This window comes from Brachionichthys hirsutus, chromosome 16, assembly GCF_040956055.1.
Source record: "Brachionichthys hirsutus isolate HB-005 chromosome 16, CSIRO-AGI_Bhir_v1, whole genome shotgun sequence".
NCBI classification, from domain to species: Eukaryota; Metazoa; Chordata; class Actinopteri; order Lophiiformes; family Brachionichthyidae; genus Brachionichthys; species Brachionichthys hirsutus.
Window position 1 is genome coordinate 6,654,379 of NC_090912.1, and position 266,100 is coordinate 6,920,478.

Sequence of the window (266,100 nt, forward strand, 5' to 3'; positions counted from 1 at the left end):
TATCCCAGCTTTCTATGGGTGAGAGGCAGGATACACCCCGGAAGCGTCGCCGGCGTACGACGTGGGACATTGCGTCCTTCTTGAGTAACTCAATTTGCTGATTAGACATTTAGACTGACAAAGGTTAGTAGAAAAACAATAAAGTCTAAGGAGACCAAAGTGAACGAGAAGATAACAATGGAGTCTGAGAGAAACAGAAGCAGATATCTTACCCCCTCGCCTGGTCGAGCTTGGCCTGGAGACAATCCTGGGTCGCCTTTCGAACCCTAAAATGGAAGCAGTGTCAACGGTTAAGGAAGCCTTAAGCAAATCCATGTATTTTTTGAATCTATCACATACTGGCAGCACAATTTTAACAGAATACGTACAGCGATAAGTTCTTCATGTGTATAAAAGCAATCAGAATTTTGGAAAACCTGCACAATGTGAAAGCACTCTGCAGAACACACGGCATGGCAGGCAGAAGTTGCTCATGTAAATCACATTGCCTGCCCAATGAAGCCTCCACAAGCATTGCCTTGAGGCTCACATGCCCAGCCCTGTCCAGAACTTCCACGTCATCGCTTTGCCATCTGATGCTCGTGATTGATTGCAGAGCTATGACGTGGAAATTATAATGATAGTTGTGTTGGATAAAGTGTTTTTGCTAGAGCATCCAAATCTTGCCGATATACCAAAGGCTTGTGATTGTCCAGAGTGCTTCTCTGTTCCTTGTTTTAAAGACCTTGATGAGGTCCATAATCGCTCGATGTATTTTTCTTAATCTGAAGAGGCAATGAGCTCCTGGATGCATTTTCTCTGATATGGCATTGATCAGCCAATTCCATAATCTGACAGCAATAGTCAGCGTGGATATATCCGAGAACTGCCACAATCCGACAGGCCTTTTTGGTTCGTTGTCATCTCCTAAATCTTAAAGATTCGTAATCCCAGTGATTTGTTGGACTTTTCATGCTGGAATTTCTCATGTGAGAACTTCAATTCCGAGGATCAGGCGTCCACATATGTCGTTTGGACCCCATTACTAAATTTTCCAGTAGGAAGCGAATGGGTGAAGGAAGAGCGACAGACCCAAATGCAGATCCCTTAATGAGCGGAGTCACGCAGCTGTGCCGGATCAAACCAGTTCCATTCACTTCGCTGCTCTCTCTAACCCAGAAACCACCATCAAAACATCAAACCTCACCACGCAGATCACTAGATTGTTGCCATGCCAACAATGAAGCTTTCATCTCGTTCTGCACGTATACCAGCATCTATCTGTTTGGAATGACAACTGAGGTAACCTTGGTCTCCTAGGGGTGTGTGAAGTGTGTTTATATACTTGCTTTCATCATTACATGTTGATCTTCTCAATAAGAGCCAGATGTATTTCATGAACCATTTCAATAACTATCAGCGTCCGACGGCGCCTAACACGATCTGACAGTTTGAGGATTTAAAAAAAAGTGGAATGAGACGCTGTCCTTACCGAACACACACACAAGCATCCAAATGTATGAAGCAATTCTTAATCCATGTAAAAGCTATCTGACAGCGAAGCAAGCAGCCGGAGGGTCTGGCATTAGTCATAAACAACCCAAATGCATGAAGAACGAAGTGATACATCAGAGGAGACAGAGACAAACAACAACTGCGGTTGTATTTAAAGACCAACTTTAATATTAGAAATGTTGTTACGTTCTTGAACATCCAGAAAAAAAGCGGCTCATTTCACTTCTGGAGGTGCCGTTTAGGGGAAATGTGATTACAGACTGACCCGTGGCTGATAGGAGAAGAAGACAGAATAGAATATTTAAAATTGTTATTAATCCTATATTTTACATGCCCGCCTCGCGCTCGTAGCCAGCTGGGATAAGCTCCAGATGCGTGACCCATAAAGTGGAAAAGGGGTTGAAGACGAGAAGCTCGTCTCATCTATAAGAAAATAGATGGATGGAACTTTATTGATCCCTAAAAGGGCAATTTCTTTGCAGTTCACAGCAGCACCAGCGTGTTATATGTCAGCAAACAATAGTTGTTGGGTTATTGTGCTGTTGGGTGGTTGTGCTGCTGGTGATCTGCAAAGAAATTGCCCTTTTAGGGATCAATAAAGTGTTGAATCTTGAATCTATTACAAGATCTAATTGTTGACAAGGTTGAAGTGTGTCTGTTGAGCTGTACCTAAGTTCACTCATACCTCCCACATGTATAAGCCTGCATGTTTACATAATAAAGTAGTATTCAGTGTGTGTGTGTGTGCGTCTCAAATCTCTGTGTGTGATCTGGGAGACTACCTCCTCTCTCCCTGTTAACTTCCTGTCCCATTTCGAGGAAAGCACCACCCGCCATTCTCTCTTCCTGTTTTGTGCAAGCTCGAACAGCATGCTTCATCAGTAGCCGTGCTGTAGCTATGCTTTACCAATTTATTTTTAACTCCTGTGAATTGTGCGTCAATGGGTGCATATGTACACGCCCACTACACACACACACACACACACACACACGCGCACACACACAGTTGAACTGGTTTTACCATTTAAATAGTGAGTTTTGTCAAATAAAAATGCATGTGTGGCATTTCATGTAAAAATAAAATTGCATGTCTATTATCATGAAAACATCATCATCATCATCATCTTCGTCTTCTTTTTCTTGTACTCAGATCCACCACACAGACAAAACCGGATGGCTCAACAAGAACCCTGGCTGCAGCCAACAGGCTCCAAATCAGCTACTTGATGTGGCTGAACGGAAACAGAATGTGTTGGATGCAGTAGATGTCAGGGTTTAAACCCGAGAGGGACAAAAACTGAAGGACAAAGCTACTCCAGGTACAGAATAAATCTCAGCAATGGAGTGTCTCCTGCCGAGTGAGAGCAGACGCCACCTGAATGGTGAAGGAAATCTAAAATAAAATGAGGAAAACTACAGAGGTCACCTTCCTGTTGTCTGTGTTCCTGCAGATGACAGGCTTTTACATTTTCCAAACTTCAGAGGTATAATTAAATCTCGTCATACAATCGGATCCGAGGTGTTATTTAACCGAACTGACCTTTCTTTCCAGAACCTATAAGATTAAAACTGCTTCGTAGAATCATGTTGCTGTCAGGCCAACAAAACAATAAGAATTATTTACTTACAGCTCACAGCCTCACAGCAGAACGTTATGAACCATCTGATCACATCTTACACACACACACACACACACACACACAACACACACAACTTGCACAATGATTTGATTTAGTTGTTGTTGAGCCTTCTCATGTTTATCCACCGACAACAGATTTTGCAGGCAGTGCAGCTGCTTCTGTTTTGTTTATATCGATACAGACTAATCAGGTTCGGGAACGAGTATTCCCCCTCAGACTCGCAGACACAAGAACGCATTCGTCTACAAAAGCACCTCCGTGTGGGACGCCGACATTGGCCTGAAGAAGCATCAAGTGCACCGCTAGAAAACGCAGACACAAAGACGTGCCTTTTGCATTCAGAAGATGTGAAAGGATTTGAAGGGTCGTGGATTCATTCCAGCTCAAACACGCACACACACACACACACCCACACACACACACACACACAGGAACCCAAAGGAGAGGTCTTACCTTGAGATTTCAGAGACATTCAATCTCCTGATGTTGCAACACAGCCTGCAACGACATACCGAGAACCACTGTCATGCATCAGGGTGCTAAGATCCTAGAAGGAGAGCGAGAGAGGGAGAGAGAGGGAGGAGAGAGAGAGAGAGGAGGACACATTCTGGGTGAGTGAATGGGCATCCTTTACAGATGATGCTGTTTTAAATCAGACCGGCACATAGGGCTGCGTGAGAAGCCACCTTAGCGGCTGAGACTAATTCACTCAGAGGAACAGTGAGATTGTCCCTCTCAAGGGGGACAAAGGGCTGCTGCACTTGGGTGACACGGGATCAGTGCCTCGTGATGCTGTGGCCTGCTGGAGATCTGCAAGAAGAAAGGGAATCGAACCCATTTCACCTGGTGGATGTGATCCACGCGCTGCTAGCTCACATAAATGAGAGTTACATCAGCCGATACGCAGAGCAGAGCGACGCTGCAGCATGCTGATCTAACGCGTCTCCAGCTGGAGGAAGGGGATGCGTTCTGCCTCCCCAAATCTATCAGTGAGCCCCCCCAAAAAATAAAAATACACAAAGCTGCTCTCCCTCCATCCGCCCTTTGTCCTCCTCGCCCCTTTGGCCCCGCGCTTGGTTGATGTCAAATCAGCTGACGTGAAACGGAAAGCAAAACGCACCTGAAATCATCCCGCAGCCATGCTCGGAGCGCGTCGGTGCCGCAGCCTGCGGAGGGGCGGATGGCCGAGGGGGGCTGCCCGGCTGGCCTGAGGAGGACCCAGCGGGAGTCGGAGAGCAGACGGACTCCCCCCCCCCCCCCCCCCGATCCCCGATCCCCGATCCCCAGATGCGTCTTGTGTTTGCAGCGAATGCGAGATGCTCCGCGCCACACCGCCTCCTCCTCAACATTTAAATGACATTTGCAGAAAATATTCGCTGTCTGATGATTCATGTTTTATTGTGTTGCAGCAGGAGAGCGCGAATTGCGTCACGGCGGTTGCGGTATGCAAATAAGACGCGGGTCCCCCCCCGCAAACAGCCTGACCTCCGCTGCGTTAAAGCTGCGACTAAACGATCAGCTGTAGGAAAGAACAAAGAAACAAACACATTATAATAATAGCTGCGCGCTTTTCACTTTTTAGAAAACGCAGTTTTCTTTTTAAAACTACGCCTGGTCGACAGATTCATTCTTTAAATGGAATTAAATCCTCTTGGTCAGGCTGCCACCTGCCGGGCAGGCGTGATGACGTCGGGGGAACGTCCACAGTGAATTTGTCTTCGCTGCCCTCTACTAATTTACGTCATATGTAATGGCTGTGTGTGTTTTTTATGGTTGTTTGTTTTTAACAGATCTTCTGATTGGATTTATCTGCGAATGAGGATCGTTACTTCTGAGATGGCTCAGCAGCAGGAGAGCAAAGGTCGAGGGGTCCATCTGGTGGACACTGCAGGGATTTAAACTGCCGGATATAATTTTTTTTTTGTCTGTTTAAATATAAAAAATTAAAATTGCACCGAAAATGTCCCTTAAAAAAAATAAAATTAGCTGCCATGCTGGAGTAACAACCTTCAACTTAATTATCATTAAAAGCCTGTGGGGTAGTTTTTAGTTAGTGTGTGTATCAATTATCTCATGAGGAATCTGTGATGCTCATGCACATGGTGTCCTTTTCATTCTGTCTCTTTGTTTTTGTTTCCAATCAAATGGCAAATATAATTAACATTTCAGCATCCATTTTCATTATTCCATTCACAAACGACATCTTCCTTCAGGCACATTAAAGTCAAGTTAAATGTGCATTCGAATCATATTCAGATCCATATATTACAGAAGCAGAATTTATTGCAAAGCACCTGAGTCTTTGCTGCTCTCAGCCAAGAACGCCTCAGTCTGGAGAGGATAGAGCCGGTGCGTGGATTAGCAGCACCCCCTTCGGGCCACTTTCAGAGAATATTGGGAAGAGTTTTTTATTTTCCTGTAGTTTCAGTGGAATAAAGGGATTCCAGTGAAGGATCCTAAGAGTCAGAGCCTTTGAAACTTTTACAGTTTAGAAAAGGTCAGATCTGAAAAAAATCAAAACTAATATTTCTGCTTTCACAGCAACAGAAGTCCAAAAACATCTAATCAGAATGTCTTCAGCCTTCAGAACTTCAGAAAACAACTTAGAAGGCTCCGGGAAAAACAATTATGGTTGCGTGTTCTGATTAAAAGAAACACTTAATGAATGAATGAATGAATGAATGAATGAACGTTACTTCCTGTATGGTGCACTTTTAAGTGATAGGTGTAACTTTCTTGTTATCGACATGCACTAATAGAGGAGCAGGTCAGATATGAATTCTATGATCCATCTACCTCTTCCTCTCAGCACTTAATTCATTGTGTGCTTCACACTGAAGCGAGGCCAGACCGCCCATCTCCGCTCTGGTGCTCTAACATCCCTTCACAAAGTTCATAAAACCCACTCCTCGAAATCACTGCTGAGGCTGGTCCTGGGCTAATGACAGGAAATGTTGCACTGACTGCGAGCTGACTCCTTTGAACGGAACTGTATACGCAGATTGAACAAGGGGCCAATCACGTGTGTGTGTGTGTGTGCGTGTGTGTGTGTTTGTCCTCGTCCTTATCCTGTCACAGTGGGGGGGAGGGGGGGAATGAAAGCCTTTCTCAGTGTTTTGTAATTGGAAAGACCTCCGTTCTGCCCGAACAGCATAAGAGATGACAGCCTCATCAGGACACAGATGAACACACACACACACACACACGCTGTAAAGATGTGCCCACACCTTTGGGCCAGGTGAATAATCAATAGTCTTGACTGTGTAAAAGTACACAGGGTAGCACAGGGTGCTTTTTCTTTTCCACACAGGCCTTTCTTTGTTGTGTGTAACCTTTTGATCTAAATGAGAAAAAAAGGGAAAGGGGGGGGGGTTAGGCCAATGTGTTTGAGATGGGAGGTTATGCTAAAAAGGGCAGAGGGGGGTAAGTTGCCACCTTTTCATCTTACCTCTCCTCTGTTCAGCTTTATAACGAATGTCAGCGCTGATAAAGCCTCATTTGCATATCGTAATCCCCATCTCGCAACCTTCTGATCAGGTGTGCGTGGAAGCACGGCTGTGTTCTTCCAAAAAAAAGCCAAAAAAAGATTGAGAGCAAGGGGGGGCGGGGGGGGGGGGGGGGGGGTCTGTTCGCTTTGAAAGCTGTTTGAAGTTCTCTGCCAGAGTTCAAATAACATTAAAACATGTGCATGGCACTGAGTGGCTGATTTGTATTAAAAAGAAGAAAGGCACAAGGATGGAGGGATGAAAGGAGGTCAAAGAGGGGAGTCGGAGGAACCTTCTGCAGCTCGTGAGGCCAAATCTCCTGTTACGCAGCACGTAAAGGAGCGCAGCCCATCGCATTCAATCTGTGAACACAAACACGACGTGTTAAGCGCTCTGACATTTCTATTAATCCACATATTTTGTTTCGTGCCCATTAAAAGCCTTGGCGGTCGTTGAATGGCGCCGGCGAGATGCTGTTGAACGCCGCGCCGCTCATCGTGCAGCTTCGTTCCTTTTTGCTCCGTCCAGGTTTCACACTAACAAACAGCTGAGCAAAATTCGTTGGCCAAGCTTCAATAGAAGTGTTGCTGGGCGATGGCAGGGCTGGAGAGAGAGGGGCGTGGACCTGTGTGTCCTCACCGCCGAGGTTGAGGTGTGCATGTCTGTGTGTGTGTGTGTGTGTGAATGTTATTAGCAACTCTGCATGTCATAGCAACAGATCCAAAGGTCACGGACCACCCCAACTGTGTGTTCACACACTTCATCATCCGCCACCTCCTTGATCCGTCGCTGGAGTGTCCCTACAGGACGGAGGAGGGTTTGGATGGCTTCCAGTAAACTGCGTATTTCCACCTTCTCTCTGTCAGGTACTCCGTCTTGGCTCAGTGTTCTCAGTGGCCTGTAGTCCCGGCTGAGAAGTCCGGACGTCCTTTCCCATGAGCGAGGAGGAGGGCCTCCAGCAGGGCGGCTTCAGCTCCTACACATTCTCATAGTCCGCAGTTTGGCTGGCGTTGCAAAAGCCGGACCCTGGGAGCCGGGCCGCCTCCACGCTGATCCACTCAGCCCTGCTCTGCACCAGAGGCTGTACCGCCATCTCCTTTATCCCGGCCACGGCGCTCCCAGGGCGGCCAAAGCCAGACTGACAGTCCCCCGTTGGCTCCACAGCCTCTGTCTCATTTCCCTCGGTAGCCACCCATCACCCCCGCTCAGCTTTTCAATCTCCGAGGCAATTAGAAGGAGATCCGTGTCTTTTGTCCGTCTATCCACGGAAAGGAAAAAAGCGAGAGAATAAGAGAAAAAAAGAAGGAGGGCCGAGTTGTTGTTGGTGGCCTCGCCAGGAGCCACTTGGGTATTAGGACTCACATGGTTTGTTTGGAAAGGCTTCTCCAGAGGCCAAAGTGGGATTACATTGCAGATTGCAAGTTCCCATGGAAGAGGCCTCCACCAGTGAGAGTTTTGGTGGGTGGGTTTCAGGTAGGGGGGCCATAGAAGAGGGCTTTATGAGTTTTGGGTCTGTCTGAATGGAAAGGGCCAAGTCCCAGCGTGCTAGTCCTCCATATGAGATGGACACAGAGCGGCTATTGAAGTTATCCAGACCCCCCCCCCCCCCCCCCCTTTATTTCTGCCCTTTTCTCTGCCCTCGCTCTTGAAGGCTTAGCTGTTTGCCAATCAACAAGAGAGTGAAGGGCAGTTCTGGGCCCAAAATGATTTCTGGGTTCATTTTTAGGATTTGGAGCAAAAATAATATGTTGTGACCGTTAGATGATTCGGTTACGTTCGAGCCGCATCGGCAACCACATAGCTCTACCTTAAATTATTGAAAGTTGAATTGTGCTAATATATTATCTGAAATTATCTTAAAATAATCTCTTTACAATTTGTCCAAAGGCTATCTTGCAAACTGAAAAAAGGTGCTGCCCGGCATGAGTCACAGCTGTCATGGAAACAAAAGGGAACATTTAAATGATAAATGGCCTTGAATATTACGACCAAATAAGACCATGAAGTGGGCAAAGTCAAACTTCGTGGTTGCCTTAGCCAACCAAAATGTATTTATATGATTTTTTTAAACTTTTTAGTTAACATTAATAGGATGGTGTCAAATCTAACATTTCTGCTTAAAATGTTCTTAATTTTCTTAGATTTTACAGTGTTTAACTAATACAGTGAGTTTTTCTGATAATCATAATTATCCCCTCTGGTGGTGAGATGAAGGTACTGCACATCGGACAATGCTTCATAGTTTGTCTCAAATCTGCATCTTAACTTTAAAAATAAAAAAAACAAACGCGGTGGTGGAATGCAGCTACATACATATATTTTACCTGAGGAGTTCCAAGTTATGCAGAATTTCCACATCGGGGTATTCAAATATTTAAAATAAAAGGGCACTAACACTGAATACTCCTCCATGCACAGATTTTATTGATATTTCAAGATGTGATATGCAAGTGGAAATAGAGAAAAATAGGCACTATAAAGGCGTCAAATGCGAGGCCGCGGTTTGTTGAAAGATTCTTGTGATGCTCTGCTGTGCTCCACACGAGAGTAAAACAGCCTCAGTGTGAAATAAAAAGTCCTCATGAAATTATGATGAGAACTTTCATTTCACTCAATACTTCTCTTTTAATTTTTCCTCCAGGTTTTATTTGATTTTTTTCAAGTTTTAATAATAATCTAATTCATGACCCCGTCAACATCATCGCTCTCCAGCTGTCCCCCCCCACCCCCCTACTCTCCCTCTTGCCCTTCAATCCTCTCCGCCACCCCCAGAAGCCCATCAGTCTCTGTCTGCAGACCAAACAGCCTCTCTCCCCTTCTACTCTCCCCCAACCCCCTCCAGCCATATCCCTTTGAGTGGCGCCGCCACAATGCATAAATACATAAATCTGGTGTGTGTGTGTGGGGGGGGGGGGGGGGGGCAGGGATTTCGACTTAGACGACAGGCCGGCAGCCCCACATGCAGACCCCTTTCATGTGTCACCAGATCACAGGAGGTCAGTGTTTACACACTAGACCCATCCAGACGCTCAGCCAGACCCCCACCAACTCTACCCCAGCTGTGCCCCCCCCCCAGAACCTGCCACTCCGGCTGGTGAAGCTCAGGGACAAAGGCTGGGGGAGTCAACCTGGAGGCCGTGGTGCCGGACTGGCTCTGTGATCTGACCGACCGCTGCAAACCTGATGGGGGGGGATACGGCCAGAGGTCAGAGGTCAAAGGGGGCCGTTAAGAAGTCAGCTGACCTCCTCTAGCTTACTCCAGCTTCAGCTGCGCTCCGTGAACGTTTAGTGCCATGTGATTTCACAGCGTACAATGTCAAGTCAAGAGGATCTCGATCTGAGAGAAGTCACGTTGGAAGGCATCGATGCTGCCGTGCAGTTTGTGATTTCATAGGTGGAAGGGTCACAGACACCTTCATCATCATCATCAGCAGCAGCATGGCCATTTTCAGACTCCTCAGCTGTCACGCCGACGATGAGCTTTATGCTTGATTATCTTTCTCTTTCGATCTCTCTATCAATACTTCCATCCTTCCTCATGGCGCCTTTCTCTCTCAGACGGAGTCGAACTATTGAGGAGATCCCTTTTCTTCATCTTTCCTTCTGCTCTTGTTTGGTCGACATTTTATTTTCAATATTTCATCCTACGCTACTCTCGGCTCTCTGCAGAGCCCCCACGTTCTCGCATTCTCCCTTCCCCGTTTCTCAATCGGCTTTCATCACATCCGCCCGTCTTTCAAATCTGACACGCATTGATCAGCACCGGGATGCTGTCCCGGTGCAAGTTTGCTCGGAGAGTCAACATCTAACCCCGGATATCCAAACGCAGCCTTGAACAGCAAGCTCTCGAAAGACAATCGCTGGTCTGAGAGACAGTTTCTCAGCACTGCCCTGCAGAAATCTGCCAGGATCAAAAAGCCTCGTTCTCGCTCCCTTTGCTGCTTTCTCGCCTTCTCCCATCTTTTTCACTTTCGAAGACTGCACTTCCACAAATGTTTAACTTTGGCTATCTGCTCATTAAGAGGTCTTCAAAGCGTTCCATTGATGTAAAAAGCATCCATTTGAATTTGTAATCACCCCCTTTGCTGCACGGCTGCTGTGCTCAGCGTAATTTCCCCAGGATTTTCTGATAACCGGCTCAAAGAGCTAAAAAGAGCTTGTTCTCTGCTCTCTGAGTAGAGTAGGTGAGGCGAGGGAAGGACTTTTATCACATTTTTGGAAGCGGGGAGATGAGTGTTTGTGAAGGCCTTGGGTGTGTTTATATATGCTGACAAAGGAAGTAAGAATATATAGAAATTCTCTTTGCCGACAACGTTCACAGAGATGAAAAGGGTGGGGAGAGCAAACCAGCGGAGCCGGCGACGGCTTGACTGAAGATAAAACCTCTCATCAAAAGACTATTTTAAATGGCCTGGAAATTGGTTTGTCTATGTGGATCAACTTTACCTGATCTTGCCTTTAAAGGCGTGTGTTTTAAAGATTACACTGGACAAACTTCAAGGTAAGAGAAAAACACACTTGGTGCATATGATGTATTTTAAAAGAATGGCAAACAACACATTTGGCAGCAACCTGCATACATATTTAGCTCAAGCATCCTCTGTGGGTTGAGATGATGCAGAGCCAAACTCTGTCATTCCATCACGACACCGAGAAGAAACAAGATTCTTTTTTTTTTTAAACCAGAAATAGAAGAAGAAATCTGTCAGATCCTGAAGGCAAAAGAACACACCTTTACGTCTGGATTTCCTCACAGGATGGAAGCGTTTGAAATCTAATACATAAACATTATTCCCCCAACTCACCAGTTTTCCCTTCAGCCTGTGGAAAAACAGGCTCGAATTCGCCGCCGCTTTGGGGAACGTTTCCACGACACAGTCCTGCTCCGATCGGTTTCATCAAACATGCTCGTCTTCAGCCATTGCAGGTCCGTCTGTCAGTCAAGCAGCGCCTGGCCGAGAAAACACACTGAATACTCAGAATATTGCATCGATCAGCCGGGTTACCTTTGCTAACCAGCCTGGTGCTGCCACTAACTAGCTCTATTGTTAGTATGCATTTCCAGTTAAAAAAAAACTGACCTTGACTTTGAAAAAAAAAAAAGAAATTACAAGTTGTGTTAAACATGAATACAGCTCAGTAATAATTGAAATGATAGTGTTTTAGTACTTATATGAATCTAAAATACCACAACTCATACCACTATTTAAACCAGTACAAGTACCGTGTTAATGCCTGGATTCACCAGTACATTTGGATGCGCTTTGGATTGTGTGTGATTTTGTGCGCGTGCGTGAAGAGAACCGGTTGGCAGACGCGTCTCCAGGACCGTTGACTCCAGTTCTAATCCCTTCCTGATGGCCTTTTCTTCAGGCACAGATGGAGTCTAGGGGCTCTTGACCTTTGACCCACAGCAACTAAATCAGATCAGCCGTTGGCGGAGTCTCCACTAGGCAGATGGGCGACCGCAGCGCACACACACCCAAGAATTTATGCAATACACTGAGAGGTGCAGAAATGCTGTCATGCATGTTTCTCACATGGTCATGAATCACATACATGACACACAATCCAATACCCTTTCATGCTCCCGCAGGAACACACAGATTGATGCAAACACACACACACACAACCGCTAAATAATGTTCTTTTTCTTTATTTAAGTATTCCCTGTCATCTGTCCTTTAACGCGGCCACATCACACGCTCGCTCAGGCGCTCTCCTACACTTTGTTTGAAACTTCTCTTCCGTCCTCCTTCTCAAACCGCTCTGGTCTCCCTGTGATGTGGCTTCTCTGTTTCTGCTGAGTAAAACACAGGCGAGGACGAGGGGAAGAGAACGAGGGGAAATGAGAAGGGAGATGTGGACGGCGAGGATTCAGAAAGTCGGAGAAAGAAACAGGAAGAAACCAGAAAAGAAAGTCAAGACTTCTTCGGCCTCTCTCTTTCATGTGGCAAAGCAAACAACACGGCCCACCCTGCTGCTCTTTGTCGCCTCAGTTGTTCCAACGATGCCATTTCATTCATAATAAGCACCATATTTTCTCCAGTAAACACGCCTTGCTTCATGAATGGGCCGCACAAAGTGGCTGGGTAATAAGTACACCTTTAATTTGATCCCCAGGCGCGTCAGACCTACTGCCGTGTCGTATCACGGCGACCTTTGAACAACTGCTTGGAGGCGTGGCCTGGGTCCCCTCACGCCGACGTGCTGCTGGGCCCACGCCGCGCTCCTACGGAGGTCCTCCTCACTTTGTTGCCCTCACAGCAGGCACCTGCATTCCCGGAATAACTGTCTCAAAAGTTTCAAGAGCAGCTCCGTATCTCTCCGTCTGCCACTCTCCCTCTCTCTGTGCTCAGACTTCCATTGCCGTGTTGCCTAGAGACAAGCAAGAATGGGGACAACAGAGAGAGAGAGGAAGAGGGGGGGCGCCTTATGAGAAGAGGATGAAAGAGGAGAGAGATCAGAGGGGATGACAGGCCAGCAGGGGAGTGATGAAGTTTGTTTGGGATACTTTGGATTTTTACAGCTATTCAGCCGTGCCAATAACTGAAATAAGAGAGGAAAAGGGTGCAGGTGCTAGTTTACATTTTTCCAAACAAAAAGAAGGAAATGGTTTGGATGACTGCTAACGTTTGGTTCCCGGCATGTGTAGTTTGCAGGCTAATTGTAATATTCATGCTCCGATCAGTGCATTTTACACTCATGCTGTCATGTTGAACGGATTAGACGGCCCCCTTTTTTTACCGAGACGAGGAGGAGGAATCCTAATCTGAGGGTTTGCAAGGAATTATGGGATAAATTTGTTATAAATCAGAGGACACAATGATAGGTGAAAGAAATATCTGAATGCAAAATTACAGTGTCCAGTAAGCACCAGGAAGACAACATTCAGCAACACACATTTAAATATTAAACCCATGTGGACTGGTGAAAACCGTTGAACTTAATCTAAGCTACGACCGAGCGTCCCGTGAAAGCAAGGTTTTGTTGGAACATTGTGGAGTCGTGATGTAAAACATGCGCTCTCTGCTGGCATGCAGCATCAGAGGGCTGTTGTGAAAGGCTGTCACTTTGAAAACAAATTCATAACAAACTTCTAAAACTCATGTTCCATGGTTACAAAACACACACACACAAGCACATGTTTACCACTTGGCTCCATCTAAACCCATTTCTCTCTCTCTGTGTGTGTGTGTGTGTGTGTTTCAGAAGGAGACACGGATTTTCCTTTCGGGATCTCAACATTCCCGTTTCCTCCTTGCCTCGCTTTGTGCAGCCGTCCTCAGCTTATTTGTCTTTCCCTCCTATCCCAAACACGGGAACGCTCCCCGTTGCGCCGATCCCGCCTGCCACCCTGGTGGGGGCTCACAACGACCCCCATGAACCCTTGTGCTCTCTGTTTTTCTCTCTCTTCCTCATTAAACTTCAACCCTCTCCTGGACCTTTGTTTTTCCTCTCCCTTTGTGCTCTGAGAACTGCTGTGGGGCAGCAATGAGGTTTGCTTAAATGCCCCCCCCCCCCCCCGGTGACGTCACCCTCCGTTGTTTTCTGTCTCGGAGCCCGGGGTTTGCTTTTGAAGCTTCTCGTGAACACGCATCTGATGGCTTTTGCCCTCTCTTTCATTCAAGCGCTTTCATCCCTCTGTGCAGCGACAGACATCAAGGGAGATTCCTAACAAGCATGTTATTTAGACGCTGATGTCATGGCCGTGGGGATGTTATGTTATGTCTGAGGCTGAGCAGCACCATAAGGAAGAAGAAGCCGGATTTGGATGTGGTTATTCTGGCGTAAGCATCTAAAATATAATGGCAGTTCATGGTTATATAATAAACTGCTCAGTTCAGCGTTTTTGTTTTTTTCAGCCAGTGCTGAGAAAACCATGTCCACAAGTGAAATGACAAAGCTGTGACACTGTTGGGATAATATCTCAGCTTTGAGACTTTCAGATCAAGCAGCAAATAAAAGCAAAATATGCTGTGCCGTCCTGACAGGATACTTTGAAGCAACTCTAAGCAGCACTGTGGCAGTCGGCCACATCCTGATCACAGTCCCTGATAGAGGGCCGGTGTGCCCACCGTGGATAAGGCCTCCATTGTTGGCTGCAGGTGTGTGTTTGCGCATTTCAGGGAGAATTGGCAAACGGAAAGGAACAAAGTGAAGCGGGTAAGTGAACACCTTGTGCAGGCTCGGGGTGGAAAAGGGCAGAGATGGAGAAAACGTACAGAGAACAGCTGGAGGCGTGGAGGAGGTGAACATCTAATGAGAATGCAGAATCAGAAGGGTGTTGCAACCCCCTCCATTGATGGGTTCCAATAGCGAGTGTCCACAGTGACATGGGTTGTATGTTATGTTACAAAGAAAATGAAAATGAACTCTGCTAATGAATGCTGATTGGTCACATGAAGGATTTATGATTTCAAATTGAGACCTTCCTCAAAGTCTCCTGGAGGAGAAGGTGGACTTTTGTTTCTGACAACTAAATGAAGAGCTTAATGATATAATGACAGATATATGAAACTGACAATTAATGCTGTGCTGCTACCCGAGCTGCTAATTCAATAACATATTTAATATTTATGTAGCATACAGAAAAAAGAGGAAAAAAATCTTCTAAATGTTAAATTTCAATTATTTAATTCCGCTGACCCACATTCATTCCAAGAACTCAGTAGCGCCACCTCCAAGAGTGGCATATCTCTACTTAATCCAACTTCTCTGTCTGTAGCACTAAGAGTTAATATTAGTAATTGGCTTGCACCTCTGGGATCATGAGACATGGTGAAAATTAAACATAACTTGATTATTACATGATCTGAGAGGTTGTATGCAAAGAACTTAAAAGTCAAGCTGTATAAACTAAAATAAAAATATATATTTTATTTCTAGACATGGTGCTGTAAACAACAATTAGCTGAAATGAAGTGGAAATATTGGGAAAGGATTCGTGTATGTGTACTGATACTCTCCTCACAGTGAGTAAATGCGTGTATTGTTGCACACAAGCATGATCACACCCATTTCTTCTGATGACATGGACTTAAGGGATCTTAGGTGAGTTAATGATTTTCTAAAGTCTTCTGGCTTCTGTGGAGACAATGAGCTCTCTCAGCGCTGTGTGACCACTGTCGGCGCGTCTAGAGTCTCATTCCAAGTCTTATAATAACTGAGACAAACAATGTCAAACCTACAGAATTACGATCCAGGGTCTTATTAACCATAAAAATTATTTTAGGGTCCAATGTCTTGTTTCCTTACCTACCGGTATTGATTATTATTTTATGGTAATCTATAATTTACCACAATATGTGCTTTACATTTGTCTTTTAAAGATTTTGGTGAATAAACACATTGGAGTCCAACAACAAAGGAAACATAACCACACCTTAACTGTTTGTCTGCCTCAAGCAAAGTCATTCTCCACCCCCAAGTAATCCTCAGCATTAAGATATACACAGAAACACAGCGTATGTTTACACTGCGTTTATAGACGTGCCCAGTATCTGGTGCCGAGGAAACTGAGAAAATGACTAAACCTAAGCAAAGACTCATCATTTCGTTAATGATGATTTCAACTCAACTCAACATTTTGGATGATAGCAAATATTACAGCCACAAAGGCGTCCGATATGCACTGAGTGAATTGAATGCATCTTTTAAGAGATATATATATATTTTAAACTAATGCAGCCTCATAGGTAGCACAAGAAGAAGAAGATTTTGGGAACATCCATTTTTTTGTATCCATGCAGGCATCCAGATCGCTCTCAAAATGTTAGAACAAGACACATGTTCAGATTTATTTTCCCCATCAAGTTCAATCCATCAGTTTTTCTGTAATCTTGCTAACTAACAGACAGACAGAGACAGACAGACAGACGGACACTGTCAAAAACACAACCTCCTTGGTGGAGGTAACAAAAACTGAAGGATGACCGTGTCCTTTCACCGACGAGCCTTTGGCCACAGCAGATGTTCCTGGATTGTTGGCGTGCACTGTGAAATCTGAAGCATGGAAGCAGGTCTCGGGGACAGATTACAAAAGATAAAGAGGATATGTTTACAATCCTGCAGACAAAAATCAGGGCCAAATATCTCTGTATAAGTCACACTGAAACGTGGTGAAAAGTGTGCTGCTGAAACTCGGTAAGGAGGACGGGGGGGGGGGGCTAATTGGAGGAGATGGGAGGTGACAGTCATCCTATCTGGCCCAACAGGTCTGGCACTGCTGCAGACAAACACCGACACACACTTCCAGATCCTCGCACTCTAGCTGTGTGTAGTAATTCAAGTGTTGGGAGATAGTGTTGCTGCCTTTGGCACCAGACTCTCTCAGGTTATGTTGTCATTCACCGCTCACTGCTTTCCAGTCAGTGTCCGGTCGGGATACTTGGACCGACCGCCGATGGACAGAATTTACTGACAGGCTGACGAAGTGCTATCCTGGTTGGCTGAATGAGTGGCCGACTGACTGACACACCCGATTTCCTTTGTGTTCACACCGTGATCATCATGATTCACATTCATCCCGCCTCTCTCTGTGACTTAGAAAACGGAGAGCAAAAAGCATGCTTCCTTAAAGGCTTAAGAATTCCTCCCGTTGTTGTCTTTTTTTTTTTTCCCCAAAGGCACGGTGCGTGCCAAGCCTCAACCTGAGCCAAGCCCTCGAGCCAGAGCATTCTCACATTTCAACCACCAGAAACGGGCAAAGGTGAGACAAGAGGTAGGTTTACCACAAAGGCTTGTGTATGTGTTCAGTCGGTAATCCAACCCTGGCAGATAGCTCCGGGGAGAAGGCCATTCATTCTCTGTTGCTGCTTCCCTTCTCCAAACATTCCTGCCTCCTCTTGACGTGTGGCACCAGAAGAAGCGCAGGAGGAGTAGAAGGAGCCGCAACAGGTTGTTTCATGCCAAACGGATCGCCCTTGTGCTCTCCCCCCCAGCAACGAATCACATTCATTCCAGCAGGCACCTGCTCTCGTCGAGACTGTAAAGACGAGTGCACACACACACACACACACACACACACTTGGTCTGCACTACTCTGCTAAACTGTGCTAACTATCTACCGGTATGCTACCAATGAGAGAGCATAGCAATACTTGCAACCAGGATCAGCGATGCTATGTTAGTCCAATCCTTCAGTGCATCCATAGTAAAAAACAAACCAAAGCAAAAAAACACGCACAAGTACATTAACTGGTATCATATATTTTCTACATGTCGTACTAAAATGTTGAGTTAAATCTATATTGGATAATAACGTTCACCACCAATGTAAGATGCGTTTTAAGATGCTACTCCCCTCAAACAAATGAATGTTTGCCTTCCTGATGACCAGCAGTGTGGCAAGGTTAAATTTTTTATTGCAAATAATGAAGAGCAAGTCTAAGAATGGAGGATAATCTAAAAAGAAGAAGAAATCTAAATTCAATGTTTTTTAACCTTGGATTTTTTTTAACCCGATGTTTTTTAACCCCCCGTGTTAACATGATGTCAGCAAACTTTGAAACCATTCCCATCCCAATACATCACACTCAGCAGCCCCCCTCTACGCACACACACACCATCAGAAGCTTACATGAAGACGTCATGGTGAGGTCTGCCGAGGGGGGGGGGGGGGGGTCAACGGACCCTGTGTGTCACGCATCTCTGACATGATTGATTGTGACTGTCATGGCTCTCCTGGAAGTCTCCCCACGCCAGACCCTGAATACGGATTAAACAAGCCCTCGGTAACCTTGGCTTTCTTTTGTGCGCCTGGGTTGAACATCAAAGAAGCAGCGGGAGACATTAGCATTATTAATGAGCGGTCCCGTGCTGGCGCGGGATGCCTGATCAAAACATTTTACTGATGGGGGGGGGGGGCTGCATACATGCCGGCATCCGGTGCCGAAATTTAAAGTCACAACTCATGCAGTATAGTCCTCTTTAAAACCTGAGCACCAGCATCTGTGTTACTCATCTTAAACACCAAGCCCGTTTTATTCCTGCAGAAAAAGGCCATAAAGCTTCACATCTCCTCTCTCCCACGGAAGCGTGCTATAAAAGCCTCCTCTGGCAGATGCAAAGGCAGGATGAGGCCCAGTTTGTTTAAGAACGTGCTTTGTGTTCAATTAAAATGAGACCTCTAAGCGGCCTTTATAAAAGTTTTAATAAAAAGATCCCTTTTTTTTAAGAGGCTGTCTAAATCAAACGCCATTCTTTGGGCACAACAATCAGAAAACAAGGTTTAAGAAAAAGCCTGGCAGAAGCGGAAAAGGAGAGGAAACTGCAGGAAAGATGAAAAACACTGTGACAGAAAGTAGTCGCCTTGAGTGTATATGATGTATGTTCACTGAGCAGCAGAGACAAAAACAAGCCGAAAACATTTCCAGCAGTATTTTGTTCTTTTCACTTGACACACCAGGTCCTCCAGGAGAACATGCATAAATGCATGCCTCCCCACCTTCTCTCCTGCTAAATATTAAGAGACCAGCATTGGGGCAAACATATGTCATTAGCGACATGTGACAAGCTCATTAACTCTTCATCAGAAGATGAAGCCTCCTCCTCGCTGGCAAGCTGTAGTTTCAGCACAATGCCAAGAAGCGCTGAAGAACAAAGCAAAGAGGGAAACGAGGAGAGGAAAACGTCACCCAGCTGATTCAGCCTATTGCTGTTCTCTCGATGTGGAAACAGGAAGTAGAATATAGATTAGATTAGAGGAACTGTGGATCCAATTCAAGTCCAGCTGGGTAGCATCATCATCATCAGCCTTAGTATTTGCCGTTTCCTTTCTGCTCTCTGTGCTGTGTTTTCATCACAGACTCTTTAAGCACAAGTTGGCTTGAATAAACCTTGAACTGCAGAAACAGTCGCTCCAAAGCCTGAAATGCTCATTTGTCACAACGGCGAGGATAACTCTCTTCTGCTGAATGGTCCAGGCAATAGACTTCCAAGACTTAATATCCCTTTAGAAGTCTATTATCTCTGCCTGGCAACTTGTATCTCTAGAGACACACATAATCCCACATACACAGGACTTTAAAGTCAACCGGAATCCTTGCATCTGGAACTTTTTGAATAAGTAAACCTTATCAACAGCTCGGCCCAGCGAAACAAAAAAAAAGGTTGTTTATGTGTCTTTATGAGCTGTTTTTCCTTTCTCTTCTTGTCCTTTTAAGTGTATTTTCCTCCATGCACACACACACACACATCTCTCCCAGTTCTTTCCTTTGAGGACAACATTTAGATATGGACATCGTTTGATGTGACTCCTCAAAGCAGAGATCGGGGTGCGACAGGCAGCATCTCCTGATGTTTCCCTCGCTCTCCCGCTGTCAGTCGAGCGGACACACAGTCAGGAGCCGGGAGGTGACCACTGGAATCTTTTTTATTTGATCAACTGATAGGCGCACGCAGCCTCTCTTCAGCGCGGTTCAAAACAGAAATCAAGGATGTGGGCAAGGCAGGATGCAGAAGCAGAGAAAGCTTCCCTGATGGGCTGCATGCTGCACGCCCAACATAAAGGTGCAAAGGACACGAAGGCGTGTCAGAGCCGGGCTGCACTCTCTCCGGAGGGAAGACAGACAGAGATGAAATGAAAAGAAGAGAGGCGGCCCTCAGCAGGAGCCTGAGACCAGAAAAGAGACCCCGTCTTCTGCTACCTCCAGCAGATGGGTGGCGGTGAACCAAAAAGGAGCACGAGGTGTAGAAAGAATGAACGATTAACTGAAATGTCTGTGCAAGAAGATAATCATTGCATTTATTAGCATGCTAGGATTCAGTTCTTACTGCTGAGGCGGAGAGGAACATTGATGTTTGCGGGGTCTTACACACCAAACGCATTCATTCATTCATTCATCTTCTGCTTTGCTTTGTCCATCACCGGGCCATGGGGGGAGCCTATCCCAGCAGGCGAGAGGCGGGGCACACCCTGGACAAGCCGCCAGTTCATCGCAGAGGCCCCACATAGACAGACAATCATTCACACGCACACTCACACCTACGGACAATTCAGCGTCACCAATTCACCTAAATTGCATGTTTTTGGTGGTGGGAGGAAGCCGGAGAACCCGGAGAGAACCCACGCAGACGCGAGGAGAACATGTAAACTCCTCACAGAACGGCTGCAAGTCGGATTCAAACCTGTGACCTTCTTGCTGTGAGGCTATCTATTAACTGCGCGACATGAAACTGTTGGTCCAAAATAAAGGATAAATGAGGTTCTGAGAATTCACAGAGATGTGAGCGTGAGTTTGGACCAAAATAGACGAAGTAGATGTAGGAACAACTTCTGGTCTTCTTTCTTCAGAAACAATGACATCAGGCCAAAGATCAGGTCAAAAGAAAGGCCTTTTCTCACAGAAATGGGAAAACGCAGAGCGGCCAAAAAGCGGCTCGCATTTGTTGATTGCCAAAACTGGTGGGCATTTCCGTCTCTTTTGTGAAATGACAATTTATTTGGACAAACTAATCAATAAAAATAAGTGCAGCCTTGGCTTGGTTAGTGAACCTTGAAGTAAACCTAGAGACTTGTCTTATTGAAACTTTCCTGTTGATGGCTTGAAGTCGCGTCTGTCACTGTTTATCATTTGTCAGTAACGAATACGTGGGCTCACCACCCATAGGAGGGACCAGAGGGGTCGGGTGCAATGTGAGCTGGGCGGCAGCCGAAGGCGGGGACCTTGGCGGTCCGACCCTCGGCTCCAGAAACTAGCTCTAGGGACGTGGAATGTCACCTCTCTGGCGGGGAAGGAGCCTGAGCTGGTGTGCGAGGTTGAGAAGTTCCGACTGGATATAGTTGGCCTCACCTCGACACACAGCAAGGGCTCCGGAACCACCCTTCTTGAGAGGGGTTGGACTCTCTTCCGCTCTGGAGTTGCCACTGGTGAGAGGCGCCGGGCAGGGGTGGCAATACTTATTGCCCCCCGGCTCAGTGCCTGTATGTTGGAGTTTACTCCAATAAATGAGAGGGTAGCTTCCCTCCGCCTTCGGGTGGGGGGACGGAACCTGACTGTGCCTATGGTCCAAACAGCAGTTCAGAGTATCCACCCTTTTTGGAGTCCCTGGAGGGGGTACTGGAGAGTGCTCCTTCTGGGGATTCCCTCGTTCTGTTGGGGGACTTCAACGCCGATGTTGGCAATGAAAGTGAGACCTGGAGGGGTGTGATTGGGAGGAATGGCCCCCCTGATCGGAATCCGAGTGGTGTTTTGTTATTGGACTTCTGTGCTCGTCACAGATTGTCCATAACAAACACCATGTTCAAGCATAAGGGTGTCCATATGTGCACTTGGCACCAGGACACCCTAGGCCGCAGTTCGATGATCGACTTTGTAGTCGTCTCACCGGACTTGCGGCCGCATGTCTTGGACACTCGGGTGAAGAGAGGGGCGGAGCTGTCAACCGACCATCACCTGGTGGTGAGCCAACTCCGATGGTGGGGGAGGATGCCGGACAGACCTGGCAGGCCCAAACGTATTGTGAGGGTCTGCTGGGAACGTCTGGCAGAATCTCCTGTCAGAAGGAGTTTTAACTCCCACCTCCGGGAGAACTTCGACCATGTACCGGGGGAGGCAGGGGACATTGAGTCCGAGTGGACTATGTTTCGTGCCTCCATTGTTGAAGCGGCCGATCGGTGCTGTGGCCGTAAGGTGGTCGGTGCCTGTCGTGGCGGCAATCCCAAGACCTCTTGGTGGACACCGGTGGTGAGGGATGCCGTCAAGCTGAAGAAGGAGTCCTACCAGGCCCTTTTGGCCTGTGGGACTCCGGAGGCAGCTGACAGGTACCGACAGACCAAGCGGAGTGCAGCTACCGCGGTTGCTGAGGCAAAAACCCGGGCATGGGAGGAGTTCGGTGAGGCCATGGAAAACGACTTCCGGACGGCTTCGAAGAGGTTCTGGGCCACCATCCGGCATCTCAGGAGGGGGAAGCAGTGCACGGTCAACACTGTGTATGGTGGGGATGGTGCGCTGCTGACCTCGACTCGAGACGTCGTAGATCGGTGGAGGGACTACTTTGAAGACCTCCTCAATCCCACCGACATGCCTTCCAGTGAGGAAGCAGGGCCTGGGGACTTGGGGGTGAGCTCCTCTATCTCTGGGGCCGAGGTTGCCGAGGTAGTCAAAAAGCTCCTCAGTGGCAGGGCCCCGGGGGTGGATGAGATCCGCCCGGAGTCCCTTAAGGCTCTGGATGTTGTAGGGCTGTCATGGTTGACACGACTCTGCAACATTGCATGGACATCGGGGGCAGTGCCTCTGGATTGGCAGACCGGGGTGGTGGTCCCTCTTTATAAGAAGGGGGACCGGAGGGTGTGTTCCAACTACAGAGGGATCACACTCCTCAGCCTCCCTGGTAAGGTCTATTCAGGGGTACTGGAGAGGAGGGTCCGCCGGATAGTCGAACCTCGGATTCAGGAGGAGCAATGTGGTTTTCGTCCTGGCCGTGGAACTGTGGACCAGCTCTACAACCTCGGCAGGGTCCTTGAGGGTGCATGGGAGTTTGCCCAACCAGTCCACATGTGTTTTGTGGATTTGGAGAAGGCATTCGACCGTGTCCCTCGGGGAGTCCTGTGGGGGGTGCTCCGGGAGTATGGGGTGTCGGACCCCCTCATACGGGGTGTCCGCTCCCTATATGACCGGTGCCAGAGCTTGGTCCGCATTGCTGGCAATAAGTCGGACCTATTTCCAGTGCGGGTTGGACTCCGCCAGGGCTGCCCTTTGTCACCGATTCTGTTCGTAACTTTTATGGACAGAATTTCTAGGTGCAGCCAGGGCGTTGAGGGGGTTCGGTTTGGTGACCTCAGGATTGGATCGCTGCTGTTTGCAGACGATGTGATCCTGTTGGCTTCATCAGGCCGTGCCCTCCAGCTCTCACTGGATCGGTTCGCAGCCGCATGTGAAGCGGCCGGGATGAGAATCAGCACCTCCAAATCCGAGGCCATGGTTCTCAGTCGGAAAAGGGTGGAGTGCACCCTCCAGGTCGGGGAGGAGATCCTGCCCCAAGTGGAGGAGTTCAAGTACCTCGGGGTCATGTTCACGAGTGAGGGAAGAATGGAGCGAGAGATCGACAGACGGATCGGTGCAGCGTCTGCAGTGATGCGGACTCTGCACAGATCCGTCATGGTGAAGAGAGAGCTGAGCCGAAAGGCGAAGCTCTCGATTTACCGGTCGATCTTCGTTCCTACCCTCACCTATGGTCACGAGCTTTGGGTAGTGACCGAAAGAACGAGATCCCGGGTACAAGCGGCTGAAATGAGCTTCCTCCGTAGGGTGGCTGGGCTCTCCCTTAGAGATAGGGTGAGAAGCTCAGTCATCCGGGAGGAGCTCGGAGTAGAGCCGCTGCTCCTCCGCGTTGAGAGGGGCCAGATGAGGTGGCTCGGACATCTATTCAGGATGCCTCCTGAACGCCTCCCTGGTGAGGTGTTCAGGGCACGTCCCACCGGGAGGAGACCACGGGGAAGACCCAGGACACGCTGGAGAGACTATGTCTCTCGGCTGGCCTGGGAACGCCTCGGGATCCCCCCGGAAGAGCTAGAAGAAGTGGCCGGGGAGAGGGAAGTCTGGGTTTCCCTGCTTAGGCTGCTGCCCCCGCGACCCGGCCCCGGATAAGCGGAAGAAAATGGATGGATGGATGGAATACAGATTTATTTTGTTAAAATTTATATAGGAATTATAAATATTTTGTTTATTTTGTATGTTACTATGTAAGTTGGGTGTTTTCATTCAAGATATAATAAGGGTTGGCATAAATAAGTGTTTCACTTCCGCCAATACCTTTTCAGTCATTGTCATGTTGTTGATTTTTTTTTAAATTCCTTGTTCTCATTTAAGATACTGACTGAAATAAATTACTACTACTACTACTACTACCCAATGGAACTGAAACCCACATGGTGACATGAAACAACAGGGTCAGCACTGCATTTAGTGAGTTGGACCATAGTAAAACGTGCCTCGATAATCTCTACTATTCAGCACCAGTGGAATTTCTGCTTTGCTTCAAGCATTTCTTTATTGCCTGTCACAGAACTCCGCTTCATCAGTGTGACCAAATCAAGGATGTCGCATTGTTATTCCAAATGTTATTCCAGATGTCCCTGTCTGAACCAAAGTGATGGTCTGTTACAGCAAAAAAGGAAAAAGGCTTCCAACACACATCGTACCTCAATCAATTCTGAAAGTTGGGGAGGAGGAGGCCCCTGTGCATCTGGAGAGAGGGCGGAGCCTGCCTCACATCATCAACCTCGGCGCACACATTCTGACACATCCGCTGACATCACAACGCAAACATTAAAGGGCAATCGCATCAAGACACACAGCGAGAGTCCTGACACACAAACATACATAAAGCAAACAAGCTCATACACGCATCCAGAAATCACCGCACACACACACACACACACACACACACGGGGCTGGCCAGCTGTGGGAGGTCACACAGACATGACAGTTCTGCTATCAGGCCAGCATTAAGGCCTGCCGCTTTAAGCACAGCCTTTTGAAGTCGCACCAAAGTCAGACAGCGGGATCTCTCATCTCCCATCTGCCTTTTAACACTGCTGTGCCGACATTTCATTCCGCCGCCCCTTTCATGCTCCCGGCTTTGAATTCCGCCTTTTAAAAGACTAATTTTAACTTTTTTTTCAAGGCTGGATAAGCAGGCAAAGGCGTGTCGTTATGATTCTTTCGTCTGACGTGCTTCTTTTTTTTTTGTGTTCAAAAGGTAGCCGAGGGCCACCGAAGAAAAGCCGCTCCTCTCAGGCTCAGCGTCAGTAGGCTGATAAATAGGGACTTGTGATTTTCAAGCTACCTTTAATCGTGAAGGTATCATCTTGAAATTGTCAAGAAAATTAAACGTTATGACAAAGCATCAATGGAAATTACGATTGCAAGAAATCTAACAAATAAAACGTGATGTTTAATCATCCAATTATTTCTGATTCATCGTCTAAGTGCAGCATTTTACCATCGTTGGTTGCGTGTGTGCCAAAGTGAGCAACATCTGGAAGGAACCAGTCGAACTGTCAAGTCATATTCGTTGAACATGTGAAGGCCGTCACCGTAATCCAGCTGCTGCAAGTGATGAAGGCAGACGAGTCCAGCACCTCCTGGATTCCTGCCTACCTGACTGGCAGGTAGACACTGTTCTGCCTGCAATGCCGGCAAGTAGCACAGGGACTATGCACAGCAGAAGACTTTCAGAACAACTCCAGGTTATTCCACTTGTAGACAACTCTACACTGGTTGGTATCTAAGTTCCAAATGAGATGATCTCCTCATTTTACATTGGTATATAAAAAAAAAAAGTATTTGCTGCAGTGACAAAGAGGTTATTATATGATTTCTGAACAAATGGAAAGGAACACATATAGTGCATTAACAGGAATCAGTTTATTCCCCTGCTAGAATAACTTCCCTTTACTGGAAGGCACCGCCTCCAAATAAGAGATGACAGGCCACGTTTGAGGTGCTAGAAAGTGGTGATCAAATCATGTTGAGCTGTCTGTTTGCTTTAGGGTTGGAAAAGCTAACTGGTTTTTGTGTATGCATGCCCCCCCCCCCACATACACGCTTATATGCCCCATCCTCTGGCCTCTTCTGTAGCCGTCTAACTTGTCTGTTTGCTCCGCTCTGTGTTTTGCAGTAGAAAACATCAAATGCGCTGCTTTGCTGAGGGCTTGTTTACCTCGGCTCAGACCCACGCCCAGCCAGGGATGTGGAAGCACTGCTGCTATTTTTTCCACATTTGCCATTTTTTGTTTTTCATCTGGATCACAGTATTTGTTGCCCTCCCCTCTCCTCTGATGACTCCCTTTACCCTCTTTGCCCCCTGATTTTTTTTTCTCCGCAGTTAGTCAAGGTTTCCGAATGTCTCAGATTTCTGAAGACACACACACACACATACACACATACACAAAAGTGTTCCAACTATCCTTTGAGCATAGTATCCACACTCTCTAGCTTGCAAATACACACTATTGTGTGTTTACATGTATGTTGAAGCATACACTTAGACGTGTGTAACGTGGAGCAAGTATTTTTCTTTGCCCAGGCAATACAGTTCACAGTCCACCCACTGTGCCTGTAGCCGTCTGCCTGCTTGTGAAGACTATTTACTGTGGAGCCCAGGCATTGGTGGTGATGGTGGTGGCGGCTGATGACTCTGCTGAGGATGACACTGGTGAAATTAACTGGGGCGGTTTGCAGCCGAGTGTGAAGCAAATGGGATGAGGATCAGTAACCCCCAAATCCAAGGCCGTGGTTCTTGACCAAAACCGTAACCATAACCAGAAAAAGGTGGTTTGCCCTCTGCGGGTCGGTGGGGAGTCTTTGCCTCAAGTGGAGGAGTTCAAGTATCTTGGGGTCTTGTCGTTGTATCGGTCTGTCGAGATGAAGAAGGAGCTGAGCCGAAAGGCAACGCTCTCAATTTACCGGTCAATCTAACGGTGCTGCTCTCATGAGCTTTGACCAGAGAGGGGCCAGCTGAGGTGGCTTGGGCATTTGATTCCGACGCCTCCCTGGGGAGGTGTTCTGGGCGTGTCCTGCAGGAAGTAGGCCTCAGGGAAGACCGTCTGGAAATACCTGCCAGACTGTCGCCTCCGTGATCTGGCCCTGGATATGCGGAAGAAGATGGACGGACGGATGGATGGAGGGATGGACTGATATTTTTTGGCCTTACGTGAAGCTACTATAGCCGAGGCTTACAAGCAGTTCGAGCATCATTGTGCTGCTGCAGATTACGTTGGCTTCATGCACCAGACAGGCAATGATGAGAATGGAGGGGGGGGGCGACTCTACAATCTTAGTACACATAAAAATATGAAATAAAGATTTTGTCCCAAATTATAAGGAGTCAGTAATCTAAAAAACAACAATAAAAACAACGACAATCCTGATAAAATGCTAACAATGCAAAACTATTGCTGAAAACTGCATTAAATGAAATCATTGCAGAGGCTTTGTGGCTTTTTAGAGCTTAGGTGTTGTGTGATCACGTAAAACAGCTCATTACCCAGACAGCTTTACAGTCACGGAGGTGTTACTCGTACGTAATAGACTGCGGTCGGACGGTTCAGAGTCTGACTTCCAGAGCCCCGAGGCACCTGCTAATGTGCTTCCACGCTCTTACAGCTAACAAGAAACCTGCTGTCAAGCACTGGAGATAAATTCTGAAGGAGAAACAACCTCAACTTTCCAATTTCAGAATCAAGAGGGTGATGTATTGCGTTCTTGTTGTGTACATCAGAGGAGGGCGTCCTTGTTTAATCATCGCTGGGATGTTTAGCTTGTCGATGCAGGTCAAAGCACAGAGAAGTCGGGCCCACCATCTCTGCATGCAGCGCCCCAAACAAGAACCACATGTCCCCTTCCTGCTTCTTTAATTCTTTCTTTTATACCCCAACTTCCCTCTCCCCGCCCCATCACCATCATCATCATGCTACAGGCGCTACGCAGCCCCTCACCCTGGGAGAACCCCCCCGCTCCCCCCAAAAACACCGGAACACTCAAAGATTCAAAAACACATGTGGTTAGCCGTAAAACTTCACATGCACTCTGTGTACCCTCACCCTCCTCTAACCCCCCCACCCCCTCCCCTTCCAACCACTCAGTGAGCTAACACACACACACACACACAAGCCGACCTGCAACCAGGAGAGAGCTCATACACAAGAGGAGACATGGAAACAATGGGATAAGGAGGACGCAACATCAGGCAACAATCTGAGCTCTCTTTGGCAGGCAGCAAAAACAAAGACATTTGTGGGGGGGGGGGGGGGTGGACGGACAATGGTGACAGTCAGAAAGAAGGTGACTGCAGGCTACCATTCCTGCACAGGCCCAGAACAATGCCTATCTTGTGGCTTGGTGGGGGCTGCACTGTGCACTGGGTGAAATTCAAGACAAACGTAAACACAGAGGAAGGACAATGGTGTTCCCTCTCTCTCCCTCTCTCTCTCTCTCTCTCTTTACAGAAGATGCTTTTCCTTTAGCTGCAGGGAGGATGCACACAGAATCCCCTGGTGCCGCGCAGCATGGCTGGATATCCTACCTCACGTCCTCAGCGGCCTTTCAGCAGCACAGCATGTGACACCGCCGGTTTCTGGGTTTCTGGCCCTCAAAGTCAAACTCCAAAAGCATTTGTGAGATACGGAATCTTTCTGGACACTATCCTTGTTATTGGGGAGAGAAATACAAATTATTATTTTTTCTCACAGTAATATGATAAAACTATTTTTTGTTGGTCTTTAAGTCGCAAGGTCTTTCTAAAGAAATCACAGCAGCGCAATGCATTTTTAAACATACGGTAATCTAAATTCACTATTTTAGTAACGCATACATGACTCTCTTCCAGTAATACTGCATTTGAACCGTCCATGTGCTGAACCGGGAGCCCTGTGAACTTCTTTTTGATGGATACGTTCAGGTTCTCCAGTTAGAGTGAAGCATCAAGGGAGCAGAAAGTCACCTGACCCGTCACACGGTAGAGGGATCAGCAACTGCTGTGGCGCCTGGCCAGGATCCAGCAGAGACCCCCCCCACCCCCCACCCCAGGTTTACCACAGTCCCATGGCTGTCTGGGTCGATGCCTGTGTGGAACAACTTGTGTGACTGATCCAGGTCCTAAATGAAGGGGTTCTGGACCCAAAATTGGGGGGTCTTACTCTCTTAAATCCATTTGGTGGAATGATTGGAGTGTATTTAAATTAGGCTGAGGTTCGCGGTGACAGACTGCGAGTCTTTTCCCATGTCCTTTGTGCTCAGCTGGCTTGATGTTGTGTTTAATCCCATGCCTTTCTGTAATAAAAGCCTTCATAATATATCCGACTTTTTGAACCGACTGAAAAAGACGTCGCTGTTGCCGCGTTCGGAGTCTTCTTTGACGAGGTGGTCAAGGTCACGTCTTTTGTGCTACAGCATCCCCATTTTCAAAGTGGTTAGCAGTAATGACTGCATGTGGACGTCGAAGCCTTAGCCTCGACTGATCAAAGCACAGTTGTGTGACTCTGGCCCCACTTCCTGTTTTCTTGTTCCTGTGTGCCGTCGCTCACAGTCGGAGCCTTTGATCTCAAATCATGTTAGCGGGAGCGGTAACAGACGCCGGATATCATCAAGGGAAACAATAGCAGGCAGAGACGTGGACGCGACGGCGGCTTGGCACAGAGTCCTGCCAATTCATTAATGGCCACAGCTGATTCCTTAAAGTGGTGAACAGACGGTGGCCCAGATCGCTGTCAGGGCTCGCCGACGAAGACGAGGGCCCGAGGGCAGGAATGTGTGGCTGTGTAGAGACACGACAGCAACCTGTTGTGCGATTTCATGGCGATGCTGGAAATTGCTTCAATTTAAAAAGTAATTTCTCTGGAATCAGCTCGAGGTCAGTTTAGTAGCTTTTCCAGGAACATTTAAGAGCATCCAACGAGTTTCATCAGAGAGACGGTTTGTTCCTTTGACAAGGGTTTCCCAGGGGTGCTTGTAGTTATGAAGGCCCCCACCACTGCAGGAATACTTTTTAATCAACCCTAATTCCTGTTTCAAGTCGATACATGATTTGTTGAGCGTGTCCCAGTTCACCAGCTACAACATGCATGCTGCAGTGAATGGGCGTGTGCGCCCCGTTCAGATCCGGATTGCCCGGAAAGCTGCTTCTGTTCGTATTTACCTAAAATTCCTGCCACGATATTGGGAGATTGTTTAATCTAAAATAATTTACTATAGCTCCAGCAGATCAATACTGGTGCCCCAGTGGGTCAGACAGCAGCTGTTACCTCCACCGAGCAGCTTATGTTTTCACCTGTTTGTTTGTCTGCCTGTTAGGTAACACAAAAACTTCTGAAATCTTACCAGGAATAGTTCATTAAATTTTGATCATGATCCACATTCCGGATCCGGAATGCGGATGCTGTCGCAATCCGAATTTTCCCATTTACTTATCATTTATTTCAGAAAATCATATCATGTAAAATACGCAATAAATTCACTCACCAAAAATCACAGCCATAAAAGGGTCCGATATGCACTATCGTCCAAAATGTCTTCTGGATCTGAATGAAGTCCGGAATGAAGTCAGGAATACATCTTACATTTTAACATTAAAACCCCATTTGTGAGGGTTGCTATGGTGACTCTTGCTGCAGGTTGATTTCTGCCGCTGCACAGCTGCGGAGGCATCGTTGAACTGAACGAGAAGCACCTGTTACACATCCCACCCAATCAGCTGCTGCCTCTCTGGACAGTTCTCTCCTCTCTGTAAATCACAACATAGGGAGACTGAGGTGCCCGGCGGAGGTCTGCCCTCTCCGAGTTTTTATTGGTCAGCGCCCCCAAATAGCATTATTATCAGGCCCTTTATCATATGGCCCAAAACTTGCCAAATCTATTTTATTTCCTTTTACGACCTGAGATCAGTTTCAGGCTACAATAAATCCAAGTTATTTTTCAAGCTGGTTTCCTTTTTCCTGTCTTCACTGACAGAAATTGAGACGAGGTGAAGGAGTTTGCTTCTGCTGCCTCTGATCAGGGTGTGGAGGGATGAGCGCCAGCACAATAGCGAACACTGAGCCAGCTGCAGGATGCTCCGTGACCTTATCAACACATTGAAATCTTATAAATATACAGCGGGTACACTTCTCAGTGTCAAAGTACTTTTTAGAAACCCTTAAAATAAAATCTCAATATGGCACCCGAAAAGCATGAATGGCAGTCTAGAGTAACTAACCGAGGTGCACGTTTCAAAAAGATGACCCCATCTAAAAGAGCCGTCAATACAAAGATCAGTTCAGAAGGTCTTCTCACAGTGGAGCGCCGCTCGAGTGGAGAGCCTCCGAGTTCTAAGGAGTCCAAAGGATGGCCTTCAAGCGTATGCACTGACCTTTGCTGATGAAAGGGCGGAAAATGGTATTTCAACAGTATCACAATGCCCTTTCAATATGAAAGGCAGCATAAGTAACACTCTTAGCCGATGAGCCTTAAAAGGAGAAGGTGGCAAAACGTCTGTGAAGATATCAGCGTGGATGTGTGTGAAGGTAATAGGTGTTCCATATTTAAACAGAATTTAGCAGCATATAGAGCAGCGGGGCGTGCGATACGATGCTATAGCTCTCTTTACATCTTATGCTAGAGAGGAATTAAGGTTGCCATGTTTCATTCTATGATCACTACGGTGATACTATTTTTTTTAATATAATTTGAAAAAGGTTATTTAGCACGCTTTGTCCGTCTGTCATAAAGGCTCGTCTAGAATACTCCTTTGTTCCATACATGTATATTTTTGTCCAACAGTTGAGTAGTACTGTTCCCACTCACTACTAATATGTATTAATCCACGGCCACTTATTTCCTACCGTTTGATTCATTCATATTTACATTTAAGCAATCAACCACATTCCTCTGCAGTTTTTTTGAAAGGTCTTCAACAGATTTAGATGCAACAGATTCTGGATCATATTTGTACTTTCTTCAACATTGTGCGATAGGATGCTTTTTTTTTTCTTCCGTTTGTTAATATCATAAAAAACAGAAGTGAACCAATGAAAGATCGGAAACTGGAATGGTTGAGTTAAAGGCCAAAGACCAGTCGGTGCCATTATTAATTTGGCGTGAGGCAGATGTGAGTAAATCTGTCAGAAAATGGAAGATTGTATTTTTTTTGCGTGCAGTCGAACCTGCCCGTTTAAACTTTAAGCGGACGAATATTAGAGAAAGGATTGAAATGGAGAAAATGGCTGCATTTTTTCAGGCTCTTGTTGGTAGTTGTGCCCATGAAGAGGTTAATCGTGAAAATAGCTGGATAAAAATGGCCGACATATTGGATATGCGTCTCATTAATGCACAAAAGGGCCTCTGGTGTCCAAGTGAACGCTGTATATTTTAATTTCTAACAGCTTGAATTAAGAGCTGATAATGGAACTCTGGCAGAGATTTCTCATTGGATCCAGAGTTGCATTCTTCACACACACACACACACACACACACACACACACACACACACACACACACACACACACACACACACACACACACACACACACACACACATCACCATCCTAATTAGAGACAGGGAAATCCACACCACAATCCATCCAAAGACACACACAAAACCAGAGGAAGTCAATTTGCTAATTTGAAAAATAGAACATTTTTTTAATAAAGGCTACATCTCTTCATAATTACAATAATTAAAGTACCGAGGCATCTTTTCAAACTGAGCTCTAGAGAACGCATAATTTACAGTTTACAAGTGGAGCCAAGGAAAGCCATAAAAAATATTATAAAATATAAAACATGAGCAAACGGATACAAAAAAAAAAGGCATAAAAATATCTTTTTCAACATTAGGCCCCTTGTAAGAACCAAGGGAGTAATCGGACCCTGAAAATCGGGTCAAACACGGCAAGAATCCATGTAAGCAACAGCTGCTGTGCTCAACCGAAACACTATGGTGTGTGTGGAGCAGCAGCATCTTCATCATCTTCATCATCTGCAGCTCACGGCGCAGGATTCAAATACAAACAGGGCAACGCTACTCAAATAACGCAGTCACACGAGGTCAGCGCGTCGGGGCGCGACGGACAGAGCTCTCAGTTGGTAACCTTGAAGATCGGAGTCAAACATGTTTTGGGGGCATCAAGGACATGTTCAGGGTCGTTTCCGCCAAGTAAGTACATCGGCTATTTGGGCAATGCCTGCGCCACTGAAACAAAGGCACTAAGATCAGAGGGGTGGGGGGGGGGGGGACGACGCACACACACACAACCACAAATAGCACTGCAGTAGTAAATATATTATTAAAATTTTGAAGTGACAGAGAGGCGTCCTCGAAGCTTCAGCAGCGAGCTCGCCGAGAGACGAGAGATCAGGGATGTCCCCGTAAAAAATCTCCAGGAGCAGGTGTTAATAAAGTTTTTGAAGAGGTATTTTTTTTGGAAGTTTAAAGTTCAGACACATTTCCTTTGCACGGAGGGGAATTCGCAGAAAAGTGGTAGAGGCTTCTCCAACTCCAAACAGCTTGTCCATGGAAGAGCAACAGGGATGGGGGGGGGGGGGGGGGCAGGGATATGTCCAATAAATAGCAATAGAAATCTGAACACAGCAATACGAGCGTCACAATACAATGCAATGTACATGTCTGTCTGCATATACATATTAGCGGCAATCGGGGGGGGGGTTCCTGTAGGCAGGCTCTAGCCTCGGCCGGGTCGGGCAGGCCGCCAGTCTGAACCCGCTGCCCTGCGTTTTTGCTGAGTGGTCATTCACCCGGAGTCTCTGGGACGTCCTCTTCTGGACACACCAGACACGTTTCAGTCCAGCAACACACAATCCTCGGCGTCCTCGAAGGTTGTTTCCGTGGTGATTTGCTTTCCTGGACTTTTCCCCCTCTCTCTCATTCATCCTGTTGCGTCCCGTCAGCATTCCTTCCATTTCCAGTCTTTCAGTCTACGCACACAAGCGTTGTGTGTGTGTGTGTGTGTGTGTGTGTGTGTCTCAGCATGTGGCGCCGTTCCATCCACAACGTGCGCCGGGTCCTCACTCCATCCGCTCCACCTTGCCCAGGATCTTGCCCTCGTAGGCGGGCAACAAGGAGCAATCATTGGACACCTCCTCGAACACCGCGCCGCACTCAAACTCATCGCTGGACTTCTTGAAGTAGTATCTGCAACAGAGAGACAAAGGAGCTACGTGATGATGATGATGATGATGATGATGTACAAAAAGCCAAAATAAAGACGAGACGAAGCCTCACAAACAGATCCTACTGTCTAAATGCCCCCGCCCCCCCCTCGACGTTCCCTTCTGCCTTTCCTTTTTCTCCTGCATGTTTTTTTAAGTTGTGCCCTTGCTAACAGGGGGCCAATCGGGCCAGTGTGCAAATGAAGGGGCCCTTTGACAAAGGCTGAAATCATGGGTGCCGACTAGTCTGCCTGTCCACCCGACTAACCCCCCCCGCCCCCCCCCGCCGACTCCCACATGAGTCGACCTTCACTCACTCCTCATTCCCGTGTCAATCTCGCAGGGACCAAGCAAAGAGGAGAGACAAACCGGAGGAGGTGCAACATGTCCTTCCTCACCCATGTGGAATGGACGAAGACTATCGGGAGGGTCAGAATCTGAGGAGGGGTTTCTCGTCAGCCATGATTTCACTGGGTCGTTAATGATGCAACCCCCCCCCCCCCCCCCCCGTTGGGGGGCGGGGCTTAGAATTCACTCTAACTATGTAATGGAAAAATGCATGAGTTTTGCTCCATGTGTGGGGCGACTGGAATGCGGCTATGTTTGCGAGCATTTGTCTTTAATGAGATGGGAGACAGAACATGCAATCCCATTTAAACCGGGGCTGTAGTCTTTAGAAAGAAACCAGCCCCCCCCCCCCCCACGAGGGTGGTCACTAATAAAAAGCAGCTTGGTTTGAAACGCAGGAAAGCTTCAACTAAACGGAGCGCAGGAGGTCCCGGCTGAGAACGTACGGGACAAAGCAGAGAAATAAGAGGACTTGAAAGGGCATAAGACACGTCCCATAATTGTGTTCCTCTTTCCTATCTTGGAGGAAGGAGAGAAAAAAGAGGAAGAAAAATGTCTTCAAAGAGCAATGATCTTTTTTTTTTTTTGCTGAGAGAGACAGAGAGCCTGAATTTCCACTGGAACATGTTTTATGTGGCGAGATCTGTTTCCCCTTCTCTCTCTCTCTCCCTCCGTTTGCACTGACATCTGGCACCAATATTGTCTGGCAGGGCCCAGCAATACTGTTCTTTGTTGAACCGCTGCCATGTCAAAATGACCCAACTCCACACATTCTCTGGCTGCTATTAAAGCACTGTGCAGCTCTCGTGCTCTCGTGCCCCCCCCCCCCCCACAAAAAAAAATGTGCATGGTGTGACACAGGAACTGAGACAGCGAGCCAGAGAGAATAAAACGGGGCAGGACAGGCATGTGTGGAGGACTTGGAGCGAAGCGCCGCTCACATCTGCATTTTAAGATGTTCCCATCATTATTATTATTATTTTTTATTTCTGTAAAAACAGTTTGATGCCTAGAATTATTAACAGCCAACCCATTCCTGTCCCGCAGAATCTGAAATGTTCATTTATTATTTTAATGCACACTGGAAAAAGGGGCAATCAAAGAAAAGTCCTTCTTCACAAACACGAAGCCGAAGAACTTTAAAAAATGCGCCTTTCAAAAACATATCCATAAAATGATTACATGTTTGAACATTGTACACGTTCAACACACACACACACACACCAGGGCAGAAAAACCGAGCCCCTGATAGCATCAGTGAAGAATTTGCACGCTGGCCATTTGTGTGAGTCTTTGTTGGTTGAAATGAAAGAGGCCGGGGCTTCAAAGCCGTATTAAGTGTGCCTTAGCATGGAAATCAATACCAGATGGGACCCAAAACGCTGCAGTTCAAACTCTTCCACTAACCCTCGCCAACACCCACCCTCCCTCGCTCTTGTCCTTTCCTTTCAATGCCCCCCCCCCACCCACACACACACACAGTCCACAGAGGCCTGATTCTGACTGCATGCATGCACAGAAACAAACACTGATAAAACAGAGGCGAGCTCAGCGAACACAATTCAAATATACATTCACCACCAGACGGTGCAGTTTGGGGTTTCACCGTCGACTGTCGCCAAGATACCGCAAATTCAACACGCTGGGAATGAATCCACCAAACGGAGCCATCGTGACCTCACAAACGTGCGTTATTTGCATCGGGACGTCGCCCTTGCACAACATTTGCCTCCGCTCACCTGTAGTTGCCCTTCTTGCGGAGTTGCTCCTTGAAGTTGCCCAGGGTGAGGCTGTGGCTCTTCATGGTCCTCCGGTAGGGAATCTCCTCCCCGCAGAAGAAATACGTCACCACCGTCTCACTGCTGCCCAACCCATGGCTTCCCACAGCCTTCTTACACTCCCTCATCCTGACGGCAGACAAAGAAGGAGAGAAAGGGAGAAAGGGCGTGTTAGACAAAGAAGAAATCTTTACGATACTAAAAAATAAAATAAAAAAATGGAAACACAGGAAGTGTGCAAGAGGCAAGACTAGACAACACATCCAGTGGCAAACTGACTGAAGAGTAACTGAGTGAGTGCGTGCGTGACCCCAGTGCCATCACGCCAGTGTGAACGTGTGTGTTGTTGGTGCATGGAGAAGGGGGCACGCCATTATTCATTCCCCTTCAGCTATGTCCAAGGCTTTGTAGGCCCACTTCAGAAGCTCTGCTCGCCTCAAGCTCACTGAAGGGCAGCCAATAGAAATGGTGCACATCTATGAAAGGGACGTCTCCATCAGGCGGTGCAGGGACTAGCATGTGTACGAAGCTGGGGGGGGGGATGGGGGGTCACCTTCTCGTTTCATGACGTGTACACGCGTGTGATTTGTGCACGCCTACTCATCCGTCTCCCTACAAAGGCTGTGCAGGTGTCGTGCAGGAAGAGTTAAAAGAGTAGAAGTACACTGCAAGGTGGAGACTAACGGCCGAGAGGATGGGGAAGAGGAGCAGAGAGGAGGAGGAGAAGAGAGGGAGGGCAGGACCCGAGAGGCATCGTACTCTTCTGATTGGAGGCCGGGGCCGGTTGTGACGAGCCCGGCTGGACTGGGATTGGCTAGCGATGGAGGGGTTGAACCCTCACCCAGGCCGGGCACAAGGTGGATCTTCTCTTGCTGGAGGCTGGACGACGAATGCCTGGGAAGAGACGCGATCGAGAAGTCAGGAGCGGCTCGATAACCGAACTGACATCAGGACATGTCAGGGAACAAATCAGAAGCGGCCGGAAGAGCGAGGTGTACCTCTGCTTGGTGCCCTTGGTGGAGACCTCCTCCAGTCTGCGGCAGGCCTCCTCCAGCTGGAGCAGCGTGTTGGGAGGAGGCAGGGGGGGCATGGCGGGGTCCTGGATGAATGGCTGGGCTGGCTGGTGGCTACGGAGGTGGCCACAGCTCCCACCGCCGCCCCACGTGTGCGTCTGGGCGGCGGAGCCTCCAAAGGATTTCTTGGTGCTCTGGTTGCTGCAAGGGACAAAGGAAATAAGAGGACACGGGTTAACGGCGACCACGAAAAGCAGCTCGTTCCCCTCCTAACGGGATTTACATAATCCACATGGTGATCTGGATCATTACCAAAAGGTTCTAAATTGTTCTTGGTATCTTTATACACCAACCATGAAAAGTAAAAGTGAATCAGAGTTTTCAATATTAAAATGTAATATTCTTTCCTAACGTCAGTCTGGATCCAATCCGGATGAAATTCGGTGGAGAGATGGAGGCCCCCACCCTACACAACTGTGTCAGATTCCATAAACATCGGTCAATAATCAACCGAGATACTGAGGAACTAATTTTGAAGCTCCATTGACTGCAATGCTACAGAAAATTTCAAAGTGATCCAGAATCCAGGATCATCACCAGGAGGAGGACTGTTCCTGGTAACATTCCCAACATTTCCTGAATATTTCATTAAGATCCTTCCAGAAACTTCTGCGTTATCTCGCTAACGGATGGACGGACAAACAGGCGCCGGCGATCACATCACCCCCGCCTCGCCGGAGGCAATAAACACAAAACACTCGCTCACTTGTGAAACTTGTGCCTGCTTTGCCGTTTACTTTCCAGGATCCACTGCAACACATTCTGGGTGGGGTCTGCGGTGTCTCTGGGCAGCTGTACAGGCCCACAGTCGTCCACACACCCCTCTGCTGCCCCTTCCTCCGCTCCCGTATGACAAACACGCCGGGACAGAGAGCTGGAGCGCCTACCAGTAGAAGAGAACATTAAAAACAGAGAAACAGGAAGTGAAGGCGGACGCGGATCCGAGGAAGAGTTCCGTACTGACCCAGTAGCGCTGTCTGCTGAGACGGCGCCACAGACATCTCTGCCCAGGCTGCGGCTCCGCTGGTACGGCTGGCAGGGCCGACACTCGCCGCTGCTGGAGCACAGGCCGTGCACTCTGAGCGCCGCCTCCCGCTCAATCTGCTCCTTGGTCTTGGGACTGGCGTGATGGTGGATGTAGTGGTGGTGGACGTGCTTTGTGCTCTGCCTGCTCAGCAGGGTCCTGTTGGGGCCCAAGGCTAGAGAGGTGGCCCCTTGGTCAGGACTGGAGAGCCCCGCCCTCATCATGGCCTTGATCCCAAAGGCTTTGCGCTCCGGGGAGCTGGAGCGAGGCGACTGCCGGACGACGGTGGGGGACTGGCAGCCCGGGGTCTTCAGGACGCGAGAGAGGTGATCGTCCAGGATCGCCTGGGGGTCCTCGTCCGACAAGCCAGGAAGGAGGGACAAGGGGTGAGGAGAGAGCTGGGGTGCGCTCACAATGACTTCTGGGTCTTCTCTTTCCTCCTCCTGGAAAGAAAACACAAGATCTAAGAATCTAAGGAATGAACTCGAAGCTTAGTGCCCAAGGGCAGCGATAGACGGGCGACCTCTGTACGGCCGTTTGGAGGAGGGTCGGACCCCGTTTCGCTAAACTGATTTCATACACACCTCCTGAATTTGCTGCAGCCTCTCCTCCAGAGAGTTGATGGTGTCCTGCTTTCTCTTCAGGCTCTCGAGGCGGGAGATGAGCTGAGCCGCAAAAGCTGCTGGTTCCATCGGGACCATCTCCTTAGGAGGGCGGCGAGTCCGCTAGAAGAAAGAAAGCGAAGGCTTAGTCGCCGGCGTCCCTTCACGAACAGACCCAAGCCTCCCCCAGCTTCTCTAAAGGCATCTACGTCTATGAACCGGCCTTCACCGGCGCCTGGTGCACGGTCACGCTGGGCGAGGCCTCGGCTGTTTGCCTCCGCCATCATCGGCAGGCCTCTTTACAGTCAGCTCACTTCAAAGGCTTCCTCGCCAAATATCAAACGCTCAGTGGGGGGGGGGGGGAGAATAGGATGACGGAGGGAGGGACGGATAGATGGGAAGCAGTGGCTTTGCATCTTGGAATGAAAGCCACACATCGACAGGGGGTTGGAAAAGAACTCCGGGGAGGAAAGGATGAGGGATTAGGAAAACGGGAGAAGTTGAGATGCAGAGATGTGTCATCACGGGAGGGCAGGGGGGGGGGACACATTAAGGGACAGAGGGGTTGGGCGAAAGAGATAAAGGTGCGAATAAAAGAAGGAAGATCAGACAGGTTGCAGTAATCTATTCCCCCCGTCACACACTGGGCACCTTTGAGGTACAGTATGGTGCCAGTGTGTGTGTGTGTGTGTGTGTAGGTGTGTGTGTGTGTGAACCCACACATATCTTAAATTATTAGCATTTTTTGCACCGGGGCTTTCTTGATTTTTATTCTTTTTTTGTGTTTCTCCCATCCCTTTGTAGTCAGGATGAAGGGGATAAAAAAAAAAAGAGAGAGGAGGTGCCGTCTGATGGCGCCGGGGGCTGCTGCACCATGGGAACGGCAGCCATTGCCAAAAATCAAATGGGGAAACAAAAACAAGAATAAAAGCAAAACAATAAAGCAAAAAAGGAGGACAGTGAAGAGAAGAGTGGCGAGGAGCAATCTGTGGAAACACTTGCTGCATGTCTGATAGTGTTGAATACACCAGGGGGGGGGGGTTACTCCTCCTTCAACCTGGAGCCAGGAGGCCACTCCCCACTGACCCACTGAGCGCTCACATGACACAGATCCTTCACTTTTAGAAGTGTGTGTTCCACCTGTGCGTGCAGACATATATGTGTATGCATGTAATGGGGGGGGGGGGGGGGGGGGGCAGCTCTGTTGGAAGTTGTCCCTTCCCGGTGCATTTGCTCCATTCATCCTTGGATCAAAGCATTGTGTGCGTGTTTGTGAGTATCTTTTGTGCTTCTGTTGGGAAGCGGGCTGATTTCCGAGCCCTCGGGATGAAGCTGCCGAGATCTTCCTCATCGCTCCCCCCCATTCTCAATATTTACAGCATCGCAAGGGAAGAAAAGCCCCGGCATGTTCCGAGCGCCGGGTGGTAAACCGCTTAGAGACCTCCCCGTCTCCCGCAGACTTCAAGGAACCCTAATGGGGGGGTGGTGCAGGTGACACCAAGGGCGAGGGGAGAGGGGCGGGGCTTGTGTTTGGATGTGTGCTTCTAAATGCGAGTGAGGCTGGGTTCTTTTTGGCGTCACTCTTCAGATCGTTGCTGCTGTTACAGTCTGTTTGGTGACTATTCATAGAACGAACCGAGAGAGACCCGGAACCGAGGGCGGTGGAGAAATGACAGCGTGGAAGCCGCGGCTCAAAGAGACTTCTGAACACGTCTGTGTGTGTGTGTGTGTGTGTGTGTGTGCGCACTCACAGGGAAAGCCGGGAGAGCGACTTGGCTGTTCATCCTCATGTTCCGCTGCATCTCCCTCTGCAGGTGCTTCTTGGAGCCAAGTTTGTACGGCGGAACGGCGTCTCTAATGGGGAGGAGACAAGAGATCGGCAGAGGTCAAAGGGCGAATCAGAACGACCCTTCGAGACCAAGCAGGCGTGTGTAAAGGAGCCGGTCAGTCCGAGCACAGGACGGACGCTGGGTGGGGGGCGGGGGGGCTAGCCTGGTTAAAGCTACGCGAGCGACTGACTTCAGAATTAAGTCACACAACAAACAGAAATCCTGCCACTTCAAAATGCTGCGCTCGACAGTGAAAAAAGCCGAACCCCCCCCCCATGCGAAACAGTGGCTTCCTGGTGACCTCGCCTAACTGAGGAGCACTTTTCCACTTTTGCTTTGAAATGCCACAGTCATGCGCATAAGCGACCCCCCCCCCCCCGCTCCAATCTTCATTTGGCAAGCGCCGCCGCAGCCAGCCTCTGATCTCCGCACATCAAAAGGCTGGTTTGTAAGATAAGGTAATGTTTGAAGTCTGCGCAGCTGCATTCCCCAGCGTCCAAGCAAATCCATAAATAAGATATAACCAAAAATCCCCCCCCCCCCCCATCCCCTGTTGCTGTTTCCCTTTCTCATTCTTTTTCTTTATCTGTAAATGAGATTCAAATGTTTATGGGTCCTTTCGACTGACTTAACTAGAGGTCTGATCAAGGCCACAATCGATGGGGGGGGGGGGGCTTTGTGTTCCTGCATCTCGGGCTTTGTCACAGCACTGGGGCAAGGTACAACAGGGGGGCAGAACGGGACTTATATGGGCCCCCGGTCTCTTTGAAGCAGGCCTGTCTACAAGCATAGCGGACATATTTATCCACCGGAACGTTCCCGTCTCAATCTCCCTGGATCTCTGCCTCAGTCGAGGAGAACCTTGCTGCCTCGGTGACATCCTGTCATCACGCAGGCCTTCCAGAAACCAGCTGACCGAAGCGCCCGTGGCCTTGAGCTGTGCACCGCGAGATGATCTCATAAGCGCCTCGTCACTCGAGACGAGGCGAGGCGATTACGCCAAGCAACCCTCGAGAGAGAAGGACGAGACCCGAGGCACGTACGCAGATAAGAGCGGCCCACGCGTGGAGAGAGAGAGAGAGAGAGAGAGACAACGCTGACGTGCTGCTTCTGTGCTGAAACGAGTCCCAATGACGTGCTTCATGACGCCGCCGATGATCGATCGATAATAGTTTTTTGCAGAGAAGACCAATCAATTCACTGATATTTCCACTCCAGCAATTAAATGCTACTTGATCTTTCTACAGCGACATTTCTGGACCCCCCCCCCCCCATGTGCTGACATTCTCTCTCACATGACACACACACACACACACACATGTTTGGTTAATATTCACTTACACACTGCTGTCAGTCACAGACATAGCATCGTCGGTCAAGGCGTCACTGGATACCTCGCTGTCGTTGGTGCTGCTGACGGGGGCCAGGGAGCCCACGCGGCAACGGTTGGACGGGGTCTCCTCTCTTACATGACCTGAGGTTACAGAAGACATCGGGTTAACGCACGCAACACTATCAACAGGTGGGGGGGCACATGTCACCTTACGATGAGAAGCAATAGCATCTTGGGAGGCTTTAAAGCACATTAAGAGTCATTAAATGAAAAGTGCATCTGTCAAAAGGAACTTATCTGCCTTCAACATGTTATGAGCGGTCATGGCCGGCAACTGAGGGGCCGGGCAACACCCCCCCCTCCCCCCCAAGGCACACACACACCTCCCTTATTCACATTCACGATCGTCTGCACTGGGAAAGCTGTGGTTTTTATCATATTCTTAAACAGCCTGTAATTTCTCTCGTGCAAACTGCTTCCTCAGCATTCATCTCCCGCTGGGCCTGCATTCCTGCCATGTTATGGGGAGGAGGAGAAGAGAAGGGAGTGAAGAAGTGGGGGGGCAGGCATGACTGTAGGTCAGGAAGAAAGAGGAAAAACAGAGGGGTCTTCACGAGGAGCGAGCGAACCCCCCACCCCCCCAACTCCAGTCTGACCTTCAGAGGTAAACCCCAGCTGGCCATGTGTGCCCCGCCCCCTATTCTTATACTCCCACCCTTTCCCCTTATTTTCACTCCAAAAGCCTCATAGTCCCCATCCTGGAAATTTCAAAAGGAGAAACGTGATAAAAGTACAGAAGATGGGGGAGGGGGGGGGGGGTCGGTTGGTGTTGATTTTGTACTCTGCAGACGTGACGAGAAGAGTCAAGCAGATGGGAAGAAATGCATTCCACATGTTGAATCTGGAGGGCGACAACGGGAGTGCAAGGCGAGAAGGGAGTCACGGGTTCACGAGTCCCTGCTCTCGCGTTGCCATGTTTAGGCTCGGGTTAAGTTTCTTTTAGGGTCACACCAACTCTTGGAGAAAGGCAAGCAGGAGAAAGTCCACCATCAGCACCGAAACCAAGCTGAAAGCGCCGACTGTAGACCTGCGTTTGGTTCTAACCTCTGCCAAAAGGGCTTACGGATGGCGTGCTACAGGAAGGGGCGAAGAATAGCAACGCCATCATCTACTACGTTCTGGTTGGGGCCAGAGCCAGCCATGCTCTGGTAAACGTTTCCCTGGGAGACAGATCCCTCATTCGGCTGAACTACGTCAAAGCGGCGGAAGCGAGAGGGCTGGAGATGAAAGGTCGGCGAGGCGGGAAGTTAAAAACAGAGATTTCTAAACAGTCGTAAAGAACCCGCCAACCGATGTGGAGAAAGACGCCGTTAATTGAACCTTAAAGAGCTTCAATGTTTTCATTTCATTTCGCCGCAGGCTATAAGAAGGTGTTGCGGCCGTACCTGCGTGCTCTCTCCATCACCTCCATCGCCCTGATGGACGCGGCGGCGGCGCCCTGCGCCTTCAGCGACAGCCCAACCAGCGCCTTGGCTTTGAAGTCACAACTCCACTCCTCCTCCTCGTTCAGCGTGGGCAAGTATCCGCACACGACTTTCAGGTCGCCGAAGCCGTTTGTGCCGGCGTGATTCGGGGTTTCCCCTCCGGTCCTCGCGTACTCGAGGTAAATGTCAGAGGTCAGAAACATCTGGTAGGCGTTCTCCTCCATGTCGGCTTGGATCTCCGTCTGCGCCTGGTCGAACATCGCCGAGTCTACGTGCTGCTTCTTGATGCTGTCCCGTATGAAGGTTTTGGTCGCCGGCTTGAGCTGCTTGGCCACGACGCTGCCGTTCTCGATGTAGCGCTTGCAGATCGCCTTGGCGACGCGCTGCGTTTTGGTATCCTTGAGGTCCATTTGCCTGAAGCCGTTGCAGGCGAACCAGAAGTCTAAAGCGTCGACGCATTTCTCTCGCTCCAGGAAGGTCCGAAAAAGAAGAGCGCCATCCTGGTCCCCCAGGAGAGAGTGCAAAGACTTGGTCCAGCGGGAAAGGGGGCAATCCGGAGAGGCACTCCCCTCTGGCTCCCCGAGACCATCCTCATTTCTCCTCGAGGAGCCCGGAGAGCCAAGCACCACTGCCTTGGGGGGTTCCAGGGGTTTCATCATTGCGAGCTTGCCGGGGTAGCAGGGCGCCTCGCCCTCCTCCCCCGGCACCGGGGGTCGAGGAGCATCTTCTCTGAAACTACTGCTGATATGGTCCATAAGCGCCCGGCTCATGGCTCTGAAGGAGAGAGCCGTGTGTTGTCCGCCGCCGCCTCCTCCTCCTCCTCCTCCTCCTCCTCTAAATCTCCTCACTCTCTTATGTCAGCAGGAGGGGGGCTTCTCTCGGGCTGCCGTCTTCTCTCTGAAACACAAAGTATTGATCTAATCAGAACCAGATCCGCCCCAACTTCAAAGGGGGGGGGGGGGGGGGGGGGTAATGCAGAGAGTCTTTTCAGACCCTGACGGACTTTTATAGAACTAGACAGGCGAGTTGAACACCGCAGACGCGTCTCCACCTCGACCCGAGACCTGCGCGCAAATTCATTCAACAGCGCCGCGGGAAGGAAACTCATCCGAGCGACGCCTGAGATCAATCGATTATTCTTCCGTTCGATCGCAACAAAGTAAAAGTAGCAGTCACACGTTTGTCAAGCGCGCGCGCGCGCGGGGGGGGGGTATGTCCCCCCAAATCCACCATTGAGTCATTGATACTTTCAAAAGGCCAGCGCGTTACGCACGGCCATGAATGGATGAACGCTTCCTGATCCATCACGCATGGTGTCAGGGCTGCTGTCCCCGCGTATCAACACGGAGTGGATACCCCGCCCCCCCCCGCGAGTACCTGTAGGACACACGATCCGGTGGAACAAACTCGAGGAGATCGAAAAACGTGAGCGACATAGTTAATGGAGCCGAGTGGCAGCGGAACCGAGCCGGTTCTCATTATTACTGCTGGAGGGGATCCGCGGTAAAAAGCATCGATACAGATGTGCAGCATTACAGATGTGCAGCATTACAGATGTCACTTTGTAGCGCGCGCGCACGGAGTTCAGCGTGTAAGAAGAAAAAAGAGCAGCAGCAAAAACCACGAAATAAGAAACTTGGCACCGCCCGCGTGGAGCGAACACGAAAAGCTGCTTCAGATTTCCACGCAGGCTCGTCCAGTCTTAGAAATGTCCCTTAATGTAAAGCAGGAATAAAAAGAAAGCCCTCTCCAACGAACACCAATGTCTCAGCTCCTCTAGAGACGGGGGGGTGAGATTTTTTTTACTTCAACTTTTAACATGGAATCACACAAACTTCGAAAAATAAATGAAAAACAACAAAAACAACTTTCCGTGCGTTATTCTGGGAGAAAAGCAGCCGACTTCCCCGGGACCATTTACTTCAAAGGCGAGTCAACAGCACTTCAAAGGGAGCTCCAATGAGGGGGGGGGGGGGGGGGCAGCTTGAGAAGGCACACACACTCCAGTAACTTACCATCGGATCCACGAGTTCCCTCCTCAAATTAAAGTCCACGTTTTTATCCAAAGACGGACCGCGCGTATAATCCAGTCCTCGTCTCGGAGACGCGACGCGGTCCGTGCAGGTTCGAGTCGGTCCACGGAGAGAGAAAAACACAAATGCACTCGAAGAGGGGGGGGAAAGACGCGCTTTGCTCTCCTCCCTCCTCCTTTTCTCCTCCCTGCGCTCTCAGGCTGCCACGGCGCGCCGTGCGTCTCTCCGTGCGTCTCTCCGTGCGTCTCTCCGTGGGTCTCTCCTGCAGGGCGACTCCAGCACCAAGTGAAGCCGACAGGCTGAAGCAGCGCAACTTCAAAGTCAGGAGGCAAACAGCCGGGTCCCGACAGCTGCGTGGAAACACACGCAGCCCGAAGCCTGCGGGGGGAGAGAGAGAAAAAAAGAGCAAGAGGCGTGTCTTTCCACGCACGCTGCAGTGAGTCTCCGTGGAACATTTATTCAAGATTGCAGAGCGGCGCACTTTTTTTTTTTAAACCGCGTTTTGTAATTCTTTTACCAGGATCTCGAAGCTGCATATTTGAGGACCTTATCAAAGACATGCGATCTCTAACCCCCCCCCCCCCCCCCGCCCCGAGGGATACACAAATGCGTGCACCGACCTGTAAGGCCCATCACATGCGCGCGTTCACGTCTTCTTCCTATGCGTTTCTGTCACACAAGCAGACAGGACACATCCCAGGAGTCCCACTATGATTTAAGACATTCATTAGGACTGAAAAGACTTGGAAGAAAATAGACAAAAGTTTCAGGCTTCAGGCTGAAACACGTGGATTTTTAAATAGAAGTGTCCGTCCAGCCACAGCGCGTCCATCGGGTTGCTACAAAATGTATCAATGAAAGCGTGTCCACATTACCGGTTATATGAAGCTTCAAGATGAAGAAATCTGCTCTTAAATAAAAGATAAATAAATAAATCAGAATTTAACAGTGTGGTTTGTAGCCTTTCAATGTTTGATCCTAAATTAAATCACAATCTGATTCCTATCCAGATTAGAATTGGAGGCTTTTTTCTCCATGCATGCTCACATCACTGACCGATCACAAGTCATCAATTAAGTAATGGTCAAACATCGAGGATCTCAGCTATGACACCAGGGAGACATGAATTGCACCCTCAAGAAGATAAGTGGGGGGGGGGGGGGGGGGGGGGGTGGCTGAGCCAAATCTGTCTTTTGCCTTTTTGTTATCGCTGCTAAAGATTCCAGAAATGAAAGCCTGCACTGCTGCTTTGTTTCTTTCCTTCCCTCTTATATCCTGCTGCAGCAGCGAATCGAACGCCACACAGTAGAAATGTATTCACAACGATGTCAGGTGTGTGTCGTCACGGAAAGATGACCGTGAACAGTCGAAACAAGGACATCACCGTTAAGGACAATCTGAATTGGGTCACTTCCAAGCGCAGCATGAACCTACTCTGGCATGAAATCCCATTCCAGTGCTGTTTACGCTCCACAGCTCCCACCAGTGGTAATAAAGGTATATGGTCACATGTAATCCAGGTCGAACAGCCAGTTTAAGATACACGCTCAATTCTGATGACACAGCTTTCTCCGAAACGGAACATAGCCAACGTGAAAAGACAAGAGTCCGCCAGCACCGTCACACCGTCAGGATGAATCCCTCCCCCGCCCTGAGAGGACTGCAGGCAGCGGTTGACATTTTGGATGCTACATTTTCTTTATTTACACCCACCATTAACATCAACTGGCAGTGCTGCGTGTTTACAGGGTTCCTAGTCAGCTTGAGAAAAAGTCTTTGGTGTTCAGAACAGCCCCGATAAGAGACAACTGGTGTCTGTGTGTCACCGTCCTCTAAGTGGACGGCGTCTCAGAAAGTACAGCACAAAGACAGCGAGCACTTTGATCGGCCTGTTTACTAAACGCTCTGAGAAAACTTTCTCCCTTGATACTCCCAGTTCCCATCAAGCTTGATAAAGGAGGAGAGGCTACGATGACTAAGAGATTACGCTGCTCAAAGGCTGCCTTTATTGTGATCACATTCCCAATGTGTCGACATCAAACTCGCCGTCGCACCAAATCACGAACCGCGGTGGAACCGACTGGGAATCGGGAAGGGCATAAACAACCGTAGTCAGCTAAAGACGAGACAGGAACCACTGATGTGGAGCACAAATGACTGGAAGCATGTCAAGATGTGAGCCCCCCCTCCCCCCCTGACTCAGAATAACATGAAAACATCTGCAATAACTTTCTTGTCATATCATGAAAGCCCATCTACATGGCCCCGGGTCTCTCTGTAGGCACGAAGGTCATCTGGGTAATATACCCAAGCGCTGCCCCGACAATGCCAGCCTTTGTTAACGCTAGAGGGCTAACGCTGACCTCTGACAGCAAACACAGGGGCTGAAACCATCACCATGACAATAGTGTGACCCCCCCCCCCTGCCAGCGTCAGGGGCCAGTTGGGCCCTTATTTCATGTCAACCCCCTCTACGGTTCATGGGAGGTCCCCGTGTAGAACGGGCATTTCCTGCTTGCCTCTCAGCGACTGACCGAAGGTATGCGACTGGCTTTGAGACGGGAGGTGTCCTTGACTCCTGGCCCTATAAAAAGATCCTTGAAAGAAGTCTTCGGGGGGGGGGGGGGGGTTATGGGGTGTAGCCGATATTATTACAGGGACAGGTCAACTTCAGCCGGACTACAAAGACGCCTATAAATAGAGGCGGCGGGCCACTCATAAATCAGATGTGGGGTCAATCAGGTTTTTAATCGCCACTTTTCTTTGTTTTTTTTTTGCATGTATTAAATCTGATAAAAACCTAACAACTATCTGATTGAACTACTGGAGGTTTTTATGACGGCATTATATGGTTGCCTGAGCTACAGGCCACCGCAGTCGAAGCCATAAACCCGTGGACCGAGTCCTCGCATCCACCGGTGGCCGTCCTCTCCCTGCCGCCGCTCTGTGATCAGTAATTGCTCTCTCAATTACAGTATTGTGTGCCGTTCCTTTTGGTTTGGGGTTAAACTCTTTGCAGATCCCTTTGAAGTGCTTCATCCCTTTATCTCAAGCCAGAAGTCAAGAATTTGGGGGGGGGGGGGACAATGGAAATTGAAACCAAGAGGGACGCTTATGGCAATTATCAGCCAGCACCATGAGGAGGAAGTCGGCTCGCACAGATGGGGCGGGAGAGAGAGAGAGAGAGAGAGAGCCAATGCAGGACAGGAGGTTACTGTTTCAAGTTTGTTTGGAGTGTACACACCCGGGGCAACAACCGACTGCTGAGAGAGGAAATGGAGGCTACCTCTTCAAAGTAGGTGACAACAGGGACAATGGCCTCTGAAGGGAGCAAGGAGCTGATGAGAGGCGCTGTGGCGGCAGTGGTGGAAGGGGGGGGGGGGGTCAAAATACAACCTGAGTGGGACCAAATAGGAGAGGAGGACAGGAGGCGGATGGAGGGGAACGGAGAGAGAAGTGCTGTTGTCATCAGAATCAAACGGCACGCAGAGCCGGGGAAGATACAATTAAAGTGTGGAGTTAAGACAGGCTTTGAAGTTGGACATGGTGCATAATACCCTTAAAAGTTAGGGAAGGGCAACAATTTGCCAGTTTGTTATGGGGCTGTTTTGAAAGAGGACTAAGAGGGGGGGGGGGGGGTTGTTTTTGAAAGGGTTCAGTTTGAGGGGAATGAAGCTGGATTTCATGTGCCAATTGGCTCCAGAAGGATGTAAAAAAAGAGAGAAAAAAAACAGAATGTAAAGTGTGAGTGGGAGCCGGCGCCTACCTGTGCGTTTTGATGATGAGGACGAGTGTGTGAAAGATGGAAGAGGGGAACGATAGATGAGTCAGAGGAGCAGAATAGGCAACGAGACAGCTGAGGAAGAAAGACTATGAAGAAAGAAAGAGACATGAAACAGGTAGGGAGTAGGCAGCGATGGAACGCGGCGAGAAAAATAAAAAAGGGCGAAACAAGAAGGGGTGGGGTGGGGGGGGGGGTTGAAGTTTATTTATTGGTTTCTTACCCACTCATTTTAATCCCATTTTGCGCTTGACTTTTAAGTCTACTAATGTATAGAAACAATGTCGGATGCACCGTCTAATCCCGTTTGGGCCATGAAGCTCACTCCACACTGACAGTAATGACTTTCATTTCCTCTGCTGGTCGCACTTGAAGCTTCACAAGCCGGACGCCCCGGTTCTGCCATGCCCGACAGGACAGCAATCCTAACCTGAACCCGGGGCGCCATCCCTCATCCTTAATCCATCACATTTAACCCCATCTTCCTCTTCCCTGACTCTGGGGGGGTGCAGGGTTGCCAGACTGGTAAGGTGATTAACTTGTTTGCCCATTTAACAGAAGACGGATTTTTATCGCTTTCCTTGCTTCCTGTTTCCTCATTAGGGTGTGTGTGTGTGTGTGTATGTATGTGTGTGTGTGATGCATTGATGTCAATGAAAATGCAGCCAAATGTGAAAAATGCCATTTGGAGTAAAAAATGTGAATAGAAAATCTCAAGATTTGACTCATTTTAGCGAAAAAAGAAAAAGAAAAAGGCGACTATCTTTCTTGACAGCTATGTAGTGTCATTTTCACAGTCAAATAGAATTTAACGCATCATGTTGAGAGATAAATAAAAATATATTCACATTAGGAGACTTAATAGTGTAAAGGTTTTTGGTGTGTTTTGACTGATTATTACAAAGTTAATTTCTGTTTCGGTGCAATTTTATGTTTCCTCAATCAAGACAGAAAAACAACAGAAAAAACCAGTCCAGCATCTACTTTGGCAAATAGTTGACGGACGCAATGGTGAAATCGTGAGACTGAGACACCAGAGAGACACACCTGGTCTTGAGCATATGGTCTTCTGCCTGTTCCATCAGCCCAGAGGGTAAATTCACACCATCATCACACACACAAAAAAACAGCCCTGCTTCGCCTCCTTCACTGATGCTGCACAGCTTCCAAGCCACTTGCTCTCAAATCATGCTGCTACATACCCTTTTCTTAGCCTTGTGTTGCATTTGAGTGACAGGGCTGGGGGAAAAAAGAGAGGAAAAATCACTTCCATAAATACCGAATCAACAAACAGAAGTATGATCCACGCTGGGAAGTGAGACAAAGGCAGAGAGCGAGAGAGAGAGAGAGCAGCAAACATGATGGAAGACGGTGTGTGAGAGAAGTGTTGGTGCTAAACAGGTTTATTTATGCAAGCAGCATATAGCAGCCAAACACAGGCCTCCTAGGGTCTGACTCAGAATACAACACTATAAAAAGCTCCAGTGGCAAACACACACATGTAGAGCCACTTTGTCAATCACATGCAGATATACAGACACGCACACGCCGTCACAGAGACAGGGAATGAACCAGAACTACCGCTGGTCTTCAAATCCATGTCCTCAATAACTTCCTGCAGGAATGAAATCCAGGTTTTAAATGTCTTCTCCTGCCAGTTGGGAGATGCTCTAGAGTCTACAGATCCAACTCAGTGCCATGAGGCGGTTTCTAGCTGTCACAACAACCTCGAGTCCACGTGGACGCACAATCACGTGGCACGGCAGCAATGAACGGAAACCGTGGCGACTCCCAGACTGCCCTTTTGACGCCGTCAGCCAACAGCCCGCTGCCTGATGCGGCGATAGCCGGAGAGGAAGCGGGGGCTTTGATCTTTAATGGGGCCGCGTCAGCTGTGTGGGAATGACATTCAGGGCTTCTATTTACACAAGTACAATTATGGAGGTTTATTTTGGTGGTAGACAATCAATTAGAGAATGCTACGTCGGAGTAATAACACAGATTAGAGGAGAGGTTATAGCTGGAGCCGGTTTGGGTGTCGGCGAGCTAAACGCGAGTCGGCTAAAATGACAGCGTGCACATTGGCCTCCGCTTCTGCCGTATCTTTACGACTTAATGTGCTTTAAATGACAGCGACACAAGGGTGAAGTGCGACAGAAACGAGCTGCTGTAGTTCATACTATCATGAGCAGACAATCCCAGAAACTGCACCAGTTTGAGTCGTGCACAGCGGCAAATGTGAAACTTTTCAGTTATGCAAGTATAAAAGCACAAATGCTTTTTTTTTTGGACCCAGAGATCCACAGTTTGAGTAAAACACCTGACAGCGGCCTATCCGTCTGAAGCGCTTTGTTTTCCTTTAGCTGCTACCAGTAGGAGGCAGATGCATCAGGAAAACAACACCTGATAAATACCAGCTGACCGTCGCCTCAGTTCTGCCCCGCAGGTCGGAACATCAAAACAGGAGACGGTTGAAGCCGTCATTGTGATGTAAACAACTTTCGGACCACCACAGCTCGAGGCCGGTTCCACCCGGACTCGGAGGATCTGGAGACAATCAGTGAAAAAGATGCACCTCTGATATTCATCATGTTGTTTCCTGACACCTTGACTACCCTGAGGCCAATTTGCACAAATAATGGGATCAAAATAAAGATATGCAAAAGACAAACATGGGATTTTTTTTCCACCTTTGACTATGTGGAATTAATGTTATTTTTTGCTTTTAGAAACTTTACACATGGCAAAAATGTTGCAATAGGTAAGGATCCACTTCGTGCATCCTCAAGAAATAACATATTTTACCAAGACTTTGTGCTGAAAGACTAAATTCCTGTTTCTCAGATGGCAGTCCTCTCTCCTTTCGTCTCTCTCTTTTTTTGTGTTTCTTCTTTCTCCCTCTCTCTGCCCAGGCAGCAGAATCAGCACATCAAATAAACATAGCGAGAGGGTATCGTGTTTCGTTTGGAGACAGCAGGACAGGTCACGGACAATGGCAACACATGGAAACGCATGAGCTGTGGGTGTACAAGGAAAGCAATCCCAATGAAAACAAATGCAGGGGGCTCTGAAAACCAAATTTGATTTTGGAATGTAATAATTCCTCGAAACTTCCAAGGAGAAACATGGACTCTTTTGAAATTATCAGTGATTCCATCCCGTGCATTCCTCACCTACCAGAGACCCAAAACACCAATGGTTTGGAGGCTCATTGTGAAGCTCGTCCACGGTCCACTGAATGTTATAATCAGCATAAAAGCCTCTAAACTCTGGAGACGCTGGAGACATGGCTGCCATCATGGACTCCGGTGTCTGAGCCATTAAGCGTGGGTTTGAGTGGAGCCATCATTTAAACACAAAGTGCTGGAGGAAGCAGAATCAGCGAGTCCAAGGACTGTAGCGTTTGGCCAGAGGTTCAAACAATTGACTTGCAGCGGTCTTTATCTGAACCGACCACAAACCCCCCAACTGCTCTTTAGAGTTTGAAAAGGGGCTTGAACTGAAAGACGATGCTTAGCAGCGATATGGCGATGTGAATTCAAGGTCTTTGACTTTAGTGCAAAGTTCTGAGTGCTAATCTTGGTTAACATGCATGTTACAGTAACATGGAACAAGGGTGAAACGCAAGGCTTCAGCAAATTGAAGCATTAATTATGAGGCATTTGAAAATGGAGAAAACCCATGACAAAAGTAAATTAGGAAAATCCTTTAATAAAGATAAAATGGATTAACGTAGACTACAAGAACAACATGAAATGAATAATGATACAAAAATGGAAGAATCTAAACTGTTATGAACATTAAATGCCCCCCCCAACAAAAGGCAGCCAAAATAAAATATGACCATGAATAAATAGTTATAATGGACACATGACATTACAGTACATCATCCTGACAGATGACAAGTCCAGTAGCATGACAGGTGTGTGAGGGACTTGGAAAGCTAATGCTCACATCTGATTGGATGTCATATCCTGGGGGGGGACACGACACAGGCAGGTCCTCCCCATGGTTACCTGGAGAGAAACAGTTGAGCATTGAGCACACTACTTTGTAAAAGCTCATGCACTCATATATTCTACTGTACAGAGCAAATGTACAAGCAACATATTTCTATACAAGTCCATCCTAACCTCTTGCTGTGAGAAGAATCCAGGTCTTCCTGGAGCAAAGAAGCTCTCTTCTGGAGGAAGTTCACCTGCAACAAAGGCAATTTGGCACAAATGAATCGCCAAATCTGTCAGAAATCCAGAAACCTGAAGTTGAAAAGGAAAGTTGGTCTTTGGCCAATTGAGCTTTCGGGTACAGGGCATTGACTAAGTGGAAGAAAAGTTTGGTTGTTGGCCCCACAGGTCAGGACAGCAGGGGTTGGGGGGCGGGGGGTCATGAGATTAGGGCAAAGGGGACAGAGAGGAGATTATGAGTGAGGTTATTTGAGGTTAGAACGCTGCGAGTGGAGGCAGTGCCATTCTATTGTTTGGCTACAAAAGTGTGAGTTTATTTATGAAGTATCTTTAGCTGAAGAGAAAATAAATCCCATCTACATTTACACGGCATCTAGAGCCTGGCAGAATAATCACGGCTCCAAAAGAATCAGCATTGTGCTGGGACTACCGTACTGGAGCCGCGGGTACATTCCTTTCTATGGGGGGGGTTCTAGCATTTCATTTGGCACTTCTCAGTGGCAAAGTTTTTGCAAAAACCCCACCGAAATGTGGTCGGATGCCTCCAGAGACATGAAAGTTCTCTCCACCTTTTTTTTCACTATGTAAAAATAATGCACTATAATGTGGAAAACCAATGACATCGTCAAAGAGAAGAGAGACCACTCTGGTCAGGAATTACATCTTACCAACATATCCAGTCTCAGAGCTGCGGTCTGTGCACTGAAACGGGATCTTGGTAGGCTTATTTGAACAAGACGGGTTTATGAAGAGGTCTCTCACAAAACGTGCATGTTCCCTATCTTCATTATAGAACACCCAATCTTATCTGCAGTATAAAAGCCAAGAACTTGAAATGAGTCAGTGTAAAAATGGACCTAATGGTGGCGTGCAAAATGATTTTTTGCAGAAGTCACTGGGAGATCTGATGGAGAGATGAGACCAAATTGAAGTCTATAAAGAGAATTGCCAGGATCTAAAGTCACAAGGGCAAAAATTAAGAAAATAAAGAGCACAATTTTAGAAACCGAGAATCAAACACTGTGTTTGCATTGACGTCATTCTGGTTCTCATCCTGCCGTTGTCTGATTTGGCAGCTTGCAAACAGTCCTTACCTGAGCCTTCAGAGAGGCGATGGTATCCTCCAGTTCTTGTCTAAGCTCTGCAGGCATCAAACCTTTGATTTTCTCCTCATACTCCTGACGCACCAGTGTCACCTGAGAAGACAGAAGCAACCCAACAAGTGTCACCAAAATAAAGCCCCGTCTACCCGACATTTTTTTGTGTGCTAAAAATGGGAACAGCTATTCCTTTTGTGCTTTGAAAAAGTTCCGCGTTCAGATTTCTTTCATGCAATTCCCATCCACACGGATCCCCAAATACAGCTGAAAAACAGTCGTATTTTCAGTCTGCGGGTGTACCCTTTGAAAATCGACATCACAGAGTGCGATCAGGTGTATTGATGCAGCGCCGAAGGAGTGTTAATGCACGTCGCAGAGTCAGACCACTGTTTTGGTACGGGCGCTGTGTTTGTGTATGTGAAGGAGGCAGCGGCTGTAACAGGCACTGGCAAAAGCGGGGCTGTGACATCATTTTCAGAGGAGTGGCGTTTTTTCCGTTTGACACAGTAAAGCGACGCATGATAACACACCAGAGCCTGTTTTCAACAGTCAGCATTTTCAGGCCAATAAAAAAAAATCTTTTTTGTCCAAATGAAATGCCAGAAGGCAACAAAAAGTTTATCTGTCTCAGAAAAGGACACCTGAAAATACACATCAACAAAGTAAGTATGCATTTATGTGTACTGACACTAAAACACCTCATACTGCGTGTGACCATCTAAAACCTAAGTTGGTGCAATGAAGACTGTTAAACAGTATTACAGACGCTCACCAACGTGCAAATTAATGCTAATTAATCAACTTAGTCAGCCCAACAAAAACAAAGGACAGTATCTGTAAATTGTTGTGTTGTGTACTTCTACTGCTTTATCTTCTGGATACTGGGTTCATGTTTGGATGCTCGTGATTATTCATTTGGCATGTTCCTGTAGATACTGCCGCACCACATACACACATGTATGCATGCATTTCCGTACACAGTGCCCATGTGAACAGCTCCCTTGTAGCACACACTCTCTCTCTCTCTCTCTCTCTCGCACACACACACACACACACACACACACACAGAGGGTATCTCCTCTTTATTCATAGCTCAGAGTATTCCCTCACTCTTCACAGTTCCTTCACATCTCCACAGGGGGTCTGGAGGCTGGCATGACTCGTTCTGCACGACACCCTCTACCGGCGAGATCCAACGCCACGTGTCTGTTACACAGGCGGGTTTAGGAGAGGACAGGACACATCAAACGCTGCGGCAGCGCCGTAGCTCGCTAGCTCCACTGGGGAGGACCGGAGGAAGTCTGTCTGGGGCTAAATTATACTCCACTAAACCAAAGTCTGATTATAGAAGTTGAAAAGGGTTTGGTTAGCACAGCTCCCCCCCCCCCTTTTTAACCCGCAAACGCACATGAATGGACACACACATACACACACACACACACACACACACAGGGAGCTTTAACAGTTACTGTAAAAGCATTTACGGCATTTTGAAAAGAGTCGCTGAATCAATTAATCTGGAGCTTGATGAATGCTTTAGCAGAAGCTGAGGCATCAATGGGGGGTGGGGGGCTGTGAAAAGCAATGCCTAATCCCCCATATATTTCAAGGTGTAACCAAGGGAGCGTCTGAGCAGTTTGGCTACCCATAATGCTTTTTGACAGAGCCAAAGTTCAGCTAACAAGAGTGATCCCCGACCTCTCCTCTCATCAGTCCAGTCTTTCAAGCCTGAATGAAGTGGAGTGATGGAGGAGGGGGGGGGGGGGGGGGGGGGGATTGGTTTTCCTAAAATAATTTTCCTGTTGTGGATTTAACTGATTGTTCTGGCTTTGGCTAATTAATCTTCCTGGGCACAATGAAAGGGATTGGGAAGCACTTCAAAGCGAGCTCCAGTACAAATGATCCCAACATGAAGCGGCTCACGTTGTCTCGGGCACAGCGTGCTCGAGATTAGTCTGCCACAACATCGCCAGATTCTTCAGGCTCGGTTTAAAGTGTCGGGACGATAATATCGGCCCGACAGTCCATCGGCTTTTCAGAGGTATTTATTTATGTCCCTCGCTTTGTGTGAATGAAGCCGAGGATAATTTGAGAGTTACCGAAGCCTTAATTTGAATGTTCAAGAGTTTTAAAAACATCATCTGAAACTATGAGAGCGTAGCTTTTCAAAAAAAAAAAAAAAAAAAAAGTACATCTATCTATAGTCGCTCCTGTAGTCATAACAAAATGGAAAGCCAAAGACAAAACACTCGACTACCTCAGGCTGGAGCAATAAACAATGATTGAATAAACACATCCCTTACAACCACTCCGAATAGAAGTCTCGATTCTGCAAAAGCCGCGCTCCTTCGTTTTTTGCATTCTTGGTTCATGCATGGTGCAGTCGCCACGGCAATGAGAGATCCGCTCTTCCTAAATTACAAGCTCCTTTGTGGCATTGCCGTCTCCCACTTTCCTTCCCATACATTAGGATGGGCAAAGCTACAAAGTCACCGGTGCGCTGAGAGTGCAAGAGCGATGCCTGGAGACTGTACGTAGCCGCGAGGCTAATCAAAGTAGACAAGCAATGGGTGCTTGCTTTAGCGACAGCGAGAGAGGGAAGCGCGGACGCGGGCCGAGTTGTGTATTTGGTGTGAATGAGAGGAGCGTAATAAAATATCACTTTGTGTTGTATTGCAATTACATCATACAGCTCATGTACATTTGCACACACACACACACACACACACACACACACACACACACACACACATACATACATACAGCTACATGAATGCACATGCTGCAGTTTTATGCTCTTGCGGCAAAGTAGAAGACCAAAGCATTTGCAATTACATCGTTCCACTGCAGGTTTAAGTGAAGCTATGCGAGTGGGAGGAACCAGCAGCCTTTTTTCTTACTACATCTCTGCTGTGAGAGATTCATGAAAGGCGAGCAGATGTTCAAAAACGCAGTTCCAATTCAAATGTCTGATTTCACTGCGGCTCTCAATGGTGTCAAAATGCAAAAGATGAATCGTCCCTCAGACTCCCTTAAGATGTCTGACTGGGAGATATTGTTCCTTCAGCTTTGCATCCTCTCACATCTCTATTTTTCTTCACATTAACATTTATTTTATTTTTTTACAGCAAAGACATGTTTGTTTTTTTGACAGGCGGCAGAAGGAATGTGACGGCATCTCAAAAATCAAAAGCCTTCTCCTCCTCACCATTTAGGACAGATGTCGGGTGCCTTTGAACTAAACGGTTGATGAACTGTTTCCATAGATGAACTCTGGACGATAGTAAGTGGAAAAAGGAAGACAGGAAGGGAAACACAGGAGAGAAAAAAAAAACGTGCCACTATTTCCCAAGGCAATGAAAAGAGACTTCAACTTTGTGTGGAAGAATCAGGTTTCATTTTGTTTGTTCCTAAGTGTGATTCTCTAGTTTTGACGACTACGAGGAGCCAGCAGTCGTTTTCTCCTCCCAGTCATCTTAAAATGACAACATTTAATCTATATATAGTCCTCAGATTGTGTTTTTGACTTCTTCCCCTTGTGTTTGGTGCTGTCACATGGCATGCTTTCTGACAGCTGCCAGCAGAACGGAACAAGCCCTCAACACTTTCAATGTTCAAATGAAGTTTGTCACAACGCTAGGAAGCCTGATGCATGCTAATGAATCCAGGTGTGTGTGTGTGCAACGGGTTGGGGGTAGGTGTGTGGCTGCTGGATAAACATTTTTGATATACCGCCCCCCCCCCCTGTTGAAAAAAAACCTTGTCAGGAACAAGGAGGTACATCAAACATGATGCCACTCACAAAGTTTGTACCTCCAGTGAGCCGGCTCTCTCCGGCAGCTCGACAAGGAGGGATTCAAAGTCAAAAACGCTTTGCTGCAAGAAGGGAAAAAAAAGGAGCTTCAGAAAAGTAAAAGAGGAAAAGGGAAGGAAGTGATTAGAAGTCGCTGCAGATCTTGGTGAAGTTGTTAGAACTATGGGATGGATTGGCAGCTGCTGGTGTGATGCGTCTCAACGAAAGCAGCACGAGGAAAAAACGAGTGCGCCGACAGAACTTCAAGAAGTTCGACTCCTCCGCATTTCCATGTCTGCATCAATACCAAAAAGCAACTTCAGAAATAGTTGATTTCACAGAGCGCTCGTGATGCGGGAGAAAATACGGCTCTGAAACGCGTCACTTCACCGAGCCCATTGTATCATTACGTATTTATACAAAGAGCTGTACTCTTCAACATTCTGCTCCTCTCTTCAAGGAGAATCGAACCTCACAGTGAGCTGCTGATTCGCCATTTTAGAGTGTGGGGTGGGAGGGGGGGGCTGCGAGGGGCCCTGCGAGTGGTAAGGCGAGCAACATCTGTGTGAAGTCTGTGCAGAAAGGCTAGTTCTTGTGTGAGAGATCAGATTACAAAGAAAAGACTTGGCAGATAAACTAGGGCAGCATCAATGTGAGGAGACAGAGGGTCGGCTTATCATCATCATGTGCAAATAACAACACACCGCTGAGCCAACGCAACATGCGATGAACTCACTGTCGAAAGGCGTTTGGTCCTTTGACGCCTTTCACACTCGCTCAAAGCGAAGGTGGCAGCAGGCTAAGATGGAGACACGAGTGTCATTCGTTGACCGAGTGAAGATGACTGACTCACAGGCGTTTATTACAGCTCGTTCATGATGAGAAACACAACCTCTGATTGGCTGGTGAAGCAATCACGCTAACAGCAGTGACTGTTCAGAACAAAAATAAATGGACAAATATTTGGATTCCTTTGGATCTATCATTGTGATTGACTACCTCCGCCGAGTGATTGCCGGCGTCTGTCTGTCTGCAAGATAACCCAAAAGGATCTCGACGGATCTTGATGAAATTTACAGGGAAGGTTGGGAATGTTAGCAGGAAGAGATTAATACATTTTGGTGATGATCCAGAAGAGATCCTGGATTTCGGATCATTTTTACATTTTCGTTAACATTGCAGTCAATGGTGCTTCAAAATGAGTTCCACAATATCTTGGTTGATTATTGACCGATGTCGATGGAATTTGACACAGTCATGTCGGGCGGCGTTCTCTATCTCAACACCTAATTTTATCTGGATTAAATGCAGAATGATGTTAGGAAAAAACATTACATTTTAAAAATGAAAACCTTATTTAGGGATTTAAAAATCAGTAAAAAAATACACCGAAACTCCGATTCACTTTTACTTTTCACGGTTTGTGTAAAAAGATACCAAGAACAATTTAGAACCTTTTGATGATGATCCAGATCACCATGTGGACATTGTAAATCTAATTAGGAAGGGAATGAGCTGCTTGGCGGAGGTCTGCGCTCCCTGGGTGAGAGACAGCTATAACTTTTAAAAACATCTCTTCTGCATCTTCTTTCTCTGGTGCTGCTTCGTGTTGTGCTTGAGATCCTGTCTCAGCTCTCCTATGCATCGACGCCTCAGTTTGAGCTTCCTATTTGTATAATCGCTGCCAAATTTCACGTAGGAAAACAATCTGGAATAAATTAACAAAATTATATTGCTTACACGTGCTTTGTTTTAACATGCTGCCTGATTTAAATTATGTGGCTGATTTTATACCAGAAAGCAGCTTTTTAAAAATCACTAACATGAGTTTTTCTGGGAAAAAAAGGATTGTGATGATGTGTTGTGTTTTTTTCTTCTGATTTCATTCATCAATCATTCCTTGGTCTACATCTGGTTTTCAGTCCGAGGCTGTCCTTCGCTTTGCACTGCAGCGACAGGTCACAAGAAGCTAGAATCTGGCCCTAACTCAGCTGATCCAAGAATGATGAAATTTCTCTACAATGCAATAAACACAGCCCCATCTGAAAACGACGACTGCTTTGTGATGCCTCTTGAAGCTACTGAAATCCAAATCCTTATCCAGATGAAATTACCTGACATTGAAGTAGGCTGGGTCAAGGGTCAGCTCATCCTAAATTACCGGAAAAAACAACAACACACAAAGCGCCTCTGGGACTGGGCCAGCGACCGGTGACTCATAAAAACCACTGTCCCTTTATTGCAGATTTATGACAGCTAGACACTGAGCTGTGTGACGAGTGTGTGAAGTGTGCAGTTCGGACGCGACACGTGAGGGGAGATGGCTCTGGTGTGCAGACCAGCATACAAAGACTGGCCTTTAGAATGGGTGTAGTCATCGGTGGTTTTCTTCTGTGTGTGTGTGTGTGTGTGTCAAGGTCAAAACAGAGCCCGATTACAGAGAACTCTCAGAGAGTGCGTGTGGGAAGCCTCTGCACGCACAGAGGCTTCCCTCTGAACATAGGTGGTAGTGACATTCATTCCACTAGGTGCTGATACTTGAAGCCGCAGCTAAAGGAATTTGGGAAATGTGCAAGGAGGTATATCGCTGGCTCAGGAACAGGCAAATTAGAAATAGAGTGATGAGGGGGGGGGGGGATCCATTTATTTGTCTTTGTGGCCCCCTGCAGGGTCTGGTAAGGATGGCGGGGTAGGGACATCAAGGTGATGGAGCGCAACAACAACAAAAGAGGGTTGCTGGAACAATAAAAAGTCAAGCTGAGGTGGCAAGATATAAAAGGGAGTGTAATGAAAAGAAGATTGATACATGTGAACGGTAGATAATGGGAATGATGCAAAGGTATTAGTGGAAAGCTAACGAAATGACCGTTCAATATAGACAGAGACAGTGAGATGGAGAGAAAAAGACTGACTGCATTACCCTCTCTTCAGTTTCAAGTTCTTTGCTCAGCAGCATCTTCTCTGAGCCGTGCAGCTGCCTCTGTAGACTTTCCACCTTTTCCTGCCGAGCCTGGAGGGGGGGGGGGGAGTTAGTGTTGTTGGCTTGCTGACGGGGAAAACAGAAAAGCAACTTCAGATCTGTGTGGTGTAAAGTATCACTGACACACAGCGGTATAGCCTAATCTGCAGTTACACTGGGGTGGACCACAGAGGCCGGCTGAACCCGAGAGGCGTAGGAAGGAGGGAGGAAGAGCAATCGCGATGGACAGAGCTATTAAAAGAATATTCAAGATAGAAGACAGAGCATCGATGAGGAGAGATGCCACCTTTATTGAGTCTCTGCGTGTTAAAAGGCTAACAATAAGGACATGACAGTAATAACTGACACGCTGGCCTCATTAAGTCCAAACTCATTCCTGAACAAGGGCACATAAAAAGAGAAAAGAGAAAATGTCTTATTCAGACAATTAGCCAAAAAATCCTTTTTGTTTTGTTAAAATGCATTTCTTTCATCTTTAATCATTGTAAGTTTAAGAATATGTAGCATGATTCAGCTGCACCAGTACTCACATTACATTAACCTGAATACCTGAGTTGATCATACCCCCCCCCATAGGATTCCAGTAAAGATTTTTATTTTATTTTGCTTGGTAAGATTGAGACTGTAAAAAAGCCACCGCACGTCTGTGTTTGTGCACATGTGCATGTTGTAAATTTTTTCCCTTTCCTTGCCTGCAAGTGATAGCAATGGAAAAAAGGCGATGTTCCTGCATGTGAAGCAGGACCAGATGTGGACACTATGTCTTTGATTAGTCTACATGAAAAGCAGAGCGAGGACTATGCGCACACACAGACATAAAATGTGTGTGTGGGGGTGCAATATCCTCGGTCTCTCTCTCTCGGGTGGAGTTGAGTGAGTGGACCAGGTGTTGTCTCGTCAACTTTCAGAGCTGAGGAAACGGTCCAGGTGATAGGCATGACCGGCCTGATCCGCAACACACCACACCGACATAAATCACGCAAGGCGTAAGGGTCAGGGAAGCATGCAGGAAAAAAACCCTACCAAGACCCTGCTGTTAGCCACACTAGCTCTAAGAAGTATGACAGACCATAATTTATCTTTTAATCATTTGAAGCATCAGGGTAGCAGGATAACTGCAGCCCAACCCCAGATGCATATTGAGGTCACTTTAATTCTGCAGCATGAAAGGCAGCTGCTTTCCAGCGCGTTGATCCTACTAATCAGGGTATTTCTTAGCGAGGCGCGACCCCATCTCTGCCCAGCCAGTGCAATCCCTTGCCTTTGATGTCATCATTTAATTTTGTTTATTGGTGAATTAAAGGCTCAGTGACATTAGAGAAGCATTTTTAGAGGGCTCAATACTAATGACCCATTTTTGAATGTATTTCCCAAGGTATTTGAGGGTGAGCTTTCTCCTTTTCTTTGGGAAGTTTCCCCTCATTGACGTTAAAAGGATAGTAGGCGTCGGTCCTATCATATTTCTTGACTTAGCAATTAAGTTTAGCACGCACAGATTACTGTACAAAGTCAATATCTTTTAGGTTTTCAGCCGTCCTTCCTCTACCATTTCCCCAACTGTGCCCACAACCGCTGGGAAAACCATGCGTTTAAGCAGCTGTACGGTTGACATGGAAGATGAGAGCGCCTCAAACCCCCACTCTCTCAACCCATGTCCGATTTCCCGCACTGTGACGCAATGTTTCTGGACCATGTCTTCTGGGAAGCAAGGCAAGTGGGCCTAACTCATGACGCGTTCGCCTCTTCATGTGGGTTCTGTATCTGATGGGCTTAAAACAACTCTCAGGGTAGATGTTTAACAAGTGTTGGTTCATTATTATAAATCATACAGAATGATTGAGTCATTAAAAAACAAAACACTTTGGGTGTCTGAAAGAGTAGATCGCTGTGAGCTGTGATTGTTAAACTAATAAACTGCATGTAGTAAAGGCTGGTTTTGGAGATAAAGCAACATACATCACTCTGACACTGCTATCCACAGATACAAAGCACCCGCACAGCCTTCTGATCCAGGTGGAGCATCATTGTCTGACTTGCTTTAAGGCAGTGCAAGCACAGGGGCACACATTATAAATAACAACACATTTTAAAATCGATATAGAAAGAAGCAACTGTAAACATCGATGTCTAAATAAGAGGAGAAAAAACAACACACACACACACACACACCTTGTTTCTCCCTTTACTACCCCCCCCCCCCCCCAAAATAATTTCCATGTAAATTTGTTCCTTATAAAATCACATTTAAATTGTGATAAAATAAAATAAATGAAAACAAAAATTACATGAAATTCGGCATCCAACAACGTATGCTCTCTTACACACATCATCCAAATGCTGGAGTGGTGCTTTTTGCCATGCAGAATTATTTTTATAGTTTCTGTTTCGCGTTTCCATGGAAACAACTTATACCTATTAAGAAAAGGTTTGCTTTTGAGCCACGCTGTGTAACGTGTGTTGTCTTTCACATAGCGTACACTTATAACAGGAATGATGAAAAATGTAAATGTCATTAGTGTGATTTTGATATTGATTTCTAACTGCCTGCCAAAGTAAAAGGGCTTTTTGTCAAATAAATGCGCCCAGTTCAATTGCATTTATTTAAATTCTTGAGGAGCTGTTATGTCATCCCACAAAGCTACAAGACTCTTGTTTCAATGGAATTTAGTTTTTAAAAGTGTGTGAATGGGTGTGTATGGAGGGTCTTGCTTAAATATCTCCACATGTGCAGGTCGATATGGTCTCTATCAGCCAATGCAGACTGGATTCATTGTCAATGGGCCGGGATGAGCGGGAAATAAGATTTCCTTCAGGCGAGATGGGAGGGTTTGGGAAGAGGGACGGGAGAATGAATGAGAAAGGCGCATGACGGAATGGAAAGCAAAAAATAAATAAATAAATAAAAATGAAATCTTGGAAAGATATGACAGAAATGTGAGATCAGAAAGACTGAAGGCTCAAAAAAGTGAAATATTGCAAGATGCCGAGGAAAAAGGGGGGGGGGGGGGGGCGACATGAAGGGGAGAAACACGTGGTCAGAGTGAGGAGACGGGGCCACGGTGATCCGCTGTTGCACCGTCCCACAGTCAGAAGGCCTCTCTCACATCTCTGTCAGCAATGTGTCTCTGACTTTCATTCCAAACTTTGGCTTAAAGGATTAGCCAAGCACACACACACACACACACACACACACACACACACACACACACACGCAAGCACCAACAAACACACTGCTCGGAGCCATCCATGCAGGTAGAGGCATGCATTAATATTAACAGCAAAAGTTCTAAAAATGTGAGTGCTGCACAGTCAAATGAGTGTGCAAATCAAGTGTATGCACACAAACACACACACAGACATACCGATGCCTGAGTCATCCTTCCTGGGTGGTCCTCCTGTGCAGATAAGGAGAGCGGGTTTCCCTAGGGTGAAGTAAAAGCAACAGAGGGCAGGAAAAAAGCAAAGAAGAAAGAAGGGAATAGTGGGAGGAGGTAGAAAGGCCAGGGGCCTCTTTAAACTCGCTGTTTTGTTAGGAGCGGAGCTGCTCTTCATGTGCGGCGGGGGCCTTCTATTTGCAGCGTGCTGTCAGAAGTTTCTCCCAAAGTCTGGATTAAAGAGATCCTCTAATGACACTGAGGGTGGACAACTTCAGACAGCAGCAAGAAGCTAACATCACACCGCCTCCAGTCAAGGACACACACACACACACACACACACACACACACACACAGAGCTGGGTAAGAACAGATACATACACAAGGGGCATGAAATATACACAAGTGGACACGCACACACACGCACACACTAGCTTTAGCAGAACAAGTCAGTGTGTGTCTGCATGTCTACTGATCTAATTGTAAATAATAAAGGAGGTGCTAACCTCAAGGAGAGGTGGACGGCCAGAGAGACGAGCACCAACTCTCTTTTATCTGAACTTGTATCAAAGGATTGTGGGAAAGGTAAATCAGAGTGTTAGAGAGAATCTGTCGAAAGAGGAGGAGGAGGAGGAGGGTCTCCTGAGGCGTTAGGAAAGTGAAACTTTTGATTTTTGCTTTGCCGTCTGTCTGTGTGTAGGAATAAAAAGTGATTTAGCAATCTGGCAGGACAGCCCCTCGGAAAAATATCTCTAACGTAGGTATGAAATGATTTGCTTACAGTACTTTGAAGATATTTGCTATTTTTCCCAGAGTTGATTCTGAATTTAAGTGGGATGACATTAACAAACTCTCATGAAAGGCAAATAAAGCAGTTAGCTTGTCTAGTGTAATAGGCACACATTTCAACACGGAGGTGCTTTTCCTAGTTCAGTAATACCTTGGCATAGGAGTATAATTTGTTCTTGGACCGACATCGTGACTCAAATCACTCAGATGTCAAATCAATTTTTCCCAGATAAAATAACTGAAAACGATTGAATCCGTTCCGGCCGTCTTAAAATGCTCAAATCAACGCTAATAACAAATGGAAAAAACGTTTTTAATTGAGATATAGATACACACACAACGATATAATAAATGATAAACAGTATTATTGCCATATAAAATGTGGTTTTATTATGAGATTAACTTCGAGACAGACGATAGCGGCTAACAGCGGTGTGCAGAGCGCAGGAGAGAGAGTTTTATACCGTGATTGTACCTTACACACATATACTTTCATAAACACAGACATAATAGTTATGCATTACTCTTGATAGTATCCTCTTGTTTGAGGATTGTACATATTATTGATGCACGCGCTTGTACTGGCATGCCGAATCACTCACGCGGACACCGCGGTCATGTTCATCGATAATTTCATGCTTCATCTCCATCGTCATCATCTGGCGTCTTTTCTTGTCACTGCCATCCTTACCGCTCACTTTCTTTGGACCCATCACTTATAAGGAATACTCACAGATACAGCCAAAATCACGTCAATAATGGAAACACAACAATGAAGTAATGAAAGCAAGTTCCATCCAGGCAGTGCCCACAGGTGCAGTAGAACGAGAATAGGAAACAACAATGAAATGAAAAATGCATCTGTGTCTCTGTTAATCAGTTTATAGAATTAAATGTCTCTTAAGCTTATCATAAAACCGCAGCACCCTAAAACCCTAGACTCTCTTTCAGGTAAAAACAAACGTTTAGCATTTTTGAACCAATTAAAGTGAAAGGTTCAATTGTAGTTCTGAGTCCAATCCTGCAGATGCGTGTGGGCTTTAGCCATTTGCACTCATTATTTTTCTTCGACTGTGGAAACAGATGGTGGGTGGCCCGACCCCTGTTTGGTGAGGTCAGGACTACTGGCAAAGAAACTGAACGACGCACCGCTTTGGACAGGATCAACAGCAAAACATATCTTAACGACATTGAAAAAAAAAAAGGTCTACCTCACAAAAATCAGTATCAGTTAATGCGTGGAATATTTTCAGTGCTCTCCTGCCACCAGGCCTCTTAATGAAAGCGTTCTGGTGGCGTTGAGAAGCAAATGGAAGTAACTGTAACCGCTGCTGACCCTGTCCAAGACAGTCCATTGTTCTGTCTGTGGGTAATACACAAACTATGCAGAAGTATCTCTCTCACAACCCAACTTAAAAAAACAACAACCCTGAACACAATATTAAACTACATGAAACACATAAGCAATAAAAGCCCAAACTTTTACTATAAACCCCATCATTTAATAAAACATACTGTTGCAGGGTTAGCGGCTCACCAGCGGCCCTGAGTGGGATCGTTGTCAGTCCTTTGGCAGTAAGACGCTCAATATGTGATTGAAACAGAGATTTTAGAAAAATACCACTGACTTAACAGTATTCGTACAGCTTTTACTTTTTATTTCCAGTGCCTCATTGTTGTTGGAGCAGCTGTCAGTGCAGTCTGGTCAACATTTTGTTTTGAAGTCGTGTGTATGTCGTTAACTCTATTTAATGGCAGTGATGACCACGTAACCGGTTCCAAAGGAAACGTGGGACATTTCCATTTGTGTCCGATGACATAGATGCTGCTATAAAAACCACTGGTAATACGGGGCAGAGCGGACCCCCCCCCCTCCCACACACACACACAGTGCCAGCCCCTCTGGCAAAGTAAACCTGAGGACACAAAGTGTGTGTGAAAGTGTTACACATGGGTTTATAAGCGAGGCGCTGCCCACAGCCTGCATTTGTGTCAACATGTGATTCTTCAAAAAGGAAACACAACTTCGGCTGTCATGATTTATTGGTTTAATGAGTAAACCCCCCCCCCCGTGAATGGAACCCGGCTTCTCTGAGCTGTTTTACTTCCCACATTCGTTTGCTTCTTCCTGGAATGTTATCTCTCTCCTACTTCCACCCTTTGTGACATGCGGATCAAACGCTACTGGGAATCTGCCCACGGCCAGAAATGTCATGAATCAGCCAACGCCAGGCAAACATGTGGAGTTGTATGCACAGGAAAATACATGGTCATGACGGCATATGGGTATTTAAGAGAGGGGGGGGAGGGCTTTCCTTGCCTTGAACATATTTCTTAATAATTCTAATAAAAAGGACAAAGTTAGCATTAACAAACTTGAGATGATGTATTAAGCAACTCTGCACAAACCCAACTCAAAAATCAGTTTCTTTTGATTAGTCAATAAATATCCAGACTAAGCAGACATTTGTTTACCAGGTATTATTGTTGTTTTTTTTCCTTCCTTTATTCCACATTGGGAATACTTACTTGTGTATTACAACCAGCACATGTGAGCAGAAAAGGGTTTGCACAGAACTTTATGAGCAGAAGGGACGCTTTGTCTAAAAGGTACAACATAACCAGTGCAGAGCTACAGACTGAGGTGTTTTCCCAGTAATGCCCTTCTATTTTACAAGGAGTCATTTCATGGGAATACTGGAAAAATATCTTCATACATCTTTAGATAAAAGTGAAAACTGTGGAAGTAGCATTCACGAGAACGCGTCCGTAAAAAGGAATAAAGCGACAGAAAAAACAGATGGCTTAACAAACATCAGGAAACAAATCTGCGGTTCAAGGTTGACACGAAGAACGTGGACACGTGTTGAAGGACAAGCACAGGCACACGAATGGAGGAGACAAAAGCGCACATGCATATACATAATGATTGAAGCAGGTATTTCCCTCTGCAGGGGAGGGTCTTCAATGCTACCGATGCTCTTCTGCCAATCCTTTCCACTGGCAAAGTCGCCTTTTCAACCTCCTCAAGAACTACAGCATATATATAGCTAAAGAATTCTAGAGGCAACATCCCAACTGAACATGTCTGTGTGGCCGAGCGTGTGCAAAAGGAGATTCGGCCCTCGTTACTCGTGTGCATGCGTGGAAGCAAAACTCCCGGATCGCATGGACTCCATCTAAGTTCGACAAAGAAAGGCACAATGTCTGGTGCACAAAGAGCAAGGGGGGGTGTCAAATATTTACTCTGCTCATTATCCAGAATGAAACAATGGCCACTTTTGCATTATGTAATGTGTCTGCTGTCATTTCGCCACAGAGGACACTCAGACAATGCTGGAGCTGCAGAGACCCGGGCGCTAACTCAAAGCGAGGCCTGCGTGTGAGCTTCAGGAACAGAAAGATCCAGATCAAGTCTCAGCGAGCAGAAAATGGGAGAGAGATAGTATATATAGACCCACATGTGTGAGACCGAGACGCCAACACTAATTTATGTGTGTGTGTGTGTGTGTGTGCGTGCTTCTGCATGGCAGCGTTCGGCAGTCAGGAAGACGGGAAGCACTGCTGTGGGGAGCAGGAACAGCGGCGTTGATCAAAGCTCAGACGGGTGACACTATGGGCGGAGTGCCATTGTTTATTCACCAGCCACCTCTCCCTTTTGGCAGGGTGAGCCGAGCATGTGTGCTTGTGTATGTGTAGGGAGACAGAGGGGTTGGGACAAAAAAAAAAAAGAGTTTGCAGATACATAGTTGGAAAGATGGGGGTGTGTGACAGCGAGGGTAGAGACAAGGCCTGTGTGTGTGTGTGTGTGTGGTTGCGTGGGAGTGTGCGCTCTTTGTACCTTTCTTTTGGCAAGCTAATGTGGGCTTGAGTTCTGTCAGGTTGGGCAGCTGCTCGTTTCAAGCGGAGTCATACACAGACTCACACACACAGACAAAAACAGTGTTCGGGACATATGGCCACACAAATACACACAATATACACAAGCAAACCCACTCGCTTCACGATTACCGGTAGGCCGCATCCCAACGCCTGCGTCTCATTACGCAGAACATTTATTCTTAAATGGAGACGCTTCAGAGCTACTAGAGAAATAGATGACACAAGGAAGGGATATTATATTATTATCCCTGTGCTCCAATACCTCCCACTGGTGCCTGATATGATTTGAGTGGACAGATGAAAGCAAATACGTTGCTTTCACCGTCCACAGTCCAGAGACACTGGCCTGGTTCCAGCACATTCAAACTGCCCATTCCTTCCTTGCCCGATGTTATGAGACAATCGGTATGCTAAATATAACTGGCTGCATGTGACCCGCCGCTCTGTTTGAAATGGCATTCACAAACACGGGGGTGACAAGCAAGGCAAAACATCAGAAGACTTTTGATTGGTCCCGTGGGATATTACGGAAACTTGCAACCAAACGGAAAACCAAAACAAGGAGATAAAAGTAGCTAAAACATGCAGAGTTGGGCCTAAAAATGAAAAGAAGCCCCTTCAAATGAAAGCACCATGTCTTTAATTAATAATTTGGAAAATCTTTGTCAGTGAAGACGCTTTGCTGACAAAGATTCATTAATCTGGACATTGATGGAACAACCATGCAACAGTTTGAACCTAAAACGTCACTGGTCGTTTCTTATTCAAACTGGAATGCAATGCCAGCATCCCGTCTCCGAGCAAGGCAAGCCTATATGTATGTACACGTACACACACACACACACACACACACACACACACACACACTCCACCTAAACGTCACCTATAAAAAAACATAATGAGCATACTTAACTGTAGCAACGTTGTACTAAAAATGGGGGTTTACGAGAAACATAGGTCTCTGCAGTTAACACCCACATTTAAAAAGTCACAAGGACAGTAGCGCCACTGAGCTAAATTTGGGCTAGAAAAAGCAGAACAGGGCAGGCAGGGGGGGGGGGGGGACACATCTGATCCGATGCAGCTTGCATTCAGAACGACTGTTTTGGGATTATCCTGATTCAAATGTGCGGCTAACTTTGATGTTATTTTCTTCCACTCCCATTGTCTGAAGCCCCTCGCTCTCTTCATAATCCCAGCCCTTTGAAGTGAGCAGCATGGAAACAATGTCAGCAGGCGACACACTCCCTCCAATGGCCCTCTGACAGCGCTCTGCTTTCTTTCTTTCTTCTCTCCTCTTTTTCTCTCTCGTCCCTCTGCTTGCTGTCTCAATCCTCACGCTTCCTCCATCTGCTTGCCAGCTCGCTTTCTTCCCTTTGTTGTTCTTTTCGGCTCCTCCTTTCATTTCCCCACCAACTCTTTATTTTTATTACTTGTCCATTCACTTCATGTCAACCAATCTTACCTTCAGCTCCTCTGTTAATTGTCTCCTTTCCCTCGTGTACGGCCTTTAATAAGCAATTCAATCATTAATTGCAGTCTCATTAGCCGGCAGTTAATACAGGGGATCATAATAATGAGGACACAGATGATGGAAACATAAGCCTTTGTCTGCTCTCAACACAGATGGTAATACTTGCATCTTATAGCAGCCTACAACAGGGTGTGTGTGTGTGTGTGTTAGATACAGTTAAATTACATCCAACAAAACTATAATATGAGGAAACGGAGCCGCTGAGTCTTCATTAAAATGACACTCAACTTACGCAGAACACTTTAACACAATGGCACAAACATGACTTACAGTGAGCCAGGGATGAATCATAATGAAAATGAAAATAGTGTGAATCCGTATCTACTTTAATCTATGGAACAGAAATAAAAACAAGAGAGTCATCTAAGCACGGAATATATCCCCTGCAATAAACTGTACAGATTCACCAGTATATGACACATCCTCTGTTCCTTTATGAGGTTGACGCTTTCTGTGCAGCGTTTCAACTGTAGTTCTGTGTTTCTTGGTGGAAAGAGGCAGTTTTACTACACTTGCTGATGTGGATGCAAATTAAAAAAATTATTTTTTTAAAGGAAGAGGTAAAATCTATACCCTCGCCCATGTAGCAGGGGCATAAACATATCCATTAATCCATTTTCAAGGGCTGAAATCACAGTTTACATGTGGAAGATAGACCATGTTCGTGTAGGCGGGGCAACACAATCACTTACAACGTGTTTCCGTGGGAACCACAGAAAAACACCATGTTTCCATGGAAACCACAGAAAATAAAATTAGTATAAAATCAAACACATCAAATATGTAAATGTCCTTGATTTTATTTGCAAAGCTGCAATGCATATTTTGCCAGACATGCTCTGGACATGATGCAAACCTTAACAATATTTCAACTACTTATCAGGGTTATGAATGAATAAAGTCTGCCGGGGATTTTGTGAACAATCTTGGCCTAACCGTGTTAGCAGAGTAAAGCGTGAATGTTGCAGACAGGACTGTACAGGTGTGAGCTAGCCATCTGAGAGTAAACTGGGAGAAAAGGCAAGCCTCCCTGAGGGTTATGAGGGCCTGGGAAGAGAGGCGATCTAAAGGAGGCTTGAAGAGCTGCCTCTTTACGATATATCTCGCCATACAAATGACAGAACACTTACATACAAGACGTGGCTTTAAAAAAAGGAAAAGAAAAACGATCTCTGTCAACTCCGAAAATGTCCAGTCCTGAGGCGTTTTCTGAAGGATGGACTAAAAGCCATTCTCAACCATCTTTGTCTAAAGGTTTGCATCTCCAGGTGAGCAGAAACCACTGACAAAGAGAAGAAGGAGATGCCGAGGAGACTTAAGAAGATAAAATAAATGGATGAAATGGCAGACGCCTTGAAAGACAAAAAGGAAGGTAACTGTTCTAGATTTAAATGCAGCTGCAAAGGTAGCACGGGTAACAAGAGCTAGCATAGCATAACCAGTGTCGCCCTTGAGCCGGTCCCAAGCCCGGATAAATGCGGAGCATTGCGGCAGGAATGGCATCCGGCCTAAAACGTTGCCAGATTTTAATATGCAATCAACCTTAAATATGAAAGGACAGGGTGAAGTAGAGAAGGTTGGTTTGCTGTGGCGGGATGAGCCAAAAGAGAACGAGTAAGAAGAAATATTCTATCTTTGATGACGAGAGATGAAGTTACTAGACAACACCTCACTAATTACAGTGGTGGCCTCGTTCTTTTGCCCTCAAATTTAATTTGAGATTTCCCATAGTAAAAATGTTTCCTCTAATATGAGGGTGTGGATTTGATTTCTGCAGCAACTCCTATAATACTTTCATCAATTTCATTTGACGTGTAGAGAAGTGACATTTTGCAACATTCTTTTGTGTCTTTGTTTATGTAAAATGAACAAAACACAGAACGGTAATTTTACTCATCATGTCATTAATGTCGATGAGTGAAACGATTAGGTGTAATTCAGTGAGTCGTCTCGGACCTTGTTCGCCTGATCAGCTTGGTGAGCCATTGTCCTCCTCTCTTCGTCCCATCGCACATTCGTCTCCTCCAACTGCTTCTCCATATTCTTCTGCAGACGAACAGCATCCTCCTTCGAGTCGCACACGGACGTCTGCAGCTCCGCAATTAACTATCAGTGTGAAAAATACAAATACAGCTTGACTTTAATTATTGGTTTGAGCAAATGAACAAGTGACCACACACCGTTACTCAAATAGACAGCATCAATCATTATTGCGCGTCTGCCCCAGCACATACACACATTTGTTTGTTTTATAAGCATATAAGAACTGACTACCGGTAACTTATTGTCAACTGTTCGGCTGGTTTGAAAAATGAGTTCGGAAACAAAACAGTGTTTCAGATTTGTCGTGGATTTGGATGCAACATCTATCAAACTAGAACATTAATTTGTCCAGATTCTCATGTCTTGTCTGTTTTTTTTTTTTTTGAGAGGCAAAAGATGAGAGAGAAAGAGGAAACAAAAATAGACAGGAAGGGAAAAAAAACAACTTCCTTTTTGAAGAGCGGAGTGACTTTGTGTTGGTGAACTTGCGGTGCACGCCAGATGAAAAGGAACTGCCTTAGCTTTGAAATCCTCCAGTCAAAATTAACATTCTATTTAAGCCACTGTCAGGGAAAGGCAGAGAAAAGATGTGAGAGAGTAAAAGAGCGAGGGAAAGGAAGGGAGAGAAATAGGTGGGGTGTTAGTGCTGCTCCTAGCTTTGGGCTAGACAGATAATTGTTTACCGTGCTCAAACTCTGGAGGACTAGACCTGCTGGAATCTGAACATTGTGTGGGAGTATGGAAGTTAGAGTGGTGCAGGTCAACCACAGACACAGAGAGAAATGAGAGAAGGTTAGGCTCATTTTGTCGGTGGGAAAGCCACATGAAAGCAACAAATGGCACATTATTATGGGAACATCATTTTTGAGCTTAATAAAATATTTTGCAATATGGATTCCCTGCATCTGCTGGACTTCAGCCCCAGGCGGTGGCGGCACTCTAAACCAGTGAACTCAGCTGTCTGTCTTGTTATTCCTGTATACACACACACACACACACCACAGCAGCCTTTTTTTTTTTTTTCCCACCATCTGATAGCCAACCAGGCCTTTTTAAGTCTGTAATTGGTCTGTTGAGACTTGTCTATTTCCCCAGCCTACAAGCATCTCTGTTTAGGGCTAAAGGCAGGCTTACCTCTCCATGAACTGAAGGTGAAAAAAAAAAAAGGGCTGGTATTTATTCATGTGTTTGTAAATTCAAGAGAGAAAAACTAATAATTACGGATAAATGGCCAGAATACAATGGGGGATGCTTTGCAATGTTAATGAGTATATGAAAACATGTTTAATGTGGAAGTCGAGCGGCCTTAAAACTGAGGTGTTCAGTACTTAGCTCGTGGTGCTGTTGGGCAAAAAGAATCCACCGTAACGCGCCAATTTATTGTAATTCAAGTGGCCTGAAATAAAAACAGATTTGTGAAATCCCACTCGGCTCTGATTTTGAGCACTGTAAATTTAGCTAATGATGGGATTTTAACCAATCGTGAATCATGTAAGAGTCGGGGGGCTTCCTATTGGCTATTCTACAACCGCCCAGGCAAATCCCTTCCATTTCGTTAAAGGCTAATTCACAGAAATTCTTGCAGAAAATCCTTCAATTTGAGATACATTGCCCAACTATTCTTTGCCCATAATAACATTAACATTATAAACATTCACATATTGTTGATGGGAAAAAAGTCAAACTGGGTAAATAAGATTTCAGGGTGTGTACTAGCCTCTCACCTGTGGGCCCATAGCGTTAGAAGAGTCACACATGACTACCCATCAAAAGGTATCAGGTTATTTAACAACATGTTTTCAATTAGCTTTAAATAAATGGCACACACATTGGGGGGGGGCTGCAATATCTATATAATCACTAGGAAGAACAGAAATAGTGAATATTTTGGGACAAAATAGTATTACTGCAAGTATCAAGGAATGGTCCATTAAAGTTTCCAAGTGTTTTAAAGAAGTGAGAAGAAATCAAAGAGAGAGAGAAAAAAAACATTGTAATTTGGTTGACATTTGCCAAAGAGGTCACTTGGTTGAGGATTTTACACCCAGCAAAGTGTGGAAATAAATTAGAGATACTTGCATATGGAGTGAACTCCAAACTCTTTATTCCAGAACATGCTACTTCTCATGCACTGTGCCTCCAATGGCCAATTCCCTCCACCTCCTATCTACTTCCACGGTGAATGGTTACGGATAAAGTAATGATCTCCCACCAGTGCCATGGCTACCACCCACTGTAGCCTGGTCATTAAGTGGGGGGGAAGAAGAGAGTGCAGCCCTGTTCAGTTCAAAGGTCACCCAAGAGGACCACTCGCAGCTCGGAGCTTAACCCACCGGATTGGATTGGAGAGACACTAATTAGGAGTGTGTGTGTGTGTGTGTGTGAATGAGAAAGGCAGAGAAGAAGAAACAGAGTGGGCAAGAGAAAGGAATGTGTGTGTGCATGCATGTCAGCATGTACCCTTACGCGATGTGTCTCCAGTCCCCCTCAGGATAATATATGGCGTGGTATGTTTTTAATTGGGCTATTAGCTATGCTGTTGAGCTCAAGAGTGATGCTCCCTGTCAGACAGCGAGGGGTTAACAACTGGGGTTCGCCTTTGAGGTTCAAAGGCCGCTTGTTTACATTTGACTGAGTTGCCCCAAGGGGAGGTTCCACCTTTACCTTTTAAAAGAAAGCCGCCCAAGCCTAGAACAAATAGCCTGCATTAACACGCATATTAATGTTTGCACACGCACACACACAAAAACGCATTTTCTGCAGAAGCCTCCACGTGAACCGCTGAGACAAAAGGTGCTGAACTGTGCAAGAGATCTCTTTAGTCTTCGTTTTGCTTGTTGATCCTGTGCCAGTTTTGCGTCCCCAAAAGAGAGGATGACTCACGTGTGGCTGTGTGTGAGACGGCGTGCCGTAGCGCCGGAGCAGGCAAACATGGCTGAACTCTTGCACAGCATCCAACTTCTTTTGAAGTCGAGCATTGTGTAACCTAATAAGCTACCGTTTTCTCACAACATCTGCGTGTCAACCCTGCTTTCAACTCTGCCTTTGCCAGCCAACCTAAAAATGGCGGGGGGGGGGGGTTAAAGAGGAGAAGAAAGAAAGAAAAACAGCAAAGCCCCATCTGAATCCGCTCTTTCGGTAACAAGGTGCAATTACAGCCGGACGATTATGATATTTTACCCTGCTACGTAATCAAGAAAAAAACTCTCTTCTTTCGTAATGTAAACACTACTTAGGACCACTTTTGGATCTTTTAAACCAGTAACTTAAAAGCTGCGTCAACTTTCGGAGACATTTTTTTCTTAATGGCAGCGTCCGGAGAAGTTCTATACCTGGCTGGGGTGAGGAATGACCTCGCGTTTTTAAATGACCTCCGTCTGAGGACGCCACGACAGGAGGAAGGAATGAGCATCGAGTCGAGATAAACAGAGGTGAGTGTCAGAAAGAAGACAACTAGAGCAAGGGAATAGCAGGGGACACGCGACGAGGGACTTCAACAGAACACTTGCTGTGGATTTATTCTTAATATGGGATGTATTTTCACTAATATGGGAATTTCTGATAGTAAAGTCAACATGAGAGTTGAATAATAAGCTCTTCTTTAGCACAGTTGTTGTTGAATTGTGTTTTTCCTTCTCAAACCAAAGCCATTTCCAGGGCATGCCCTCCTATTACTTCTGTCTGCCACTGAAGGATAAACACATGAATCTACTGTTGCAGTCGAGAAATGGTGATCAAAGGGGCAAAATCTTATGTTGCACTACAAATCATTTAAGACAGAAGTTATCAATAAAATGACTAAACACACAGGTACAAATCAGACTTAATATATTTTATATTTTAATGTATTTAAACCAGCAGTCCAATCAAGTCGTGTGGGTTTTAAACGAGAATGAACTGATTTACTGGCGCTTTGAGGAGACGTGGAGCAACATCAGTGGAGTTGTGCTTCTGCCAGCCAGTGTCTAATATGCAACGTGCGTATGGACTTATGGGCAGCGGAGACGAGTTACGTCCTTCTCTCACCTCCCCCCCATCGCTGTGTTTGTACCATCTTAAATCGAGTCTGTGGGGAACAAGGGGAGAGTAAAACGAAAGAGAAGACCGATTACCTGGGCAGACTTGGCAAGCTTCTGTCCGAATTCCTTCTCGATCTGCTTCCACCTGCTGTTGGTCTGCAACAAGAAGAAGAGAGGAGAGCGTGATGAAGACGTATCCAGACAGATGGCTGGAGACAAAAAGAGAGAGAGTTGAACGTTCTATTAGGAAGTACAAATGCTGCCCTCCATCCCGTACACACCCACCTCTCCACCCACACCCATGTTGACCTCTGTCTCTTGGTATTGTACCCCCCCCCCCCCCCCCTGGCTCAGAGCCAGTCCCAGTGTTCAGATGTGCCAGCAGGTAGTGACGGGCCTGGTGCACAGTGGGCACCACACCCCCTCTGATCCTCTGCCAACAATTCATCACTTAACAAGAAGGGGGGGCAGGCAAGTTGGGGGGGAATTAAAATGTTGCTGCCAATTAGTTGTAGGGTGGAAAAAAAGACAAATGATCGGGAGAAGCTGGGAGACACAACACGGCGGAGACTGAATAGACGTGAATAGAGACTGTTGTTGGGGATTTGCTGAATGGCGTTTGTCTCTTTGTTTTCAGTTGTCGCTCTGTGGGAAGCCCGCCAGCTGGAAGGAAACACGGTGGCTGTCTAATGCAAGATCCGCCTGTGTTAAGATAGCCGTGCTGTGATGCCAGAGTTACAATGAGAGCCTGAACAGTGGAGTGAGATAATCGGGTGTGAAGTGCTGGAATTCAATGGGATGTCAATGGCAGCCTGAGCGCACAGTGAAAAGGAAGACTAAGTTAACGGGAAAGGCAAGCTAATGCTTTACGATTTTAAATACATGTCTGAAAGGACAAAGTAATGCGCATCCGCATGTTTATATTGTTTTTTTTAACATATTTTTATACCCACTACACTACCATAGCAACTAGTATCTCGCAACAACAACGTCTAACACTTGCTCTGATTGCTCTGTCTAATGATAGTGGGAAACATAAAATTAACTACAAACACTTCTGAAATGCAAAGTGTATTAAGAAAATTAGAAAACACACACTCTCTCTCACACACACACACACTCACACAGACAAACACAAGCTGGCTTGACTCTCTTGTTCCGACAGCCACTGAAAGACAGACGACTCACTAACAAACAAGGTTTCATTGAACGCAACCCTCGCAACCATCAACACCTGAGCTGTGTTTGGCCTCTGCATCCAATCTAAACACTTCCCGACAAACACCGCCATCCTATCTGAGCGGACACACCTGTCACCACGGGAATACACAGCCATCACCAAGGATACTGGCCTGTCTTCCTGTGCCAGCCCACTCATTCCTGGGGGCCAGATAGCAGCTGATGAGAGAGGGTTAGACAAAGAAGGACGCATAAAAGACAAGAGAGAACTACGTGTGGGAGAGGGGGGAGGCGCAAGAGGAGTCTTTCCATGTTTGTCTTTTTATAAAACGTTGCATTTTTGGAAATACAGTATAAAGAATACCATAGAAAAAAATCATAAACTGAAGTACAGGTAAATGCATTTTTTCAGATTAAACAATTTACAATGGTTAAGAGTAGACATCCCTGGTTGCTATGGTTAAATCATCCACTGACTAGGTAGCATCACTGCTCGCTATTTGCCAGGAAGCGGAGTTTTTATTCTAATCCTTTATTTTAACCTCTGAGTGCTCAGTAAGCATTTTAAAAGGTAAAACCTATTCCACCGTGTTAAAAACACTTTCTTAATCGCACAAAAGATGTTTGATGTTTTTTATGTTTTTTTTTAAATACAGTTGATACTTTTGCTGTCTTCCTTTATTGCTGCTGGAGTGCTCCATCCTGGAGTTGATTTGGACTCACATGCGAGTGTATTTATGGAAAGCATATAGCCAGATTGACATGCGGCCAGGCTCAGAGGTTGCATGACAACATAAAGAGCTTGCTAGACTATCCTTTTTACCTAAAGCCGCTCAGGAGAATTTAGCAAAAAGCATTATCCAACGTTATGCATAAAACAGGCGAACCATCGGGACAAACATTCAAAATGTGTGGAAATAGATGAAGATATGGATAGTACACATAAGGAAAAAAAGCCCAACAGGACTGTCAGAAACACAAAGGGAAATCAGAGCTAATTTAAAAGCCTGGCTATATATGTGTATGTGTGTGTGTGAGCATTTTAAAAGAGACTACCTGTGCCCTGCCAAAGGCATTTCGGTGCTGAAGGCACTTTGAGGCTGTATCAGGCTCTTCAATCGCCTCTTAATCCTAGCTGGAGTGCGGCTGCTTTGAAGTGTGTGTGTTTGTGCGGGTGAGTGGGTACTTGAGTGTGTGTGTGTGAGTGTGTGTGCGCGCGTTGAAGAGAGTGGAAGTGGATCTGAAGGCAAGGCATGCACCGCTTACCAGAACTTAATTAATAATCTGCAGTGGGAACCAGGCCAGACGCACACACATAGACACATACAGCGCATATTTAAAAGGATAGAGGGGAGGGGCAGAAAGCGGCGTGAAAACTTTCTCTCTCTCTCACACACACACACACACGCACACACACACACGAGCTTAAGTGAAGTGATATTGACATTAGTCACACTTATTCAAACACAGACGACGGACAAACAGGCTGCATGAAGGCCAAGCACGAACGCATTTGGTTTGATTTATAGCTGTTTGGAAATGAAACTTGCTCAAGGTGTGCAGTCCCACTGGACTGCTGTAGCCTTGATAAAGAGGAAGAAACGAAAGTAAACATTTCTCAATAGAGTAATCCAGCCAACACACGATAACTCCTGTGTGTGTGTGCTTTAAGTCAGAGTGTGTCTGTTTCCAGTCTTTGCAGAATCTGTGCGGCGCGGCCGATAGTCCTGGACAGGATATTGCCTCCATATGGCATTTTTCTACGAAATGTTTCCAATCATCTCGCATTGCTAAGGAACAATTACGGTTTCAACTCTGTCCGAAAGCTGAACTCCGACAAGATAGAAAACCACTGATGCAAGAATGAAGTCACTCTACAAGCAGAAAGGACACACTGTGGACCGCTGCTTGAGGGGCAGCGACGGCTTTAATGTGACCGTTTCCCCGCACACACATCGTCTCATATCGCACACTAAGGGGCTGATTCGTGGCGTTTAATTTCTTGAAAAACAAAAACTGATTTCACAGAGAAGCTCCCCCTCCTCCATCATTTCTCCATGAAGCCTTCAGTTTTTTGAGGCAGTAGGATTTGTAGGCATTCAAAACAGTCTTCTATTCACGACGCATGCCTCTCACAACAATTTGAGTTCAATCTGCCGAGCGAGGGAGATGCCATTTGCTCGTTCGTCTGTAATCATTGCCGTCTTTGCTGCGCTTGCCTGCATATCAGCGCGCGAGAGACCGAGCTGGCGCTGTAATGACAAGAGGCCTCATTTCCATTTCACAAGTTCGCCATCCCTGCCTGTCAGTAGTCATTCTCTTAATCCCTGCTACTCACTTGTCACCGCCGCTGCTTCATACACACAGCACAGAAATAATGCATCATGGGCACGTGCACGCGCTCACAGTCTGGCACGCGCAGATAAACACACATCAAAATACACAGAGCATTTCAAATGTTTGGTGATTACGCAATCAGCTTAGTTCTTGGCATGAGAAAACCCAATTACATGCATTCATTGTTTCACATCTGACCCGCAACACAAAGTTAGTTTGAGATAAATGATGATGTCATCAAAAGCTGTTTGTGTTAACATATTATGGTCAGACTATAAATAACGTAAAACGTGTTTCCATTCATGCTTTTTCCATGGCTATTTGCAAGAACCATTGCACGGAAGAATACATTGAATTGAGATGATAGTTAAGACATCAGGGCAGTTTTTTATACTTTGTCGTTGAACTTTGATAGATCTCTGATATTTGTCTTATTTTCCTTGGCTGACCTCACTTCCCGTCTCACTACGCCTCCATTCCTGCTCCGATTAATCATATAGGATAAATCCAAATTGAATTAGAATCTTAACCCCCCCCTCCCCCCAAAAAATATCAATCCCATGGTGTCCCACTTAAAACTCCACTTCAAACCAAAATGTAATCTATAACATGCTACAAGATGGGAGCTGCCTGACGCCATGTTTTAATGCGATTGAGAAAGTATGTCGCTTCCCTCCCTCCTCTCAGATGACTTCAAAATATGAGCAAGGGAGCCGTGTGATGTTTTTTTGGGACAGCGGGGCCTTTACTTCGACTCTTTCATCTGTTGGGTGACTCACTCTCTCTCTCTCTCTCTCTCTCTCTCCCTCTGCCGCTGGGTCTGATGGCGCACTGAGGAAACGGGGCGCTCTGATTGGTCTGGGCATGCGTACATGCACACAAACACATAACACATGTTCATGCACAAACACAAGAGCATGATCTCTGGCTCTTTAATGTTTGTTTGTGCAGCAGCTATGCAGTAAATACAAGCCAACGGCAGACAGACACTGATTCAGACACACAGGTCAAATAAATGGGAAGGCCCCGCACGTAACATCCTAAACGTGATCTCTTTATCCCCTAAAATGAGATGCTTGGCTCCGCTTCCAGCAGCCTTTTGTCTACCCGTAAGTCTGTTGGTGCGGGGTGAATGTGGGCCTTCTTTGATCACCCCTCAGACTCACTTTCTCTCAGACTCGTCTAATCCATGACCAAATGGATAATGTGATTTGGTGTATCTCCAAATGGCAGAGGACCAACCTAATAAATCAGCGGTGACAAGGGGCAAGCGAGAAGAACAAGCCATGGCTATAATATCAACAACAACAACAACCTCGCACCACCATCTTCTGGCTGAGGAAGAGAACGGTGCACTCTGGGAAGCTGATCTTCGTAGGGCTGGAGGGAAGGGAGCGTGACTGGATTGATGAAATGGTTTGACATTTCCCTCCATTTATCCTGCATCATCACTGACTGTAGAGCCGTTCTTGCGCCAATTACAATGTCTTGCAACAGAGATGCCATGGATGATCGGTTATTAAGTTCATAGCTGTAAATATTATTATTCAAATGAGATTACCGTAAACAGCATATGAGGATGACAACCTGAAAATAAAAGTGAAAGTAGATGCATCTCTATTCAGATAAAAAGCCAGCTGGAGGCCAGTCACAATAGGTGAGTTCAACAGTGCTCAGTGATATTAAAGTTAACTCCAGTCTGACCGGTGGTCAAACACAAACGGCTGTACCTCTGAAGGCCTTACACAGCTGCAGCGTCATGAGTCATGACATTTTTATTGGACAGTAACACAGGAAAGCGCCAGCTACGCTTACTAAGCTTACCTAAATTTTAAAGCGTGCCACATTTTTTTTTTTGAAGGTGTCTAGACTTCACCTCCTCATTGAAACCAAAATAAATCTCCCTACAAGGAGTAAGAAGAGACCAACTGCAAGACGGAAACTTTCCCCGCTCAGCTTTCTGATGCTCGCTCCTTTTTGGCGTGAGGAGTAAGCATGTCGGTGAAAGAAAGTTACTAGTGCCTTTCGTGTCAAGCAAGTCACGTGTGCGTGGCCAGAGGACACCTGGTGACACGGGAGTAGGGATTGGCTCCTGTGCTGCTTTCTTATTGGCTGACGTTTGCCTCTAGGTGGTTTTGTCATACTCGGTTAGTGTTTGATGAAATGTCCTGTACCTTTGATCTGAAGTAAAAAGTTGGCAGGCACATGTGTATGTGTATGGCACGCACACGCACGCACGCACGCACACACACACACACACACACACGCACGCACAAACATATCTGACAAAATGTACACATCTAATCTTTTCTAGCGGTTCACAGAGTAAGAGAAAATACGAATTGAAGGATCCAGACATTTTTCACTTTTAATATTTTGTCTCAGAGTATCTCAGATCTGTAGTCGGGAATGTGGACACATCTGTGTGAGGTCAAGACAGGCAACAAAGAGACATTTTCTCTACTAAATAAGGATGGCGTTTATACAACTACCACAAAGATTAAATAATAATTGCAGCTATGCCCTTTGTTTTAAACACTAGAAATCCTAATAGGCGTGTGCAATGTAGAATGGAATCAACCTCCCACATTATAAGTCCATCCCTGATTTCTAGCGAGGCTGACTGTTTTTAGAAAGCACTAATGTTCAGCTGGGTTTTGGCATGGATTGAAAGCAGGAAGGGGTTGGTTGGGGGCAGAGAGAGGTGGGTGGTGCGGGTGTGGAGGAGAACAAGAAAGTCAGATATGGAGGCAGAGGTGTGGGTGAGAGCCAGGATTCGTTATTACTGTAGTCCAGAGATGAGACGTCTTTATCTGGCTCAGAGGCTGTTTCCCAGGCTCCTCAGTGGAGAATGGAGATTGGGAGGTCTGGGGTTGTGTGCACTCAGTTTCACGACCCCACCCCCATTCAAAAAGATAAACTTCAATGGCAACCAGACTGAAACATCGACTCACTCACCACTTTTCCTTCTCTCTGTCCCTTTTTTTTTTGGAACTATATCTTGCTATCTGATCTCATCTCCTCTGATATTCTGTTTCTCATGATTTCATCCCAACAGCTTTGACCATGTACTTCCAAAACATCCCCACATACCCCTGTATCTCTCTCGGTCCCTACTTAAACATGTATGTCTTTGATGTGAATCCATTCATGGATTTAATGGATTTTTCTGGCTTTTTTTTTTTTCTTTCTTCAAAGATCTGGCAAAAAGGAAAAAAGTTAGCCAGCGCGGGATCTGCTTCCAAGAGCATGGTGGACTGCAGAGGACAGCATTTCTCTCTGCATCAAAAGAGAGAGAGAATTTTTTTAGCTTACAAAATAGGGGGCGAAAAAAGTCAATATGGATGTGAGAAATGACTGACTTCAATCCCACGTGAAATAAGACAGGGTGCCATGAAGTTGTGAAACGTCTCACTCCGAGGTCAAACTTGGAGACAGATTAGAAAGTAGAAAAAAGGGCCAAAAGCAAGATGTTCAACCTTTGGTGAGTTTTTTTTTTTTTTTCAAGAAGAAGGTTGCACTTTCAGCTGACCAAAAAGGATGGAGGAAATCATTAATCTCTTTCATAAAAAGAGAAACCATCACATCTTCATGGTGCTATCGGTCATCCAATCCGGCTCACTGCTTTAAGTTCATTTCAGATTACCGGTACCTGAAAATTGCAGGCCTCCAACAAATAGACTGAAATTAAAAAGTGTAAGAATGAGCTGCAAAACAGATTTCACATATCCAAAAAGGAAAAAAAAAGGCTGATAGGAACCAGCAGGATTTCTTCAAATGAGGATTACCCTGTAATAAGATGTTTTCCCTGGTTCTCTCTCTTTTTAGTACCCCTGGTTCTGTGTGCCATATGGAGCCAAAATGGCTGTTTGGGTGCTTTGGAGGTCCCCACATTCCAGGGCTAATGCTACGCAGCTGGCGCAAGATGGCGTCCAATGAAAAATGCTCTCTTTGATGGGCCCAGCCGAGGGATTAGGTTCTGATCAACACCACCGTAGGTCAGCTTCCTGCTAGACCAGCACAAGATTAGGAGTGATTTCCCCAACCATGGCTTCAATTTCTGTGGTGATTTGGGTAGAAAATATGAGACAAAAAGAAGGAAAGGAAGACATAGGCTCTGCCTCCGGTACATTTAAATGGCTTCACAATACCAGGCGCTGTTGTTAGGCAGTGAGAACATTCGTAGAAAGCTTGTCTTTTTCAGAAATACATTTTGTAGCTGTCAAACAGGCTGAATTTGTTTCTGGAGCCTGAAGCATTCGTACCACGTTGTGCATTTATTTGATAGGGACATTTTGAAATAGTGGACACAGCGTTCTACTGGAAACTAATCACCTTTGTTTCTTGTTCTTCACCCACCTTTTCTTGTGCAGCATCCCTCTCCTGTTGGTGGCTTCTCTCCAGGTTGCTGCGAATGCGCTCCATGTCAGATCGGAGCCGGTCCAGGGATACTTCTTTCTCCAGGAACGCTCTTTGTTTTTCCTCCTCCCGAAGCACTGCAATCTCAGTGAACTGTTGTTTATGCTGCACATGGACACTTTGGAGTTCCTCTCGGAGACTTGACAGCTGGGCGTCCAAATCTGAAATCCTCTAGAAAGAGACAGATACAGAGATGTACAGTGAATTCAGCTGTGTAATATTACAAAGTAATGTCCGTATCATGTGGCATTAAGATTTCAGGGATTGTTAGAAGAATATTGCAGATAGGGAAGATCAAAAAAATTCTAAATATCATGTGATGATGTTTGTCCATGTTGTTGTGCATCTCATCCCTCCAGATGGATGAAATCTAAATGTATTGAATCTCGTTCATCCCATATCCCTAATTCTTACTCATTCATTTATACACTAAACAGACTGGCAACCGTCACAGGCTAAGACAAGATCACCGACGAAAGTCACAAAGAGAAGAAGAGTATAAATAAATAAATATGTGTCTGGCAAAGTGGAAATATTGAAAAAGATATTCTCAGATTACACCCTTCATTTTTCAGAGATGCACAGTATATTGATAGCTATGAAGAGTTCAGATGGAGGTGTGAAGCAGCGGTTCTACAGTTGCACTAAGAAAGTGCAGGAAAGTTTCTCAAACATGCTAAAATATCCTTTTTTCCCTGTGGATATTTGTGTGGGCTGCTGCCATGGATTGACTCTCTCGTGACCCCTTTTTTTTTTTAACTGCTCAGCCTCAGCTTTGCCCAGAAGAGCCCTTTAAAAGTGCTGCCAGTGAGATCCAACGCCACATAGAAGGAATTGGTAATAAGCAGAACCCCCACAAAAAATAAGTCTGGTCTGATAGTCTGTCAAATTAATTAATATCACTCAGCTACTTCACTGTTATAAGGAACGCAACGCGTTACATTTATCAGTAAACTTTGGTAACTATACTGACAACTGATCGCCTGCAGGATCCACCCTTTCTAAAGGTTCTACAGGTATGGAGAAAAAAAACCTGATGACACGCTCACATATACATAAACAAACAGAAAGGCATGGTCTGGCTGACAGTCATGTTCATTGTCAAATCCAATGCAGCACATTTCAGATTGAAATGAAGTCAATTGCACAAATCTTCTTTGTTCCACTCTTCTCCCACTCAACACAATGTCACACTGCTCTGCTTGTGCCTCGAGAGCGAATGTCTATTAGATCAGAGGCCCAGAAGAGTCTAATACATAATTCTCTCCATAAATGAATGCAGATGATCTGGCTTCTAAAAAAATACAATAAAAATATTTTAATAAGTTTGAGTATAATCTTTTGGAACAGTGGCGTTGGCAAAGACACAAAACCTACGAGGCCAATAAGAGCGCGTTCCCTCTGGAAGCAAGCGACGCACAACGGAACACATGTTGCCACGCTGACGTGGAGCTCGGTGATGAAGCCGCTCATGGTGACCAAAAGGTCAAATAGTGCCACCTAAGAAGACAAAAAAACGGAGCTGAGCTGAATAGAATGCCACGCTGCTCGACCGTTGATAGAAATAACGCTAAGCCAAATGCAGATTTCTGCCTGAGGAGTTTCTGATAGTTTAACCCACACTCTTCTGTCCTTGAAAACTGTATCGCAACACTTTTTTTTTTTAATGCCGAATCATGAACACAAACATGCGCTGATAACAGAACTGTTTGAGGGGAAAACATCAACTTGTGTAATAAATAATGGTTGATTTGATTTATATGACAAATGAAAAGCTATAAAACAAAAGATCTGGAGGGAATGACATCAGTTAGTTGAGTCTAACATATGGATTTATTAGACTGGTATGTTTCAATATTCATAGAAAACAGTAGCTCACATTTATTACACATTAAATGTGTAATAAAACAAGAATAAATACATGTTTTCCATTGCAAAAAAGCTTTATATATAATTGAATGGCAAGCAGGCATATCCTTTTCATGCAGGTGTAATTACTACAATTCTACAAAAGAGCTGTATTCAGTGTGGGCAAAGCCCGAGTATTGTGCAAGATGACTTTGCTGCCACAGTTCACATCCAGACGTAAAAGGAACAGAGTCAAAATTAGTCAACAGCATATGACACATGAAGTGTTTTGAAACTTCAACAGAACACAAATGCGTACTTCACAGTGAAATATGCAACCATTCCAGTCCTTCCCCTCCTGGATCTACATGGCAAATATATGCAAGGTCCGGTGTAAACGCAAACTAAAATGTACAAAAAGAAATTACACCATGTCATAATATACACATCTTGAAGCATTCCGACAAAAATTAAAGCCGAGGGAATTGTTACACCATGTTAACAGAATGACAGGATAAAAAGAGAAAACATTTTATTCTGTGACTATAACGCAACAATGTGCCAGCAAAATAAACAGAGCGCTAAACTGCTGGATCTGCAATCAGACAGCTGGAGCGTCTTCCACCTTAGAAAGAAATGCAAGAAGCGAAACATGATCACGGAAGAGAAAAAGTGAAAAACGTCTATTTTATGCAGGGTAATAATGGTTTGTGTATCGTTTTCCATAACCAAGAAAACCCATCAGAATGGGATCGTGTCAGGGTGGAGTCGGCTGCAAAGAGAAATGCATGTATAAAAGCACATATATTTATATCCAGTACAAGCTACATAATATAAATGTCTTTTATGTGTATCAATGGATGTTTGTTCACTTGATTGATAAAAGAAACATGAAAAGCAGACAGTGTTCCATAAATCAAGGTTTCATTTGACTGATATCCTTGGTACCATGTGGCAGACAGGCTTGCATACTGAAAATGAGACTTATGGGGAAAAAAAATTAAACACAGATGGTGGAATGAAATAAAAGCCATTGCATGTATATTCAACATTTATGTTCTGATGATAAGGCAAAGCAGAATGCCGTCTATCGCCAGTAAAGCCCGTGAAATCAAGTGACAAAAAGACAAATAATATACTTGTGTTTAAAATCCGATTGATGCACTGCATGGTTTGAAAGACGTCACGTTATAACACAATAACACAATCACTTTGAATGTGGAAAACTAAAGGAAACAGCTAAGCCTTGACGATATAATAAGACATGTTTAGGAAAAGCACTGCAGACACAAGTCAGATTAGTGGGATAACACCTACTGGTAATAAGAGAAGACGCACTTGAAGATACCAGATCTGAATGGCCGATCAGTCGGTAAATGACAACAACTGGTCTAGCTGTCTGCATTGTTCTCCTCGGGAATCCTGGACTCAGTCCCTCATCATCCTCTTCATTTGATTCCTTTTAATCATGTACTCGGGATTGAAAGCTTGGAACAATTGACAGCATCGTTATTTTTTTCTGTCACAGCCAGGAAAAAAAAGAGGTTGCTCCCATGCTATTAGAAATTCAGACGGAATATGCATTTCAAAGTAAGGGGAGGATGGGTTTGCATAATGATGGCCGTTTACTTTAATTCAAACTCCTACGGATGCTTGAGAAATTGTTTCACAATATAGAAAAAAAAAAAAAAAGAACATCATTCTCCAGAAATGATTTAGGATGAACATTAATTTAGCATACAGGTTCAAAGTTGAGTATTTATCCTGTGCTATATGAATTATGGATTTAATATTTAATACTTTATGAATGGTGTGCCCCCCCACAATACAATTCTCCCCACAAAATGGCTTGAAGAAAATTATAAAAAGAACCACTATATCAGGATTTGGGTGTGTTACTGGGTAAACTGGGGATGCATCAAGCAAAACAGTCCACAAGACAGAACTAGATGTGAACAAACATTTTTTTTTACGAGCAAGCCATCCCATCATCCTGGACATACAGCCCCTTTCATTCAAGAGCAACTTTCATGCCTATGAGGCTGGAACTTTTCCCGAGTAAATCCCCTCATAGGCCTTGAATCCGACATCTTAGTTCTGATTCTTTCATTAGTAATGTCGCAGCCAATGAAGACGAACGATAACTCGACGCGTGAATGCTGACAAATGCTGGACGGCTCAGAAATCTTAAACACAAAAGACAATCCCATGTTCACAGCAGATGTGTCCTCTTGCATTTATAATGTGTGACGGCTACGTGACGGGTGAAAGCCAGCGCTTCTTGGACAACAGACTTGTGGGATGAGGACAATGTGTCCCTGTGCGAGTGTTTTCGTTTTCCCCTCCAACAGCTGCTCCGACTCATTGGCTCTCCTTCTCAAACACAAGGCAGAAGTCAGGAATTCTATTTATTAATGTCCCACCACATCAAGGCGATGAAAGGGTATTACTCATCATTCGAGTGTGTGGCTGACATTTTCTGCTCTGTTTGCCAACTTCCAAGCTGCGACCGTCCTTCGACTGATTCCAGGAAGACCGAGCGAAAGTGTGAGACGGAGAGAGGCAGAAATAATGAGGCCTGGGTTCAATAACCACAGCAGGCATATATTTGGATTGTCTGTTACTGACATCTCTTGATAATATTTTCGCCTATCTGACCCATGTGGTGGCAGCGTGTTATTTCACGGAGCTGGAAAAGAATTGGTGGAAACCTCGGAGACGCGAGGGAAGTGAAGGAGGACAAGGAGCTGGAGAGCAAACCTTAGAGCAGGAGTTTCTGCTGTTAGAAGTTCACTTCGTAGAGTCACAGCTTTTACAGCCACGTGACAAAACAAGTTTTTAGCAATAATTGGTTCTGATCAATGTAAAAAAAAAACATCTCATATTTAATGCATCCATGCTGCTGGTGTGCCAGCTTCTTGTCGTTTCACCGACACATCAGGAAATCAAACCAAAGGCCCGAGTGTTCTGCCACTGTAGCGTCTGACTTCAGGAGGGCGTGCAATCGCTACTCAAGATGCTGCACGACTGGATGGGAACTGAAAATACGAGACGAGCTTGCTTTCCTTCTCATCTCGATTTGTCAGCACTACAACCTCATTTTGACACGTTAGAGCAGAAAAGTCCGGTTGTGCCGTCAGCTGCAGAAAACCAAACACGCGGGCTCGCGCCACCAGTGCTGGGAAAAGCATTTCGTAGAAAAATTAAAAGAGAATCAGAGTGGAAAGACGTTACGTTATGCAGTTTACAGTTTCTTTTTTAAATAAATCATTGCCTCGTTGATTCACGCACATTGCGAGTCACAAAAATACTTTCACATTTGAGTTGAGAAAGCAGAGCGCTTTTTTTTATTTTTTAACTTCCAAAGTTTTTTGATTGTTCACAGCTAAAACCGTTATCGTGTACAAAAAATATCAAGATGGAAACAAAAGGATCAATTGTGAATATCCTACATAGATCTTACATGAAACACTCAATTCTCTACATGCTGACAACGTCCATTTCATCAGAAAGCCATACAGTCAAACACAAACCAGTCCCAGTTGGGAGCTGGTTTGTCAAATGGCGTCCCACAGAGCGCCAAGCCAGCCCAGGCTGGAGAGAGCTAAGGACAGAGAGCGGGCTATAAGATGGAGACCTGCTGCGAGTTTGCCTAAACTGCTAGTGAATAGACCCAAAGTGTCAGGGAGATATCGACCCGATGTGGCCGTCAACGCTGAATTAAAAGAGTGGCTGCCGTTTCCTGATGGCTACCCGCGGTGAGAAGAGAATGTCATTCAGATAGTTCGGTGGGAGTACAGGGCGCTTGATGCTAGTCTACAGCCATACAGCGGAGAAGAAAAGAAAAGAGAACTCCAATCCATTTTTTTTTTTTTAATGAAAGCTTGGCGATCCGTAGAACAGATTTCCCCCTTCTTCATCCGGCTACCTGTGGTTTTTGGATTTCAAGCCTTTACTTTTCTACAGGGAGTCCCCTGCTGCGGTAAAAAAAAAAAAAAAAAGAATTATCTGAAAAACATCAGAATAATGCAAGAAGTTTCCACGGCGTGAACTTTTTGGGGGTTCATTTAACTCTTTGTCGGCGTCATTATTCTTATGGAAATAAAGTTTGTTTTAATTCCGGTAATAATTTAAATTCATTGCGCGCGCGCGCTAAATACACAGCGACCCATAACATTATTTGCAACAATATTGGTACTGTTCAAGTAAAAAAAAAGTATCTTTAACCCGCTGAGCTTTTGAAACCCCTGGAAACCATCAGTGGGGAAAAAAAACACAAAATGGTTGTCCAGCAGAGAGCGGTGGGTCGGCTTGTGTGTGGACGACCAGCGATCGGTGGAGACCTCCTACCTGTGCATCCCGCTTCCTCCACTCCTGGGTGTGCTGTTGGTGCTGCTGCAGGGTGGCCCTGGCCTGCTTCTCCAGGCTGCTCGCCTCCTGTTGGCGTTCCTGGACCAGGCTGTCCTTTTCCGCACTGTGCCGCTGCTGTTGCCGCGTCCTCTCCTGCTCGTGCTGCATGCGCTGCTCAGCCATCTGATTGGACAAGCAGGCAAAGAGAGACTTCATCAGCAACATACACTCAGAGCAAACCTGTCGTCATGACAACTTCCAGCAATCCACTCAACCTTTCCTCACCCTGTTCCAGCTACCCCTTTATCTCCACCTGCAACACCCATGGGTCTAACTGCTTTGGCGAAATTAGGAGACGGAAAGATTGGGGAGGGGGGGGGTACAAGAAAAGTTTATCTGCTTCCAAACATTCTAAGAGCACAACACAATGTGAGGTGTTTACGTCTGGTTTCCTCCGCCGCCCTCCCACCAATATGCAGCCAACTCCTCTTTCTCTTCAAACCTGTCCCCCCTCGCCCTATTTTGCTATCGCCATACAAAAGAGCAGTTAGCTTGGGCTATCCCTGCAAGCTGGCAGGGGTTGGCCATCTGGCTGGCTACCAATGCCCCATGCTATGCGCCTGACAGCATGCGAAAATCGGCTTAGGCATCGACTATGTACCTCATTATTACCCCAAAATCAGAAGAAAAAAAAAAAGAAATGGAGAGGGAGGAAGCAGAATCTGAGACAATGCTAAATGACTATTGATAGTGCCATTATCTGACATGTTGCTGACATTATTGAGAGCTGTACTGCGAGTAAAGGGTATGGAAGCTCGTAAGGCAAAGCAACTGAACACACAGTAGAAGCAAAAAAAAAAAACACATTTGAAATGGACCGCTCCTATTTTTCAGGCTTATTTATCCGGTCATCTGTAGCTAGTCTGTCGTCCAGGATGAATGCGGCCACGAAGTCACCTGCTGAGAGAGGAGCCCGTTTCCACTCTCCCATGGCAGGGGCGGAGAACGGGGTGGACGTGTGACCCCCCCCCACACACCATCCCGCCGTGCTGCTCCAACCAGAGCTGAGAAAGGACAGCAGGGGCCTGGGGCCCATTTGTCTCCCTGTTTTGAAACTAATCCCCTGCACATAGTCCTTAACGGCACCCAACCTTGCCTGTCAGAGAAGTGAGGACATCCACAGCCCCTACGCCGGCTCCATCCACGACCCCAACGATGGATGCTGCAAGCTATTCAGGGGTAGGTGACGGAGGAGGCGCTATCTGCAGGAAGCCGGATTCCGTTCCCCATCGGAATACAAGAGACACTTAATTCTGGCAGCCAAGCTTTGCTAAATGCCCTCAGAAGAAAGGAACTGGCTAAATTACAGCAGGATAATCGCATCTTCCACTTGCTTTTACTGGACATGCTGATGTTGTTGTACCAGAGACAGACATACTGGCACCATCTTCATTTTGCATTCAAAGACAAAATAGATGCAAGTCAGATCCATTGCCAGAATATGTTGTCCCACAGGGGGAGTCAGATGTATACAGCAGATCAATAAGCAAGCATTTGCTATGAACTCTCAGCAGGACATCAGGACACGCGGTAACAAAAACGGGGCGAGGACAGCGCAGCTTACTGTTCACTCCCGTTTAGTCTCTGGGCCATGGCGGTTTTGCAGCAAAGAGTGGATCTGAAGCAAAATGAAAATATAAATATGGGCAATATAGATCCATTATGAGAAGACATCTAAAGAGGAGAGGAGATGACAGGAACAGACCCAGCATGGATCCTGGTTGTGACATCACAGTGTGCAGCAGAGGATGCTGGGTGCTGGGGCTCTTAAAGGAGACCGGCTTGATGTTTAATGAGGAAAGACTGAGCTGGTTATAGCACAGCCTGGTTCCATAGAGATGGAGAGGGTGGGTTGTTTCAACACAGCGTGACTCCATGCAGCCTAGCCTGGTTGTGTGCTTTCTGCTCACAATAAGACAGGACAGAAGAAATGGTCTTCTTTCGGTCTGGGTTGGGGGTGGGGAGGTGATGGAATGGAAGAAGGGAGGGAAGGGCCCTTATTCCTCGTTGTAGTCTTTGAAGATGTTGAAGTACACGTTAGTCTGCGCACAGTATCTCCACACATTAGCATGCCATTTTCTTATTTATACTCCCAATCTAGCATCGGAAGTGTGACGCTGTGAAGGTCACCATTAACTCTGTCAGCCGTTTAACCTTCAATACATTAACCCAATACCATAAAGAGAACTTTGTCTGGACACGATAACGTGCTGCTGCCAGGAAAACAGCTCCTTCGTACATAGAGCCCCTTTAAAGTCCGATTGACGCTGCCCTTGGGTGACTCTGTGAGCAATCTTGTGGCGCCAATCTCTCTGGATTGGAGATATAATGCACATGCACGTGCAGGCATGGGAGGACGGGTGCACACAAAGTACTTGTGATCATATTTGTGTGCACAAACACCGTTTACATGATGTAAAATGGCAGTACCTCGTGAATAATCAGCCGTCTTCCTGTGCACACGGTCCCATTTCTTCCTCTACGCTCTCTGCGTAGCTAATGTCAGCAGCACTCGTGTCAACATCATCAAGACAGGCCCTTCATCTTTCTATGTTTTTTATCTTCAAGACAAAAGCCGTCCTGATGCGATGCTAACCCTGTGTAGTTGGCTTCAACTGTCAACTGCACCCCCGCCATCCCCACTGTATTAGCAGATAATTGTCACTTGAATATTTTCTGAAACACTTTTATAACATGTCTGTTTTCCAGATGAAATGGAATATAAGATTCCTTAGAACAATGCACTGAGGAAGGCATTGATAAAATCCAGAGTGGGGGCTATTACAGAGGGATGGAAATACCGTTAGGATAGACAGACGATGTGTTTAAAGAAACACCGTTTAAAAGGCACCGTCTGTGCTCTACGACAGACTATTCGTTCCGGAAGAATTAAAAAGGGGAATATGTCACTTTTCCCTTCCAAACATGTTTGTGCAGGATATTTTAAAGGCATTTTAATGCAGTGAAGACATTACAAATTCCATTTAAGTCATTCAAAAGATTTAAATGGAAAAGTTGAACTCTTTTCTCAATAAATGGCATTTTAGTTACAAACCAAAATGTTCAGCCAAGGCACAAATCAATAATAATAATAGAGATCCCTTTCTCTCCTCGACAATAAACACTGGCTTAAGAACATTACACACAGTGTAAATCTCCATTTGGGCTTGAAATGGGTGTTAAAATACATATTATCCTTGAGGTTGAATGCTCGTCTGATGGTTCATGAATGAAACACACACATGTTACAGGAAGAATTAAAGTTTAGAACCGTTTGATTTTCAATGGAAATTAAGGGATATGTTACTGATAACCTTGAATTACAATTATCTGCCATTATTAGCATGAGCATGGCAATGAACCCAAATTGTAACAATTGTCTCGTAAATATTCAGCTCCATTTGTAATTATAAAAATCGCAATCACAGGACTCGAGGTTGGTGCCCTGCCTGCCTCCCAGTTAGACTGGCCAGCAGCAGCGATCATATCTGCTTCTGTCATTACATTTAATCCGATGCCCTATAAGAAAGGCCATCCCATCAGCAAGCCAGATTTAAAAATAATAATTCCTAGACTCTCAATCAAAGAAGACTGACAGAGATCAGATGATTATGGGACGGCTGCATCTGCTATGCAGATTGCATTCATTTTCAATTGGCAACATTGAAGGAATTTATTGTGCCGCATTCCAAGGTGAATCCAAAGTGTGTCAGTTATCATGAGAGATTAATCATATGGAGCAGATGGGGAGTAATAACAAGACTATTCCAAATGGATGTCAAATCCAAGAATCCAGAGGGCCAAGTGTTCACTGATGATAATAAAAAAAAGATTATGATGTGATGATGATGATGAATGAGGCAAGAGAGGTTGTCCAATGGCAACATCATGACCATAATGATAAAGAAACTAAATCATATTCATGCAGATACAGGTAGACAGGTAGTAACAAACTAACACAGACCTGCTGTTCATATTTCTGTCTGAGTTCATCAAGTTGCTGTAAGAATTCTCTGGCCTGGTTCTCCCTGAGGGACTTGGAGCGGATCAGATCCTCCTCTACCTTCTCCATCTGGAAGCACAAGGACATCAAACAAGTTTAATATTAAAACCACTGAGACCGGGTTTACTACCTGGAACACTTCAACTACACATAATCTCCTACTTCAAATCTGATAATAAATAAAAAAAAATTTTTGCTTTTTGCTTTTTTCATTGGACTAGTTAATGAATGCATAATGGAAAGATAAGGGTACATGCATCTGCAGAAGAGTGATGCTGCTGTAACATTTTCCTTTTATTGTCAAATTAATGAACTTCCATCGTGTGTGTGTGTGTGGGGGGGGGGTGTTCCTTATATCACATGTGATAGAAATAATATTGTTATAACAGTTCATCCATATATTTAGCTATTCATCAAAGCACATCTGTGCAATTAATATTAAATTTGTATTATCTGTCGATCGTCAATACTTGAAATTTGCAAGAAAACCAGTTCAGGCTGTGGACTGAAGTAAAAGACAATAATATACACCGACATAAAATACGAAGCTACAAACAAGAAAGCTGCGGCTTCTTCAAACTTTGGTGTTTTTCCAGCCAAATTGGATCTGACAATATTTGAGCTATTTATCCGAACTCAGCTCCATTTAAAGCTCGATACCTTTCATGCTTGCTGCCGAGGTGACGAAATTCCAAACAATTGGAATGTGATTTACAGAAATCCTCTGTATACAAGCTATGATGTGTGTAATGTCGCAGCATGAAAATGCTAAACGTCTTTTGATTAATCCCTTTAAAATGGTGCCGCCTGCTTTGAACTATGCACGCAACAGCTCTGGAGATTTTGTTTTTTTTACAAAAATAGGGCAGACTCTTTCCTTTAAGTGCCATCTAAGTGGGCTGCTTGATTTTGAAATGCGAGAAAGACAGAGAGAGAAGAGAGTGATGCAGATAATCCATTTAGATATAACACCATCTGCAGACAAAGAGAGAGGAGATGATGAGAGAAAAGATGGAAGGATGAAAACGGGAGTTAAGAAACTTCTTTTGAAGTACTTTCTGCAACATGAAAGCCTGAGCAAGAGAAGGTGATGGAACGACGCAAAAGAGGGGTAGAGAGCGAGAAAGAGAGCGAGGATGACACGGCTGCAGAAGAGACGGCTCACTCCCTCCCGTGGCTTTGATGTGGGCTGAGGATAAAGTCAGATTGGAGATTGGGATGCCAGGGGCTCATTGGGAAAGGGCGAACGAGCATGAGACAGAGTGATGACGACAGGAGAAAGAAGGTGGGGGCAAAAGATTCAAAAGCTACAGACAGTTTTCTTAGCATGACGAAAAGACGACATTATTTCTTATCCCCTCAACCAACACATGTAGCGTTGGATTCAAGACGCATTCTTGAAGATGCGTTGTTATTGTTGTGCTGACAGTGCAAATCTTAAAACACAGACTCTAGAAAATGAATGTTTTCTGAAAGTCTCCAAGCAGCTGTGAGTGTTTTTCAAATAAATAGCAAAACCATGCCTGAGTTTTCTGGGTGTCTTTTTCAGGGTCCTGATACAAAAACAGCTAATTTCTTGTCTTTTCCTAACATGACATGTGTTTTTAAACTCTGGCTGAGGCTGCTCTGTGGGACCGTAAAAACATGCATGCTCAAATTTGACTCACTTAAACCGATTAACCAAACTAATCAGCAGCTAACATTCAGGACCCACATTCAGACAAATGCCTGTAGCAAACAGACTTTGTGAAACAGTATCGGAAGTTGGACAAATTATGAATTGATAGGAGAACTGTCAAAATAAAAAGCAGCCCACGCGCTGTGAAGCAAAGATCATTAGGTTAGCCGCACTAATGAGTTTGGCTTCCTTAGTGAGAATGATGCGATCCTGTTCTCCACCGAAACCTAAAGGTCCCAAGTCACACCCACTGAAACGTCAGGGTCAACATGTGGCATAGAGTATGTGAATCATTCATTTATTTATTTGGAAAAGCAAATTATTAAATAGAGCCTCGGGACTGTAACGTTCTTGGTTCCCGATATGGATTAAGAACAGCACAAAAGGAGGAGGAGGAGGAAGCGATGAGGTGGGAGAGAGAACAACGTATAGAGGAATTCTGGAGATGTCGGGGGCGGGACGCGTTGCATGCATAGTCAGGAAGTGTTTCTCAACTCTATTTCCCTTTATGCTAAAGGCATTACAACAGATGGTAATGGAACATACGTGTTTGATAGAACTCAGGCCTCAGTGAATAGTGCTTCCTGCTAGTATTGGTGTCATGTTTTTATCCTGAACAGTTATGTGATTGTGTACGTCTGACCTGGACTTTCATGTCAGCGTACGCCTTCTCAGAGCTGAGCTCCACCTGCTTCTTGAACTGCTCCAGTGCCATATCTGCCTGCTGGATCTGCTGCCTTTGGCTCTCCCTGGCTCTTTCCACTTGGCCCTCCATCTCCCTTGGGGGGGAGGAAGAGAGCGTGAGATGCAGCTGACGTCATAGAAACAATGTTGCAGATCAGACAATGCTGTTGTACCGTAGATTATATCTACAAAGTGCTTTCAAGGAGGAAACAAAAAAGTTAGAAAGTCAGAGATACACATCTGGTTACTTTTGTCAATTTGAGGAAAAGCTGAGTGATAACACATTCATGAGGCATATCCATCAACCCCTATGGTACCCGGTGTGTGTTGCCTGTCTACGTGCAGCTACACCCCGGCTATTGCTGGCAAATGTCAGGTCACATTATGCTTACAGTCTGTGTGGATTGGCACGCACACCAAGAAGGGACAGCCTCATAGCGAGCGCCGCCAGCCCCCCAGCCCAGCCTCGACATCATATACAGAAATACCAAGCAGCTGTCAAGCCCAACACTGACAGTGTGTGGAGATGGGAGTGAGATGGAGTGGATGGAAGCAGCACAAAGACTGATGTGCAAGGGAAGAAAGAGAAACGAAGGAGTTTTTGCAACCAACCTGAGAATTTGCATTTGAAATTTGCAGTCGTAGCGATTATACCAATGTGCTGCTCCAGAGAGCATTAAAAATGTAAAATACAATCTAAATCCATCACTCCGTCATGAATGTTTAGTGTTTAAACTTGTAGTCCTACTTGCTTTAATGTTGTAAAACGCTTCTATCACATGTCCGAGTCTTCAACCTGCCTATATGGGAATGTCTGGATAAATATTTGCACGTTCTCTACAAGAGCAAAGGAAAGCATCGACTATTTAAGACAAATACAGTCGCCGTGTTCCAATAACATAATGTGTTATGGGAATATATCTCAACAGAAAACGTTCCATGCTGGGAGCTACATTTTGCATTGAACTACAAATATAAACAGGTCGATTGGTAAACTAGTCCAGATCTAATAAATCACACCAAACCCCTGAAAGCAGGATGAACGTCTGCACTGCAGTCCCAACTATTCATGTGTGCTGTGTGGTAATAATGTCAACGGGTGATCACCACGTTAGAGGAGAATATACTTTTATATATATTGTGTTGTTGTGTATGTGTGTGTTGCTTTTGTCCTGACACTGACAGGATGACTATTTTTTTTTTTTTGCAGTGGTTGAACCTTGAAACCGGGTAGAAGCAGTTATTAGAAAATAACGACAGGCTTGCAGGGAGAGGAATAAAAGGCTCAGCACATCCTATCTAAGGAATCCCAAACCGACTGTTCTTCAGTTCTATCATCTGATCTACTTGCTGAGGACCCACAGAAGTGCAGTGACAAGTGTCAAGTCCTTTGAATGAGGAGTTCTGGAGAAAACACTTCACTGAAAAAGCTCAAAGTCCCGAAAAATCCCTCAAGGTAATTCACATTTCAACATTTGTGTTTTATTTAAGCTAGTGTTGGCTAGCTACCGGTACGTTAAATGACTGATCTATGCTCAGCATCAGGATTGGCTCTCAGCCTACTTGTGATGTCACAAAGCATGGTGGGTATAGAAATACACGTACTTCCGAGCAACAGTTAAATAAATATATAAGAAATTGTTGTGTCATTGATGTAAGATGTAAGAAGCATCAAGTAAAAATAAGATCTTTATTAAAACAATAAATGTCTGGTGCAAATCTAATCTTAAAAGTTTGAAAGGGAAATATAAATTTAGTCCAGTGAAAAGAATATTGAAATTAGAAAATAGAATATATCTATATTAACAGCGTAATATAGATATTTTCAATATTCTAAATGTCTAATATTATATTATATATTCATAGCCAAATGTAAACACTTTGCTCATTCATTCATAATCTAAGAGCACATTTTAAGGACAATTGCTTACGCAGGTCTGCGAGAAGGTTGGAAAAAATGGACATTTAATTATTCTTTTTTTGGGGGGCCAAAACTATTTCAAATGTAAGCAATACATTATGATTCTATAATCATATTGCTTTTAATCGGTGTTAAACAAAAAGTAATGACTGAAGGAATAGAAGAACATTAATGCAACTCCAGAACTTCCTGTTCGGTGTATCTCTGCAAAAGGCTGTCGTCATTACCGACATTCACAAAGTTTTCCTTTTTACCAAGTGATCAATCACTTCCCATTACCCAAGCAGCCACTCTGAGGATACGTTAACAGAGTACAATGAAAGAAAGGGGGGGGGGGGGAAGACAGAGGAGATAAAAACAGCAAGAAGAAAAGAAAGTAATAAAAAGCTAAATCAGAGGAAGTTTTCTCTCCCCTTCATAGTGATCTCTTTGTAATTTTGGTCTCTCTGAACTTGGACATCAAACACAGAAGAATTGTTTTATTCCTTCCCCTCCCAATTCTGTGTACTCTCTAATTATTAATTAGTCGCTGCATGACTGGCTTCCGGGCTCAGACAGACACAAAGGATATGTTGAGACTCAGATAGGAAAAAGAATGACAGACTTAAACAGAGAGGAGGCTGGAAAAGAGGATGACACAGAAATAGCAAGTTTTTTAAACTTCCAAGGCAGAGCAGACATGAATTGGGTGTGCGTCTCACTTGAGAATGTGTGCATGTGCTTGCACACAGGCCCTTGTTCCTGAGCCACAGTTCCAAAGTCTACCGGAATAAAAGCTGCACCACTAAGTTGGAGCTGGCTGCTGGGCCTATACCTCTGAGGATACGCTAAAGAAAGTCACTGCAGCTAACTTTGTGTCTGACTGACTGATATGTGCTGGGGAGAGCCGGTGAACACACAGCAGCTTTGGCGAGTGCCTCCGAAAATGACTGTGTATTTTGAAATGTATTTGATCTACGTAGGTGGTCAGCAGAGAGACAGACGGCGTGTCACGATCAATAAAATAGAAATGACGGTGAGATGAGAGGACAGAGAGAGAGAGAGAGAAAAAAAAAGAATCAGGGAGGCCTAGCAGGGCAAATCAAAAGAGGGCAAGGACGGAGAGGGGTGCCAGCACCAGGGCGGCCCGTTGGCTTTAAATGGATCTCTGGTCAGTAAAGTGGAAGGAGAGGAGGCCCAAATTAAAGATGTGCCTTTTCTAAAAAGGAAGTCAATCTTAAATGACTGTTTATAGGGGCGGAAGAGAGGGTGGCAAAGAGAAAGGAGTGTTTGTGCTAGAAATGGCGAAAGAGCTTCCACCATCCGCCGCCGGGCAGACAGGAGGGGTGCAGGGATGTCAACATTCTTCAGACTGCCCAAACCGCAGGATGCCACATGCTGCCTGGGCATGCTGGACGTACAGACACAAGGAGCCTCCTTTGCATTGCTGTTTACACAGAAGCACAGACAAGAGTACACATTAAATAAATGTACACAGAGCCAATTGTAATTGCTTATGCAAATATTCTTTTCATGTGAGTGGAGTATTTAAGAATTGTGCGGGCCTGGAAGTGGGTGGAGCAGCGCAAAGGCTGATAAACAGACCAGAATGCACGCTTGCATCTGGATGCCTCTGGTCTCTAGCATAAAAAGAGAGTGAGAGAGCGTGCACGTGGGCCGCGTGTGAAAGTGCATGTGCCCGCGCATCTGCGTCTGTGAGCTCATCCAAATGGAATGATAACGAATCCACAGACACATCAAAGAGGCTTGGAAAAAAGAGAGTGAAAATGCAAAACTGAAATATTCAGTGCCCTCTGAACAAAAAAAATAAATAAAACAGGCTTGGTTTTCATTTGGATCCCCAGAGAGAGAGAGAGAGAGAGAGAGAGAAACCGCAAATAACTAAATATAAAAGAGAGAAAGCAAGAGGCCAAGAAAATATTAAAGAGGTGCGCAAAGATTTAAGATGGGAGCAGAAAACAGATTCTGCTTAATGGATTTCAAACTGCAGTCAGAGGTCGACTGTTTACAAATAATCTCACATCAGGAAGTGACAGAAAATAGGCTCACATGTGGAGGGACGAGGCTTCACTATCAGTATCTGTCCACCGCCGTGGCGTCAATGCACGCCATCAGAACAGCCAGCACACTAGCATTGACACGGGCCTCCAGTAGTGTACGTATATCTGCATCGCACACGCGCTGACTTACATCCCAGTATTTCATTCTACTCTTTCAGTCATTACACCAGCTTGGTAGATTTAAATCTGACTATTAGCAAGCAAATTTGAGAATCAAATAATGGCTGCACAAATGTTCACCAGTCGCTGCCAAATGTGATTATTTTCTGCTCGCCTTAAGTCCTACTATCTAACCTTTATTTAACCAGGTAAGTTAATTGAGAATTAATTCTCTTTTACAATAACGACCTGGACCTAAGTTGCACGTTTTTGGTGTCGGGAGGAAGCCGGAGAAACCGGAGCGAACCCGCGCAGACACGGGGAGAACATGCAAACTCCTCACAGAAAGGCCGCAAGTCGGATTCGAATTGCATCGTGTTAAACTTTGGGGAACTGAGGTCGCCACACGTCACTACTGTCTGCCATTCTGGGACCAAAGGATTAATTGGTAAATAAAAGAAAAGTGAAGAGCCGCATTAGCTGCAGATCACTAGACACTGCAGAGGAGAGGGAACTTGCCGTGGCAGATGACATTTCAATTCATGTATACATATGATCTCCTTTGAAGCTTTTGCACTCCTATCAACACTTGGGATGAAACCAGTGACTTTCCTTTTCACTAGTGAGAGTTTCAAAGCCAATTTAACACCACACGGAAAGTGACCAGGATTAGGAGGAATCTGGTGTAGTGCAGGCTAACAGTATTCCACGTGGGTGGATAAACATGGAAGTAAGGAAAAACATATACAGCTTCAAAATGGTTCTGGAGATCAATTATTAATATTGCTATAAATCTTCTTTTGCTTCAATGAAGTTCAGATTTTCATGGATGTCCTTTGCTCTTTGTATACCAGAACACAGAAACACCAAACACACCAGGTGGTGTGATATTCTAAAAAAACTAAAATGGAAAGAGATGGAAAAACAGAATTTACTCAAGACATGATATTGGAGAGCGGTTTCTAGCTTTCGCTGTGCTTTTAGATTCTATTTGCCTTCATGAATAATGGAAACGACAGCATGATATGCTAAATCAATGAGGCGCGAGTCCCAAAAGTGAAACATACGGTGTTTACATGACCCAATGAAGCTTAAAATATAACAGTGAAAGCCCTAAAGACTAATCTACAGATTGAATGACTTCAATGGACGAATCTGTTCATGCCTGCCTTGGTAATAATTCATACCATCGCTGCACATTTGTAAATGAGCTAGTGTAACGTGAGAAAGGCAAATGTAGTTATGAGGGCAAGACTTTTAATAGGATTGTGGTATGAAAACATCACAATATCAACCAGGGACACATTAAATGATGATGGCAATAATCCGATATCACAAAAGCGCGCTAATTGCGTTGATTTTTCAGAAGGAAGCTAGAGTATTCCTCTTTTTCAATGTCAGTATTTGACTCACTGCCATTAGAAATTCCCACAACGGTAACAGATGGTAAGCTCAGCTCTACACCCCCTATTAACTGAGTCCTATAAAACAGATGCTCTGCTCCGGGTTTTACAGTGAGATAACATTTACGACCTGCATGTCTGATCATAAAAGGTGCATTTCAGGTGTCGTTGGTGATTATGGAACTGAGTGATGCACGCTAATAGGACCCGATTATAGAGCTTCATACAATTTCCCTGTAGTCAGGCCCGTGATATTGAACTGGCTCTTAACCCGTATCCATTCTCTCGTTTCAACTGAGTTGAAACGGGAGTAAATATCGAGCCCTGGTGAGGTTCTTAAAATTCAGGATCCATTCCTCCACCTGCTCCGATGCCTCAACACTAAGTGGGCCTCTCCTGCGCTGCCCGTAGTCCCTCTACGGACCACCAGCCCTGCTTCCCTCCATCCCGCCTGTCATGGGAGAGGAATGTTGGGAAAGATAAGACCACTTCAAACGACACACAGATGCATGCATGTGCATATACCCCCCCACCCCCACCCCACACATGCAAAATAACTTGAAAGGACATACTGGCTGCATCCCATAAGTTTCAGAGTAGAGGGGTACTATCTCATTCAAGCATATTGAAGAAAAAAAAAACAATGACACAAAACTGTTTTCATGTCTTTTGAGCTGTGCTGTGGGAAAAAATGGAATTAGACATAGTAGAAAGTCAGGAGAGTTTGAACTTTGGGGGGTTGGGGAGGGTTTGGGAATAAAGAATCAGTTCTACACGCCCTGTACATGAAAGCCTGAGAGCACGGACAGGCTTGGGCAGGTACTCTTCACAGCTCATCTGCTAGCCTCTCATGAAAGGACACACACTTTCCCTCCAGCTACTATTCCAGCAGCACAACCGATCCCACTGAGGATAACTTAAACAGTCAGATATACAAGAAGCTCGCTCCAAAATCGTGTGGCTTTGATAAAACAAGTTGGGTGCTAAAAAGCAGAAAGGAGGACTGGGAAAAAAAACAGATGTCATGTACAAATAAACCAGATGTTTATATTTTAACCTACGTTAAACTTTCTGATGTTTTTCTGTTGTTGTTTGGAGGTCATTGGTGAAACAGGAGGCAAAAAGACTAATCTACAGATTGAATGACTTCAATCCCTCCCCTCAGTGGTGCATCTCTCCCTCTCAATGCTAATACCCTGAAATGATTGAGGCACACTGGGATGAAAGAAAATGAGAAAGCTGCTCTTGCAGGGCTCTGGAGTTATTTATGTTGTCGCTGATGCTATAGCAACACATGTGGAACTCAGATGTTGATGGAAATACTCATTTGTCTATCTATCTAACGACATCATGCATGTATGCTGCACATGAACAACTGGGACGCTGGTGCAGAGCCTCATTCAGCCAGGTCATAGAGGTCGACACTGAAGCGACTGGACTTCTGTTTAGGGTCAAACAGAAGTCCAGTGATCTTTCAGCCTTCAAGGATTACTTATATTTATTTGTTGCTGTTGTTCTCCCCTGCCATCATATTCACAAGCCTTGCCCAAGACAAATGCTGATGGCAAACCTGAAATTAGAAGTCCTAATTTCAACTTTCAAAAATCTCTCAACCTTAAAACATAGACAAAAAAACGGCACATGGAAGGCACACTGAGCAGCTCCACTGGTTTCATTTCATGAAGTATTCCCCATCTTTATACACACACACACACACCCTGCGTGTGGTCTTGCTTTGACTTTGAAGTTCTCTTGGATCACATTTACAGGCCATCAGTGTTGCCACGACAGCTGGCAGGTAACATACATCACACTCCTCACTCAATATGTGTGTGTGTGTGTGTGCGTGTATCTTGAGTACTTAATTAGCAGAGCCCGATGGGCAACGGACTGTTTCTCGGTGTTTAACACTAAACGGGGAGCTGGCTCTTTACTGAAACTAACAACAAGGATAATTTATGAAACGCAGATGCAGCAACATCTCCGTCTGCTGCGTTTCGGCTCGTCCTCTGCAGCCGGGCTGACGACGACGACGAAATATTAAAAACCTCTACACAGCGACATTTGTAGTCATGCTGCTTCAAACGCAGAAACACAAAGAACCTGCAGTAATAGCAATGTCTAAAAGGTAAGTTCTGTTTCTGATTGACGTATAAAAACATTGATCATTGTTTTCAGGACATTGAAAGTGTATTTTTGCTCATACATTTTTAAAGCACCTTTTGAAAACAAAGTTACAAAGTGCTTCAAAGAATGAAAAATCCTGACGAGAAACCAACTTAAAGATCTTAACACAATAAAGATGATCTGAAAAAAAACAACAACAATATTAGTTAAGAAAACGTCATTAAAAGTGTGTTTTAAGAACAGACTTAAAGGAGGACATTTGGTTTGTCTCCTGAGATCTCGAGACAAGAAGTCCCCGATGAGGAGCTAGAAAATAAAAAGCAGCTTTGCTTCCTTCTAATCACTGGAATGCTTTAATCTCTAATATGTGACCAACAGTAAAGATCTCTCACAGATGAAAGTGACGGCATGTTGACGGGCCTCGGCTGTGAATGGCTGGAACCGACGCTGTTAAATGCATGCTGTGTTTAATTGTGCTTAATAATTCTAGTTTTGCCTGCTTGTGACAAAACAATGTGGTCCAGTACGGTATTAATTACCCAGAGGAATACACTGACTGGCTGACTGGCTGACTGTCTGCAGCGGATTCAAGTCTAGGATGCCCAACCGGCATGAAGTTCTGAAACTTCCCCTCACAGTTTCCTGGCTCTTAACTGCAGACATAAACAACTCTCTCACAAAATTTGAATCAACTGTAAAATCAATGCATGACTACGACTGTATATGTGAACAAACGGGGACGCCCCAAATACATGTAGCTGTCTAAAAACTCTGGGCACCATCACTGCGTTTGTGCTCTAGGGCAGCATTTATTTAACATAGATCCACCCACAGTCTCCCAAGCTTGATGGTGTTCACTACAGACCGTTATGTTAGACACTTGGCCAAGAGGCACAACGGCCACGCAGAGACACATTTTAGCATGCCCTGATGCGATGAAGCTCTTCTGAACTTATTAAAACACGCATCTTAGTGAATATTGCTCAAGCTATCTGGCTTCAGATGAGGGCTATATGGACGGTGCATCCAAAATGCAATGGTCAGCTTTTTGCGACATCTGTCCGATCAAAAGCAGAGGATATGATTTACATTAGATCCACAACATAAAACCGATTAGAGTCGTTTTGGAAACTGTGTAATCATTCAGGACTAAATGAACACATTTTGTTAATTCAAAACATTTCACTGTGATGCTCGAAGTTTAGGATTCAAATACATTATTTTTTTTAAAACTTCTGTATCTTTGTACCTGAGTGCATCTTCTAGTTTGGCTATCTTCCTCTTGGCCTCTGTTCTCTCTTTCTCTGCTTCACTATGGCTTGTCAAAACCTGAGGGAGAGGGTGAAAACGGGAGAGAGGAAGAGGTGTAAGTGAGTGCAACAGCAGGCTCCATCAAGCATCACTCAGCAAAGCTGTCCTGCCTGTGAACTTGTGCGTCTGGTTCGTCTCTTCTTGCTACAACCCCATTGGTTGCACAGTCGGAGCCTATCAGCCTCGACAGGCTGATAGGCTACAGGCTCTTCTTATATCCTGATATATTCTTATATATAATGAAAATATATCATTTTCAGGGGAAACAAAATAGAAAAATATTTTTTTTTTCCTTATTTCATTGTTTTTATCCCAAATCACGTTGCAGAAGGAAAAAGAAGACATGTGGATTACGGACAAAGACTAAATAACTATTTGAATAAAATAAGTCTATGCCAGCCTGCCATATTGTGACTGATGTACTTTGAAGCTAACCCAGCTGCAGCAGGTCTTAAAAACCTGGACTGGTCTGGTCCGGCTCAGGTCATTAACGGTGTCCTCCTCACTTTATGATTTACAGCTGCTCAACGGCTTTGAAGGGTCTCTTAAAAGCAAAGATCAGAATAAAGGGGCAACTACAGTAGGTGTAGGCACGGGCACATTTGCAAAAAAGAATGTCCACTTTGAATCCCCTGTTCCTTAAAGTGAATCTACAAGTGGATTTGTGCTTGATTACGACTGCCTTCTAGAGTTTCTTTGTTTGTTCTGTATCCAGTCCTTCGTGTGCCTGTTAATCACAGCACTGAGAGAGAGCAGACATTAAGTATAAAAGTAAGGGCAACCAGAAGGATCCTATATGACTCCAGGCTTTCATCGCTATTCGACATAAAAAAAAACCTGTCTTTGTTTCAAACGTAGAACAGAAGCTGAAATGGATCATGTTCGCTGAGGGAAGAGTAAACCAGACTACCTTTCTATCACAGCTGATCTGCAGTTCCTCTTTTTCCTGCTGAAACATCCTCCCCTGATCCTGAAAAGGAGTGGAGATCACACAAACTTTACGCATACACTTTGCGCATACACGTTCATAGCTCACTTCATTCATAAAGTGACATAAAGACATGCGTGCATCGACCACCACTCAAACCGTACCCTGAGTTGTTGGTGTCTTCGGTGATCGCTGTCCAGCAGCTGCTGCTTCAGATGAGCGACAGTTTTCTCAAAGTCCCCCATCACCTCAGAAGCCTAGAAGAGAGAGAACAAAAGGGAAAATATCAGGGTAATCGTGCAACGTTTTATTTTTGCATGAATGAAAAGTGCATTTATTTAGGGTGTTAATGAGCACCTTAGCAGCTGACAGAGAATGCTCCTGATGGAAGTGGCTCAGGTCGGTCTCATGTTTGGCCATCAGCTTCTGCACCATCTGCTCATGTTGCTCGCTCTGCTGCTTCTTCTCTGTCTGCAGAAGGATGTGTCTGTTGACAGTTGAGAAGCACAACAGGAGAGTCAATACTTGCTCGAATTCCAATAATTAACTCCTTTATAGCTGATATTTCCAATACAGAGTTGACTTTGACAGCTTAGATATGGGGAATATCCTTTTTTTTTATTAGAGCATTTCTCCCTCCTTTATTGCTCCCTGCATCACACACACCGTTTGTTGGCCTCCTGCAGCTCCACACTGATGGATGCAATTTGGATCTCCAGCTGGGCCTTGTCCTGTGTCACCTTCTGACGGAGTGCATTGCCCTTCTCCACCTCCACCGACTGCTGCTTCACTCGCAGCTCCAGCTCACGCCTCATTTGCTCCTGAACCAAAAGCATGCACAGAAACCACAAAACCAAACAGCTTGAACCACTGAGGCCACCATTCTGAGAGAAACGTCACAGGTCAGAGAAGCATGTGGTCCCGAAGAGACGTCACACACACACACACACTCACACACACACTCACACACACACTAGGTTGCTAATAAGAAAGAATGGAATTCCACAACTTGACACTTTACCTCTCTGACATGATCGTTAATCGTATATCTTCTACATACTATATTTCAGAATATACTGCGTGCTACTTGTGCTGGAATTGTCTGAGGATGTGTTTTGAAGAATAACAAAGGGCAAATCAGTTTTGAGCATGCAACTGTTTATTAGTATGTAAAATGTAAATGTATTTGAGTGGGATTCATCCCTATCAACCCGCGGGCATGATAAAATCTTAATTCTGATGTTTGCATTGTTTGAGGAACCCTTTCATAAAAGGAAGTCAAATATCATGTTCTCAAATTATTAATAGGGTGTATTGATATGTGAACACAATATTGTGAGATTATTTAACAGTTTCATCTCTTTTCTGATTCTGTGGAAACATAATATTTGACCCGAGAGTCTCCTCTCTTTGCACCTTTGTGCTGTTTCTTCCTTTGGTAACCCATCACACACAGCGAGTTACTGTGAGCATCCACGGAAGCATCCCATCAAAATGAAAGCATTGCACAACCCTTCTGTAATGTACTGTAATGTTTCTGTTTTTGCCCACAGAGATACACAAGTACATTAAAAAAAAATATGTTGTGTTTAAAGCTTTAAATTAAAACTGCAGCAAAAAGAAAATATCTGATAATAGCGATTACATGTGTTGAGGCAGAAATTGGATTTCATTCTACTTTATTTAGTTGCAAATCTCAAACGTTCACTTCGGAGGCTGGTTTTCAACAGAGCCAGATTAGCGTCCAGCTGATGCTGGCTTCCTCTGGCAGAGCTGATGAAGAAAGAGCTCTGTCCTCTCTGTACACCGTCCCGCATTGCGTGCGCCAGTGTGTGTCTGTGTGTGTGCTTGCGACAGCTTGGAATGCAGGGTGGGTAGGCTGATAAAGGTGATGACGGGGCAGTTATTAAAGATGTAGCATGCTAGTCCATCTGGATGATGACAGCGGCAGGCGATGACAGTGGGAAGGATGATGGCAGGTGGGAGCGGAGAGGCTGGGGAGAGTTCCGCCTTTGTGTTAGCGATGTAGGGTGCTAAGAAAAGGAACAAGGGGCTATTTTGTTGCGCTGGGACGGGTACTGACACTTAGCGCTCTGGCAGGAGATGAGAAGAAGTGTCTTTCCATGCTGAAGCTGGACTAGACACACCTGGAAACATTCGTAAACTAGGTCCCTTAATGAGGTGTTTGTTTTGGAAGAAGAATTACAAAGTGTGAAAAGCTACATTAAGAGTTTCTCTTCCATCGAACATTTGGAATGGAAGGGGGGGGGGGGGGGGGGGTATTTGTTGCAAAAAAGAATGACTGATATCTTTTAGTTTCTGTAAAAGTAAAATATATATAAATGTATAACAAGAAACACCTTTTATATTAAACGAGTCACATCTCTTAAGATCAGGATTGCTTCACTAAGACTGCCGATTTAAATAATTAAATATATATATAACACTAAAACGAGTTACAGTTACATTGCACACACTCTTTGGACCAAACGGTAACAAAATACCAGCAACGGGCACACGAGGGACAAACGTTCAACTCCAACCACTAGTTATTACAAACCATGTCTCTATTATCGCTCCTTCCAGCCAGCTCTCGTCTGGCGGGATATGTGGGCATATAACAGGCCATCTTTATTACAAAACACCTACTCAGTCACTCTCTCTGCTCTGCCTTATAGACATCGTAAAGTCAAGAAATAGCATCTGTCATACGTGTCTTTGGATTAAACCCAACCTGGTGACACTGGGAAGCAGCATATTCCTCATTTCACTGTTATTAAATCAGATCCACTCTACTATATCTGAATAAACATAAATTATCATGCAGAGTTTAGCTTGCCTTGCCTTCTTTACAAGTGGACTAAGCAAAACATTTCACATCGTGTCCTGGTTTTGAACGTTTATTAAGTATCCCCCTCGCCCTCATAGCAAACAAACGGACGAGCATTGGCCTAAAACTGATCAGCAAAGAGTATCATTCAGCCAAAAAAATAAAATAAAAATGCTCACAGCTACTGAAGTTCCTCAAGACTGAATCAGAGGAGACTTGAATATTCAAACAACATAAAATGTGTGTTTAATAAATTCTGGTTTTCTGCCCAACGTCTTGGCGGTAGATAATAAAAGAGCATAAGACCACACTGATTAGAAAAGATTAAGCTTAGAGACAAAAATCACGGCACAAGGGTGTTGCATTAAGTCACCTGAGATAAAGTTCACTTTGAACTTGCAACAAAACGTGTGTGTGTGTAGGCATGTGTGTAGGTCAGCACGGCAGAAGCTCAGAGGAGAGCCACTAATAATCAGCGACAGAGGGCCCTTTTCATTCTCTGGGGCAGGTTCTGTCCTTCATTATTAAGAGGGGGCCTTATCACCGGCCTACACTGCCCGGTGTTTGATGCCTCTTAAATGTGGGCTTGCTGACAGATTAAAGCCAGAAGCAATATGTGTATGTATGACAGTGAATGCAGTGAATGCTGATACAGATAACAACGCTACTTATGAGGTTCATTCGCCTGGCCCCTGGTGTCGATGGTCCCAGCTAATTAAATGTACACGTTTTACTCAAAAGCCCTTAAATAAAACATCAAAGAAACAGATGCTGAGGAAGGTGCGTGTACGCATGCGGATCTCTGAGCATGACCACTGCCATGTGCACGACTCGACACACACACGGATCAAAGGCATTTATTAAAATGGTATGAGAATCATTGTCATGCAGAGGCTACAGGTTGTCTCCTTTTATTAACGGAGTGGCAAAGGTCACGGTTTTAGAATTAGCAGTGTGAAAGACATATGAAGCTTCTGAACAAGGTGAGACCTTCAAAAATATCTATGACCTGCAAAAATACACCCAGAATCCTGTGAACGTCTGGTGTTGTCGTCTGAACGCTTGAGTGTCCTCGAGTGTGCCGACAAAATTAAAGTTTCCTTTAACTTGATCGGTATTTAAATCCCAAACAAACAGATGCAAACCCACACTATGGTTTCTTTACTCACAGTTGCCTGCAATCGAGCATTAAATTCAGCCTCCATCTTGGCCAGCCTGACGTTGGTGTCCTCCAGCAGCTCCTGGATGTTCTCGGTATGTTTCTTCTGCAGGTCAAACTTCTCCTGCTCCATCTTTGTCACGGCAGCATGCAGCTGGAACGAGGATAGAATGACCAACGTACGAGCTCAGCCACACATCGTCCACCCTGGATAATATTGTTTTATGAAAGTACAGCAGAGTCTGCCTGCTTGCAGCAAAGTCTGACAAACAAACAAACTCTTTTACTTGCAGGAGGTTGGGCTTGCATAACATCCAAACCCTTCAACTTCTCCACGTACCTTCTTTTCCCACTCGTTTTTCAGGGAGTCTGCACTCTGATCCAACACTTTCTTCAGCTCGGCAATCTGCTCCTCTTTGCTCTCGCGGATGACCTGGGATTCTCGCAGCACACTTTGAACTGTGGAGGAACGGTACACGGACACACAAACGTGCCTCGGGTTATTTATGCCGATGGATGAACACAAGGACACACACACACACAAGCGTGGACAGCTTGCTCATTGACGCAGAGAAAACAAAAAATCACTGTCAGGTATTGCTTCTATCAAATGTCCAGTAGCGCTCATCTTTGGCAAGTTTGTCTTTCTTGTGAAATGCTTTGAGAGATGGACAAAATACATTGAGGAATAAGACAGGAACATGGAATATGACATTTAAGCATGAGGAAACAGGCACACATTATGCTAATAAACTTCAGCAGCACAGCTGGAAAACATCACTGTACGCCAGCGCAGTCTCATGTGCGATCGTGCCTTTTTGAGCTTTTACTCTGAGTGTTCAGAGACACTATCATAAACATCCTTCCAGGTCACCCTGCAATCCGCTGACCTCTCACCTTTCTTCTCCAGCTTACGGATCATCTCTTCGGACTCCTTCTGCTTGGCCCGGTACACGCCCTTCATCTCCTCAATCTCACCATTCTTTCGGTCCAGAATCTAATGAGAGGTGTGGGGGAGTGAGTGTGCGTATGCCTCAGAATGTTCAGCTTTTCTCACATTATAACAGAACCTATGTAACGGAAGTGTTTAACTTTCACCAGTCGCTATCAAAGCAAATTGCAACACAAACTTTGAATCTTGTTCCAGATTTATAGACACAAAAGACAAATGCAGGCACCGTGTGGTGTTTCTGGACATTAGTCCACTCTGATCTACAGGTGGGGCGATGCATCAAGAAACACAGTGAGGCAGATGGCGTGTGCTGGCAAGTAAACAAAACTGCAGCAGATCTACCGGTAAGTTGATTAGACATTTGACATGTTTTCATGATGAAAAACACACGTAAAGCATTTCCGTTGAGCTTAATTGTAAATATTATGACACAATAGATCCTCAAATTTACCGGTAATCATTTCACACACAAAAAAAAAATTCTTCTTTAAATATGGTAATTTATAGGAATATTTTGTACACATAATCCATTGAATGGCCAGACACAACGTCATCTTCCACATGCATTTCCAAACCCAAAGAGACTAGAGGCTAAGCGGGTACGATGGCAGCTGATTCAACCACCTGCACTGAGGGGAGCTGAAGTAACGGCATACGCTTGCTGCCGCCATCTGTGAGAAATTATTGAAATTAGACTATTAAGAGTTGGAGCTCCAGTGAAAAAAGAACAGTCTAACATTCTCCATGTGGAGGAAGGAAGGTGCCACGGTTCAACCGCACAATGTGCAAGAATAATAGAAGCGGGTGGAGGGAGGATTTGTAGAGGTTGTGAAAAAAGATATTTCTATGACAAAATAATAAAGGAAATTAATGAAAACTGTAAATCTGATTAACTGGACATCAAAAACATCAGAGCAAATAATGAATAAATGTGGAACTGATCAAACCAACCATAAAAGTTATCTAAGAAATATAGATTTTTTTAGATAGTAGCTCAAAAAAAGTATATTTGCTCCTATTTTAAATCAAAGTCAGTAATTTATTAGGCAGCACTTCCCCCTAGATACTGGCGCAGCTGAGATCAGCCAAATCATGTGAAATATCCAATTGTTACAGACTGATCGGCCAAATCAATAAATTGGCTTGTCTCCAATATACAGTATGGATGCACATAAAGAAGCTGAACAAAGGAAGTGTTTACTGCATATCTTGTAACTGGTTCAAGATACAAACTCATGAAAGCAGAAATTATGGTACACGAATGCTTCCATCAGCTTACTCTGAAAAAGAAAAAAAAATCTACTTAAAATACTCCGATTAAGCATTAACGGATCCCATCAAAATAAGAAGACAGACAACAGTTGTGTCGTCCAAAGCAGACAGAGCAAACGTTTTTTTTTTCCATCTAAAAGTGTCACAGTGCCTGGAAGACTTTCTCATGCATTTTGTTTTATCCTAGTGCCCTCATTTGCTGGGCCTCCCATCCTGCGTGGACGGGATGAAGGAGATGAAAGGAGAACATGGTGGCTGGAGTTCACTGGACATTCAAGGACATTTTGTCTTCATTTTCAGGGTCCAACATGCAAGGCGGGTGACACAGTGTCAGGTCCGGGGAGAGTGTACCAGGGCTGTGGTAAATTACAGCTTTTAGGATGCCATTTCAGGCTCTTATAAGACACCATAATGTGAGAGGCTCCAGGCTATAGTTCGTCCACAAATTTAGCCATAATTATCAATGAAAGGAGTAATTGAACCAGAGAAGAAAACATACAAAACCTGGATGTATACCATGAATACCCTCCAGTGCATAGAGGAAGAGAGATGTCTCAACAAAAAGTAATTTAGCCTTTGTGAACCAAAAACTAACCAAGGACTATGCATTGAGTTTTGTGCTGCACCGTCGTTTGCTACTGTTCCTCTCTGATCATGTTCATATATGACACACATCAACGCAGTTTGTGCCAATTCACCTGAGATTAATGATTTTTTTTAATACCACAATGCTGATCCACAACCATTAACCTGGAATACACCGGATCGTTGTCCCATTGCCCTCTCCGTTTCAAGCAGGAGACGATGGCCAGTAGCCAACACATTATTTCTAAGGAGACTAACTAAAACTAAATCAGAAGCACGCCCGGATCCATCTCCCTCTGATGGCATTAGGGTAAATGCTGGGTACAATTCAGAGGAAAATTAGATCAGACATAACTTGAAATCTGTATGTAATTAAAGGTGGAAGAGAGCTGGAAGTCATCCGGTCTCTTGTTAAAGGTTTGTATTCTTACTTTTTCAACATCTGCATCGTGTCTCTGCTGCATCTTCAGTTTCTCCTCCTGGTGCTTGGCCTCCAAAACCTTTAATCTAATCTCAGCCTGGAAACACGTACAAAACCAAAAGTCATAAAACTTACACAATGCTATAGTTCTCAGCGTTTTCTACATGGAATGCTACAGCTATCTTTAACTCTCTATGGAAGTATTTATTTGTGTGTATATATATATATATATATATATAAAACATCTGCTTGAGGGATGATATATTATTAACAACATATGTATCTGCAGTTAAACATCATATAGTGACAGGATGAAGGAAGATAGTGTCTCTCATCTCAATCGCATCTAATGATAAATCCAATTTAACAATTACAAACATTTACCCTTCAAAAACCTGCGTGAAACAGAAATGTTTGCAATAAATCTCCAGTCAGTCTATATAGTATGTGCAAAACAAAGTCTGTGTGTATTTACAGTATACATGCAACAGTTGATCATGAAGTCAGTGACTGCTTTCATTTATCTCAAAGGATCAAAAGTTCAGCTTTGTCACATGCACATTGGAAAAGACACGCTAAAGCTTGAGGTTTCAAGCCTGAGCCAAATGAAACCTTACATAATGCAATCAAACAAGAACACTGCAATCCATATTCGTTGGTGTTTTTATGATAAATTAGTCATTCACGATTCCTGGAAACGAATTATTGTGACTCTGAACTGGAGCAATATTATTATTATTATTCACAATCATGCTTGGTCTTTGGAAGACGTTCCCATTGCATGACTGCATTTGTCTGCAATCATAATGAATGACATCTTTTTACTTTTGTGTGAAGTTTTTGATTAATTAAAGGATCCATGTGACTAAAAGTCTGCTAAGAGAAGCCGACAAGACTTTAATGCTTATTAAAAACACATATTTGGAGCTGAAATGGAGCCAGAGAAAAATAGCATGTGTTAAAGAGCCAAAAAAAAAAAAAAGGTTAATTCTCTAGTGAGTATAAAAGTGTTTAGAGTCCTAACTTTGTGGCCTGTGGGTGTGCTGCATAATTGATGAACTCTCGCAAGTCTGTCATTTGATATAACAAGTATTATTATAATAGCCCCGTCCTCATGGCTGCACATTCTAAACCAACCTTAAAGTGGATTCAGTTCATCATATTATTACCGGAATATGTAACATGACATGTTTGCACGACAATATGTCATTTAGATTATTCTTTACTTCTTTAAAAATGTGCGATTGAAATAGGTGTTGAGAATGAGACAAACAAACAGAGCAGCACATTATCAGAGCAACCACTCGTTCCTGCTGACGACTTTCTTTGCGAGATTTATTATCTGAAGTTGTGCATTTCAAATCTACTTCAAACAAACCGTAGCTGGTGGTTGTTGGAAGAGTGGAAAGACAAGAATGACGTTTACCTTGTGATAACAAGGCAGTTGCGAGTTGGAGTCTTTTAGACTTTTGAAGAGAGACCTAACCCATTTAAAATTATGGTGGGCTGTACTAATAAATTGAAGCAGAGTAGGTATTTTGAGCATAGAAAACACTGATGTAACTTTGAAAATGTTATGTCACACTCTTTTGATAATTATAGCAATTAAAACAGTATATTTAAACATTTTTATTACACAGATTAATTAATTAGAGAGCTGAAAAAAACAGAGGACAATATTATAGAAACATTGAAATACGCAGCTTCACTTTGCAGCTTTGAAGAACAGACAGTCTAACTGGCCTTTTGCTCTGATGTTACTACTCGTGTTGAGTCTGCTCAGGCGTGTCGATCATCCCAGGAGCAGGGTGACAAACTTGTCTCATTCTTTTGTGACATTATTAGTGATTTGTCGTCGCTTTTTGTGCCATTGAAGCGACCACAGGAGACCTGTCAGGCAAGAGAGGAAAGAGCAAGGGCGACAAAGAGAGAGAAAGAGGTGGCAGTGATCGAAAAGAAGAAGAGCAAAGGACCTGATTCTGTTGCCCTAAAAAAAAACACATGTGGGGGTGTCACTTTCTCATCCTCTTTTCAAATGCTCTTTGGAGAAAGTTTGTCAAACTAGATCAGGGGCGTTAGAAACTTGTTTATAAAAGGCATCAGTGAAAGGAGGAGGAGGAGGAATGTCGTACACCTAAGGCATCTGAGATGCCTTAAATCACCCTGGCTGGGTGGCATAGCTTTTTTACTCCCTCTTCTCTTCTTCAGAGTTGAAGCGGGTGCTGTAAGATGCCATGTTTTTTGACACTTCACACTTGAAAGCACAAGACGCAGGAAGTGGCGTGTGGAGGGAAATGAGAGGAACAGCAAGCGGAAGATGGAAACAGTCGCTTTTTTCTGCTCTTAAAGTCGGCGCGGGGTCAAGGCCTGTTCTCTCCAGGGGATGATTCATAAAATCGTCTGCTAACTGCTTGGGCATCACAAAGCAAGGTTGCGTTTGTGCATCTCCCTCGCCTTGCCAGAGACGCACAATGTCCTGGAGCGTCTTTTCGTTCTAAGTAAACACGAGTGCTCTATGACTGTGAGCATGCAGTGTTCTGCTATCGACTCAGCTAGATTCAATTTCCACATTCTATAAAGAAAGTGACTTTACTGCAGTGAATCCAGTAAAAAAAAAAAAAAAGCTGGAACTCCGTTCAAATTCATATATGGCAGGTTTAAAGTCACTCTTTTGGAGAACTGTAGTTCCAAACACAATGAGTAAAGATTATTACTGATACATTAACATGAAAACATTCATCCATCAATCAGTGATGGATGCACTGATTGAATTAATAACTTTATAAGTATAATAACTCTCTTTTTCTCTTTTGCAGGAGGCAGTCGCCTGAGGCTCCATCTTAAAAGCCGAGATACAGAACAAGTCCGCTTGCTTTCACTACCAAAAAATCACATGCTGAGAAACGCTTCATCTCAGAGGATCCACAAGATTGGTGGGCTTGCATCATTATGCCTATAGCATAAACAAAGATCTGCGATACCCAGTCAGAGGCTCCTAAGAGTCACTGGATGATAGCAACACAGAAATCCACCACGCTCTGGCTGCTCGGGACAATCTCTCAGACCAGGTTCGAAGATTCATTTCGCTATTATGGTGAAGCCAAACTCGGCATTTTCTTGACCATCCAAAGACAGACTATGTCCTCATGATGCTGATCACTGCTGATGATTGTAACCTTCACAAGATACATCGGAGGCCTACTGAAGTGGATTCCATCCTTGCAGAGAGTAACAAGGAACCACATAAACAGGCAACCTCTAACTATCTAAGTAAAGTTGGTGTGGAGTTTAAAAGATCTTCTGAGGTGTGATCAATTTATATTCCCACCACACACAGCTCCACGTATCCTCAGCCAGATTGAGGCAGGATCAAACAGCATTGGACGTAACTTTAATGTTTTCATACTGGTGTTGCAACATTAAACATTAGCCCACAGGTAGGCTGCCATGAGAATGAGCGTACGTGACAGAATGCGTGCCTGTATCTGAGCATGTGAATCCCCTTTTAGCAGCCTTTTGTTATGCAGGCCAGGTCAGCAAGAGGGCTGTCACAATATCAAGAGTGTTGTTATGGAATAGTGGGCAAAAGATGTTATGATAATTAGTATCATAGCCATCAAAAGGTTTGAAAACAGAGCAGTGTTATCAGTTCAATCATTAATAATGTGTGATATGTCTTTCTGCAAATAAGAGTTTAGGGAAGTGAAGAGACAAAACATGAACGTAAAAAAAAATAGTTTAAAAAATATATTAAAAAAAGAAATTAGCTATTTCTGAATACCGAAAGGTTACCCAGATAAAAGTATAAAGAATTGATCCAAAAGGCAATAAACCGGCACTGCATTATTAACATGTATTTCATACATACTCTACATTCATTCATATATATTCTTGAAGATGACACAATTAGAAACCATTTCACCTTAGGCTGCCAGGTCACAGGTCACAGGTTACGCTGGAGCAATATCCCAGCTGACATTGGGCTGCGGACACCCTGGACAAGTTGCCAGTTTATTGCAGGTTCACACATAGGTATGACTGTGAGAGTGAATGTTTTTCTATGGACAATTTTAGATTATCCAATTCACCTATGTTGCATATCCTTGGGTGGTGGGTGAAAGCCGGAGAACCTGGAGAGAACATGCAAACCCTGCACACGAAGGCGCACAAAGGTGGGGCAACAGCGCTATCCACTGCACCACCGTGCTGCCCCTATTTACATTCATTTTCTTTATAAAAGAATCAATAAATACATAAATAAATTGTGCTTTCTGGTAAACTTGTGATCTTACTGACTGTTCTTTAAATAAGTCATGGCCAGTTTTTGGGATGAGGGGAGGGGTGGAGGGACACATTATTTCATAACCTTTTTGAAATGATTGACGACAACAGAACCAAATAGCAATAACAGCTTACAAGCTTAAAACGTCACAAGTAGGTCTTTATTAAATAGGAAAGGTCATGCAAAAATCAGTGCTTTAACAGAACAGATGTAACACCAGAGAGCACCTGTTTCTTTCACTCTCTCTGCAGAGCATTTGTGAATGTCAGATGGAAGGAGACAGAGAGAGTGAGAATAGCATCTGCTAACGTTGATATTTTAAAATGCCAGCCCAAATAACCCTGTAGGATGAAACGGGTACCGACACAAATAACAGGTACTGTTGTGGCTTGACCACTGTGGTGCCTACCTCCATGTTCTGTACATGATGTGGGTCCTGGTCGTCAGTCAAGCTGGTGTTCCTCCCACAGCTTGTCTTGAAAATCTACCACAGTAAAGAGGAGCTAGTCAGGTTGCTGAGGCGAAAGGGGCAACACTCCTATCATATCTATTTAACTACCAGTAAACCCAAAGGGGCCACGTGAAAACTTACTGGAGACGAATGAATGGGTTTCTCTCGCAAATACCTGGGGTCTTCAACCTGAAAGAGAGGAACGGGAGAAACTTCACAACTGCTTTCTTTCACTCCTAACAAAGCCTTAACATAGGATCCAACCTTGGCCCTGCGTTTGTCGTTAACAATGTTCTATGGTCTCTGCAGCATTGCATCAATGCACCAAACTATCCGGAGCACAAACGCTTGACAAACTGCGGGTTCCCTTCCATGATTTGATCTATGATACGATTCTGTTTCTTGCACTGAGGCTGTCTGTAGGGGCTGCCAACTAGTGGCAAGATCACAACAGCTCAAAGCAGCACAAGTGACTTTGGAGATGACAGCAGTAACACCCAGCAAACCCATTGGTTGCTCATCTCTTCAACACAAAGGACGCAAAACAAGAAGGAAGAGATGCCTGAGTAAGGTCGTGTGGAATTAATTCAGAGGCTAAAAGAGAGGATTTGCTTAAGAGAGGAGGCAGAATAAACATGAAGCTAACCTAGAATGAATCTGAGACGGGAGAACGGTACGGAACAGCTGGGGACCAAAATAGTTACAGCCACTAAATGAGGATAAAATGGCACTCATCTGTTGCTTCACGCCAAAGGAGATGAAATACATAGAAGAAGCTCGGCTCACCGAATAAGTCTGCGTGATGGAGGTAAAACCAGGTCAGATGTTTTGTTAGTTGTAAGCCTCCAAACTAAAGGAGGCATCTGGCTTCAACCCAGTAGGCTGCCGTGCATACAAAGAAATACACGTGCACAAAAGGATCACTCAGCTTAGTCAGTGCACAGCAGCATCAATGGCTGCGCCCTGTGTGATGAACGGCTACTTCAATCTGGCACTCGCTAGGAAATAAAACTCTCTGTTTAAAACGTGCGGTGAATCAATCAATAACTCTTTAAAGCAGGTCCGAGGCTGAAAACAAGGAGGATTGTCTTCCTATCCCCAGCCAGTGTTTAGATTTGATTGGTTCACAGCACAGAGAAGACACGTAGACTAAATGCTGCGGAGTCAAACTGGCACATCGCTAGACTAAATTTGGACTCTGTGGACACGTGTACCTGCGTTTTTTGGCTTTCCTGACAGGCAGGTCACCGTATGCTCCACCTAACCGTGTTTAATGAGCACAGAAGCTACAGACCAACTGAAAGATTAAACAGAGTTTACTCAGAGAAGCCTTTCTGCAAGTCTGGACTGGAGTGATCCGCTGTCCAGTGTCGCCAACATGCTGACTGCGATGGCTGTACGACGTCAGATGTAGAAAGAACAATCACTGCATGCAGCTTTGGAACATCGAAAGCAACGGTAAAGATGTTCTCGATAAGAGTCACACTTGACTGTGCTGAAATTTCCAAGGAGCTTGAAAAAAGTGCATCTATGAAACTTCTGAAAATGTTAAAAGTGTGCTTGTTCAAATCTGTTGATTTAAAAGATGCAGGCTTGGGGGGGGGGGGGGGGGGGGTAATCATCCTCTCAGCACAGAGGAGTGCAGAGCAAATCAGTACATGGCTTCACGTCTGCAGAAAGATGACTCAGATTACCCCTTGTATCGAAAGAAAAAGAAAATGGGAAGGGAGGGAGTCTGGGAAAGATAGATGGACAGACTGGGAGAAAGTGCCAGAGTGAAAGTAGAGCTGGCCGGAGAATGAGAAGACAAAAACACAGATAGAGTGGCTGCACTTTACTAGGTGAGATGTAAAGGTGAAAGCACATGGGCAATGAGCAAGCGAAAGAGAAGCAGACTTGGCGGGGGGGGTCATGCAGGTAGGGAAACAGGGAGTAAACAATGAAATAAAAGACATGAGGGCTGCGTCCTCATCAAACCTGGCCTGGTGCACTCGAGACAGAGAAGATAAGACACGTGTACACATCTTCAAATGCTCGGTTTACACAAGTCTGCAGTGGCTCAACTGAAGGAAGTAGTCTCACGAGGACAAGGGGTGAAAAGGTTGAAGCGGTCTTTATTCAGCAGCGTTCAAGCAGCGCTGCTAACTCGGCATTAACGCACGTTTGAATTAGCCGTTCTCGTGAGCTCTGGCATTGATTGTCGCTGAAGACGAGCAGCAGCTTGTTGACAGCCGCACGCAGCACCTAGAAGCTCGAGGCTTGCCCCCGGACTCACCCCCAGGTTCCAGCTGTTGAGACAAGCCTCCAGGTCACTGTCATCGGCAGACACCTCCGACTTCAGCCCCCCATCCACCTGAGGACGAAAAGAAAATAAACGAGGAGACAAAGCGTGCGTCAACTTCACGAAAGACATTTGAAATTAACAAGGACTGGTTTTCTAAATTAGAGGAGGGAATTGAAATGATTTCTTTGATTGGCAGTTTGGCCTGCGGAAGCAAACCGCCGACAGCGACGGAGGCTCTCATTTTGACACGGGATGACTCTTCCCTTGGCAAAAACAAAAGTGTTCTTTAAAAGCTTACAGACACGCAGCACGCCCACACGCGTCCCCCCTCCAACAGCACTCCACTCCCTCGTTATCTCCATCTCTCCACCCTGCACTCCTTCACCCTCCTTCCTCTCGCACAGAGCGCTCCAGATGTTTGGCAGCTCCAAATTATTCCCATCACACCGTAAATTCTACAAAAGAGGGGCATATGGAGCCACACCGGCCGTCACTCCTGCTCTTTTGTTACGAGGGGCACCTCCGGATTCATTTCATTCAGTATAATTTAAGTGCTTCACGGGGTTCTGTTGATACAAGATCAGTTTACTCAAGCTGAGGTTGGGCAGCAAGGTTGAGAATTGGGAAATATCAAATAAAGTTAAAGGAGCGATAGGGAAAGGAGAGATGTTGTTGGACTTGATTAGGATCTGCTGGAGTGTGGACCTTGGGTGGACCTCGGCGGAACTGCACTGACAGAGAGATCGCTGAATAGAATATCTCGGGATTAAATGCCACTCCTGATTAAAAAGGCATTAAGGTCGCAGAGCCTCGCCCTCGAACAAACAGAGCAAACGTTTCACTTCGATATCTCGGAATGCAGAGTATGCGGGTCGCTTGGCTGTTCAAAAGCGGTGCGTCACAAGTCTCTGTGTCGCTAGCAGGAACTCAAAAGATTGCATTCAACAGTGATAACGTGTGAGAGGCCTCAAATGGACCGGGCCCCTGGACGGAAGTTGTGCTACTGAATTGCACACCAGGTTTGGTATGAAGAACACATGTAGGATGTTTAGAATGTTTGTAGTTAGTATGTTCAGGACGGCGGCGTGACAAGATAGCACGAAAGGCCATAAAGCATCGTCCTCAATCAGCTTCTCACTACGATTGGTGAGACGTCAAACCCACGAGCCTCTCAGCAGTTCGCTGAGGCTTTTTCCAAGAGGCCACCTGGTTACTTCCTTTCTAAAGTCACGCTGAACAAAGCAGCGAGTGTCGCTTCTACGTACTGACCTGACCGCTAGGTCGCCCTCTCTTTTAAATCATATACTCATGAATTCAGGGAATTCGCCTGACTCCATGGAGAACTTAGTTCCTAAAATTCCAAACTTGTTCACATTGAAGAACGCAACAACACTGAGGCTACCGGTAGAACGGTCAGAAGACGACTTGCCTTTATTTCCACGCGTCATCACGCTTATCTTGCAGTGATCTATTAATCTGAAATCAGTACTTATTTCCAGACGAGTGCATTGAGGACGTCCGGCGACATGGCGGCTGATGTGGAATACTAACCGTCCTGGCATCACGTCGGGGGGACTGTTTGCTTGGACTGGAGGACGCGGGTCGAGATGCGGTCCTTTCCTTGTATAGCCTCCTCCTGGAAGTGAAAGAGAGAGAGAATCAGAATGAAAAATGAACTCGGCGTTACCTGCAGTGTGCGTATCTCCGGAATCTGTCCATGTGGTGTTCCACAGGGAGTCCACTTCAGACACAGATCCACATCTGGCCTCGGTTGCACGTGTTGTGGCCTGTATTTCATCACAGCTGGATGATACACATATCTGCCATAGATCGGTTTGTTTTATCCACGCGACAACAGTCAATGATTTCTTTCATTATGCCAGTCGAGGCTTGAACGAGGGGCTGGACGGGGAAACTGCCGACACTCACAAACACTCTAGCTCACTATTTAATTGAATAAAAGGTACTTGTGGGTACTAATAGCTCTCTTTTTCTAATTAAATGAAGATGCCACAGGAGATGGGGAAATGTAAGACTTGAATTAAAGAGAGAGGAAAAAACATCTTCCTAATAAAAGTCAGTTTTCCGTTCTTAGCCTTGAAGCCCATGGGCGTTCCTTTCCTCCAAAGTGAGGTTTAAGCATTCCTGGTATTGTGAAACGTGAACCTCGTTTGTCAGAGGCGGCGTTATCTTCTGAATAATGAAAAGGAGGCATATCTGTGGAGGCAAAGCCACCTTCGTGAACTGTATCTCTCACTTCCAATCTTCAAACGAAGGAAAGACACACACAATGGCAACTCAATATTCAGGCTTCTTGCAACTCTGTTTACAGAGTAAATATTAGCCCAGTTTATAGGTATTAACTATTTCACAATAATGGACAGTTGGCTGTAACTTTCTAAATTCTTGTTCTCCGCTGGTCTAGTTTGTTGCCTTTAAGATATATAAGTACGGCAACGTAATAAAAGTTGTTGCTGCTGATATTGATATGAATATTTTTGACTTAAACAATGTCTGTGTGTTCACTGAAACTCTGGTTTGATGTACCTTCTGTAAAAGTATACTGTTTTCATGTCACCTTTTAACTTCTTGCGGTCATGCAAATGTGATTTTTGGTGAATAGCATTAATAGAATATTTATAGCATTGTAGAACATTTGATTCTGGGAATAATGATGGACATTAAATAGGATAGATAGGATGTAACTGTACATATCAGTGAATTCTTCTTTACATTTAACTATTTAGTCTATAAAATGCGTATACATTTTCATCAGAATTTCTCAGAGCCCTATGCAGTGTCTTCAAATTGCTTATTTAGATCCACCAATAGTCCAAAATCCGCAGATTTATTTATATTATAAATGAGGAAGAAAAGTGGCAAAACCCCAAGACGCTGATAAAAGCAGAAAGAATGATATATATATATTTATTTATTTATTTTTATTAACAAAGGGATTATTGTTTGACCAAAATAGTTGGCATAGGGAACCAAACATATTGATTACCGGTAATGGATTCTATACCTGCACACTTTAGGCAATGAAGAGGCATCAGCATTACTTCCAGAAATGATCTTGGTGATTCAGCATGTGCTGCTGATGCACTGCTTTAACAGCAGCTACAAAGGCAAAGCAACGAACCCAGCAACTGAGGTACATCCTGTGTAGAGGAGCGCAGAAGAAGAAATGTCCATTTATAACTACAGGGAGAAAATATATTTTAATAAACTTTATTTATTAAAATTAAATACTGCACCCTCTCTACCTCACTCAACACACACACACACACACACCACACGCACACACCCACGCTGCCATGAAGCTGGGATAAGGGGGCCAAGCTCCTCAATCTTGGGCCTTTGAGTCAACAGGTGGATGAGGATAATTGAATCAGATGTGTCTGAAGTCTGAGGCCCAGAGATCAAATGCCAAAGCAACCCCCCCCCCCCCCCCCACACACACACACACACAGAAAAGAAAATGAGAACACTATGTCGAGCCTCAGAAGCTGCGGCTTGGTTGATTAAAGCAGCCTGGCACCTATGCCCCAGCCTAACCTCCAGGTGCAGAGCCTTTGGGCCTGGGTCTCACTATCAGGCACCCTAACCTGGGACAAAAACACAATTCTGTTCCCATACACCCCCACCACCACAACAGAAGACGATCACTGGAAACGCTCACGTCTGTCATGCACATGCTTTGTTGTGTATGATGGACGTGAGGCGTTTACACCAGACATTCTGTTACTGTTGCACTTATTCAGAAAAAAAAAACAGAAGACAGAGAGGGGATGGGATGGGAAGAGGGGTGGGAGTTGATTTTTTTTATGAGTTGAAAAGCACACAGATGGAGGGCATAAATCAGAGAAAGAGAAAATAATAGGACATGATAAAGAGGCAAAATTGGAAGGAAGCCACATCCAAAAAGATAAAGTCAAACTCAAACTGGAACAGAAAACCTGACAACAGTCGTGCTGATTACTGTTAAAATGTCAACACTTTATCTCCTATGTCTTTATGTTTCCTGTGAAAATAAGGTGACATGTAGGCTAATCACTAAAGCTGATCTCTTGACCTTTGTTGACTGCACTTGCTTTCCCACAAGTTCTTTCCCTGATATGCATAATAGACAAAACAGTAGCTCCATCTTGTGACCAAATGAGGAATAGCCTATATAGTTTTAGTGGAACGCATGGAGGAATTCGTACAGGGAATTGTGGACTAAATCGGTCACCTGACTAATGGCAAGTGAGACAGAGATCAAACATTGCTACATCAAACGCAGGGGGCCATTTAATCTTATCTAAATGAGAAAGACACATAAAAGGCCTCTTGACCAGGCTAATTTTCTCCATCAGGGCGTTAGTCTGTGATCTGAGCTTTTGCCGTGGTCTTAGCCCCATCAGACGTTACGTTGCTCAGTGGTCTGCTCCCATCAAACAACCTCAGAACATGCTGTTTTGAGTCACTTGTAGTTTTAGCTACAGCTAATTATGCTGTAGCTTAGACACCATCTCCCTTATGCACACAGACAAGGCCTTACAAACAGTGGGTATGCTAAATTAGCATGCTAACAACCCCTGCAAAACAACACATACCGGTAATTGTTTGGTTTGCATTTTGTATTTTCCATTTTTGAATGTTTTAAAATTATTTCACTATAAATATACATTACAATTATACACCTTTTAAGAAAGGTCATCATGATCATCTTCTAATAATCAAATAGCAGACTTGCACTTCAGTTGTTATGAAGTTCTCCTTTTATTATTAGTTACCATCACAGCACTCAGCTTTGATTGATTTTACTTGTTACTCGTCATAACTAACCCTGAGTGCCCAAACTGCCTAAAGTCGGATGTGAAAACAGTTCACACATGGGCGTATGTCTGTGCATGACATGTACTAACATGTTGCAAGAAGTCGTTTTGATCAAAATACGAATTTCTAAATCCAAATATATGTACAGCGTTCAAATGTACTGCTGTTTCAGGTATGTAGGTGAGAACCAGACAATGAGCTACTGATGCTTATTTTCTGTTTCTCTCACCTCTCTGTTGGGAAGACCTCGGGTTGAACAAGCAGGACGATGTAAAGAGAAGATTAAAAGAAAGCTGGACAGAGAACGCAAGAGGGTAGTCCTCTCGTGCTTTTTGAAGTGCATCTCTTTGAAAAATCAGAAGGAACTGCTCATGCAGAATGATGCAAGAACTTGGCAATGTCTTTGGCTTTTCACATAATGTTGCTGAGCAAATACGATTAGCCTTCAGTCATGAAAGCGCTGCTTATCCATCTTTGCAGTCAAGTTCAGTGTTTCCAGTCTGATTAAAAGAAACATCAAACAGAATGCTTTGATAAATATCTAATGTGCATCTGACCCAAAGATTTGTTAATCAGTTGGTTAATCAGGGAGGTTCAATCACAAGCTGGAATAAGAGGCAAATTCAGTTTTCAACTAAACTACATTTGTGGAAAAACACACCACCACATTAAATTAGCTATAAGACAATGGAAAATGGGATACTTTTACAAAGAGGAGTTCCCAGGGACTTTCTTTGCAATCGCGATAACTGTGCGCTTTTCAAGGGATGATGGATGCCTTCTATCTCTCCATCTATTCTCTTTTAGTGATTAGCATTTATTTTTAGCAAAATAACGATAGAATGAGACAATGAAAGGCAAAATGAAGACACTGGGAGCAGTGGGTCAAGGGCTGGATTAAGCAATCGCATTATTGGTACGCGCATATTCAGTTAATCTCTTATTTTTCACTAGTCTGTTATTTTTATTGAAGCCGTTTTAGCTTACTGCATGTTTCATGTGGTTCTAATAGCGCTGCTCAGTCATGCACAAACTGAGCTCTTCAAATTTCTGCTATTTCTGACAGTAGATTGATTTGATTGACGCTCATCCTCCAAGGCTGCATGAGAATGTCATAGAAACACACTTATCGCATTTGGATCAACCTATCAAGAATCCAGTCTCATTGGATGAGTATATACAATTTATGGAAATGCATTCAACACAATTGACTCAAACTGAATGCATTATTTTTTGTAATAAATGTGTGACAGTACCGATGATGTAGAGCAACAGGTGTGGAAGGTTTCCTGTCCTTCAGCAGACCGTCGTCGGTATAGCCACACAGCTCTCCTGTGACCCAGTCAGGCAAGCCGGCATTGCTGCGCTCTCCAGACTGACCCGGCATGGGCTCGTCAAAGTAGATGGACTGCACAGAAAAAAGACAAGTTAATCTGATCATTCGTTATGTTCTAAACTTTGAGTGTGTTGCTGGTTCTTAGGTTAAAGTATTTGTGAATATATTATAAATGAAGACAAAGAAACCAGTAGATTTGTGTTACTACACGGCAACAAAGCAACATTTATGACTTTATAAAGCAGTCATCTTGCCATGTAGGTAGGGAGCGTCCTGAGGGGGCCGGGCTCTGGTTTGTTGGTGAAAGGCATCTCCAGCATGCCTCTCTTAAGCATGACGAGGAGAAGACGGGCATAAACGTTGCGGTTCTTCCGACCCGTCGGGCCGGAGCCACACGAGACAGGATCGCACAGCTTCTTTATCCACGCGGCGCAGCGCTGGCGCTCTGGAGGAGATTAAAAAGACAGAGGAAAAATTATGATACAGCTAATTACACATCTTAAGTTAGCACGGTGTCACAGCGAGAAGGTCAAAGGTTCGAATCCAACTTAGGAATGTTCTGCTTGTGTTCTCTGTGGGTTCCCCGGCTTCCTCCCACCACCAAAAGGCATGCAAATTAGGTGACGCCTGTTCTATAACATTATGAATGAATACAGAATTAATTAATTAATTTAATTGATGTTTTGGTGTGTTTTCGTGTTGTATGTTTTTTAATATTGGGTCTAGAGCCTGTAATAAAGTGTATATATAATTACACCTCACCTGTCTTGCTGGGGTGTTTCAGGACATATGGCTTCATGTCCAGCAGAAAATGGTCAAACTCGATGTCCAGCCGGTCGCATGAGTCCACGGCTAAACTCATGGTGATCTACGATTAGTAATAGTTAGCGTCCAGTTAATTGCACTGCTAATTGTCCGTGATGCTTCTTACAGACTATAAACCCCGCCGCTCAAAACAATTAAAAACTTCCGCGTCCTCGACGACGCTGCTTCCGTTTTCCGCAGACACGCGGCGCGTCATCATAGAAACGGCATCTGACGTTGACGTCTATTTTAAGATGTCGAGTCAATATATGAAACATTTATTTTCATATCTGCTTTTAATCCACTGTTTTTCACAAAATAGAACTTGAGTCGGGAATGTAGAACTAATTTTCTTGCGTTTTTTTAAGCGCAGTTTAGCACGTAATGCGCAGCCACTAGATGGCGCTAAACACCTTCAATTCAAGGAATGAATTCAAAGGTTTGTTTGGTTCATTTAAAACAGTGAAATATATTCATCCTCGATACTCAACTGAAAATTTCTAGTGCAGCTAGAGAACAAGGTAAATATGCAAATCCCCCCCCATTTACACCACATTTGATAAACTATCTTTAAATGCTCGCTGACGTCAAAGGAAAATATTCCCACAGCACGTGAAGGCACAATTTATCGACGTCACTTTGAAAAAGAAGCGCTCAGCTGTACCCAGGCTGAGGAGCACGCTGGTACCCAGCAGCATCACTAGGCTCGGAGGAAGACCAGCATCTCAGATCGCTCCGGACAACGGAAAGTAGTATCCGTGTCGTTTGTTTTATTTTATCCAGTATGGCTGACCAGCTTTTAAATTATAATGATTCAGCCGGGGTTGGGAACCGATTCGCCCGCAAAGGTGCTTTGCGGCAGAAAAACGTGCATGAAGTGAAAAACCACAAATTTACTGCGAGGTTTTTCAAGCAACCTACATTTTGCAGCCATTGCACGGACTTCATATGGTAAGTTTAAAAAAAGAAAAGCGTTCCAAGCACTAATAAAGCAGAGATATTTATCAGTTAATCAGCAGGACTGTATTGTCTTTATCAAGTTTTTGTTCATTAGAACCTTAGGCTTGATCCAGCTTGCAGCTTCTTTTACATAATGCAATTGATGCACTTAGATCTGCAATGTGCAGATTTCTCTTTGTATTGATCAATGGTAAGGACTTTAATGCAACTATACTTTCAGTTTGGAGATTGAAATTGCTTTTTTTTTCATCCTCTTGTAACACCTAACAGGTTTTTTCCTTTTACAGGGGATTTGGGAAACAAGGATTTCAATGCCAAGGTAAATTATATTTTTTATTTTATTTATTTGCCCTCGATAGAACAATGACAACTTTGTTTCACCAGGGGATGGAAGTCCAACACCACCTATAGAGATTTAAGATGAACGCAAATCAATAGTGGAACACGTCTCACGAAAGGAATAGTCTGTCATTTGCCTGTTATTCAAGCCTTAGTCACAACAGCTGAACTCAAACCATTGTCTCGTGATAATTCAACATATGTATAGATTAAGAGACTTACAATAAAGACTGCAGATTTTAAGTTTTATTCTCAGGAAACATTCTGTAAGCAAAGGTTAATTTTGTGTCAGTGTCATTAACCATTTCTGGACTCAAGATTGTATCTTGTAGGTGCGGGAGGAAAGATTTGTTCACTCTCTTGCTGGGGAAGTTCGACTTTTTGAGTGTTGATTGCGTTTTGTGGGTGCAGAGAGACCTCATTGTCTTTAATTTGACGAGAGCCGATACGTCCATCCCTCGAGGAATCAACTTGATGGTCCTTTGTATTAGTCGGGAAGCTGGGAAGTGAGGCTTCCTCTTCTGAGGCATAGCCATCTGAAGATCTCTCACTCTCTCTCGTGGAGAGAGTACTTCATTTACTGATCCTTATCAATATTTATTATTTTACCTAAAATAAATTCAGAAGAGATCTCCGTATTCTATGCAGCCTTGCATTCTCCTACTGTCTTCCATGGTGACATCCACTGGCGATAAAATGACGATGATGAGATCTTTGTCATGCACACACATGAGGGCGTTGAGTGTAGGCTGCATCTCAACTCTTTGGGACATTTGTTACCCCCCCCCGTGGGCAGAATCGTGCTTGTGCCGGCCAGCATGACGAGCGCTGACACATGCCTCCGATGAGACCATCGTTGGACCCTAATGGCAGCGTAGGTGTTGAGCCAATCATTTACTCTGCTCAGAGTAAGTGGACCTCATTAACTAATGAATGAGCAGAAGTGTGGGGGTGCTGGAATATGTGAACCAGAGCTTTCAGCTCCTCAGGAGTGTGTCACACAATAAATATCTTGCTCAACGGCAGGCTGAGACACGCGCTGCTCCTCTCCAGTGGAGATCTAAAGGGTCCTCCTGCTCCTGCATGTTAAGCAGGCCTCATTTATGTTTATGCTTCAATTAAGTAAATGCTCCTTTTGTTCAATTAATCAAACAGATGTAAGCCTTGATGTTCCATTAGTGATTTTTATTGATCTCCAGCTTTATATTTAGGTGTTCTTGACTATTTATGCTGCATCATTTGCTGCAAACGGCATCATTGTGAGTTTGAGAACGTAAAAAAAACATTGTTTATTGTATTGCCATCTGTATGTTAAAGGCCAAACGGACGTTTTTCATGAGCTGTGCTCTCTATTGCATTACTGACAATAATGCTGACTGAAAATAAATGATACTCAGTTATATACCTGAACCTATCTGAAGTGTAGTTTGCATGTTAAATGCAATAGTGACACCAGATGATACCTGTCACATATTTTGATGTTCATGCAGTGATAGCAGCAGCTGATGGTTTTCACAACAAATTCTAAAACTTTCTGGCTTCTGGAATATCCAACTAGATTTTATTTAAACCGACTGACATCAATCGCACACTGCAGTCAGTTTTACTTGTACTTTTGTTTCGGATGTCTTGGAAGCTATTACACTTGACATCGCGTATGAAAATATGTTCTTTATATTCAAATAAATCTAAATAAATCTTCTTTCGATTCAAAAAAATACACTTGTTACTTCCTGTTGTGACCTCTTTTACTAGGGTGATCCCCTTTGTTATTTTATCATTTCTTCATGAGTTAATTTTCATGTTTACAGGATGAATTTAGACTCATCTTGTGGGATTGTTTCCCCCTCACGTAAGGGTTTTTCTGGCATAATAACTGCATGTACACATCTGCCATGCACTTCAGAAAAGTCTTTGAATAATTTTGAGTTATTTATTTTGATTCTGAAAATGGAACTTTCTCTCAGATATGCAATTAATAGACAACAGAAATAACTTCTTTCTGTCTTCCTTCAGTGGGGGTCCCTGAGTATTTCATGTTGTTGAATATGGAGAAATAGTTGGAACATTCTTTCAGGGATTTTAAACCATCTCCCAGCTGAACAGCATTAATTACACCATGAGTGGAAGCTTAGCTGTTCTGGATAATTATGTGTAATTTTGCCTCCTCTTGTCTTTGCTCCACTTCTCTGTGTCCCCTTTTTTACTATTGCATTCTGAGACTTACTTTGCTTTCTCTGAACTCTTCACTTAACACCACTGCAGTGACAAAGTGGGCCATTTCTATCTCGCTATTATGCTAAAAGCGCTTTTTGGCTCTTTTGTTCGTCAGAAGTTCTTTTTTCATCTTTTAACCGCACACATGATTTGTAGTACATGTAGTCTAAAATAAATTCGAATTACCGGTAGATCTATTTTCCATTTGAGTGCCAAGAAATACATTTTGCTTTCTCTGTCTGAATTGGTTGCTTTGTCAGATTGAGTTGCGCAACCGTAATAGCCCGTGTGCAAAAAAGCCGTTTTGAGCCGTATTCCAATTCATGCTGGTAAAGACGCAAAGTGATCCCTTGCGTCATCGTGAGGGGAATGCAACAGTCTGGGCGCGAGACAAAGAACTCTCATTTAGAACTCACTCGCTGTAAGGCGGTGATGCGGGGGAGGAGAGAGGACTGGGATGAGCATGGTGGGAAACAGCGAGGACAAGCGATGGTGTACAGTCTAGTATTGAGTCAGTGATAAGGCAAAGAAGAACTCCGACTGCCTTTACTGGAGTGCAAACTCATTGGATGCTGTTTTGTTGGGTAGAAATATTTCTGATGACCACAGAGATAGAGTTAAGCAGCATTTACTACATGCTCCTTGATGAAGGGAGTTGTATCCATTGCATAAGTGATGATTTGACCCCCTCATCTGTGTGTGTGTTTGTGTCTTCGTTTAACATTAGCACAAACATGAGGTTTCCAGGTGGGGCTAATAGAGTGCAATTTCCCCACTCCAATATCCCACAGATTCCACTCAGCCTCACGCAGTAGTGTGGACAGTGAAAGGCCGCTCCACTCAGTGTCACTTAATGCCTTTTCCCAAAATGGCCTCGTCCTCTCAGACAGCAAAATGTAATAAAATAACACATTCAGTGTCACGAGCAGGTTCGTTTCCGTTAGATGTGGTGGCATCTGACATAGTTGTTCAGAAAAGCACTAAAATATGGTGAACCTTGTTGTAAACTCAAATCATTATGGTCTGTACCTGCTACATAAATGTAAATACTTCAACGTTGTGCTTATGAGAGAGACGTCTGTCCCCGGGGCATTCGTATTTGTTGGGTTTTTTCATGTCAGTGTTTTTTGTTCACATTTTCTTTGTTCAAATATACAAAATACTGCCACTCTCTCACACACACACACACACCTTCACAACACATTTTGCACCTTGATACGCTGAAATCCTTCTCACACACCAAACCTGCCCCGTGTCGCCTCCTACAAAGTCATTATTGTCAGCAGCATAAGTTCTCTATAGCTTCTTCCTCATCTTGGCTGTTGCCGCTACAAACTCCTGCCAGATATGAAGATAATTGTGTCCAATGGTTACTATAGCAACAGTATTTGCACCGCACTTCTCCTGTAAGGCGGCAAATATCTGCCAACGACCCCCCCCCCCCCCAGGACACTCATTGTTTCCAAATAAGCTTTTAATGTAAGGCGGCGTGACATTAAATGATGAATGGAGCGATAAAACCCCGACCCAGCAGCACTCAGCGATTTCACCTTGTAGCCCAAAATCAGGGAGGAGATCATGTCTTAGCCAAATCACGTCAGACTCTTCCCCTCTTCCCCAGCCCAGCAGCGATCGCCACGGGAGCAATATTTTCATCTTTAATAGACTGTCTGAGCAGATCATGTCAATTTGTTTTGCTTGCATAACATAATGTCATCTGGTGACATTCAGAAAAAGGGCCTTTTTGCAGGCTTGGCTCCATCACTCATCTCAGAGTGGGTAGTTAATTGTCAGGGAGTTGCCAGTGTCTTCTTGCTGAGATACAATTCCGTGTAATCAGATGACACACGCTGTTTCCCTCCTAATCTATTTTCCATACAAATAAAGCCAGAAGAGCAGTAAGAGGGGGCTTAGATGGAGCAATCGGTGAAGATACTACAAAGATGTGCGTGATGGCGTCCTTTTAAAAATATACACGCCTTCTGTCGTGTGTGCTGCATGTGTGTAAACACCAGGAGAGAGTGACAGGAGCGGTCGCAGCACCGTGATGTCATCCGCGTGGTTACCAAAAAATGACACCAAAATGTCCTGAATGACTGGAGAGTCGCCACAGACATGCTGACAACTTTCCACCATGCTGCTCTGCATCTGCTACCTCGTGACTCTCTCATCCCAGAATAGTGTCGGTATATTTACCTTCGCCAAGGAGGTTATGCTTTTGATGTTGTCTGTCTGTTTGTTTGCGTGTTTTTTTTGTTAGCAGGATTATGGGAAGAAAAACTGCTGGATGGATCTTAATGAAAAAAATATACATAAAGATGAGTCTTTAGGAGGAGGTTTGCGCTCTCCGGGTGCTTTATTATTTACTTTGGATAAATTGCTTCGTACTGAGGTCCAACAATCTTCCTTATATAATATTTGACCCACTGATTGACGGAGACTCCAATCAGCATAAAGCAGATGATCTACATTACAGCTTCATTATTTTTTATCTACCTTAACCGTCTGCAGCAGTGGAAGCTTCCTATGTGTTTACGGCTACTCGGGGCGAGTGGATCGGTTACAGAGCTTGCCCGTCTACACACTCTTCCCAGGGGTATTTAGAGCAGGAGTGATCACCTGTACTGGATGCGTTCCACTCACTCCAGCTGTGCTCAATGCATTCTACAGTGATTATACCCACTGCTATTTTTGGAATGGTTTAAGTCATCAGTCTTGACCCACATAAAGCAAGCCCAGTGTGAACTCAGGTTGATTTTGAGAACTGTGCACGTTTGTGTGTGTGTGATTGTGTGTGTGTGTCCTCTATCTATTTGACATTTCAAGCGCACAAAGCACAAAGAGAATCATTTTTTTCTTTGGTACTCTTTAAGATCTCTGCATGTAAATCAATAATAATATAATATACTGCTGTAATTTTTCAGTATTGATTCATGTTTAAGTAAATCTACTTTTTTTAAACATTAAATAAATGAAAGAAATTACATAAACAAACCGAAGCAATACTGGCTGTCAGCTCAATACTGCCACAGTTTTGTCGACAAGGTCAGAATGCCGAGGATGAGAAGATACGAGGTGCCTCAAAGCCCCTTAATGGAGGACAAGCAGGGACTGTGTGGCTAAGATGGACACCTGGGACCTTTCCAGCCACTGAGTAATATTTTCATTATTTCTGTGCATGGACAAAGATGCAGGGAGGCAAGGACAGTGAGGGGGAGGCAAAGGTTAGTGATTGTGTGTGGCAAGTTTCTGAAGCATGCATTCATTCTTCCTGCTCCTGTGGCGCTGTGTGTCAGTAAGTGTGTGTGAGTGTGTGTGTGTGTGTGTGTCCACTTCGAGGGTAATCTGATAAGATACTGCAGCTTTTAGTCATCCTCACACCTCGCTTCCTTCTTACCTGACCATGTTCACACACTTACCATTGGAAACAGATGCCCTGCTGTTACTTATTACTAGCCTACACCTAAACAGACATGAATAGAAGGTTTGAACACTGAAAAGATAAGCTGCAAGAATTATGCTGCCTTACAAAGGAAGGTAGAGATAAACACTTTTTTCCCCTCTTGTCAAGGGGGCATATAAGGGATTCCACATCTCCATCTCCTGCCTGGTGTGCCTCAAGAAAATGACATTGATGTGAATGTCCTAGTCAAGTGGGTAGTTTGAACTGTCTTTTGAGAGGAGAGGAGAGGAGAGGAGAGTAGAGGAGGTCTACTTCCAGCCTCTTGCTGGAGGTGTCTCCTCATCATTCCCAGCCTCCCTACTCTGCTCAGAGCAAACATAGCAACAGGCACCACAGGGGACCCGTTTTCTTTTTTTGGTGGATGTAAGGTCGAGTGGAAGGAATTTGATCTGTGTTTATTGTCTCTGAGGTCCCACTGGTGAAATTAAAAGAGAGATCATTCTCAGATTGTGTGCTTTCTGATGTTGGAATGTCAGTGACACACACAAACATGCAAAATTAAGTCTTCTATTTTTTTTTTAAAACTCCAGTGTCTTCAACTGAACAGCTTCTCACGCAAAAGCTGACTAGAGTGAAACGTCATACTGTAAATAAGACCTCAAACTCAACTTGACATTCAATGTAAGTCTTAATATAACTAACTTCGATACAGGCACCACTGATTTTGAATTATCTTTGTGGTGGTATCTCTTTAAAATCACTTTACACGAGATAGGAAACGTGGTGCATTTGTAAAATGGTGAAGGAACTGTCCAACAGTTCTCCCTGCTTCTTTACTATTCATGCCGGAGGTAGAAAATGCTAATGAAGAAAGAACGCCACTTAATTGTTATGTTTCCCTTTGCATCATGGGAAAAATAAGGTTACGCTCAGTTTATTGATGTGGAACTTGACATTTCCTGCTGTATTTACAATGCTGATCTAACGTGCTGATCAACCCCCCCTCCCCCCTTAATTGTATCTATTTCCACTGTAAAACTTGGATGTAGATTTTGCAGTGCAAGTAGATAGTAGATATCCTAACGGCAGTATTAATGTTACAGACTGATGTGTTGAAAAATGCAGTTCAATCTGATATAAATAATATTACATCACTGTAATAGAATGCAAGTTACAGGAGTGCAGTGTAACCTCTAGTCAGCAGCAGAGCATCATGGGAAGGTGAAACAAAAGTGTGGGCAATGAAGTTTGAAAAGTCGCAGATGCACTGCGGCCTGCTCATGACCAGGGCTGCTGCAATGAGACGACAGTATAGAAGGTCATAGTTTTGTTATGCCCTAAAGCAGGGGTGTCAAACTCATTTTCTCCAAGGGCCACATTAGCATTATGTTTGCCCTCCAAAGGCCAAATGCAAACCGTAACACAGTAAAAATGTAACTAAATGTAATGTCATTTAATGTAAAATAATTGTAACTACTCCTTAACGTGCTGTTAAATAACTATTTATTTTTTTATTTAACTATTTAGCCACCACAGTAATTACAATAAAGTATTCAGTTTTGATATCACTTTTTGAAAAGGTTGTAACTTGAAAATTGTTAGAGATAAAGCCATACTGTAAATGAGAAAAATCATAAGTATGAAGCAAAGTTTGTGATGGGAATAAATTAACACATCTAATAATGTGGAAAAGTTCCATTCAAATGCAATCATCACGCAGGAACAAAGATAATCAATACAATCAAAGCAAAACCAAAAAGCCACCACCTTTTCTTGTCATGGACATGCGCAAACAAAAAACCCAACCGAAGTGGGCAAGATAAAGAACATTCCCCGAGTCAATGCCGCGGAAAAGAAGGCACTTTCAGGATCAGCACCGGACAGCTCCATATCCTATATCCTATGGAGCTGTCCGGCGCTGAACCTGAGCGCCATATGTACGCTCAGAGATAGGGTGAGGAGCTCAGACGTGTGGAGGGTGCTTTTTTACTGTACTAGTTATTCAGGTAAATGTTTGGACTGTCAGTTGGTATTTATTTTGCAAGAACATGTGGACTTTGTGTTTTGTGAATATTAATGGTTTCTTATATAGTGGAGTGAAAGAGGGAACCAATATGAATAGAAAGACATACTGTACATCAGTTGAGTTTGAGGTCTTATTTACGGTATGACGTGTATATATATATATGACTGTGTCAAATTACATAAACATTGATCAATAATCAACCGAAATATTGAGGAACAAATTTTGAATCTCCATTGACTGCGATGTTAACGAAAATTTCAAAGTGATCCAGAATTCAGGATCTCTTCTGGATCGTCACCGAAATTTAATAATCTATTCCTGTTAACATTCCCAATATTTTCTGAAAGTTTCATCAAGATCCTTCCAGAACGTTTTGAGTTATCTTGCTAACGGAGAGACAGACAGACAGCAATTACATACCCTCTCCTCTCCTCGGCGGAGGTAATCATAGCTCAATTTGACATTTAAATTCTGATTAATTGTCTGTCATATCAGTCATAAGGGAGTGGCCGGGGCGGAGGAACGTGCTCTTTCATTGCCCTTTTATTCAATTACATAATTTTCTTATCTTTCTCGCATTCTTTCCCCTCCCATATCCTTTTTTTCTCCTCTCTGTGTTATAATTAGCCAGCTGATTTATCTGATTTAATTCTGTCCAAACTGATCTCAGAAACCTCCTATAAAATCAAGGCATTTCTAAAGACATGTACTACATTAATTATTATTGTAAAAATGAATTTGTTGGTGTTTGGTAATCATTCAGGACTTATTTGTTGGTGTTTCATGGTAGCAAAAGGCTATGATGAATCACCTTAATTTAAGTGTTGTGTTTGTTCATCCCTCTTTAGTTGGAAGAGTAAGAATCCATTGCAGGGATTTGTGTATGATTCATACTACGACTCAGCTGCACTATGATTCATGCAGCTCAGGTAAAGCTTGATGGAAAAACACTGTCAGGAGCATTTGTAAGTTCTTTGGTCGTGTAAAATGCATTTGTTTTAAATGTCATGTTTGTGGATCTCACATATCAGCATGTGTGATAAGCTGGCCTCAGATCAGCAAGGAAAGAATAAAGCCGTTTGGAATTATATGTATTTTCATTAGTCTTCTGGGTATCTTATTTAGAACAGTTGACACTTCTGCCTGGGCCTCACTCAGCAAGCCAACGAAGAGACACCAGAAGGTTCTCAGAGTGCCAGAAAAAACAAAGCTGCGTTCAAAGACAATACCAAGAGACTCACTGGGTCATCGCAACAGGCGATTCACACGTGCCACAAACACACACACACTCTTCATAATATGCGGTGACTGGCTCGCTAATGCAGCCATGAAGCCACCACATGGCGACCACGCACCCTGCACTGAAAGATAAGTCCTTGGAATATTTTTTAAAGAAAACAATGTGAACATGAAGCACAGAAGCAATTATTGAGGGCCACAAGTTCAACAAGTGTGTGCAATACGGTGAGTGGATATTGGTGCAATAATAGTTTAATAGCTAATACAAGAGCGTAATATAAGATTTAGTAGTTGCATTTACATTCCTGTTTTTTTATCCCCCCCCCACCCTCCAAATCTCTCGTCTTTCTTTCGCTCCACATCTAAGAGAAAATGAAACAAGAGACACAAAAAAGATGAAAACAAAGACCTGTTTGAGATTAAAGACTAAAATAATGTTGTTACTTGTGTATCACAATGTCCTTAAACAAATTCAGCCTTGACTTCACTCACACAAATGAGTTCAGAACATGCCGTGCCGCAGGAGTGGGAGATGTTCTGATGCTTGTGTGCTGTCAACCTTTCCTCAGGGACCAGACTTGGACTTGGCTGTGTGACCTTTGTCTTTTGTCTGACTCGCTGCTCTGTTTTTGTGTGTAGGCTTTGCACATATCAGCCAGATTCCCTTTAAGGGAGACGACAGACTGAGGCGTATGGCAGTTCTTGTTTCCATATTCAAGAGTGTATTTCACTTGTTGCTGTGTTTGTGAGTCCATTATCCATATTCCAATCTATTAAACTAATTTGGTTCTGTGTGCGGCGGTGCCAGCCTTCTGTATGGGCCCCAGCTAACCAGACTTATTACATTACTACGACTGTGACACCTGAAGCTCTGAAGCAGATCACTGCAGCTCATGCACCTGTGTGTGTGTGTAGGTGTGTGTGTGTGTAAAAGACAGTTTAGCTGAGATGAGTCATGTACCCTGCATTGTACTTGATGGTGACGGAGATAAAACGCACATAGTAAATACATGTGAATTGAAATGAAATGAGTAAACGTAAACGTAAAAGTATTGTATATTTTCATGGGTATTTGTGTGCGGATCTGCGATCACAGTCATATTTAATTCACGAGGCTGTTTCACTATTTCCCTGGTGGGACACAGAGAAGTAGAGAGAGATTCTAAATAATGATTTTAAATAGAATGCGGCCCTTCCAAGGATGTCTGATATACTACAGCATTGTTTCCATCTAGCTTGACATGTTCCGTCGATCAGCACTTTACAAACAAGAAAATATCATGTTGAATACAATAATGTATTTGACCTGTTACACAGTGTTTGATCTCTTCCACTGCTGGAAGGGTATTGAGCTCCCATCCTCATGCAGTCTCTGCAGTTCAGAGATATATTTTTTGTGTGTAATTTCTTCTTCTTGGAGTTAGCTGGAAGCTACTGCTAGGTCCAAAACAGATTAGTTTTTTCTTTCTAAAATCAATGTCACAGAACAAGGCCAAAACTGTAGTGTGTACACAACCCCTAAGTGTTAATCATTTGCATGTGTATCAGAGTTTTAACAGGCGTTTTGCTTTTTGGTGTATGCATAATAGGAAAGTGATTGAAACAAATCCCTACATGACAAAAAAAAAATACAACCAGAAAAATAAACAGCATCCTCACTAGGGAAATCATTTCCAATGTCTGTATCTGTTGTAACAAGCTACCCAGACACACATAATCAAACCCGGATCTCGGAGGACAGGGAGCCAAGGCGATAACTAGCATCACTTGTCAACCTGCGTCGTCGCGTGAGACGAGGAGCGATCTAGAACGCATGAGCAGAATGATGGCATGTGATGAGGGTGAATTAACTCTGACCTCAAATCGAGGTCCGCTCACCCTCTCAATCAATCACATGCAATCAATTCAATAAATTCATACACATACACATATGAAAAAAATCATTAATATTCATACAGCATGATGTAAATCAGGATGATTACACATCCAGAGAAATCCAGCCAAAGTCTGCATCGTCCCAAGAGACACTGCAAGGAAAACTAGCATCATCTTATCTTATGTTATCTTTGCATGATATCATATCGTATCATATGATATCATACAATATCATGTACCATTGCCCATTTAATCGTATCTAATTTCTGCTTCCTTCTTTCTCTCGCATCCACAGCCCTTCGTCTCATCCGCTTCTCTTTTTATCTTTTAATTCAGTCCATCAGGCTTCTTTGTGAGCAGTTCTATTGATGCTGCCAAGGTCACCCATTCATTACCCTTGCCGAAGAGGAGGCGAGGGTATTGCAATTGGGTGCGTTTGTCTGTTTGTCTGTCTGTCTGTTTGTTTGCTTGTTTGTGTGTCCGAGCGCATAACTCAAAAACTAGTAACCCAATCGACTTGAAATCTTTACACAAGCAAGGTTCTGTCCGTGGCTCGGTCCTCCCCGAGAATGGTGTTGATCCGGATCTGGATCCAGATTCTAGAATGCTTTTTACATCTGGAATTGTGCCTGTGCTGTAAACTGCCACTTTAAGAGGGAGGGACACGAATGGCATGATGGGAAAAAGAGTCCAGAAGGACTCTTGTAGTACGTTCCGGAGCAGCAAGCTAGAGCAGGTTTGGCCCCTCTGATCTGGAAGCCCTGTTTACTGTCTCACAAGATCGAATAGTCTATTGGAGGTGAGGGTCTGCAATCTCTGATTGTCGTTTTCTAGTTAACTCTGTTTTTTGTCCCTACTGTCTGTCCGTCCTTTTTGAGCCCATGGAACATATCATTGAATGCATTTTTTTCCAGGCTTTTTGTGAGTCGCGATTCTTTCCATTTCTTCCTCTGCAGGGACAAACATGCTGACACATATAATCCATACACCATCTTGCAAGGGCAGCCAGAACAGGGCAGACTTTTGATTTCGATGCTGCGATGACATCATTTGCACCTGTGAGCCAATTTGCAATTGCATGGGCTTGCTTGTTCCCTTACTTCTACCTGTGTAAACCTGCACTGGCCTCAAAAACGCCACTCACACAAGGAAAAATAAATATCGAGAAAAATACCCAACTGTCAAAATGGTGCTTACTCAGATTGGTGCACCAGCATGGAACTATGGCACTGTCTTTTATGAGCTCATAATCTCTTTCAATGAAGATAAATTAATTGGGGCTGCATAACAATGCTTATTGTGTTGACAACAGAGAAGTAACGATTAGTCAGTTGGCAGCATGGCTCATCTTCATTAAGCAAAGGGGCTTGAAGACTGGAGACAGGGGTGGAGAAAAACGAACGTGTTAGGACCGCTCATGTAAATCGCCCTGGACAAGGTGGGGATGGAGAGGCGGTGGGTTACAAGATAGAGAAGAATTTACAGTACAGGGTAGATTTACCGGTATGAGAGGCAAAACGTCTTCCTTTTTGAGCTTTTACCAAATTCCAATAACCTTTTTAGAACTGCACAACATTTGCATCACTGCAGACGCTGTCCCTGACCATCTATCAATCGCCCGCTCTTAGGATAATTTGATATTTATCGAGTCTCATCTCAGCTCATGTGCGCTTCTCGTCTTCTCACGCTGTCTCTATCGCCAGCCTTTGGTCTTTCATTATTTATGCTTTTGCTGAGAGTATACAGACAAAGTGAATACAGAGCCTGCTGCTGCCGAGAGAACATCTGACACCTTAACTTTGGTTTGGTCACCCATTGCCCATAAATTCATGTCTTCATGTTTTGCGAAAACCATGAAGCACTGATACAGTTTATCTTTTAACTCCATCAACATTTGATGAGAACCTGACACAGGCTCTGCTGTATGTGACTCCTACTGGCCCACTGTTTGATGTTCTCTATAGTTCTCCTTTTAGCTTGTACCAAGTGCATCATTCAGCACCGATATACAGGCCCGTGATCGGAAAAGCTTTTCACTCATTGTCCACTCCTCTTTCGCATGCACCTGAGATGTGGCTCCGTCTTTGCACATGGATGCGTCTGTCATTGCTTCAGGTTTATTTGTTGTGTTCATAGGCCAGGTGTTGAGGAAATGCCTTCCCTTAGGTCTCCACCACTGTGGGGTTTCAGTACAAACTGTTCCAGCCCCGGCCAGAGTCAAGCCTAAAAATAACCAAGAGAGGAAAATACCCCTCCCTTGCCGTCTTCACCTCCCCCCTCCTTCACCATCATTTTTTTTTCTTGCCTGAAATGACAAACAGTCTGTGGAAAGACCACAGAGCCATAAGCCGTGAGAAACTCAGAATTTTACACCATCACCATGTTCTAGGTATCTACATTCACCTCAATGATATGTTTCCACTAAAAGAATGACTCCGGACCACATAAGAGGTTTGAACTGAAAGATCACAAGGAATCATAGACCCCTGAGGATTTGCTCCCTCTTCCCTGCCTCATGAGTCACCTGCCTTTTTCCCCCTCCTGTATCCTTTGAGCAAACGTCTGTTCTCTTTGGGTTCAGATGCACTCTGGGTGCCAGGATCAATCGAGTGTCTGGAAGGTATTGAGTCGGTCTAGCGCTGCGTGCGTCCGTTGCTCTCCCTTATCTCCCTCACCGGGTTATCATCTGTAAATAATTCTGTTAACGGTGGCTTGGTGGATTATAACCAGTTGGACCTGATTAGGATCAATTAAGAACTCCTTCAATGCTTTGTTTCTTCAAAGGGCTTTAGCAAATAAATGAAAATCTATTTAATTTGAATTATGTCTTTCCCAATGTATTTCTTCACGTCCTCTACTGTGCGTTTGGGCCCTGTTGACATTAGTCTGTGTTTATTCATAACAAGGTACATACAAGATGACACAAGAGCACGCAGGGCCCGCAGTTGGTTCCCAACAAGAGGAGTTTATATATATATATATATATATATATATATAAAGAATGCCTTGCATGTCATTTGGCCACATTTTGGCTTCGGTGGAGATGAAGCCAAAACAGAAATACAATATTTATACAGCGCGTAGAGTACATACTGAGCTTGTCAGAGAATTTGGCAGGCAGCATAAAAAAAACCCCTTTAAAGTAAATAATGGTTCATTAATAGTAATAATCGAGGTAAAAGTTTTAAATCACTGTGACTCATGTTGAGTCTATTAGGGCAGTGTGAGGAATGTGTGTTTTTTCGGTTGAGGTGTGAATGTAAGGAGTGTGAGGTGTTTTCACAGCTTTCCTCCTGATTGGTTGCTTGGAACATCCCGTATGTTCCCAGAGTGCCTATGTGTGTTTCAGCCACTGAAGCAGACTGGCTTTGGACACACACACACACACTGTCCATGCCAGAATGATCCCTTCCACTGTAACCAGCTTAACGGGTCTTCTTCACCTCTGAACTGAGATCAGTGTCACGTCAACCATATCAGCTTCCCACCACAGAACCAGCAGACATTCAGGCTGGTCTGAGATCAGCATTAACTCGAGGTGGCTGAGTGGGTGTGTGGCTGAAGGTGTGAGGATGGAGAGAGAGAGTGCACGTCATGATGGCCGTGATTCACATATTGTAAACAGGCTGTGGGGAGGAAATATGAAACCTGATGGTTGCACTCCCGCTGAGTAAAACTACGTGTTACAGAATGGGAAAATGGACAGAGCTGATTTGATATGTTTTCTACTCCTCCTTTGCATGTAAGCAAATGTTTTCTCAATGTCGTTGACATTGGTGTGGGCAGGATGTGGGCTGTAAAGAAAGAAAGTTTGACTGTGGGGCAAGTGAAAAGTGGAAGTGAAGTCGGAATGAATGCGCAGAGGTCAATTATAAAACAACTGCTCACATAGAGAGAATTAAATATACACCAGGTTTTAACAGGTTATATTCCTTTCTTCTTTTTACATTAATTAACAGAAGACCTGTGATCCTGTGAGTGCATAGATCATTTCTTATTTATATGTCACAAGCGGTCTTCATGTGTGAAGAAATGCTTATTGAAATCTCCATTCAAAGTTTGGTTTGCATTGTTTTGAAAGTAACTAAAATTCAAAACTCACATTTTGTGAACAGTCTGGGACAAAAGAAGTCAGAGTTTCAACATATTAATGTTCAGTATTAGGAGGCGTATGCGAACCATAATTCATTCTGGCTCTCTTACATAAATACATTTCACTTTTCTGTCTCACATAAGTGTATTTTCATTCCTACACCCACGCTGTAGAAACATGTTGATAAAAGAAGTTCAAATAACTCAATCCTCCAAAACAAATCTGAGTCATGCATTTTCCATTAATTAAATGTATTCAAATGTGATTGGTTTAACACACGTCCTTTGAGTGCACTTTATTACAGGGATCACAAGAGTATTATTATATAACTCCAAATCATCCCAACAACTCTGACAAAACCATTAAGCTTTTCATAATTTTGAAAACGCAAACTTTGCTGACCACGAGCTGCAACTTTTGCCAGGTGTGGCATGGAATCATTTTTCTTTTAATTTCAGTTAATAAAAACATAGATCTTCATAATAATAATTTTTATTATAGGGCAGCGTGGTGATGCAGCGGTTAGCCTAACAGCAAAACGGTTGTGGGTTTGAACCCACCAGGGGCCTTTCTGTTTGTATGTTCTCAGAGTGTTTGTGTGGGTTTGCTCTGAGCGCTTCAGCTTCCTCCCACCACCAAAAACATGCAATATACATGAGTTGGTGACTACCAACTGCAGATGTGAAGGGTTTTACTTTTTATGTGTCAGGAACTGTGTGGAATTAGTACTATTAGCTTCATTCAAACAAGTTGCCTTCACAATAATCATCGAGTTATTCAAAGCAAACGTTTTTCAGGTCTGCATCATCGGTTAATAAACTTCAATGATTTAACGATCTTGGTTTCCTCAAACTGTTTGTTCCGATATTTTTCGCTGACACATTCATGCATTTTGCTCTCATGTGTATGCCGTCTGTACACACTTAACATTATGAATCGCTCATGCATAGCTGAAGAACACATGGAGCCTATACTTCAGAAGAACACATCTGTGTATGAGCGAGGGAGTACTGCGGAAATTCAAAGCAGAAATGGATGAAATTTGAAAATGGTGTGAGCCCAAACGGTGTGATGAGGAAACTGGAATAACTGATATCCATTTCACGAGCACAGCTGAAAATTCTTCACTGACTGACTCCTGGAAATGTTCATTGTCTGCATTTATATCTTGTTCCTTTGCATTGTGAAAAATCTAAAAGGCAGAAATGACAACATAGCATGGATGCTTCGCTCTGGGCTACTCCCTCCTCCTCTCCCTCTCTTCTTCATCACTACTCAGCTAATGTCAGAGATGAATTCATACTTTATGTGGCCATTGGCTCTGTACATGGCTATATATGCAAAGGCTTAAAAAACAATTAGGTTTTAGTATTATAATGATGGAACCACTCGCTATTATCCAAATACCGATAATGATACCAACAGATAATTCTCATCCATAAACACAGTTGATATTCTTTCACTGGCTGGATATAGAAATGTCCATTGTCGGCATATTTTCATGGACAGTCGAACCCCCTGCTGTTGCTTGGAGCTCAGGAATCTCATTTGTGTTGCTCAGCCAATGCCTGTCAGATTGTCTGGCAAGCCTGACTTAGCCGGCGCAATTAGACCCCCCCCCCCCTCCCCCCCCCAAATATGGTGAAGGGAGCGCACAAAAGTGCACATGAACAAACAGGCGGCTTGACAGTGAGGGAAGCAGACAGACTTTGTGAGAATGGAAATGAGGAGAAGAGCGAGGGATTGTAAAGTGTGCCAGGGAACAGATACAGTTGAATTTGTAGAGTCAGAGAGAATCATCTTGGGATGTGGTATTATCACAGATGTCCACACTTATTTTTCCCTCCAGTTGGCAGCAGCATCCAAATGTTGTCATTGATGTGACATCACCGTCAGATGTCGTATCAGACATTTCCGTGCTGATTGACATTTTGGGTAGGGGCAGATCCCAGTTCAGTGGGAGATGATGATGATGAAGCAATCGATCCAAGGAGTGTAAAAATCTGACGGCTGCAGAATACACAAGATCTCAGAGTGACATGTTCAGTGTGGGCGTGGGCGTGGGCATGCGTGCACATGCACATGCATTCAAGTCTGTTTGTGTGACTGAGTGGGGCTTCTTAGAATCACTTGGATGCCCCTTAATTAATATTTACATGTAGGTTTTCATGTTGCATGTCTTGTCCCCCCCACATCTCCACCAAAGATAACTTCCACAAAACACCTGGCAGGATAAGAATGTCATACTTTGTGCATTTGTGTTTATAGTTTTCCTGCAACAGGTAGATTTGGTCGTCATTTGTAATTTGTATGCTTGTCAAAACAATGTTGTGGCATAAATTCTCACTGTAACGCTGACTTCTTTTTTCCCCCTTTTTGTTTTCTCTCAGTTTGTTCTTTTGTGGTTCACAAACGGTGCCATGAGTTTGTTACCTTCTCCTGTCCCGGCGCCGACAAGGGTCCTGACACAGATGTAAGTAATTTAATCGCTACAATTATGTCATTGTGTTCGATTGACATACGGGCGGCATGGTGGCGCAGTAGGTTGTGCTGTTGTCTCGCCTCAAAAATGTTTGATTGCACCTGTTTTTTTTTATTGACTGTCTCATAGATGAGTTAGACAAAGATGAGGAATGAAGATTGGCTATTAGAGTATTGAGAATTTTATTTTTATATAGTTTACTGTTTATTACTTCATCACAGAACGGAAATAGAAATAGAATAGAAAGCCTGTATTATCATTGTCTAGCAGGTACACAATGAGATAAGACTGTAACTTATTAAATTGTACCATTAGCAGTTGCTATTAGCAACAGAATGTTCTACTGACACCGGCTGCTGGTTGAACAATAAGATGCCACGAGTTAAAACGTGTTTGTGCCACACTTTCTTTCCAATCTGCAAGAATGCCAGTGGGTTTAGCAGAATTATTGATCTGTGGTGATTTGCCTTTTCTTCAGGATCATAGACAAAATATTATAGGAGTCTGATAAAATGGATAATGTGTTTTACATCTTGGGATGTTAAAGACTCTTTCTTTAACCCCCATGTAATTTGTTAGTACTTAATTATGACATTTAAGTACTCAATACAAACAGATTTACGCTGCTGCCGTGGTGGTGTTTATCAGTGCTGAGGACATCTGCTGTCCCTTCTGTTTGTGGTTAGATAAGGGGCAGCGGTTAATTAGATTTGATTTCTAAGTAAAGGAAAGACTATCTTTTGCATGTCTAAAGTCAAGTCAAGCCAAACCACACACAGATGAGCCTCCACACTATCACTGTAGTATGCCTGCAAACACAAATAGTCAATTACAGATTATCTCTGGCCTCGGTGTGCGAAGACAATAAAGATGCAAACAGCAATATCAATATCATCCAATATTCACACAAATGGGAGCATCAGAATCTCTTTTTAATGACTCCACTCTCTGATTACTGTAATCAGTATGCCAGTCGGCCAGCCGTTCATTTAATAACATTGGCAGTAATTATAAAATATTTTTAAATATATAGAAAATGAATGTGGTTCAGTGAGGCCGTTGCATCCCAAGCACTGGAGAGGCTGCTGCTGTTACAAATCATGTTTTGTAAACCGTATTCTCTTACCGCGACTTTTGTTCTTCCTGTTTTCACACCCATTTTCTACGGCCTATCGCGCAGTGTGGAAAAAGAAATGGCTGGTGGACCCCAAAATACAGAGACAGGTACTCAAAAAAAAGTTTCAACAGTTTACTTCCTGAAGTAGCACAGAGCGTCAGCAGCTGGGTCAGAGAGGAGCAGGGCTGTAATGAGCTGAATGAATGACAGGTGTGTCTCGATGTGCTCTGCCGACTCCCTCGTGGCCACGCCCACACTGCACTACAATAGAAAACACAGGACCAGAATACACAAACAGCTCGAGAGCCCATGACACATCCATGTGTCCCCATTGTTTGTTCTACAGCACAATGAGCTTCACAGTCACGTACAATGATTATAGGCAAAGAGAACTTTTAAAAGGCACATGGTTATAATGAAGGAGACCGATGCTGTTGATCTGTCCGACATTAACTCCCACAAAAGTCCAGTTTTCGCTCGTCCTTGGGATTTGACAACAATAATGGAAAAGCTAGAATATTTTGAGACTAAATTTGGACCTATTATTTGATGAATGTCAACACCTTTGCATCCGTTCCTCCCACTCTTCAGCTGTGGCCTCCTCTGACCTTGGGTTTTTGGATCAGTGAATCCAGCTGGTACTTTCCCTCTTGCTCGTGCGCACACACACACACACACACACACTCGTTGCTCCTTTGCACTGTGGGCTGCGAATAACCCTTGCAGCAGCCTCAACACCTGAATGACGTCATCTGTCTGGCGGCTGCTTTCATCTACTTGCAGAATCACATAAAGAAGAGAGAGGGGTGGTGACATTAGCATATGAATGAAAAGCAGCCCCCCCCCCCCTCTCTCTCTGCGTGGTTTCTCTCTGCACCATTCAGCACACTGAAGTGTAGGTGGAAAATAGTGTTATATTATCAGTCAAGAATTTCTCTCAAAGCAGTGAATGAAGGCGACTCACCCGCAGAGAAACATTATCGGCTTTCACCACCAGGTTACATGTATCTAATAGGTCCAGATATTTGACCAGATCAAACCTAGTTAAAGTTCTTCCCTTTTACTGGTCATATTTATGTCAGTGACAGATTTGATCAGTGTGACCAGGGAGATTATGCTTTACATGAGTCTAGGACTGTTACGCTTCTTGGCAAATCCTCTCTCCAACCATCTGTCTGCTGCCCTGTGCGTTAACAAGACTGCTGCAGAGCATTTGCATGTGTTTCATGTATTTTAAACTGCTTTTTTTTTCATCTTGACCCCATATGTTTTATTTATCACATGTTTTCATTTTTCTCAAAATGTTTTCCACATATGTGTGAGTTGTTGTTGCAGATATTTGAAAGCTAGTTTTTTTTCATTTTCTCACCGCTTATTCCGCTATCGGGTCGCAGGCCAAGCTGGAGCCAATCCCAGCAGTCAATGGGCGAGAGGCGGGGGACACCCTGGACAAGCCGCCAGTTCATCGCAGGGCAACACAGAGACAGACAACCAGCCACACACACACTCACACCTACGGACAATTTTAGCGTCACCAATCAGCCCAGGCAGCATGTCTTTGGTGGTGGGAGGAAGCCGGAGAACCCGGAGAGAACCCACGCAGACACGGGGAGAACATGCAAACTCCTCACAGAATGGCCACAAGCCGGAGACGAACCTGCGACCAACTCGCTGTGAGGCAACAGTGCTTACCACTGCGCCACCGAGCCGCCCTATTTGAAAGCTATATTATAAAAATGTGTTTCAAGATAAGAAAGAAAAAGAAAAAAGTCTGAACCAAGGTCATCAATGTTTTACTTTCACTATTCAGTCCAGCAAACAAAACCTCCAATGTGAAAGTGAAGCAACACAGTTTTGACAAGTGCAGATTATTTTGTTGAAAGTATGGAGTATGATGATTAGTTTCATCAGATGATTATATTCTCATTATTTTATTGCTGATCACATCTTTCTAGAACTCTTTTGGCTGTAAAATAACTGTTAATATTTTAATATAATTGCCCATGCCTGTCAACTCATAAGTTCCAGGCGCAGGACCAAGATCAATAATGAAAGTAAAAGTAAAATAGTAATGAAAAGTAAAAAATATTGTCTGACTGGCCCGTGTCTCTGAATGAGAATGAGAGCTGTTGTTTCAGACCATACGTGGTAGGTTGGGTGTGACCTTACTTTTTGTTAATGTTGACTGAATCATTCATTATCCCCTAAATTAGCTAATTTTGTACATACTTCATCCTTTATGGGGTTTTTCTGTTCAAATACCCGGGACAGTGTCAGAAAATTGTGGAAAACAAGGATGTTTTTTTTGATCACATGCGCAGTGGAGCCAAAGGTGAGAAGTTCATTCAGTTTAAGTCACTTTTTAAAAAGCATGTAATAAATGATAACGATTTGAATCATTTAAAATGTGTCTTTATTGATTTTAGTCAAAGCATAGGAATCAATATTTTTCCCGTAACAAATATTTGCTATTCATATTCAGAAGTTCTAACCTTTTTCCTGATCACTCTGATATGTGCACTCCTATATCTCTATTTTATCCCCTACAATTTGACTTTTATTTAATTTTCTGTCCAATTTATTTCATCACACTTCCAGACCTGCGGTAGCAGCTGGTAGAGATATCCAACCCGTTTGCAACAGCAGCTTACTCAATGTCAAACCTTTCTCCACATGTCAACGCTGAAGTGCCCAGAAAGCAGATTAAAGCTCAGCGTGAAGCTCAGTGCATCGGCATATGCTGCAAGAAGAGCAGGTGGGGTGGGGGGGAGGAATCAACTTGATGATAACTCTGTACAGTATGGAATTCAGAGTTGTCAGCTTTGTGTCTCTCGGTGTCAGAGCAGATCCGACTTTAGATTAGAGACGTTATTATGTAAGGCTGCTGCTGCACCGAGCCACGGCGGACACGAGCTCTTCCTTCAAAACTCACAATCTGTTAGCAGCTTTAGGCTGATCAGATGACCGAGCTGACACGGCCTCTGGCCATGTCACCCAGATTGCTCTCAATTAGAGGAATGACGTGCAAATATTTGTTTTCCACTTTGTTGATAATTACTTTTAAAAATTATTTGCCACCAGATTAGTAATTAGAATTAGTAATTTTAATAATGGCGCCTCACATGATGCGTTCATATATTAGAATTTTAGAGTTAAATTTCACATAAGATTGTTAAGATAATGACGGGCAGGGTGCTTTAAACAAAAAAGTTGAAATGGCTCGAGAAATTATTCAAATATAAGCAGGGTGGTGGCAGTTATATAGTATTGGATATATTTAGCTTTTTGTGAAATTTGTAATATTTATTCAATGGTTATAAAATGTAAAGTGCATGAAACCCCTAATTGTCAGAAACAAATAATTGAAAGTCAGATGTCAGAGCAGCTGTAAAACTGTGAGCAATGATGTGAGCAGCTGATTCAATCACATACAGTATATCAAGTTGCAATCTGCAGTTATTGGCCTCATGCCTGATTACACAACTCACTGTGTCAGTCATTTGTTGAATTTAGAGGCTTGTTGGTGACGTTTTAGTTTCCATCTGCTGCATCAAATGATTATGAACAATGTGAAAGGCAGGGTGTACAAATGGAAAAATAAAAATGGCACATTACACATGCAACACATCTAAATGCTGGTATGTGACAAACACTGCGTGTCGCCCGTCTGCAGGCTGCGATGTAGAGAGGCAAATATTCCATCACCTCTGCACCTCTTTGCTTTGTTTCTGCCCTTATTGTCCATCATCCAGCTCTACTTGCACCACACACACACACACACACACACAGTGGGGTATCTGTGCTGTAGCGCAGCAACCAGCTGGCTTCCTGCGAATGCCTGCCTCTGTTTCAGCAGCGCTCCAGCATAGCAGTGGGTGGGGTTCCATTCGGAAAGGTCTGAGCCAGAGGCCAAACAAACCCAGCTGTTCTCCTGACACAGCTGAAGATAATGAATTAATCAAAGCTATTAGAAATAATATCTTTCAATGGAATCAACAAGAAATTAAATTCGGCGAGAGCTCAAAATATCAAAGGTCTCATTCTCAAAATATGGCTGATGGATGAGTAAACTTTGGTGTTACTAGATTGTAGTTAATTGCCAGATATGCTCAAATCTGCATTTTCTCAATCAGTCCTTCATTCTGAGCTTAGTAATAGGGATCGAGTGTCGTCCGCACAGCTCTACAAGCGGCGGCCATTTGCTTTACTAACCACAAAATGAAGCATGCTGAATCCTCTAATCATTTTAAAGATAACTAGAAAAGCGCTCCGAGAACGCAGACCTCCGCCGAGCAGCTCATTCCCCACATTAAAAGGTTCTAAATTGTTCTTGGTATCTTTATACACCAACCATGAAAAGAAAAACTGAGAACAAATGATGTGATCTCTCATGCTTGTTTGTAAAATAAGAAAATGAAGTGGCTCCAAATGCAGATCGTACTGTGGTGTGGCGGATTTATTTGCAGAGACCAATATGGATTGATTGGCTATTAGGGAAGTGTACAGACATATCACTGTCTCTAACATGCAACTGAGATCCAAATTCTTTCATTCACTCACATTACATTTCAAGCCAGTTGCACATTTACCAGGTTGTTTTTGTTTTTAAGGAATTTCTATTCACAGACACACGCACACACACACACACACACACGGCTGCCCCAGAAATGCCAGTCTGACATAGTGCTTTTTGACTGCAGTGTTACTGAAGAGCAGCCTCTCAGAAGGGTGGGCTCCCAAGGACTTTAGCCTTCTTGACATGTTTCCTCTCCACGCTGTGTTAATGTCACTCTAGTCTAGTGTCACTCTAACCTTGATTGATTTTATTTTTTTAAGTTGGACTTTCTCTATTTGCCGCCTCAAGAACTTTTCAAGTTTGATTGGATCCCACTTTTTTTTTTTTTTTAAAGGAAGGGCTGACAAAAATGAATGAAGCTCCATCCTTTAGTTTATGCGGCCCCGTGCTTCTGTCACCGTAGTAACTGAGCCCGCTAATGTGTTGAACTGCACGATCTTCCGACTCACTTCCACCGCCTCTTTACTTTACATATGAGAAGCTAATTTGATCTTTCATCATCATCTAGCGCTCATGGCTGGGTTGTGATTACTGAATGAATGGAGGCTCATTTTTGTGCAGACAGACTAATGATGCTACTCGATCCTGCCCCCCACTGAGGTGAAATTTAGAAGATGAATTGTGATGAAAGTTGCACTCTCAGTGGGTGAAAGACTCCGGGTGGCCTCTTGGAAAGTGCTTGAGAAGAAGTGCGCTAGAGAGCGTAACCTGATTTAGGAACTCAATGGCTGCATGCGAACATTCACTATTGAGCATGATGAAACGATAACTGGCTAGCTCAGCTGATGCTTACTGGACTTTGGAGTACTAGAGTGCATAAGGATCATGGGTAATAGAGGTGGATGCAGTGATAATGCATTCACTTATTATTTAGATGTCACTGCAGCAGCTGTGTCTCTTGCTGTTTGACATTTAACACATCCCAAATGACAGCAACGTTCATTCTGTTGTCTGCCTCACTAATAAATGACAAGATTGCATTTAGATGTAGGTCTAATACTGGTTCCAAAGTCTAAACGAACAACTCAAAATACTGCTAAGCTCAAGAAAACAAACACACAAAACATATTTAACACTACAAAAGATGCCCCCCCCCGCCGCCATTCTTTCCTCCCGTGTCTGTCTTCATTCTTCATATTTTCTCCTAGTTCATCGCTTCCTTCCTGCAGCTCCTGCAGATTGCTTTCATTGCCCGTTCAGTCATCACAATGGCAGCAGCAAACACTGACCTGGGACGTAAGACTTGCTTTGCTGTTATAAATGATAGGTATAATAGACATGTATACATACGCACAATACAGGTGTGTAATATCTCAACCAATTTCTGCTTTCTGTGTGGGTGTGTGTGTGTGTGTGGGTGTGTGTGAGTGAGTGAGAGAAAGAGAGAGTTAGAGAGAGAGAGAGAAAAGTATTTGGTCAGCAGGAGCAAACAAGAGTCTGGAAACTGACGTGTTTGCATTCTTCTGCTTCTTGTTCATCAAACCTTTCTGTCTATCCAGCACAAGAAAGAAATTTAAAGCTGTTTGCATCAGCAATTTATATATTAATACTGGTCAAAGGGTTTAATTTAATTTCAATAAAATAATTTGCACATAGTGATGTACCTATAATTCATAATTATCCTCACCTCTCAGCATTTTTAAGCAGTTTTGGGTTTTTCTTCCTGGCGCCTACCTTTATCGTCTAGGATTGTTAGAGTTCTTTTGCAGGAAGCTGCTTTGTGCAAAACAAAAAATGAAACAAAAACAGGAGATGAACCGACTCAGTGGCTTCATGGTTGTAAACCATAGCATTTAAGCTGATGGGCTGGATAGGAGATAGTGGAGACAGGAACTGAGTTAAAAGCAGAGTAAATATTGGCCTAACCTTTTTCAGGTGCTGACAACATGACTCCGGTTGAAGAAACTGCATTGCCTGATCTGTTGCTTCAGTAAATCACCAACAGTTCATACACTATAAGCTCTCGTGTGAGCAGTATTATTCTGGAAATCACAAACGGCCACGATTCGCCTCAAAAGCTTCTCTCGTTGAGATGATGTTTTATTAGATTAGGTTAGAAAAGCCTACCGTCTGGTCATGAGCTCATAATCAGGTTTACAACATTAAATCCAGAAATAAAAACATGTCCTTCTAAAACAGCTTTTACCGAAATGGAAATAAAATGCTGGGCAGAAGGCCGGCCATTAACTACAGTGTTATTTAGCACTTCAAAAATAATCAAGTCAATTGAATTCATTAGATGCGAGTTATATGAATAATTTATAGACCTCTACTAGAGTACACCAGGTGCGTCTCTGTATGTGTGTGTGACACTGAATCTACTTATATCTCCCCCTGCATTTCTCTGTGTGTGTGTGTGTGTGTGTGTGTAATCTCAGACAGGCGGGTAAACTGTGTGTGTGCTTGTGGACAGACGGCAGCCGGGGGAGCTGACCTATTCCTCAGACTGGGGACAGAGGCAGCCTGTGATCAATGTCATCAACCGCAGGAGAAACGAGGGCGGGGGTTTGGCAGGTCTTTGTTCTATTTCAATTCAGAAGTGCACATTCCTTTTCCTCTTGAATGGCAATGCTGCGTTAGAGAAAGCTTCTGTGAAAATGAGTCGAAACTAATTAACTTTAAATTTAGAATGCGTTTAGGGCAACATGAATATCTGATTGCAATCATTTCATTCATTTAGTTTCGAAACTTATAACAAATACCAAAAATATTTAATACCTGAATGGATAAACGATCAGAAGTCTGAAGCGAGCACATCTGTGACGCTTTACTTTGAGCTAATCAAATTCAATTCAACTTCAATCTCCTGAAACAGGCAGGTATGTAACATCTGCAAATGAACATATAAAATAAATTCTAGAGATAATGAAATTAACTAGAGTAGCAAATAAAAATGTGCTTGATCTGATCAATGGCGCTACGTGAAAAAACAATGTTTAAAATGGATATTTACGGAGCATCGTGTATCAGCGTCGCCTTTATGAACACAGCATCTAGTTTTACTTTAGATATTTTGGTCACAAATGACTCACAAAGAAAACAAACACACACCATCCATTCATCAAACCTGTTAAATGTGTGGACGTTTTCATGTCCAGGTTTATTAAGAAACAAACCAACAAAAAGAAGAACAGCTCTTCCACTATCTGATGGCCTTCCCACCCGAAGGCCCAGATGCACTGTTTTGTAGAAATAAATAAAATAGCAGTTATAGGAGGGTAATAGGATTAACACCATAAATGAATTTATGCTCCCTGCTCTCTCATTCATCTTTGGTTCCTTTACTCGCTTCCTTCTCTCCACGGCTTTCATTCCTTACCCTCTGGGCTCTCCTCTGGATTTACAGCACATCTTTTCTGCTCATTTTATTTTACATTTTTTTACTCCGTGTCTCCCAACATATTATCCTCCTCCCTTTTCCCTCTATCTCTGTAAGCACAGAAGCCCTGTGGCCTCATTAAGCTGTCGCTGATCCCTCCTGCAGTGGCCGAGTTTGTCGGATCATTAGACTGAGAAGCCCGTCCCGACGAGAATAGATCAGCCCAAAGCCCCAAACCGCTAATATTCTCTAAATGTCACAGACTCGGACGAGTCGCCTACGACGGCAACCGTATCAGGTGATTGATCAGTCCAGCCAAGGCAAGTTCAAATAGCTGCATGATATATTCATGCATTAAAACGAGCAACGTGTGAGATTGGATGTGTTAGACGAGAGTGGAATGATTGTGCGTCATATATCACCATTATCTTTGTCTCGTAAATGTCACAACAGGTTATTATCACCTCATGCATCTCATGGGACTTTGAGTTCATGTTTTTAATGGATATAACAAAGGCAAAGAAACAGACACGTACACTGGATTCAAATATGACTGTAGTCAAATAGTCCGGGCAGAATATGCAGGCTATCGGAAAATGATTGTCAATTCTGACATGATCTGGAAGCATTCAGTAAACGAGTCCTATGAGGGCCTTTGATTGAACGGAGGAGGTGATTTTACAAACTGGGTGGCAAATAGAACGCTTCATAATCACCACTGGTCTGGAATAAGACGACGACGTAGAGAGCAGTTGCATTATGTATGTATTGTAAATAGTGACGACACACACACTCTCTCACACACACACACACACACACACGCACACAATCAAGTGGCACAGCAGTATATGTCTGCTGGACAGAAACATCAGGGGTCACCGTGGTCCCTCTTGCAGCTACAAGGCATCTGGCCGAGTCGACACACACATACACACAGAGGCATCTAACTGTGCATGCTGTGCAGCTATTTTGTAAATTAGGTTTTTTTTTGGGGGGGGGGGGGACATGCTTCCAGAAACCTTGATGAAGATTCTGTCCTCCGGGGGTTTCCACAGCTGCAGCTGAGCTATAGCACAACTACTTGATGTGATCCGACTGGAGCGTGTGTGGCCAGATGATGTTGAGTTTTTAGTCCTGTTTTTTTAAGCCAAGGAAAAATATACTCGTAATGTTTTCCAATAGAATTAGAGCTACTTGACAGTTCAACGAATGTAAAGTCTTTTGGCCTGTAACATAGACTGCGTCTTGTGTTTTGACACATCTGCTATAGAATATTCCACTTTCCTTAGCACTCATCATACTGTTCAGTTTGTAATCAACTTGGAAAGCAGACACCAGCAAGATACGCTAACTAGCTGCTCTCAAGGTTAGTCGGAACATTACCAGTTATTTGTACAGGACCACATATTTCTCCAAATGTCAAAGGGCTATTATGAAAATCTGTCAAGTTGTATTTTTGTAATCCTGCTTAACTTCCAAAAAGCAAACCTGACTGCGTCTCGCTGCAGAAACAACAATATCTTGGCATCATCAGCTTTATTATTCTACGAGTCTCGTTGTGGATGAAATATCAGATTTCAACTCGCACACTGCCTTGTGATTCATATCACAGCAGGATTCAACATATCCACGCATTCTCTTTAAGAAAACACAAACCACAAAAATGCTGCATGTGAGAAAATCTAATGAAATGCTGAAATGTTGCACAGACACATAAAGTGTTTCCAGAAGGAACGCTTCGGTGCACACGTAGCCACCTCATCAGAACCACATGCTGAGAGCGGACTTCTATAACTTATGAGTCATGAACCATGGCAACAGCAAGCCTGTCCCCACTATTTTCACCAGCTTTAATGGTCCCCTGGAAACGGCTTCTACCTGCATAATTTCACTAAATGTATGTTGCTGTTGTTTCACAATTTGTTTCTGCTTCTTTTGCTGCTTCTGTTGTTAATGTACAGTATTCTGAGCTTTCAGGCGGCTGCAGCTAGTATTTCAGCATTTATCCTTGCCAAGCTAAAGCAAACAGGTTACTGTTTTTCCATGATATTTTTTATTTTATTTTTGCATTTTAAAAGTTCACAATTGATGACACAAAATGCAATGAATCAATTGCAGCATCTCGTATATCATCCAAGCACATTGTCTCATTGTGTGATTATGGCCTATCTTGATATGGGCTTTAGCTCTCTTATATATACATATAATATATACATATTTTAAAAAGGCCATTATGCAATTTGATAGTTGCTTTTTGATGTCACTTGACTTATAAGTGTGCAAAACTGACCTCATCAACACAGAGGATGAAGGATTCATCAGCCAGGTGATAATTATCTAATCCCGTGGCCGATGGTTGCATTTTGAAGGATTTGGACATCATCACAAGTGCAATGATCTTTTCAACACTGTAAACGCATGTGATTTGACCCCAGCAGCTCACCTGCACGCCTTTCTGTAACTTAGTTTATATTATCTGTATATGTAGTCCTTCATTTTCCACAAAGAATGAATTTTTCATTATGTGCTAAAATAATGCTAAATCACTTTTGTTTTTGCACTAGATTGACATTTTTGGACCAATATGTTTGTTAGATTGTTTTGCATTCAAACACTAAGATTTTCAGGTGGCTTTTTTTTATCAGTGAATGCTGAGATTGAACCTATAATAGGTTACACTAAGGCAATGCTTCCCAGCACTATTATGCCTGTTGCCTCCATTTACCCGTGTACACCTCCAGGGGTATGACAGCAGGGTGTAGATAGACTCAAAATTAAGTTGTTGTAGAGACATTTCACATTTTATGACATTGGCCACATGTATTTGCAATTTCATTCAGTCAATAACTGGAGTTTATTATGGGGGTTTTGTGCCATTTATGGAACCGTGCGCATGCATGCACTGAAACGACTGTATGATCGTCAGTGCACCTCCCCGTCTTTTGTGTTTAAATATAGTTTCCGTGTGAGAGAGATGGCCACACGGGGCCCGTCCTCCTTAGTTCCAGCGGCGATGCCACAGTGATTAAGGTGCAGATATGTTAACAGCTAGTTGTCTGCTTCTGTTGCAAGTAAAGCTTTAATAAACACACTTGGGAACAAGAGTAAAATTGGATCTGCTGCAAAGCACTCTGGGAAGGCAGGTGATCGTTGACCTGAGAAGTTTTGTTGTTTTCGCTTTTTCCTAGTAGTTGGCTTTAATCCTTGTAAAAGTTCCACATGATCAGGTTTTGCAGTAAACTACACGTTTAATTATTATTCACATCCAGGCTGAGGTGAATGTGTTAAACAGGAGGAGAAAATGTACCGGCCTTTCAGCTTATTGTTTTTGTCCCTTTCTGTTTGCCGAATATCTTTTGCTGTTATCCCTTCACAGTGTTTTCCAAATTTATTTATTTATTTATTTTGTGTCTAGTAAGAGAGAGAATGCAGGAGTACAGGCGTACAGACTTATTTCCTCTGTCGCTGGTTCAGTAATTTAATGTTATCCTGAGATCAATGTTCTCTCCTACCTGTGATGACCAGAGTCTAATCTGATGACCAGCGAGCAGCGCTGCTGGAGCAGATGTTATTAACGGGGTTAATGCTCAAAGGCACCATTTCAAAGCTGTTTGCCGTGTCCAGATTTCTCCTGCTGGTCCAGGGATGGAGCTGATAATTGTCTGGTCACAAGTCCTCTCCCACAGCCATTCAGGCCAGCACAACCCACATGATATTCATCATCATCATATTTTTTTTTTTTACATTTCCATGGTTACTGGTTGGCCTTAGTTACACTCCGGTGGTTGGTTTAATTTCATAAACAGATCTCAAATACTATTTATATTTAAATTTAATGTACTGAAGTCGCGCCTTTTGTATTTTAGGACCACTGCTTTAACCAATAACTGTTTATTTATTTATTTTTTCAAGAAATGCACATCTCCCATGTACTGAAGTGGTGTTTTTGATTGTATTTTGAATTTGTAGTGTCTTGTGTTTTATTATGAGCTGCATTAACCCCCTACTTCTCAAACTACATACATATTAAAGCAGTATTCTTTAATGCACATGAAGACATATAAACGTGCTTATTGTTGCTGCTTTATCAGTCTCTGTCGAACAAATACATAGGATAATAACTTTTGAAACGTCTCATTTGTAGGTTTTCCTGTCCTGACAACTGGGAACCGGGATTCCTGGTCCCATTTAGTCAACTCTCCATACAGATTCCCTCCTCTTGGGCCCGATAAACCCTGAGCAGAGCAGGATCTATCAATCTACTAATGAACTCTGGTAGCTTCAGCCTCAGAGACCTCGAGTCAGATGGAGGCGCTCCCAGGAAGTGATCACGCTTTCACTGGCTGAAAGTTCTGGTTTGGTTTCTGGGTAAATAGAGCAGCAAAGGCTGAGCTGCAGCAGACCCGGGCCCACACACATTCATGTCGCAATAAAGGCAGGCCTCACATCAAACTCATTCTAATTAAATACTGCGTTTGATGATGAAAGTAACTCTGTGATGAAAGGACATGAGGTGTTCGGCGTGAATGCATCTGACCACAGGAGCTCTCTACCGCTGTTGATTAGAGCGCAACAGGGAGAAGATTGAGGTCCTGCTCACTTCGGGTTCAGTGACAGTGGCTGAAATAAAGAAATAGAAATGTATTCGTGTATTGTGCTTCACCAAAGGAGTTTTAGCTGCATACAGTTAGCTAATTTATGCATCTTGAATAAAAAATATTGTACTTTGACATTCAGTTTCGCATAAAGATTACACTTTAAAAGTATATATTTTTTTAATCCATAGTTTGACGTTAACCCAGTGGCTCTCCAACGTTTTGGGTTGTTGGAGACCATTATCATATTTAAACTTCTCATTTGCTCAAGGACAAAAAAAAGATGTTAATTATTCATAATTTGCCAATATGATGAATTACCTACTTACCTACAAACTAGACTGGCACTCGGTGGAGAAGAAGAAGAAAAATCCTCCCAACCTATTATCAAAGTTTAAATGTCTGTGAAGCCCGACTTTCTGGCTAAAAAAAGACCCACATTTCCATAAACCGACCTCGTCAGAGCAAACTCTTTCTGCAAACCTGAATTCTTAAACGTTCTATCTGTGTTCTGTAAATCGTATGTTAAATTAGCATAATACGATTGATTTTGGCTGAACTGCAACTGCTGAAATGTTAATAACAGCCTGAATATTAAAACATCAAAAGCTAGACCAAAACACTAAAATATTCTAAAGTTTTATAGGACTTAAATTTGACTCAATAACAACAGGATTGTATTGTTTTAACCACATAAGATGACAAGGGATGGGACAAAAAAAAGCAGACAAAATGTTATTGCGTTTTTATTATGTTTCACTAATTCTTTCACTCACATAGCAGCTCCCTATGTGATAATTTATTTTGATATCAACATCCACATGATTTATATTTTAAGCTGTGTCGCTTCCTAAAATACCCAAGAGAAACACTTCTTCATAGCTGACTGGTACTTACAGCATCGCATCCATAATCAACTCCACTACTCATCAAGAATCATCGCTTCCTTTAATCTAGTGGGCTTGTTTGGAGACTGCTGATGTGGCTCTCGGTACCATTTCTTTCTAATTAGCTCATTCATATTCTTTGTGAGTGTGTGTGTGTGCGTGTGCTATAGTGGCATATAGGCATATATGTGGGTATGTTTGTCATCCTAATTCTTTTTAATGTTTTATTCAATCAGAAGAATAGATAAGGCGTGCAAACAGAGGAGCTGATACAACCAGTGCTGTGATGGATAATATATGCACATTCTGCCAAGGGAAGGCCGGCCATTAAACACAAACACACACCCTCACTTCTTACAGCAAGATAAGTGAGGAGTGTGTGAAAGAGGCTAGCGCTGGTTTCACGTCTTTGCGTAATCGCTCGTTTGTATTTGTTTCCTGCGCTACCGTCTGTAATTCCGCCTCACACTGATGATATAGTGGGATCGTCTGCATCTGGTGAAGCTCTGATGGGCTGCTGCTGGTGCGAGAAGGAGGGATGTCATGTCACTAATTAGGTCAGTGATGGATTTGTGTTCCTCTACAGCCACAGCTGTGAAGAAAGAGATGAACCTGAAACAGACACACACACACGTTCTGCTGTGATAATGATCAGGCCATCGTGCTGGTTATAAATAATGGTACAAGCTACTGTTGACTTTTGAGAAGCCTTTTTCTGTTATCTGCTTTTTTGCTCTCTTGTTCTTCGTCATCATCATCAATCTTCTCTTCTTTTCCACTGAGTCTCACCTTTATTATTGTCTTTATCAGTGTCAGAAGACAGATTCGCTTCTAAAAGTGACATGATTGATCGAGTGAAGCCTGTTTCTATCCCGGGATTTGGATAGATACCCACCTTTCTTTTTAAATGGGTTTTTATGTACTTTTCTGCAGCACGCTGGCACAGTGGGTAGCACTGTTGCCTCAAAGCAAGAAGGTCACTTTCAAATCTTAACTTGGGGCCTTTCTGTGAGGAGTTTGCATGTTCTCCCCGTGTCTTTGTGGGTTCTCTCCGGGTTCTCCGGCTTCTTCCCACCACCAAAAACATGCAACTTAGGTCAACTGCTCAATTAATTTTTAATTTTTTGTAATTTTACTAGATATTATAATCCATAGCACGAGACAGCTCCATATCCTATATCCTATGGAGCTGTCCGGTGCTGATCCTGAAAGTGACGTCTTTTCCGCGGCATTGACTCGGGAAATGTTCTTTATCTTGCCCACTACGGTTGTTTTTTTGGTTTGCACATGTCCATGACAAGACAAGGTGGTGGCTTTTTAGTTTTGCTTTGATTCTGTATTGATTATCTTTGTTCCTGCATGATGATTGAATTTGAATGGAACTTATTAGATTTATTCCCATCACAAACTTTGGTTCATACTTATCATTTTTTCTTATTTAGAGTATGGCTTTATCTCAATTTATCTCAATTTTAAGTTACAACCTTTTAAAAAGCGATATCAAAACTGAATATTTTATTGTTTACATTATTTACATTTGGCCTTTGGAGGGCAAACATAATGCTAATGTGGCCCTTGGAGAAAATGAGTTTGACACCCCTGCTGTGCATTACATTCTGTACAGTAAGGACCGTGCCCGCAAGAAATATTGTTGGTTCTCCCTCACACCGCGGACGTGAGCCCACAGTGGCTGGTTGGCAGCGTTCACGCCTCCTACCTGGACTCACGCACACACACACACACACACACACACACAGCTGACATCCATCTGCTGTTCTGTGCATTCTCATTCGGTTCCTCTCCATCCTTTTCATCCTTTGTCTCTTCCTATCTGACCACCAGAGCTGCAGGATGTTTTGTTTTCACAGTCTCTCTACTTTCACACCGTTATTCCAGCAGCAGCGCTCCGGTTTGTGTCTCCATGTCATCATGCAGTTGTTTAAAAGCACCACACAAACCTCATCTACCTTTGTCTCCCTCGAGCCACCAGGCAGATGCACGCAAACACATGCCATTGAGCGCAATGCTCATTGTTTGCTTGTAGCCGCAGGTCAGACCGTTACCTGCTGATGCAATGCTGTGGGCATTGTGTGTGTGTGTGTGTGTGTGTGCTATTAGCATCATAACACTATTTGCTGTTGTTAGGTCAAACACAACCAGGGGAAGAATGCGCTCAGCTATCATCATCCCTGAACTGAGTGTTCTTTCAGCAGCGCTTCAGCCTTGAGGAGAGGAAAACATTCCATCATGGCGCTCCATGAGTTTGTTCCCTGGTGTTCATTCTTTCGCTTGAGTCTCCTACCTGGAGTTTCTGTGTCGTTGCGATGCATTTGCCCACCTGGTGCATGCGTGAACAATGTGCACACACTTGTGTTAATTCATTAGACAGCATGTGATTCACTCGCTTCTTGTTTTCCTCCTACTGTTTGCTTTCTCTCCACTGATTTTGAATCTATCATCGAGTTTTCTCAAACTCATTATCACCATAGCAACAGTACAGTTGTTCACTTTGTGACGAGGGTGTTTTAATTTAATTATAGCTTCAGTATTTCATTTGTTTGCTGACATTCTGGAAAGATTTATTCCTCCCAGTGTCATCTGGGGACCGTTTTGCTGTTGTTCAATTTGTGTTTGCTTGTGCCGGTGTGTTTTGCATAAATAGGTGTGTTGACTGTTTGTTAAAACAAATAGAGAATATTTCTCAGATGAATTCACTTGAATCGAGCCTCTAAACCAAACTGTCTCTCTCTCTATCTCTCTCTCTCCGATTTGTTTTCACATTTTTTTTAAAAGAGAAATGAAATGCAGATCTGTTGATCTCATCCTCTGCTCAATCTTCTGGGTTTGAGTCACACACAGAATCTTCTCTCCATATTTTCTCCATCTGAGAAACATCGCTGACCAAATGTGAATTGAGATTCTGTTGCCATGCTGTTTGGGTCGAACCGGATGACCCGTAATCCAAACGCCATCCAACGCGCCTCTCACCTACCAGCCGGCGCGTTATGAGCCAGGTGAATTGTAGGTGTCGCCCGCTGTTTTCTTAGCCTCAGAAATGACTCGCACCATCCTCTTCCCTTCTATAGTGCTAATTTCCAGTTAATAATCTCTCGTGTGCTTGTCAGTGATCTGATTGTAATTAGCAAAGACCTGTTTTGACTCGCTGTCACTCCCATCATTGAATTCCTCCTCTCCTTTTGCTCGATGTGTCGTCGTTACGCTCTGAGAAATCCAGCGGCAGAATCATCTCGCCTCGCTGGAACAAACTCCCTTCTGGTTTGGCCTCAGCAGCTCTGTCTGCTCATGCTGCTGGTTTGTCTGCCAGCATCTTTATCCTCCTCTGAATGATGCCCCTCAAACTTGTATAAATCCAGTACACATGCTTGTTTTCATTTATATTTAACACGATTAACCCAAAGCAAGGAAGTCTTCTCTCTACTCGCAGACATTTCACCCATGGATGGATTACAGACCGTTGTTACGAGGCCCTGGGGGTCCATGTGTAAAGTGACTTCTATACATGCCATTCTTACCATTGAAAGCCATCGAGACAGTATGAAATGAGGTTTTTCTATGGGACATTTGTGTTCCATAATGATCCCATTACTCTCCTGGAAGAAATCAAAATCATCTTCGTCTTGTTGTTGCAGCGTGGGCCCAGACGAAGGCTGCCAATAGCGCTGCCTCCTCAATTGTATGCTCGCTGACTATCATGCATTTTTTTTCTGTTTAACAAATAATCCAAAACAAATAATGCATCAGACTCACACTCTGACCTATCCCGATTTCAGTGGAATCCTTTGTGAAGCTGCAGCCAAAGTCCATTGCATTCTCTGACAGAATATGCAAAGCCATGATGATTTAATCTGTCATAATAACTGGAAGCATCTGGGTTCACATATAATTCTAACATTCACCATGCTAAAAGGTGTGCTTTCTGACCGCTTATTTATGTGAGGAGTGAAAAAATAACAACACAAATCATCCGTGAAAGCACAGAAGCATGTTTTAATTACAGATATCCCTACAAGAACAGGCAAACTCAGGCATGCTTCAAACACTCATTGCATTGTATGTTAGTATTTTTACGCTGTACATGCTGCTACTTGACGCAAATAATTTTTCCCTGAAAGAGGTTAAATAACTTTTTTTTTTATGTACACCTAGCAGTGACTGACAGGTCAGCAGTTAGTTACTGCTCATCAAACGTCGGCTCGAAGGGTCCAGATTACAGATTACAAACACAATAAATAAAAACATCACAATATTGCTATCTAGAAGCAGAGATGGGAGAGGAGCGAGGGAGAAGGCTGAGAAAGTCAGAAAAAGAGAACCAAGCAGAGAGCAGGGGATCGTATCGCCATCGCCGTTTTTTTAATGTTTTTTTATTCACTGTTCCCACAGTGGAAAAGTTGAAAAGAACGAGGAGGCAAAAATTGAAGACCCATAAGAGCTGACATGACCACAGTGCCATCTGGCTTCTAATGTTTTTGTTTCTTTGTTATTCCCCCCCCCCCCATGGAGAACCTCCAAGAAAGCCCAGAGGAACAGAGCAAAATATGAGAGCTAATTAGATTTTTCCAGGTTCCTGCCCATCAACAACCTCCTCTACTCGCACACAGGTGTTCCCCTCATGTTGCCCCGGTGCCATCTTTTGCTTCACGTCTTTGAGTAGTTTTTCCAGCTGATCGCTCATTTCGTTGAACACATGGAGCCACCCTGCAGGTTTATTTGCAAGGTTTTGCTTACAGCTGTGTTAACGTTGTGGTAGAAATCCCAGCAACTGACGTGAAAACAGATGGATGGATAAATGTGTCTTATGGTAATATTTTCTTTTCCTCCATAAGACACATTTTCTAATAGAAAAATAATAGAAAAATAATAGAAAAAATCAGAGCACCAATCCCCGATTGCTTATTAGCTCAATTTCCACTCGCTGCCAGATGGTCAGGCTACGAGGAAGCGTGTCTGAGTGATACTGCTGCTGGCACCGAGTGAGAACTGTAGGTCTGTGATGCTGCCTTAATAACTTTTGAAAGGATTGGGGGGGTTGCCGGCAAGACTTGCAGCCAAACAACATGGAGTAACATGACACCAAGTACACGAGTACTTGAACCTTGACCACATTCCCACATCCTGAGAACAGCCATCTTTCATTGAGCCTTTGATACAGGGAATACGATGTACATTAATCATCGGCTCATTTGCAGCTATGAACGTATAAATCAAGGAAGCAAGACCCCGTTTAGTGTGTTGATGAGGCGAAACATCGGATTTGTGAGGATGCTCTTCATAAATCACATATTCCATTAATCTCCATTAAGATATTACATTAATCAGCAGAGTGATGAACAGATGCGAGAATAGTCCATTTTCATTTTCTCCAACAGAAAACATACAAACCTCTTAGATTATTCCCCAATTTATTATATATATATATATATATATATATTTTTGTGTGTGTGTCGTTTAGTGTGAAATGAAATGTCTCAGCAGTTATTGAACGGAGCTCTGGGTCCAAACCATCACAAGATGAACTGTGGTCATTACACATAATAGTATTATGAAGTACGCTTTCTCATCACGTTTAAAAATGTTCCTGCGTTCAGCTTATTGGTGTGTCATACTTTATGATTGTCTTTTTGCTCCAGGACCCCAGAAGCAAGCACAAGTTCAAGATCCACTCGTACGGCAGTCCCACTTTCTGTGACCACTGTGGGTCTCTGCTGTATGGTCTCATCCACCAGGGGATGAAATGTGACAGTGAGTACACACCCCATTTATAAAGTGTGTGTGTGTGTGTGTGTGCACGTGTGCACCTGTGTAGAATATGCTGTGCTGTTTCCATTCCGCCATAGAGTTGGGTCTAATTAGAACAGATGGGAATAGAATGGTACCGCTGGATGCTCACATCTGCAGCCCATGCACTATTCCCTGCCCCGCCCTGCTGGGTCCTCTCTACACTCCACGTCTTTGCACCCACACTCATTTAGTAACTCTTCCCATCTTTTTCCACAGCCGTTCTGATTCAGCTTTTCCTCCCACTTCCTCATTTTCCACTAAATTGTCCCGCTTTAATATTTCACATCTTTCCTTGCTTTTCCTCTACCTCCTTTTACATTCCATCGCTCTTGGCCTTCCTCATTTTTATCCCTCTCTGTGACTCCCCAGCGCTTCCACGTCATCTCCACCCATCATGCGTCCTTTCTTCTCTCCTCCTCTAACTCTGGCCATCCATCTGCGGGTCTTCGGTGGCAGCCTTGTGGCAGATGGTAATAGGAGCGCACCAGAACAAATTGATGTGTGGAGGGCTTCGCCATTACCCCCCCGAATCTTGTCTCTCCTTGTCCCTTTCCAGCATGTCAACCTAACAAGGCTGCGAAGCAGAGACTGGGAGAGAAGGAGGACAGCAATGTCCACATCAAGTCGCTCTAACTGCTCCAATCACTCTCCCTTTTCACATTCTAATGCAACTTATTTATTACTAATGTCCACATTAATGGGCAGCGAGGAAGCTGTTAGTCTACTGCTGAATGGATCCGAATGTTACAGTTCATTCATTCATCTCTCATAACTTAAATTCTCTCCTGACTCTTAAAAATAATGACTAAGTCAGGTTTGTTTGATGATGATGCATTTAGTAATTATGTTGTATGAAAATGGGTTAGGATTGGAACATTTGATGTCTACCTCCAGTCTTTTCAATGTAATGTGTTCCAAATAAATGATCTAAAACATATTCAGGATATGATGACATGCACGACAGCGTCACCCTATTTCCATCATTTCCAGTTATTGCAAGGATATTTTGATCAAGGGGATCATATACCCTAGACATCCAAGCACGCGTCTGGAGGCAGCAATGTGTCAGTGTCTCTGTCTCAGTATCCTTCCTGTTTGTTTCTGCTTCACTTCATCAGTATAATAAGTTAATATCACTAGTATTAGAATATATAGTTTTACACATTTTGCTTTTGTCTGCTCCTGCTCTGTCTCTCTATCACTTCCATATCCATCTCCTTGTTTTTGACTCTCCTCCGATCTGTCATTTTCTCTCTCTCTCTCTCTCTCTCTCTCTCTCTCTATCAACCCAGCCGGTCAGACAGATGGCCGTCCACCATGAGCCTTAGGTTTTGTCCAAGGTTTCTGCCTGTTAAAGGGCAGTTTTTCCTGTCCTCCGTTGCCAAAGTGCTTGCTCTTGTGGGTCAAGTTGGGTTCTGTCTCTCCCTGCAGGTCTTTCCTTGCTAATCCTGTTAAAGTGCCTTCAGATAACTTTCTGTTGTGATCTGGCGCTATATAAATTAAATTGAATCGAATTGAATTAATACATCTTTACTGTACTGCTCTGTCTATTTTCAGAGTATGGCTCCATGTGAAAGAGTGCTTCTGATCTCTTCATACCATTTTTAAATGTCAATAAAAATCACAACTTTTACTTTTTGGTGTTGTGAAGTTTTCATTTATTCTCTTTGTATTTTATTCACTTTTTTATTATTATTACAGGGCAACGTGTTCAGATTGTCTGCTCTTCGAAATATCCTTCAACTTTATTTGCCAGACCAACTCCTTTCGAACATCTTCTTTTTCATGTAAATATATGAGTGTCAAAAATGTTTTCCTACAGATCCACTCAACATTCTGACCTCTGTTTCCCTTCAGCCTGTGACATGAACGTGCACAAGCAGTGCGTGGTCAACTTGCCGAGTCTGTGTGGTATGGACCACACGGAACGCCGGGGTCGCCTCTTCTTGAAGATTGAGGTCAACTTGGACAGGCTACACGTCACAGGTCTGTCTTATTCTCCACTTGTGTGTTGTTTTGTGTCGTGCTGCCCTTGAGGCTTCCTATCCGTGTCTTTCTGCAAGCACGGGAGGCTTAAACTGATTATCTATTTAGCGAATGGAAAGGATGAAGACAATGCTTTGCTGAACTTTGCCATGCTGGACATTTAAATTCCCTCAAGAGAAAGTGAACTTTTAATGCGTGAGTGCAGGTTTTAGTCAGCTGCTGATATTATTTGTCTTCGGATGATGTGATCACCTGTGACTTTTTAATTTAAACTGAATCAACGGGGAGTCTTTAACTGCATTAACCTGTATTTCAGTGAATTTCCTCAGTGGAGGGTGGCAAAAGTATGTCTTTTCTGCAGCGCTGCACAGGTCCACATAACCCAGAGGTAGTACAGATCACATGACAAAGACCTCCGCCCACAAAAATATACAAATGCAGAACTCTATAAAAGAAGCAGCTGGGAAATGCGTCAGAAACCGTCATGACTTATAAACCAATAACAGGGTCTTCACAATAACTGAAGCAGAATCTATTCTACCTGACTATTCTACCAGAAAATACCTAAATTAATTGGGATAAGCAATTCTGAATCAGTCTTTACCTGAAAATTCAAGGGGAAAAAAACCCTTCATTCGATTCTACCACCATGTTAAAAACTAAATGTAACTCTAACTTCACAAGTAAATACACACAGAGAATTTTAACAGCAAAGCAGAATCTGGGTCAGCACAAAAATAAAGTACTGATTGCTTTCTCAGCGCCTCCAAATTGTCCTGTCAGTCAAGAGCGTCACCTGGAATGGATGCCCACACACACACACACACACACACACACACACACACACACTCGGCAGACAGTGGTGGTCAGGGAATATGAGTGCTGAGACCAATAAAGTGTTTTTAGCTCAGTGGGGAGAAGACAGGAATAACCTCCGGCTGCAGCAGAAACAACAACGAATATATTGACTCTAAAAAAAATAAACTTTGTTTGTTTATGGTCAGACAGAAATAGAGGACCAATTTTTATTCACAGTAGTACTGCATGGTTTGTTATTCTAATTAAATTGCTTTTCAGTATGTCGTGATTTTTTGCCCCGCTGCAGCTCGTTTTCCTTCCTTTACTGTTGAACAAGATCGGAGATGTGACGGCTGCTGTCAACAAAACGGCGGAATATTAACAGCAGCGATGACAGCAGCGCTCTCCTCACTTACCTCAGCCTTTCAAGATTAGTCTAAATGAACATAATCATGGATGGAGCGGAAGAGAAAGCTGCTGCCGTGTGAAACTGATGTGTCTCCACCCCACCAGGGGACAAACACACCACCAGTGTTCCAGTGTTTATGTTGTTTCTGCACCTTCCTGCTGTGTCAACTTCAGGAAAAAAAATATACGACAGAATGCAGAAGCTTCTTTGGAAAATATAGTTTTTGATATTTAAAAAGATAAATCACAAATCTGTCTGCTTTTTATGTATTTATTTATTTTTGGCTGCTCTAGCTGTAGCAAGATTGTTTTGTTTTATATGCAAAAAAATGTTTCATTACATCACATTTTTCCAGAAACCACCTTGTTTGTTATGTGAAAAACTCAAAATACATCAGATTCAATAAGCCTGCGATGGTGATTTTTGGAGCGATGCATAAATTGTCATAATGACTGTCAGTTATTTTGTCTTTTAGGTTAGAGCTTCATTACGTTTCAGCTGACCAACCTGGCTGTTTCTGTCTCTGGTAGAGAAGCTGCAAGTTTATACAAGAGAACCAATCAAAAATAACCCTCAACATTTCTGCAGGAGAACAATTTAATTTACTTGTCACCAGTTACTTTACTTAAAGACATTTGCACTTTTAAGCATCTCATTTCTGCTTCTTTATACGTTTATTAAATTTAATTGTTATAGTTTCTACTCCAGTTAGATCAGAGTTGCAGGAATTGTATCTTCAGTGACAAAATGAACTAAGGTCCTTGGTTTGATTCCACCTGGGGCCTTTCTGTGTGGCGTTTGCATGCGTGGGTTCTCTCCGGGTTCTCTCCGGGTTCTCCCCGGGTTCTCCAGCTTCCTCCCACCCCCACTAAATTGTCCATAGTTTCACTTTATATGTGGCCCTGTGATAAACTGGTGACTTTCCCAGGATGTGCCCCCCCACCCCCCTCCCCCCACCAACCCCACCCCGCCTGCAGACTGCTGGGATAGGCTCCAGTAGATCTCGCAACACAGATTTCTGATGAAGTGATGAGAAAAAATTATGAATCATTTGTATATATTTTCTATTGATACTTAATGATAAACATAATAGAGGAAAAATAAAATACTACTAGAAGTCAAAAAATGAAAATGAAAAAGTATAACAAATATTTTTATCCCCTGTGACCCTATAGGAGACAAGTGGTTACCAAAAATGAATGAATGAAAATATGAAAAATATGTTTTTGAAACATCAGAAGAGCTGCTGTCTACAGTATGTGTTCGCTCAAAGCCTGTTCAAGGTTCGCCTGCTGCTTCTTCTTTGTGCTCCACTGCCTTTCATAAACTGCTGCTGCTGTTTTTCAACACAGTAACAGCCTTCATTCCACATCACAAACACCCGACTTAGCAAGGCAGTAGGATGGAGTGGGGGCGTGACATTGTTGTTGTTGTTGTGATGTTGAAATATTATGTGAGTGAAGCACAACTGCAAAATGTGAAAAGCATCTCGTAGCAGCTGGAAGTTAGCTCGAAGGTGGAGAACATCAGCTGTTGCGTTTTTAGACCATCTGAAAAAGATGCGGAACCTTGATATTAATATTAATATGTCTTCTATTAGAAAATGCTCAGTAAGATCAGATTGGAATGAGACAAAGGCAGAATTTAAAGAAGGAAAATGGCTGGTTGACGGTATGTGCATGAAGAGGAAAGGGAAGCGAGGATCAGGAGCAGCACTGAGGGAACACCGCAGGATGGGTTTGCGTCCTGCGGCGTGTTTCGTTTGGAGCTGAGGATGCTTTTCCGTCTGTCATGGCTGCGGTCTGAGCAGCGAAGCCTCAGCGTGTTCTCCTGCTCCCACAGACAAGTGGCAGGCCGGCCTTTGTGGTTCACTGCACTCATGTGAACTTGATTCAATCGTTACAGCAAAGAAAGCAGACACATCGCCTGGCCTCTCTTCACCTCTTTCTGTTCCACAACCCCCTCCCCTCTCCCATTTATCTCCCCACCTCCTCCCACCTTCCAATATTGACATTTCCTGTTATCTTCTGCCACTTGCTACGCTCAGGCCTCAGCAAGAGTCCCCCAGCTCTTGTCATCCATTTTCCTTTTATACTTCCCGAGTTCCTGCCCATTCATCCACTCCTTGTCTTCCTCAATAAGACATCAGCATCGGTTCTATTCGCTATCATTGTCTTTTTAAACGTTGACTTACCCTTTCCCTCCAGGCTCTAAAGTCTCATTACCTTCCCTCCTCATCCTTTCTCTCATGCTCTCTGTTGTTCCCCCCGGCAATTACCTCGTTTTTTCCCCCTCTCGTTTGTCTCCCCAATGGACAGCTCTTTAAGCAAGTGCAACGTTTATTCCGATGTTTTAATGAAAGGTTAAACTTTGAAAAACCTGCTGAGATTTGAATACACACTCGTAGAGTGTGGAGTCAACTTGAACACACAGTGGTTTACTGTGGGTTAGATTTCTTACTCGCCCCAGGTTAATAGAATAAAACCCTTTTCCTCCAGCGACAGGCCTGTCGTACAACAAGGCTTAATAACTGCTATCAGGGTATATCCGATTTTTATCATTAGAACTCTACTTTAACTACTTGTAGAAATTATAATCATATTATAAACAGGTAGCAAGTGTTTTAAACACACTATTGTTGTTGTTGTTGTTAATATCTATAACATAATCATTTTAATTTCTGTATTGCTGTCAGATATAACTCTTCCCATGAAAATTAAATACCTAGTGAATCAAAGAATATGCTATAATGCAGTCTTAGTCATTCATTTCTTTTTTTTTGTCTTTCATTCTTTATGACTAATAATGAACTTGATAAATGTGTGACTAGTTTTTTTGGGGTTTTTTTATCGAACCCCTGGGCCTATGTATATCCAAATTCAACAATATTTATCAAACTCATCATGTCTCAATAAATGGTACAGTATATTGTAAATGTGCATACAAAGCTAATACATGCTTTGTAGGCTCAAACTTTACCAAGTTGTGACTTTTGTTTTGACGCACTGTATTTTTATTCTGCAGGCTATTTTTGTTCTACTTTTAGCTGTCGACTCATTAGCGCTCATTTTCCAAGTCTTATTACCTCAAGTCTTTAAAGTGTTTTCGCTCAAAGCTTCTCTCACTCAAAAACAGCACAATCACAAGTCCTTAATGAATTTGGTTGGAGGGGGGGAGTGTGGGTGATTTGAGAAAAACGAACGCACCTCTCATGTCTCGTTGAAGAACATCATTTCCTTCTAAAGCCTGACACTTTGGTGCGTTTCTCTTCCCTAAAACCATCACAGACAAAAATAGAAATCTTAAGGTCACGCTGGTTGTCTGTCTCTGTGCTCTGTGCTCTGTGTGTCGTCTGCGTCCCTGCAGGGAATCATCCATCTCCCAGTTGGCTGTGCAGATTTCTCCAAGATTATCAGGCAGTCATTGGATGCACATGGCATTGTTGTGCAACAACACATCAGCATTTGTTGCAGATTGAATTGTAGCCCTGCAACACTATGAGGTCAATATGAAAGGTCATTTTTGGCTTACATACAGTACATTTAGTTTATATAACAGTGTGTTTATGTTTCTATGAAAGTATGGGAGGGAATGTTTCCCCATCTGATGATCATTTGCAGATTAGTGAGATAGTTTCCCTGGTGTATAACTTGCATCTCTTTTTATAGCAGCTTCCGTGGTAGCGGATCAGAGAAGTTAACGGACACATAACCGGCTTCTTCTATCTGTATCATCTCCGTTTTCGCTCAAACAAGCGATAAAGACAAAACACACGCTCTAATTTCATTGGTAACTACCTAGTGAGGAGCGAGGGGAGGGGAGGATGCAGAAGGCAAACAGCTCTCCTTGTATCTAAGCAACAACAGACAGCAGAGATAGACCTTCATCACTGCTGATGATGATGGTTCATTGTGTGCATGTGCGTGTGAGAGAAACAGCAAGCAAGCGCGAGTGCATTTGCTTTTTGTGGAACTTGGTTCTGCTTCATCTGTTTCTACATGTGTATCTTAATAGGACTGGAGGGAGTTGCTTTAGCATTGTTGCCAGTGTTGCCATGGCAATGACTGATGCGTTTAACCTGCCACAGCAGCCATATGGGAAGATTTAAATGAGAACTGTTGCATGAGATTTTTTTGTATTGTGTGTGAATTTGTGTAACATCGTGTGTCCGTGTGAGATAAGAACGCGTCAGGGAGGAGGATAACTGTAGCGGATCATTGTAATTGAATGAGATGTGAACTATTAGGTTGACTATAAACAGATTCCTGGGCAGGATAAAAACTTCCGAGAACTACACTTCCCTCTACTGGTTAAAAAGCATGAAAAATTACAAAGTTCCTTCCTGCTGCGATCCTTCGGCAAATGTTTTTGTCACACTTTATTTAAATTCAAATCCGAACAATATATCATTCGATTAATGTCTTAGGTAACTTTGTCCATTAGTATTATATTTATGTAATCTATTTATTATTTGCATACAGTGATAAAACGTTAGTGGATAGATTTGTTAACGATCTGACAGTGTGGCTCTAAGATGCGTTTCACTAAGGTCACATCTAGATCTATGGATAGCTTTCTTCAGTTTGTCATCGACGGTGTGTTTATGCTTAATATTTGACTTCCAAAGCATTGTTTTCTACAGTTTTTCCAGTGTCGCAAACAATCTGGTCGCAATGATGCACTGTAGCGGCGTTGTTGCCGGGACCGAGGATCATTTGTTGTCCGGCCTTGGAGTGACTCACTTTCTCCCTTTACTTCATGTGGAATCATGAGTCTAGCTTGGAGCTTCAATCCGGTTCCCTTTTCTCTCTCTGTCTTCCCTTTTCTTTTGTTTTTTTACTAGTGGGTGAAGCCAGGAACCTGATTCCTATGGATCCAAACGGTTTGTCAGACCCCTACGTTAAACTCAAGCTCACCCCCGACCCAAAGAATGAGACCAAACAGAAGACCAGGACCATCCGTTCCTCGCTCAACCCCTGCTGGAACGAGTCCTTCACCTTGTGAGTCTGTGTGACACATATTCCATAGCTATAAAGTTCAGATTCATGTAGTTGCTAGTTTCCCCCTTTCTTTACACATTCAGTAAGCTGAAAGGGTCGGATAAGGACCGCCGTCTGTCCGTGGAGATCTGGGATTGGGATCGGACCACCAGGAATGACTTCATGGGCTCCATGTCTTTCGGAGTGTCTGAGCTGATCAAAGCTCCCAACTGTGGATGGTCAGTGAGCTTCTACTGTCTGTTTGCTGCCACAATTCAGACTCCTGGATCGTATGAGAGCCTCAGCTAGTCTGAGTCTTCAGGCCCAGAATTGCATTTCATGCTTTATATAATCATTATAGCAGGCACAAGAGAACAGTGCATGAGTCATCCTAAAAACAACATTACACTGTTAAAAACAAAAAAGTAGCGATTGTCCTTATTTAACCGCAAGTCTAAAAGAGTTGGAATGTGATTATATACCTTTTATTTATTCAAGGAATGCTCCTTTGGGATTGAGATATTTTTCAGGGCAGAGCTGGACAAGTTTAAAACTATTTCAAGATACTAAAAAAACAGTGATTTCTGTTCAATTTAAATATCAGCAGACAGTACAATAATGTAAAAGATATGCCAAAGCAGAATATGAATAAAATAATAAATAAATGAAAGTTTGGAGGTCAGATTCCTAAAAGCCATAGATTGTTGTTGTTTTTGTTTAAAAAAAAAACAAGTACAGTAAATAGTTGTTCTCATGGCAATTACTTTATTTGCATATTTTTAAAAAACTGTATTTCTTACATTTCTCATTGCATCGCTTCTAGTTAGCCGTGGTTGGTAGAACAGCAGCACATTGTGCATTAAACTGACTGAAACGCTGCAGCCTGAGGCCGATCTGTGACAAACAGCATGTCGGCCATCGTTTCCTCGCCTCTCCTTCTGTGTCTCTCTGCTTTGTCTCGTTCTGACAAACACACTTTCATAGACGGAGAAGTCAACACTTCCCTGTTAGCATACCTGCCGCCAGATAGCCTAAACTGAGCCTGATGGACTGCTGCTCTGAACCCAGTCAGCGGTTCCAGGAAGTGCCGGAAATGTGTTGGCATCTGCAGCTTTTACACGCCTACAGACACAAGTCTGTTTTATATCTAAAGCATCCCGGAGCAGAATGAGCCTTCAGAAGCTTCAGAAACTCTGAAGTCTCTGTTCTGAGCCTCTTGGTTCTAACAGGTCGGCACATAGTTCAGCACCAATCACAATATGTGCAGATATTCAATTATTAAAAAAATTACTTGGCTACCACTTCCAGTGTTCCAGTGGTACCAGTCAGGTAAGTCACATGACCTCATTCACACGCCAACACCTGGTTCTTCTGCATATCAATTGATATGCTCCGGATCATTGCATTAGTGGCTGAGAGGAGGATTAAAGTAAAATTAAAGTTTTCTCACGTTTTTTTCCACTTCCCAGGTACAAGTTGCTGAATCAGGAGGAGGGAGAGTATTACAACGTTCCCATCCCTGAGGTGGACGGAGTCAACCTGGAGCTCCGGCAGAAGTTCGAGGTGAGGACAGGAGAGACAGAGACCGACTCCCGTTGATAATTTATGAGGTGGTTTCTGTTGTCATGCTTTACCTCAGGAAAATGTGTTCCTCTTTCCTGTCACCATGGTAACATTGTCACAAAGTGCTTGATCTCGGTTTTAAAGGTAGGTTCAGATGTGGAGAAGGAGCTTGAGCATTCTTCACTTCAGTGGCCATGAAAACGTTCCCCGAGACTCTTGAATCACAATAAATTCATTATTAATTTGATTGATGTGCATTAACAACTGTATTTTCCAAATAAGCATCTTTTTCCTTATCAAGCTCAGTAACTTTTGAAGCTTTGCAAACTTTATCACCAAAATGAAATCAGCACAGTGTCAACAACATTTTGATATGGGAATATGATGTTGTTTCGTTTATTCCACTCATTTTAGGCATTTTCAAAAAAATCCATTTGATGACCTCTAAATTCTAAAATATTATTATTAGGTTCTAACCCATCGTCTATAATCATCTGTCATTTGAAAGGAGAGAGGATGGTTTTTTTATGAATATTTTTTTTATGTTAACAAAGAAAACAAATAGACTAATGCTTAATTTGATTTTCTTCCGTGTTGCGTCAATGATTTGTGGTTAAGTAGAACATGATCATGAAGTCTTTTCTGAAGGTATACTCAACTGTCACGCCCTCTAGTGGCTTGTTTTGCTCTCAGTAAATTTAAGCAAATCTCATAACCTCTTCATGTCTGTATTTTTATTTACAGGTACAGAAGAAAGTGGCTCCTATAGTTTTTCAGTACAAATGAATGCATGTGGGAAATGCCGGAGAGAGGAGAGACATTTCTTCTAGTCCAGCACAAAGTGTGCATACAGTTGTTTTTCTACAGAGTACAGAAAAGGCCTATTTAATTCTTCAATTTCTCTCTGCACTGTAAAACATTGACCTTGATTTTCCTCCAAGGCTAGCGCCATCGCACAACTATGCGGTTGCCATGGCAACTGGCTACGATCAGCGGATCTGCACCCAGATGTGACAGGAAAAGGACTTTACCTGTTTTCTAGAAATTATTCTGATCATGCCATTTTATTGTTTTGTGACAGATGATGCAGATACAGAACTAATGGCTTGTCAGTCCACATTTCTAATCTGTCATGAAGGCACACAAGCTGAACTTTTGCTGCACTAACAAGTGAGTTTCTTCTTTCTTCTAGGCCTTCCAGTTAAGTATCCACTGTCTCAAGGTAGCTCGTCTGCCTGTTCTCTGCTTCTGTCGCTGCCAGCTTGCATCACTCTCACTTTACTGTGTCAGGATTGGTTGTGGATCTCTGCTGGGCTTCCACAAATCAATCAGATTTAATAACAATGCGACGGCACGAAGCTGGATTGGCCCAGTGGGGTGCTTCTAGTCACATCCTCCTTCAATCAGTCTCATACCTGCAGCCACAACTATATTACAGTCATGCTGTATTTAATTTAATATATCATTTTGTGTGTGTGTATCTATATAGCAATGAAAAATGTTTTGCCATTGTAATTAGCATTGATTTGGGTGTTAATAGATGGTTGGAACTGAACGAATTGTTTTTAGTTATTTTACATGGGAAAAATTTATTTGACATTTGTGTTTGGCTGTACATTACAAACAAGTAAACAAATGCAACACGTTTGAAACCAAAGCCTGAAAAACACGAACAGTCACTGTTTCCACAGCTAAAAATATATGTAGTCGCTGTTTCACTTAAACACCAGACAGCATTGTTGTTAGTAAATATACATCTCACCACTATTGATGCTCTGCTAATTAGCCAAGAGAGCTCATGCCTGCTGCTCATTGGCTGATTGGTACCCTACTAGTTCTGGTCTATAGAAGGCTGGTCAGACAAGAAGCATGGATGAGAGCTCACTGGACCACAGGATCAGAATGAATGGTTGTACTGGAGGTGCTTTGGTGTGACTGGTGTGCATGCTTAATCTCTCCACACAGTGGCAGTATTATATTTATTACAGTTGTTGCTACTCTGGCTCATTTGAGAGTGAAAGGCAAATTAGTAAAGACATTTATTCATGCTTTAAAATATCATTAGTTTCTCCACAAACTGGCTTAAATATTTTTTTATTTAGTATTTTTTTTCCATTCTAATGTTTCTTAAATATGATAGAAATAGTTTCTATGATTGCTGAATTTTTTTTTTCTTTTTGATTCAGATTTTATCGGTCGGTAGAGATTTACATGGAAAACCCGCGCAATTCATTAGTTCACAGAAATAAATTATGCACATCTGTATGTGTGTCACAACATTTTATACTATTTTAAAAACTCACATTGCTGTAAGTCCAGTGAATTCTAAATTTCTATTTGACTGATTGCGAGTCCTGGTTCATGAAAATTCAACAATGTAGCAGTCATCATAAACATTACATCACATTTATGTTTAGTAGAGTTTTATAATGACGGCTATACAAATACATATATGGTGTTTCAATTGGTAAAATAACCACTTAGCATGCATCCGATATCCAGCAAGCATCCATTTAGGATCGACAGGTTTTTATCTCTGCAACAGGTGATTCAGTCCTTCTCCTGTGGAGGTGTAATGAAGGTGGAGTAGAGGTGATGCGTAGTGAACTATCTGCATGAAAGCCAGATGTGAATGTCTGACTCCAGATGTAGAAAGAACCAGAGATGTGCATAAAAGTTCTTCATTTATTGTTATTTTTAATCACACATTTACATTAAATCTCTCGTAAGACACCAACAGCAGTAGACAAAATCTCAAGCGTGCTTTTTGTTTTATTGCCACAGAAAGCCAAGCTGGGCCACGGCAAGAAAGTCATCACGCCATCGGACCACCGGAGGTTCAGTCTTCCTTCAGGCAACGCAGATCGGGCACGACTGAGCGACTTCAACTTCCTGGCCCTGCTCGGGAAGGGCAGCTTTGGCAAGGTGGCAGCTGCTTGCCGCTGTGTTCGTGTTATAACTCGGCAGATTAAAAAAATTCCCTAATGACCAGTTTTGGTTTTGGAATCTCTTTATTTATCCGTGACCTTTGACCCTTCCGGTCTTCTTCATTGAAAGGTAATGCTGGCGGAGATGAAGTCAACAGAGGAACTCTATGCCATCAAGATTCTGAAGAAAGATGTGGTGATCCAGGACGACGACGTGGAATGTACGATGGTGGAGAAGAGGGTCTTGGCCCAGAGAGACAAGCCACCTTTCCTCACGCAGCTCCACTCCTGCTTCCAGACTGTGGTGATTAAAAACAAATCAAACCATGGCTTTATAATTGAAATGTTTCCTGCTGCTCACACACAAAATAGGACTTATTAACCTTCATTAAAGAGCACTTTTTCCACCCTCTCTTATCTTTCTTTCACTGTTGCCTCTTCAGCCTTTTAAACCCGGTGTGCAAATGTGTTTATGTGCCCAGAATAATGTCTCCATTTGCCCAATATTTATTATTTCACCAGCCCTCTGCTGAGAAAATTGATAGAGAGCTGAGACAACCCTTGAATACAAAGTCCTCAGTATGACGTCAGCTCTGCACAAACAGTGTGATTCTTTAATAACACATATAAGCATTGGTGTATGATGGGACTGTACAGAAATAATAAAACTTGACGGGTTATTTAATATCTAAAAATAACATTTACATTTAAATCTGCACACATGCATGTGGGTTTTGTAGCGTTCACAGCTGCATAACGTCCTTGTTTGTAGGATCGGCTGTACTTTGTGATGGAGTACATCAACGGTGGGGATCTCATGTATCACATCCAACGCATGGGCAAATTCAAGGAACCACAGGCAGTGTAAGAACACTTCAAGCTTCCTCCTTATAGGAAAGTCCATATCTGTTATGGTATGACTAGTGTCATGCTTTTATTCTTGTGTGCTGGTTTCTTTAATTCATTAGAATTACTTTCCGAACAAATTAAATGTGTGATTTTCTTTTTGCTTTTTCAATTTTGCAGGTTTTATGCCGCAGAGATCGCTGTCGGTTTGTTTTTCCTGCACCGAAAGGGAGTCATCTACAGGTGGGTGAGTCAGAGAGAAAACCGTTTAACGCAGTGAAACACGAAATGTTATGTATGAAAAACAGACACACGTGAGAAGCAAAGAGACAGGTGGATAGCAGGGAAACGAAAGAATGAGATATAAAGGCTGAAAGTGTGCAGGTCCACATAGACAGAAATGACAGATAAAAAATGGATGTTTATATTTAATTTTGTTCGTCTGTCCTCCTCCTCTTCGGTACTTTAATCAAGGACTCACGTGTATTTTTCACATCATAGCTGCTTTATATTTGGTGCCCTGGTTCTATTTTGTGCCAGACACAGTTGCCAGAAGTGTTGAATGAAGAATTGATGCCTCAAACAAATGGAGACTGGGGGGCTCAAAGGTGGCAGGATGAGAGAAAATTATTTTGATGCCGAGAAGTTATTGTTTGTTTCCCAGAATAGAAACACTCAGACTAGTGGAAAAAGAGATGAGGACATCATCTGCGTTTTTCTGTCATCTGGACAAACAGCAGACGCTCACAGCAGCACACAACAAATCACTGAAGAATGAGTTCACACGTCCCCTCTATGCTGCAGGGACCTGAAGCTCGACAACGTGATGCTGGACTTTGAAGGCCACATTAAGATTGCTGACTTCGGCATGTGCAAAGAGAGCATGTACGAGGGCATGAGCACGCGCACCTTCTGTGGCACTCCGGACTACATCGCACCAGAGGTGAGGATCGGATTTATGAAGAACGAAATCTTCCTTGTTTATCTCAAATAACTCTGTTAAATGTAAAACAAAAACACCACATACTGCATTACAACACCACACAGGTGTGTGTCCAGAACACTGTCTATTCTGCTTTGGAATAAATTAATGGTAATATCAAGCAGTAGATTTCAGAAGCGAGACAAGCAGCAAACAAAGAAAATAAGAGATGGTTGATGCCGGGGTAATTAGTCATGAGGGGGCACAAGCCCTCACCTCCTGGTCACTTTTCTGAATGGCTTTAGGACACAACACTCTTTTGACAACACGCTAGAAAACCCCCTCAATATTTAGACGTCATCTGCCATCCTCCTCGTGACTGTCGCGTCGCTCACCTTTATCTCACTCTGTCAGTGATCACCAGCAGGTGCGTTTGCTCCCACACCTGAATCGCGTCTGTGACCACGCCCAGTGCTGTCCACGCAGGGATCCACAGGGTGGGGCAGAAAGTCCACAGTGTACAACAACACATCCTGCACACGTACAAATCAAACCAACCTATTTTACAGTGATCCTGGCCCCCAAATAAGTTTGTACATCACATACCCAATAAAGCCTGTGATTTAAATTGAATAAATATAAAAAATTCAGCTATTGTTGCATAAAAGTCAGCAGAATGCAACATCCCCCCAGGGAGATATTGTTTAAATAAGACTAGCTTTGATAGGATGCAAACTCATTTATTTATTTTATTTTTATTAATCAGGAGATTTAAACATTTGTGGGTATTGTCAAGAATGCTCAGCAACAAATTAGCACTTTAAAATATGCTTAAATTGCTGCCTTTGTATCTCTATAAAGGGCGAGGGCAGCTGTAATTTAGCACTGTGTGTGGGAGGGGGGTGTATGTTGACAAATTGGATGGTAGGAGATAGTGCCTTTGTTATGGCAGCTGAAAATAGCGGACTTTTTTTTTAAATAGCGGTCGATTGGGTTTGAATATAGATGAGAAACATTCATTTTGGTGCTGCTTATAATTTCTCTGATACCATCAGCATCATCTGTGCCTGTCTGTAGTCAAACTGTGTTAAATGCAGCAAGGCGTGAAGCAGTGACAGTAACATGAGGTGGTGTGTATCTTTAATTTCAATCTTTTTCCTTGTCAGATTATAGCATACCAGCCTTATGGAAAGTCAGTGGACTGGTGGGCTTATGGAGTTCTGCTGTATGAGATGCTGGCCGGACAGGTAATATTCTACTTCTTTGTTTTAATTCACGAGATTGCAAGTAATAAAATTAATAAAATACTCATACGTCTATATGAAAAAAAACTTAGCTTCATCACTTGAGTTAACCGATAAATAAAAAAGCGTAGGAAAACTGGTACAAGTAATAAGTATTTGAAAGGAATAAATACTTTTCCTCACCAGTATTGATTTTTTTACATAGTCTGACAGTGAAATATTGAGACACTGCAACCGCTAATTAAAACGTCTGAGAGAGAAGTTATTTAACAAATGGATGATTCACCCACAGCTTCTTTCCCACATCTGTCACCTCAGTATCTTGTCAGGTTTCTCAGAACAACCCTCCAGCTGTAAGTCATCATCACACCCAGCTTCACGTTTTTGTCTCTGTCCTCAGCCGCCGTTTGATGGAGAGGACGAAGACGAGCTCTTCCAGTCCATCATGGAGCACAACGTGTCCTACCCCAAGTCCATGTCCAAAGAAGCCGTGTCCATCTGCAAGGGAGTAAGTACTCTATTCTACCACCTCGAAAGGTGCATGATGCATTGCTGCAGCCATTCCTCTTTATTCCTTTAAGTTAATGATTTATAATACAATAACAGCAGAGCAAGGTTTTTTGGAAAGGTTTGAGATGGAAGACATTGCTGCCAGCTTGTAAAAGGCTTTGCCACAAAACACTTAGTCAAACAATCTTGAAGCACAGAGGTTATGTGTTTACTTGAATTAAAAATGTTGTTGTTGCTGCAAAGAAATGGAAGCACTGTCTTCCTGAGAAGTACACGCATACCGTTGAATCTCAATGATGACTTTGTTTGTTTTACTGTTTTGTAAACTGGATGAAGTTGAACTGTTTTTATGACCTTCCCAAACATGAATAATATCAGTCGATCACTCTGCTTTAAAATTTCACTTGTATTTTTGTTTCATTTTTTTTCTAAAATGATGCAAAAGATTTCAAAATGTATCCCAATATCAAATCCTAAATTTAATATAATATAATATAATGTTGACGTATATAGAAGCATTTGCTCATTTCATACCTGTGCACGGTTTTGGCGACATCATCACACTGAACTGTCACGGTTGCCATGATTGTGAATATTTAACAAAAATGAAATGAGCTTCAGTCAATTCACAACACAGAAAAGACTGAATGAAGATCCAGGCTCAGTCTCTTAATAACGTCGCCCACCTTCCTTCCTGCCACACTGTTGCTGCATCCAGCCAGGAAAGTGTCATTCATCATCTCAGAGCCACAGACAAAGGCGGCCGTCCTCTCATTGTTTGCTTTTACATCTCCTTTGCAATAATAATTCAGGATTGAAATGAAAAGCGACATCTCAATTACAAACTGAGTCGTGAAAATGGCAGAATCATTTCCTGCCACTGATTTGAAGCTAAATAAGACTTGCTCTGCAGAACGCGGTTAATGGATGTTAACAGAAACAAAATAAATCGTCGAGCCACTGATAGATTCAGAGAGAGCTCGTCTTTCTTTCTAGCAGCTAACTGCGTGTGTCACATCCCCTAATCCTCTTGTGTTTGCCACCAGCTGATGACCAAGCACCCGTCGAAGCGTCTTGGCTGCGGCCCGGAGGGGGAGATGGACATCAGAGAGCAGGCTTTCTTCAGACGCATCGACTGGGATCGCCTTGCAAACAGAGAGATCCAGCCACCGTTTAAGCCCAAAGTGGTGAGTGGCGTCTGTGTGCATGAGTGACAGTGTTGATGCGTCCTGTTCCAGCTGGGCTGTCGAAGAGGAATAGATGCATCAAATTATTTCATGGAACATCCTTTAAAAAAGGCAAAGATTTTGTTAGGCACATTTAGATTGCATTACATTGTGCATTACCCCTTAACTTTAACAGTGTATTTGTCCATCTTTCGCTCAACTCAACACCAAGAACTAAAAAATGCATTCATTGAAAATGTTCTAAGTAAAATGGGTGGCTTTTGGCTCCTGTGTGATTTTCTTTCTGATTCATGTGTTTTAAAAACATCAAATTATGAGGAAATCGTTGGGGGTTTTTTTTCTTCTTTTTTGTATGCATCACTGATTAGGAATTGAAATGTGTCCTCTTTAATGTGGATCCATGAACTGGTGTGGGTTCATCTTCTACCAGTGTGTACCGGTAATCGTTTACACCCAGAGCTTGAGACTGGATCCCAGCTGCAGCCACCAGCCCTGCTGCCTCTGACACGTAAACCTCCTCCTGTCCCCACCACAATAAGCGTCTTTTCTGCTTGTGGACCCCCCACGTCCTCCATCCCCTCTTTGCCCACAAGGCCCGAAGCAGCACAAGCGCTGCCATGAGGACTAAAAATAACTCCTGATGAGCCGAGTTCCCTTCGTTCCTAGCAAGGGCTACAGTAAATGCAGGGTTAGGCAGCGGATGCATCCTTGTCCTCTTACAGAGGGGGGGAAGAAAACATGCTTAAAAGTGGATCCATCTATTTAGTGAAATTTGTACGGCCGGGAATTCATGCAACACACCATTGATTGGTCTGAGGGGGCTGCAAAAGATCCATTTGAAAGAAAGAAACAGCAGTCACAATTTTTTTCTGTGCATCACTTGTTCTGGAACTTTTTGTCTTGCTTCCTTGTGGAAGTGCTGTGATTGTGGCGATAATATGCATGACACACAGCAACATCCACGTACGCTCAGCTGCTTGAGACACAAGGACAGCCCCGAGTGAAGCTGCACACGGATGCTGACGACCTCCGCTGTGAAGACTAAGGGTTAGCTCTTAGTCTAATTACAACTTCTGCTTGGCTACGCGTTGGGCTTCGACATTTCCAAGAGCCACCTTCCCTCTGGGACTGTTGGGATGTTTTCTGATTAAAGGCTTGTGTGGGGGGAAATATTTTAAAGTTCAGCAATCAATCCTACCTGCATTTCTAATAATTATTATATATTTTTTAATCTCTTTCAGTGTGGCAAAGGCGCAGAAAACTTTGACAAGTTTTTCACGCGTAGCCAACCCGTGCTGACCCCTCCCGACCAGCTGGTCATCGCCAACATTGACCAGAGCGAGTTCGCAGGCTTCTCTTACCTGAACCCTCAGTTCACCCACCCTTCGTTGCACAGCGTCGTATGAGGAGAGAGCAGAAAAGGATGGACTGACTGCAGGATCCTTCCAGACTCCCAACAAACATCATGCTGTTCAAAGATTCACATTATCCTCTAAAGCATTCTGTCGACTAGTTTCAAGATCTCTGAGAGTGTGGAGCCAAGTTTTAAAACCTGTTTGTGGGTGAGGAGGAAAAAGCTCACGGCACTGATATCTGGACCTTTTATTCCCCAGACATCTCATCGTTTGTACTTTATTTTGAAACTGTATTTGCGTTTTCCACCAAACCTGCTGCTTTTTCTTCTGCGTGAATGTGTCAAGGAGTTATTATCTCACCGGGTGTTAAAGATGCAAAAATGATCTCATGATACTCATCCCACCTTGTCACACCGAAGCATGTTTTTCTGCTCCGTTTGGCTTTATCTTCTTCTGAGTTGCTACATGTGTATTTTTTTATTTATATACTAAAGAAAGAGGTAGTATACCGTTACACGAGTGCCAAAGGTGGAAAGAAAACATTTTTATCCTTAATACTTCATCCCTTCTTATTTTCCAAACACTGTCAGCACCCTAACCCCCCGCCCCCGACAGGGAAGGTTGACTACATAGGGTCAGAAAACTGTGGACCAAGAGAGACAACGTTTTAAAGTACACCGATGCTTTTTCCATATGCACAAGGCAGATCCGTGTTGCATGCTTATTTCCTGACTCTGTACGAGCAGTAGACTCTAGGATGCAGTACACGTCTGGTATCACTGTAAAGTTTAGTATTATGATATGAGCAATGATAAAATATAATTGTTGTACGTTCAGAGGAGCCTTGTTTTGAAGAAACCTTTCTAATTGTCACAGGAAGAAGAAGAAGAAAAAACAGATATATGTTTTGTGTTCGATTGGACTTTTCAGTCCTGATGGTGTCCAAACCCTCTACACAACATTTATGTTGTAAATATGTTTCAAAGAAATGCTTCACAACGAGAAGTTACATACAGATTTTATACTATGACATGAATGTGCTTTTACTACAATAGACCGTTTGATCCTTTCCTTCGCCCTGGATTCCAACGCGTGACTGAATCTTTGGTAGCTTTGGTATCCGCAGACCTTGTTTTGCGTATTTCCACCACCGATCGGTTATTTTCTACGACCCACCATCACAGAGAATATGCAGCAACTACTGTGTGTGAAGCGGTAAAGCCTCCTTTTGCCTTGGTCGCCCCGGGACTCCTTCTGTGCTCCTAATCGGAGTGATGGTCAGACCCTTTCTTGTGTATATTGTGGCCATGCATGACGCATGAGAAAGACCCCTGCATGATACAGAGACCCCCCCCCCCCCCCCGGCAGCCAGCTTTCAAGAAATGGAATTGTGTGCTGTTTCAGGCCATCGTCTCCACCCGCTCACCGTTGCGTCACCAAACCTGTTCGACTTAAACGCTCCAATATAAACAGACGAATATACAGCATGTGTAAAATGCTTCTGTTGGCTTTTTCATTCGCTGGTGCCAAATTGAGTATTTTTGTTTCTTGGTGTGTGTCTGGTAGTTTTTTTTTTTTTTTCTTGAGGGCCACCCAAAGGCGCAATATTAAGGTTTCAGAAAACTAAAACTCGGCTGTCACATCTGGACCAAAATCCAGAAATTATAAGAGAATGCTGAATGTCTCACATTGAGAACTAAAAATCAAGTGTTGGGCCTGTGATAGAAACATGATGCTACGGTACCGCTACAAGCCACAGGGGATGTGTGTGTGTTTTCGTTCGTTCATCCTGCTTTTGTCAGCCCGATTCTTCTCGATCCTCTGTTCATTGTGGTATGATCAATACTGTGTATAAATAAAGTATTTAAAAAAATACATAAAGCTGCTCTTTATTTTGGGGGAACTACTGTATTGTGTTGTTATAGTTTTTGATGGTGTTTTTCTATTTGTTAGGAGTGATCAGAATGAGGTGGCAAGCTGAATGGAGCTGTCCTTAGTCCTGAAACTCTCTCTCTCTCCCTCTCTCTCTCTCTCTTCCTTGCTCTCTCTGAGCGGCTGAAATCAGCTATTACAGCAGATCTCAGCTCCTGACTTGGTTTATTCGGATGCATCTGCTGCGTTGTTGTTTTCCTCAAGGCATCTGTGACCAAATCAGCAAAGAGCCGGTCCTCTCCAGGTGACTGGCAGCAGCAGGAGGATCGAAATCCTCAACTTTCAGCCCAGTCTTTGCTCCACCTGCAGGAAGCGCCCAAAGACAGAGGAAAAAACGGTAGGAAATCAAGTGAAATTCAATTAATGTTACGGTCAGTCGTTATTAAATATTATGGCTGCAGGGTTTTTCTTTTGTATCAGTTTGAAATTACATTTCAGCACCAGTTATTCCAGATATCTAGATTATTGATATCTGATATTTGAGAAGTGTTCTGCTGTTTGTTATTTATTCATTCCTTGGTCCTAAATGTTCAACATTTTTATCGTCCAAGCCTTGACATGTTGACACACAGATTATATTGACTATTTAAAGCCCTGATAACTGTAGCTCAATTTTCACACTAATCAACTGATGTCTATTTTAATGAGAGGAACAGATTTCCAAATGTTTTAAATATCAATTAAATAATAAATTAATTTTAACTCATTATCTTTCACCCGCATTTAGTTTTTTTTTTTACAATAAAATTCTTGCGGTTAAGTCTTCCTGTTTGATCAGTGTAGTTTTCAGTTTTTTTTCTGAATTGATTACTGTAATTCAGGCGTATAAGAACCAGCCTATCCCTGACGGTGTTGTCTCGTTGGCTGTCCATGAATCATCCACACGTGTTCTGAATGGGAATGAAGCTGTCGCCTTGTCGCTGTAGATTATGTCCTGCTGTGTGATCCATCAGCAAACTCCCTCTATGACTTACGAAAGCTTTAATAAACGTCACACCTTTGTTCAGGGGCTGTTATTGCGCCTTGACTAACGGCCATAAAATCCAAGCTTGGACTTTTAAATGATGTAAGCATGTATATATTATAAGGTACCTGTAATCCCCATTGGTCTGAACAGTGTAAATGGGCTAAAATTGAATTTTCAGTAAGTTTGAAACTTAAATGTTGGAAGAGGAAGAAGTACATGAGCTAAAGGTTGCAAATTGCCACAGCCTAAGGCAGGTTAGGACCCAAACGCGAGGCAGACGAGCAGAAATGCAAACAGCGCTTTTATTGGCGGGCGGGCCAGGCAGGTCTGGCTAATTGGGGATGGGTTGCAGGTGCTGGCAGGAACACAGGTGATGGGAATCTAGTGATTGCTGGAGCTCTGTGAGGTGAAGACATGGAGGGATAGGAAGGGAATGACCCCGGCCCGCCACGAGGCGTGACACAAATAGTGAAAGCATAAGTGGAGAATCAACCGTTCAGTCTGCCCTCCGGTCAGAAGCCAAAACTGGATATTGATTTAGATTTACCTGCACGGCAACAAAAGAAGGGTGTTATCGATTCTTCCTCTTGCACAGCTGCTCTGACAATTCTTAAAATGATGATCACGACATGCAGTTTTTAGCTTCCTAAATCTCTAATAAGGACTCTGAAATGTCTCTGATGAAGATGAAGCCCCGAGACAGTGCTCTCCTTCCTCATCCTCAACCATCTGTCCTCTTACCTTCCTTGAATAAACAAAAACAAATTATTATTTTTCAAATAATTTTATCATGAAAGAAAGTGCAGACATACAATATAATAAAACAAAATAATCCAATATATTTAAAGGAATAGTGCAACCTTTTTTAAATATTCAATAATCAATTTTGAAGATCACATAGATCAATGTATTTCCCAAGAGGTTGAAGTATTTAAAACTTGTTGTTTAGGAAATGTGATTGTCTTTATTTCAAAAATTATATTTTTATCAGTGTGTAAATCTTCCTTGACATTTCCACCGCTAATCCTGTCTCCTTTGCTCCTCCGCCTCCATATTTCTTCTTTGACGCTTTCTTATTTTAACCTCTGATTGCCAGAAGCTGCCCCCGCCGTCACCATGAGCGCATGTGGCAGGAAGGCCCTGACATTGTTGAGCAGCGTCTTTGCAATCAGTGGCCTGGGGCTGCTGGGGGTAGCAGTTAGCACTGACTACTGGCTGTACCTGGAGGAGGGCGTCATCATGCCTCTGAACCAGAGTGCCAACATCAAGACCTCGCTGCACTCGGGCCTCTGGAGAGTCTGCTTCCTGGCCGGTGGGTAACAAGCCTGAGGACGTCTGGCTTTAGTCTCTCTTTTCTCTTTTTGCATTTAAGTGAGTGTAATAATGCGCGTCTCTATAGTCCAACATGTAAATGATAACAGCAGTCATGATGGCACATCACCACTGCATCAGCTCTGACAGTGTCAGAGTATTTTCTCTAGGCACCCTGTGTAAAAATAATGATACGCACACAAAATGAATCAGGCAGACAAACTTCGACACCGATCGGGAGAGGACCGTCGGTCCAGCAGCTACGTACAATGACCTCTGCCGATCCCCCGTCCTTCAGGACAATTTATTAGTACAGTAGAAGTAGGAGGTTCTTAGCTATTTGCATAGACTCCTAGCCCCACGGTAACCCAGAGAAAGGGAATTTCTCTGGAGAAGCCCGCGTGGCTCCACCATTTCTAAAGAATCTATCTATACTGTGTGACAATGTAAATTAAATAATTATTCTAATAGACAGGTCACACTGTGTGTGTGTGGGGGGGGGGGGGGGGGGGTGAGAAAGAGAGAGTGAGAATAACAAAGGCAAGGAGAAATGAAGACTGTTGTGTTTCAATCACAGGTTGTTAAACCGGGTGCATGCAGTCCTGCAGCATGATTACACAAACACACACACACTCACACACACACATACACTCTCTCTCTCTCAAACACATGCATCTATATCATGTCTCCAGAGACACATGGCTGAGGTGACTGCTGGATTATTCCAGCTGGTGTTAAGTGTGTGACTGTGTGTGACTGTCTGTGACGTTGAAGTGAGAATAGCGATGGTGTGAATTAACTCACATTTACAGAAAAGAGTTGATGACAAAAGATGAATATGTCTTTCTAAAAATAAAGGAAATCAGCTCTGTATTTTATTTTGAGAGTTTTTTTCTTCTTTTTTTGCCTCACATGCCGAACTAATGCAGAAAAAAAGATTTGTTGGGGGTAAATAGAACTATAATGGGGCTGTTCACCAGTAACCAAGCAGACAATGAGAGAGAGGTGATGTAAACCTTGGACACGTCAGAGTGCATCACAGGGTCAACACGGAAAAAGACTCAGATCCACACCTGTGGGCAACAGATTCACCAAATCACCCACAATGCACGGTCATGGGATATGGAATGAAGCTGGAATACCTGGAGGGAACCCGCATCACAACAACACGCGATTTCAAAGTCTAGGAGCGAGTTCCATAGTCAGAACATTTCATGATGTTGTGCGTAAGGCAGATCTGAGTTAAGTGTCGTTGTCATGGTGACACTAAGTAGTGGTGTAGGCCCTTTCAGGTTTATGCTATTCAACATCATTTTCTCCTGACTATAAACCAGCCTCTAATAATAAAACGTACATTTTAACACCCCCCCTCTCTGTCCTACAACAGTTCCCCGTGTGTTTCCACCTTCAAGCGTTATCTGACCTCCACACTAACCTGCACTCCTGCTCACAATTACCTCACAAGATCTTTTCCAAGTAATGACCACCAGCCTGTCCTCTGGACTTGTTCACACTTTTAATCTAAGCTCTCTCTTCATTGTCTTCTCTATCCTCTTTAGGTGAAGAGTCCGGTCGCTGCTTTGCCACCGCGTACATCATGCCTATGAATGTCCGTCTGATGTCAGAGACCATAGTGAACATGCTCAGTGAGTTAGAACTCCAACCTCCAACAGCAGTTCAATGCTTCATAACTCAGGGAGCCTTCTGAGGTTGTCTACTTCAACATCACGATGAGAAATCATCATGAATGAGAAATCCTCTTAAAATAGCCCGAAAGATGAGTCAGACAGGTGAAGCGTGAATCAGTACAAAAAGCGCTGATATTTTTCTCCATGCTTGAACATATCTGACAAAGGAGCCAATCAGGTCGTCAATTCAAACTCATTTAAGACTTATTGTGCTTTATAATGCCTTCTAATTGGGATGTGTCAGCATTAGTCAGGTATGTCGACGTGCATCACCTCGTTCTGGGGTTAAACAGCAGCCTTCCTCCTCCTCAGAGATGATCCGCTCAGCCACTCCTTTCCCCCTGGTCAGCCTCTTCTTCATGTTCATCGGCTTTGTCCTCAACAACATCGGGCACGTCCGGCCACATCGCACCATCCTGGCATTTGTCTCTGGCATCTTCTTCATCCTCTCAGGTGCACCGGGTCACATTTCTGTGCTTTCTTCTCTTTTGAACTTGATCTGACTCGTCCATGTTCTCAGGGCTGGCGCTGGTGGTGGGTCTGGTCCTGTACATCTCGAGCATAAATGACGAAATGCTGAACAGGACGAAGAGCAGCGAGGCCTTTTTTACCTATAAGTACAGCTGGTCTTTTGCCTTTGCTGCCATCTCCTTCCTCCTGACTGAGGTGAGCAACTGTCTCTAAACTATAACAGTTTTTCAGGATCACTGTCCCTGCTGTGATCATCCTCTAAGCCAGCTGTGACCCAAGAGTTTCTTTCACATCTTTTTTGTACATGACATCATTCTTAGGTTCTCCTGTACTTTCTTATGCAGTCAAATGTCAAAGTACTCCTCACACTTCTAGCGGTCTATTGCGTCCTGTTGTCCATCAGAGTGCCGGCGTCTTGTCCGTCTACCTGTTCATGAAGCGCTACACCACAGAGGAGACCTACCAGCCTCACCGCACCAGCTTCTACCGGCCTCGGCTGAGCAACTGCTCCGACCACTCCAGCCAGTTTCTCCACCCAGAGGCCTGGTCGCGGGGGCAAAGCCCCTCTGACATCTCAAGTGAAGCTTCTCTCCAGATGTGCGCCAGCTACCCGGCACTCCTCAAAAGCCCCGAATATGATGGAGTCTCATCTTCACCCTGCTGAGCCATCACAAGAGAAGCAGCTCCAGATGACTGAAGGGACAGTGAAGACTCACGAGGCCCATGTGAAGACAGTTTTTTGTTCAAGAACATGATACAGCTTAGGGATTTAACGGAGTTTGATATTCTTTGGAAGGGCCTGAGGACTGGAAACATGTCCTTCTGTTTTGTGGATCAGGTCAGATGTTTTTGAGGAAACGGTTCTCCAGGTTTTAGAGTAAACACAAATTCTCTAAAGATTCTGGTTTACAGTATTTTGCCTTTCTACATTAAATCTTGTGTTTTGGTTTAATGCATTCGCACAGTTTACCCTCTAGATCAGGGGTGTCAAACTCATTTTCTCCAAGGGCCACATTAGCATTATGTTTGCCCTCCAAAGGCCAAACGTAAACCGTAACACAGTAAGAAATGTAACTAAATGTAATGTCATTTAATGTAAAATAAATGTAACTACTCCTAGACATGCTGTTAAATAACTTTTTTTATTATTATTAGAAGCAAAAACTGCGTTTGATTCTCATGCGATCAGCAGTAGCGCACATTTGACACCAGGGGGCGCTGTCTCCCCTCTCATTTGGACCAACATCGCTCAAGCCTGTTTTCCTGTTCCCCATCCAGCCAGGCTGAGTCACACAGCATTGCTGTGCAGGACTGATCATTATTCAGATGGCCCGAACAGAGCCTCATGACAGTTATCTGTGTAATTAATTAATGATTACATTACTTATGCAAATATGTACGTCAAAGACGAGAATCAATTATGAATAGACCACAGATCTCCTGTCAGCTTAATGTATACTTTATATAGATACGTGACCAATAGCTTCTACAGAGAATATAAAAAGGTAACTGAGCCCCCACAGGGCGGTAGAAGATAATATTCTGCCCTGAGCACAAGGCTTTGATTTTATTTTACAATCACGTAGAAAACTACTGCTTTTTTATAGCTTTTGACATCATCTTCACCGAAATCATTTCACGATCATCATAAACATCATTATCGTCAATAACATCTCATCAGTCATGGCTTTTTAACAATATTGTCACAGTTTCTCACTAATAGTCTCCAAAAGATCCTCATCCTCATTATCAGTTTTCTTTTGAGTTTAAGGCTTTTTGTAGAAAAGACCCCCAAACATCCGCTGATGCAAACGTGTTACACAAAGTGTGCGTACGACAACAGGCAGACTAGAAACCTATACATTATATGTACATAGATAACTTAAGCATACATTGTTTTACATTTACTGGTAGTATTAAGCCATTCCACAAATGAAAATAAATACAAAAATGATCCGTCGGCTGAATTTATATTCTTTTAGAGAGGAACACAAAAGCAAGCAAGCATATTTTGGACTACCAGTTGGAAACTAGATTACAACAATACATCGACCTAAACTGGCATAGGTCATAAACAAGAAAAAAAAAAGAGAGAGAAGCTTAATCGGACTGATACCCTAATGGGCCATTGCACAGCCATAAATAAATCCTTTTGTCTAAATGCTATAGTTTTAATTAGTGGCATATGTTGCCATGCCTTGCTGGATTTATATTCCCTCCACATGCACAAGTGTAAACCTGTAAGCGGTGTGTGTGTTGCTACACCGTTTACGTGCTCTTTCTGTTGCGTTTCTCACAAAGAAGCATTTGCTCAACGTAGCGACAAACTCCATGTGTTGTTGTCATCATTAAAGTGGCATTCGATCAAACAGGACTGAAATCTTAAGGATTGTAACTTATTTAAAGCCTTGGCAAAAGCACAATTCCTGCTTAATAAAAGTAAAAGAAAATCATACATGTTGTAGAATTATCTGCACCAGACAAATAACTGACATCAGCCCAGCTGACTCGAGACTGTAATGATCTGTAATCTAAATGTAATGCGATTACTCCGAGTGGAACGGCAGCCACGGCACCAGCATTCAGCACCAGAGATGAAGACACGTTCCAGGCGAGGACAAACTGCACTCGTGTTCCCACAACGTCTCGTATGTCCCCTCGTCCCACCCTCCTTCCATCAAAACACCCTCCCACACGTGCGGCACCCGGTGTAGTTGCTCACACATCTGAACTTTTCATAAAGCATAGTGAAGAAAACATACTGCAGCTGCACACCAATATCACACACACACACACACACACACACATACACAAACCATTGGTTTATAAATATCCACATGCAAGCATCTGCACATGAAACATAGAAGTTGTGCTTCAGAGAGACCAGAAAACAGGTTATGGCCATGAGAGGGAGATCGTGGGCGTGTATGAGATGCAGGAGATACAGATTAGCGTCGCGGTCGTTCACGTGCCGCTCCATGCAAACAATAAGTGCACGTCTTGAGCTTTCCGGACCTCTGCCGTCCACCCGGTTGTGTGTGATGTCTCTCAAACATAGCGTGCATGACTTGGAGACAGTCCAGGGATGAAACGGAGGTTTGACTTCAGGGGAAAAGTCCTCAGTCACGTCGGCGGTGAACCAACTTGGTTTACGTGTTCGTGGTGGAGAGATGGAGGCATGTGAGAAAGATTGTTCCTTTTCACTTCTTGTTGGCGATGCGTCTCTTCCTGGTGGCCAGCATGTCGTAGAAGGGATCCCTGCTAATGCTGGCCCTGGAGAAGCCAATCAAAGGACAGCAATTTAAAGAGGGGAGGGCTTTGAGCATCTTTGATATGGAAATGCACACACGCAACCCCTTGCCTCAACTAAATGAAAAAAAAAAGAACAAAGTTTGTGCTGTGATGCTGTGACCTAGTTTGGTTTCCATGGTTTCTGAAGAGGATCCCCCCCCCCCCGAATATTTTTTGGTAGTCCAGTTTGCTTGAACCTCCTCCAAGTCTCGACAAAGCAGGTAGTAAAACACACAATTACACACCTTCCCTCTCACTGTTCTGTAGTTTTATAGGTTACACAACAACGTTGGAGATGACTGACTCTCGTTTCTCTCTCATCGTGGAACAGCAGCGAACAATAGGAATGAATCAGGAAGCCAGTGAGCGCTACTGAGGAGCCCAGTTTCATGGCTGCTAAATCCTGTTAGCACCAGCACAAATCAAAAAGCTCAACCCCCCACTGCGGATATCTGTGATTCCCTTTTCAACGCCACACACACTGAAGAATGAGCATATATATATATACATGCACACAGGCGATGACTATCCTGCTTTTGTATGCTGCTCATTGTCCTTTTTTTACGACCAATGTCCTAAAACAAAAACTCCACTGCAGATTGATCAAATCCAAGCAAAGCCGCGCCTAAACTAAAAACCAAATACATTTAAATGTAATGGGAGATATCGTGATTTTCCTGATTCTTCATGTGTTATAAAACCTTTATATAGCACTTTGCGGTCTACTAGATGGAGCGCTGCCTCGGATTTTTTTTGTTCAGCACATTTATTTATTTCACTGACATGACAAAAGATTGTTTAAAAAAATCAAGAATTTTTTCTACAACAAATGTCATTTGGGAACATAATGCATGCAATTCAAAGTCCCCCCTTCACCCCACGGGCAACACCGCCCCCCACTATTAAGTCTGAAAGGGGCTATAATGTGCTAAAACTGCTGTGGAGACTATTCCAGCAAAGTTTAACACAGCGAAGTCAACATCTTGCAAGAGATGCACACTATTAAACTAATTTTATTTTAAGGTATAGCGAGCAACATGGTCCAACGACAGGTGATGGGGGGCTTGAGCTCTGTTCACTTTAGCTTTTCCCTTGTGTTTAATTTTCTGTAAAATGGTTTTGCTGATTGCTACACAAAGATATATCGATTCTTGTTCATTCTGCATGTTTTCTGTGTGATGTACTGGCGATGTTGTGTTGTAAGCGTGTTTTGGCAATAAAGAAAATAAAAGTGTTTCTAAAAACATTCGCTTCAAGTATATTTGTGAGGCGCCTTACTTGATAGATTTAATCCACTCCTCTTTCTCTTCTGGCGTGGGTGCCGATATCCTGTAAACCACATGGTTGCCCTCAACAACACGTCCATCTGCCTCCGTCTTGCAGGCTTTGATCACCTGTCCCTTGTGATTGGGGTTATAGAGCTCAAAGCAGTTCTGGTAAATAGACAGAGAGCAGGGTATTAATAATGAGCTGCAAGAGAGAGAGAAAAGATATTTCATCCATGTGATCCAAGGATGAATTCTCTAATGAGGCAACACCCACAGGTTTCCTGGGCTCCTCCACCTCCCTGATGCTGAGATTCTCCAGCGGGATGATCCCACGGGGCTCCTTGTCCTGAAGGATGAGAAGGAGAAACACGAGATGAGGATAAATCAACGGAGTAAATGCAAAGGGAGAGCAATTGATGGCAAAGTAAGAATGCATCCAGGAAGAAGAAAGAGAATCACGTTCAGAATGAGTCTTGAAGAAAAAGAAAGTAAAGGAGCAGTTCTGTGTGCGTGAGTGAAGGAGGGAAGAGAATAAAATCCTGTTTTGCTTTGATGGAAATCAACCTCATGCCCCTATTCTCATTCTTCCATGTCTTTGACAGATGAGATAATATGTGTAGCAGTGATACTCAAGGGCACAACATAATGATAGTGTGTTAAAGCGTAATATCAGGGTAGAGAGACGACAGCGCCGATGTCACCGTGATAAGGGAAGCACAGGCACAGACAGAATTCCTCAGTGCCATGCTAAAATTCACAGAAAGACAAACAGGAAGACAAACACAAAGGCACATGTGGAAAAAGAACACAGAATCTGAACTGAAACAAGGTTGTTTCACGTCTGTGTTGGTGTAACTGCTGCACGGGGAATCACTGATTACCAGCGTTTCATAGATTGTAATGGAAATTTCTACATTAGCCACAGGACTCACAAATTCAACCTACGGTACATGATAAAGCTGCACAATTCAAATTTAGATCAATGGCAATAGTGTTCACAAGTGGAGACACACACACACACACACACACAAAGATCACTGCACTGATGAACGTCATCTTAGTGTGACACTCACTGTTGTGTATTCAAAGTAGTAGAGACAGTTGTCCGTCAGGATGAACCACCTCCGCTTCCACGTTTTTACACGTCCCCCTGGGAAGAAGAGGACAAGGAAGAATAAAGAGGAAGTGACAAAAAGGCCGCAGTGACAGACTGGCTGTCTCCCATCCAGAAAAAAAAGGCAGGGACATGACACAAAAGACTCAAGCTCACATTCACTTTCTTAATAATAATGATATAAAATACAAAAAATGCAACGAAAAGTGTCTCACAACAGACATAACTTGCACCAAGTTCCAAAATGACAGAAAATATGTGTGAACTGATAATTATAGCAACAGAATACACGCATAAACAAAGGGAATAAAAAAATGAATCAAATGAAAATCAAATTCAGAATAACTGAAAATAAGAAGAGCATAAAGACCGTTCAAGTGGTTCAGAAGTCAACACAAGTACACAGAAGTGAAAAAAATAAAATAAAATAATCAACTGGAAAAAGCTATTTGTAAAAGTTGTCCAAAATGTTTTTTTTTTTTTTTAAGAAAACCCCCAAATGGAATCGAACCAAAGACCTTCTTGTGAGGCAACAGCTCTACCCACTGCCCCTGTACTGCCCATTAATAGGATCCATATGATAAGAAAATTATATATCTAAAGGAACACACAGACATCGCTAACATGTGCACACACACATACAAATCTCACCACCCTCACATGAGCAGACATCCAAAAGGGCAAAGAGAGGAATAAGCACAGGCATTGGTTTGAAACACTCTTTAAAGTAATTAAGCCTCTGGCAGTGGAGATGAACCCATCTTAGAGATGTAAAGAAGTAAAGGCCTGATGGGAGACACCGGTGTGTGTGTGTGTGTGTGTGTGTGTGTGTGTAAAGACTGTGGGAAAGCAGGTATTCACCCTCAACCCTCAGCAAACGGTTCTGTAAGTATTTAAACATGAAATGTTAAGCTACTCAGTGCAAGAAAATAATTGAAGACATGCACATGAGAACTTTCTGATGAGTGCATTCCTGATTCGTTCCTCCCCTCATTAACGATCCCTTACATTCACAACACTGTTCACTGCAGCCTTTCCTGTTTTGTGGCGCCTCATAGTCCATAAAGGAAATGCATACCTATAAAAGCCTCAGGCTTTGATTACATTTCAACAGACTCAGGCTATTGAATCAGCATGTGTAAATTTCTGCTCAGCATACAGAGCAATTTGTTTAAAAAAAAAAAAAGCCCTTTATTCCTTCACATCCTCTGGGGTTTATTTTTGGAGTGTTAAATTAGGGATATTATAGTGAGAACTGTGTGAGGAAATGGCCCCAGGGAGGAACAGAACTAGAATGTAATCATGTTAGGTCTGTGAGCCACAATGGGGCTATTTGCATTATTACTCACCAGCTTGATGAGACGACAGAGACACTGCCCAGAGTTAGAGGAATGTACAGGTCAGAGCCAGATGTGTGTGTGTGTGTGTGTGTGTGTGTGTGTGTCTGTGTGTGTGCGTAAACATTGCAATAAACCTGATCACCTGCAGTTAGATTGACCTTGACTAAAAATATCCAAGCTCTTAAAACAGTTTTACACTAAATAATAACAGCTAATGTTTCGTGAAGGAGGAAAGTACAAATCAAAAACATATGTAAACAGGAATAAACAGCAAAACAGAGCAGTAAACTATATTACCTCATTGAGAAAGCATACAGACCAAACCTCACACATCATCCAAACTATTCTGACCACAGTTTCCATTATCGGTCTGCGTTTTTTAAACAGTACATATATAATGCAGAGTGGAGCATTCACATAGTGTGGGCACAGCTTTATAGGGCTGCACATATGTGCACAACAGTGTGTACACATATTTGGATGTATGAGTCCAGTACGGAAACAGTTAAAGGCATTTAACCAACTGACTTTAAGATGAAGATTAATGACGTCTTTCTGTGTATGGTCCAACACACTGTCGCATAAATAAAGTTATGAATCGCACCTTACCGTGCTACATGCTTTGCGTGCTTCCAACACAATCGTTTTGCATTAAACATTCTACAACCCTGCATAGTTTAAATCTTGACTAGTTTAGAAAGCGACATTAAAATTGCCTTGTCCTAAAGTATGCTCTTGGCTAAGAGGAAAAGGGGCCGTTTGCAGGGAGAAACAGTGTTGGGATAATGAAATAAAGTCATCCGGGATGTTTTGCATTCCTTTCAGCATTGGAATGTTCGAAGACACACACACTAACCTAATTTAAGCAGCCAACCCTCTCTGTCCGGGTTGAAAAACGTGTGAGTCAGGTCGTTCCCGTCGTCCTCTGGGATCTTGAAGGGTTCACTCTTGATGCTGTCATATAGATTCTGCCCAGAGCAAGAAGAATAAACAAGAGAGAATTATTGAAAAGCCAGATGGCTTCCAGATGTGCAGGCATATTTCTTCCTCCATCCTCCACACAGTCGGCTCAGACTAATTGTGCTTTAACTAGGCCATTGACAGATTTTATTTCAAGACTAGAGGAAATGATTCATACCTCACTGACTCTAAATGCAGGCTGACGCTTTAACAAAGTGATAAGTAGAGGGAGACAGCAACCTTAAATGCACGAGTAGATCAAGGTGATTTTACCTGCTTTTTTTTGGAGAGATAATAATGTTCACTAACACCACTATCTGGGGATAAGGTTTAATTCTGCAGCTGCCTCAATTAGCGAGCTACTAGAGTCCAGCAGCTTTTAAATGCCGTACCTCACACTTTTAATCGTCGACATTAAGTTGAGCACATTGCATTTGTTCCATTTCACACGTGATGAATGAACCGAGTGCCAAAATCTCACCCTGAGTAGCTCTTCCGGGAGGTCCCCTCCCTCATTGATCCCTCTGTTCATGGAGATGAAGCGCTCAACGGGGGGCTTGTCTCTGACGTTGGGATTGTGCAGACTCGTGTTCAGCATAATGATGGCAAACGACAGGACGTAGCAGGTGTCTGCGGAGGACACGACTGTTACTGTAAAAAAACACCACACAAGCCTGTGATTGTGTTAAAAGATGGAGGATTAGAGTCTAAAGGGTCAGCATGCACTACGGAGGAAGGCACAAAGTCATGGCGCCCTACACGAGACGCAGTAAACTGTCCCTGCAGTTACAAACACACACACAGGCACAAATCCATGATCAACTGCACTTGCAGCTCTGCATCATAACTCCTGCAAGTTATGTCCACCTCATCCATCCACACGCCAAGTGCTCCAGTCAACTCCATCCACACTGTAATTTACAGCTCTGCGTGCACCGGTCCTGAGCGATGACCAATAACTACCGTAAGTCTGGCTGCGTCGCCACCTCATCACGTCAATAATCGTGACCTGAGCTGTTACCTGTGTCCTCCTCATCTTTCAGTCACTTATCACAGGAGCAGCAGGTGACACACAACTCGGCACACGCCACACTAATGACCGCTATTGACCGGTGATCGATTGCATTATTTCCACTGGAGACACAAATTGTGTTTACACTGTAATTCATGTGCAAGGTATAAGGGCCAGATGGTGGTGCAGCGGTCAGCAGTGTCACCTCACAGCAGGGTTCTGGGTTTCAAGTCGAACCTTGAACCTTTCATGCGAGTCGGAACGGTGGTTTTCTGAAAGTCCTAATCTTTGAACTCGGAAGAATTCCACCATCGTGGCTATGTGCTGAAATGTTATGCAGGACAAACCGGTCCAGCTGTCTACTGGAGACTTATCAGGAGGAGGAATCTCGTCTGGACTGTGTGACTCATCCGTCTGTCATGGGGTGTGTGTGTGTGAGTGAGTGACTGAGGGAGTGTATGCTTGTGTGTGTGTGTGTGTGTGTAACTATGGTACCGGTGGACTGGAAGACGCCGGGATTGCATTGGCAGTACCTGGAGGCAAATGCCTCCATCATACGATCAATCTTCTGGGCTTCGCCAGGGAGTCTGAAGCTCCAGAGAAACTGCCTGCAACAGCCGGACCAGACAGAAAACAGAAAGACAGGCTGAGAAGGGATTCATGCAAATGCCTTTTAAAGTAAATGCATATTCTCTGTAAATAAGTCAATAAAGGACAAAACCATAAATAATTACATAAACATAACCTAACGCTTTTAAAATTAATCAATACAATGTTAACACAAGCATGGGAATCTCTCTACTAGCATCTGTCCTCGTAGTTTGAATGCAGCACACACCTGCATTGTGTCTGACATGACACAATGCAGATTGCACTGAAACAGAAGGGGTTCAGCAGTATTACAACCTTTCACCAGTGCCAGAAGGAATGCAACAGCACCACCTCATCTAAACCCATAACTCACCTTAAAGCTTGTACAAGGTTGAGGTCGGCGAATTCATGAAGCTCCACAAATGCCTGAAGGACCTTGATGTTAAAATCATCCCTGAAGAAAAGACAGACGTGTCATAACTTTTTCAATACAGTCGTCCCTTACGATATCGCGGCTCATTCCTGCAGATTTAACGTATTGCATATTTTCCACTATATCGCAGGATATATATATATATTTGTATATCCATTATTTTCATAATCTATTGATAAAACAAGCATTTTCTAGCCTAAGAAAAATAACACGTATTACAACACTATATACAGTATTGCAACATATAAAATACAGCACCGGTACGGGTTGATATCAGTATAGGTAAGGGAATAAAATAAATATTTGCGGATTTTCACCCATCGCTGGGGTCTCGGAACGGAACACCCACGATAAACGAGGGACGACTACACATTTACAAACAATCATTAAAATAAGCTCGGCCCTGCAAACGGACAAGCAGGAAGAGTGAATTCCCGAGCACTTGCCACACTACATGTTTCAGACAGAAGGCCAATCTGCTGAAAACCCGCGATGTTTTGACAGTCCCACACCCATTGATTTCCCCTCGATAAGAACCACGTGTCATCCCAGTTTCTTTGCTTGGACGGTCTCCTGTCGCTGCTCCGCTCCACAAATCCAGACTACTAATTTCCTGGGGCTTTAATACGCTCGTCTGCACCCATGCAGTGGAGATCTGCCGGAGAGATGGGGAGCGGAAAAATAAAAGGTGGGAGGAAAAACAGATGGAAAACAGGGGAGCTCACCGTTCACCCAAGTAGTCCCCAATGACTGTCTTGTTGAGCCCCTCGCCTTTGTAGAGGAACTGTGCAATGTCCTCTGGGGTGTTCTGGAGAAGATCGTTCTCCAAAAGAAACTGGATCCCCTGTTTAACAACACACACAAACTTCAGTTGTCTATTTTTGTCTGTTTCTAAAATAATATGCAAGACACTGAATCAAATAACTGAAGGGAAATTTAACCACTAAAATTTCAATGCTTGTCGTGGTCTGACCTTTTTAGGGTCCATGTTGAACTTCTTCCTGCCCATGGCGATCTGTTTGTTTCTCTGTGTGGTTTTGCTGCAAGAAAATAAAACATCAGGTGAGCAAGTTCCTTTGCTAGATTAGTTTGCGATGGCTCGTCATCGTGTGACTTTGTTTGTGTCCTATTCTGACAACTTAGAGTACAGTGGGCTGGAACAAAAAGGAAAAACACATGTGCTTCTTGTGAATACTGAGACCCTTCAGTTAAAATATCATGCAGCCATTTGGAAGAACACTTCACATTTGTTTTTCTCAAACAATATTTTGCATGGTTCCCACAAGGAACATTTGTTCACTCCACTTCCTGTACCCAAAATACCCTTAACAAGTTGCACCTGAGACACACGCACACGCACATGCACACAAACACACAAGGCTTCATTTAACCTCATCAAACAGATGAAGGCGAGCCTTTGAGTACAGAGCGGCTAATGTTTCGTCAAGGGACTGTCCCCACACACACACACACACACACACACACACACAGGTGTGAGGCTAATGTTGAAGACAACTACACGGTTCACAGTGGCTTCGAAAAACAGGAAGCAAAAGACAGAATGAACTTGTCCTTATACAATTCATCATCTCAGAAAATAAATCTGTGGCAGCTTTTTCTGGTTTCAGTGACTCACATATGAAGATATTGGTAATTTATCAATGTTTTTTTTTTAGACGTATACATTAATTGTCTTTGAGTTATCGACTGTTGTCTTCCACAAATTTGCATGTAGCAGCTTCTTAAACATTTGTATAGTAATATATTCTGATCTGGCCTCTTTTGAATGAGCTTATCTTTGGGTGTTGGAATATTTTGGCATTTATTGGACTCCACATTAGAGTCTATGTAATTGTTATATTTTCCAAAGAAAAAAAGTCTGGTATTTTAAAGCCCAAAACAAATGAATTAATCAAGGAAATAATCACCAGGCTAATTGGTAGTGGAAAATCTTCATTAGCTGCAGCGCTAATTTGTTCATCAAAAGAAATGAACTCACCTCTCTCCCACACAGGTTAGCTGCTCGATCTCAGTCATGACCTCTGCGATCTCCAACTTCAGCCGCTGCACGAAGAGATCAGCACAATTTACTTTTACTTTTTGAATTTAACTTCCATATATTAACATTTATGTCCGGTAGACTGGAGAGGACAATAACTCGGCCAGACAAGTAAATATTCTGCAGGAGCTTCAGAAGTTTTATGCAAACTATTGGTGCAATTAGTGCAGGATGATGTGGTTAAAAGGTATTCTGACCCCTCAATAACTTGGGGATGGGGGGGAAGCATCATTCTTGTTTGGGCACTCACTTCAATATCATCCAGAAGCTCTTTTTTCCTGCGTCGTATGTTCGACAGCTCATCTCTTTCCGCCAAAGAGAGGTCCTCAGGTACTGGAAAATACAGAGAGTGGAGAAAATGTGAGCATGTGTGAGAGAAGGAGTGAGGGGGGGGGGAGGGGAGCCGGGGAGGGACAGGGTTATGAGTACGGATAAAATTCATTCACCATCCATCCAGCCAGTCAGAGGAGCCTGACAATGCCTACCTGTTCACTGAATCCATCCCATTACTCATGACCTAAATCCATGTGCTAACAAACAGGAGTTCAAACACTCATGTGTGTTTAGAAAAGGTTTACAGTTAAGAATTTGGAAAAACATTTCAGAAATACTGATTTTTAGTTGGTAAATTATAAATATATTCACAAACTTTCCCTTCAGTAATCGTTCTCTCTGAAATAACAGTCCTTTTCTTTATCCATCATGATCACAGCAAGGATCTTTGATGGTTTCTGGTCATTAGAAAGGCCATCATGATTCCTTTCATGCAGATAAATGTATGCATTTACTGTTCGCTTTGTCGTGCAGCTATATTCGTTAAGACAAACACCAAACGCAACAACCGCCGAGCATCTGGCGAGGCCTTCCACTTGAAACATTGGTTTTTATGATTTTCTGCTCTCGTCTTGTCCTTGTGACACATCACACAACCTGCATGTTTTACAGCGTGGGTACATAAACACATTATCCACAGGCGAGTACGCGTCATACTTGCTGTGCATATGGAATGTACACATTTATTTTATTCTACACCAAGCTCCCTACTTATCAATCTACTTGTCCTTCTTTTAACCGTGCCACATCAACGTCTCCTCCCAGACTCCTTTGGAAGACCCCCCCCCCCCCCAATCGCTCCGCCACACTTCAGCAACCCATTTGAGAGTGGGCTGACAGGAAGTAGGTCATATTCACACAGACCTATACCAGATTGCGCTTTTCCTATGCCACATTCACACACTCCCCCCAAACCTCTATCTCTCTTTGTCCACCCCCATCCCAGTGCTGGAAGTGGGGGGGGTGAGTTCAGATTAAAATCCTGTGACTGAATCATATCACTAAGCAGCTTTGCAATTCAGAATTTCTTTTCCGCCCCGTTGTTTCCGCTCAAGCTGAGAATAATGTGGAAAGAAAAGTTATTTCCCTCCTTTATCATTCTATGGCTTTGCTCTTTCACTCTTTAAATCCCCGCCTCGTCTGTGTCTCGCGCTGTAACACAGGCAGCATGGACCGTTAGATTACGTTCTGAAGCCTCATGTTATCACAGGTCAGCAGCCAGTCAAGAGAGCAAAGATCCGGGTGGGGCTGCGCGTTTTTAAACTGTGAAGCCATCGCCCACGCAGACTGGCAATATCTCACACAGTATCTACCAGCCTCAGCATAGAAAGGAAGAGCGATGAGAGAGAACCGGAGCAAATGGCTGACCCAATTTCAAAAAGACACAGGAAAAATGCATTTATTTGATGACTGAATGGTGCAGAGTGGGTTGTATGCTAATGGTCCACAGAGCGTTCTGCAGTTGAATGATCCCTCCCCCCTTCATTTGTCAAAGACATAAATAATAGGTTACTGGTTTCAAAGCTGCAAAGAGCAAAAACACAAGTTGTACTAAATGTCAATTCAGCTGCAGGTGATTTTAATCTATCCTGAATATATTTGCTGTGCACGCGAAGACTGGAAGATCATTTTTGCCAAGTGGGACAATGGTTGGATTTGGGGAGTGTGAGAATGGATGAATATGTAAAGGGGTTTGTTGAATTATTTCGACCAAGTGCATATTACGTTTTGTAAAATGTGCATTTTAAGTAAGAAACTAACTAAAACGTCATCATTTTCGCATTAACAGTTGTCTGTTAAACCTCCATCATGACCCCTAGCTTTGTGGGAGAGGGGGGGGGGGGTTCCTCCCGTCTTCCTGTCTCTTTCCTGTCCTGTGTCCGCATGCGTGTGGGTGGGTGTGGGCGTGGCCACACATACCTCATTGCTGGCTCGGCTGCACACCTGCCTCTCTTTCTGGCTCATCTCTCAGCTTGACAGATTACGGAACAACCTCAGTGGCAGGAATTGTTCATGAAACCTTTCCTTTCATTTTTCCTTTCACTTCTAATTCCCCATTCTGTGTTCATGAACTTTGTGTTTCCAGCGACATCCATCCCTCGACACTCAGACTTCACCCTGTTCAGCCAGCAACCTGCCCAAGTCTCAGCCATAAATCCAACTTCTTTGTTCCCTCGTCATTCACCGGCCCAGTCTTTATTATATTCCTCTTTTTAACTGCAATCTGCTTTTGGGTTCACACTTTAAACTAAAATAAAATATTTATGAATAATACAAATTACATAATTTATCTCGCACTGATTCCTCTACTTGCGATGTGTCTTTTTTGATAAAGTTAACTTATGGAGAATAATTTCTGCAGGTCGCTTTAACTAACAGTATTGATTTTTTTTTTATCCGAGACCAGCAAAGAGAGGGAGTGATGAAGGAACAGATATACCAGCACACCAGGCATTTTCACGCTCTCTGCCTTCATTGTTCTCTTTTCTTCAGTTGAGCAGATCCGTAAAACAGTAATCAGGGAGAGAAGAGACCCTGCAGGCGACTTGTGACTGTGATACACACACACACAAAAAAAAAAAACACACACCCTCATCCCTCCTGCTCCGGCTCATGGAGCAGGAAATGGGACGGACTGTCTCAAAGGACAGAATTTGTTTTAGGGAACACTTCCACCACGGAACTCCTACTCCTCATCATCATCAATGTGTGTATAGTTTGCTGTGCATTTTCATAGATGTTTTTCTAGGAAGGGTGCTTGCTATTTTACCTTATACAGCAATAAATTAATCTAGCGCACGGCCACATAGACCACTCCAACCCTTCCATTTGATGACTTAGAGGGTTGCTGTTCCTGGAATAATCAATACATCATCGTAATAGTTCAGACCTGCATATTGAGAGCTCACCCACCCCTTTCAGTTTTTGCAATTAATTTTGTTGCGTAATCAATCATTGAAGCAATGTGCTTCATTTGGGTGAACACAACAGGAGCTTACGTTTATACCAAGTTGGTGAAAGCATTTTTTGCTATTTGTGACATAGAACTTATCCAACACTCACATGCAACATTAGTCATTTTAACTGAGGAATCATCAGCATTCATTTTGTTTGTCATCAATAATTTAACTACTGTATAGGTAAGCTGCTGACACAGCTGAGGCTTGCAGAATGTAATCGGTCTGGATGCTCACATCACAGCAAGCATGAAGGAAGTATATTTTATTTGCCAAAATACAATAGGAAACAGGATTTCCAAGTTGTTACATTCCATATTTAGTCACAGATTTGACAAAAAATTGTGTCAGGGGTCATGGATGGCGATTTCCTTTGTTTTCCCATGTGTCCCAGTTCTCCTTTGTCTCTCTCTGTCCAGTCTTTGCCAAGTTATTTGCTTGGACTCTTTCTATAAAAGCATGTTAGTCAAATATCGGACTTTATAGTACAGAACATATCAAACACACAAATCGGAGTGATTTTGCCGACAGACAGACCGACTTCAACACAAACAAAACCTTATTGATGGAGGCGACTGCAGAGCTGCTGTGGGATTAATGATGCCCAATCAGCTGATGAAAACTACTCAGGGTCTTGAATAATACATTGCCAACATGTCCCTGATCCCAGAGACACACAGTCCAGGAAGACAGATAGTCATCTAGCCAAATGGCTTTGGCAGTCATGTCTTTCTACTCACCTTGGGACAGAGGGCGCTGGAGATGATGGCTGAAAGTGATACCCGAGTTCTGACGAGTGACGTCTGACGAGGCGTCAACACAAAACCAACACCAGACCAGATCATTTAGAGTCAAGGTTTTAGTATCGTGTGCAGATCCAGTTCAGAGGTGGAAATTAACAGCTCTCCCCAGTGATGCATTCAAGGACACCCAGGTGTCAGAACTTTAGGAGTCCATTTGCATTCACAGAGCTCTGGGACAACAATCACAATGATGTGATTTTATCATCTCGCATGAGGAAATATCTTGGATTTTAATAAAATTTCAGGATTCTTCAAACATTCTCAGAAAAGGTAGAATTGCAGGTTCAGGAGTAGGTAGAAGAAACTAATAATAGACAAACGCTTGTTTATGTTTTGTAGTACTACGAGATTTTTACGTGCATCTCGTAGTCCTACAAAATAAAAACATTTTATCATTAAACATTAAACTCCAGAAAAACTGTCGGCAACGACAGTAATACCTCGAGATACGAAATGTTCCGAGACACAAGCAAACCTGCAGGTTCACATGCTTTTGGCTGTATCTGACTTTCACCAGGGTCACAGCAGAACAATGGAGGGGATGTCTGCTGTGATTAGCTCCCTCTGGAACAATGGCAAACCTCGTAAACACAGGAGGGCAGAGGCCATTCCCACCACGGTCTAATTGGGGAGCGCTTACACAAGTTAATAACACAGCTAACACAGTGTGGTGCGGCTGCTGGGTGATGTAAGAAAGCCAGGTGAGTGTGTCACTCAGAGAAACACAAACACACACACACACACACACACCTAGAAGGTCTCCGGTTCCACATTCACCTCAGTGAATAAACAAGTCTACACCTGATCCAGCAGAAGCCCTTCACTAGAGGAGTCCTTTTATTTTTATTTCATGACAAAAATACGAACGAATCCACTTCCCTCAGTTTACACAATCGCTGACTTGCCATTAGCAGATACGTCTGTGTCCTCGTTATGCAGCACGCCGCCGCACGACTCACAGCTGCAGCTCGTTTCACACACATGCAAGCTGAAACTGTGGCAGGTAGGTGTGTAAAGTAATTGTTTTACCCCCTTCGGCATTACACCTCAACGCATGCAGACACACACACACACACACACACACACACCGTGCTGACGGTTTCTATCTCTTCAAAAATAACAGTGGTAGCACGGAAACAGTTTATATTATTCATACTTCAACCGACCGGTCCGGTCCAACGAGTTCTCGACACTGCAAAGATCTGGAAGCAGGATGTTAAGTAAAGCATGTTGTTCTTACTTGTTGCATTATCTTAGCCTAATATGGTAAATATGATTTGCTCGTATGTCAGATGGGTAGAAACAGGAGGGGGGGGGGGGGGAATCATTCAAATTCAAAACTCCTTTTAAATATTGTCCACTGATTTTAAGAGCACCACATTCAACTTGGCAGCAGCCACTAAAGACCGTAGAGCTTAAATCACTGCTGATGTTACAGAGTCCCTTATTAAAATCCAGAATCTGGAGTCTCGTGATCATTTGTCAGGACTGCTACCATTAGACTTGCATCGGTGGCTCCTTTACTTCTAGTGCGTAGAAACTCCACAATACGATGCAACACAATTCGTCAAACTCTATTCTGGAGTTTGATGAAGAAGTCTCATCTACTGATCCTTTCTACTCCAAATTCAATGATCAATTCTTCTAAATCTTCCCATCCATTATATACTCCATCTCCCAAGGAGTTCTTCCTACACATTAATAAAGACCGATCAGCTTGGGACCGTTTCCCCATGGCTCTGCTTTTCACATTAAACTCATTTATCAACACTCCACTTGGCATTCTCTTTTCAGGTGATGTCTCTCCAGCTAATTAAGAGGGCTTCTAGTAAAGGAAGAAGAATCAATCAATAAAAATTTTTTTTTTTAAACCACACAATTGTGCCGATCTACAAGGTGCTGCTTTGAGCTTATTGCTTACATCAGCAAGTAAAAATGCTTACATTGATAACCTGCTGTTAAGAAGGTACGGCCTTTAGCCTCCACTGTTTGTCCTTCTTACTGAATGTCCGAAGATGCCACTAGTTGTCATCTCTCATCTGAACAGGAGACGGACGCAGCCTTTTCTTTATGAGAACTAGATTGCAACATATAATCAGGAGGTTACATCAAACATACCATGGTTGTCTGACTTTTTTTCTTTTTTTCTTTTTCTAAGCCCCAAAGACACTATAATGCAATCCTATGAAGAAACACTCTCTCCTGAAAGAACTCGCTAGTCTCTTATTCATGAACTGCCTTTGCCAAATTTCACTCTTCCCCTTTGGATGTGAAAATCGGGCTCTGGTTAATTTATTTTTCCATCATCACATGTCATGATCTTCTTATAAATTAGTCAAGTTGTTTTTGGCACCTGGATCCCTCCTTTGCTTTATAAATCACGTCTTAATTACCGGCGTAACTGTGAGCACAGAAGATCTTTCATTGTGATTGTTGATATTAACTAAAGAGTCATTTCTTCAACAGGAATGTACTGAATTAGACTGAAACAGATTTCTTACACAGTAGAGCTGTGGGGGGGGGGGGGGGGGGGGGGGGTTGGGAACTGATAATCCATCAACCATCTGTTGACAGCAGAAACTGAGACCATTTCATCTTACATCAAGTCTTCATCCTGCCAAGACTTTTTTCCCCCCGAATACAGAGCAAGGAAATTTTGGCTAAAAGTGTTCCGAGTCCAGTTTTAGATTGTGTTTTAAATGTGGTTAAGGGACAAATAACTATCTACTTCTGTCAGCAAATATATTGCAGAGAAATAAAATAAAAACATGTTCAACATCTCTTTATTACATTGACACATTTTATATTGTATTTAGCAGAATTCAAATCAATCTTCGGGAGATATGGTTGGAAGACTCCTTTACATAAAGGTGCAGCTTCCCTCAAATTAAGAGCTTTAAAGGAACGTTGAGCTCTTTAGTAAACCGTTTACTTTCAGTATTAATTTATTTGTAGAATTTGCGCAGCAACAAACAGCAAACACACACAGTTACTATGGCAACTGATTGGCAAAAACAGCAGATAATTTTGAAGTTAAGTGTTGAGACCATAAAGAGCTCAAACAGAGTGAAGGTTGAGAGAGTGAAGCAACTTTGCTTTTGGCAAGTCAAGATAAGTTTCCGCTGCTGCAACGTGAAAATATTTTGCTTGATAAATTTCAACGAGTCGGGGTTGAATTATAGAGACTTACTATTCTTTTGTTTAGTTAAAGTCCATTTATGAGGATATTGACAGTGAAAAGTTTGCATCATGTTCCTCTTACACAAACAAGAGGTGAGAAAATGTTTTGGTGTTTTTACAGGTTAGTTGTTTGACAGCACGATTGAAATTCAGCAGGACAGAGGTCAGCAAAGAGACTAAATGCATGTGTGAAGAAACCTGCATCCAGGATCCACTAGAAATCACTCACCGTCTGACATGCCCTCAGGGCATTTTAAGTGTGTGTGTGTGTGTGTGCGCGCCTCGATTACAGCTACGAGTGGAGCCGTCATGTCCCCATGGACAGCCTGGTTACTCACGTCCTTGAGGACCTTCTGGAGCCTGTCGCCCTGACCTGCTCAGCAGATGCCTCTCGTTTCATATTCCAGTCCTCTTCGCAGCAACAATAGCAAATCGGACTTATTTCTTAATATATATATATAATTCATGGGAACGCTGCTTAAAAAGAATGAGGAGCGAGGTGGAGGAAAGTCTTGGTGACACGCCATACTGTAAATCAGATTAATTTCCCGTGTCAGGAATAGAACCATGAGAGGGGGGGGGGGTCTTCGTGTACCTCCATGTGTACAGACCGTAGTTTTAAGTGTGTATATGTGTCTTTTAACTTTTAACTCTGCCTGAGCAGCCTGAGCTTCTGACCTATAATCCCTTGTCATCCATATCCCCTCCTCACTTGATCTCTTCCATTTGTGTGCGAATTGCATCGGGCTTGCAGCCCACAATAATCCCCATAAAGAGACGCACATTTACACACACACACACACACACACACACACACACACGCCTCCATAAGTGAAACGGTGAAGTAGAAAAGAACGAGGCAGCACAGCTGCACCGAGCCTTGCACCACTAACCTACTTTGAGAATCAGAATGCAGCATCTGCTTCACCATCAGTCTCACTTTGAATCTGTGCCACAGCTTCATGTCTCCCTTCTAAACGCATACAAATCCACCGACTGTACAAACACACAAGGCTCCATATGCGCTCGCTGACAGGTTGTATACAAGCCCCTGCGTCACAAGGACATCCAGCTGTGCCGTTTGCATCGTCTGTCGGTGACTAATGCAGCACGAGTGTCATTCTGAGTAGTGCTGAGCTGCTGATAGGGATACGGAAGGTGAGCCTATTGCCACAACCTCAGCCTTTTTCACAGCACCGGCAGCGGCGCAGTCACAGCTCATCCCATCTCCTCATGAAAAAAGAATTAATTTTGCATGATGCAGCATCTTAGCAAAAAAAAAGGGAGAGGGGGTGGGGGTGGAAACATGCAAAACCCGAGGATGTGCTGCAGTTTACTGATGACCCCATGAGTAAGTCACAGAATGTTACAAATCCTTAAGAGAAGGGCCGGCATTGGAGCAGCAGGGCCAGGGGTCCCGACAATGAGACAGAAGCATCGCAAGAGCCCCCCCCCACACACACACACACACACACACACACTCAAGTGCTCAAAGCTATGTGGATATGAATCAGACCCAGATCCAAATATTCTAAGTTCACTGAGGTTGTTTTCCATATTTCATGTCGTGCTAATCGTTTCTTCTTCGTCTTTCTATTAATACTCGGGATTCTTAACTTTGTAATTTTTCCATACTGTGTGAATGTGACCAGGTGTCACAAGAACACCGTGCACAGCAACACCCCCCCAAAATAAACAGAAGAAGAAATCAACGAACCCCGACTGCAACTATGAGAAATATATGAACTTAATTTGTGATTTTCTTAATTATTTGAATTGTAGAAAGCAAATTTAGGTCAAGAGACAAACATTAAACTAGAAGTCGCTGAGCTGCTGGGTGTGGAAGAAGAATGGAGGTTCAGGTTGCCTCGATGCTCCTTCACTGACGATAGGACGTTAGAATATGCAGCAGACGAGAAGTCTGTTCCATACCATCACAAATAGAGCCAGCACAAATTTCCCTATGTTTCTATGTGGGATTAACTAAAACTGAAGAATATATATATATATATATATAAAGAAATAATGGGGAAAATATTGAATCATCCAGAGATGTGGTCTCTGGATGAAATTCTCTCTGGAAAACACCGAATGTGTCCGAGTATGACATTTCTACAATTCAAACGGCACCACTCCAGTGCCTGGTTAATGTTTTAGCCAAGTTACAGGGGAAAATACAAAATAGTTACGCCCTTGACAAAAAGATGCCTCCACACCGACAGAACTATGAGAGAACCGGGAGATGAAAATGAAACCGTGGGCTGACAGAAAATCCACATGGGAATCAGCAGGATGGTGATAACATTGCTGACTTTTTCCTTGTGAAACTTTCAGAGACTGTTGAATTTGTCATCTGGAATCAATGAATGATCCTCTACGCCAATATATCAAGTGTGACGAAGTGGAAGTGCTGACTGCAACAGGGGATACATCTTTTTCCTGCATTACAGCCGGTTGAAACAGCTTATATAATTGTTCCAAGCCTCCCTTTTCCTGTCCACTCTGCACGGCCTTCCCTTTCCTGTCCGACAGACCTGCAGCGCGCACACACACACACACACACACACACACACACACACACACACACACATCAGCCATGAACTCCCACAAAGGGCCCAAGTGGCGCCGGATGTTCTTTTCCTGAAATTCACTCCAGCACATCTGGAGCCTCTGGCCTTTACAGTCTGGGTTCCTGTCCAAAGGAGAGAGAGAAAGGCCTGATTTGTCTCATGTCTCGTCCTCCACGAGACCCAGACGGTCCTAAAGAAACAAAGACTGAGCCGAGCCTTTGAATCCATTGAGCAGTCGACAGTACATCTACTCCACGCTTCTGTGAGATGGAGAGAAAACTGAACCGTTTTTCTCTCCCTGCTTCAGATGACTTCTTGTCATCAGCATGAAGCTACCTGATATCCTGGGAGGGCAAGCTCAACAACCCCCCCCCCCCCCCCCCCCTGCCGTTCTCTGACGTTTTGGTCAAAGAGGAACAGCTCAGAGAAACATCGAACCACAAACGACAGCCAGAAGTCTCTTTCTACCGCCTCGCCAAATTCTCAAAGCAGATATTGAGCCGTGGCGAGCCGAGAGGTGAGCCGAGGTGAGCCACACCAGTGGAGCGAGACAGAAATGTATTCTTAAAATGATTTTTCAAAATGCAGACAGAGACGTAACAGGATATGATATTATGAAATCACACACACACAGGATAATTATTGAATTACTTTCATCCATCCATTTTCTTGGAGAAGACAGTCGCTCTTCCTGCTCTTGTGGGTCACGGACGTGCTGCCGGGAGCCTATCCCAGCTGGCTATGGGCGAGGGGCGGCGTACGCCCCGAAATCGTCCCCAGAGCACCATGAGGCCTCACATAGACAAACAGCCACTCACACGCACACACTCATACGCTACGGGCAATTTGGAGTCATCAAGTCACCTAAATTGCTTGTTTTTGTAGGTGGGAGGAAACCGGAAAGAAACATTTACAAAAAATACAATAAAATCTGCAGCCCTAGGATTAAAAAAAAGCAATTAAAACATGTCCTTAAAAATGTGGACATATTCAGGTTCAGCTCTTATGTTCAGGCAGAACTCCAGAATCCTGTGGTTTACAAGTGAGCAAAAAATGTCCACTTCTGTCGTCACACATTTTATAGGAATAAGATTTTGTTTTTTGCAAAAACAGGGTTTTTGCATGCCCACAGGTGTTGCTGGAGCCTGTCCCAGCCGTCTACCACAGGGAGAACGGGGCACACCCCGGGCACGTCGCCAGCACATCGTGGGGTTTTGCTGATCATTAATTGTAATATTTTTCTGGAAGTAAAACTGTCCCAAGCGGGATGGACAGACCGTTGCATTAATAATAAGCCATTTTCGCCTCAAAGTCAGTCTTTATATTATTTAATTACTCAAAGTTAATTATGACGGACCAGAAGAACTTCCATATGGAGAGTCCTCAGCGATACAGAGGAGGATCGATTCAGCAACTATGTCGAGCGGCCTTCTCTGCCTCACTGGCCAATACCCAGAATTGTCTGGTCCTTTCCCAAATTCACTCGGCCACCATCCCACCGTCTCATCCCTTCCCTCCCAGACATTGCACATCCATCGCTGCTCCTACGACGGCCTCTCACTCGCCGTCTCGCTTCATCCTCACGCCGATCTGCGTCTGATCTGAAACGTGACTCCTCGAGGTCTCACTCTGTCCAACACTTATTGGCCTCTCTTCCACTCCTCTTGTGGCCTGACAAAGAAAGTGCATCCACTGAGAAGACTGAACTGGTTGACAGCCGAACTGCAGTAATAAACTGATCCATATCCGTAATCCGAACCAGCCGGTCAGTCAGCGATCGGCTACTTTGCCCTGCCACCCCTCTCTGCCGCGGACTCGAGCGTTGGTGTGAAATTGCTGAAAATAAAACGTTCTTAACCGTGCAACACAGACCTAAACGAAAACAAGAACAGCGAGAACTCTGCATCCTTCCATTGCTGCAGCTTGCAGGATACTATTTATTCCAGATGAGAGGGCAGATTGTGTCATAATTCACACACTCACATGTATTGTACACACGCTTATAGCCATAAGGGAGGCCAGGCTTGCCACGCACGGCACAATGACACGTTTCATGCCCTCATGCCATGCAGTGGCCATGTGGGACTGAATACTGCTGGCATTCAGAGGTGAGACATCCTGACTGGCGCGGCTCTTGAGTTTATGTCCAGGCTGCAGGATTATGAAGTACAAAGCGTGTCCAGTGAGGCGTAGGATGACCAAGAAGAGATGCAAAAACAAGCAACAAGTCGATCACAGTGACCACAGAGAGGCGGACACGCTGCTGCCGAGTGTCCTCTGCATGTCTCGTCTCAGAATCCGTCCAGCGTTATTTACGTACAGCAGCAATTCAGCAATAACATACCATTTTATATACCAACTAAAAGTTTATGAATCAGCCTGATCTTTTGGTTCAAACTCTCGTCAGACTCTTCCTGCTGAATAAAAGGTTTGTTCTCCTTTTTGTCCTGAGTTGATACAGGAGTCCAGCTCTCAGCCCAGCGAGGACTGGGAGAGGACCTGTTGAACCAGTGGCACCAGCTCCTATCTGACTCCAAGGTGCGGATCAATAACTGATACCAGCACCAATGTGATGCTGATCCATCCGACTCGTCCGGATCCTTTATCGCCACCGTGAATTTAGGTCGGTACTTCTGCATTCACGCGTAAAAGCGCACATAAACCTGAACCTTCAGAACATGAAGGATGGCTCGTCTGTTAAAAAAAATGACTGCATGGCTGTGACGAACTGCATCAGCCGAATGTCAAAGATGAAAATATTATTTTATAATTATTACTTAAATCTAGAGAGACCCGGCAGGTCTCGTCACGCAACCTGGACTGAAACAGCTGCAGCCAATCTGCGTGGATCGCGTTGACGGATTCATCATACCTTGGTTCTCCTCGTCCATGATCGCGTATAATTCAGGACTCCCCACAAAATAAACAAAAACAAAAACAAAAACAAACTTCCGCTGCAGGAAAATGGTCTAAATGACGGCGAAAACGAGTCCTAATTTCCAGGCTGCATTTGGCGCACAGGTTGTCTCACGGGCTGCGTCTCCGCTCGGGAACGGTTCTGTCCATTTGCGAGTGACGGGCTCGAGGCAGCGTCTCCGGTCCCGGTGCGTCGGGGGGGGGGGGGGGGGGGGGTGGTCTCCGGCAGCAGCGCACAGTGACCGGGCGGGTTGTCCTCCTGATCCCTTCAGATCCGCCTTCACTCCGGTCTGCGTCAAGTCTGACAGAACACGACTGCAGCAGTACCGGATGTTTGGGTCGTGCGGCCTTCAAAATAAAAGGGTCGGAGTGAACAACACGTGGCTTGTCGGGGAGTGTCTTTTATTTTTGGAGTTGACAAGTGGCTAGTTTGTTGTATTTGTATGTATTTTGACAGTACACAGCTGCGAGTACACAGCTGATCAGCGCTCACGTGACTCCATGACATCATGATGATTGTATTGATTTTGCAGCGTATATTAAAACGATTTTTTTTAGCCAACACGTGTTAATCCTGCAATACTGTATATTTAAAAAAAATGTCACCTTAATCATAATCTTCAAACTTTTTTCACACACAAGCACACACACATTTACACAATGGTCGATAATATGGAAATATTATTATTAATAATAATAATAATAATAATAATAAATAAGGAGTTAAAATAAATAAGGAAATACAATGAAACAAAGTATCTGCATCATAAGGTAATATTATTTTTACATTATTGATTACCCTATGATGTGTTTGTCACTACATCCGGTACGTCTATCCAACAACAGTGTGGTCTGTTGCATCAACCTGCTATAAATCCTAACACACAGTTTATGTTCAAACTGTTTGAGAGAGGAATAGACTCTGAATATAATTCCACACACAGAAGACTAATTATTTGATGTACAGCTGAGGACACTGGCCTCTCAGGGTTTCTCGCTGTCTTCATGGAGCACGGACAGAATTCCACCGGTAACAGGTTTTAACAAAAGAATCTTGTGTGCTGTGCAAAATGATTGTTGAGCGATGCACTCGCTCAAAAATATTCTGAATGTCTCACCAAAATACAAAAGACTGGCTGCAGAACAGACTAAGAGGAACTCTGGATGAGACTCTTAAATAAGGAGGCAGAGACATCAGTTTAAGTACTATAGTGGAATGGAGTACACTCATACATGCATACACCTACACAAACACAGACAAGTACTTATTTCTTCGATGCACATGGTTTCAATTATAGCATTCCTGCCTCTACAGGGAAGGAGGGGGTCTCGTTTCCTGTGTGCATCGCCCCAATGGTCAAGCGTGAACAGATGTTGTAATGTGTTAGGTCATGTGTTTATTCATAGGTGTCTTTTTGGATAAACATTCCAGTCTCAGTCTTCTGTCCTAGACCGTGTGACAGAGGAAAAGACAGGAGGCGGAGCTAGAAGTGGCGGAGATGAAGATGCTGAGGTTCTCCTTGAGAGTGACCAGGTTGGATAGGATTAGAAATGAGACAATAAGAGGGTCAGTGAAGGTTAGACGTTTTGGAGATAAGGTTAGAGGCGATCACATCCCCTTCATGAAGGGTCAACCCATCCTTACATACTGGATGGGTTGATGAAAAGCAGTTATTATACTCCTGTGAACCCTCCTTTGAATATTCTCTGTGCTACAAGTAGAAAATAGGTCATATGCATAATGTTGGGGACAGCTTTGGGAATATGTCTTGTCCAGTCATTTCAGTGCTAAACCAGACACTGTGTCCAACCAGACACTGTAATTCAGAATAAGTTCCATTAAAAGCAAGTCGAGTCCTGAGTCTTTCTCTCTGGTGCACAAACACACACACTGGGCACTCTATCCCACATAAATGTCATGCTAATGTGTTTATGAGTCATTAGAGAAGCCTCTCAGTTTGGCCCACATTATCCTCACATCCCGAATGAGAGAGAACGTGAACGTGCAGATTTTAAACATCTCTGGGTTTGGGCTGCCTGTCCGGCACCTCCCCGGGGGGAATGTACATCTGGAGGATAAGGCCAACCCTCACGGACAACGTCTGTAGCGCTACTGACCGACTTCACGTGACCTGATTGAGCAGTCATTCCACTTTAGTTGCTCCACTCACCGTGGCAATGCCCAGAAAGCAGCTACCTCCTGCCCCCACTCGCAGTTGTACACAAGACATCTGAGCGACCCCCCCCCCCTGAGGTACCCCAATGATGCTTTGGGGAACTAATGACAACTCAGGAATTTAAAGCGTCTGAAGAAATTGTGTTCGACCTTTATGAATTATGAATTAGCTGAGCTTGTTGAGGTTGAGGCATTCATTTTAAATTTGTCCATGGCCTGTTAAACATCAGCACGCTAGTGCGTTAACATTTAGCATTTGGCTCAAAGCGCCACTGTGCATGAGGCCACTTTCCAAAGCTGCTCGCGTGGCCCCTGTTGAGTCAGCGGTGACGCAGTGAGTCCCCCCCCCCCCACAATGAATACTTGAGATTTAATCTATTTTTGATCCATTTGGAGGTGAGGTGGTTCAAATTAGAAAGTGAATTTTAATCAGCTGATGTTGGGGGGGGGGGTTCCCCATCCATATTCCTCTTTGTGTTTACACCCCCCAAATCATGGGGACAGACTGACCTGTCCCTCGGGGGGCGTTTTCATACCTCCTTCCTTTTGTCAAAGGTGAGCGGATGAATCTTTGGGTGATGACATTGGCGACAGAGACCACAGGAAGCAGAGGGCTGCAGGATTTCCTCCTCTTTCACGTTGGTTTCCAGCTTGACCACTCCCTGCTGCTGTCTTACCGAAGAGCCACTTTGAGTTTTGTAGGTGCAAAGACACACACAGTCTTTATTTGGCTCATCTGTCGGCACAAAGCCAGCAGCAGACACAATGTAAAACACAGCAGCTGATTTAAAGTGAAAAAAAGGTGTGTGTGTGTGTGTGTGTGTGTGTGTGTGTGTGTGTGTGCGTGCGTGCGTGCGTGGCTGATACTGTCTTACAGCAAACACACCTGATGCTCATCTACAATCAGGCCCCTGCAGTGTCTCCATTAACCCACGCAGCTCCGGCTCCACTCTTTCATCTCTTCAGGCCTCGTGCTTCACGTTTTCTCTCCTCTGTTTTCTACTTGTCTTTCTGCTGCCATCCTCGGACCCGCGACTTCTTCAGCCGCTAAATGCCTTGCACCACCTGCCCCAGTGCTTCAGTAAACTGTCTGAGCCTCCTCTCGTGTGTGTGTGTGTGTGTGTAGGTGTGTGTGCTTTTAGGTCTGGCTACTGGCACCACAACTGGGATAAAAAAAAATGTCTTCTCTCTCTCTCTCTCTCTCTCAAAATTCAACTAAAGAAATTGTTTAACTTGCGTCAGCTGTGAGTGTTTATACTGTATTAATAATGGTAATGGTAAAAACGAAACAGCTCCTCCATTCATGCTGAGAAGTGAGAACACACTGTTAACCATTTCAAGACAACGTATATTTTTATGTTTCTTTGTTTGTTTTTTCTGTACAAATGAAAAATCATGGTAATAATAAAAATGCAATACAGAATCCCAACCTCAGAATGAAGCTGAAGAGTGTGATTCATGCCCACACAACAGTAGCATGGATTCCAGTTTGGGTATCACAGCCCCGGATGCTCCTGTCTCCACGGAGACCGCTGTAGCTTTTGCCGTTACACAGCAGCTCCTTCAGCCCCTGGTACTTCTCCATCTTCTAATGCTCCTTCTTCCTGCTATTACTGTCAGCTGGAATTTCCACATCTATCCCAACTGTCCTCCTCTGGTCCTTGTCAGTAGAATAATGGTCTATGACTGGTTTGTCTGCCAGTCTGGAACTTGAAATGCTACAGCATCTTGTGTCTCTTCTTCTCAACCACTTTCACGAGAACGGGGCATGGGGGAGTATTCCCATATTTATAACGCTTGTGCTTATAATTTGGATAAATGGGACTCTCTACCTGCAAAGTCGGGCGGAGTTTCTGTCCCCACCAGAGCGTCTTACAATCTTACACACACACACACACACACACACATCAGCATGAATGCACAAGGATTCATTTCTCGACTGATAGGTGACCCTGGTTTCATCATGAATGGTAATAGTTTTTGTTTTTTTCACATTTTTGGAATAACTACTGAAAACAACGTACTATCACTGCAGTAGTGGCACATACGGATCAGAGGCAATCCCAGTTTAGAGACTAATGCATCGCATCTCCGGTGGATTAATGTGTGATTACATTCAACATGAGTAATCCTGCTGCATACGGCTTCAAACATTAGGAGTGATATGTCATGTCTGCTGTATTTACCGCCTGGTGTATGCCTGTCTGTCAACGGGATCACTCAAAACGTGGAGCGGTCGAGAATGACCCAGGAACTGTCTGTGGAATCATTGCTGGTGTGAAACTGTATATTCTCAAAGGCTATTTTAAAGGATTAGTTCTACATATTTTCGCCAAGTTAGACATAAAAATCAACATCACTTTGAAGCGTAAACAGATACTTTCTCCAAAAATGTATGAGTGTTCCTTCGAGGAGGAAGAAGCTGAATAGAAATGTATACTTTTAAAATGATATAGCTCACCATGTATGAAAAAGAAATTCTCTAAGCTAAACTCATTTTTTTAATCAAACCTGGATACGCATAATGCCACATTATAATTTTATACACGTATAATATAATCTAGAGAAACGTAGCTTTAAGTTTATGAGTGACGTGTCTGGAACTGGGTTTTACTTCACATTATACCGCATTGCAGCTAAATCGAATCCCTGCCATTTTCACTGGTAACATTATCACTCTTTCACACTCAATCAAATAAAGCAGATGTGAGCTGCTGCAGATGCCAAAGGCTAAAACGCGACCCTCTTTATTCCACGGACCCTTTTTTCCTGAGGCTACAAACGGGGCTCGGCAAGAAAACAGAGTGAAGATAACCCGACTTATCCGTCATCTATAGATCTCCCTCTCTCTCTTTCTGTCAATCCTCTGTGATAACCCCATTAAAATATTTTCCCCTGGCAAATCCCTGAGAAATAAATCCTCTTCTTTTTCTCTAAAAGGACAGAAATGTTTGTCTGTCACATGGAGAAATACCGTTGCCTCGGCAACCCGTAAAGCAGGGTTGTCAAACTAATTTTCTCCAAGGGCCACATTAGCATTATGTTTGCCCTCCAAAGGCCAAATGTAAACCGTAACACAGTAAAAATGTAACTAAATGTAATATAATTTAATGTAAAATAAATGTAACTACTCCTTAACATGCTGCTAAATAACTATTTATTTTTTTCACTCTTTAGTCGCCACAGTATCATTACAATAAAATATTCAGTTTTGATATAACTTTATTAAAAGGTTGTAACTTAAATATTGTTAGAGATAAACCCATACTGTAAATGAGAAAAATCATAAGTATGAACCAAAGTTTGTGATGGGAATAAATTAACACATCTAATAATGTGGAAAAGTTCCATTTAAATGCAATCATCACGCAGGAACAAAGATAATCGATACAAAATCAAAGCAAAACCAAAAAGCCACCACCTTGTCTTGTCATGGACATGCCCAAACCAAAAAAACCAACCGAAGGGGGCAAGATAAAGAACATTCCCAGAGTCAATGCCGCGGAAAAGACGCCACTTTCAGGATCAGCACTGGACTTCTCCATATGTGATATGATCAAGACTGGTATCCAGATTGCTCTCAAAATTGGCCAACACCCATCTTCTGATTTTTTCATCAAAATCCATCCCAGCAGTTTTCTGTAATCCTGCTAACAAAGAGACAGACAGACAGACAGACAGATGCCGTCAAAAACACAACCTCCCTGGTAGTAAATAACCAAGAAGCATAAATTAGCCATTCAGCAACATGAAGAGAGATCATTCCTATTGCCTCGCAGCTTCCTGTGTAGTATCAGCTCATGACGTCTGACACGCTGCTTCCCCCGTGTGGACATATATGTAACTACAAGTAAGTGATAATACCCAAAAGGCCAAAGGTTATAGTTTTTGAAAAAGCATTTACACAGTCTAAAGAAACTTTTTCTGTCAACCTGAGACAGAAATTGAGATTTAAAAGTTGGATTTGTTGAGGGAGATTGTTCTGTTTAGAATTTGTAACAGTTGTAAATTAAATCTGGTGGTATATATGTGATTTTCACCATAATAAAACACTGTTGTTTAGAATCTATGATTTGGAGCGATTAGTGAACATTCTGCATATTATTCTACCGCCGTGTTGTATTTCTGTGATACCCAATGAGGGAAGCCGTATTCTTTGCATCATTTGTCCATCAATGCCTGAAGGGTTGATTTAGTTTTTCAAAGGATTAAATCCAAGTAAATTCAACAACTTTGCCTCATTCATGAATGCCATTCAACTGTAACATAAGGCAAGATAAAAGTTAAGGAAAAAGTTAAAGAAGTTGACAGAAAGTTTTTTTTTTGCCACATTTTGTCAAATATATGTTGTTTAAGGCCATGGAATGGAAAAAGGTTTGCATGATTCAATGGAATTTTTTACTTATTCCTGCACTGTTTTTAAAAACACTACAAACATGTGAAAGGCTGTATAAAACTATATTTTGATTATGAATGAAAGCGTATAAGAAATAGAGAAAAGGTTTGAAAGGTCTTTAATTTTTTTTAACTCCGTGAACTTTAAAACCACACACAGTCATTGTTTGCAGAAATAAAATCTGGTGGCACACGTAGCTTAAAAAAGTAATTTTGCAATAACAGTTGTCACCAATCTTCCAATAACTAAACTGATATGCAGAAACACAACAGTAAGTTTGATGAAGTGTTCGTACCAACACAAAAAAGGGCATGCAGTGATTCTCTCTGAGGCTGTACTTGTTTCCATTAGAAGAGTTGCAGGAGCTGCTTTGTTATCCTGCAGCAAACCTCTGACACTCTTTACCTCCAACCTCAGAAACAGAAAAAGACATACCGACTTGTGTCATGCAGTTTGTTTGGTTTTAACTTAAAGAGACATGTTAACACTGAGCACCTCAAAAACAGCAAAAGGTCCACAGTAACAATCCACCCGGCTTAACAACGTCCTCGATATCCAAGGAGAAAAGGAGGTTCAAGATCCGCCCTTCGTCCAAGGTAGGTGTTTAATGTGAGGCCTTTCCATCCTTTCATCGTCGGACATCAAAGCTGACCCACACTCATTGTTGCAGACAACACTTCCTCTCCGCTCCTCTGCAAAGGCACTGGGCTTGTGTGTCGAGGACCGACCACCAACAAGCAGGTGTGTTGCTTTGTCACATGACCTCCATTTGCCAGTCCATCCTCCTCCCGCGCATCGCTGTGCAGTCGAGTGCAATTTGTTTTTAAGACCGGCCGGAACATGGCAGAGCTCACAATACTGTATACTGAATTCAAAAGTTCAAAGCAGCCGTTGACAATTCAGTGGATTTCAATGTGGACCTGTAAAGACACGAGGACACGGTCAGGCAAATTATGACGTGTTCAAATGAATGGAGGAGACAGAGATTCATTTTAGCAATGACATTAAATACTCACTGACCCTCGACTTTAAAATGTTAACATGATCAATACATGAACATTGGAGATGAAATTGAGGAATTGGAGAAGTGTCAATAAGTATATTGACGGACACAGAAATTGTCAGTTGATGTGTCCAGACAGAGAAGCTGATAATTAAGATTCTTTCATATGATAAACCAAGACTTTTGATGAAAGTTGCTGAAGAGCCCATAAATATAATTACAGAGATCACTACCTTGTTGCAGACACAGTTCACACATTTCACTATTAGCGTCAGACCAAAACTGCAGCCAAGAAATGCCAAATTGAATGAGAGGGAATTTAGAATATTACCATTTCATCAGGTTTTCCATCTATAGAAACTTCAAATATGGATTTGTTTGATATAGTGTAAAAACAAAAAAATCAAAACCTTTGAGACACAAATGATTAAAAATTACAACCATCGACATTTTCAGACACCAAGCAACAAAGAATCTTTGGGGAACACATTAAATTAGCAACATATTTCTTTTTTTTTTTCAAACCGAGGCACAATTCCTTAGAGGAGGGAGCAAAATATGATTGCCTTGATATCCACCCGAATATAATAATAACATATCGCTTATAATTCTAATCAGCTTCGCATATTGTTTCTGTATATCAGCAGCGTTTACTTGACAATAAAATAACCAGTTACCTGTAATCTGACATTAAACATCATCGAGGCGACGAGGTAAATGTAGGGGAACCTGATTCGCAGCCGCCATGCGAGATCAAAAAATATCAACAAAGTCCTTGTCAAGCCTTTTGAAAATACTCCATAGGTCTGACCGGCGGAGTCCGAAAACCGGAGCACTAAATAAGACAGAGCCGCCATACAAGCCAAGTCTGGCCCGGCGGCGCCTCCGGTTACGGTTAGCGAGAAAATTGAACGAGGAAAATAACGGCTGAAACGCGACACCTCATATTTCTGTCGGTGAATGGTATCGAAATCGATTTTCCCGTCGGCTGATTTGTGTCGGTAGGGATGTTCCGCCCTAGCCGCCCTGTTCTTCTTCGTGTTCTTTTTCTTCTTCGTGGCCGGTTCTTGTTATGGTCAATGGGGACTTATTACTCTGTGGCACACACGGAAGTTGGACGTATTGTGTGTGATAAATGTGCCCTGAGATTTAAATGTCAGGCGGAATATTTAAATTAATGATCAAAAAAGTACAGTCAGTCAGTGATATGATGTATATTCAAGCAATAAGTGCCCAATAGAATAGAATAGAAAGTCTTTATTGTCATTGCATAGTGTATTCATTTATTAGGGCCTCCATCCGAGAGATAGGACAGATGTATCTTTTTTAAGGCTGTTTTTGATTCATCTTCCATGTCGTTCTGTGCATTGTGATTGTGTTACTGTTGTTATTGTTGTTGTTGTTGTTGTTGACCTCTGCTGCAAACCAGTGCTTAGGTAATATATATAATACAAATATTAGTAGAAGAAAAACAACACGAATTGAAAGTGATAAACAGTGCATGCAGATAGATTGTCCAGTACTTTGCATTTAATAATTGCACATTAGGTATTATTGCACATTAGGTCGGGGAGGCGGTGTATTGCACTTAATTTATAACACATTATTTTCCTATTTTCCTTCACATTACAAGTTGGGGGGGGGGGTCCCTGTTCCTGTGCAACCTGTAGCGCCGTCCTGAGAGCAGCAGGTTGAACAAGTTGTGTCCAGGGTGTGGAGTGTCTCTGGCAATGCGCAACCATTTAAAGCTCAAGGAAGTGATGGCTTTATGATGTTTCCTCCTTGATGCTTTGATATAAATGTACATGCGGGGCTACCCGTATAACACTGATATTAATCTGAGAAATGTTAGCATCCTCATAAATAGATATTTGCTTTAATATACTCAATATAGGACTTTTATAGCTCAAGGGGAATTTTGATGAGGAGCTTTTCGGTGACGTCACTTCCTCATTCCATGTCAGACATCGGGAATATATTTGCACACTTTTATTTTTATTTTTTTGTTATTATTCTAGTTGAAACCTTGCTTCAACTATTCCCCGACGTAATTTGCCTGATTAAACGATCGGAATCTCGCTTTAGATCGTGAAAGTTTCTGCGGGCGAAGCGACCGGATGTACCGTCAGCTTCCGGTCGCTTTTTGTTTTTTTTACTCAGGGGTGGTGGCTGCTGTTTTGCTTCGTAGCGTCCAGACCAGCCCCACGAAAGCATGGGAATGCTGTGAGGGAATTTCTCGGTGAACTCGTTTTAAAGTGCTCGATAATTAACTGGAGATATTCTAGAAGCTGTTCCACGTTCACAGCGCCGACCTGATCCATCGAAGGCCTTCCGTGGGAACGCTGCGAGGGGCTTTTCACCAGCGCACAGTTCCGGACAAAGGCGAAAGAGACTTGTTAGCTAACGTTAGCTTTCCTCCCCCAAAGCTAACTTAGCCCTCTAGCCGCGGTGCAATGCAGGCCATAAAGTGTGTCGTTGTCGGCGACGGGTAAGCTAACTTCATCCGGGCTGACGCCGAGAATGCGACCGTCTCATTCTTAAATAAAACGGAGACGGGACATCACGATGGCGCGTTTAAGATGTCTGATTTTCAACTTCCCTGTTGAACTGGGCTACTAGCTTTAACTTTTACAACCTGTGAAGCGGAGTGTTACATCCTGTATTTTTTTACCAATTCGAGTTATTTGCCTTTAGTCCCGTGTTATGGATACTTGCAAGGTATGGCTTGCAAAAATAACTAGTAAGCCAGTGGTTGGTTAAGCTTTGACCTAGCACTAGTTTATCCCGGTTCTAATGTTTTCCTATTTTCAATGTGTTGTTCTGCTAACGTGGAATCAGTAATGTCTCTATTAATGAGTAATCAATGCGTTACTCAAGTCGTTTGTCATTGGTTATTTTACAATGTTGTTATGCTGGACCTGCTACAACTAAACATTGGCTAAACGCGTGTAGCTAGACGTGGGGGTTCTTGATCGGGGTGTGGTAGAGTCGTTCACGTTCCTGTGACGTACAGTTCTTCATTTTCGATTCCGAATCGCTGAAGCATTGCGGTAAATTCTTACTTCCTCTTGTGAAATGCTTCCTTGTTCGTAGAGGAACTGCGTTTCATGACTTAACAGACCATGCGTGTGCTAGCATGCGGTGAGAAAGGAGTTGGGACTTGACTGTGGATTGGTTGGTGACGCAATTACATAATCAGAAAACCACCAAATATTCAGAGGTTTATTTCAAATATATTCTGTTTATAAACGTTTACTGGTTGTAGCTTCTCGCATCTTTTTTGTGTGTTTCATAGTAATAAACATATTTATTTTTTTAACCAAATATGCGAACTGTTAAATGCATATCTTGAGAAAATAAACTAGCTTGTGGTATGAGTCACTTTTAGTTGCAATCACACATTTGACCTGGTGTGTTACAGGAATACCTCTGTTTAAAAAAAGACAAGGTCATAACAGATCGTACCCTAATCTTAAATGTGTATCTAATCCTAAAATGTAAAACCTTGCCTAATCTTCCAGAGCTGTGGGTAAGACGTGCCTGCTCATCAGCTACACCACCAATGCCTTTCCTGGAGAATACATCCCCACAGTGTGAGTATCTGGTTTATGATCAGCAGATACTCTTTGGTTTATTTTTAACGTTCATTTGCGCAACTTGTTTATTAGCATTGCGTCTTTCTCGTCCGTCCCATCGAGGTGTGATTTGATTCTTTGCGGTGCAGCAGATGTGAATAATTAATAACTCATCGGTTTATTGTAATCTTAATGGTTTTATGTATCTGTCAGATTTGACAACTACTCTGCCAATGTTATGGTGGATGGGAAGCCAGTGAATCTGGGCCTTTGGGATACGGCAGGACAAGAAGACTACGACAGACTCCGCCCACTTTCGTACCCGCAGACGGTAATAAAAACCCGGAAGACGCCATGTGACATTTCACCCATTGCATTATCATAATCTAATAAACAATCAGTTTAATACTGAGCATGAACGGGGTAGTTAAAGGGAAATAAAAGCGCTGCACCAGAATCCCGACTGTTCTTAGACCCGGTGTCTGACCGCATTATTTGGTTCTATTCTTTTCTTTCCAGGATGTGTTTCTCATCTGCTTTTCGCTTGTGAGTCCTGCCTCATTTGAAAACGTCCGTGCCAAGGTGGGTCGGTGTCCTGCCTGTCAACCCGTCTGTGTGGATCGTGAGAAGTGTGTCTTTATTTAATTACTGGTTTCTGTTGAAAATCTGAATGGGTTAAATATTTATTTATTGTTTAAAACTCGTGATTAGATAACAACGTTATAATGCAATAAATCTGCAGGATCCCAATGCAAGGATTAATTCCTGTCTGAATTGCAGCTCAGATAGCACTACATCCCATAACATCACAATACATTGTATTTGTAGAGTACTTTTCTAGATACTCAGAGAAACTTTACATATTCACAGGCAATTTCTAACAATAATTCCCTTATATTATTGCATTTTTTGTGTTGTTTTTGATCAGTGACCTTGTGAATATGAAATATTTATACTCGATGATGATGACTGCAGATGAATATGCCAGGAGAGCATTATCGCCGCAGTGTGCATTAGCTCCCAATACATTATTAATGCAGCCGTAGGCTTGAGACAGAAGGCTGTGCTAAAAGAGGGGTGGATGTTTGTTTCCCCACATTGGATAGGATTTCAAATAAATGGTGACGATGCTTTGTCTGCTGGATTTATAAATCCACAACTCGTTAACGAGTTCACTCTGGAAATGAAGACGACGGTCAGGTCTGGTCTCATATCGATGTTGAAAGAGACGATCGTGTATTACTACTCACTTCACAATGGTGCTCTTTGTACAGTGGTACCCTGAGGTGAGACACCATTGTCCCAACACTCCCATCATCCTGGTGGGTACCAAGCTGGATTTGAGAGATGACAAGGTCACCATAGAGAAGCTGAGGGAGAAGAAGCTCACTCCAATAACATACCCCCAGGGACTGGCAATGGCCAAAGAGATTGGTAACGTTTGTCAACTAATTTTGATATTTTCTTCGTCTTGTGTCCCGACTTACATTTGATATTTTCCTGTTTTTAGGAATGCATCCAGACATGGAATATGTTCTCAGATATATATTGATTTTTTTAAACTTAAAATTTAAAACATCCCTTTTTAAAATAAACTAACCACTACTTTTCAACTTGGTATGGATTTGTTTTTTGTTTCTGCGGTAATATTAAAACACAACAAATATTTCTCTTCCTTCAGGTTCTGTCAAGTACCTGGAGTGCTCGGCTCTGACTCAGCGCGGCCTCAAAACTGTGTTCGACGAGGCCATCCGGGCAGTCCTCTGCCCTCCCCCCGTCAAGAAGAAGCGTAAGGTCTGCGAGCTGCTCTAAGACTTCCACCACCGAAATGGTTACAAGGGGAACATGGCCGCTAGTGGCGAGGATTTCTTAAAGTTCACAGGAGAAATACACCAGTATACATACAAAATCGCATTTATACCAACAGTTTTCCATGGAGAAGTTTGACATAGAGGTCAAATCTAGGGAAATGTGTAGGAACAGCATCAGATCCCAGTTCTTTCCCAACATCGTATTCTGTATAGACAAGTGAAGTTAAATTCTTGAGGCCTTCTAAAATGGATTGGATATTTTGACAAATGGACCGTGGAATGTTTTCAATTTGTTCTTCCACTGGTTATCCACTTTTTTTTTTTGTTTACAGTCATTTCGAGTGGAAAAGATATTGCCAAATGAAGTGTGTTGTTCTTTAGCAGAAAATAAAAGGTTGTTCTGTTGTCTCAAAGCTTAAAATCATCCAAACGCAGCTAACCATGCTGCCGTGCGTCCCCGTTTACTCACCATTACAACAAATAACATAGTGTCTACATTCCTTTTAATTTTGTGAGAATCGGATATCATCACCGAAGAAGTTGAATTAACCGTCTGGGAAGTTCTCTTTTTTCGCACCAAGCCCGATTTCATGTTCATTCGTTCTATTGGAATAAGTGATGCCTTAGACATACAGACAAAAGAATGGGAACAAATCTACTGACACCATCAGTGCTATTACACACTTAAAATTTAAATGATCCAGTATTTTATGTCTCGTTCCAAGCAGAGCTGTCTGATTTTAATTTTCTTCTCTGCATTGTGTCGACTGTGTAGAGGTGCTGTGTAGAGGTTTATATTGGATTAGAAGTGTAATACGTGTATAGGTGGTGGGAACAGGAGCACACGCCATGCTCTGTGGGCATTTATCAGAGACCTTTTGTGCAGCACATTGTAATTTGAATAGCATCACTACTGGCTAAGCGATGTCACTAAGAAGCGCCTTCACGTCTGCCAATAACAGCTACTGTCGGTTTCGGTGTCGTACTCCTATTTTTGTCATCGTTGTGATTTGACTTTTGGTATCTTTCTTCATAGAAGTTCCACTTCACTCACTGTATTGTTAAACTAACATTCTGAACATCCTTTATTACCTCCAGTTATCGCTACCGTAATCTCCTTACAAGCCGAGCTTTTTGTAATTAACGCTGATGGCATGTGTGTGTGTGCAACGTATACTGAAAACTAATTAGAATTTCCAGTTATATTATTTGCCTATTTACACAATGTATTTGAACTACTAGATCAGGGGTTAAGTACATGTCGCTCATCTGTGTTGTATTCTGATGCCAAGCCAATGTTGTGAATGGATAAAAGCTAATGTCACTTTGTTTGAAACCGCCAATAAATTCGAGTAAAATCTTCTTCTGCGTCATTATTGAACGATGCCGTCAATCAAAAGGTGCTGATTGTGCACTTCACCAGCTGCAGTCACAACAAACCTTTGGGAAGGGGTTGCTTTGACTCAACCCTTAAACCGAAGTAATTGTAAATTACATTTACCAGTGATGAGATCACATGCTCTGGTGATGTTGGTGCGCTGATGCCGTTTTAGTGGCGTAATCCATTGACCCTGGACGCCTCCCAGGACTTGTTGGCATGAAAAATATTCTCCATTTCATTGACTGTCTGTTCCTGCTACTGTAAAGAGCAAAAGCATTACTAGAATCTGAACAATAACCTTCACCCTCCTCAAAATGGAATAAACTGATCAGGCTGTGCGAAGAAGGTTTTATTGGCAATCACCCAAACACACCCAACTTTGGTGAAGGTAATAGAGTGACGCCGATGAACTAGCACAAAGGTTTCAAAAAAAAGATTTAAGTGTAAATGTGGGGCGGAAAATCTTTTATTTACAAAATAAATTACAATCTGAAAAGATCATGACAACATAACAGGATTCATGAACCCACAAGAAGTTGTAATACACAATCTGAGATTGATTTGCACAGTCTTCCTACAAACACTCTGTCCACCTTCAGTCGCTCACGGGTCTCAACCAGATCCGTCTGATTGCTCAGGAATCCACAGATCGCAGCATTACCCCCGATGATGTAGGTACGCTGAGAAGAAAGCAAAAGTTAACTAAGACTTTCACAAATCTGACCGATAGAAGTTAAAACATCCAGTTATCACCTCTCGACCAGCTCTGCACCAACAACGTCATGGATGTGATATTTCATGTCGAACTTCACATGCGAGGTCGTTCGCCGCTCTTCTAGCTCCGTTTTAGAGACTTCGCCGTATTTGGACTTCTTCACCATCCCAAGCACGGCTTTACGACCTAGGAAAAGCGGTATGTTAGCTATAAACAAACACTTTCAATCAATATTGTGTTGTTAAACAATCTTTAGCATTAATGAGATGCTCCCACCACCTTTTTTTTAAACACTCACCTTGTAGAAAGTACTTGGTAAATTTGCCAGAGTTGGGAATGGAAAGCCACCAACTGCCTGCGTCCCTCACTGTAAGGACCCCTGATTTAACCAGCTGCCTGAATGGTGAGAAAATAAGGTGTTTTAGGAAAATAAGAATCTGAAGAAATGTTTCTGCTCTTTGGTGAAACACTGGAATTCACTGCTGCTCAATTACTCATATACAAATTGCAGTGTTTTCTTATCTGAAGCAGAGTTTTAAAACGACAAATAGACTGGAGTCTTTCATACGTGATCTCCGTGTCTGTGAAGAGGAACTCGCGAAGCATCTTGTCCTTGCTGAAGCTCAAATCTGTGCAAGACGATAGTACTTTCTCCAAAAACTTCACCGTCGCTCGCGTCACGCTGCCCTCCTCTCCTGCCAAAACTTTGGTCTTGTATTCCGACACAAAAACGAGTCCGAAAGCTTCTGCATCAAACCCAAGCTGGAACATCAGCACTTCTCCTTGTACCCGCAGTTTATTCTGTGAACGATTAGGAGGGCACTGGGTTGGAATTTAACATTTATACAGATAAAACATGTTTGCATGTCAAATAATAAGGAAGGAGCCACCCTACCAGTTCCTTGTCCACCCAAGTTTTGTCATTGTGTACGCTGTACAGTTGGTGCTTAAGAACAATGGGAGGCAAGCTGTCATTAAACAGCTTCCTGGGGAACAGTGTCATGAGGGCCTCAAGAGTGGCTTTGATATCCGCTGGTCCTTTTAGGTGGAGAAACAGACAAGTTAATTTTAGATTCTTCAATTGCATTTCAACAACGAGCTTTTAAACAGTTCCACCCACCATCGCCATCCGTCACAGATCCAAATTTCTCAATGGCGTTTCTTCTTTTCTTCACCTTGAACGTGTCTGAAATAAGAGCCCGTTTCCTGTTCATACCTGAGACAGCAAATTATAGAAATAGGTAATTACAGAGCAATATTTAATTAGGCTATTAGACATTCAGGTGTGCACCAAGCTAACACTGAGTCCCTGGCAATGTCTGATCAAAGTGGTCAAATATAGCTATATACGAGGTGCTCATCTTTTAAAAACCAGAATAATAGCTCTGAGTAAAAACAATTAAAGCTTTCGTGTTGACCGAAGACGCACAACATAACGACGAACCTACAATTTGTCGTAGTTTAGTTAACTTTTAGTCTATCTTGCTGACCAAGCTAATGCAGCTAGCTAAAACTACATGGACACAGCAATAACCCATAGCTAGCCATTCACAGTAGTTCTAAAGTTGCCTGTCGGCTTGGAATAGCAATACTATTGTTTTTCATATCCCTTTGGTTCCAGTCAACATCATTTCCGCATTTACAGCTTCAAACACCAATTTAAAAAGCACTCGAGAGGACACCACCAAGCGGTGTGGAAGACTAATTCTTTTATTTATTATTATTTTAAACAAATTAAAATACAGATTTTCAGTGAGGAAACACAATTTACAGATACTATGGGGACATCTAAACATAAGTACAAATTAAAAAAAACTTTCATTCAAATACTGTACATTACAAAACAAGATCAGTGTACAAGATGTTAGTGAGGTGGGTCCACGCCACGACAATACACACTCCAGCTCACAAGGTGGCGGTAATGCGCCTACGAGCTGTTTAACAATCGCCATGAAATACAGGAAGAAGTGCAGGAATAAGGAGAAGAAGAAGAAAATAGCAGTTCCGTCGTTATTGTTGATCAATTTCTCAGATTTTGAGATCATAGTTTTACGCTGAGATGTTGTCGTTGTATTTGTTGTTTGATAGTTGAGTTGACCAACCTGATTTTTTTTGTGTGTGTGTTCAATAAGGTAGGGCTTAATATATTTACGTTTCTTCCAGCACAAAATAGTTGTGTTTAGATTTCTTCATTATATAATGGTACATGTACATAATCGTAGTACTACTACAGCCGCTGTATACCCGCCTTGGGTGTTGTGTTGCTGGGACATATAGAGTGGAACCGAACCCGCAACCTTCTTATTTACCTCTTAATAATTCCCCAGCCAAATGAAGGTGGTTGTTGAAACTCAAGTGAGAGATTTTACTGAGTCGCAGTAAAATGGGTCAAGCAATACCTCTGATAGACAAACACACTTAAATACACGTCAGTACTAACAAGAACATAAACGTGTACACGTAAACAAGAAAGTCTCAATGGGCAGTCATTTAAAGAGATCAGAAGGGGATGCATTCAACTGTAGAAGTATTCAAAGTTATGAATCAAATATAAAATATGATCAATCATCTGTGTCTTCTATTTTGTTTTTCTTCCTCCTCGACGCTCTTCCTTAGGAGGAAGTAATGGACTACGGCAAATTCAACAGTCCTAAATCCAGCTACCATAACCACCACTCGGCACACAGGAGAAAGACAGACGCCAGTGGTAGAAATCACAGTGACAAACACTTCAGACCTTACCGCCACCATCGCTGCGAGTCTGGCTCAGCTCCCGGGCAAAACTCCCTCAGCTCCGAGCAGATGAGCACCAGGAAGGAGCGTTATGAACGAGACTTTCCTGTGTACAAGCAGCCCGTCGAAGTGGGATGTTTTTCCCTCGACTCGGGGCGTAAATTCTTCAATGACGGCAGGCAGATGAGATACTATAATGAGCCTGACAGAAATCCTAATTTTAACCTGAGGGACGGATACGCGGACCGCTTTACAAAAAGAGACGAGAGCGTGAAGGAGAAGCTGGACCACATATTACGCTGGATCTTGGCCAACAGATCCGAACTCAACTCGAAGGCAGCCGCATCCTCGTTGTGGTAAGTGAAATGTGTAATCTGTATTTTCCAACCATCACAAGAGTTTCCTACTTGGTACAGATTGTGTGATCGGCCTTGTGTTCCTCCCAGTCCTTTAGATGTTGACTTTGTGACATGGCGAGGTCATCTGACCAAGCTGCTGACCACTCCCTACGAGACACGGGAGGGCTGGTTGCTGGCGGTCACCAGGTTCAGGGGCACGAGGTACATCAGTGAGGTGGAAACAGAGGCGGCTCGCAGGGACCGGGAGGAGCGGACAGAGAGGCACAAAGAGATGATGTACTGGGGGTACAAGTTCGAGCAATACACATGCGCAGGTAGATTCAGATTTCAACTATCCATCCATAAACATGCAGTGCAGGTGTCTCTGTGCGTTGTCATGGCAACAACAGTTATAAACAATGGATGGATGAAAAGCACCTTTGCCTTTCGCTAAGTCCTACATAACTAAAATGATTATTGCTGAAGTTTAACTGAAAAGGCAAAACTTTTGACATTATATTACTTTATGGGGGGGGGGGGGGGGGTCCGCCCCTTCTTGTCAGAACTAAGCCGACATCTTTCCATCTAATTACACAGTTGACGCTCGAACTCTCATCATGTAAACAGGCTGTAATTATTGAATGTTTACATGACAAACTTCTCCAGATGGCGTCCACGGTGTGCCTGACCCAGGTGGCGTTGTTAACACCAACGAGGCCTTCTGCACCGTAGTGCAAACTCGGCTTGCAGATCACAGACTCCTGTTCTCGGGCGAGGTGGACTGCCGGGATAAGGATCCCAACGCTCCGGCTCCTCCGGCTTGCTACGTTGAGCTGAAGACCTCTGCAGAAATTTGCACCCCTAAACAGCGCAGCAACTTCCACAGGTAGACGATCAAACAGTAAAACCTCGAATAATGAATGTTTGACCGTCGTGCATTTGATTTATTTATCCGCCATTTAGATGTGACCTCATTGTTCCCTCAGGTTCAAACTGCTCAAGTGGTGGGCCCAGTCTTTTCTGCCCGGGGTCCCTCGTGTGATTGCAGGGTTTCGGGATCATGATGGAGTGGTTGTAGCCGTGGAAACGTTTCCTGTTTCTAAGATTTCTTATCTCATCAAGGTATATTATCGTTTTCAGCCATCAACTTCTAAAGCTTTATCATTAGACTGATCATTTTTCTACTGAACGTTCGTGGACACGAGTTAATAAAACTGGTAAGTTGCTATTTTTCTGTCTTTTATATTTCCCTTACACAGCAAGAACAAAACTGTTGGAAGCCCACCGTCTGCATGAACTTTTGCTGTGATTTCCTGTCTTTTGTAAAGTCTGTTGTTACGGAAGACAATCCAAGGTGAGTCCAACAAATTTATATTGAGAATGAATGTATTTTAAAATGCTTAATGTGTTTCATGAATCATATGTGTCCCGCTTCCAGTGTGGTGTACCTGTTTTCCTACGAGCCCTACAGAGATGTGTGCTACTCCGTCCACAGGGACTCCCAGCATTCCTTCCTGCCACACTGGTATGTGGAGGAAATGACCAGAATCATGGTCTCAGGCAATCAAACCTAAAAAAAAATATGGTCACCTTCAAATGCCCATTCAGGTCTCCAGTAAAGGATTAGTTCACAAACTTCATCAGAATCTGAGTTTTTACATTGTTTGTCATGTATCATTTGATCTTTTTATTCTGTATTTTACTTGTACAACATTTATAAAGTAGCTTTGATCGTCTATCTAGTTTACAGCAATTCTACATGAAATAAATATGAAAGTCAATATAGTATCAGTCTTTTATCATTCCTGGTTATAACAATCACTGTAAAAACGGGGGGGGTGGTGTAATTGTGAAGTGAAAAGTGAACATGACTTCAAGTATCAACAATGTTGTTTCATTGATTCAGTCCATTAACTGACAGTTATAACATGACATGTTTACCATCGTTGGACTCATTCTTAACGAATACAATGAAGTTTATTAGTCTTCATGCCTCTCTTATAAATTATTGGAGTTTCCGAGGATAAGTTTTCACACGCAAGTACCTAAACCGTGCATCTAATTGACAATAAAGTGAATCTGAATCATCTTTCCTGGTAGTCCGAAATGTTCTCTTTCCTTTCTTGGTAGTCTAAATCTGCAGCCTCACTGGAATATTCTTTCGTCATTTTTTGAAACTCTTTCTCATAATTATTTTTGGTCCAAACCTGCATTTATGAAGCAACACACTCCAGCTATTGAAGTACATTTCTGTCATTGGAGTATTACACATTGTAACACATTTTTTGTAAACTATTTTTGCAAATATCCAAAATCACTGGCTCGTAAAACAGAATGCATCTCGGTTTTAAAAATAATTACACAGAATGCGGAAACTCATGTTATGTTGAAAGACACACTTAACAAGTGAAGGGAGCCAAATCTTTCATGGTTTAAAAAATAACAGGCAGCACATTCCTCTACTCACCAAACCAGAGAAAGAAGAGTACGATAAACAAATACTGCAAATTACACAATATGAAAGGAATGATCAATAATGGAAATCACCTACGGCTGTGAAGTATAATCATAAAAATAGCAGACAGCGCGGGCTGGCACGTCGGTGTAAAAAATAAAGCATTAACACCCTGAGATTAGTCCATAGCAGTATTTTAAATGATATAATTTACAGGCACTTTAATGTCCATTGTATTTTTATACATGTCATTTTCCTCACGCTGCAGAATTAAGTATTTACAATTTAATCGATATTAGTTTTGACTTTATATAATAAATGTTTTTGTAGCTGGAAAATGAGCAGATTTTGCACACAATTAGAAATATGAATGGGAGGTCTGCAAACGTCTCCCTTTCACAGTCATTTTTATTAGTAATTAGAGTTAAGCCAACGAGTGTGAAGGTCGGATTGGATCAAGGCTAAGAAATGTGGAACAAACCCGTGTTTGAACAGGATCTGGAATATTTCTGGCTCGCTCTCCTACAAAGACTGCGAGTTCGCTCGCCATTACAATGAATCCAGCGGGTTTCACTTCACTGTGCAGAATCCGAGCTCCTCAGACTGTTCCCACACTCCTCTCTGTGCTGACTGACAATCCGATTGGACGGCTCGTGTCCAACAACTTGTAAAACAATGTGTTTTTTTTTATTTGCATAGCAATATTGTAATGTGGTAATTACACTTTTCTTGCTGCACATTTAATATTTAATGCATGAAGGGATCGTTAAACTTCATGTTGAGATATGCCGTCAGGCGTTGGTCGGTGAAGCGCTTTACAAAAGTGATGACATTGGTCTTTTTCCAAATAAATAAATGCGAATACAACCAAATCAAGTGCTAAGTGCTTCCTTGCAGCTTGATCGCCCGGTAGTTATGCTCTCACTGATTCAGTTTATTTTTCATGCCCATGACTCTGAAGGTAACCGCAGTGATTTTCTCGTACACGACAAACATGAGGGCAGCCGTCAGTACCGTCTGCAGCAGCTTGGCCTCCAGGCCTTTGTACAAACCGAGAACGCCATGCGTCCTGTGATAAAGGAAACGGATGCACATTAAAGTCATCGCGGTGTCATTATTGGATGTGTCCATGTTTGCAGATGCACTCACTTGATCCTGTCCATGAGCAGGGCAATAACACTTGAGAAGCTCCCGATAACGCCGCCATTGCCGTCACCTTTGTATTGGCCGAACTAGCGAGAAGAGATAAAGCTAGCGTTATCTTCCTACAGCAATGGGATCTTTAAGCAGCCATCGCAGGGCTCGACGGTTACCGGTGCCTGTAAATCCAGTAAGAGTTAACAAGAGCTGGCTTGTTCATGGCGTTATTTATGATATAATTATGATGCTCTACAAAAGGCACAAGTCCTTTTGACCCAACTGAAAAGGAATCTTCTCTTTAATCTCTCAGTGTGATATTTCTCTACGGCCCACATTTTCTCGAGATGTCAAGGCTTGTCATTTTTATTTGCTTATATTCATTACAGAAAAGCAGAAAAAGCTGATTTTCTCAGCCCGATATTTTTTGTGATGCACTCTGGTATGGAAGGTTGGACGCTATTCACCCTCAGAATGGCCTGGACTGTCTGAAGAGGATACGTTGCCGTGGTGGCGATGGCCTTGGCGATGGCTCCGATGATGAAGATCTCTGCTGAGGATATCTGTGTTGGGAGACAATGAGTTAACTTCCTCATAAGGACATTACATTCATTGACAGAATAAGAACTGACCATTTTACCGATTGATAAGTACTCGGCTGTACTTTATATTCAGGGCTAACAACAACGGATTAATGGGATCAAGTGTTGCATTCATAATTTGCCGAGTCCTCTGAGTTTCATGTCTGCCCTATTATTTCTTGCCGTAAGTTGAAATGCCGCCCGTTCATTACTACGTGACAAAGGCGGTGTTGTGTCCTTACTTTCTTCCCTCCTCTCCCTGCCTTCCTCTTCATGGCCTCGTAAAACATGAATTGCACAGCCGGGTTGAGGACAAGGATGAGGGAGGGCAGAGTCCCGTTCCAGAGAGTTCCAACGCCCTCATTGGTTATGATCTGTGAGAAAGCATCTGGGAGGGAACCGCAAAAAAAAACAGAAAGGTGTCACGACTGTGTGGACAAAAGAAAATAAGCACGTATGAGTAGTTTAAAGTATTCCACACACCAAATATGCCTCTATAATGCGTCTGCTGGAGGTCTTCGTTTCTGAACTTCACCCCCTGCAGCTTCAGCCGCGTGTTGACCACCCACATGGGCGTGGTCAGGACCACGTTCACCACACCTGCACGAACAACAGACTGTAAATTCTCCCGCATTGCTCTTAAAGGCACCTTAAGTGGGAGTAGCACGCTAGAAAATCCAGAGATGAAAGCATGCGGACAGTTAAAGATTGATTTAAAACAAAGGTGAAACAATGAGTGGATGAATGGATGAATGGATCATTTAATAAATACAATATATTTGAATGGATGATCCTTGGAAATAGTGAATAGGTTTCTTTACACCACTCCAGAGTGGAACCTGTGTACTTACTGAACTCTGGCCCCTGCTGCACATTAATCTGTGCATACTCTAATTAATCTGTTCGTTTGTCTGCACATTCTGTATATTTGGTCTACACCCATCGATAGAGACCCATATATTATGTCTAGCTTTATGGAATGTTCATAGCACAAAATCTGTGTACATAAATGTAAATCTTTTGCACATTTCTGGTTAGATGTTAAACTTCTTTTTGTTACCTTGCACATGTACATGTGAAATGACAATAAAGTTGAACCTAACCTAATGAGTTCTTTTATCATGTTCTGATTATTTTTTCTGTATGACTGTTTACCTGATACCACCCCCACGAGCAGGTCTTTGCCAGCTCTGGATCTTCCAGGACCAGACGCCACCAGTTTCTTCAGGGAGTTGAAGGTGTAGAAATAGACAAAGTTGGAGCAGCAAAGGCTGGAAATAACTGGTAACCAGCCCCTGTACAGAGAGAGACTGGGAGGAGTGGTGGAGAGTCATAAAAATAGTGAAAGTTATAATCTGGTGGAATAATCCAGAATAATCCAGAATAAAATATCAGGTGTTTTTTTGCTTTAAAAAAATAAATCACATTTGTTAAGATGAAACCAGATAAGATTTAGTGTTTAAAAAAAAAAACCAGTAATGAAAATGTTTGAGATTTATTTTGAGCATTTTATTTTTAAAGGACAAAACAAACACTATACTTACAAGCCTTCTTCTTTTGTTATCTCCGCCAGGATGACAGGAGTCGATTTAGACTTTCGCTTCTCATCAACTGGGAAAAAAAAATAATAATCAGGATCAGGAAGAAGTTATGAGAAACTCCTCTCAGAGCAGGTTACAGATCATGATGGCCAGACATGGACTCTGGCTCTGGAGACATAAATACAAAAATAAAACCTTACCCATTTGATTCCATCAGAATTAGCATCTTCCTTATGGAGGATGATTTATGTGTAATCTGACTCTAATCACGGATGCATTAATTTTCAGGGCACTATTACCAGATTTTTCATTAGGATATGTGATCGTAACCTCCTCAAAGTCTCATTGGTAGATGTATTTAGTGTTGCTACACCTTTATCTTTGGGGCACAGAACAAGAGGACAGACAGACAGACAGACAGACAGACAGGCCCGATCAGGTCAGATAACTTCTAAATGAAATGATTAGATCATCGGCTCACCCTGCAGTCTGCTCTTGGCGGTGTCCAAAGGGAAGAAGACGCTCATAGCTGTCACGCTCCCCTAAAGGACAAAAGCATTGTGATGACAGTGGCAATAAAAATAGGGGGGGGGGGTAAGTAAAGCTCTCTCTCACACACACACACACACACACACACACTTATATACTTCGTGCCATTATCTCCCTCCACTCTGTTGTTGTTTTTCTCACCATTGCACCTGCCACAGCATGAACCAGGGTCTCATAAGACAGAAGGCCGACAGGCGAGCGGGTGTCGGTGGACATGTCTGCAGAGTCTCCGGATCAGACGGTCCACACGAACGACGGGAAGTGAGCGAGTCGATCCGAGGAGAGGAGAGGAGAGGAGGCAGTAAATGATCAGGTTGGTTGATCTAGCTGCGGAGTTGCTCGGGAATTATAAAACCCCATTGTCCCAAATGCTCGAAGTCGTGTGAAGAGTAAACGGCGGTAGAAATTATCCTCCTACCCCCCATTCATTGGTTGTACCGGTTTAACAAGCGTTCTTCGTCCGCCTCCTCTCCTTCTTCTTCTTCTTCGTTTTCTTTGTTTTCGTCTTCTTCCGCCTCCTCTCCTTCTTCTTCTTCGTTTTCTTTGTTGTCGTCTTCTTCCGCCTCCTCTCCTTCTTCTTCTTTGTTTTCTTTGTTGTCGTCTTCTTCCGCCTCCTCTCCTTCTTCTTCTTCGTTTTCTTTGTTGTCGTCTTCTTCCGCCTCTCCTTCTTCTTTTACTTCTTCTTCTTCCCAAATTCAACATGGAACACTGATAAATGTTCCTAAATGTTCCTTCATAATTGCTGCGTGTAGAAAAAAAATAAAATATGGACAAATACTGAAAGGTATACCTAAATGAATTATCGATCACCAAAATAAATCACTTCTAATTACAACTATCTGGGATAACCAGTTTCAGAGAGCTGTCTACCTTTTAACTGTGAGATGGGCCGTTTGATAATTAAAATTAAAGAGCCTGGAGTACCTCATGGTATCCAAATTAAATTGAGGGATACAAAACTATTAATTACCAAAAGTTGCAACTTGTGAAACTACTGTTGAATTTCTTAGATCATTTAAGAAGTTCATTTTGAAAGTATATTGAGAGTTTATTCCTGATTTCCATTGTAAATACAAAAAAACTGTATCTAAATATTTTTAAAGTGTTTTGTAAGAATTGCTACATTTGCTTCAGTTGAAAATATGAACAGCACCTTCCGATATATGCAAAAACTCAATAAGTCTCACATACACAATTTTACCTCAATAAAACAACCAAATAAATGCTGCTTACGTGGTGTGGTATTTTTTTTTTTGTGTGTGTGTGGTTTTTTTTTAAGAGGTTTATGACAGAAGTGAACTGGACTTTGCTTTTTTTTTATGGCTATGAGCTGCTGAAATGTTGACGCCCAGTGATCACATTGTTTGCGCGGGTCTGCATTCACCCCAGTCTGCGTATCTGATAGGAGTAGAGGGGAAAGTAAAATAAATAGACATTGTTGTGGCAGATTTCTCTGTTCATATTAAGAAATGACAAGATACCACAAAGCAGCGATCGATGGATACTTGGACCTCTTGAAGCAGGCCACAAGGAAGGACCTGAATGCTCCAGATGACGATGGGATGACTCCCACTTTACTGGCTGCTTTCCATGGACATATTGATGCTCTTCAACTTATATGCAGCAGAGAGTAAGCACAAAACACTCCTCCTGGCTATGTCTTGTTAGACTTTTGAATTTCTGCTGTAGAAACGCAGTGTTTAAACACAGCAAATGTTAATATTGTCGTTAATTCATTTTATGGCTATTAAATTACTTCAATTATTGTATTGAAACCAGCATTTTGGACTTCGCCAAGATGTGTAAACAGTTATTGGTGTTCATAGTTGGTCACTTTAATATAACAAACCCAGACTTTAGAGGTGTCTCTTATGTGTTGAGCTGAAGCCATTAACAAAAGAGCCTTTTATCTAGGCCATTCCCAGAGGCCCCAACTGTACCTCTCATTCCTAACAAAAGATCAGTTATAGCACAACATTCTAACTGAAAAATGAGGCTCAGAAAAGGGACAATATTTAGTGAGGCATAAATAAAGAGATTTGGCCACAATTAAATAAGCATTTTCGCTTTAATCATTACCAGAACGAGCTGCAATTTGTTGCATGACTTTTATGGCTGTGACATTGAGGCACAGCACCAGAGGACTTTAAGTCTTAATAGTTTACCTATTATCTTCAGCCCCGTTTGTTTATATTACTTATATATTGCATGAACGAAAGCATTCAAAACTCTACTTACATAGTATTTGCACCTTAACATATTGAGAATACGTGGGAAATAAATATTTCCATTTTATTATTCTGTGCCTTGTGTCAAACATTACGGATAATTACTTTAATCAAATCTTTCTTTTGCCTCATTCAGAGGAGATCCAAATAGGAGTGACATCTGGGGAAACACGCCATTGCATCATGCTGCAGCTAATGGCCACATGCACATCCTCAGCTTCCTGGTCAACTTTGGTGCCAACATTTTTGCTCTGGACAACGAATCCCACACAGCTATGGATGTCGCGGCTTCTCGTGACCGCATGGATTGTGTGCGCTTCCTTGATGCGACTGCCACACAGCAAATCAATCGAAATGCCAAGAAGGTTGCCACTCTAAAAAAGGAGGCCAAGAAAGAAGCAGAGAAGCGTGCGAAACTCTGTGAAAAAGTTAAGAAGAAGCACCAAAGCAAGATGGATCGAATGCATCGTGGCGCAAGCAATGCCGAGGCTGATTCAGATGCCAGCATGGCATCAGCTTTCTCCGATGGGGGTACCGTGACCAGTGCCAATGAGAAATTCTCAAAAATAATTGATGTTAATAAAACCGGGTCTCTCACGGCCAGGGTTAAAGATACCTTCCAGAAGAAGCTTGGGATGAAAGACAGAAGCACACTGCAGAATCCAGGAGTGGATGATAATGTTATTTTCTTAAAACAGGACAGTGGAGTGGCTGATAAGTTTCTGGATGTCTTTAGTGAGAGGGATGAGAACTCGTTCCATAGAGAAGGTGTGGCAGACCCAGAAGATGACAATGAAAATCAAGTCACACAGTCCATCTTTAACCGTCCTGGCCTCGGAGGTCTGATTTTTATGAAGAATATGGGATCAGATTTAGAGGATGTCCCAGGTGAACATAACGAAAGTCTTGGCTACCTCATTCAGAGCAAGCTGTTTGAGGTGGACGAAGATGCTGCTGGCTTGGAAGGGAGCGCTGACGCCGATTTGCCCTGGCAGCAGGAAGATCTAGGACTGGATGACGATAAGGATGAAGAAACCTCTCCTTTAGATGTATTCCTGTCAGTCATCTCTTTGCCAGAGTATGCCCCTGCCTTTAACAGAGAGCACCTGGACCTAGAAGCGCTAATGCTTTGCTCGGATGAAGACCTGAAAGGCATTCGCATCCAGCTTGGACCAAGGAAGAAGATCTTGGAAGCTGTTGGTCGCAGGAAGAATGCACTGGATGTCCCTGGAATAATGAAGGACAGCTGCTTGTAATGAAGAGAAGAAGAAAAAGAAACAACATTTTACATAAGTCTGTATTTTGATGATTCAGCAAATTATTTCCCCAAAGAACATCACCAATTACAGGGCAGGAGTCTGAGGACCGTAAATATCACCAAAAATATCCATAACATCGATAAAAAAAATATAGATATGGCCGTTAACTGGATCACTGTGTGCACAACAATAAGATATGTTCTTTTTAAAGGTGTTGGGAATTATTTCTCTCCATAAACATCATATGTGCTGTTGTATATGATAATTACAATACAATCATTTGAAAACCTAACAATTAACTTGATAAAATATGCATAGATAAATGGTCATTGACATTATAAAAAAAACGTATCTGAGACTCTTTATATGGTGTAATGCTTTTCTATCTTACTTTGAGAATAAAATAAGAATTTATTTAGAATATCTTACTTCAAGAATACAACTATTTGAGCCTTCTCATGGTCTGAGTTTAATGCTTCTACAATCTCCTGGGGCTTGTTGAGCAAAATGACTTTCAGAATGCATGTGTCTCTGTCTCAAGAAAAAACTAAAACTTCTATCAATGTAAATCTGATTCACTGATTGAATTGAGCATTTTACATATTAATGTTGCTTGTATCTATTGCTCTTAAATAAAGTATCAATTTGTTCCTGTACCCTGATCATAATGGCTGATGACACTGAGATTTTTTGATTTTATTTTATTGCATCTGTGGTGTACATTTTTTTCATTTTATTTTATTGTTATTTTGCATCAATTGAGTAATTTAATATTGGTTCTATTTTTATTTGTATTGTTAAATGTCGATGATTTATGTACTAAGGACTTTCAACGGAAACAAGACTGCAAGGGCTTTTTTGAAATGCTCCTCTTAGACAGGATGTTTGACTTTATTTGTACTGTAATACATGCTACTGTGTGACTGTACTTGTACCCTAACATTCTATCTAATAAATATATTCATCATCATCATATGTTTTTTGTATGTTGTTGTCGCTTAAGGATTTCTATCCAATATCTTGTCTGCTGTTTTTAACTGCATGATTTTTGAATCTGTAAATGGGGTTAATATGTTTTTCCTGACCTCATTCTGGATCTGGAGCGTCATCATTGCCTCGAAGCGAAACCGGAAGTACCGAGAGGCTCTCTATCTTGACCGATGCCGTGGAGGTGGGCGGAGCCAGGCTACTCGTTTGTTGCTAAAGGCGTGGGGACTCGGGAGGGGCATCTGCGCACCGTGGTGGTCACGACGGCAGGTAAAATGCTTCACTATCACTGCCGATGGATGTTAGCGGGTTTTCTGCTGTATATATTCACATGGGATCGATAGAAAACGGGTGTTTATGCCGCCTGTGAGCTAGCTTTAAGCCTCATTGATTAGCGAGCTCAGAAATCTCAGCTCGTCGCTGAGCCTTGTTGCTCTTCACTCTAAAGTTTCAGGAGCTCCTCTTAATCCAGAGCTAATTTGGTCGACTTGCATTCAACTATTTCTTGTTATCCAAAGGGGATGGTTGTCAAAGTGTCTTTAACATTTTCTCTTGTTTCGCCTCCTGCTCCAAAGCGAGACATGGCTGAAGGGGTCGCCGGGTTGCTGCTGCCGTCCAATAGGAACGCCCCAGTCCCGATCCAGGCGGACACGAGCACCGCTTCTGCGGCTCCTTTAGTTCCTCTGCACAACAAGGACTCTCTGTTCGTAGAAGTCCGACACCCCAGCACGGTCCTGCAAGGCCTCAACAGCCTGCGGCTCAAAAACGCCTTCTGCGACGTGACCCTGTGCTGCGGGGGACAGGAGTTCCCTTGCCATCGCATCGTGCTGGCCTCCTTCAGCTCTTACTTCCAGGTAATCCTGTCGGCAGTGTCTGGAGGCTCAAGCTCCCGCTCATGAGCTATGATGTTCCTGTTATTTCTTGTCTCCAGGCGATGTTCTCCACTAACCTGATGGAGTCCAAGCAGGAGCGGGTTGCCATCAATGGAGTTGAGCCTCAGATGATTGGCATGCTGGTTGCCTACGCTTACACATCTGCGGTCTACATCGCCAATGAAAATGTGCAGGTAAAGCCTCACCCCCCCCCCCCGTGATACACTTCCCAAAGCAGCATGCCATGCTGAGAACGGATCTCCTGTGACGCAGGCTCTGCTGGCTGCAGCCAATCTGCTGGACATTATGGCTGTCAGAGATGCCTGCAGTCGTTTCATGGAGTGTCAGATGGATGAAACCAACTGTGTGGGGATCCACTGCTTCGCTGAGGCTCATTCTTGTAAATTACTGGAGAAATGCAGCATGGACTACATTCTTGAGCACTTTGAGAGTGTTCATCGGCAGGTGAGACACTGACGGGGCTAATAGTAATGGGATATGATGATATCGGTGGTTACTGGTGGTGGGCCGTGATCATAAACGCCTCCAAATAAAACATTTATTACATAACAACAAAAAACCATCAGATGAATATCTGTCTCGCAATGATAAAGAAACTGGGGTAAAAAATCCTGTTTGTTCCATTCGTTTATTTATCATTTATACATTTATCAGGGTCAGTTCTGGCCAGAGAGCCATCCTGCCACAATCAGCTCAAGTTCAGGTGGTCCTCACTTAACGGCGTAGTTCTAAAGACGCTTCCGGTTTATATCCCGCCTCTCGCCCGTGAGCAAGGCTGGGATAAATTCCAGCGACACCCGTGACCTGAAAGGTGGATAAAACGGGCACGACGAACGAAGACGTGTGCGTTCTGCTCGTCCTAACAGCGGTTTCTTGTCGCTTAACATGTACTTTAAAATTTTGAAAATGAGATATTTGCCTATTTTTTTTGTTTCATATCATATAATGTCAATTGAATATTTTGGTATACTTTTTGCCTTCAGGCATTTAAGAGGACCGTTCCCTGACGTTTGCCTGGGTAAATGCTGGATCCACACATTCTACGCAGCAGAATAATTGAACCTGACAGCGTTTATATCCGAAGGAGATTGAGAAAGATAATCCTACCAGCCTGTCGCAGCTAATGCCGTGTCATTGGCAGCTATGGGTCGCCTGATTAAACAGCAGGACGGGTTGCATTTTCAGTTACACTACACTTTTTCTTTTCTCTGTTCACCCACTAGGAGGAGTTCCTGTCGCTGTGTGTGGACAAACTGACCGAAATCCTCGCCAGTGACTTTCTCAATGTGCTTAAAGAGGAGATGGTGTTTGAGGCAGCCATGCTGTGGCTAAATAATTGCCCCTCTCGTAAACAGAGCTTTGAAAAGGTCGGACATGCTTGTGTTATAACATTTTTAATCCAAATCTGCAGAGATATTGCTTTGTTGCGCTCTAGTAGAGGATAACCACATTTCTCCCCCTCTATTTGCTCCTCGTAGGTCCTCGAACATATCCGGCTCCCTCTCATTTGCCCGTACTACCTCCATGATGTCATTGAGTCTCTAGATGCGGTGAAGGAGAACCAGGCCTGCCAGAAGCTCATCTCCCAGACCAAAGACTACCTGCTGCTGAAGGACCGTCGGGCAGAGTTCTACTGCCCGAGGGCAAGGCCTCGTAGGTCCACAGGTAAATACACTCGTGTGTGTGTGTGTGTGTGTGCGCGCGTGCTTATCACTGAGTGCTTTCTAGTTGACTCTGTTTCTCATTATGCACAAGCACACCATCAAACATACAACGGTAGTCCAGCACAAGATCTGTTATAAATTAAATGGTTAATGAAGATCCATCTAAACAATCAGCAGATTAGGTGCTGAAAAGAAGAGTATTATTAATTCTGTTCCTTTACATCTGTTTCCATGGCAACAGCAACCGTAGAAGTGATAGTGACAGTTGGCGGCGAGGACGACAAGGTTGTGCTGCGCAGCGTGGAGTGCTTCGATCCGATGTCGAATAAGTGGAAGAATTTTGCCTGTTTGCCTTTCGCTGTGAGCAAACACGGGCTGGTCGTCTCGGGTAAGGGCATGTGGGAATTCTGATTCAGACCTATTGGAGGATGTTCCCTTCTGAAATGAGCAAAAGCTTGGCCGTGCTACAGAAGGACAAGTAACGCGTTTCTTTCCATCCTCTTCCCCCCCTTTCTCTCTCGTCAGACTCCACTCTGTATTTAGCAGGAGGAGAGTTTCCCGACGGCTCGGCCAGCAGGGAGATGTGGCGCTACGACCCCTGCTGCGACTCCTGGGTTGAGATGGCACCCATGAATGAAGCTCGCTCCGAGTTAGGTGCTTCATTTTACCTTTCAGGGACTTGTGCAAGCTGGGACATCATCGATGAAGCCCAATAGAGACACGACGGCAGATGCAGATAATCTTCTATCTGCTATTTATCTAGCTTTGTTTGGTTGTATTTCATTGATACTAAGACTTTTAATTATTCAAAGTCAAAGCCTGGATCCTACAATGTAATATTTATTGCGACTCTGTTCAGCGATTTGGACGCGTCACGCTACATAAACCTGCAACTCACTTATTTTTTGTTCTCATGATATACATTTTTGTCAAGTACTCAAAGTTGAGCACATTACGAAGGGATTTTCATTAGTGACTTGGTTAATCTTCCTCTCTCCGCTCTCTTCAGGCCTCGTGATGCTGGATGGCTTCGTGTATGCAGTGGGGGGTTGGCAGGGACAGTTTCGCCTGGTCTCGGTGGAATGCTACAATCCTCATGCCAATACCTGGCAATTCATTGAACCTTTAAAAATGTCTGTCACAAGTCCGGCTGTTGCGGCCCTGGATGGACTGCTCTATGTTACAGGCAAGAAAAACGGAGCAAAATGCATATTTTTTGTTGGGTATCCTTTTAGTAAGTCCATAAATTCTTCAGGTTTGCTTCATGTTTGCTTCTCATCTTATAGGAGGTGCAGTTTTAGAGGAAGGTGACGGCACAAACCTTGCTCAGATCTATAATCCTAAAACCTGTGCGTGGACGGAGATAGCCCACATGCAGATAGCGCGCTCTGGTTCAGCTGCTTGTACACTCAAAGGAAAGCTTTACGTTATAGGTACTTCATAGCACTCGGGTCACGACACACAAATGCAGGAAACTCGTTGAATCGTTCAGGAGAATTCACGCAGACTGTTAACTTACACATTCATCCTTCCAGGTGGATGGCATGCCTCCATCGAGAACACGGATAAGGTGGAGTGTTACGATCCCAAGACCAACCAGTGGACCATGTGTGCCCCCATGAAAGAGCGACGCTACCGGCCTGGTGCTGCTGTGGTTGATGGAAAGATTTATGTCCTGGGAGGGGAAGAAGGGTGGGACAGGTGAGGACAAGGAGGAGGTGCAAAGCCCACTGTGATGCCGTAATTGGTCTCAAATCTGAATGCACATATTTTTTGATAAGTGGTGAAGGCAGATAGAGAGAGATGAGGTTTTTTCTCATGTCTGGGGTATCTGTAGACAATGAAAAAGTGTATTTTGCACAAGATGAGATCTTTAACCTGATCACGGTATCCAGATGCTGCGAAGACAGAGGAAATGCAAAATGGCCATATTTACATTCTCTTTTGTAGTGAGAAATGGCACTGTTTGAAACATCATTTAACTGCAGAACTCTTTCCAATTACCATGTGTGCAGATATCATGATACTATTGAGAGGTACTGTGATGAGACAGACACGTGGGAGATTGTTGGGGAGATGCCCACAAGTCGCAGCTGGCTCAGCTGTGTCTCTCTCCGACTGAGAAAGGACATCAAGATCAGCAGCCGCCCTGGGACGCCACATAACTGAGGAAAGATGTGGAGGAAGTTTCTGCTTTTTTTTTTTTTTCCCCCTCGCTTATTGGTAAACGGCGCACTACACTCAGATCTGGAGAGTAGCAAACCGAGAGGAGGCGCCTTTATTTGGCACATCGTTCATCGTGCTGTGACTAGACTGTTTCATAATTGGCTTGTCGGATAAGGCTCCGCTAACTTGGGTTATCACTATCTGTGTGATGTGAATATGTTTAGGGTACTGTTGATGTCTGAACACTTCACGTGCAGATTTTCTCAGCCAACATATTGTATTTTTGTATTGTTAAAGGGGCGCGACTAGCTGTGAGCCCTTTGCCTTCGCCTTTTTTTTTTTCTTCTTTTTTTTTTTACTTTAAAGTAATTATTTCATAAGATGCTTTATGGGCCAAAGAGTCATGTTGAAAGTTGAAGTTACCTGTGAAAGTATGTCTGTAGGTTAATTTCCTACCTGTAACATGTTGAGTATATTTTTGTAAAGTAGGGTCATGCATTTGTGAATTTTAAATGGAGTTGACTTCTAATAAAAATAATAATTCTTAATGGGACTGCTGGAGCTGATTGATTGACAAATAAGGTGAAACACATTTCTGTTTAAATTATTCATAAATATTACCCTGCCAACCACTACATGGAAGAAGCGACATTGATGTGAATTGTTCTTTCTGCAAAAATCACCCTGAGACCTTTCAGCAGATTCATCATTCATGAACTCTACAAAAACTTCTTAAAATGGGAACATTTTGTGTTTTGTTTATTCAGAAGGCAAAGAAAAGGAATATATATTTTTTTTATTTTAAGTACCTTAATTTTATGAGCAAAGTTCTATAACCACAAATGTAAATATAATAAGCGAAGATCTGCATTCAGACATTTTTATAATGATAGTTTGGTGTATATAAAATTAATTAGTGGTTCATTGAACAAAAAGTTTATATCTATTTAAATTAAAATAATAGAAATTAGCTATGCTTGATGCTTACATTTGTAACTCAGAATGACTACTGTAGGTTGTGCTTCTATAGCAGGATGGTGGTTAAATAGTCTTCAGGGATCTTGTTTTTTTAATGCTTTGAGATATTGATATGGACAAAGTTGGATGTTATTTAATCAGCCAATAGGGGGAACCAAGAGTGCAAATTTCTTATGATACAATGAACAGACTAAATTTAATCCCAAATAACGCTGTTATTGCTTGTCTCGGGATCATTTTAAGTAAACATTGACATTATGATAAAATGTACTTAAGGTGATATTTTATGATATCACGGAGGATTTAAAAGTCCCTCGGTGTTCCCAGCAAGACGGAGAAGAGTTTATTTGTTTTTACTATATTTCTGTTAATACCGTAATAATGCAATAATAGAACGTATCAATAATTGAACTATGGTTTAAAGGGCACACATATTGAATGGAATTTGTTTTTTTATTAATCCCATACATACACACACATACAATGAAACGGGTGGACGTCTGTCATTGCAATATTACCATTGATTGACAAAAAGATGATGAAACAATGGTCTATTATTAGATTATGACATATTCGCAATACAGCTATGCATTGGTCATAGCATCGAACTTAGTTTATATTATCTGTCATATATTATTGATATTTATTTGAGTATATTTGCGCACTGATGCTTGACATGCCATCAAACGATGCGCACTAATTCTGCGTCCTACTACTTCACAGGCTATCAACACAACGTGAGCCCTTTTATGTGTAGTATCGCGAGAAGAGACGATCAACACACCGTGAGCCCTTTTTTGTGTAGTATCGCGAGAAGAGACTATCAACACAACGAGAGCCCTTTTTTTGTGTAGTATCGCGAGAAGAAGCTATCAACACAACGTGAGCCCTTTTTTGTGTAGTATCGCGAGAAGAGAGCCCCCGTTTCAACCTGAGCCCTGTGTGTGTCTTCGCCTGGTGTCATTTGGCTGGGAGGGTCCCTGAACTGGCGGGTGGGCGCACGGCTTGAAAGCAAAACAACAGCAACGTTACCGCTCGGACCTCGTGTGGATTTAAATACACAACGTCCATAAAACGAGACTTTGCTCCTCATCTTCTCCCGAACAAGAAGATGAAGAAGAAGATGATGATGATGATGAAAAGGTGAAGCTAGACGGCTAACGGACTGCAAGTCCCAGATGCTATTCCAGCAGAGTAGGACGGGCTCGGATCAGCCAGAGAGGGAGTGATGGCTTCTCGTTTTCCTGACGGCTAACAACGTTAGCTGGAGACACCGACACCGTGAAGGGAGGAACTCTCGCTTTGCTTCTTTCCCACATCGTGCCTGAGATGCGAGCGTACTGACGGTCTCGGCCGTCGAGCAGCCTCCGGGCCGCAGCTCGGTGCGCCGAGCCCGAACCTGGGAAGTAGCTAGCTAGCTACCTGCTAGCCACAGCCGTACCCGATGCTGCTGCTGCTGCTGTTGTTGTTGTTGTTGTTGTTGTTGTTGTTGCTGCTGCGATCCGAAAGACAACAGGAGAGGTTCGAGGCCCTGAGCTTTTGTTTTACCGCACTGGACTACGTTTTGGGATGCGATGCTGTTGTGACTCCGATTTGAGCCTTTCGTAGCCGGAGGCTCTCATTTACTGGATGCGGAAAGAGCTACGTTGCTGCAAAATGCACAACAGAACCACAACGGGGTCCCGCTGAGGGGGGGGGGGGGGGGGGGGGTCTCACCCCGCGTCTCACCGGGGGTCCCACCCCGCGTCTCACCGGGGGTCCGGGTCCGGGTCGCGTATCGACAACGGACCAGCACGTTCTCCCTGCGCCACTCGCACGCTTTCAGTCGGCGGTATGGATAAACTGACCATCATTTCAGGGTGCCTGTTTCTGGCAGCTGACATCTTTGCAATAGCCAGCATTGCAAACCCGGACTGGATCAACACAGGTGAATCGGCAGGTAAATGAAGCAGGCGCTTGTGTTCTGCACGTCGTTTTCCATCCACAGCTGTGGGGTTTGTGCATATTGACTCTATAGTTATTGATATTTTTGATCAGCCCAGTTGATTTCTGGTGCTTTTATGACTGCAGCTTAAGTTTTCTTATGATTTTTTATCAATAAACGAGTGGTAAATATCAAGCAACTGATCAATATCAATAGATCTGTGTGAAATTTAGAATTGACTAATTTTCACACATTTCTTGTAGACCACGCAGGATTTTAATGTTTAAAAAATTCTGTCTTCTTTTGTTTGGCTGATAAAATTCTGACGCTTGGTTTTCTGGTAATTTAGTAATCAGCCTGCGATCAATCGAATCAGATTGGTTGAGGAACCAAACTGGTGTTTATTTGTGGTATTCCAGCTGATTTGTTTTGTTGTTTTTTACAGATGGGTGCTGTTAGTTGTCTGTAAATTTGATCAAGCCTGAAAATTCGTTCATGCTATTGACAGACAAGCATGCTTGTTTTTGTTCTCTCTGCAAAATGACAGCTTAGTAACTGGGTCAGGAAGGGTCTGTCATCCAATACAATATATCTATGTGGTATTATAGTACAGAATAAGCAGTCTGTGCAAAAGTAATAATAGGATTCAAATGAAATAAAGCCACCATTTAGAATGCAGTCAGACGGAGCTGAAGCCGTGCGAGGCAAGGTCAGAGTGTCATGCTGTGCTCGCTTCTAAAGTTAGTTGTGCTAACTGCTGTTAGTAGCTACTCACTGCGATCCAAGGCTTTCTACCTGTGGAAAGATAGCCGTACATTGGCTATATTTAGACTGCAGTGCCGTTGTGAGCGTGGGTGTCGTACAGCAGAACGATTCTGCAACCTTGTCACTGTTGTCCTTTATTTAAATGCCTTTACCTCATGCCCTCTCCCCCCCCCTCATCATTTTGACATTGTGCCAGCCGCTGGTTTGGTATATGTTGTAGGCAACTCATGTTTTTATCCTGATTAATGTTCTGTGGTGTTTATTTTTGGTCGAGAAGGGAAATTACTCCACATTCAAAGAACATTTTCAGTTGGAAAATGATCTTGCTGTGGCAATAGTTACATGGTTAGGGGTTACATTTCAGTATTATTTACACCTTAAATGGCATGTGCGAAACTGATTTGAGCTACAGGTTTGTGCTCGTTAGGATTAATAGCTCAGGAAATTATGGTATACGGAAATAATTAAACTACTCCGTCAACACGGAACATTATCATAATGTTCCGTGTTGAGGATGGCTGTCAGTGATGCACTATTTTCTGCTTGATTTGCTCTGAAAGCATTTAGCATGAATATGAAACGTTTTTTTATTTTTATTATTCCCCCTATCTCTGCATTCTGAACAATCTCTGAAACACCATATGCAATCACAAAGGGGCATTTGTTAAATAAGCAGCGTGTAAACGCCAGGATTAGGGATTTGCTGCTAACGTTCAGCCTCTTCTGAGACAAACTAAAATTCTGTGAAATGGCAGAACAGTATATTGTGTTATTTTTGGTTAAAACGTGCGATTTAATTATAATTAATCACAGCCTGTTGATTTAAATCAGTGCAATTAAATTTAATCTATTAACACAACTAGTTTAAACTTTAGGTTTATAAATAGATAATTAGGTTTAGCCTTCTCAAACGGCATTGCTGATGCATAAAGACTTCAGTAGCAAACATGCTAGAATGGTGCTTCTGCTGCTATTTCTAGTTTCGTTGAACATTTCTGGGAAACGTGGAAAATTATTTCATATTTGTACAGAAGTAAAAATAACGCATGTGAGAGGAGTCCTTCCCCGCTCATAATTCATCAACATTTTGCTCTCTATAAAAGGGAATCTGACGGTGGAAACTTCAGCACTGTAATAGCAACGTCCCCCCCCCCCCCACTAACAACTTTATCATCATGCCGACGATGAGCAGGCACAGATCTCATTTCTCTCAGTTGGTGAGAGGAATATGAGATATATGATGTGTGTGTGTGTGTGTGTGTGTGTGTGTGTGTGTAGGTGTGTGTGTGTGTGTGCGCACCAGCTTGTTGAGTTGTTTACCTTTATCCATCTATCATTGCGTGCCCGCCTGCAGTCGGGCAGGAATTTCTGCCTGAGCTCGTGAAACAGCTGGATGCCTCGGGAACCAGGGGAAATGCTACCATTATCCACAGCTTTCAAACCTTTCCTTCGCGCTTTACTGCTCACAGAGACGTCGCCTGCATCCTTCACCTTCCTCACCTTCCTCACCTTCCTCACCTGTGACGCACATGAACTTGCTCATAGTTAAAGGTTCTGTTGGACCGACTTCAGCAGTAGGCTGTAGAGTTAGCCAATCGTAAGCCCTTTTTTTTTTTTTGTCTGAAAACACGATTATTACTATGCATGCCTCTCCCCAATTAGACTTTAATAGCAATAAGATGGAGGAGAAGGTAGAACACCCTTTTAGCTTGTTCCTTGTCTATGATGAAGCATGTTCTCGCATGACAGCATTATTGTGTGTGGGTTAAAAGGTTCTTTATCGCGTCAGCAGCAGAGATAAAACCCTCACTTCCATCCTCGTCTCACTTTAAAAGCTTCCTCGTCTCATGTTTCCATTTGAACAACTTGCATTGTTTCTGTGAGCTGTTACTGTAAAAGCAGGGTGTTATAATGGGGACAGGATATCCTCTGGACGGCCTGCTGATGTTTGCTCTCTGGTGAGCCGATACATTGACTAAATTAGTAGTTTCATCCTTGAACATAATCTGATCTGATCTCTGTTTTGATATTCTGTCTGCGTATATAAAAACAGAAAACCAACGCCCGGGGGAAAAAACAAAAAAACGATAGGAACCCCTACCTCATTATTCAGTGTTTCTCTGTGCTTTATGAATGAGGAATTATACAAAGATAAATATATATATATATATATCTTAATCTAAATCCGACCTCTCTCTGCAGGTGCCCTTACAGTCGGTCTCGTCCGGCAATGCCAGACCATTCACGGACGGGACCGGACCTGCATCCCACCACGGCTTCCCCCAGAGTGGGTCACCACACTGTTCTTCATCATAATGGGCATTATCTCCCTCACAGTCACCTGTGGACTGCTGGTGGCTTCGCACTGGCGACGAGAAGCCACCAAATACGCCCGCTGGATCGCCTTTACTGGCAGTAAGTCCAAAGATATGGCTTCAGTTCCCCTGCAGCTTTCTCCTCTGTCTCACTGTATCTGTCACGATGTAAGTTTAAGAAAAAACTTGCTTTTGCCGCTCGAGTGTTTTCATGGACATAGTTTTGACGTGGGTGTGTGTTTAGATGTTTTGTAGCACATTCATGAATGCTGTGTTTGCATACTTGACACCTCTTGCGCTCTCAAAGCTGAGTTCTTGTAAAATCACCTGGTACGGTGTGGGTGGCACAGTATCTCTCATTTTCTGAAGTTTTCCTCCATCTTTACCTTGATTTTTATTTAACCCCCCACCCCCCAAGCACCATTTCTGTATACGTGCATTTCCAGCTTTTAATAAAAGCTCAGCATTCACTGCACTGTTGCTGGGCCTGGTTTCACAAGACAGTGTGGGAGGCTTCAATTTGATTGGTTGATTTGCCACAATGCTCTGTATTATTGTTTAAAAACTGGGTGGGTGCATTTTTCAGGTCATTCTGGTCTTTATTTATCTTGCAAATATTTGATTAAACCCAGCAATTTCCTGGCGCTTTTGTATGCTGGACCAAATCTACATTGATGATTATCTCTGTCAACAAGAATTTGAGTAATAATAACTGGGACAGCACTAAAGAGCTAATTTTCCCCATTTTGCCATTGCAATTATATGCAATTATGTTCACATTATAATTTAGAAATACCCAGAAAAGTTAGTTGTGTCTTTATTTAACCATTTGTTATCTTTTGACTCCCTCCCCGCCCCTCTTGCTCCCTCTCTCCAGTGATCCTGTTCTGCATGGCGGCACTCATCTTCCCCATAGGCTTCTATATCAATGAGGTGGGAGGGCAGCCATACAAGCTGCCCAACAACACGGTGGTCGGCTCCTCGTATGTGCTGTTCGTCCTCTCCATCTTCTTCACCATAGTGGGACTTCTGTTTGCGGGCAAAGTTTGCCTCCCTGGCTGAAGCCGCGGCCACGCCTGCCTCTGGACTGACAGAAGAGGCTCTGAAAATTTGGGATTTACAAAACATGCAATGACTGAAAATCAAAAACAAACTCTGGCCGGAAGCCTGATACAGGAAGGTATTTGATTATGGGTCAAGGGAATAGATGAACAAAACTGAAAAGGGTGGAGGGGGGGGGGCATGGATGAAGTGATAGATGGCTTGAGACAGACGGCAGCATCCTGCCACTGTTGATTTAAAGTATGACCATCTCTCTGTTGTGGTTCGGTTGGGGAAAGGGTGCTTAGTGTGCCGCTGCCATGGCAACCACAGTCACGATGCTGGCAAATGTTTCTTGAGGACCACCCAACTTGACCGCACCCCCCCCCCCCCCTCCTCATCCACCTCTCCCTCAGCACACATCTACGCCGTCAAGACTTGCTCCGGTTGCTATTTTTGGCTTCTCTTAGCTCTTTGAGTTGTGTGTTTTTCTCTTGTTGTACATTTTGTTTCTCTTCCACCTCTCGCCACCTCGCCGTTGAAGCTCAAGGAGTGTAACTGAATCCTCGAGGAGGACTTATTTTTTTTAATTTTAATGCCATTGTGGTTTGAGCAGGGTTTATTCTCCGCTGTCACTTTGGGAAGCTCCAGGTGTGGGAGATGGGGAAGAGCAGCTGTTAGCCCAGCTCTCTGCACCGCGGAACCCGGTGCAGGTGTTCTGTCTATTTCTCTCACCAAGGCGTTTGGCTGAGGAGCCGGTAGCAAGGGGGGGTGGCCTTCATGGGGTGCAGAAGAGGCAGTAAAGTACCAGAGAGGAGAATGCCACTCAATGTTACACCCTCAGTATGTTATTTACATGCACAGAAACAGTGTTGACAGCAAAGACACGTTGCTAAGCGACATCCCTTGATGCTGATGCGCATATTTTGCCAATAACTAGAAGACTGTGAATCTAGGTAACAATAGTCTGAACGTAAATACACCTTGTACTTGTAGTAATACTTATGTACAGTCACAAACATAGTAGCCTTTCAAGCCTTTTTGAAAAGCGTACACGACTGTGGGGTCGAGATGAACTCATGATTGGCTTCTATAGAAAGTGACGTTTCCTAAGGTGTGAAAATAACATATGTGAATCCTGAACATTGATGGTGTTCCCCTTAATGTTGGATGGGAAAGAAGGGAGCCGGGAATATTTTTTGTCTTCTTTTGTATGACAGTGAAGACACTGGGACTGCAGGTCAGGTCCTTGAACGGGGCTGGGCCTCAGCTTGCTGCCCTTGAAGCCCGTGAGTGTTTTACACACACACACACACACACACACTTTTTTTTTTACTGTCCCTTTTACAAAGGGACAAAGTCCCTTCTTTATAACACCTTTCTTTGTTAACATTGAACGATTCAGCGCCGCTCTTGTGCGTGTTAAGCTAGAGACATTTTTGTTTTTCTCTTTTAGTTAGCTGCTAACTGCTAATGGCTGCTTTCTAAGTCTTCCAGTGTGGGCTGCAAGCATTATACATAATTTAGGCAACATTTATTCCCATGATGACTAAACAAGAACTCTAGTAGCTCTTGTTTGAAATGTATCAATGCTCAGTCGACTACAAAATGACACAGAAGAAAGCTTAAATGATTCCTGGACCTGTTCTGGAGTAAAACGGGAATTTGTTCCATGATATCTTAAGATTTATGCAACTTTATACAAAAGGGATAACTTGTGTTAATTTTTCTTTAATCCTCTGCAGCCTGAAAAAACTTAAATCGACCATTCCTCGACTAAATTGCTCTCAGTTATCGCCTATGGTGGCCTTTTTATAAACCGCCGATTTAGAATATAGCATCACGAGAAACAAAGCAAACTGAAGTCTGATGTTTCATTTCTGAAGAATACATTACGCAATTATCCAGTTTCTACTGAAAAGTGTGTGTGTGTATAACCAGTCACGGAGCCCAGTCACTGAGTCTGAGTTTAGTTTAATATATCTGTTTGCTGCTCAGCGTTTCTTACTCTTGGTCTGATGATGTATACGGCTAACTCTACCCTCTGCAGTATGCTCTCTTGGTTGGTCCAGTATATGGTGCCATGATCTGTTTTTGTTTAATAATGTACAGACACAAAATGCAGGATTTCTGTATTAGGAAGAACTGTGCATTCAAGAGTGTAAGCGACAGAAATAGATGCACCACAAATGTATAAAAAAAAGGAGAACTTCTTACCTCATTGTTTTTGTTTTAGCTATTATTTTCTGATGATGGCAATGTGTGCCCTATAATTTGTCTCTTGCCTTGATCGGATGTCCTCACATAAAGCCTATGGTCATAGGAAATTATTTATCACTGAATAAAAGGAGAAAATGGGTGCGTGTGTAACTCTGACGCAGACTCTGCTGATGTTTTACTAGTGAAGTATCAATCACTACTGTATCTGAGCTTTTACACGCAGTACAACAGAACATTTAGTTATAAATCCTCTTTAACTTTAACTTTAACCCAACTCTATAAAAGCAAGAAGGTTGAGGACAAAGTGGACTTGGAGGACTACGACCTTCAAATAACGCTGCGCTGACGGGATAATATCCGTCACTTCCTCCCCAGATGCAGCGACTAATCCGGCAGCTCTGACTGGAGAGCGAGCCGCTATCCCACAGGGTGACATCGTCTGAAGGTTGCACAAGTCCATGAGGAGCAGGATTACTGCAGGAATCAATACCGATGAGGGGAACGCCGAGTCATTCGTTGATTGTGTTTTTTCTGCATCCACACTAAAGAAAATTACTTATTCACAGGAAGAAACTACAAGTTATTGTCACTTAAAACAAACTACCCAATAAAATGAGCAAATACAGTGGTGAGTTTTAAATGGTCTTTAGCGCATAAATTATTGCACTGTTGTATTAGTTCTTATTGCTCCTGCACGGGTTCCTTTCTTTGCTTTTTCCAGACTTAGAGCCGTGTTTGCAGCCTGCCGCATACGCACTGAAGTTAGCATATACTAGCTTATAGCTCACATGAGACTGCTCTTCTTGGTTCAATCGGGCCCTACTGATTGGCAGCTGATGATTAAAATGGTGAGTTATTGCAGTGAGATATGAACAGCAGCAGATCCCAGATCAGTTTTCCCAGTCCACATGGATATAACGTTTTTCAGCACCTAGATACTTGCTTTGTAATAATTACCCCCCCCCCCCCCCAAAAAAAACCTCAACCCTTTACTCTGTCTATGTGATTAAAAATAAAGTTGTGGCAGCATGATGGGTGCATTTCAAGGTTTAATTAAGAGAGTTTTACAAGGACTGTCCAAGTATTGATGAGCTGTGACGATGCAACTTCAATTTGTTCTTTTTTTTTCTTGTGCAAATGCTACACACTGCAGAGAGCGCAATATGTTTAATGGAGCAACACCGAGCAACGATCCTTTTCTAATGTGGTGCAAATGGCTGTCATTTACCAGGAGTCTGTAGCTCTATCTGAATGTGCTTTTATTGCCAAGTCCTGGTCTAGTCCTGGTCTAGTAGTCACTGAAGTTTGGAATTATGTCTCCCCAAAATTTCAGAAGCGATTAAAAAAAACACTGCCCTAGCACATGAATGGAATGAGTTACTTCAAAATGAATACAAACAATATATGAGACTACAGGCTTGCAACTGTGATCAAATTGTAGCTCTCTGTGTGCTGAGATCTGAATTTAAATCAGAAACTGGTATATAATAACTCTTTTAAATAATACGATGCAGCATTCAGATTTGTTCCTGTTCAGTGCCTTTCAGCTCGAGAGGCGCCTTTATAAAACATTTGCATAGTTGTGTGGGTGGAAGAAAGCAGTGAGCGGCGTAGTGGCATCTATTCCAATATTTTATCCTCATCTGCAAATGTGTGTGAAGTCCTCCAACCATTAATGCTGCTTCATCGGTTACAGCGCCGTCCTCCTCCTCCTCACGAGGATAGATAATTGTGTCAGCATGCTGCTGCCAAGAGAAATATGGCCTCCATCTGTTATGTGCCGGCTCCATCCATCCATCCATAAAGATTTTTCTCCGGACTTGTTTGAAAGTGACTGGCATAATTGCGCACAGGATAAAGTAATTACTGTTCCCTACAAATTTAATCTAACGAATGAAAATGACGCAAACATTAATGTATCAATAATTCAGTCATACTATAATATAAAGTCCTGAAATGGGTCATAGTGTAGAGAAGGTATAATATCAAGCAGTGGCACACATGCTAAGCTAAGACTGTTTTTTTTTTTTTTAAAGACGATAAAGAAAACAATTATCTAATGAGGTTTGCATAAAATGTTCGGATGAATGCTTCACAAATGGTTTTGATTGCTAAATCCCCATTTTGCATTCTTGATTATTGCCGATAATGCAGTTAACCTTTTACCTCATACGATTCCACTCAGATAAAAACCCACTAAAGCCCAGAAGGCGCTGTCAGCCTTCCGGGCTTTAGTGGCATCCCAGGAACCGCTCAGTCATTTTTGTTGGTGTGTTGTGGTAACAGCAGGACATGGAGGACAGGCTGAGGTCCCACGGTCCACAGACCAAGCCCTCTGACCAGAACCCCACTGTTTTATTTTCACGATGGTATTAATGTCGAATTTGATATGCCTCTTGTGCTGCTTTAGATGAGTCATTGGGGGGGGGGGGGGGGACGTGTGGCCACATTGAGAACAGTCTGTGCCTCTTGTGGGGATGGCTTGATGCACAAACACAGACAATGCCGCTCGACCGTGCACATGCGCATTTGTTCTCCTCACACTGGTGGCAATGCAAGCTTCTGTATCCTGTTTAATGCTGAAGCTCATTCCTTTATGTGCAGCCAACAACACAACAGAGATCAGAGAATGGACTACATGAGAGCCCGGAGTCTGCTTCGTACTGCATTTCAAAATCTTGAGCTTCGTAAAAATGTAACTCAGTATATATGGATGATATTACAACTGAATGTTTTTAGAGTGTATAGAGATGGCGTATTTATGCGTAGTCTTTTTTTGCCCCCCCCCCCCAGACTTCAACAGTGTCATACTGAGGTTAGACGGGGGGGGGGGGCTCCCACCGGGGAATAATAGCCTCTTTCAGGCCCAGGACAGAGGCCTTTCAGCTGGCAGGCTGCCTGTAGACTCATCCTCAGCCTGAACGGACCTGACAGCCCAAAGAACCAGAATGATTCGGTGAATTTCCACGTATCGTTCGCCCCCTGAAGTTGTGTCCTTGCAGCAAAATTACACGAAATGAATTAAATGAAGATGAATTAGAAGTACGAGAACTAAAGACCAAACTTAAGCATGATGCTCAGTCGCTGCAATGAAAGATCCAGCAGGGTGAACAGGCCTGGATGTTGGACCAGGATCAGCGCTGATGGACCTCATGGAGGTGCTGCTGGAAAAGTTAGGGAATTCTCAAACTGCCCCTTTGTCTGGGCCAACCCTTCCTTTGTCGCTCAGGAGGCGGAGCGATTGCCCACTTATCAGAAGGTTGGCGGCTCAAATCCCAGCCACTTCAGGCTACGCGACGCGTCAGTCCTGAATCCCAGTTTGCGTTCGGTGATAATAGTTATTGCTGCTGGGCAACATGTGCAGACCCGCATAGCAGCTTCTGTCACCACATGCATGAGTGTGAATGGGCGGATGCTGGCTCGTGTTGTAAAGCACTTTGAATGAATAATTTAAGTGCAGTCTGTTTCCTATCTTCCCTGGCCTCGGCACCGTTAGTCTGGAAGGGATTCTGGGAAACGCTTTGCTACATAACATAATAATCATTTGCAGGACAAGCGTGAATATTTACACGGTCATTGAATATTATGCGTTGTCACTAAATCCAATATATCATCCATCCCTATAAATATGCTTACTGACCTTCCCTCTCATATTCTCTTTGCACTCTGTCTCCCCTGGTTTTTTGCCCTCCGCAGCCTTCTGCTCGCTGTCACTGACTGTGCAGTGGTGCATGCTGGGACTGCAAGTAGCAGCAATCACAAATCAACCTCTTTAAATAAAGAAAATATTGTTTTTTGTTCCTGGTCTGGATAGAGCCCACTGAAAGGAAGTCTGTGTTTGAATGTGTGTGGCAGATTACAGATGCCATTATGTTTGTGCAGGACGGTCAGAGCTGAGCCAGGCTGACGCCCCCCCCCCCCCCCCCCCCATCAGGGGCGGCTGGAGGACGTTGCAAAGGGATAACAGAGGAGGTGACTGCAATCCTGTTAGTCCTCTCCTTGTCATTTTCTCACATGCCCTTGTAATTATAAAAATTATGCTCGAGCGTTTTGTTCCACCATTGAATCATTTTGAATGTTTTGCAGCCGTAGAGAAATGCAGAGATAATCTAGGAAGCTGCTCTCCTCCTTTCCTCTCCTCCTGTCCTCTCCTCCTGTCCTCTCCTCATCCTCTGCTTTGACCTGTCAGGTGCATCAGGACATCTGCTTGGCTGTTTGGGCTCTGGAGTGACAGATTTAGCGGTAAATGCTAAATATTGATTGGCTGCATGCCTCTGACCTTAAGGAGGGAAGGTTTGGAGATGTCAGACACTATTATAATATTGTATGTATCAGATCCCTGTTGGATTTTTGTATTAACTACAGACTATGTGTGATGAAAAGTGCAGTGGATTCTGAGAAAACATCATGTTGAGTCTTAGAAGGAAGCTGGAATGATAAACTGTAGATAAATTAGAGATTATCCTTGCAGCTTTTGGAGAGAAAGTTCACTAACAAATGATTGTTTTCACAAAATCGTCATTATATTATCCTGTTACTCAACAGGTTTGGATCCTTTTGATCCAGTCTAATCCTGTTCGAGACAAAACAGTTGGTCGATGGCTTGCCAGCACGAGCGAGTACACCCCCCCACCCCGCTGTTTTTATCTGTCCTTGAAACGGCATGACCGCCATCGTCTTCGTCCCAAGCTTCCAATTCCGTCCATCCATCCATTTTCCTTATCGCGTTCCACCTTATCTCTCCGAGCAAGAAGTTGAAGATTACAAGAGAAAGATCGAGACAATGATTAGTGGGAATTTGTTTTTTTTCATCATCAAAGTTGGTCTATGATGTGTTTTGATGTCCTGAGGGTCCACAAAACTAAATATAATCCACAAAACTGTAACTCATACGGAAATAGAGACTTTGAAGGTCACTTTTCAATGAATATACTTGAAATGTTACACAAATCAGTTCAAGAACAATAAACATCCTTTAAGAGATTGGGAGAAAATCACCTTGTAAGAGTCCTGAACAAGTCGGATTATGCACATTTACATGTCCGTGCTGCTCAGTCTGTGGAAACAGCTGTTTAATGTCATGAGTGGGGACTTTAAGAAAAGTCAGTTTCTCATTTTGGGTGTAAATCACAATATAGGGAGACTGAGGTGCTTGTCGGAGGTCTGCGCTCTCCGAATGCTTTTCTAGTTTATTATTTGTTTGTCAGCACACACACACACACACACAGCACTCATTAACCCGAATAATGCATCAGCACTGCTGTCTCAATCTGCCACAGTGCATCATGCTCATTTTCTCTCTCAAGGAAATAGTAGTTAATGCTGAGAGTTTTATTTCCTGCAAGTCATGCTCTAGCTTCCCAGTCTCCGGTGTCTCTTTAGCCATGTCTGTTTGGACAGCAGCTGGTGAGCAGTGGGAACCACTAATGGGCAGAGTCAATGCTGATAAGATTCAGAGACTCCCACAGTTCCTGCCACATCAGCCTCGAGCCTTAGGAAATCTAACCGCAGCACAGTTTTTGCTGCTTTTGCCTGCTCCAGGAATTCCGGTCCGTCCGCGT

The 266,100-nt window shown here is 43.5% G+C and overlaps 12 protein-coding genes across 15 annotated transcripts; 7 read left to right on the forward strand and 5 right to left on the reverse strand.

The window, feature by feature from the left end:
• Window positions 1-34,125: 34,125 nt before the first annotated feature.
• Window positions 34,126-44,510, reverse strand: LOC137905753 (axin-2-like). The gene is given in 11 exon segments (XM_068750007.1): window positions 34,126-34,252; window positions 36,357-36,524; window positions 37,155-37,289; window positions 37,394-37,609; window positions 38,175-38,351; window positions 38,433-38,935; window positions 39,077-39,217; window positions 40,846-40,948; window positions 42,265-42,371; window positions 42,373-42,397; window positions 43,702-44,510. Coding segments are annotated over 11 exon segments (2,511 nt in total).
• An 8,968-nt stretch (window positions 44,511-53,478) lies between these two features.
• Window positions 53,479-128,914, reverse strand: cep112 (centrosomal protein 112). Its single transcript, XM_068750058.1, has 26 exons — window positions 128,815-128,914; window positions 128,307-128,497; window positions 127,973-128,124; window positions 123,447-123,531; window positions 121,887-121,964; window positions 119,753-119,800; window positions 119,570-119,644; window positions 114,889-114,975; window positions 112,546-112,645; window positions 111,989-112,107; window positions 111,659-111,802; window positions 108,326-108,480; window positions 108,017-108,146; window positions 107,824-107,916; window positions 107,642-107,701; window positions 106,670-106,749; window positions 97,770-97,905; window positions 95,410-95,517; window positions 91,386-91,568; window positions 85,128-85,358; window positions 77,346-77,408; window positions 73,147-73,296; window positions 61,552-61,641; window positions 54,833-54,934; window positions 53,688-53,752; window positions 53,479-53,570 (listed from the first exon to the last, which is right to left on the reverse strand). The coding sequence occupies exons 1-26, from the start codon at window positions 128,912-128,914 to the stop codon at window positions 53,567-53,569; spliced, it is 2,829 nt and encodes a 942-aa protein (XP_068606159.1). The 3' UTR covers window positions 53,479-53,566.
• A 726-nt stretch (window positions 128,915-129,640) lies between these two features.
• On the forward strand, window positions 129,641-186,563 carry prkcab (protein kinase C, alpha, b). Its single transcript, XM_068750072.1, has 18 exons — window positions 129,641-129,807; window positions 130,104-130,135; window positions 147,399-147,481; window positions 167,636-167,747; window positions 169,644-169,772; window positions 175,823-175,979; window positions 176,063-176,197; window positions 177,428-177,521; window positions 178,714-178,743; window positions 180,306-180,446; window positions 180,579-180,752; window positions 181,221-181,312; window positions 181,475-181,537; window positions 182,099-182,237; window positions 183,383-183,463; window positions 183,861-183,968; window positions 185,017-185,157; window positions 186,399-186,563. The coding sequence occupies exons 1-18, from the start codon at window positions 129,641-129,643 to the stop codon at window positions 186,561-186,563; spliced, it is 2,043 nt and encodes a 680-aa protein (XP_068606173.1).
• Window positions 186,564-190,527: 3,964 nt separating this feature from the next.
• Window positions 190,528-193,545, forward strand: cacng5b (calcium channel, voltage-dependent, gamma subunit 5b). Of its 2 annotated transcripts, none has more exons than XM_068750039.1 (5): window positions 190,528-190,723; window positions 192,249-192,368; window positions 192,723-192,863; window positions 192,931-193,076; window positions 193,285-193,545. In XM_068750039.1, exons 1-5 carry the CDS (start codon window positions 190,528-190,530, stop codon window positions 193,543-193,545), a joined length of 864 nt encoding a protein of 287 aa, XP_068606140.1. The 2 variants fall into 2 exon arrangements, with proteins under 2 accessions (XP_068606140.1, XP_068606141.1); XM_068750040.1 differs by having other exon boundaries at window positions 192,282-192,368.
• A 2,536-nt stretch (window positions 193,546-196,081) lies between these two features.
• Window positions 196,082-205,650, reverse strand: cyth3b (cytohesin 3b). Its single transcript, XM_068750466.1, has 13 exons — window positions 205,632-205,650; window positions 205,200-205,282; window positions 204,890-204,954; window positions 203,864-203,930; window positions 203,616-203,734; window positions 202,831-202,911; window positions 202,362-202,474; window positions 201,336-201,484; window positions 200,751-200,862; window positions 198,514-198,590; window positions 197,715-197,786; window positions 197,451-197,605; window positions 196,082-196,154 (listed from the first exon to the last, which is right to left on the reverse strand). The coding sequence occupies exons 1-13, from the start codon at window positions 205,648-205,650 to the stop codon at window positions 196,082-196,084; spliced, it is 1,185 nt and encodes a 394-aa protein (XP_068606567.1).
• A 21,833-nt stretch (window positions 205,651-227,483) lies between these two features.
• On the forward strand, window positions 227,484-232,031 carry LOC137905714 (ras-related C3 botulinum toxin substrate 1). Its single transcript, XM_068749966.1, has 6 exons — window positions 227,484-227,771; window positions 228,805-228,876; window positions 229,072-229,189; window positions 229,378-229,440; window positions 230,133-230,292; window positions 230,540-232,031. Exons 1-6 carry the CDS (start codon window positions 227,737-227,739, stop codon window positions 230,668-230,670), a joined length of 579 nt encoding a protein of 192 aa, XP_068606067.1. The 5' UTR covers window positions 227,484-227,736; the 3' UTR covers window positions 230,671-232,031.
• Window positions 232,032-232,505: 474 nt separating this feature from the next.
• On the reverse strand, window positions 232,506-234,412 carry LOC137905713 (inactive serine/threonine-protein kinase 19-like). 3 transcript variants are annotated; one of them, XM_068749963.1, is made up of 7 exons: window positions 234,335-234,412; window positions 233,886-233,981; window positions 233,661-233,803; window positions 233,334-233,566; window positions 233,064-233,161; window positions 232,804-232,951; window positions 232,506-232,730 (listed from the first exon to the last, which is right to left on the reverse strand). In XM_068749963.1, exons 2-7 carry the CDS (start codon window positions 233,977-233,979, stop codon window positions 232,685-232,687), a joined length of 762 nt encoding a protein of 253 aa, XP_068606064.1. In that variant the 5' UTR covers window positions 233,980-233,981; window positions 234,335-234,412; the 3' UTR covers window positions 232,506-232,684. The 3 variants fall into 3 exon arrangements, with proteins under 3 accessions (XP_068606064.1, XP_068606063.1, XP_068606066.1); XM_068749962.1 differs by having other exon boundaries at window positions 234,210-234,391; XM_068749965.1 differs by lacking the exon at window positions 234,335-234,412 and having other exon boundaries at window positions 233,886-234,006.
• Window positions 234,413-235,225: 813 nt separating this feature from the next.
• Window positions 235,226-239,060, forward strand: dxo (decapping exoribonuclease). Its single transcript, XM_068750209.1, has 6 exons — window positions 235,226-235,854; window positions 235,945-236,171; window positions 236,503-236,722; window positions 236,823-236,958; window positions 237,096-237,190; window positions 237,275-239,060. The coding sequence occupies exons 1-6, from the start codon at window positions 235,391-235,393 to the stop codon at window positions 237,408-237,410; spliced, it is 1,278 nt and encodes a 425-aa protein (XP_068606310.1). The 5' UTR covers window positions 235,226-235,390; the 3' UTR covers window positions 237,411-239,060.
• Window positions 239,061-239,212: 152 nt separating this feature from the next.
• On the reverse strand, window positions 239,213-242,315 carry slc25a17l (solute carrier family 25 member 17-like). The gene is made up of 9 exons (XM_068750081.1): window positions 242,241-242,315; window positions 242,032-242,092; window positions 241,554-241,620; window positions 241,165-241,319; window positions 240,493-240,609; window positions 240,252-240,397; window positions 239,896-239,991; window positions 239,441-239,523; window positions 239,213-239,360 (listed from the first exon to the last, which is right to left on the reverse strand). The coding sequence occupies exons 1-9, from the start codon at window positions 242,313-242,315 to the stop codon at window positions 239,213-239,215; spliced, it is 948 nt and encodes a 315-aa protein (XP_068606182.1).
• Window positions 242,316-243,568: 1,253 nt separating this feature from the next.
• On the forward strand, window positions 243,569-245,583 carry anks4b (ankyrin repeat and sterile alpha motif domain containing 4B). Its single transcript, XM_068750242.1, has 2 exons — window positions 243,569-243,729; window positions 244,464-245,583. Exons 1-2 carry the CDS (start codon window positions 243,569-243,571, stop codon window positions 245,581-245,583), a joined length of 1,281 nt encoding a protein of 426 aa, XP_068606343.1.
• A 1,246-nt stretch (window positions 245,584-246,829) lies between these two features.
• Window positions 246,830-251,844, forward strand: si:ch211-256e16.3 (kelch-like protein 3). The gene is made up of 12 exons (XM_068750111.1): window positions 246,830-246,843; window positions 247,149-247,427; window positions 247,505-247,639; window positions 247,719-247,910; window positions 248,690-248,833; window positions 248,945-249,131; window positions 249,372-249,518; window positions 249,656-249,784; window positions 250,140-250,316; window positions 250,417-250,563; window positions 250,666-250,831; window positions 251,146-251,844. The coding sequence occupies exons 2-12, from the start codon at window positions 247,155-247,157 to the stop codon at window positions 251,297-251,299; spliced, it is 1,851 nt and encodes a 616-aa protein (XP_068606212.1). The 5' UTR covers window positions 246,830-246,843; window positions 247,149-247,154; the 3' UTR covers window positions 251,300-251,844.
• Window positions 251,845-254,107: 2,263 nt separating this feature from the next.
• Window positions 254,108-258,340, forward strand: mosmoa (modulator of smoothened a). Its single transcript, XM_068750372.1, has 3 exons — window positions 254,108-254,213; window positions 257,166-257,378; window positions 258,156-258,340. Exons 1-3 carry the CDS (start codon window positions 254,108-254,110, stop codon window positions 258,338-258,340), a joined length of 504 nt encoding a protein of 167 aa, XP_068606473.1.
• Window positions 258,341-266,100: the final 7,760 nt, after the last annotated feature.

Bases quoted from the DNA above. Each gene is read 5' to 3' on its own strand.
- cep112 (XM_068750058.1), bottom strand. From the start codon at position 128,914: ATGAGTTTAGCCGTGGACTCATGCGACCGGCTGGACATCGAGTTTGAC. The intron at 121,965-123,446 runs GTTAGTATTCCA...TTTCGTCCTCAG, and splicing joins CCCGACGTGATGCCAGGACG to GTGGATGGGGGGCTGAAGTC. The intron at 114,976-119,569 runs GTAGGCACCACA...ACGTGTTTCCAG, and splicing joins ATCATGTACAGAACATGGAG to GCTGAGATTAGATTAAAGGT.
- prkcab (XM_068750072.1), top strand. From the start codon at position 129,641: ATGGCTGACCAGCTTTTAAATTATAATGATTCAGCCGGGGTTGGGAAC. The intron at 147,482-167,635 runs GTAAGTAATTTA...TTTTTGCTCCAG, and splicing joins ACAAGGGTCCTGACACAGAT to GACCCCAGAAGCAAGCACAA. The intron at 167,748-169,643 runs GTGAGTACACAC...GTTTCCCTTCAG, and splicing joins CCAGGGGATGAAATGTGACA to CCTGTGACATGAACGTGCAC.
- cacng5b (XM_068750039.1), top strand. From the start codon at position 190,528: ATGAGCGCATGTGGCAGGAAGGCCCTGACATTGTTGAGCAGCGTCTTT. The intron at 190,724-192,248 runs GTGGGTAACAAG...TTTTAATCTAAG, and splicing joins GAGAGTCTGCTTCCTGGCCG to CTCTCTCTTCATTGTCTTCT. The intron at 192,864-192,930 runs GTGCACCGGGTC...CCATGTTCTCAG, and splicing joins CATCTTCTTCATCCTCTCAG to GGCTGGCGCTGGTGGTGGGT.
- cyth3b (XM_068750466.1), bottom strand. The intron at 203,735-203,863 runs GTCAGACCACGA...GTTGTTAAACAG, and splicing joins TCAACATGGACCCTAAAAAG to GGGATCCAGTTTCTTTTGGA. The intron at 198,591-200,750 runs GTTAGTGTGTGT...TCTTCTTCCCAG, and splicing joins GGGTTGGCTGCTTAAATTAG to GGGGACGTGTAAAAACGTGG.
- LOC137905714 (XM_068749966.1), top strand. From the start codon at position 227,737: ATGCAGGCCATAAAGTGTGTCGTTGTCGGCGACGG. The intron at 228,877-229,071 runs GTGAGTATCTGG...TGTATCTGTCAG, and splicing joins GGAGAATACATCCCCACAGT to ATTTGACAACTACTCTGCCA. The intron at 230,293-230,539 runs GTAACGTTTGTC...CTCTTCCTTCAG, and splicing joins GGCAATGGCCAAAGAGATTG to GTTCTGTCAAGTACCTGGAG.
- LOC137905713 (XM_068749963.1), bottom strand. From the start codon at position 233,979: ATGAACAGGAAACGGGCTCTTATTTCAGACACGTTCAAGGTGAAGAAA. The intron at 233,162-233,333 runs GTATGAAAGACT...CTCACCATTCAG, and splicing joins TTCACAGACACGGAGATCAC to GCAGCTGGTTAAATCAGGGG. The intron at 232,952-233,063 runs GTGAGTGTTTAA...CGCTTTTCCTAG, and splicing joins TACCAAGTACTTTCTACAAG to GTCGTAAAGCCGTGCTTGGG.
- dxo (XM_068750209.1), top strand. From the start codon at position 235,391: ATGGACTACGGCAAATTCAACAGTCCTAAATCCAGCTACCATAACCAC. The intron at 235,855-235,944 runs GTAAGTGAAATG...TGTTCCTCCCAG, and splicing joins GCAGCCGCATCCTCGTTGTG to TCCTTTAGATGTTGACTTTG. The intron at 236,959-237,095 runs GTATATTATCGT...TCCCTTACACAG, and splicing joins AGATTTCTTATCTCATCAAG to CAAGAACAAAACTGTTGGAA.
- slc25a17l (XM_068750081.1), bottom strand. From the start codon at position 242,315: ATGTCCACCGACACCCGCTCGCCTGTCGGCCTTCTGTCTTATGAGACC. The intron at 239,992-240,251 runs GTAAGGACACAA...CTCCCAACACAG, and splicing joins CAGGGAGAGGAGGGAAGAAA to ATATCCTCAGCAGAGATCTT. The intron at 239,361-239,440 runs GTGAGTGCATCT...CCTTTATCACAG, and splicing joins CTGCTCATGGACAGGATCAA to GACGCATGGCGTTCTCGGTT.
- anks4b (XM_068750242.1), top strand. From the start codon at position 243,569: ATGACAAGATACCACAAAGCAGCGATCGATGGATACTTGGACCTCTTG. The intron at 243,730-244,463 runs GTAAGCACAAAA...TGCCTCATTCAG, and splicing joins CAACTTATATGCAGCAGAGA to AGGAGATCCAAATAGGAGTG.
- si:ch211-256e16.3 (XM_068750111.1), top strand. From the start codon at position 247,155: ATGGCTGAAGGGGTCGCCGGGTTGCTGCTGCCGTCCAATAGGAACGCC. The intron at 248,834-248,944 runs GTCGGACATGCT...TGCTCCTCGTAG, and splicing joins GTAAACAGAGCTTTGAAAAG to GTCCTCGAACATATCCGGCT. The intron at 250,832-251,145 runs GTGAGGACAAGG...CCATGTGTGCAG, and splicing joins GGGGAAGAAGGGTGGGACAG to ATATCATGATACTATTGAGA.
- mosmoa (XM_068750372.1), top strand. From the start codon at position 254,108: ATGGATAAACTGACCATCATTTCAGGGTGCCTGTTTCTGGCAGCTGAC. The intron at 254,214-257,165 runs GTAAATGAAGCA...CTCTCTCTGCAG, and splicing joins CAACACAGGTGAATCGGCAG to GTGCCCTTACAGTCGGTCTC. The intron at 257,379-258,155 runs GTAAGTCCAAAG...CCCTCTCTCCAG, and splicing joins CTGGATCGCCTTTACTGGCA to TGATCCTGTTCTGCATGGCG.